The 288,358-nt window shown below is 41.1% G+C and overlaps 6 protein-coding genes and 1 long non-coding RNA gene across 13 annotated transcripts; 4 read left to right on the forward strand and 3 right to left on the reverse strand.

Annotated features, from left to right (window-relative positions):
- Nucleotides 1-26,851: 26,851 nt before the first annotated feature.
- On the reverse strand, nucleotides 26,852-27,880 carry GPR6 (G protein-coupled receptor 6). Its single transcript, XM_075046395.1, has one exon. The coding sequence runs from the start codon at nucleotides 27,878-27,880 to the stop codon at nucleotides 26,852-26,854; it is 1,029 nt and encodes a 342-aa protein (XP_074902496.1).
- A 27,160-nt stretch (nucleotides 27,881-55,040) lies between these two features.
- Nucleotides 55,041-57,827, reverse strand: LOC142039651 (uncharacterized). Its single transcript, XR_012652996.1, has 3 exons — nucleotides 56,398-57,827; nucleotides 55,254-55,339; nucleotides 55,041-55,125 (listed from the first exon to the last, which is right to left on the reverse strand). It is a non-coding gene; the product is annotated as an uncharacterized LOC142039651 (long non-coding RNA).
- Nucleotides 57,828-60,424: 2,597 nt separating this feature from the next.
- On the reverse strand, nucleotides 60,425-131,938 carry FIG4 (FIG4 phosphoinositide 5-phosphatase). Its single transcript, XM_075046816.1, has 23 exons — nucleotides 131,784-131,938; nucleotides 120,144-120,242; nucleotides 118,972-119,095; nucleotides 115,778-115,934; nucleotides 114,403-114,453; nucleotides 112,243-112,391; nucleotides 109,142-109,270; nucleotides 107,498-107,598; nucleotides 106,885-107,047; nucleotides 106,145-106,242; nucleotides 103,934-104,067; nucleotides 101,855-101,971; nucleotides 100,275-100,320; nucleotides 98,536-98,684; nucleotides 94,320-94,486; nucleotides 88,104-88,242; nucleotides 85,275-85,333; nucleotides 84,541-84,688; nucleotides 83,586-83,669; nucleotides 80,581-80,776; nucleotides 76,867-76,949; nucleotides 72,622-72,711; nucleotides 60,425-60,712 (listed from the first exon to the last, which is right to left on the reverse strand). The coding sequence occupies exons 1-23, from the start codon at nucleotides 131,862-131,864 to the stop codon at nucleotides 60,535-60,537; spliced, it is 2,742 nt and encodes a 913-aa protein (XP_074902917.1). The 5' UTR covers nucleotides 131,865-131,938; the 3' UTR covers nucleotides 60,425-60,534.
- Nucleotides 131,939-132,594: 656 nt separating this feature from the next.
- Nucleotides 132,595-204,541, forward strand: AK9 (adenylate kinase 9). Its single transcript, XM_075047026.1, has 37 exons — nucleotides 132,595-132,614; nucleotides 133,780-133,909; nucleotides 136,467-136,530; nucleotides 139,751-139,803; nucleotides 139,888-139,984; nucleotides 144,507-144,619; nucleotides 147,871-148,041; nucleotides 148,751-148,876; nucleotides 151,045-151,119; nucleotides 152,590-152,688; nucleotides 154,629-154,768; nucleotides 154,853-155,033; nucleotides 155,482-155,626; nucleotides 157,976-158,109; nucleotides 158,776-158,932; nucleotides 162,892-163,003; nucleotides 163,434-163,498; nucleotides 169,217-169,318; nucleotides 174,692-174,898; nucleotides 175,849-175,964; nucleotides 176,944-177,156; nucleotides 177,737-178,003; nucleotides 181,707-181,825; nucleotides 183,496-183,715; nucleotides 185,899-185,961; nucleotides 186,750-186,956; nucleotides 189,080-189,298; nucleotides 192,499-192,712; nucleotides 193,647-193,848; nucleotides 195,004-195,150; nucleotides 196,727-196,947; nucleotides 198,161-198,357; nucleotides 198,880-199,049; nucleotides 199,781-199,879; nucleotides 200,538-200,640; nucleotides 201,194-201,308; nucleotides 204,339-204,541. Exons 2-37 carry the CDS (start codon nucleotides 133,793-133,795, stop codon nucleotides 204,539-204,541), a joined length of 5,253 nt encoding a protein of 1,750 aa, XP_074903127.1. The 5' UTR covers nucleotides 132,595-132,614; nucleotides 133,780-133,792.
- Nucleotides 204,542-204,754: 213 nt separating this feature from the next.
- On the forward strand, nucleotides 204,755-215,538 carry ZBTB24 (zinc finger and BTB domain containing 24). Of its 4 annotated transcripts, XM_075046817.1 has the most exons (8): nucleotides 204,755-204,814; nucleotides 206,623-207,622; nucleotides 208,040-208,207; nucleotides 208,360-208,443; nucleotides 209,104-209,187; nucleotides 211,448-211,529; nucleotides 212,449-215,254; nucleotides 215,457-215,538. In XM_075046817.1, exons 2-7 carry the CDS (start codon nucleotides 206,650-206,652, stop codon nucleotides 213,257-213,259), a joined length of 2,202 nt encoding a protein of 733 aa, XP_074902918.1. In that variant the 5' UTR covers nucleotides 204,755-204,814; nucleotides 206,623-206,649; the 3' UTR covers nucleotides 213,260-215,254; nucleotides 215,457-215,538. The 4 variants fall into 4 exon arrangements, with proteins under 4 accessions (XP_074902918.1, XP_074902922.1, XP_074902920.1 ...); XM_075046819.1 differs by lacking the exons at nucleotides 204,755-204,814; nucleotides 215,457-215,538 and adding an exon at nucleotides 205,113-205,369 and having other exon boundaries at nucleotides 212,449-215,070; XM_075046820.1 differs by lacking the exons at nucleotides 204,755-204,814; nucleotides 215,457-215,538 and adding an exon at nucleotides 205,397-205,661 and having other exon boundaries at nucleotides 212,449-215,070.
- A 6,700-nt stretch (nucleotides 215,539-222,238) lies between these two features.
- PPIL6 (peptidylprolyl isomerase like 6) lies at nucleotides 222,239-235,162 on the forward strand. Of its 4 annotated transcripts, none has more exons than XM_075046825.1 (9): nucleotides 222,239-222,450; nucleotides 223,934-224,029; nucleotides 224,486-224,674; nucleotides 225,601-225,663; nucleotides 225,811-225,958; nucleotides 227,310-227,366; nucleotides 229,931-230,066; nucleotides 231,510-231,651; nucleotides 234,799-235,162. In XM_075046825.1, exons 1-8 carry the CDS (start codon nucleotides 222,364-222,366, stop codon nucleotides 231,619-231,621), a joined length of 888 nt encoding a protein of 295 aa, XP_074902926.1. In that variant the 5' UTR covers nucleotides 222,239-222,363; the 3' UTR covers nucleotides 231,622-231,651; nucleotides 234,799-235,162. The 4 variants fall into 4 exon arrangements, with proteins under 4 accessions (XP_074902926.1, XP_074902924.1, XP_074902925.1 ...); XM_075046823.1 differs by lacking the exon at nucleotides 234,799-235,162 and adding an exon at nucleotides 233,347-234,790; XM_075046824.1 differs by lacking the exon at nucleotides 234,799-235,162 and adding an exon at nucleotides 233,778-234,790.
- A 4,570-nt stretch (nucleotides 235,163-239,732) lies between these two features.
- On the forward strand, nucleotides 239,733-251,289 carry CD164 (CD164 molecule). Its single transcript, XM_075046826.1, has 6 exons — nucleotides 239,733-239,950; nucleotides 242,697-242,780; nucleotides 243,820-243,891; nucleotides 245,880-246,053; nucleotides 247,179-247,259; nucleotides 248,215-251,289. Exons 1-6 carry the CDS (start codon nucleotides 239,830-239,832, stop codon nucleotides 248,373-248,375), a joined length of 693 nt encoding a protein of 230 aa, XP_074902927.1. The 5' UTR covers nucleotides 239,733-239,829; the 3' UTR covers nucleotides 248,376-251,289.
- Nucleotides 251,290-288,358: the final 37,069 nt, after the last annotated feature.

Below are 288,358 nucleotides of genomic sequence, written 5' to 3' on the forward strand. Positions count from 1 at the left end.
GAAAGATGACAAAGAACATGGGTGATATTGCAAAGTCATTTTTTTAAGTGCTCTCTAGCAGTGTATTGCATGTTGTGCAGGGCTTTCGTGTTTCCCTTCTCTGGAATAACTCCTTCAAGTCTGAGGACGTAGTCAAAGCCTATTGAGAAGGCAAGCGTGAGAGACTGCGAGAACACTCTTACCTTGCCAACTCATTCCTGGAAGGTAGAACTGTGTAATAGAGGAAAACAAGTGTGGAAAGTCAGAATGAGATTTCTGAAGGTAGAACATGAAATGTTCTGCAGGCCACAGAAGAGTTTACAGGGGCATGTAGTTAATGAGCTATTTTGAGGACTGGGCAAAACTCCAGAGGTACAGACTGGAGCAGAAATACCATACAGCAACGCTTCCACCTTTACTGTCACCATCTCAGCCTCTGCTATCATTTTGTACATAGCCTACTATATTCAAACTTTCTCCACTGCAACAGTAGTGCCTTTGCTGTGCTTGTGGGAGAAAAATAATTGTCACAATTTGTGAATCTGCATCTTTATAACTATGGATGCAGTTCTTCCCTATATGCTATTCTCTTTGATAGTTGTCTTCACAGTAACACCATCTGGTTTATTCTGCCATTCTCAGTTATCTCTCAAAGCGCATGTCCTTCTTAATAGCTCATCATAGTGTTAAAGAAAAGGTGTCAGATGCACCGCTGCTTAAAATTTGGTGGTGTTTAATCTAGGTGTTTCCTTGGATCTCAGTAATCCTAAATTGCCAAATCTGGCCCACTGACTAAATCTGGGGGATCTCATTTGCACAGCTGTAAGGGGCTGACATCTTCAAGCCAAAGTGCGATATACGCACCTGCAGCTACCCTTTAAACCAGGAGCCAGATCTACACTTCAGGCATCTGGAAGAAGAGCTTGTGCTTGAATTCTGTGGGTAGGTAGTTCTGCCATTCACAAAATTACTTTTCAACTGATGTTTGTACCTGTTCCTTGCTGAAGTCTCTAAACTCCTGATTTTCCTGGTGGATATTATAGACAGCAGCTTACATTGTCATTTAAATGGAGCAGCAGCATGTCTGTGCCCAGGCTGTAACTGTTCAAAGTAGAGGATCTCGTCACACCATTGCACCTGCACTGTAGGTATGCTCCGAGGGCGCCCAGGTGCTGTGAACAGGATATAACTTGCCTAAAGCAAGGAGACAAGTTAGAAAAGAAAAAAGAAAAGAGAAAAAGAAAAGAGAAAAAAAGAATAAGGAATTAAAGAAGAAAATGAAAAGAAATGAAAGCAAAAAGGCCCTTACATACTGCAGCTATCACATATTGGACTTGAAGGTTTAAAAAAAATTTTTATTGACAAATGGTTGATATTGACCTGCTTTGCTGTCCTGGTGATTAATAATATCCCTTCCAAACTGGTACCCAGGGCAGACAAAGCACTTATTTAATATGACACAGTCACACGAAGTAATGAACCTTGTCTGAGAAAAGTCAAGAGTTAAATTCAGTTAACATCTCAAAGGCGGGATTCTTGGCCTTCTGCCACCACTACAGCTTTCTGCCATAGCAACTAGTCTCCAGATAGCAATAGCATGATTCACTAGTAGTGAGAGATGATTGTTGAATTTGAATATTTGCATTTATAGATCTACTCCAAGCAATGCATTTGCAATCTCAGTGATTTGTGTGGTCTCCTACTGCCCTTCTCATTTGGCGGAATGCTGTGCAGAGGGCTGCTGGGCTATTCATGCCTGTGATTACATGCGTAATAGATTATTGATTGCTTTGTCTTGTAAGGTACTAAATCAAGTCGTCTGTATTGAACTGTTTACAGAGTCTGTTGTTTACTTCTGTACGTTTACAGCAGCTGGTTAACATCAAAGGCTCAAAGTCTGCCACAAAATTAACGTGTCAGTAATATTCAATATAAGTGAAGAGAAACCTTTGTTCAACTTCACACCTTTCTTGAACTGTAATCTGGAACAGTTAAAAACGATCTACCTCTTCTACTGCAAAATGGGGAAAAAAAGAACAAAATAAAAAGCGTAGAAAGAAGAAACAAAAGGTACTTGGTGGCAGAACCAGAGCAGATGGCTAGGGAGGTGCAAAATTGGTCACTCGGGGTTTTTATCAAAAGATAAAGTAGTAACAATGACGCAGCCATCACGGACAGACCAAAAATAAAGAGGTAAATGGAAGAGAACAAGTACTGAAGAAACAAAAATTACAGAGAGACATAATTCTGGTTCTTTTTTTAGTGGTGTATTGTGAACAGCAGCCATTAGATACTAGATATCATTAAGGGATTATGTTCTCTCCTGTTAAATTGGGATTAAAAAAGCAGGAGGCATTTTAAAAAGACCTTTAGTCAATAAAATCATCCTTCCCTGCGTGTGGCACAGAGGTGCGCCCCTCGGCATTCGGCTGGACGCTGACACACCATTGCCTGATGAACGCACGGACTGACGCAGAGTCGCCTTCAGAAGGTTCTGCGGGACCTGAGCGTGCAAACAGGTACCGGCGGCCCCAGGTGCGTTGCGATGGATGTTCTCCGCGATGCTGGGACCATCTCGCCTTGGATGCAGCTGCCACCCCTGAAGCGCATCCCCGCTGGCCTTACCTGGTGGCCGTGAGCCCTGAGGATGCAGACAGCAACACAGATTCTGTAGCGGGCTCCCACACCTCGGTCTCCCCAGCCCACGGATTACCATGGGGACGGGGTGTCCACACCAGCTTCGGAGCATCGTGCAGAAACCCCGGCCTGACAGCCAGGTACGGCTCTCTGCACAGTTTCTAGCTCAAAGCAGCGTACCCATAGAAGTACAGGATCGTGTCAGCAGTCAGAGCCCCGAAACCCAGCATTTGCACAAACCAGAGCGGCTCCAAGGGGAGAGACGTGGAGGCAAAGCCTCAGCACAGCCGCTGCAGCTCAGGTCTGCATCAGCGAAAGATCTGATGGAAATTCAACTTGAGCTCCATCACGTGTCTGCTCTGGCTCCTCAGCTACAGGTTAGAGTGAGAGAGGTTTTACTCGCTCATTCTCTTTTGCAGGTGGCAACAGTAAACCCCGGGAGAGGACTCATAACTAGAGGCCAGGGGCAGCAACAGCGGTCTCCCTTTTGGGGGCTGCCCAGCTGCTTTTTTCCCCTCTCCTTTCCACCCCTAACTACTTTTCCCACTTGAATGCCTCTCGGGGGCAAGTAGCCTGCCCGCGGGAGACATTTCACACACCCTCTGCGGCTGCAGCTGGGACAGACCTTACCGATTGCCAAACTCCTTCTTGGGTACATCACCAGCCCCTGGTAGACATCAGTTCCCCCGTCTGCCCCTTGAGCTGCTTGGGCCAGCACTCCCTCACCCGAGCCGGCCCTAATGAGCTGCGGCAGGTCTCAGTGCTTAAAAAGCAGGTTTCTGGCAACTCAGGAACCTGCTTTTTTGACAGCATGTGCGCCGGGAAAGCTCCTGTGAGTGACTTGGCTGTCACCTCTGAGGGCAGCCGCGGAGGAGCAGGCAGGGGACGGGACCACCGTCCCCATCCCAGCTGCTGCTAGAAGAGGACACGTGGAAAAGCCCCGGGAAACGGGCGCTGAGGCACGGAGCAGACCCCACGAGGCTGGAGCTGCGTAGCCCTGTGCCCCGTTGGAGTGACAGCCCTGATACTGCGCAGCCCCCGTGATTTTTCTTTGATCCCTGCCACGCTGCGAGCAGATGTCTTCCCCTACTCCCCCCCCGCTAACACTTTTGCCTGGAGAATGGGTTCTGCCATGTTACTCATCGCTTGTGCTCCCCGACTGCCAGCAGCCCCTGACAGTAGCATCAGTAACAGCCTCTAAAGAAAACTGCATCCATCCCATTTCTTTGAAATTCTTATTTTTAGAGTATTTGCAGGCTCTGGGCAGTTGTCCCATTACCTTCCTTTTAGCAACGGGAAACATCTGGGTACGGATCGGAGCAGGTATCAAGCGTCTCTCGCCAAAAAGGGCTGAATATTCCCCTCCTTGCGTTTCTTTCTCTGATAGTTCAATAGCTTCACTTTCAGACACAAGATAGCTGAGGGCCCCCTACAGACAGGTTCTTTCCATTTTCCATTTCCCCCATTTTAATGCCTTTAAATAACAGTGTTTGCTCTTGCAAAACCTGTGAGTTTTTACCACAGCTTCATGGCAGCATCCAAGAAAAGCTTCAAAAATTATCTCCCTTCAGTGCGATTCTACGCTGCGTCTTAGCCACTTCCCCTCCTCAGCGAGGCATTTGCTTCACCACAATTTAAAAATCTCAGAACAGAACTCCTTGGGGCCCCCTCCAGTCGCTCCCGTGGAGCGAGCATCCACGCTCAGTGCCGTATTATCACAGCTTGATTTTGCACTTCAGTACCAGCCAGAAAAAACTCCAGCAAACTGCCCAAGACTTCTAACCTCATGAGAAAGCAGCGCGCAGCCCGGCTGTCGGCACGCCGCTGTAGCTTTAACGCTCCCCCTTCGTGCCAGGCAAACGGTGTAGGCTGAAATTTTCCGGCTGCGTTTTGGCAAAGCCAAAACCAGTTCGTAGGCGTCGCCAGCAGGACGTGTGGCCAACATGGCCCCGTGCAGGGATGGGGGTGACCCACCAAGCAGCCCGGGCTGGGGGCTGCCCTCCCTCGCTGTGCCCCAGAGAGGGTTGTGTCTTCTGGGGTTTAAAAGCACAAAGAAGTTAGCAATGCTCCCAAAGGAGAGAGGTGTTGCCCACGAGCCGGCATCGTTTGCTGGCCGGTGGGATTCCTGGCAGTAATTCGGTGGTGATTAATTAGAAGAAAACATTAGGATAACTCCTTTGCGTCTATATACTTTGTTCGCTGCATGGCTGCTGTACCCCAGCGCCTGCCAGGAGGAGTTTTGCTGCGGATGATTCATCTTCGGATGAATCAGAGGTAGAAAGCAGCGACTCGGTCCTTGTCCCCCCCACAGGAGAACCCAGCTCTGGGAGCAGCCGAACATATCTGGGCTTCCCAGGTGGCTCCTGCAGGGATCTCTCTGACGGAGATCTCTAAGGTCACAGGGAGAAGTTACCACCCTAAATCCCAGGGATTTTCAGGCCGGGCTTGGATGCCTCCTGATTTTTGAAACTTTCCACCAGCTTGCCACATCTCTGCAGCGTGCGAAATCCTGGGATGCGAGGGTCTGCAAACGTGGGGTGCAGCCAGCCCGCTCCCCACAGCTGCGGCAACGCTGACTTCACGTCCCCTGCAACCAGGGGGCATTTTGGGGAGCGTGGGGGCTGAGGCACTGCCCCAGCGGTGGCCGCGGTGCCGGCTGCCACAAGGCCTGAGTGGGTCCCACCGGGGAAAATCGAAGGGATTCTCGTGGCTGCAGCCGCACGTGGCCGTCACCCTGCGTTTGGGCTAAACAAAAATCCTGCTGGAACACCCCGCCGTCATCCGCGTCAGCTCCCAGTGTTGGCACGGTCAGTGACACCTGTAGGAAGGTGTTTAACAGAAGTTTGCTGGCAAAATATCCTCCCCTCCCCACGCGCATGGGAGTGATTACTTTTGCAGGTTTTTCTCTCCATTTTTAATAGTCCTTATATTCCCCATAAATTTCATTAGCTGGATTTATGTGGTCACTAAACTGCTTGATACAGTATTATATTCACAGCGGGAAATTATTTGCCATTCTGGTGAAAATGAGCATTTCCTAGTCTTGTCAGCGCAGAGAATTACATTATCAGGGAAATAATAACCAGCTGAACTGAAGGAGGGTTTGATTCATGGTAATGACTGATTATATGCAGATTACTTTATGGCTTTAATTCTTTGGTCTCCCACTGTTTGCTTGCTAAACCTCTAAAAAAAAAAAAAAAAGGAGGGAGCGAGCGTATGAGCATCTTGTTTGCAAGGTAAATTACAGAACCTAATTTGTTGATTACATGAAAGGAAGCAGAGCTCTGCACAGACCAGGACGGCAGCGGGAAGGAGCCAGCAGCGAGCCACACTTGCAGGATCGCTGCCCGCAGCCGCTTCGGTGCTGCTCTTGAGCACCCCGTTCACATCCCCAACATTGCAGCCCTCGCCTCGGCTTGTGGCTGGTTTACTGGGGCCATGGCAGGGGCTGGCCCCGATAAAACACCCACAAGTACAGGCGAGGGCATGTGAAGGTGGCTTCTTGCTTCTCCAGCCCACAGGCCCCCCAGTCTGTCCCTTTTCCTCTTTCATCCCTGTTCATCAGGTCGAGGCAAGAGGATGTATCAATTCATTTGTGCTCAAAACGCCCCTAAAAACACTTCTTCAAATGAAATGCAACAAAAAGGCCCTTGCAAACCTTCAGTTTTGACTAGCACCGTGCTTCAAAACATCAGAAGCTGGTTGGCAAACTACAGGCTGCCGTTGACAGAAAGCTATCCAAAAATAGAGGGGTGCATCGCTGCCGTTTCTCAGCCACTCCAGCCTTTCCAAAACAGCTCTTCTCCTCTTATTTCCTACAGCAAACCTTCAGCAGACTCACAACCCCCAGAAAAAAAACAGGCCTTTTGATCATATATATTATTCTTGCATTGCTGGAGTGAAATTCCAGCCCCTTCTCTCTCTGTGATGGAGACATGGGGAGCGGGGCCATCCCCGTTGTGCCCAGGCAGCGTGCTGACTGCCTGCTGCATCTATTCCTAAAAATACATATCTACACCCTCTTAAGTGAAAAGCGGGTTGCTGGGCTTTGTATCCCAAAATATGGCCCCGTGTCGGAGCAGCTCAGAAGCGTGGCCGGCGGCTGGGTGCTCTGTAGCGGCCCGGTGCACTTTTCTGCAGCCGCTCTTGCGCGCGCCGGCTGGGATCTTCCAGCTGCAAGCGCTTTATCTAATAGATGAAAGGGAGAGTGGGGGAAAGCGCTGTAATTACCAGCACAAACGACAGCCCTCTGCGCCAGCCCTGCCTGCCTGCACCCCCCGGGGACGGTGGCTTCACCCCATTCCTGCCATAATGTCAGTGGGGGTGTTTTAGCCTTTCTATTTGGCGCAGGGAGAGCTGCCGGCAGGCAGGCAGACCCACCAGAAGACTTTTATCTCCCTGTGCAGAACGGCTGTCCTTGGGCTTCCTGAAGTTTTCCTTCTCCCTTTGCAGGTCATAAGCCTTTAGAAGAACAAGATATGCCACTTTGCGCTGACCGTAAGAGCTATTCACCCCCACATTTACCACCTTATTTCTCTGCCTTCCTTCAGTGCAAGAATAATAATTAAAATGTAATCATGACGAAATAAACGTAATTAAAAGAGACCTGCTTTCCTTTTGACTGTTTGTTACGGAAAGGCTGCTGCTTCCCTGCCTGTTCACTCGCACCCACCATCAGATAACGTTTGATCAAGCACCGCAAATTAGCAGAACGCAAGTTCTGTATAAATTCTGTGCCCGGACACGGTGTGCGCAGTTTTGCTTTACCCCTGAGCAGCCTGCCCCGGGGGGGGCTGACCATAACCCCCTTCAGGCCATGCTGCAAACCATCCGGCTGACGGTGTTTCACATGCACCAAACAACCCCCAAAGCCTCAAGCATCCCCCCCAAAAAACCCTCTTGCGGTTGGACCAGGGCCCCTCCGCCGAGCTGGAGCTGCGCATCAGGAGGTGGCAGCATTTCCCCACCGTGCGGGGACCGGCCGGGATCAGCCCCCCCCGGCGGGCACCCCCGCCGCTAACCTGCTTTTTCCAAGAGGAAAGAAGCCATTTTTAGTGTTTTTGCTTTTTGCCCACGTTTGGCATGGCATACTTGCCATTTACCGCTTCTTCCTATTCGTTTAGCTCTCCCCTTCTCTTCTTTCCCTTTTTTCTATTCTCTCTTTTTTTTTTTTAAGAGACAGAAGGAATTAAAACAGGTAGCAAAAAGACAGCAAACTGCCTGCAGCAGCGTCCCAGGGTCTCCCCCGAGTGTTGCCGCTCACCCCAGCCCCAGCAAGGACGGCGCGCCGAAGGAGAGGGCTCCCAGGTCACCCATGGGCTGCTCGCTGCAGCCTGTTCGAGGGGATGGGGGCTGTGGTGGGGGTCCCCCCAGCCTCTGCCTTGCCCAGGGAGGGGGCAACAAGCCCCGCAGGAGTCCTGCGAGAGCCCCCAAAGCGAGTGAGAAATCCCTCTCCTCTGGCGGTCTCGGAAGGGGAAGGGGGCACCGCTATTGCTCTGTGAGCAGCTCCGCACCCCGGGGGGCACGAAGCCCGGGGGACCCCCAAAAAGGGGGGGTCTCACCCGCAGGATGCTCAGCACAGCAGCCAGACCCACACACACCCTTCCGTGCCCTCCCGGCTGCACCGGTGTCACAGCCCCACCGACCTGGTCTTCTCCCGGGGAAGGCCATAAACCACAGGAAAATAATAAAAAACATAAATCTGGGCTGCCTCCTCTAGCAACAGCTCTGCAACACCTTTTCTTTGCAGAAGGCAGCAGCCTGATGCAGAGCTCTTGCTCCTCTGGGGGATTGACTCAATTGGCCCTATCAGCTGCCCAAAATGCTCCTAAAACCGAAAGCATTTCCTTGCCCTCAGCGTGCCAGCTTCAGCCTCCTGCAGACCACAGATCAGTTCAGAACCAAGGGAGCTTGAGAACACTTTAAAAAAAGCACCCAGGTGACTTTGGATAACCTGAGATCAATTTTCCAAAAGGAGCCACAGCGCTTTGGAGCCCAAGAGGTCGTTCGGAAATGCCTGTGCCATTTCTGCTCGTGAGACATAGCTGGTTCGAGAATATTTCCCTTTGTTTGCAAAAGGCTCCTGAGTGGAAAAACACCCAGCTCTGCCGTGGAAAGGGGCAAGAGCAGCCGTGCTGCTAACCCACAGCCAGGGTCCAGCATTGATGGGCACTGCCCAAAGCCACTCTCCTCAAGCACCAGCGAAAAAACCCGGAAAACAGCCTCATCTTTCATTCCAAGAATCTCGTGGGACATTTCCAAAGGCCTTTGTGAAAAACTGCGACCGTGGCTCTCTTTGTAGACAGAGCCCATCACCGTTAATCTCTAGGATCCAGGTACAGGAAGGCAGGCGGGACAGTGCCGGCATTTCAATGCACAAGAGCAGCAGAGCCAGAGGCCAAACCTTGATGTAAAGTGGTTGTAAACTGGTCGGAGGGATGACGGTCCCAGCAGAGCAGCAGCACAGCCCTCAGGTGCAGAAAAAGGCACTGGGAATAAGCCCGAGTGCTAATTTACTAAATAAACGAGGCTGGCCAGAAGCAGCAGAAGGCACGCGGTGTAGGGGAAGCGAGCCGTGCCCTGCGGAGGAGCAGCACGCCCCTCACACGCAGCTATTCCTCTCCACTGAAATGGTGAAATGGTGTTTCTGCAGCGGCCCCTACCTGCTGGAAAGCTGTGATCTTCTTGGCACAGTCGAGGAAACACAGGGGCGTTTTAGGGAAGGTTTAATTCCTTATAGGTTGGTATCATCTTTTATAAATACTTAAAGGCGGGGTTTCCGTCTCATGAAGTTTCACTTACACCTGGCAAGTAACGTAATTGCCAGTTCGTGAATTCGTTAGGTCCTGGCGCTGTTTTGCCGGGCGTAACTTACTCATCCGTACCACGGCCTCAGGTTTGCGGTGAAGCCCCCGTGGGACTTGCCCCTGCGGAGGTGCGGTTTTGGGGTGCCGGAGCCCCGCTGCCGGGGTGCCCCGTGTCTCTGCATCCCCCCGCACCGACCTCCTTCCAAACCCGACCCTCTCCCCAGGGCCGACCTGGGAGAGAAGGGGCTGAGGGGAAGCGTCCGTTGTCCCTTCCCCTTTTCTGCTCGCTTTTGCAGTGTTGTTTTTAGCGGCGGGCCGGTGGTGCTGAGGGTCCCCGAGCAGCCTCCCCGGCACAGCTCTGGCAGCGGGCACCGTCCCTCGGTGCGTCTCCAGACGGATTCACCCTCGAGCAAAAGCATCCAGGGCTGCTCCTCTCGCTCGAAGCCCCAAGCCCACGGCCCCGGTTGCAGCCTCCGGTAACTTCACGAGTGCAACTGGCACGGCCAAACATCTCCTCCCTGGGGTGGGACCAAATTCCCCAACGGAAGAAGAGCTCGAACACCAGCGTCCGCACAGGCTTGGTGGTGTCCTGCATCCCAACCCCACGTGTTTGCTGCCGTGGCACTAGCAGTCAGGCATCGCCGAGGCAAGGTGAACCCTTCTGGCTCTCAGGCACTGCGTGGCGCAACTGGTCCCCGAGGCTCAGAAAGTCTTCTTTTTTTTCCCCAATGAGTTTCCCTGTGCTTTCCCCACCCTCCGTGACCCTCAAGCTGCCACCGCGGGCCATGGCTGCTGCACTGAAGCTCTGTGGTCCCGGTGACAGGCACTTTAACGTTGGCCTTTTCGTTTGCACAAAGATGACAGAGTGGCTCATACCACTAGCGGAGATAAGAGCTGGTGGACGTCCTGGCCCCTGCTGCATTAGGCACAGCACAGCTATGTAAAAAAATAGTCCTGCCTGGAGCTGGCCAAAGCTGAGTTCCTGAGTCCTGGTGTAAGCATGTAAATAGAGGAGCTGATGATGTGACAAGCTGAATGCCAGCATCTCCCAGAGATTTCAGAGCAGCAGCCTGGGAAATGGCCTTTATTCTTCTGTGGAAATGCTGGAAAGCAGGAAAGCATAGTTTGGCTGAAAACATTTGCAGTACTCAAGAAAGCTAAGGTCTACAAATGAAGTTTTGAATATTCGTTTCGTCTGTAGGCATGAAACGTTGCAAGAAAACGTACTGTGTCTTTGAGGAAAGGTGGGCTGCCGTGGGGGCATTTCCCGAGAGCATCACTCAGGTTAAAACAACGAGCATCTTACAGGCAAGCACACCAAGAAATCCCTGGGCTTTTACTCGTTGCTGCCGTACCCGTCTCCTAATGCGCACCCGGAGCTGGGGAGGAGCAGCCCGCACGGAGTGGCTCTTTCCACCCCTGGGAAGGAGAAGGGGAATGGCAGGGATGACACCGAGACCTCTCTGCATCCCAGATTCGCAGGACAAGCCCCGACCTCCAACCGGGCAAAGCTGCTTGTCCGTTGTGACCAGCTCACCTAGGGGCTTCTCTGCATGGAGCCGGCAGAATAGGCTATTTCACAGAAGGAAACCAGTGAGTACGTATAAATTCGGAGCCTGCTGCCCCACAAGACCGCCCGCGTGCGCGTGGGGTGGTTTTACTCCCTGGTTTGTGGCAGTCCTGCCCCGTTCAGTGAACCTGGGCAAGCGGCGGCAGGGCTGAGCTGCGGCACGACGCAGGGTGGCTTCAGGCGAGAGGCCAGCCTGCTCCGAAATAAACGCGGCTGGCAAGGCAAACGGCTCCCCGAGTCCCTTTAAATGAAATAACTGATCCCTCTCTCGTAAATGTTTTCATGCAAACAGCGGCGGCTGTACCTTTATCAGCGACCGGATATTGAGGTATTGGTGCCCGTGATTTTGGCAGCTTGTTTAAGCGCAGATCTTCCTTTTACAGGCTGCAATAAATCAGGCTGCCAATGTTGGCTAAATTACTAGCTGTCTTTTGGCTAGTTGTCTGCGGATTAGAGTTTTACTGTCACTGATAACTGCACATATTCCCATGTCACATGCCTTTCTAACATGAACATTTTTAATAGTACAGAAAGAAAATGCTGTAAAAGTCTCCCCTCCCCTTCTCCTCAAGGCAAAGGCAACACAGAGCGCCAGCTATAAAACAATATGGGCTCTTACTGCAATCACGTGCTTGTGCTAAACATCTTTATTAACCTGATGTTCACAGAAAAGTAAATGCTCTGGCAAAATATCAGCAAGGCTAACATTTTATTGGCAGTTGACCACACATGACTGTTACGTGCTTTGCTATCACCATTTTAAAGCTGGTAGCCAGTAGCACTGGGTACGCGCAGCGGAACTAGTGCAGAGAGAGATGTGCACTGCCAAAAATGAAAAACCTATGAGTCAAGTCCATAAGCCTAACCCAAACCCTGGCCATGGAGCTGGACCACATATGAGGGACTTGGCCAACCTACTCATTGCTGAGGACGCAACACGTGGAGTCCTGCGACAAACCCAGTGCTGTGAATCTTGTATCCAGCCGCATCCACGGCAGAAATGTCCTTTTTGGGTAACAGCCGTGTCTGCGCAGGCACTCGGTGCCGCACGCTGCCCTGCCTGCCCCAGAAACAAGTGTCTCCGTGACCCCCCTCACACCATTTCCACTGCCCAAGAAGCCTTCTGCCTCTTCTTCTTTCATTCATTTCTTGCAACTCTTTGCACAGTGTGTCCATGGGATGGTGCTGGGGCTCACATGCCCTTGGAAAGATCCACCCAAATGACACCAGTCATAGCAAACTTGCTCTGTAACACAGATTTTCTAAGCCATATAAAGGCTTTCAGTCAACAATTACTTAGGGTAGTGAATGAGTAGGGTTTCTGCATGGGGTGATCCGTGCACCACGCAGCTCTGTGGGTGTTGGATGGCATCTGGCCCCTGATCCTTACTCAAAATGTGTCCTCTCAGCCTCCCTCAGAGGGTCCAGAAAACTGAATTCTTGCCTTTTTTTTTTTTAACTAACAAAGTTTGACTAATTCAAACTCAGCAGCATGAACATCTGAACAGATTGCGTCCCCCCAGGTTTTCTGCAAGGTTCCTTTTCAAAAGTTACTATAATTTAGATAAATGTCTACTCTTGTCACCAAGCCTATAGCTTTGACAAAGGCAACTATTGGTTTTGTCTGATGTGATCTATCTGGTATGAACACATGCAGCTTCTCACTCATCAGCTTGTTATTTGCTACATTATTACATATCGATTCCCTTTGTACTTACCAGCTGTAGAAGTTGGTGGAGTTGTTTGGCAATTTTGGGGACCATTCTTCACAAATTGCTTTTCTCCAGTTTTCTCAGCAAAGCTTGGCCAAAGTTTTTCAGAGACCTGGCATTATTTTCTGATTGATAGTTTCCACAGGTTCCCTGATTGGCCTGAGCAGAAAGGGAACTGGGTGATCCTCTAAGATCCTTCCCACCCCGACCTTTCTGTCAAAGCCGTAAGGTCTGTCCTCTGAAGTGGCAGACACTGACTTGTGCATGTATGCACGTGCACACCTACCTTAATGCTGCTGTCAGGCACTATTACATTACAATTGCCATTAATTAAAATGAATGGCTGTGTCCTAATGACAGGGACTAGAATTTGACCCCATTTGTTTATCCACATCATTATGATTTAATTTGCAGTCTCTATAGTGCTATGCCAGTTGCTACAGAGCACGTACGACAGACCTGAGCATCTCAAGGAGATTTTCTTCCACCCCTTGCTATTTTTGGTAGCACCAGCCCTTGCTCGCTGGAGGCCCTTCCCTCTGCCTGGTGTCGCTTACACCATACCGATGGGAAGGGCTCAGATCAGCGGCGGTGAACAGGGGCTGGCAGTCTGGTACTAGGAGCTCGCAGTGATTCAATAACCCTTCCCTCCCATCGGTTGTAGATAACCTGGAATAAAGAACATCTCCATGGAAATTGCTTTACCTGGGACATTTTTCCCAGACGGTTATTCCTTTGTCACCAGTTTCCAAATCCAGCTTTAGCTAAAGAGGAAAGATGGTTTACTCCATAACCTTTTTGCACGGCGTCTCAAAGAAAAAGAGTGCTTCAGCTTGTACCTGCAGGTACAGCTGTCCTCAGATGACTTCAGTCATTTCTCGATAAAAACTTGGAGGTCAGCTGGGTGTAATCATTATAGGAAATGTACCAAAGCACTTCTTACCGTGAGGGATGATTTGTAGCACTCCCTGCTAGCAATGGGCTTGCAAGCAAGGAAGTCCAACAAAAGAAAACTTGATTTAAAAAGATGTGTGTATACATACACAAGCAAACTTCAAGCGCTCAATGCTTGATTAAGAAGATGCTGCCACTCTGCAGGAAATATTTTGGGGAAAAGCCCACCATAGTTATTCATAAACAATTCTGCTCATATGGGCTCTGTTCTGGTGTCTAGACATTGTATGGATTGGGAGAAGAATTGCTGGCCCTAGAAGGCCAGCAGTCATAACACAGTAACCACGAATTCTGGCCTAAACAGAAGGTAGAGAACTGTAGCATCTGTAGTATCTGACTACCTGCTACCCAAGTATTTGCAAACAGCAAATTAAAGAAGTACATGTGACTATGTGATGGGTTGACCCTGGTTAGACGCCAGGTGCCCACCAAAGCCGTTCTATCACTCCCCCATCCTCAGCTGGACAGGGGAGAGAAATATATAACATAAAGCTTGCGGGTCGAGATAAGGACAGGAGAGATCATTCACTAATTACCATCACGGGCAAAACAGACTCAGCTTAGGGAAAATTAGCTCAATTTATTACAAATCAGCCAGAGTAAGGTAATGAGAAATAAAACGAAATCTCAGAACACCTTCCCACCACCCCTCCCTTCTTCCCGGGCACAACTTCACTCCCGGATTTCTCCACCAAGCCCCCCCAGTGGCACAAGGGGAACAGGGATGGGGTTTACGGTCATCACACGTTATTTTCTGCCGCTTCACCTCCTCAGGGTGAGGGCTGATCACGCTCTTCCCCCGCTCCAGCGTGGGGTCCCACCCACGGGGTCAGTCCTCCACGAACTTCTCCAACGTGGGCCATTCCCACGGGCTGCAGCTCTTCATGAACTGCTCCAGCATGGGTCCTTTCCACGGTGTGCAGTCCTTCAGGAGCACACTGCTCCAGCGCGGGTCCCCCACGGGGTCACAAGTCCTGCCAGAAAACCTGCTCCAGCGTGGGCTCCTCTCTCCACGGGGCCACAGGTCCTGCCAGGAGCCTGCTCCAGCGTGGGCTTCCCACGGGGTCACAGCCTCCTTCGGGAACCCACCTGCTCTGGCGTGGGGTCCTCCCCGGGCTGCAGGTGGAGATCTGCTCCCCCGTGGACCTCCCTGGGCTGCAGGGGGACAGCCTGCCTCACCAGGGTCTTCATCACCACGGGCTGCAGGGGAATCTCTGCTCCGGCGCCTGCAGCATCTCCTGCCCTCCTTCTGCACTGACCTGGGGGGCTGCAGGGCTGGTGCTCTCACATCTTCTCACTCCTCTCTCACAGCTGTTGTGCAATGTTTTTTGCCCTTTCTTAAATATGTTATCACAGAGGTGCTACCACCATCGCTGATGGGCTCAGCCTTGGCCAGTGGTGGGTCTGTCTTGGAGCCAGCTGGCATTGGCTCTGTCGGACATGGGGGAACCTTCCAGCAGCTTCTCACAGAAGCCACCCCTGTAGCCCCCACACTACCAAAACCTTGCCACATAAAACCAATACAGACTATAACAGTGACATACTAAAATAGCACTGGAGGAGTCCTCATGAGTTTATTCAACCTGCTGCTCTGTCTGGAGACAGACTTGTTCTCCCTATGTTGTACCTGGTGGATGCTTGCGACCTGCTGTGAGAGGTTTCCAGCGATGAAAGTCCCCACGACCTCACTAGACAGATTGTTCCAGCATTCCCTTATTTCTGGCAATTTTCCAGTGTCAACCCTGACTCTTCCTTGCTGTCATTTAAGCCCATCATTCGTTGTTCTACAAACCACGGATGTTGGATGCACAAGATTTCCTTCCACTTTTACAGCCCCTTTCACATACTGGAGAAGCTCTCCTGAGCCTTCACAAACGGTGAGGCGATGCTGTAGACCAAGCTCAGCTCATGATATTCCTCCATGGGTTTGCTGCGTGGCTGGTCACTCCCCATCGTGGATTTGCAGTGCTGATTTTCCTGCTGAGTTGCTGTCCTTGCCCCAATAGACTATCATCTCCTTTTTTTCCCAGACTCTTTCAGACTTGGTAAGATCATGTTGAACATCAGGTCGGTCCTCCAAGGTAACTGCAGCCCCTCCCAGCTGCCCGATAGCTGCACACTGAGTAAGTATTGTCCCTGCTCTGTCACCCAAGTTATTTATGAAAAAATTGAATCACACTTTGGCTGAGACAGACACCTGTGAAACATGACTCAGTACATCCTCCTGCTCTGGCAGCACACCCCCCAGGGATTGCTCTCACGGTGGGCTTTACAGAGAAATTTCACCCAAACTAAGCTCTCCTCCCTTGTTTATAAGAGTAGCTCAATGCTCTTGAGAGGTTACACAGAAGAATTAGGGTTTGTGTCAGGCTTTCTTCCTCCCCTGTGCTTATGGAGGACATTTGCATAAAGCAGCTCTCATATTTGTAGAAAGAAAAAGAAACAAAATCAACTCAACAACAGGAGAAGAGGCACAAAGGAGCAATAAAAAGGCTCTCAGGCTCTGCAGATTCACCAGTCATGCTGCCTACATCAGCTCCAGGTAAGACCTTAACAATTAAAACCAGAAGAGGAGTAATATAAACCATAAAGGTTTCCACTGTACCTCTCTACGAAGGAACATTTTCGAAAGTTAGAAACCACCGCTGCTGGGTCACAGCATAAAGGAGCCTGCAGAAAGATGGACGACGTCTACGTGGTGGATGATGTGTGCAAGCAGCTCTCGAGAAACGCAGCTTGACGGGAAACTGCGCCGAGCAGTAGTTCTTCTCTCGCCTTTGCTTGGGGTGAACCGGGGGGACGGACCTGGTTAACCACAGCACAGTGAGCACATCACAGCCAATCGATAGCCCAAAGTGCTGGAACAGCTGAGAAATTGTTGCTATGGATTTATACAGGGTTATAAATTTTAAAGGGAGGTCACCTGAGAGTGATATTGAGAAGCAGGAACAGCAACTTCTCTTCTAGGTGCAAGCAAAGAGAGGTGATACCGGGACAGAAAAGCTGTAAACATCATATTAAGGCATTTGGGAATGGGGCGAAGGCAAGATGATGTAAAAGCTGGCTTAGGTTGTTTAAAAGATATTTTTATTGCCTGCTGGTGATACACTCAAGGACATAAATATGGATTTCTCCGTCTCAGTTTTGATTAAGCAAGCCACCAAATTACAGACCGTGACTGGAGCCTCTCTGAGAGGCAGCAGGACAGAGCTGGGGGAGGTCCCCGAGGGGCACGGCCCCATCGCCTGCCCCCCCCCAGGGTTTGTGTGACCCAGGAGGGACAGACGAGACACCCACCGCCCCGACGGAGCCGCGGAGGGGCTTGTTCCCGAGCTGCCTACCGCAGCCCCCTTGGGCTGGGTCGCCCTCCCCGTCTTGCCCGGTTTGCCCCCTCGCCTCTGCCTCCTGCCCGCAGCCAGGCTCGCTGTCCGAATTAAAAGGGAATCATCGCCAGAAGCGCCGCCACAGGGGAAGAGCGTTTGCCTCCACCAAAGGGTCTGACCGACCTCTCCGATACGTGCAAAAGCAGCTCGTGGAGTGTTTTTAGCCCGAGGTGAACGCGCCTGCGTGTTGGCTGTGCTCTGTAAGGGGGACTCCGCCGCGACACCCACCTTAATCTGCTCTGCTCCCACCCTGGAACAAACGATCCACGGGGCGTTGCGCTGCCTATCGCACCTCAAAGGCACGTCTTGAAGATGTCCTTCGGGTAGCCCAGCGGCACGGCATGTCCTTTAGGGTTATCCTGGCCACAAATCAGCACGTAACAGTGAGGTGGGCTAAGCCTTTGGTGCTCGCTCCAGAGTCCTCGGTAATGTACTGGGTATCCTGAAAAATACTGCTCCTGTTCTGTCTTTTCACCTCTGGTGGTAGGTGAATTTCGAACAACAGAGAATGAGCTCCTCCGGCCGCTTACAGATGCTTCTGAGGAGCACGAGGAGACAAAGCGAACTGCAGATCTGATAGACGCAGTCATTTTTGTTTACATCTCTGCAAGACTGACCTACGGATCTCTCTCACTTGTAGTTTTCCCAGGTGTAGCAAGAGCAGAAGTGGCACAGAATTAACACTGTTCCCCTCCAAGGTGACGTCCACCCCACTCCTCACATGGGAAACCTCTCGGAGAGAAGCAGCATCGCCGTCTGGAACGAGAGGAAAATGGAGATGTGTTTGAGGAAAGGCAGTTCACGCCAAGAGTGGGAAACCTGACATTGTCACTGTGCCTTCAGGGAAGAGAGAAGGAAAGGCAACCTCTGGGGCAGAAATGAAGGTGAAAGGGGTGTCAGGGCAAGAAGTGAGAGCAATAGGAATTATAGACATATATGGATGTTCCTAAAATGGGAACAGAAGAGATGCATCCTATCCATGTTTTGTATGCAAATACCTCGTTCCAGGAGCAAAATGACTTTTCTGATGTTCTTTGGTAGCTCCCAAGCAAATTTCACTGCTACCTCATTTTCTCATACCATAATTTTCTGCCCTGCAGAAGAGGAAGATTACAAAGCACAGGTTTTCATGCAGGTATCCAGTTCTCACCTGTTACTACGGAGGGATGCTCCACAGAGCGGGGTAAGACACCTTCCATGCCTTGAACTCTCCAGTGGTACGCTGGGCTCATCAGAAGCGGGGAGCACCCACAGCACCGAGTGCCACCAGCACACCCCTCGGTTTGTGGCAGGGATAAAATGGGGAGGGGGTGCCGGGGGGCTTATGCCCTGCTCAGCACTGGCTGAGGCACCAGAGGAGCACTGGAGAGGTGGAAACACAGCCACGTAGCTTGGCAGGAAAACGGGATAAGCAACTGGTTGGGCAGCAAACCAGTTCTGCTGCCTGCATGGTAGAGAAGCTGGATTGGCATTGCCAACTCAAGGATCAGAAACATTCAGTGTGTTTCTGCCTGCTCAGGTAAAGTAACAAGTGGTCATTTCAGACCAAGCGTGGCAGGGTGGAAGAGTATTATTAGGAAGCTTTTATGGATCTGACCAATACTACGGACATGCTATGGTTAGGCAAAATGTTCCAGTTTTAATGACAATGAAGGCAGAGCCAGAGCCTTTCCTAACTTCTAAAAATGTCTTACGAAAGAAGAAAATTGGAGATGTTCTGGTCTGCACAATAAGTGCCACGTGCTGCTAATGTAGCAGTGGGTTTCAGCAGGCAAGCTAGCAGCCAGGGTATTTACCTAAATATGACTGGGAGATTTGTGGTGCTTCACAGTCTTTATTTCCCGCAAACGCATCTCCTGTGGAACTGATGCTGTCTGACAGCACAGCAACTACAGCGAAGTATGCCAATCTTTCCAATTTCATTTCAAATGAAAATAATGCAATTAGCTGTTCTCGTTCACAAATAGGCAGTATCTGATTATTCTTAGGGCTCGCTATTCCAGTGTTACGAGCGAGGCCTCGCACAATGGATTGCTCTGCAAATGCCTGTCTCCCACGTGATGGTCTTTGACTGCCACGGAGCAGCTCAGATCCCCAGGAGAAAGGAGCCCATCTTCAGCTTCATCAAGCTGGGGAGCTGCTCAAAGTCTTGGGTTTATGCTTGGTGCATGGATCACACTTCGCCTCCAAACTCTCCCTGCAAAAGGCTTTCTGACGTGTTTATTTTGACAGTGTAATTCAATCAACTTTTTGTTATTTTCTTCAACCCATTTATAGAACAGCAAGTGTACAGAAAGGTGGAGCCCTTAAATTATTTGTCTCCCATTGTCCCTATTTGCCACTGCACAATGACATTTAAAACAGAATACACCACCGCTTGGAAAAATGATAAATGCTTTAGGAAAACCTAACTTCCTACTCATTAAGAAAAATCAGCACGGTATCGAAAGTCAGAGAGTGATATTGGGAAGCAGCAAGGTCCCCACATTTATTGATACATTCAATTTCCAACAGAAGAGACTTCTTTTGACAACATCTTAATATTACCTAGATGCACTTCTTTCTATAAAAAGCAGCAACAACTAGAAGTGACAAATTATAGCTGCCTGCAGGTATACAATCACATTATCTCACTGTGATGCAAAGGATAATGTGTCACTGAAGGTGATAATTAAAAAAAAAAATCAGTCATTCAAAGTGTGTCATAGATCTAATTACATTTTATAGGAGACTCAACCTTTATTTAAACAATCTACTTCTTGGAGAATGTTTCCAGAGCCTCTCCTTCTGCCTTGGTTTTAAATGTAATTATTAATCTGCATGCCATCATCTTGTCGGTGAGAAAATGAGTTCTGATCCATACAAAATGCGCCTTATCTCAAAAAAGGCAGAAGGTTCAAGCTAATTTTTAAAACCTTTTCCCAAACCCTCCCTGAAAAATCTCAGTCTTTCAATTAAGCTACAGACTGAAGCAACCACACAAAAAACAGGCCACTTGGAGAAACTCATTCCCAGGAAAAACAATATTATTTTAAACCAGCCAGGAGCTAAACAATGAGTAGCGGGAAAAAAGGCATGAAAATACTGCCCCAGCTCAGAACGTCTTTCCTTCCCCCAGAGCCGATTCGCCTCCTCCTGACCCCATCCAGCCCCTGTGCCCGAAGCATCGCAGCAGCCGGCCCCTGCCCTCCCCGTGCCGTTGAACCGAAACACCCTGTGCTAGAGAAAGTGTTTCCAACAGTGCTGACAAACCTCCGTGGCATAACCCCCCCGCAGCGCCCACTTTTAGGACTATGGGTGCTTAAATCCTTTTCCTAATTCTGATCCTAAGCATCTAATTCTCAGTTTTAAGTGCTGACACATCTTTAAAGATCTGCCATCGTACAGATTTTACACTCTAACCAAGGATAATGAGGAATCCTCTTTCCTTTCTGAGTAAAGCTGGAGAGGTGTGTAAACTCAGAATCAGGAGCTCATTCACACAGTATTGTTTCTTTTTCTTGATTACAGAACTGTAACTCCTATTTACTTAGTTATAAAGAAATACATGTGTAGAGAGATACAGCCTGACTCAGAAAAAAGTTCCCTTAATAGCTATTCAGATTTGCTAGTTCCACTCAACACCTCCTGTAACGCCTGTGGGCACCAGCAATGGGCAAAAGCTGGGACCCAAAGCGCAGTCAAACATTGGCAGATAATTTTCCCAGGTATTTTCCTCATCAGCCAGGTTCTGACGCTGTGTCCAGCTGTGAGCGAGATCGAGAGCAAGCTCACGTTGTCTCACACTGCTGTAGGAAACAGCACCTTCAGGAGATGCTCCAGTAACCGAAAGACCCATAAAAAGGCACAGATTTCTGGAGATGTGGAGGCATGAACCAGAGCTCACATCAGGTAACACAGTAGCGCAGCGGTCCATCGGTGTGGGTGACATAAAGCGCACAGAAAGACAAGGAAAAACCAGCAAACACAAATAAGATGTAGCAAAGACATTGCGGACTCGTCTTGGTTTCTGTACCATTGGGATGTTGTAATTTTTGTTTCTTTTTTTTAATAGTCTCGGTCTTTTTCATGCGTTTAATGCACCATAATTGGTTGCCAAACGTTCCTGCTCTGGACCCAAACATGCGTGATAGAAACATAGGCTCCTTTGTTTGAAAACAAAAAGGAAAACATCTGCTTTTTAAGGAAAACAGCAAGGAGCATGGACTAACCAATGCTGGCTGTGCTCAGGTGCAGGAGGCGATGGTGGCCGCAGTGTCCGGCTCCTGCTCTGGTCTTACCAGGGGAAGGTGCGAGGGATGGTCCAAAGATGCTCTGCCCCAGCACCTTGTGTCAGGGACGCAGGGGGTGGAAGAGGCATGTTGTCGTGTAGGTGGGTGCTAAACCTGGGCTTGCAGCTGGAAGTGGAATTGTGTTCAAAAGCAGGGTGAAAGGTGGATCTGGACTATGTCTTATTCCTTCACAAGGCTGTACGGTTGGTTGGGCAGCTCAAGGGATCTGCCTGCGCTTGCAGTTGTCCGCTTGAGGGGTCTAGGGGTGATGATGACTCCAACGATGCTGCAGTGGAGAAATGGTTTTGGTCTTTCGTCTTGAGCACAGCACCAACCCGTTGCTGGAGGGGCGCACCACGTTCAGCTGAGGCATCCGAGGAGGAGCTCTTTCCATGTCGTGCATCACACCTTGAAACCACTGCGCTGGGCCCCTAAAACGCAGATATTAGCACATTCGCCTTTTCCCTTGCTCTTTCTCTCCTACCACTTATATTACGATGCCAACAAAGCACAAGGATAAAAAAAAAGGATGGGAATCCGCTGGAAAACCCCCTCCACTATTGGGCTTCGCTGTAACGCGCGTGCCCTGCGCGGAGACCACGCCGTCGCTTGCCCTCCCGCTGCCTTCTGTCCCCTCTTCGCAGCAGACGGAGCTGACGTGGGCAGACCTGCCTCCGCTGAACCGGCTGCCACATCTACTGCCAGTGCTGAGTCAGCGCTTACGGCTCTCCGGGCGCCCCAGCAGCAGCTGGATTATTTCCATGCGGCGTTTCTGCCCTCGATAAATGGAACCGCCCCTGGGGGAATGTTTTGTTTTTTTTTTTCCCTGGGAGAGCTTTCTGTAGTCAGAGAGAAGAGCTTGAACATCGAGAGGGCAGTGGAAGGCATGCCGGTTTTCCACCCAGGGGAGTTTTGTGTGGCTCTCCTGAGCAAAAAAGCAGCAGCTCAGGAGCTGCTCTGCGAGCTTTCGGCTGCAGCGGGTCCCAGGGAGGAATTCACTCGCTGAGGACCAGGCTAATGGGGAGACACCTCACAACGCGGCGTCCCCCAAACGAGCAAACCCAGCAGGCGTTAGGGTGAGCTTCGGGTGCGCTCGTCCTCCGTGCAGAGCTGAACTGCACCCGCTCCGGCCCTCCCTGCCCTCCGAGTCACACGTCTCCAGCAAGAAGCAGCAAGAAGGAGAAAACATGGGTTTTTTTGTTTTCCCCCTTGTCTTTTTTTTCTTTTCAAATGACTGCCACAAAAGCTAGCTAAAGAGCTTAGGAGCAGCTGCGCCATCAGAAATTATTTTTACCTCATTAAAAAAATTTATCCTTTTAAAATGAGAGCGGCAGAATCGAGATTAGAGCTTCTAGTGCTTCGCCGGGTGTTACTTAGTACCTGTGGATCATTACATTGATAAAAATATGTACAGACTCACTTTTCAGGTTTAAAAGTGTTTTGTCCTTTTGTCTGCTTAGCTAAATAAAGAGGTTTTGTTTGACCTGTGATTTTTGAATCCAGCTGGCTTTTTAATATACGGTGACTCATACGAAGCAGCCTGCAGAGTCGATCTCGTTTCCACCGTTACACCGCTGATTTCGGCAGAAGGCCCACGGAAAATCAAGCGGCGTGGGGGCCTTTCGGCCCGGCTCCCGACCCGGCCTTCCTCACCAGAGCCGTGCTCTTCCTTCTGTAATTGCTCCCGCTGAGAGGAGCGAGATAATCACAGAGAGAGGTACCTCACGCAAGCCAAATTGCCAGGATCTGGCCTTGCGAGGCACCGCAAGTCCCGTAAGATTTTCAAGGCTGGTAATAAACCGTTAGTTTCTAACGAAAATTGGAGCTGAGGCCGAGGACTTCCTGCCTCAAAATGGTAATTTTTTATAATGAGATACTGTCATTATCTTGGCTGATGTGCAATAGAGCATCACTGGTTTTAGTGGGAGCAGGCTGGGAGCTCTTTAGAACAAGACCGACATTATTTTGTCTACTTCAGAATAAGCCAAAGCACTTTTAAGGGTGGTAAAGCAGGAAATCTCATTTCCGTTTTCAGTAAAGGCTACATACAATATATCATTACCAAACACCGGGCCTGATCCTTGCCCCTAGCTCGGTGCGTGTTTTCTCCCCCCCCAGACTGCCCCACTGACGTGGGAATGTGGAACCCACGGAGCCCATGGGCCCTCGGGGACGAGGCAAGATCCGTGCTCGCCCGTGGTAATGGCGATTCCCATTGCAGTTCCGCAGTCTCTGTGCGGGCAAAGTTGCCGGCCGACTTTTGGAAATACGCAGTACAGTACCTGGCTGTCCCCCTAAGCTGGGTCCCCATCGGGGCTGCGTGGGGGTCAGGGCGATGCAATGCCCAGCCACCGGCGAGGGGGGGTCCAGGAATTTTTGTCTTCCACAAATCATTTCGTGACCAAGGTAGAAGTGCCATCGTCTGACAACAGGAGGAGTTTGTGGGTCCAGATACTGCAAATGTAACACCATTTTCTCAAATAAATGTCTCAAATAAATGTAGGAATTGCAGCTCTTCTTCTTCTGAAGTGAGACGTTATTTGGGGAGAGGACAGATTATGTAGCCTGCTTTATGTTATTCTGCTCAGGTATTCCTGCAGATCAGGACTCGCTTTGAAAATGAAAAGCCGTATTTTACTGCAAGTGAGTTGACGTCAATTCCACTCTCAGGGCTAACCAAAACCTATCAGAATACTCTCTCCTCTTTTGCCTTAGTCTTTCCCAGAAATTATAAGTCAGCAAAAGCTTTCTGAACATGGTACATCATAGGAAAAAACCCTCACATTTGTATTGTCCCAACAAAATGAATGGCTAAGATCACTGCAACCCAAATTTGCTTCCTAGAAGAGGGGAAGAATGCTTGGGGAAATACCTTAAAAGTGTCGTATTTTTAACAGGAGGGATCCAGCTTTATTTTGTAGATACAGTAAATCACCGGGGAAAGTGCTGAACTAAAAATGCGGTCATTTAGTAAAAAAATGAAACAAAGCAAATTACCTGATGGGCTAAAAAGAGAGAAGTAACTTACCTAAGTCCTTTTCACTCCTGGATTAAGTGGTTTATTACTGAAGTAGGCTTCTATCCATCTAAGTTTTCTACATCTAATTTTCATACAGGTTGTCACAGCTTAATGAATTTACGGTGAAAGTCCCTGATGCTCAGTTCCTGACAGAGTGAATGGAGGGAGGTGGCATCAGGGGTGGTCTTTAGCAGATTCTGTCTCCCTTACTTCAGGGTCTAAAAGTACACGAAAGAAATTTCTCCTAGGGCTTTTTAGAGTCAATACTGGTCTTCAGAGCCTGCACAGGAGCCTGCTTGGGTCCTACTCAGCCTCTCACACCTGGGTGCAGGGTCAGTGCCAGGGGGTGAGGACCTGCATCCCGGCACGCAGCGCTGCCCGCAGCCAACGGGGCAGGAACCAAAAGCAACCCTGCCTTGCAGTTTTACTGCGCTCCATGCAGGAACGACGAGGATTTATGAGACTAAAGCCTAGCAGTTGGCAAGTTTTCCAGTTTTACTAGAAAGTTTTGCCAGATTTCACCAGTCCGAGGCACTCGCTGGTTTTTTCTTTCAGCAGTTGCTACTGTGGGTGATGCAGCATCTTTGGCTGAGTCTGTGCAGGTTACTAGAGGAGGGCCAGGATGCCCCAGCCAGCAGTTTGGTCCCTGACCTTGCGGGGGAAAAGAGCTTCGGCACGCTCTGTGCCACCCGGCCCCAGGGCTGGAGGGCAGGCCTTGCCCTCTTTTATTCACTAGCTTAGATGTAGTGTATGAGATAAGGGCTTGAAAGACAGGGAGAAAATAAGCTTACTCACTAGCAACTTTAGAGCTGTTGTTAATCTGAGCGGTGTTTTGACCTACCGTTAGATCTGGTTTAAATCATATTTGTAACATCACTGCAACAGTGCCCTGATGAACTGTGTGCCTGGAGGTATTCATCCATTAAAATGTCACATTTGTGATTATTAGAATCGATAAAAATAATGGGGCTAGCGGAGTCTGGAATACAGTTGTTTGGTGTTTTTTTTTAAATGAAATACCTTTGTATTATCAGTGAAATGATACTGGTTTTCATAATACTTGCACTCACATAAATACAGCATTACTGATTCACAGCCTCGCTGGGGCTTGTTGGATCTTTGTGGCCCCAGCTGCTCCAGCAGGCAAATGCTTGATGCATTGCCTGGCCATAAGCTGGGAAACACATTAGTCCAAAGTTTTTATATGGTACTATGTACATAAACGCAATCTCTTTCAGCCCTTAAATACAAATTGAAATGACAGTGATAAACTATAACATAACCGGGATGTAAATGTAGCATAACTATAACTAAATAAGCAGCAAGACTGCTTCTGAAATCTGCCGTGCTTGTTATTGCTCTAAATAAATCAGTCGCCGGTGAATTTGAACCTGAGTGAAGAAGTGTTTCCGAACTCTGAACAACATTGATCTGTGATGGGCTCTTTGAAGCCACTAAGACGTGGGATTATCAGAAAACTGTATACTGCTCCGAGACCGGCAGACAGCAAAGATGCACTTAAATGATTTTTCTACAGCATGCAATCCAAAAAAAGGAGGGGGAGAAACAATTCAGGTTCCCTTCAGAACTGTGGATGATAAGGAAAATCAATTTATTGTGGCATTTTACAGGTTAGACTAAAAGAGGAAAAAAGAGCCCAGCTTAGAGTCCGATTTTTTGCCCACAGTTTGGTAACTTTTTAATGGAGCATTATCATAAAGGGCTAACTTACAGCTTGAAGATAAAAGCTACTGGAAACCTGGCGAGTAATTGTCATCGGCAGCCTATTTGACTGGGCTTTTTGTTTCTTTGGTTGCTGGAGAATAAAAAGGAGTTTGTGCTCTTCATTACTCTCTCTTTGCCAGACTAAAGAAGAGAACAAATAAACAAGCAAGCAGGAAGGTGCCCTTCTTGGTGCAGCATTTCATCTCCATAGTGAATGATGATCACTTTAGGCAGAATTACACGGGGAGCTTTTGAAAGTAAACACAGGGACTTTGCTCAACTGGCAAATTTGCCAGCTCCCTTGTTTCTAAAAGCATCTAAACACACAAAGTTATATTGCATCTTACATGTTTTTATTTGTATACAAAATGTTATAATTTATCAATATTGTGCTGCAAAGTATAGATACACACATACATACATACACCCCACCCCTACCCCACCCCCCCAACACACACACGTACAAACACAACACGAACACAACTTTCTTTCTTTCTGCCCTTTGGAAAGGCAACACTGTTTTGGCAGGTCAGCAGCTAGAAATAAGGTGCTATAATTAAGCAGTACCGGAATGTCTTCACTTTACAAATGTGATGTGCAAATTTATATACAACCACGCTTTTTTTTCACAGAACCCCAAACTCCGTACCCCGAACCGCTCTCAGAGATACAAACATGTATAAAGTGCTAATACTTAAGCATGTTTCCAACGACTTCACGACGTAGTTTGAAGTTGAGAACAGGCACTGGGTGGATTGTCACTCGGTGCGGTACGACAGAGAGAAAAGTCACTCAGACATCGCTGGGGGACCGGGAGCGAAAGGGCACTTTAGCCTGAAAGCAGCCGCAGAAGAGCACCCACATGGACCTCTGGATTTCCTGGTTTCTGTAGGCGTAAATGATGGGGTTGATCATGGAGTTGTAGGTGGCGGGTAGGAGCGTGGCGTACGTGTACATGGAAGGGTAGTCGGGATCCCCCACTACACAGTAGATGGCAAAAGGCAGCCAGCTGGCTCCGAAAGTCCCGAGGATTATAGCGAGGGTAGAGACTCCCTTTTTGGTGGCGACGTAGTGCGAAGCAGTCAGAAAGTGCTGCTGGAGGGCTATCTGGTGGGCATGCCTGCAGACGATCTTGCAGATCTCGACGTAGAGATGGAGCATGATGAGGAAAACGAGGAAGAAAGAGGCGGACAGCAGCGTCACGTTGCTCTTGGTCAAGGGCCTGACGACGCTGCAGGCGGCGCGGTCGCGGAGGCAGTTCCAGCCCAGGACGGGCAGCAGCCCCAGGCAGAGGGAGACCCCCCAGGCGCCCGCCAGCATGGTGTGGACGCAGAGCACCGTCCTCTCCGAGTAGTAGGTGAGGGCGTTGTAGAGGGAGAGGTAGCGGTCCACCGTGATGGCCAGCAAGCTGCTCACCGAGGCGGCGAAGGAGGCGACGAGGAAGCCCACCGTCAGCAGGCTGACCGTCTCCGAGCGGATCACGTACTGGAAAACGAAGTTGAGGATGAGGCCGAGGCCGGCCAGGAGGTCGGCCGTGGCCAGGCTGCCCACCAGCACGAACATGGGGGTGCGCAGGGCGGGCGAGTAGCAGATGATGGCCACCACCAGGGCGTTCTCGCAGGCGATGGCGGTGCCGGAGACGCACAGCATCACGTCCCAAGGGTTGAGGGCGGCGGGCGCGGGGGTCCGCGACGACAGCTCCAGCGAGGCGTTGCCGCCGCCGCCGCCTCCTCCTCCTCCTCCTCCTCCGCCGCCGCCGCCGCCGGGCAGCCGGGGGGGGGCGGCCGCTCCGCTCTCGTTCAGAACCGCCGCTGCCTCCATCGCCGCCCGGGGGCAGAGGCGGCGGCGGCGAAGCGGCGGCGGGGAGCGCATAACCGGGCCGGCGGCGCCGCGCCCGCCCTGTCTGTGGTGCTGAAGAACGGAGAAGTTTTTCCCGCCGGCCCGGCGGCCGCCCTCTTCTCCTCACAGCCCCGCGCCCCGCCCCGCCGCCCGCAGGGGAGGGGGCGGCGCCGAGGCGGGCGCTGAGGCGGGCGGCTCGCTCGGCGGCGGGGCCGGCGGGTTTCTTGGGGGACGGGGAGCGGAGAAGGAGCGGGGGAAGGCTCCTTGTGGCTGCCGGTGGGGAGGAGGGCCCGCCCGGCCCCGCTGTCCGCCGCTCCCGCTTCCCCCCACTCCAGCTTCGCGGTGTGTGTGTGGAGGGGGGGGGGGTGTTTCCCGCCTCGGACGCCGTCCGCCGGGCGTTCGTGAGGAGAACGCGGCGGGTTTTGCGTTCCGGCAGCGCTGGCGGGGACGGCTCTGAGCCCCGCGGGGAGCTTCGTCCGCCGCCCGAGGGAAACGTCTCCGAACGGCCCGGCGAATCGGTGCGGAAAAACGCCCGCTTCTCGCCCGCCCGCCGCGAACTCCAGGGTCCGCGACCCGGCGACCGGCGAAAGCATCCGCGCTCTTTCCCGAGGTCCCCCCAAAATGATGAGGTCAGGCCAGAGAAGACCCAGTCGCACGGGCATCAAAAATGGCAGCTGCCTCCTCGTCTCACTGCGAACCGGCAGCCGACGCATTGCCGCTCTAACGCACGCGAATCGACGAAGCGGAGGATAACGGCCTCCTCCCCATCGCTACCGAACCCCGTATCGGTTTCCACTTGCAGCAATGTGGCTCCCCCAGCACTAAGGGGACAAGCCGAAAGGTGACCCCCCCCCCCCCGCTCCCCACCCTGGTAGAACATCTTTGTTCTGTAAGTGCTGATCAAAAGAAGGTGGAAATAAAATGACCTCTCGGTTGTGGGAACGGCGTGCAAACCACTTAGATACAGTTTTGAAAGATTCGTTGGAAGAAAAATGTGTTTACTGCCTCGCCCAGTCCAAATGAAGGCGGCACGCAGGCCACGCCGTGGTAAAAGGTGGGCGCATTCAGAGGGAATTAGAGTGTCAGCACTCATTACATCCATCCTCATCTGCGTCCTCCTGCAGGCTAAACACTATTATCGAGACAGGCTGCAGACGCTTTGTGTCTCTGTAAACAACCGAAGCCATTGCTTCCCAGATTTCTGAAACGCGAATCTCAGAATAGTTTAATTTGGAAGGGACGCGTGGAGGTCAGGTCTGGGGCGCCTCTCTGGTCCCACCACTTGCTCAGAGCAGGGACAGCGTCCACTGTGCAAAGGTTTTCCTCAGGGTCTCATTCAGTCAAGTCTGAATATCTCCAAGAAAGGAGATGGTACAGCCTCTCAGGGCAACCTGCGCCTGTACTTTGCCCTCAGCTGTGAAGTTTTTTCCCTTTTATCTAGTCGGACTTTCCTTCACTGCAACTTGTGCCCGCAGCCCCTTGTCCTGCGTGGTGTCCCGCTGCCCATATATTCTCCCATGCCTATCCAGGCGTTACAACAGCATTTGTGACTGCAGCAAAACCGGTTGCAAGAAGGTTTAAGAAGGGTTTGCGGGTCTACCCAGCTCAAGCACTTGGTCATGTACCCCCACTACAGTTCAGAAAATGCAGTGTTATCTTATTCCCTTTGCCAAGTAGAGAATGGGTTGGGTATGGTCAACATTAGCTTGGATTGAGATTGAGACCGAGACCACAAGAATCCCCGTGCAGAAGCGGATGCTACAGAGCAAGGCAAAAGAAGGTAAGGTAAAACCCAAGGTAAAGTAAAATCCAAGGTAAAGGAAAATTTTGGTCATGCCCAGAGGAAATCTTCCAATCTAGCCCCCAAACAGAGGTGGCTTATCTCAACATTAGTTAAAGTGGCTGTGACAGAATAAATTATTCCAAACATTTTTTCAAAATGCATTCAAAATGGTGCCATTCAAACTTAGCAAGTCAGGTTTGCAAACATGAACCAGCTGGGCTGCACAATGCAACTGTAAGATCTGCAGTATTTTTGTGACATCTATAAAGCACAGAGAGAAATATGTAATTTATCTGCTTTTCAGTAATAAAATGTGGTGTGGAAGGTCTCGGTTGCGGGTGATTTGTCACATCTTTCACCAACCTATTACCTCTGGAAAGCAAGTATGTGGTGGGTCTTCTCTGCAGTAGCACGTATATCGTAAGGCAGTGTATGCTTTTTATATTCTCGATACACGTAATTTTAAACCTCTATGTGCTCGAATACTTTTTCCTTAACTGAAAACACTGAGAGCCCACGCTATCAAGGCAGACACCATTTCATGTGTGGTGGAACCTCATGAGAGCATTAGGATCTCAGAGTAAGACACAGGAAGATTTTTTAACCTATGAGCCAGTCCAGTGTCACACCCCTTACCTGTTGTCACGTATTTCACTCAGTGAAAGAATTGCTCAAGCTTCGTAGTGTGTCTCTGAAAGGGAGATGCACGTGTCCAGCTTGACTTTGCTCCTTGTCAGGTGTTTTCCAAGTTCTTCCGGCTCTTTAGTCCCTGCATTTCTCCAGACTTTTACCCTTTCAAGAGGAGGATGCTCTTACAGTCCATGTCAGGTTCTTACTGAGCTCAGCGAGCCGCACTGTGCATCTCCCTCCTCTCCCTCATGTTGCCCAGTACCCATCAGCAGGGTTAGTGAGCAACTCCATGCTTACTAAAATGGTTTCACCTCCTTGGGAACTCTTTGTATTTCCAGAGCTATCCTTAAGGGCCTTTTATCTTCTTAGTACAGCTGCTCGCATCAGTCATTCCAACAAAAGGTGAGCCATCTGGATTGCTCTTAATTCAAACTGGTTGTGGGAAAAAGAGGATTCAAAGCGTAGATAAAGCTGGTGTCTAACAGCCACACTCATTTACCACAGCACCATAAGGAACAGCGGAGAGAGAAGTCTGGCCAGACCTCCTGCACTGACATCAAGATGTTTTCATCTTGGCTTCCTAGCTGAGACTGGATCTGCAGATCTCACGGGAGGATATAAAAATAAAAAGCTATGTTTCAGCAGTGCATACCTAAGTGCAGCATATGATATAACTCAGTAATTACCTCAGCAAATTTCTGAAAATTAAGCAGCAACAAAATTAAAAAGTTGCTGAAATAAACAATCTAAAAACTCTCTGCTTGACTTCTCCATCTGTTCTGAGAGCTGAGCAATATTGCGGTGTAATTTTAATAAGTGATTACTTAATTTTGGTTAACTATGGATTATTTTGATGGTTGGTATTCTTTAATGATTAATAAGTAGGCTGAGTAAATGTTAAGTATTATTAAATGCGCTTTACATAGCATGAGTTGGAACCAAAAAAAAAAAGCACTTCAGAATTTATCTTTCCAATAACATGCTGAAAATATTGAAGAATCATTTTTCTTCTGGCAACGTAAAGATGCCTTAAAATAAAGGCGGGAGGAGCGGAGGAGAGAGGGGGATAACACAGATGGTGAGCTAACCAGCGCTGACATTTCAGAGATTTCTATGCAGCTGGTGTGAAAAGATGTTTTAAATACTTAGCAATGCATTTAGGCACCTCTTCAAGTTTATCATTTTGCTGACTGGGTGAACTCAGCCTCGTCACCTGGTGTCACCGATGACTAGGTCCTCGTTAACGATACCCCCTGGCTGATGCTTCAGATTTAGACAGGTGTCCACCTGCAAACATGCTGTATTCTGAAACCTACTGATGACAAAAACCTCAGAGGGGTTGAGGCACCATTTAGAATTTCAATCGCATCCTACACAGTCCCGTTTCTCCGCCACACATCGCGTTTCCCACGCGGTCCTTGACTGTGCTTCTTGATGGAGCACTCATGGTGCCGTCAGTGTCCTTTGATGAGTCTTCAGCTGCTTGGCTGCTCTGTGCCTCATGCAGATACAGTCGAGAAAACAGCCTGCATGTCTATAAAATCTATTTTACTTGCACAGTAAGGCTATATGGGACCACATGAACACAACTATCACACTTTTTCTAGCACGTGCTTGGGATGAAAATCCTGGGTTACTCTGTCGCATTTGCAAAACTGCATTTCTCCAATGGATTTTATGGGTGCTTCAGAAAGCAGTACTATGTCTTATGTGGTCTATGAATCTCTAGCAGAAACTAGAGGGACAAACTTCACATAAGCAGGTAAAAACCTGCTTTAAATAGTGTAACAAATACTTATTGTCAGGGATGAACTCAGACTGAACCTTAGGTTGAAACCCGCAGAGGTTGAGCTATCATGCATTTATTTTCCAGTGAGAAGAAAATGTAAAATGTACAGAAAAATAGACAGAATCATAGCGAACACTATTTTGAGCTTTCACTTATGGCTCTCAAAGGACTTCTTTGCAACAATTTAACCGAGAGTCTTCCTCCTCCCCTTTTACTTTGTGGGGTAGGAGTCCCACCCAGCCCCTCCTCTCCCTGACCCATCCCATCATTTTGGCAGTTGCCGGTTCTTCCCCGGGGCTGACAGTGGCACGGTCCCAGGCTACGAGCCCTTCTCCTCCTACCACTCCCACTTCAGCCGGGATGAGTTTTTGATGCAGCTTTGACCTCTAAAGCTTAGTCAGGCAGGGACTCTGCCCTGGGAGGTGCCTCTTCTGAGTGCTCACCACCCAGGGATGTTTATTTTTTTTCAGGTGCTTGAGCTTTCATCTCATCTTTTGGTAGGGACCCAGTGACTACAAGAATGATCTACACATCTGCTTAGCAATCTCCACATCTGTCAGACCACTTCCACCAGCCAGCCAGGCTAAGCCAGAGGACCTGGCTTAGCTTCCGAAGGAATAACGTTTGCCAGCAACACTTGGATGCTAAAGAGCTGCACATGGTTTTGTACAGAGTTCGTTAGGAAAGGCATGGTCATTGCTTACCTTTATTAAAAAAGATAGCCTCTGGTCCACTCTGTTTATTTCTAGAGATTAGTGATGAATATACTGAAGCTAAATACACGTATTTTGCAACTTTTCCTTCCTTGCCCTGCTTGTTCTTTTAATGGAAAGAAATCAGCACTGGCAAAGGTCATTCATCATTAGATGTGTCATCAAGTGCAACGGGACAAGGTCTTTTATTGTTTTCTTTCTTTTAAACGTTTCCAAAACCTTTTTGCTCAAGTTTTTAAATGGCTTCAAACTAGTCTTTAAATTGTTCAAGGGCTTTTCTGCACATCTAAGTGAGGAAGTCCTGAGTCTACCTAACCAATGCCTTTTTGCAGCTTTGTAAAAAGAAGCTGCAAATTTATTGCACTAAAATGTTTGTGTTGTTTCACATGATCCTCTAAGTTGCTGATTAGTTACTACACAGGCGGGTGTAGATGGAGTTTGTCTCATCTCCATAATTACCTTCCTAATTACAAGGTGGTAGCCAAAAAACACTGGATGAGCTTGACTCACTAAACTATAAGAAAACCTAGACATCAGAGAAGGTTGTGTAATAAAAAGACACAGAAGAAAAGCTAGGATCTTGTTTGTTAACAGCGAGAAAGTGGGCAAAGAGCTACTGCAGAGAGGAAGGCCGTACGTTCAGTAGCGGGGTGCCGTACGGGGAGAGACCAAGGTCCCTGCCCGCCGGTGGGAATGTTGTCCTGGGGTGCTTGGCCTGGGAATTTGGCATCACAGGCACAAATCCATGCCTCCCAGCCAAATGTATTACATGACAGATTAGACATTACCCAGAGACATTAATGGCTTGGTTTTAAACCAATAGCATCTACATATATATGTACACCCTTATTATTATGAAGTTTAGTGCTTTACATACTTTATTTGAGTCTTCCAGATATGAATATAGTTTCATATTTCTTTACATGTCAGCTTGGCAACACTTAGCAAAGACTTTTATTCTAAGACAACAAATTAAAGCAACTTCAAAACAAGCCTGTTATTGCTCAACAGCCTGGGTCCCTGCCAGCAAGACACAAATTGATGATTATTTAGCTGCAGCAGTAAAAGAGAATTGTAAATTCTCAGAAAACTTTTTTTTTTTTTTCTGGTGTTGTCAGCTTTAGTGCAAGGTAAACCAAAGGTAAAGTTGGCAAGGTTGAAGCTATTAGCATCGCAGGGTGCTTACAGGGCAGAGCGTAGGGGCCGGGATGGTGACATCTCCTAAGGCAGCAGGAAAGGCTGGCAAAAACCCATGGGCAAAGCAATGCTCATGTGCTGGCAGCAAGCAAAGCCCATCACCCTCCCGCGGGCGCCCAGCCCACTCCCCTCCTCCTCGCCCCGCGGGTGAGCACACGCTCAGCTTGGCAGCACCGAATGCAGGGGCAGAGCCCAGTGCTGTAATACCCGTCGGTCTGGACCCCTCCAAACAAATGCTCAGACTGATGTAGATCACAAACGTGTAGTTTTCCAGGCAGAAGGATGATTGCTTAATCTCTGGAATCCCTGCAGAGGGGCCTGTTTCCTGAGGTGACCGCTAGAATGACCTTTTAAAATACACTATCAGGTTTTTGCTATTATTTCAAACAAGCCCTATGAGATAGCAGAATGGGTTTGAAACACAGTGCTAGAATATGGAGAGCTTTAAACTCAGAATTATGGGTTGAGTCACTAGCTAGAAGTTCATGAAAAAATGAGGGAGTTTGAAGAGCTGAAGGTAGCAAAGTGGTCTGGGGAGGGAGGGAAGGAGCAAAATGCAAGTTCAGTGTTGACACTTTACTAAGCTGTTGATATATGTGCTAATTGGTAGCATCCACTTTCTATCTAATCAAGGAAGTGTGTATATGTGCCATAAAAAAAAAATAATCAATTGCTCCCTGCTATGGCCACAAACACAGCGGCACGGTGTGCAGCGGCTGAGCTGAGCCTTCGGTTCCTCTTCTTGGGAATCCTGGAGTAGGGGGGCAGCGTCCCTAAGAGACTGCTCCCCTCATGAACATCAGTATTTCAACCCGGAGAAAATGGAGCAAACATCACTTGCCACCAATAAGAATAGCTTTCAGTGCCTAAAAATAGGAAGAATGCCTTTTTTAATCCAGAAAGTGCTGTATTCAGCTAGAGATAATTTGATGGTAAATTATGTTCTGACAAAGAAGAGTTAATCACTGACCTCAAAATCAGCTGTTGCCTAGGTACCCCTGGTCAGGCTCTGTTGACATTTACCTTGTGCAAACACAATGCAATACCAACCACTCAGATGTATATTTAGGGCTTTAAAACGGCCGGTTTTCCAAAGTGTGATGCAATGGCTGGGAACGTGAGTTTAATGGTGGAGGTGCTGATGCCACCTGGACATCATTCAGATCATTCTGTGGGTGCTCTTGCAGATAGAGTTCCAGAAATGTTGTAAAAAGCTCCAAAAAACCCTGCAATATATTTTTGGGGGGGAGAAGCCATCCTGGTTAAAAGAAGATGCACAGGTAGCTCTAGCAGCTAAGTATTACATGCTGCAAACCTAACTAATGTGGTTAGCACGGCTTCTTGGAAGACAGGTCGCATTACATTATTTTTCCTTTCCCTATGGGATGGGATTAGATCCCCGCTTTGATGGGATAAACACCTCTATGCAGAAAAATACACTTGGGTTTCTCCAAAGCGTGTGACTTGGGACTGCGTGACATTGTGATGTTAGAGATTTGCGTGACGTGGTGTTAACAAGGTGTACGGCATAGGGGCCAAAATCTGATCAGAGCAAATAGTGCAAAGTGGGGGTAGGGGGGAAGCAAAGGCTCTTCCCTTCACTAATGTCTCCTAGCAATTATTGTTTTTTTCTAAATTGTCCAGTATTAACACACCAGAAAATGGTTAAAAAGCCCTACAAAACAGGACTGGTAAAGTTCAGAGCCGGCACAGATTAGTGGTGTTGTAAGGAGCAAGAAGACAAGCTACTGCTCTGGGAGGAGCGGGATCCTTTGGTTGAAGGATTGCAACCTGAGCAGATGTATTTCAGTTACGATTAAAGGCCAGGCGAGCCATTTGGGAAAATCTCCCAGAAAGTCTCCTTGGAGGGTGCAGCCCTGTCTAGGAGAGCTGCAACTCAAAGGAAGAGTTGGTGGTCGACATGGATAACCACTCTTGCATTTAAGTTTTGGATCAGAAATTGCTTTGTTAAAATGGAAATTAGTAATAATTTTAAAGGTACATGATAGGCCAGGCTCTGAGGAGTGTGGAGGGATGGGTAGCATTGAATTGGATGAGTGCGGGTGTCTGCATTGGGGTGGAGAGTCCTTCCGGCTCGTGAGTTGCTTCACAGCTTTCTGCAGGGCTCTGCGTTTCTGCATTAGGTCTTCAGACCTCATGCGTCAAGGCTTCAGCTGCTTGCCTGCAAAGGATATAACAGGGTTTTTTTCCTCCAAAACAGTGTCTTAAGGAGTTGCTTTTTCCTACTGCACAGCTGGCTTCATTTTTTTATTATAATAATCATTAGCAAGGTGCTTCTTCACCTTCCTCTCAAGTATCTAACATATTGGCCAGCTGTGTCCTCTGAGGTAACATAGCAAAGGTTTTCCTTTTCTTCCTTTTCATCCCAAAAGATGGTCCTGACCAGCAGCTCCAGGCTGGCATAGCCTCATATAGCTGATTGTAAGGGAGGATATGGTTTGCATACTGGGTTCATCTTCCATCGTCAATCCCCTGCTGTTACAAGGGACGGAGGGATGTGTGGAGCTCATGGAGGCTACCCACCACTTACTCTTGGCTCCTCAGGCTGACCACAGGGCGCAGCACACAGGGGAGCTCGGGCTGCTGGTCCCTCCTCATCTGAAGGGCTATGGAAATGAGAAAAAATGAAGAAAACCGAAGCAAGACAAGAGCCAGAGCCAAAACATGTCATGCCTTGTTGGCCTGAGACTGACTCAGGGGTTAACAGCATTTTATGGGGTTTATGAACAGATAACTGGTTGTTTGCTGATTATCTGATTGCCTGGAAGTAATAATATGCCCAAATTCCTCCAGCTCTGTCTCCTACGTGCCCTCATCATTTTGAACGCTATGATACAGTCTCGGCCAGCTCACACCCTGCCTGCAACTCTAACCCTGCGTAAGTCAAACAGAAACCTGGCAGAGCTGCTCCTCTGTCCACAGTATTGGTTCATTCACATTACTTCTGCATTCAGGCTGTTGGTTATCCTTCGAAGCAAACTCTTGAGGGGCTTGCAAGGCACGGCTCTGTGTCAGAGCCTTTACAGTCTTCAGTAAGATTGTAGTAAGATTGTAAAAGATTGTAAAGAGAGTGGCAAACCCAGTGTGATGAAACATGATTTTGAAAAGAAAGTGATAAAGAATGTTTTGCAATGGGTCCAGTAAGTCAATTACACTTTTCTTTTTTTAGCTGTTGACTTGATTTGATGCTAGGAGTATATTTTTATTAATAACGAATTATTTAAACACAGTCGCACTTCTAAAGGGTCACCTGACACTTTTGACATCTTTCATTTGCTTCTGTAAAAGCACCGAGCCTCTTCCGAGCACACTGGCTGATAGCTTCTCAACATGCCATGGTGGGGACAGGCGGAACAGGGAAAACCCTTCAAAACAAAGCTGTCCCCACAAATATCCCACAGCAAGAAGACTGGTGGTCAGTGTCCCCAGCTCCAGCTCAGGCTGCCTGTCTGGGGCCGGGGGGCTGCTTGCTGGATGTGAGCTGCACTGTGCTCGGATTTGGACTAGAGATCAAAAGGAAGGGAAGAAGGTCCTTCCCCTTAGAGGAGTCAGTCCCGCTGTGAGGATGGAAAGGAAGAAAATGTCCCTGAGGTGACCTGCCCCATCTCAGCAAGAGGGCTGTAGGCTGTTGTCTCCCGTCACAGGGAGAGAGCTGTGTGGCCCTGCCGGTGAAGTTATGGGTAAATACTGCTCTCCGTGCTGCACATGGGGCAGGAGGAACCTGAGGTTGCTGCTGGGAGACCTCCCAGCCCCTCAGCACAGGGGGTTGTGGTGGTGGTCAGGGCAGGGGGTTCCTCACCACCAGACCTTTTGGACCAGGATGCCTCCGAAATGGTGCCCGTTGGTGGAGGATGGTTGTGTGCACGTTTGCCATCCAGCATGGGGACACTGATTTGAGCAAACCCTCCTGGCACGAAGAGCCGTGACTTTGGGATCCTTAGCCGCCCTGCAAGCCTCTGCTCCTCAGGTGGGTTTTGGGGACGGGGTTTTTTCTTCCCCACCCTGATGTATCACTGAGAGTTGTCGAAAGGGCAGACGCTTTGTGCTGCCTCCTCCTGCCGCCCTGCCAGCCCACTGCTCATCTCCTCGGGACCCGGTCCCAGGTGCAGGCTGGCACGCCAGTTGGGGCTTGCTAATATTAGGTGTGAAGATTGGTTCGTCTGCAAGTTGGGAAAAAATCACCAGTTCCTGATTTGCACCTCTGGGCTTCAGGCACTCTGGTCTGATTTTTCCCTGGTCTGCTTTGAAAAAGAAAACACATTAGCAGATAAGCCCAAAGATCTGCTCTGATGTCGGCCTTATCACCTGCCTCTGCTGCACACGCTTGATGCAACAGTAAGTGTGTGTTCCCATAGCAACAGGAGGAATTAATTTAATGATATTATTAGGCCTTATTTATATGCACACACACACATTTGTACACCTGCACATTGTGTGCGCGCACATGCACACAGAGAGGAGGAGAAGGAGCAAGTCCTACTCTTCAAGGAGATCCCTATGAGAATTCAGTCCTGTACCTGAGGTTCACAGTGACCACAAGATCCCGATTTTTTTCACCTTACAGGTGCAAACCAAAAAGCCAAGTGACCAGCCAAAGAAAATTCAGCAGCACAGCCCTATGGCAATGGGATCCAACGCTGTGGCAGCACCATAGCTGGGAGCAGGACCCCCGACGGCAGGAGGCTGGGGGACCTCAGTGCCCACCCCACGGTGCCACCTCTCACCACACACGTTATGCCAGGCAGGAGGCAAAGCCCCGCTCTGCACATGCTGCCTGCAGAGGAATGGATTGGCAGCAGCATTTCGGCCCCGTCCCTGTTCCCTTTGCTCTATGGGAGGATGCTGAGCGCTAAGCTTCATGGTGTTTTCTCTGCTTCATCCCAGTGCCAGTGGGTTTTGGACACCCTTTGTATCATCAAACATGAATCAGAGATTTCCATGATGTGTATTGCCCTTCTGATACCCGCAGTCTGTGTTACATGTTAGCCAAATAAACTTCAGGTAGACCCTAGCCTCTTTTTCCACGTTAAAACACTGATACTGTACATTAAAATATCTCACAAAGAGCTATTCATTGACACTAAGGACAACACCATTTACTCACCAACAGTCAGGTACCATTCTCTAAGCATATTGTTTAGTAACTTTGGTGTCTAAACTGAATTGTTCAGAAAACCTTGTTGTAAATTCCTCACGAGAGTCAAAAGACAGGAAAACCAGCTACTTTGTAAGAGCTCTCAAAAAATGATGCTTACCTATCTTTTTGACTTTTAAAATGCTAACATGGTTTTGCTTGTGTTTATTATCTAAGGGCATACAAATGTTTATTTTAAAATGTCCCAAAGGTCAGAGTTCATCTCTAGTTAAAGACCTTTTGTAGATCAACAAGACCAGACAACTTTCTGAATTAGTTTGCACTCTCAGGGTGAAAAAAATAATCTTTGTTAATTTATCTGAAAATATCCCAGTACAATTTTAGAGATGAGACACTCCTGCATTCCCACACATCCCCCTGCTGTGCCCAGCTGCTGCCCTGCTATGGGAGCAGGGGAAGATTTCAGGTCTGGCTTGAAAAAGACATGAAGCTCATTTTCAGGGGAGCATCCCTTGGTGCGTTTGTAATGACCACCTTATTACCGGTTTTGAGTTCATGTGCAGTGCCAAAATCAAGCACAAGCATTGTTTTTTGGTGTCACACTAATAGACTTCTAATGGTGTTTTCTTTATTGGTTATCTCACAGTTCTCTCCAACAATACTCAGAGTTAAAACACCATTTTTTTTTTACTCTACCCAATAAGTGATCTAATGGATCTAATCTCTAGTAGTTCGGATACCTGCCCACCTCTATTATGTATCTGAACTTTTTCAGAGTTGGTGGTCCAATGATGCTGTCTTGGGTTGCATTAGATGCCTTGATTTCTAATCACCCAAATTTGCTTTTATTCCTTTCGCGTGCAGCACCAGGGACCTTTAAAAAAATCCTGGAATTGAACAGCTGAGCAACTGGAGAGGAAAATGCAGTTGCTAAGCAAGGGGAAGAACATGATGCAAAGGTGACTGGCACAGAAAAACCTTCTTCCTCGAGGACGTGGGCTTTTCCCCTCCTTGGACCTCTCCAAACGCAGGAGCTGCTGCTCAGCAGCTGGTTGCAGATGGACAACCAGCACCAGATGTACACCCATACACGGGGATTTCATCCTTCGCCCATGCTGCATTGCTTTTGTACATGCCAGAGGAGAGGAAAGAGCGAGAGAGGCCGCTGGCTCTGGGGTTTTCTCCCCCACCGTCCTCGCCATGGCAGGGGGAGCCTGCGCTGTGCTGCCCCTGCGTTTTCAAGGAATTGCCTAAAATTCCTGCACGGGGATGACTTGATCTCCATCTGGGTGGCAGCGAGCTGAGAGACAGCAAACTCGCATGACTAGCAGCTCTTGGCAGGGCAGAGGCAGGTAGATGGTAAAAATTACGGCTATAGAAAGAAATGCATTGAGTGGGACAGCCAGAGAAGACGGGGAATGTGTCGGAGGGCACGCACACTCCTTGCAAGCCTCTGGCCCGGTGGCTGAGATTTGACATGAATAAGTCTGGGATTTTATTTACAGACTGTAGTCTCACGGACAGGAGTGAGCGGAGGTTTTTCCCAGGTGGAAGCTGATTTTGCATTGAAATATGTGTAGGTAGGGCTTTCCTCTGGATCACAGCCCCATGCCAGTGCATTAGCGACAGAGCTGGCATGCCTGTGGCTCGCAGGGACCCTCAGCGCCCAGCGACAGCAATGACTGATACCAAGAGAGATCTTAAATAAAGGGCGTTTAACTGAGGACCGGGCATTCCAGCAGACAAGACGTGGCCTGGGAGGCTACAGACCCTGGCCAGTGGCACTAACAAGCCAAAAATCCCTCGGCACTGGGCTGAGCAGAGGCAGACAGGGGTAGGGGCTGCACCGGCCATGGCAGGACTCCCACCTGCGTAGCAAGCAGGCTGCCTCTCTCTGGGCCGCAAGATGAATTATAACAACAAGAAATAGTTTGCTCCTGCCCGCGGAAAGTAAAAGGCTGAGAAGAAAATGTGTGAGAGTGACCTCTCTGCACCTGTTTCACTGGGTGGATTGTAAAGGAGGGCTCTACAGATGTCGGGTGCCCTACAATCTCTTTAAAACTGTGCTTCCTCGCAGCAGCGAGCTGCCCCCAGGACCCAGTGGAAATAGTGACCATATATTTTTAAACACAGAAGCAGACGCAGGATCATCAGTCTTGCAGATTGCACCATGGATACCAGCTATCCAAGCAACTATACAAAGGCACAAAGAACAGAGATTTTTGGGATGTAGCTGTCCCAGTGCAGCTTTTCAGTGGGCTTTAGTCTTGCTGCATGACATGGTCGCTGAGCAGGGTAGCACAGGCCACACCAGGAGGAGAGAGCTGCAAATCCTCACCCAACAGCACGTGAGAAAAAGCAGCCTGTCCCAGCCACGGCTGCTACACCCTCGTCTCGTGAGAGCAGGGAGTCAAGATGCTGAGGCAGAAAAGAAGGAATCATCTTCATCAAAGCAGCTGCTATAAATCTGCCTTTATTTTGGTCGCTTCCCCAACCTGCTGTTGTCTCTTTTGTCCTGCCTAAATTGAGATTTCATACTTGGAATTCATCCATGCTCTGAAAATATCTGGATGCAGAGAGAAAGGCACTGGGTGAGTCACCAAAAATCCAAGCTGAGGAATTTGAGAATGCATTTTAATTACAGTTAGCATTCATTTAATGCTATCTACAATGCCTTTCATTACACAGTCATTTATTTTTAGCACCAAAATATACTATATTTTGGAGTACTTGACGGTTAGCATATGCAAGATTCAAAAGGGATACCCAAATGTAACCATCATGATGTAGTTTACGATATTATCATTTCCGAAATACGTTTGGGTTTCACAAGGTCATGGGTGGGGCACCTGAAAAACCCAAACAATTACTTTGCTGGATGTCAAGAACTGAGAATGTCAGTGCTCAGAAATGAACTCGGTTCCTGATGAATATGAGGCAGTGTACAGTGAAAAAGCAAAGCTGCTGAGTTTTAAAAAGCTGCTTGCAGGTCAGTTTTAAAAACCAGCTCTGGTCATGCCTGCTTCCAAAAATCTACTTTTAAACCTGATGGCTTAGCAAATAATCACCTCGTATCAAATATCCCTTTCAAAGCCTTAATGCTGGAACATGCAGTGCTGATATGGCTGAATATAAGCACTTAAATAAAGGCTATTATTTCCAGGTCTGTGGAAAAAAAAATGCAGCAATAGGGCAGCTGTGTTCAAAGGATGCTGAATAAACTTATTAAATGCTGATTCTGGTCATCTGTTCCCCTCTATTAGATTGCTGCAAGCCCATGAATCGCTCCCTGCTCCAGCAGTGCTGACAGCACCTTCCTCAACAGCCCTTCAGGGGCAACCGTGCCTCATTTCCAGGATGCCAGTGCACCCCCTTCTCTGCTCACAGTACCAGGACAGCGCTTTAAGCACCTGGTTTCAAAATCCACTCACATAGTCAGCTCGGAGAAATCAGACTTTTGTGGTCTAGTCCCTCACTTCAATGCAGGTGAAATTTTGATCTGTTGCTTGATCCCCTGTTAGGAATAAAATTAAAAAAAAAAAAAAGTCCTGATACTGTCCTTTCATGTATCTGCTGCAGTAAGAAGCAGCTGCAGAGGTTTTTTTTTTTGACGCCTCTATTGTTTCAAGCTATTGCTATACATTGTACATTGCATTAAATGCCTTTGAGGTCTGCACATGGTAGTGCTCTTGTCTCTTTATCTGGGAAATCACCCCCAGAAGTACAGACGTAGTGTGCAGGGAACCCAACCCATGCCAAGCACAGCTGCTGTGTGGCCTGGACATTTCTTCTGATGGCCAAATAGTCAAATTCCCTTCTTCCACCTAAACACAATTCAAGGCAGGGTAGGAAGAAAAAGATACGCCTGCTGGCCTGACTGTCAGGCCAGTAGTCTGGATCTTCAGAGTTCAGATGGATATTGGTCTTCTCTGTAGTCATCTTCAAGTTACTTTCACTCGGTTCATACTGTAGCTCTTTACCTATCCTATGAATAATCTATGAGCGTATACACTGCTTTTAGTCATGGCCACAGTCTGCTAAATATACGCCAAAGAGCAGCCTAGTCCACTGAAATCAATATGATTGCTAGGCTGTAAAGAAGGTCGGAGAAAAATAAAGGGGATAGAAGTCCCCCTTCAAGGTGTTCCCACTGCCTGTCAGCTGGTTTGGTTTCATTCTCTTCCCTCCCTTGCATGTTTTTTAAATAGTTATGACTGAAGGACATAGCTGAGCTCCTTCCCTCCCAATGCCTTGCCTGGCAGAGAGGAGAGGGACAGAGCTCAGCCTAGCAAGCTGCCAAGTGTTCTGGCCCTCCATCAGCAAAGCACTTAAGCACATGCTTGTTTGTAAGTGTTTAAGCAGTGCCATTGACAGAAAGCCCATAGTACAGAGCCCTCAGGATCCTAATGAAGGCTAAACGACACGTGTGAGATCTTAAAATGCCATTTTTTTTCTTCCCAGCAATGATGCAAGGATTGCCCAAATGAACAAACAAAACTGTCCTATTGAAAGGCTGCCCATCTGGCTCCTCTCCTAGGTGTGCTGGGGCAAACAATGCAGCTCATCTAGTTTGGGTTATATTTATACAAATATATAAAAACCCTATTATATTATATTATGCTACGTTATGTTAAGTGATATTATATTACATTATATTATTTTAATATATAAAGGGTGGTCCCTGTCTTCCTTATACCAGACAGTAACATACATTGAAGGGACAGCATGAAACCAACAACAGCAGCTCCAATTTCTTGCTGCCCTGCCATGAACAATTTCAGCCCAAACAGTGAAGTTCAGCAAAAGGCGTAGCAACCAAAACCAGCATTCTGGAAATGGTCAGGAAAGCGTAGTGGATGTCACTGCCACCTGTGCTGCCGCTGAGAAGAAAAGCTGGAAACACAACCACAGTCTGGGATGCATGTGCATCTAAGTGTTTCATAAATGTGCACAATTCCTGGGATACATTTCAGAGGAAAATGCATAGGGGCTGTGACGGGTTGCATGCTCTGGTAATTATTATGTCTGTGTGTGCTATGTATGCTGTATGATGAATAATGTGTCACAGATTCTGCAGGATAAACACTCTAAATTAGGCACATTTTCAGCTCAAAATAAGTGAAAGGTAAGCCAAACCACCCAAAATTCAAACCAAATGCAGGTCAGTGCTTTCCTATTGAGTAATCTTAAAAATAAATGTCATTTCTGTCATAAACTCTTGATGATTCATCCTTAACCTGGACTGTTTAATCTTGGATTTACTGACATTTTCCACCGTGGTGGGTTGACCCTGGCTGGAGACCAGGTGCCCACCAAAGCTGCTCTATCACTCCCCTCCTCAGCTGGCCAGGGGAGAGAAAATATAACAAAGGGCTCATGGGTCGAGATAAGGACAGGAGAGATCACTCACCAGTTACCATCACAGGCAAAACAGACTCAGCTTGGGGAAAATTAACTTAATTTATTGCCAATCAAATCAGAGTAGGATAATAAATCTTAAAACACCTTCCCCCCATCCCTCCTTCCTTCCTGGGCTTAACGCCGCTCCTGCTTTTCTCCACCTTCTCCCCCCCAGTGGCGCAGGGGGACGGGGAATGGGGGTTGTGGTCAGTTCATCACACGTTATCTCTGCTGCTTCATCCTCTTCAGGGGCAGGACCTCTCACACTCTTCCCCTGCTCCAGCGTGGGGTCCCTCCCATGGGAGACAGCCCTCCATGAACTGCTCCAGCGTGGGTCCTTCCCACGGGCTGCAGTCCTTCAGGCACAGACTGCTCCAGCGTGGGTCCCCCACGGGGTCACAAGTCCTGCCAGAAAACCTGCTCCAGCGTGGGCTTCCCACAGGGTCACAGCCTCCTTGGGGCATCCCCCTGCTCCGGCGTGGGGTCCTCTCTCCCCGGGCTGCAGGTGGAGATCTGCTCCACCGTGGACCTCCCTGGGCTGCAGGGGGACAGCCTGCCTCACCATGGTCTTCATCACCACGGGCTGCAGGGGAATCTCTGCTCCGGCGCCTGGAGCATCTCCTGCCCTCCTTCTGCACTGACCTGGGGGTCTCTCACATATTCTCACTCCTCTCCTGGCTGCGATTGTGCAGCTTTTTTCCTTTCTTAAATCTGCTCCCCAGAGGCGCTACCACCATCACTGCTGGGCTCAGCCTTGGCCAGCGGCGGGTCCGTCTTGGAGCCGGCTGGCATTGGCTCTGTCGGACATGGGGGAAGCTTCCAGCAGTTCCTCACAGAAGGCACCCCTGTAACTGCCCCCACTACCAAAACCTTGCCACATAAACCCAGTACATCCACAGTGGCCTTTGTCTGGTTGTGGCTAGGTCAACAATGCCTGTTTTCCTTGAAATTATTTGTTAAACTATTGACTAGACCCTATCTTCCCTGTGACCAAATTCATTAGACGCCAATTTATCTAAGCAGACCAGCTTTCAGTGGTAATGGAACTAACTCCAGTTCAGAGAAATATACCCCCTCTTTTCCTGAAGTTAATGATTTTCTTCTCAGATCAATGTATGGTTTATTGAACTCTCTGCTCTGAGAGCAAGTCAAGTTCCTTATTGCTTAAGCAGGAAGTTATTTATTTCATGACTGATAAGACTAAGCCTCGACTCATTTGACTCAAAAAATACAGTGTTCCTGTAGTGTTATAGTTAATGGTTGGGTGGGAAGAAATCGGAAATTTCTCCCGCAAATCCATCCTGGAGTCTCCATCAATCTAAATACACAAGCCATCAGCAATGGCCACCTAAACCTAAACCACCCAACTACGAGCCAGAGACCACGCTACTGGTCTCCTTTACCTGTGCCCTCTTACAGCCCAGACACATCGGTGCGCTCCAACGTCTGCCTACCCCCCAGCACGCCCCAGGTCGGGGGTGCAAGGGGCCGGCTTCACTTCAGAGGGATGTAGAGAACAGCAGGGAGAAGTTAGGACAGAAGAGTGTAAATAGGTGAGTGAAAGCAAGTGGGTTGTTAACACCAGGCAGGTGAAAAGGGGATGGGGAGAACAATTACAGCACATTCCCACCGGAACCTGGAATAAACATGAGATTCCCCAGACTTGGTGCCCCTGTGCCAGATGATGTCAGAGAAACATCTATTTCACGCTCTCCTCGTGGTTAGTCGGCGCAGAAGGTCACGACTTGCAGCACTGTGGGTTGCTGTGTGATCCGAAGCGGTAAAGGCCAGGGCTGTGGATCCAGTGACTCCGTTCTGGCCATGAACCACCTGAAGAGCGTGTCAAAATTGCATTGTCTGAGAGTCAACAACATTGTCGATTGAGAATGTGAGGAAAAGCACAGAACAAGATCTGAGGTGTTTCCAGGAGAAGCAGCAGATGGGACTTTGGCCCATGTATGACTGCAGAAGACGTCAGCCTCCTTATACACACGTGAATTAGTCCCCTACCATAGACAGAGTCTTTCATGCAGTGGGCAGCGAGCTGGGCTTTCCAGATGGCCGGGAGCACTGTAAAATGCTGTTTATTTCACTGTAAAATGCTGCTTATCTCAACCAGCATCATTGCAGGTTTGATGCTCTGCTACATCCCAATCGTCAGCACAAAAGACGGCTTCTAGAGAGCTGCGTGGTGCCTGTGCACAGAGCAGGATCCATGTTTGATACCAGGAGACATTCCTTATTTATTTTTCTATATCACTTGCTGTCACATCCCAGTTTCTCAGGACGATGACTCAGGTTCACCGAGTCCCAGGTCAGGATTAAGGTGAGACGATAGCGGGGATCCTTTAACTCACAAAACTCAACTTTTATTCACTCACAACAAGAATTGGCATGAAACTACATTGGTAACCTGTGTAACGTGCTAACCATATGTCACCAAACATATACTACAAGCCTGGCTTATTTGGGGATCAGTTTGGGGAAGAAAATAAGGAGAGCCCTCCCGTTGAGTCATGAGGTTCAGAGTGGACCCCCTTTGCTTTCTAGACTCCTTCTCAGAGAGGAGCCCAGGGGCAGCTGGGTCCACTCCTAGTCCCAGACTTGGTCAATGGTTTATGTCTAAAGGGATGAAGTGTAGGGATTACGGGAAAAGAGAGAGAGAGAAAAGAGAAAGATTTCACCAGTCCTGGATCCAGCGCTGGTTCAGCCAGCCGAGGGGTCCAGTTCCGCTGGGCGCATGGGGCTTCAGTTTGTGTCCTTTTATCATCTCCTTGCCCATCCTTCGGATGGACAGTTGAACTCATTAGGCTAATTAGGTGTCATGCACGGTTTGTGCTTCCAGAACCTTCGGAAAATGGGTCTGTGTGCTTGGGGGGTGTTTGGGGAGTAACTTCTCCCTCCCTGCAGGCACGACCGTTGTTTGATCTTTGGCCATGCGTGGTGAGCTGCCCTGCTCCGCGTATCCAAACAGGGAACTGCGCACCCTCCGGCACGGCCTCCGCGCCCCGTTGCTGACCGGCTTCTCACCTGCGGTTTGTTGTTAAGCAGGTTCACTGTTATGCAGAACTTGCCCCACCACAATGTTTGAGACATTTGCTCTTTCAGTCTCTCACACTTGCAGCCTCTTTGTACAATGTGTTTTCACTTACATAGATTCCTTCTTTTCCATATGCCGAAATGCTATTTACAAAAGCTGTTTTATCCATCCCTGGAAATCAGCCAGTGTCAGCACTGGGAACCAGAGAGAAGATCCTCAAGTCCTACCCCAGAACCATCGCTGGACCACACCATGTCTGACAGGAACCCCAGCTCAATAAACCTGACATTAAAGTCTCCATGTCTTAATAAAATATTATATTAATAAAATATTAGCTGAACATCTAAGAGGTGCTAGAATACTTATCATATCAATACGAAAGCAACAGGGCAGGCTTCCTCTCATCCCCTGTGAAACGCAGCGCTTGCAGACACAGCACTGGGACTCTGGGCAATTGCTTTTCCTTCCTTCTGCTTCCCACGCTGGCTTCCTTCCCAGCCTACATCTTCACCTAGAAATGGCGGCTTTTTACCTACACACTCTGTTCTGCCCACAGGTGAGCATAGCAAAGAAATAGTTTTCACATGGTGAGGTAGGAAGAGAGGAAGAACAAGATGGGAAAGTGAAGTGCATGGAAAGCAATTAGCAGAGAGCTGGGAGTCTGGCCAGGGAAGAGGCCAGTTCTTTTACAAAGACTTTCTGAGGGAAATTGGTTTTGTTGGTTGTATTTTCTAGAGTACTAAGTAAATGAAAGACAGGATTTCCAGTGCATTCTTTCAGTTATTCTTGCCTAACATAGGTTGAAAAATCAATGCTTTTACAGCCAACAAAGGATGTCTGTAGTCTAGGGAATCTTCAGGGTGTCACTAGCGTGATGCCCGTGGTTACACCATTCCCTCACTGCTGTGAAACGTGGTGCTACTGGACAATGTGAGGAAAAAACTGCGCGTATACAGTATGGCAAAATTCTACCCATGTACCACAGGTTTTAGAAAGTTTTTATGCTTGCGTTTTAGGCCTGATGCTATTCCAACTGAACGCAAAGCAGTATTCCCACAAAGCTCCACATGAGAAAGGCTTGGCCCTAGATATCAGTGTTCTTAAAAATGAATTCTTATCGATGAGGGAGAGACAAGGCTATGTGTACACTTTCCTTCCGCCATCCTGTTTCCAGAGCTGAAATTCCACCGTAGTCTTCGTAGCTGAAGCAACAAGCACCTTCCTTCACGTCGGTGTCATTTGCAATGAAGGATGTTCTGCCCAGACTGAAGTGAGAGCAACAGCTTTTAGGCACGTTAAAGCGAGCAGCAAATCTCCAAGACCCCCTTGAGGTTATTGGAAGACTATCTGAGACGGAGCCCATGAAGTGTGGCGTTCCAGCATGAATAAACCACTGCAAAGGAGAGGAAGGAAAATGAAGTGAGAAAGCGAGGAAGAGAGCATGAGTGCGAGAAAGCTTAGGAGCCATGGTGGCAAAAACCAGACTGTCAGCAAAGGGGATGTTTACAGCCTTGAAGTTAGGATTCAAAGAGCAAGCGCCTGGCATGAGTCTGCACTACAGCCCCTCAAAGCAGGGTAAGGCTGAGAATACAAAACCTGGGGCCAGTTTTTGGGATATATGAGAACTGGAGACTTCCTACTTGTGCTCCCGGCCATACAGCTGTTGAGTTACAAACAGGTCAATGTGCAAAAGGACCCTAAACCGAGTGCCAACGTATGCTCTAAAATCACGGCACTTAGAAGAAAAGCATTGGCAAATCTTTTTTTTTTTTTGCCAGTAAAAAGAAAGGAACTGAGAGAGAGAGAAATATGCATTACATCCAAATATCAAAGCACATTAATTTCTCTATAGGGGTGCTTGTGATTGCTCCATAATTAGAAGCTGAAAAACATCTTATGCTTATGAGGAATGCATGTGTATCCTTCCCGAAGTCATAGCACTTACATTGAGGATAAACATTTTTTAGAGAATTTACAGACTGATCCAATAATCAGCTCTAGTTAAGCGGTTCCTTTGAGAAAATTCACATTGTACCAAACGCTTTGTAATACTGACGGTGTTTTAATGATATTTTTATTTTGTACTGGAAAAAACTTATCCTCTAACAAAAATTAAAACCGTTCAGCTTCAGGGGATTCTGTGGAAAAAGTGACACGCTTTCAAAATGCCTCCCACCTCCTGCTGCGATGGAAACACGAGCCAACCCAAGCTGGCCCTTCTCCGTTGCCTGTGCCCGCGCGTTGACTTACAGCCGCGCAGAGACCCAGCGATGCTCAGTCTGAAACACATTCACGCCGTTGAGAACAGGGGTGGGATCTGGGAACATTTTCCATCTTCTGCAGGAGCGGACGAGAGGTCCCACCTGCGTGTACATGGCGGTGAAGAGCTGTCGGAGGTTTCGGGTGGTGGTAGGAGAGAGCTGAGGCAACTGCCAGAGACAAGGCTTTGATGAAGTTCAAGTGGGAAAAGAGACATTTGACATTTCTGTCTCCTCAGGCTTTTTCTGAACAGCCTTTTCCCTTACAAGGATGTGATGAAGTGTCCCTAGAAGGGTATTTCGGGACCGCACCCTCAGCGCTCGGACCGTGCTGCAATTTCAGTCAGCGACAACCTGTCGAGAGCACGGAAGGGGTGTTAACTGCCTTTGTGAGCTGCAGCTTCTATTTCTACAGGCACAGCTAATAGCCAAATCACTGAGCCTCCACTGAGGAAAAGAAAAAATGAAACAGAAGGAAAACATCAGGGGATATAAACAGAGACATTTAGTTCCAAGTCAGCCCCAATCTGCAGTCCAGAAACAACAATGAAGAAGCAAACTAATGCCTGGAGGAAGAAAGAATTAGCAAGAAACACATCCTTGACTAAACTTCCCAGCTTCACATCTGCGACTACAGAGCTGGAAAGGTGAAGGGCAGTTTTGTGATTGCTCGGAGTAGGAATCGTGGCCCTGTGCTCAGACCCGTGATACTCGAGGTGTGCAGAAGGATTTATAAAACCAGCAATGGCAAAGATATGTAGAATGAAAGCAGGCAAAAAAAGACACCTGTAAGCTAGAAGTTGTAAGAAACAAAATGTAAAGGGCCCATCTGGGAAACAGCTAAACGAATGCGGTATTTGTGCTACCTCAGTATGCTCTGCAGCCAATATTTAATAAATGGGAGCACGGAGGAGAGGACTGGTGGTTTTTACAAGAGACCAGCAGATTCAGTATCTGTTGGACACATACAGCATTGAACATCCGAAGGCAAGGTACATGAGGTAGATAAGGGGTCAGGCAGTATTTATATGACAAATAAGTGAAGTTTCCCAGTTGTGACCAATTACTTCTGACCAAAAAAGCAGGCAGCCTCATCTTCAGGCTGTGGACACTTCCCTGTGCTTCAGGCAGAGCGAAGCTCCCCCCAGGTGAGCGTGTGGCTTTTGCTCAGCAGGCTGCACCGCAAACCGACGCTCCCCAAAACCAGCCTTTGAAGGAAAAGCATTTAATGAGTGGGAAGTGGATGGGTCTGCGGACTCTCTAATGGTATAAATGTTATTGGAAAAGCCATTCCATGACACAACGTTCATCAGAGATCCAAGCCGAGGCAGCAGACGGAGAACGTGCTGGCAGCAGGCAGAGGAGGAGCAGAGCTAAGCTTTGGGTCTCAGGGAGAGTTGGTCCCTGGACAAGGCTCCTGACGGGTAGAGAGGTGACCACAACCCACCGGCGATGGAGACACAGACAAGTTTGTTTTGGCCAAAGCCACTGATGATTGACAAGCTCTGCTCAACCTGAGCAGCCTATTCTGTGCCCCGGCTGGTGACAGATCTGAAGTGCCATCTCCTCCTGGCAACGTGAAGTGGCATAAGCCCTTATTTTAGAGAAGCATTGTACCAGAGGTGTACCTACCTGTGTCTGGAGGGGTTCAGACAGAGGCTAAAGCCATAAAATCATTTTGCAAGGGACCCGCTGTCGACTATAATGTTATAGCTCTGGTTGCTTACCTCACAGCTCTGCCAGTTTTTATAAAGGCTACCAAAGGACTCATCTAATTTTAGTTTTTTAAATGCCGGTGTCTTGGCTAAGCCAGTTGTGTAGGATCCTCCGAGGTGGCACAACAAGGAGAAATAAGCACCGGCAGCGGGGTAACTCACCCTGCCCTAGGACAGGTGAGCTGACTCCCCCTGGAAGCCCTCCTCTCTGTGGACAGCCCGGCTTCGATGCCGCTGCCGTCAGCTAAAACCGACTTCAATCAACTGGTCCCACAGACCAACCTACACCTCCAGACAGCTGCTCGACCGGTTTCATGCAACATCCAGCAAGACACGCCTGCTAGGTCAGAATCTGGTCCCCTCCGCAGAGTGCCCGGTACGCGGCCCCTCTCCCACGGTGTCCCGTAAGCGGAGGGCAGAGCAGACGGGCCCGAGGCCTCGGCGGCCGCCCTCGCCGCGCTGCACGGTTACAACGGCGTGTCCCGAGGCCGTTGCGCGGCACCAGCTGGAGACGCTTGTTAATGAGACCACCCGCGCACCGAGAGTGACAAGCGTGACCTTTGGAAATTCAGATTAGGCTTGGCACACGTGTCTTCCAAACGAGGGCTGCGGCTGCCGTTCAGGGAGTCACGCACGCGGGTACGGGGTATGTCTCCCCCGCAGGCCCGCTGCTCGTTTTACACGTGCCGTGACCCAGCCGCCTCCCCGCCACGGCAGCGCACCCTTCGCTCCGCGTGTGTCCGCGCGTGTCGGACCCGCGCTCGGCTGGGGCTCTGCCACGCGGCGTGCTCCGGCCTCCTAACGTCACCCTACCCACTCGCCTGAGAACGTGAAAGCAAACGACGTGCCGGTGCCCCGGCTCACGCACGGCAATTCTGCAGGTCCCGGCAACTAAGTTCCAGCCTCCCCACCCATCTGCTCTTCCCTGTACATCAGCTTGGTTGTTCAAATACACCTCGCTCGGGTCCAGCCCTCTATTTTCACCCAGACAACTCTAGCTCTTCCCTTATTTGCCTTTTTCCTTTTCCCCTTGCCTCACCGAGGTGCGTGCCAGCTCTTGCTCACCACTGCTATTAAGTCCACTGTAAGGGACTGTGGTTTATGGGGAGAGAAGGGAGAGCAAAAGGAAAAAGACCTAGGCCATGCTATGGAAAGGTTATGCGAGTTTGGGGGAAAACCAATTCTCTACCAGATGACAGGTCTAACTCCTCCTTAAAATGCTGCCCCTGTTAGGAGAGGTTTCACCGAATTGTCCCTCTGTTGCTGTGGAGGAGGTAAAAAACCCCCCTCTCAAAATAGAGTGCAGAGCCTTAAGCCCAGCAACAGGCTTCCGAGCCTGGACTTATGAGCATCTGAGTCTATTATCCAATAGTTTGATCAGAGAAAAACCTGGGAAGAATGTGGCACAGAACTTGTATTGTTGTTATGGGATTTCTGGGCTGTGGAGAAAGTCTGCATGCAGTGAGATGGGTTTAAGTCTGATTGAGAGTCAAAATCTTACCATTTGCCTTAGTTTCTCCTTTTCCTTTCCCTTCCTCCTTACCTGATTCACACTGTATTTCCAGGGAAGTATGTGGAAAATTAAACAAACTAAGAAAATTTAAACTGACTTATTGATGGCGACTCTGAATACTTCAGTAACAAAACAAGCAAGACAAAGTATTATGAATACAGACCAGACAAAAAATGTACATATACTGCTCTCTTAGCACCTTTGTCACGCTATTAGAATAACACTGAGTTAGGTTTTTACCACAGCTGAATTATTGTGTTGGGCCGTCTGAATCAGAAATCCCAGGAAAAGTGGAAAGGGCCTTTGTGGAACTTTAGGTACCACCCGTTCATAGGCTGGTGACAAAAAGCAGCAGGTCTGCTCTTAGAAACCTGCACCTCCGTGTCCAGCATCCTGCCAGTGCCCATCTAGGCTTTCTCCCATTCCGGGCTGCTGATGCTTGAGTTTTTCAGTTGTTGGTGTTTGGGTTTTTTTTAATTATGCAGAGAAAAATGCAAGATGGCCAAACCTTCACTAGATGCTTCAACAACTGCTCAGTCAGTAAACGGTAACTTACTGGGATAGTTGGGATTCAACAGTATTGGGTGATGATGGCAGTATCTGCCGGGGTGGGTTGGTGTTATATACCCATAGTCCAACCAACTGCTGTACTCCTGCCATGGGACTGTACCCCTCACACTCTGCAGTCACACGACTTTCTGTAGGCCCCATCGAGGGTTTTAATGCAATTTAGGAACTCTGTTTTCTCAGAGCTAACTATTATTGAGGCAGAAAATCCCCAAATTAAATATGCAGCTAGTGATGCATACATACCAATTTTGAATGTAACAGGCAAACAAAACCCCCAAAGGGAAATCAGGATTGCAGGTTTAGCAAAAAGCATAATTTGACCTTCATATCGGTAGTTTCCACTAATCATAGGAAAAACTACAGTCTTACCCACCCCACAAGTCTCCTTTAGCAGAGTAACACCACTTGCACGTGCCAGCGTGGTTGGCCCCAAGCCCGCAGAGCCCAAGTTAGGCAGCTTGCGGGCTGGACTCAGTTTGGCCTCCATCGGCTGCATGTTTGGGGAGAGGATGATGCTTGGGGCAGGCATCTCGCAATGTTTCACGAAAGGTCTTTTACTGCTGCAGAAGGTGGGGAGGTGCTGCCGGCCGTCCCCTCTCGGCAGGGCAGGGCAGGGCAGTCCCATCGTTCTGAGCCAGGCAGGTCGATGGTGAGGGATGCTGCAGCAAAAGATGGGACTGGTATCTGCTGAGTTCAACCGCATCTCGTCTTCTTGGCTAGCTCAAGAACAGGAGAGGGCCAGTCATCTCCAGCGCAATGCCTTCCTCAGTGCAGCAATACAACCCCCAAAGGCAGGAAGGCTCGTAAGAGGCTGCTGGACAGAGAGGTCAGCCCAGGCTGGAAGGGGCAGGAGTATGAAAATGCCTCAGCTGAACATCCTGGCAGGGCAAAACCGCTTCTGAAGAAGGCTACAAAAATAATAGACTTTTTACCAACCTGTCCCATAGATCAACTCCAACAGCAATACAACACCCTTGCCAAGCGCAGCAAACGATGTCAAACAAGGATGGCAGACGTGCCCACGGACACACAGGGGCCGGGACAGAGGTATCCCCTGTAGGACAGCCCTGCATGGAAGGTGTGCGTTTAGGAATGCTGTTTTCACCAGTAAAGTTTACGGTAAGTATTTACCAGGCTAATTGTCTCATAGGTTTGTCAGCAATCATAAGAAACAGGATAAATACCATGCAAGTCTGCAGTAATGGCTTCTCCCATCGTTGGCAGTAAGTTTGAGTTTTCACTTAGAGAGTACAGTAATGCTTACACAATAAAAACGACAACAGAAAGGTGAAGGACAAGGTAAACATAGCATTCATAAGAATGATAAAATTAAGAGATGGCTTTCCGTATGTTTTTATTTATTTTACATTTTTATTTCTCTTCCCAAGTCCAAAGGATCTTCCAGCAAAAGCCCAGGTCCGAATTATTTAGGATTTGGGGTATAAAGAAGCTGTTTGTTTGGAGAATATTCGGACTTCAGTGGGATTTTGAGCACCAGCACTTCTGCAAAACCAGGGCAAGACACAATGTTATTGATAACTCTATCTGGATGCTTGAATTTTGAAGGACATATTTGCAGTAGACATAAGGTAGTGCCACCTCTGTGAACCAGACACGGCATGAGCTCGTACCAGTGTCGCCTGTCACCTTAATGGCGAGCGCTAGTGCTGGAGGGTGTGCGCCGGTGATGACTGGATTCCACTTTGCACGGGAAGGTCTGTGTCACAGAAAAAATGGCTCCTGATGCAGTGTTAAAGTAATGTGTTGCTTATCTTAAGAATAATAAATAACACAGCTTGTAAGCTGCTTTTTCTTATATCTTAGAGACATTTTAACCCTATTTGGTCAAGATATCAGAGATATGATAACGCATGTTTTAAGGAATGGATGCAGATAAGTATTTTTGAAAGCACTCAGATGAAAGTTGTCAGTGGCTGATTTTAAGCATGTGAAGCTGCTTTCCAGTCTGAACTTTTCCTCACACAAGTCAACACATACCACCCATCCTCCCAAAGCCAACAAAACGCATTCTGAGTACATCCCAGGATTAAGAGAGTAGGTATAACTGGGCAATAACATCATCGGCATTTGCTATTTTCCTTCTTTGAGAAACAACGGAATCCTCCCTCGTAACCAGCACAGCCAGAAGGGCCACCGTGTTTTGCCTATGTGCACGGTCCCCCCCCATGTTCCCCGGGCAGAGGCTGTTCTTGGGGCTCAGGAAGGCTCAGCCCTGCGGGAGCAGAGCCTGCACTCGAGCTTAACCCTGCAGCACAGGTAATGCCGGTTTTAGCACAGGTAACGGCTGCGGGAGTCGGCGATGAGAGTCCCAGCCCTCTGCATGTCTGACCCCCATGTTAATGTCGAGGAAGAGGCACTGGGAGGGAATAGAGGCGTCGGAACTGAAAGGATAAAAACCCCTAAGCGACCCAAGCCAGGTTGATCGCTGCAAAATCTCTCACCGGCCATGCCCGTGAACTTTGACATGTGCCAACACGAGCTTATTCAAACGGGCTGGATCCACTTTCTTGGGAGTATGAGCAAAAAAAAGTATGCCTCCCTCCTCCTCGGATGACTTCACGCGGTAGGATGCAGAGTGCTGCTATAGCAGGACTAAAGGCAATCAGAGGGGACCACTTTAAATGCTCTCTTACTTCCTTAATCAGAGCAGTGCTTGACTTTCTCTAGAGAAAAAGATTTTAAGTGATGTCTACAATTTGTTCAAGCACTAACATCCTGTACCCGAGCAGAAAGCACTTCTCAAGAATACGTTACCAAGACACAGAGAACCCCAGAGAGACGATACACACGTCTGTCGCCACCACAGGAGGTAGGAAATCAGGCAGGGCAGATGATGGCACAGCCTGCATTTAAAAAGGAGGGATATGGGTTGCTGAAGAAAGCATTAAGGCATTTCAAGAAAAGGATAAAATTTACAGAGTTTTCCTTCAAGGAGTGAAAGCTCCAAAAGGATATGGATATAGTAGGCAAACCGCAACTTGTGGCAAAGTTCTGGGTAAGAGAAGAATTCTGAACTCCAGGTGGTGAAGAAGAAAGGGGAAGGGAAATCAAACTACAAAAAAAAAACAACAGAAAAAGGGAAATCAAACTACAAAAAAAAAACAACAGAAAAAGGGAAATAGGATAACAAAAGATAACCCTTACAAAAAAAAAAGAGCACCTGAGCTGTAAGGGAATACAAAATAACAGCGCTCTCTCAAGGCCTAGGGGTTTTGAGAGGATTTGTGGGTTGCAGTGTGCACACTATCTTGTACATGCTGCACGCAAAAAATGGGAAGACCACTACAAATGCATACTCTGCAGCTATTGTCATGCCTAAAAACCACACCGGGCTTTAGTGCCAGCAGCACAGCTACACCTAGAATGGGAAAATGCAAATGGGCCATCAAAGATGGTTCATTACATGCTGCTTGCCTGTCCTATCTTTATTACAGTATCTCTTTATTCTTCACAGATGAATATGTTCAAAAGAATGAAATTTAAATGTTACATTCAAACCTTGGGTGAGATTTGGCAAAAAGCATGTATTGCTCCTCCAGAAATATACAGTAATGCTAAACATTGGGTTTTGTGCCTTTTCTTGGTACTCTTTTAGTTGATTTTAGTAGACAGATTAGCAGCTGACAGATTACCTGGAACAGTTTTCCTTGTAGCATATAGATTTAAGAACTCCAGTAGGGAACTGCTCATTATCAATATTTGCAAGGGTTGCAATTTCAACGTATGATTTTTTCATTAATATTTTGTAACGTATTGCACTACTTCCATATTACTTTTAAATCACCACCAAAAGTGACAACTTTAATTAGATTTTCTAAATATGCAGGAGACAGAGGGAGGCATTTGGGAGCCAAGCACATAATTATATCTTTTCCACATCAGGCTCCAGGTGATCAATCTAAATCAATCCATGCCAGCAAACGGAACAAGACTTTACACGTAACTCAACACTCGTGCAACTATTGAAGTATGGCATACGCACTGTTTTATCCTCAGTGAACTGTACTTGGATGTGTAATTATTCAGGGAGTACTGATAGGGTGAAACTCCTGTGGAGAATGAAATGATCTCCCGAGTGAAGCTGGTATTTCCCCTTACTGTAAAACATGAGCATTTGACAGGTTACATGCTTCGGAGTTTATACAAGTGAAGGCTGGCCCAAGTCTGTGAAAGCCAGCAGAACCCTCCTGGGATCCTGTGCAAAAATCTCAAAAACTCAACACCAAAACAAAGAGCTACCACAAATGCCATCCCAGAACTACATACAGCTCTTTCACTTTCTCCCCTCTGGTAGCTGCAGCTGTGTGCACATTACAAGGATCCTATTTCAGGGCCACAGCTGAGTCTCTCTGGAAAGGAATGAGAGAACAAAAAGTCAGTGGGCATTGCAAGCGGAAGCAAAACTCACGAGGAGGGGAAACTACCAATGAAAGTGTTGGGGAATAACTGCTCCTAAGGGCACAAGTATCAGTCTGAAGAGGGTCACAGAACAGAGCTTAGGCTGTTGGACTGGCTTCAAAGAACCATTGGCTCAGAAATGACAGTCTTAATCTGATGTTTGTGCTTCCCAATTCCACGAGAAAAGAACCCAAAGTCATTATTCTCCAGGTGTACCTTTTGGTATTGTATTTCAATGTAATCAATGACACCCAAGCATCTTATCATATGAAGTAATGCACATGGCTGAAACCCCTATAAGCAGCTACGAGAAACAAGCAGCAGTTATACATACTGAAGGATTCAAGGGGATGCCACAACAGGACTGTCATGGCACCCATTTAGAGAGACACTGAAAAGCTTGGCATTGTAGTACGGATAATGGACTGAGATGTCATTCATCTCCCAGAACTGTAAAAACAAACCCCTTTAATCCTCTTTTCCCAAGGAGTGTTTGAATTGCTGCAGGATGAACCTATTTTCTCTTAGAGCTGTAAAATTACTACAATTCCTATATTTTGCAACAACATTAGGTGTTGAAAAAGGAAGCATCCTCTTTTGCCTTATCTGTGGTTAAGTGGTATGCTTTCAAGGGCAACTTTTATGAATTACCAGTATCTATGAACAACAAAAGGATAAGGATTGTGATAGTCTAGAAAACATTCTTTGCAATAGTTTAAGTGCAGTGAGAAAAGCATGCATTTGCCTCATTAGGATAAGGAACCCAGCTCTACATATTTCCAAAGCAAGCATTTATTCTTTCACATTATTTTTCAAACTGGACAAAAGAATTCAGTACAGGGTTTTTTCCAGAGGAAAAAAAAAGTTGACAGTTGCAGTAAAGTATTATCTAAAATGACATTTCATTCTTGTGTCTCCTAAAATACATCTATTTCTCTCAAAACAATATTAATCAATTAGCAAAAGAAAATGGACATCAAAATATTTTGATAGCTTGAAGTACCATGTTCTCTCACTGACTGCATACAAGTCACTCCCTGAAACACACAAACTTTTATCATAAGAAACTTCTATCTTTTCCCTTTACCCACTGCATCTTTTCTTAGACTGAATTACTGACGAAAGTGCAACTTACTTCATAAAATGTTCAGACATATTCAGAATGTCTGCAGCATGCAGCCAAGAATCTGCAGTAGCTGCCTGCAAGCGATTTACTACAAACAAACATGTTCTCTACATCTAGTACATGCAGTTGGCTGACATCCCTAAAACAATTATTCAGTTATTCCAGAACATTCTGAAATATGGTCTGTACAACCTTGCAGAATAACATGGTTTGCCAAGGATGCTGCTGATACTGTCAGTATTCTTCAAGGCAAAGGGCTAGAAAGCAGTGTTGGGAATTTTAGCTTGTAACTGCAAATAATAGGCTTTTTCCCCCCTTTTCTTCTTCTTCTAATCGCAAATCTAAATTAAACAACTTATTTCAGATACCTGCTGCCTCTCCACTTCTTGCCCAGCACTGGGCATAATGTTCAGTCTTGCCTAACCCAGCTGCTGCTTCCTTTTGCATGACCAGCCCAGCTGATCCAGACTCTACATGTCACTTACCGATACTGATTTCTTGGGAGGCTGTAGGCTTGAACCTGAAAGCGTCTCACAGGAGCACAAATACAGGGATGGAAAAAGTATGCTGCAAAAAGTAGGCCTATCATACAGAAAAATGACAGGATGGTTTTGTGCCCTGTAAGAGTCTAAACCCAGTAAAGTGGAGAGCGTTCCTTCATTTGCAGACACAGTCAATGATTCACCCCAGATTCCTACCAGAAGCCCATGATAATTAGTCACAAGCCATTCTCACCCTGCATGTGGCACAGATTCTGTAGCTACTAGCACCAGTGAGATTAGTTTTGACACAAATTAGGGTTACAAAATTTGTTAGTCTTGATGCAAATTTTGATTTTGACATAAGCCGCATTTTTCACTTTTGCTTAAGAAAGCAGCAAACTACAAGCAGTCATTTTAGCACTCAGTTTTCTAAAAATCTCAAGAAATATCAGAAAACATTTTGCTGTAAAAAAGATTATTTGCTGTTGTGGAACAAAGAAGAAGAAAACTATTGTCTTCTGATTCTTATGTATGAATCACTTCAGCTTTATTAGCAAACATTAAAATGTAAGAAATTAATACAAAAACCTAAAGATGCAATATTTTCTTTGCCATAAATTGCTACATACTCTTCAGTGACTGTAGGTGCTGTGATTATTCACTTAGTCTCTTAAGATACACTTTCTCTTTCAGCTGAAGAACAGATATTAAATCACTTTTTTCCTGTAAAGCACAATACTGTAAATGGATAATAGTAAAGAATAATAAATAGAAATGGTAGATAATAAATTTATTACTGCAAAATAACAAAACTAGATTTCCTTTCTAAAATTACTTTTATGACCTATCAGTACAGTAGACTTGGCAGGAGAATCCAGCTTGTATTTACATGTATCTGTTTCGAATGTACTCTCTGTACATGAGGAAGTCATCTTTTCCCAGGGGCTGCATGTTTCCTCTTCCAGCCTGAATGTGCGCATGAAAAATCTCTATTGATTTTCTATCAGCTCTTGGAGGCTGCACTTCGTAAATATTGTCTTGAGAAAAGGAGGAGATGGGTATTCTGGAAAAAAAAACCCCACAAACATGCAGAATATTTGGAACTTTAGGTAAAAATTTTCCACAGAAGAGTATTTCTTTTCCTTGAAATATATATGAGAGTCAATGAAAGGGCAACTTCCCACTAGATAATTCATTTACCTAGATTTTTATCACTACTGCAGACCTGACAAGACCCAGCTTTCCAAGTAGGGTAATTAGGTAAGTTGTCACTAATCACATTACAGAATACTTTCTCACTTCCCTCTGCTCTGTCCTCATTTCTTCACCCTTCCTCAGATCTGCTACGGTCAGTAAGTACCCAAGCTGAAACAGATCTGTGCCATGCATTATAGCAGATAATAGAAAAACTTTATAGAGCTATCCATTAGCAATCCAGTAGCAATTATAACAAGCAAGTGATTATACTCTGAACCAACATATAGAAAGGATTTATCAGATAAGAAATTTCCATCTAATTATCAGCAAACAGACAACTTACTAGTAGCAACAGCACTCTGTACATTGGGACTGATGATATTTTATGAAAATATTGTTTAAAATAGCTTCATATAATAAATACTATCTTTGAATCCTAATATTTAAACCTACTCATGAGAAATATATGATGTTTGAAAGTTTACAAGAACCTGAGTTTGTCAGACCTTTTCTAAGCACTACTGTCAATCAGACTCACTCATAAGGTAGAAGCTGGTCTTTTAACCGTAACTCTTGAAAACTGCATAGCCAGCAGGTCAAGGAAAGTCATTGTTTCCCTCTTTCAGGGCCTGAGAAACCATATCTGCAGCATTGTGCCCACTTCTGGGCTCTCCAGTACAAGGCAGACAATGAAATACTTGTACGAGTCCAGCAAAGGTCACCAAGATGATTAGAGAGCTGGAGCACATGGCATACAAATAGAGACTGCAAGCGCTGGATTTGTTCAGCCTGGAGAAGAGAAGCTAAAGGGGACCTTATTGCTATCTGCAACGACCTAATGGAAGGGTGTCTGTGTGGAGCCAGACTCTTCTGGGAGTGTGTGATAAAAAGACAAATTTCAAAAAGGGAATGCAAATTGCAACATGGGATATTCTGATTAGATACAAGGGAATTTTCCACTGTGAGGGTTGTCAATCACTGTTGTTGCTCAGAAAGGCTGTGGAACCATCCACCCTAAGGATATTCAACAGTCAAGTGTATGTAGCCCTGAGCAACCTCATCAAATCTGGTCCTCCTCTGAGCAAGGGACTGGATCACACAACTTCCAGGGTCCTTTCCAGTTTTTAATATTCTACGGTTCTAAGCCAAACTCTTCACTAGCAATGTGTTCTCCACAACCAACTGCACGATAGCAACAAAACTATTTATACTCAATACATAATAAATGAATAAACACTAAAAGTATCTTTGTAGTAAGTAATTTTCATTTTGAAGCACTTCAGCTATTGTGAAAGCTGCATTCATTTCCCAGCAATGTTTTAGTAACTTATAAAACACTCCCAGTGTTGAACAGTACAGATGTTTTACCTGTGTGATAGCAGATCAGTTTTGATTCCACAACAGAACATTCAATGACTAATACATTGCCATCTGAAGGTAACCTATGCATAACTTTTCCTTCTGTCAATACTATTTGATTTAGAGGAAATCAAAGTTTGAAATTAACTTCAAGAAAAAAACCTGACAGAACTATGATTACCTAGAACAGTGGATGCAATGCACCTATAAATGCTAAACAGGAGAAAAAAAAAATTTCTCAGTTATGAAAAAAACAACATACATGTTTTAAGAGTTCTCTAAATCATCAGTTTAATACATGTTTAGCCCATATTTCAGCTGGAGAAGCCGATTTAGTTTCTAGATAGCTATTAAAATACTGCTGCTGCTTTATAAATACTCTATATAATAAACAAAGCTGCCCAGGTATTCAGTACAACACAAAGATTTCAATTCTGAAAGACTCACTTTCCCACCACCACATACACTGAACACTTTTCTACATCAGATCATTACCTAGAGGTGGACCCAAAATGTCATGGGGCCCAGTAGCCTGTCTCATGGAGTAACTAGCAGCAATGTTTGAGGACAGATTATTAAAACAGAACAGGTACTGAACAATCCCTTCTCCAGTATATCCTCCCAGATTTCAGCAACCAGGATTTAGAATCTACCTGAAGCAAAATTTGAAACTGGACTACTCTTTCATGAAAACTGATTTCCATAGGTCTTCACTAGTTTTTCTAATATCTCTGAGACTTACAGAATCCTGCGGGAATAAGTTCCATTACTTAATTGTGTCTGATGTGACACTCCTTTCATTTGTTATCGTAGGCCTTGGTTGCTTGTAATTCTTACATTGGGAGAAATGGTGAACAGTCATTCTCTGTTTGCCTCCTCTACATCACTATCAGACAACCAAGTGTATTTCATCTCTCCTCACACACTAGTTATTTTCTGATCAACCTCATCACCTTGCCATTAATGCAGAGTTCCAAGGTCTACTCCATTCTCTTTGATAATGCAGTGAGGACCAAAATTGCATTTAATACCTGAGATTTTTTTCACTAGCTTTTCATTTGTTGTCTACTATTTTAGCTACTGAAGACAAATTTTCTAAATACTTTCCATAATAGCATATTGGAATAGTAGACAGTGCCAGGGGCTGAAAAAGTCACAATGCTATTGTTAAACATTGTATTAGTGTATGCACATATTTTGGGGCTCAAAACTTCTCAGGTAAGAAATTACAGCAGCAACTTACTGTCAAAGCTCACTATTTCCAAAAGCAAACATTGACCACCCAAATGCAATGAAGATTCAGATATTTGCAACGTTGCCATACTCCACAAAAGCCACAGTCATGACTCACTATCTGGGTGCTCTTGACAGAGACAGGAAGTTATTTTAATGTGAATAATCTCCGCTTTTAAAGGGAAAAAACAGGGGAGAACTGGAACACTTGAACAATGGCAGAGCTCTTCTATAAATGAAATGCAGTAATAATCTTCTAGTTGCATTATAAGTACAAACTAATGTTTGACACCGTTTCTAAACCATGATCTCTATTAAAACTGTGAAAAAATTTACTCCCCTTTTAGCCTTTTATTTTATTAAAACATGTTGGATTTTGGATGTTTCATCACGTGATGGTTCGTTAGTCTTATAAAATGACCGCAATGTATCATGCAGTATAGTATGCCTAATATTCCACTACAAGTGGAATATGGTATATAAAATAAAAAAGGTTTCCATATTAAAGTAATATTTTTCAATTTAATATTTAAATTTGTATTTTTCCATTTTACACAGCAATATATTCAAGTTGATTATACTTACACTGCAGTGATAGAATTACTTATACAGGTATACTATTGAATTTGAGACAATAAAATCATTGGTCACCCACTTTGGTTGCATACTTAAAACCAAGTTACATTTTACCAGGATGTAGACAGAATTTGCTAGGTTATGTCATAGAAACATTTGGCTATTCTAGAATTGGAGAAAAAAGCAAAGCTAAAGAGTTTGCAAGAAGTGAAGCCTTATTGCATAGAATATATTTTTATTTTTCCTTATTTTTAGACTGTGTTACAATTCCTGTTTAGGCTTCTTAGTCTTAGCATTCTGTGGCACTACAGTGGAATGTAAACAAATACTAAAAATGTGAGCAAGTTACCTGCCTGATGATCAGGATAAAATTTCCAAAATGCTTGCATTTTTATGCTTTTCTTAAACAACACAAAACTCATTTCAAAAGCATTGAAGCTCTTCTGAAGAGTCCAACCTCTGCTATTATGCTCTCCCTAAATCAGCATTTTATTTTACTTTTTGTTGGTAAACTGTATGAATAATACTATGGAAATCTATCATACTTAACCTTTTCTTTCTATTTTTTTCCCAACAGAGTGATAGTTTCTTCTCACTATCACTTCTTCTAGTTTATTACAAAACATTAAGGTGGGTGTTTTCAGAACTGGTACCAAACATTAGTCTATCTAACTTCATATCTAGATCCTTTAAAAGTAGATTGCTTTTCAAAACACCCATAGCTTCTGCAGATACTTATTTATCTAGTTTAAAGCATTCGAGCTGAGACTAGCAAAGGTATTTGACACTAGCACACTGTACTAAATTACCACTGTCACTAACACCAAAAGACGTCACTTATTCAAATGTACCTAGCCTGTCTAGTCCACTAGCAAGTGAACAATTAACTAAAAGAACAAAACAAAGCCATAACACTAATTTGATGCCTTCTCTATTTCTTGATTTGTTTCTAAGACATGACATTTCTGAAGCACTAATAAATCAAAAGTAATTTCCTTAGGCACAATGGAAGCTGGACAGCAAAGTGTATTTCATTTTGAGTATTTAGCAACTAAATCTCAATTTTCCACCTACTTGCTTCACTGTGATAAAAATATATTGAAAGAACCACATGTTCATGCATGCCAGTTTTGATTAATAACCCTGTATTAAGCTGTAACTATTTGTAGAGTGCTTGTATTATCCAGTCATTTAATTAAAGTAATTTCTCTAACACTATTCATGTAAAAATCTAATCTACTTAATAAGTTTAATATGTCACAATAGAGTCATGAAAGAGAGCACACTATTTATGACTTGGCTATCAGATCTCCCTAGAGACCTGTACCTCTATGGCCTCCCAAAGAAAATTACATAGATAGTAACATAAACACCATATCATTAAGGACTGCAGCCTTCACATGCAAAGTGCAATTATTTTCACCCCACTCGTGAGCAGGCTTCATGGTGTTATGGTTTCACCAAGAGTAGCATCATCTCTACAGTAAAAGAAGACACAGCTAAAATCTTCAGTTACAATGAGGATGGTCCATACTTTGAAGGAAAAGTGCACGGTGATGTGCTTAGCTCTCAGAAATATAGCAGTCACCAGAAAGCCACCGCATTTGTTTCAACATGGATTAGTTCTCCTCAAGTCTCTGAAGGATATCTAAAGGAGACAAAATGTACTCTGTTGCCTTGTTTGAATCCTAAGCAAATATATCTGACCTACAAAACTCTGGCAAACCCAGAGTTTATTTGGGTCCCCCCCCCAGATGGTATCCTTTAAATTGCTTGCTGTGCTCTTGAAAAAGCCTTCAACAGAATTTTCCTTCCTTAGGCACCAACACCTCCGTATAACAAAGTTTCAGTCACGTTCTCTGTGAGCGGAGAAGACTGAAAAACGGGAAACCTTCTCTGTCAAAATAGTACTACCAAACCAACCAGCAGCAAAACCTGGACTGCATCCAGGTCCCACAACAATCACCTGAAATTCCAACTGCATGTACAATTTCAAAGGTTAGAGAACGAAGAGACTCTTTACACAGATACACATCTAAATGAACATTTTACAATCTGAACTAGAAGCAGCTTCTCTACAGACAGAAGGAATATGAGAGAAGGTCAGAACATCTGATACAGAAAGGTGATCTCTGAGGAAAGATAAATCTTTTAAGTAGGGATGATTTATGCTGACCACAAACTAATTCAAAATTTAAAGACTGAACACACAAAGGAACCTAGGGGTAGTACAGAACAAAACAAAACACGTATCAAAAGAACTCACAAAAAAAAAAAAAAGAGGAGGAATATTGTGTTTCTTTTTGGAAAGAAAAAGCTTAGACCTACTTTTTCAGATAGGATTACTTGAGGAAGACAGGTCTCTTAAACTGATGAATAGAAATTTATCAATTCACAGACAAGACAGGGACAGACAGAAGAAGGGTCCTGAGAATTTTCATTTAAAAGTCTAAAAGTAGATGGGCTAAGGTGGCATATAGTTTAGTACTTTCTGGGTTTTGCTAGATACTGTTAATACTACAAAATTCCAAATTCAACAAAACCATAATAGACAATGTAGAAATAACTAGATTTACTGTCATATTTCACAGGATTTTGTTACAGTTATATTTTTAGCAGATATGATTTCAATGCTGCTGACATGAGGATCACAATGAGACTTCATAGCCAAAAGTGAGAAACACCAGCCCACTAACCCCAAAATAAAATTAAAAACCCCAAGCTTCAAGACACAGAACTTCTGAAGCATTTTAACAGTGAACACTGTACTAAAAGATACAATAGCTCTTCATTTAAAATTTGCAAAGAGGCAAATTTAATAACAGAACCTATTTTGACACATTAAAAAAAAAAGAATCTAAGACCAGTTACAAGACTCAAAATGTTTTTTTTCTAGTCTTGTAAGGCTACTGCATTATCTTTTTAACACATGACATACAGAAATGCTAAACCAGGCCAACAGCAGACACAGAAAAACTAAATTTTTATGTGTGGTGCAGTAACAAGGTCCCCGCCAAGTCAGAATTGTACTGAACTATTGTTTTATAGCTCAAAGTATTTTTTCAGGTTAGAAAAAAGCCCTTGGGTTTCGAAAAATAATGGCTAAATTTCATCATAATTGATGTATCATTGTGAAGGTATGCATGCCACTATCACAGCCTTTTTTTTTTTTACATCAATGGATAGTATGAAATTTGACATGTAGATTTTTTATTTAGGATTCAGTGTAGAGAGGGAGGAAATATAGATGACCCAGAGATCAAGTGTACTTCAGGTACTAAAAACATATTTATTATTTTTTTTAGTTTGAAACAGACATCTATAAATGAAAATTATGATCTAAATCAGTATGAGGCAGATAAATGCTAATAGTTTTATTGTTAAAATAATATTCAGCATCTCATTTGACAACTCTACCAAAAATGCTAGGCACGTGAGCTTTTTCTTCTGAAAAGCTCAGAGCTCAATATTGACAGAACAGATGAATGGGAAAAAGCTAGGTCTTCCTGTATACATGGGGATCTGAATCACAAGGAGTTAAAACCATTTTCCCCAGATCCCTGGAAAAAGCTCACGCTCTGCTCCCTGATCTGGCATAAGGGTGTTATACAAGATGACTGAGCCAATCTAACAAATTGCCACCAGCCACATAAGAAAGCTCTGCTGCGTTTGACCCAGTGGCTCTGTCTCATCTGTGCTGGCCCTAGTGATAACCGGGACCTTCACTGGTCTAAATAATCACATTAATCTACCAGGATACTATTTGCTTTTTTTGCTGAATTAGTTTGCTGCAGACTGATGAGCCGAACTGATTTATGGAGCACTGTAATAAGTAGCAGAGCTTGCACAAGTAACTGAAAAAGTACATGGTAAGGAAGGAGGGAAAGAGCAGGACCGCCCCCCCCTTTTGGTGGCAATGAGCTGTTAGAATTGGCTCAGCTATTTCGTTACCTTCTCCCATCAAATCTAGTCATGCTGTGACTTAAATCATAATACCAAACCATTTCACCTGCCAAACTTCAGCAGAGCATTTCATAAACCATCACAACATGGACTTACTTATTTCCTTCAGTCCCCAGCCAGCTCTCTTCAGGAGAGTCCTACAACTCTGATCATATGTACTATTGCTTTTCCCCAGACCCTTCCCAGTAGTATTCTTTTTGAGATGTGTGACTAAAAATGAACAGAGCATTCAAGCCCAAAATGACAAAATGATTCCTTTTATGTGGTGTTCATTCGTGATACTCTTTTGTCTTTTCTAGCTAACATGAAGTACCAAGTACTTTCAGGGAAAGTGCCCACAGTGACTTTAAAACCACTTGCCCAGAATATAAAATGAACATCCTCTCAGTAACAGGCAGCTTAGTCAAGCCATTTTGTAAGAGACAAGCACACAGACAGCACTAAAGCCATTCAGAATCCCAGTGAAGGGGCCATCTTTCACCTTCAGAGAGAAGAAAAAATCCAGGTAGTTTATAAACAGCCTGACCAGTAAATCTCAAGAGAACGCACACGGGCACTAAATGCTGGAGAATCACAGAAGTGCTTTGTTTAAAATACTGAGAGTCAGAAAGAGCAAAGATTCAAATTAAGTGAGGAAGACTAATCCTTAAAGCTATTTTTAGAATACCAGAACAGTGGATATATGTGAGTCAAAAAGAGAAATTAAAGTTATTGGAACACATCTGTGTTGGATCAGTTAACCCAAAGTGGCTAGTTATCCTCATCTCTGTTCTGAATCAAGAGCTAATAGTGAGCTACATACTTTTTCTTTTATTTAGAAGTATACAGAGGTTTAGATCATATATGCTTCTTAGTATACAGCTGTAAAGAATACGAGATCAGGACATCTCAAAGTAAAATGAATCCAAATAATCACCAAACAGGAAAGAATTTCACCCATCATAGAAGCAAAGATTTTTTAGTTAAGGAGAGAAGTAAGGTAGATGACTCCCTATTTAACACAGATATTTACATCTCCAAGGAGTTGAAGCTATGCTTATTTTAATTAAGAGGCATAGGTATCCTGTTTCCAAGAAAAGGAAGAAATAAAATGAGTTGTAGGTAAAAATACAGTGTCTATTCAGACCCTCTGGGAGATTTCAAAGGGGAGACTAAGGATAAAAAATTTGCTGACGACTAGATGCTGCTCTGACAAAGGGTTGTCTAGCAAGAAGGTGCTTTACGGAACTGCAGAATTTATTATTTTTTTTTTTTTAAAAGAAGGAAACCTGGACTGCCACCTTATCAGAAGACAGCAACTAGATAAGAGACCTTTGTGATTTAAGCTTAGTGTAAACAGATGACAATACAAACAATTTCTTGACCTATAATTTCCATGAATATTCATAACAATTCTCTGTTTTGTGAATAAACACTTTTATTGAAGTTTGTCTCAATTTCTGATGTGAAGCAACATACTGGGGTGCATATTTGAAGCAGAGAGCATGCAAAAAAAAGCACTGTACTGTGAAACTATCAACACACTTGAGAATGCAAGATAACTTGTAATTTCCAAAGTCGCTTGTTGACTAATAATGAACGCCTTTTGATTCAATGTTTCTACAGCAGTGTCAAGAAACTATTTAGATATTTTGCATGGGTTTAATGTAAAAAATAAATATACTTCACAATCTAAACATCCTTTATTAATTTACTTCTGCCTTTCAATATAAGGAACCCCCCAAGAACTCCTAGATGTGAATACACAGAAAGAGAAAAGTTCAATACCAACCTTTTCTTTAGTACAGTTACAAAGCAATGATAATGCCAGGTTTACAAATATAGAGCTATTTTTAATCTAATCCTCCAAGAAATAGACCTTATACTAACAAAGTCATATGGAAGTACTGAATGAACAAGAGAATTGCTCTAAACTGAGGCAACAGCTTTCAGAAGTAACTAGGGTTGTAAAGCACTTCATTAAAATTAGAAAATGTACTGCTCTTTTTACTTTTATATTTTAAAGTGGTATTATGTATTAAAAATACTCCAGTAGAGCATTTAATTAACAAAAATTGAAAATATAGAGTGCTCCATTGTTCACTGAAATTTGCTTGATTACTTTTACCTTGGTGAGAAAATAATGTATATAATGTGCATATACACAGAAACAACAGTAAAAAAGCTCATATACTACTTGTACATAGTTAGCTGGTAACTTGAAGATAGTTGCTACTCAGTTTGAGTTTTGATCAATACTTGGATGACAAGCAGAACCTAGGTAGTCTTGATTTGAAAAAAAATTACACATTTAACATCAAGGGAACTTTTGAAAACAAGGACTATATGATATATCTTTAAAGACAGCGTATGTTTTTAAAATCTTTAAGGAGAACATAGCCTTGGACCATGCTGCAGATATCACTCACTGAAGTGTTCTCCTGCTTGAGCATCATCAGTGCCCCACAAAACCAAACAGGAGAGTAGATACCTATGGATGAATTCAAGTTGGTGCACAAGCATTGTTGCTATATTGCACAGGCCACAACAGGCACAGGCACAGCACTCTTCTCCAGAAGTGCTGCAGTGAATCAAAACACTCAATTCCCTGTTCGGGAGGGAATCAAATTTCTCATACTCCTAGATGCAAGAAGTGCATTTGGGAAGCAACTGAGAGGATATTTTTCTACAGGATTATTTATACCACACCACAATGAGTACTATGGAACCAGGAACAGGTGCACTGTGTCAGCCAACAGTAATTACACTACAGTACTCAAAGTCTCCCTTTGCATACATGATAACAGATTGTGCTAAAAGTAGTCCAGCTCTATTTAGCTCTAAAATTCTACCCTTTTTTCCTTCATGGAATTTCTATGAACAAACCCAGGAACTTCAATATCCTTCCACATTCTCCACCCCTCTTCAGTATTATCTCACTGCATCACTGTAGTCCCTGTTCAAGTACACATTTTTTGTTCCTAATCTATACTTACAGTTTCTAAATTTAAGCCAGAAGCTTCTCTTCAGTATTTCTCCAATGCATATTCAAGTACATAAATATCACTAAATGACATTGTAAAAATGAGAAATATTTCTTTTTGTATTGGCTTTATGTATTTGATAAAAATGGCCACAAAGTTTAAGGTTGTGAGGTGTGGGGTTTTGTTTTTTTTGGTTTTTTTTGTTTGTTTTTTTTTTTTTAAGATCAAAAAAGGATCTAAGAAAAAGATTTTCTTGGAAAGTGTGGAAATGACAGCAACTAACCTAAGCCTAAATTACATCTCACTGCTGATGAGAAACCAAAGCTTTAGATTGAATACTTCATTTTACTATGAAAAGGACTGGGGTTTAGTTGCATTTGTATCTAGAAGGAACAACTGGAGAATCAAATTTGCTGGATTTTTTTTTCAATTTAAAATGCACCTAACATCAAATTAATACAAGTTAGCATAATTTTTCAATTTCTTCAAGTACTCCTTGAGAAACAAGGAAATATACAGTCCAACAAGTGCAAGATGTGCCTCAGCTGCTATTACTGAAAAGACTCTCTCTCGACCTACTCTTGAGTATAGTATGTTCATGTTATTTTATCTCTAAAAAGTTAGTATTCTCCAAGGAAATTCCTGATTCAGAGCAGCAATTCAAACTCAGCAAGAGAAAGCTTCCTTGTTTCAGAATTGAGCAACATGCCTTTGAAGAATGGCTACATTTATGACTTTTTTTGAAAGAACAATCTGTCACTGTCCAAACAGTATTTAAGTGTTTTTAAAAAGCTGCAGAACAAAAGCTGAAAAAAATTTTTAAGCTGTATAAAGATATACTTTCAGAAAAAAAAATTACCAACTATAAGATACCCTGTTTCCTCTCAGATCGGAACAGACAAGAACATTTGGTAGAACTGGCAGAGAAAGATGATCTACATGACTTCCAGAGGAGGAGTGACAGGAGGCACAGATTTGTGTGCTCTATGACTTTTACACTTCCACTAATTGGAAACACATGGAAATTACACTTGGGAAAGGAGAAAAATTAACATCTGACTACTGGAGTACTCTCTCCAGCACCTGGCTGCTCACCAGAAAAATAAAAATATAAAAATATCCCATTTGACCCCTCAAGACTCCTCAAATGTCCACTAAAACAAACACAGGGCACTCACAGCCTTCTCAGAAGAAATAATTTCAGATAACTGCACACTAAAGACTGAGTTGCAACTTTGAATGTTTTTTTAACGATGAATAAGCAGGTCTGCCAATCCCTTCAAACTATCTCTTTCAAAAGCTATCACAGCAAGAAGAAATTGCCTTTTAAACTCAGTAGCTTCAGCACTTTGTGTTGTGATAACTCATGACTGCTAAGAATTTTGAATACAAAAATCTTGGCACTACAAAAAAATTACAAAAAACCCCAAAACCACCACCACCAATAAAAAACCAACCAAAAACCAAACAACAAAACACAATGCACTTTTTTTTTTTTTAAATTACAAGGGAGAAGTAGGAACCTAATTCTTCATGCTATGCATTGAAACCCCCTATGCAGTGAAAGCAACAGAAGTATGACTCTCAAACAATTTAACATCAAATTTACCTGATGATTTTCAGGTCTAATGACAAAAGCAAAAAGAAATAGGCTAAAGGGAAAAAGAAAAAGAGTACTTACAAATTTATAACCCTATCCAAGTGGTGTTTTGAGCAAAATTGCTGGCTGCTCTTGTCTTGTTTATGCTGACTCTGTCCCAGCTGAACAAACCTGGGAAAAGCAGTAGATAGAATAAATCAAAGAAAGTAAAAGAACAATCCCCCCAAATTCAGCAAATGAAAGAAAATGACACAAAAAAATGAGTCTAAGCCATGTTACATCAGTTACTGATCATGAACTACCTCTCTGGTAAACAAGAGAGACTTTTAAAACTTTGCAGGGGGTGCATATGAGAACTCAGCAGCTTATTTTAGCTTGAAAATGATCTGCCTACTAATTGGTGTCACCTAGGTCATGGAATAGAAACTTTCTCTACCCTATGAAATAGGCAGTCTGCTACAATCAACTTCTTGTCTTTTTCAAAGCAATCAGTCAGATGAACAGCCTATGGGAAAAGTCAAAAGAAGAAACAGAAAGTATCTCAAGTTTTTGATTTAAGTCAGTCCTCAGCCAAATTCAACCTAGTTTATTCAGCTGAAACACTGTCAGTCCAGCACACTTATTTCCAAGCACCTGTTGGGCTGCTGAAAGACATTAAGATGCAAAATACTGTTACAGCTTTTTTCTTTGCAATGAATTGGAGCAAAATTGAAAAAAAAAAATTAGTTAATCCTAATCTTATTCACTCAGTCTAAGAGGAAAAGTCAGAGGGTTTCAAGGATGTGTAGTTATCTCACACTTGAACTCAATTTGTTCACTCTCCAACACATCTGTGCTACTGAAAACAGAAGTAAATGTTAGTTGTGATGTTTTTAATTTTCTGACACAGTGGCTTTTTTTTAATAGTTAAAAACACTTAGCTTAAAAATAGACTTATTGGTCTATTTCAGAAATCTTTACTGCATTTTAACAGAGGACAATTAACAGTGCAAAAGCAATTGCATGGAAGCATGTACAGAAGATAAAGGAACAATACATTCCCTAAAACAACTTATTGTGATTTTTCTTTCTGCTCCATTCAGATTCTATACTGTAGAAACAAAAGCCTCAGAAACATGAGACATGACTTTGGCTGTTGAAAGTATAAGTACTTACATTTCTAAATAAGAGAATTTTAAGTGGAATAAAGACAATTAACATCCTCTAGTGCAGGAGCTTGCTGTTGAAACAAGCTTAAAAAAACAAATATAAGCAAAATAAAGGTGCAAATATTTTTATTAATTGCTTCGAATGATCCAATATTCTGAAACAAACAAGGCCTAAATTAACACAAGCAAGTTATCAGACATCAGTAAGACGCACAGTTGCTCTGCAATATACATCCTCAAATTGAGGGACCCCCTGTCCCTTCCAACCTCAACCAATCTGTGGTTCTGTGATCTCTACTTTGATGAGAATTAACACAAATGATGTCAGCCATCAGTGAAAATGGGCTGGACAGACTCAAATTACTTTTAATTTGCATATATACTTAATATCGAACAGTTGATGTAAAGTAACTTAACCTGAGGTACTTTAAATCTGTGAATCCCTGATGCTAATGAAGAAAAAAATATGTAACATGTCCAATGATGTCAAGTAGAGTCAGGATCTTGCATCTCCATTTCCCTTATTACAAAAAATAGAAAAAGACTTGAAGTGAGAACTATAATCATACTGTGAAAGAAATTGCTGCTATTCTCAAACGATGTACATTGTAATAAAGGATGTCAGTAAAATCTATACTTTCCACATAAATCAGCACATCAGACTATAAATAGCACTGTGCCTTGTTAGCTAAGAGGTAAGGAATTTGTAATTGTTCTGTTTTTAAAACCTGCATTGCTTGAAGGAAATGAAATAAATGCAAGCTTTTTTTGTCTTGAAAAGATATGAATAGGGAGCTTCAAAGCCCCCCTGGAGTTTACAGTACTACTGTAACAATAGGCTGAATGTTAGTCCAGCCTGAAAAATGATAAAATGGGAAGTAGCTGCAATTCGGATGTCATCACAGAGCTGTTCATCTGCACAAAGTGAATTGTAGTAGACAACAGCTTGCACTGGGCCATTTGCAGAGCAACAGTAACTACCCAGTATACCAAAGGGTAACTGTCAAATTGGCATCCATTTTCTAGTGATTAAAATAAAGAACCAAGGTTAGAGGCACAGGTGAAGTTAAAAATTTCAGAGATACTGAGAAACATCCTCCGCAACCCTATTCAAGTGTACCATCTTCAAATTACTCCATGTGTAGGAAATAGGTAGAAATGGGAATTTTCAAAGAACTGAAGAGTGCAAGAGAAGTAGCTACCCCTAAAGAAAAATTAACAGAAAAAGACTTTTAAGTAAAAATAATGTTTTGAGAGCATTAATGAACTAAGTCAGGATTAATCATCACATATCACCAAATGAGAAGATATAGTGAATTAAAACTTCTCTCACAAATTGAAAAGGTTTCAAATATAACAACTTAATCACTGCTATTACACATTAGAAAATAAAAACAAACGCATACAAGTCCATTTCAATGTATGCCTCACAAGTACTCACTTCAATATACACACAGTGTTTTTCTGAGACGACAGGTAGTTTTCTTACACCCCTTTTCTCAAACTCCATTAATTCTACATTCTAAGCAGGTCTTTGAAACAGTGGTTTATTAAGCAAATGTAATTGACTTGCACTCCTGGTGTCTTGCATAAGCAATCGCTCTCTTGGCAACTGCATAAGCCTTTAGGAACTAAGAGGGTCTTCAATTTGGATCTAAATTTCTCCAACTGATCTCCAGTACTGAATTCCCATGATTCTGACTAGTTTTCAAGGAAAAATATTGCAGTTGAGGAAAGAATCTCCTCCACCAGGGAACTGAGTAAGTAACTTTTCGGTTCAGTTCTAGTTCATTTATAACTGAAATTATTCTAGTTCAGTTTTGGTCTGAGTTAAAAAAATTTCAAAAGGTTCAAATTAATTTCCAATTTAAGAAAAAAAGGAAGATTTGAACCAGTTTCTTTTTGGCTTCAGTGTTATTCTGTGATATTGAGGAGAGAATTTGAGAACAATAGTGTAAGTACATATTTTTTAACAATGGCAACACATAGCCAGCGCTCTATATGGGGTTATGGCAATTCAGAAACAGCACTCCTGATACAATGGGAGTCGCTGCCTTTTGTTGGAGAAGCACTCCATTAATTTGCTGATTGCTCTTGGGGAGCTGACAGTTCATGGCTCCTGCAGGAGTGGTGACAACTGTTTTGTAGGGGATAAAAGTCCAAGTTACCCTTGAATAAAAGCCGAAGTTTTCAAGTAGTTGGAGCTGGAAGGTGATACCTTGGTGCTTTCTCACCAACTCTCACCTCCAACTGCTCACAGTAAGCCAGCAGCTCCCAGTTCCTGAGGAGAGCCTGCAGGTGCTGTGCAGCGTGCTGCCTCACGTTGTAGCAGTTTACCTCAAAGTGCAGGAACTGAGTGGGAACTTGCTGGACCACCCAAGGAGCTGTATTTTGTCTTGCACTATGCTGTTTCTTACTCATTTCCTGTACGTACGTTTTGAATTCACAAAACCATTTATTAAGAACAAGTGGCAGTATGATGCTGTACACACTATGCTTGGTGCTGTGCATATACATACACACATGTAAACCCTCACACTACGTTTATTTGCATGTTGTTATTTCATAAAACTCCAATAATGGCAAGGGCCAAACTGACTTCTCCCTCTCCTGAAACTTACAATACTCAAAGTCACTTAGTTATCCATGCTTCTACAGTGTGAGTTATTCTGGCCACTTTTCTCAACTCTTCTCCTCATAGTCTATACCAGATTTAGTAATGGTCTTAAGGTCTCCCTGTAAAACCTACATTTTTTTATTTCAAGCTCAAAAGGCCAAAATGTTTCAAGAAAAAGGCTGAATATTATTCAGAAAAGCAATTTTCCTTGAACAACAAAAGTCATACAACTATTTAAATTTGAGTAAAAGGTAACAGGTAACACTTATCTCTACAAATAACACGTAACATTTAAAAAAGACAACTTCTGTTGTTTTGTATGCATTTTTATAGAAGAGGCTATTTCACTTATGACTAATTTGAATTAATGTAATTTAACATTTGAAAAATGCAAAAATCACAGACTACATAGCTTAGAACCATGGAACCACTCCTAGTATGGAATTTGCTTATTAATTTTTAGGACTATATTAAGTGACAAGTATTTCTACTGAAGCATCTTTCATTCGATTTTAAGTTACAAATTATCTTTTACTGATTACCACTGGAAGTCTATCTCACCTAGCATATATTGTGAGATCATCTTCTGAAGGAACATCTGAAAGATTGAGTCCATACACATCTTTTGTTGATTGCACTACATTCTAGAACATAAGAAGAAAGATTCAGACTGACGATACCATAACAACATTCAAAGAAAAGTATGCTTTCAAGCAAGGAATTCTTTCTAAACCTGAAAATAAATTCAGAAGTGCAGGCAAAACCAAACAAGTTTCTCATAAACATAGTAATCTTAGCTTGTGCATGTTTGTTTTGGTTTTTTTTAAATAAAAATTTATTAAAAATATTATTCAAGACATTTGTTCAACAAGTAAAGGAAGGGATTCTTGAAAGATAACATCAGATAAAACAACACATTAAGAGAATAAATTATATTTATAGGACATATTACAATGTAGGTATTCAATTCTGTTCTGTGTTGAAACTTAATATAGAATAAATCATATTCGTTCAGAACATGCTCCCACATTTGCTTTCACATTTTCTGCTGTCAATTCTGAAATAATTACAAACTTCAGGTTGAACAAAACTATTTTTGTTTTATACATTACACAATCATGTCAGTCAACTATAACAAGGATCCAACGCACATGCAATACTTCACTATGTCTAATGATTCAGTGTTAAACTGAGGGGGTTTACTGACAAGACACGTGTGACTGCAAGTAAGTCAACTATAAAAATAGTTTTCTTTCAGTTCAAAAAGATCCAAAGTCAAAGAACTTTTGAAAGATATGTCCTGACTAGAAGTATAAAAGCATTTTAACATTAACTTCTGCGAAATGTGAGTAGAAAGGAACTAGCTGTTTGGTTCCACCCCCCACCCTCCGCCCCCGCCCTAACAATACAATTTTTCTCTACTCTACAGTTGCTGATGTAAAAAATACCAAAATTCAAATCCCTGACCAAACATCTAATCATTCTGGATTAACCATATTTACTCAAGAATGCACCTAAAACTATAAGCTTACAAATATCAACTCTTTTACACACAAAAAATACCCCATACTATATTTTTTCACCCAAACTTATAGTATTGTTCAAAAATACTAGATGCAACCCATTTTCACAAATGAGAAAACAGTAAAGTGCAGGCTGACACTGGTTAGAGTGCTAGTAAGTTGTCAGTTTAACTAACAGAGACAGAAAATGGAATATTTGTAAGCTTAGGCTTTTAACTTCATTAAAGTTTCTTTTTAAAGTTAAGCTTAACTTGAGGGCAAAAAAACCAAATGTATCTGAAACATTTCTATGGTTTACCAGTTCTAGAAAATAGATGCTTATTTAATTAACTAGATAGATTATCACCTTTTCCAGTTAAAGTTGTTTTGTTTCTTGTTACATTATTCAATTTAGCCATCAAGTTTTGAAACCCTCCATTACAGGTCTTCTTTTTAAACTTTTTAACCACATATGTAGACAAAACAAATAATTGTAATTGCTGAAAAATAATTCCGAAACATTTTTTGAAAAGCCTATATGTGATGCTTTGCTTAGCCTGGTAATGGAAAAAGAACATTTCACAAGCTAAATAAAGATCAGCTGGTGAACATGTTAAAATCTAAGGTCTAATACAGTCTTTAAGGTTACTAATTTTTATGTTTGGTTTCTGCACAGAAAGTTTCCATAAACATCGTGCCCTCAGAAATAATGTATCTAAGAAAAGCTTTGTACTTTTGAAGAGAATAAAAAAATTTACAATGGAAGGCAGACATTAACAATAACCCAAGTTATTTGCTAACATAGCAATTCAGCATAACTGAATAGGTAATCCTTTCCAGCACTGCAATTTTAATAAGCAGTGACACAAATTAACAACACAAATTATGACTAAAATTCAGTGCATGAAAAGGTGCTAATAAAATGGAAAATATTTCTTCATGTGCGTTACTATAAGAATCAGAATAGCTCACGCAATTGTAAGCCATTAAACTTCAATACTATCTTAAATCATATTTTGTGTTTACATGCATCTCAGTTAAGCATCTTAAAAATCTAAAAAAAGTTATCTAAGGTCTGAGTGTTGAAGTGTGTTCAATACACAGATAGAAAAATTGACATGATAACTTGTGCAATGGTAAGAATCAAGAATAAAATTTCAGGTTGGATTTCTGCTGTTAAAAAAACCAACTGGAAACAATCTGACTTGCTGGAAAACAGGTACTCTAATATTCAGAGATAATGGAAAAATCTCAGCTAAAATACCTTGCATAAACAGAAATAAATGCACTTGTATTGGCATAACAATTAATCCAAATTGTCCAAAATTAATACCACATGAATTCATAGTTATTTTATTGAAAATACTTCATTAAGGTTAGGAAGCAGGCCATGTTGTACAGAAGGCTGAAAATCCATTATCTGAGAACACACTACCCTAGGCTAAGGACTGAATGAAATGAAAATTTAAATTGTAGCAGAAAAAAAGGCAGATTTATTCTCTGTTGCCTATCAGGCACTATATTTTATACTGACTAAGGTCATAAGTACTGAAGTTTCTTCAAATGTGATAACATGTAAAAGCATAACACTATAGCCATTTAAATTAGCTATCCCTTAAAAAAACCACCACCCCTGCTCCCAACCAAAAAACCCTACCTCCCCACACGCCCCACCCCCAAGACAACACAAGTATTTTCCAGGTTTGTATAGTCTCCATTAACATATCCTTTTGCTAAGACATTTTCAGTGGTACCCAAAATGGATATCTACAAGAAAGAATTTGAAGAAATGTTACATAAATTAATAAAATAGGTATTTCCATAATACTTCATACAAATTAATATTTTCATTAAATTAGCACCCAAGGAATTCCAACAGAATTGGAGTTATGCTAGCAAAAAAAGATTAATAGCCCACAACTGAGAATACACATTCTTTTCACATGACTGGGCATACACGATTTCCCTATTACCCTGCCACTATCTTCAGCCTTAGTAGTAGTAATAGCACAGGACCAATGTGACAATATTATCATGCACATTTTTTGAGTTAATTTTTTTTTTAAATGTCAGACCATATAATTATGAAACAGCAATTTAAAAATCTTCACATAAATTAGGTTGAAATCTAGCCAGATTGATCATTAATTTACAGTTATATACACACAAGCAAGTAGCATTATTCAAAAGGAATAGAGTTGTAATTGAAAGGGGTGGTGCTCAGGACCTCAGATCCATACTACAAGTCTTTCAGGGGGTTTGCTCCAGATTAGCTCCCACAGACTAAATGTTGATTAGGTAGGTAGATCAGGTACATTCCTGGAGAAGCATCTCCCAGTTTAGTTTCATGCAAAAAGGAATCCCGTTTGCATGCTCCAAGACCACCTCACGATGTGAGCCAGAGCATGGTAAGGGACAATGATCAGAAGTGCACTACTGCTCTGAATTAACACAGATACATTTTATACTTTATGTAATGGACTACATCTGACCCGAGTACTTTTCAAATGACAGATTTCTAAGAGTAATTTTCATTTTTTGAAAAATGTTATTTTCTGCTGTGTTTCACTATTACACAAGAATAACAGTGAAGTTTTATAAGCAGTTCTGCTAATATCTACACAAAGAAATTACACTGGAGACCTTTTTCACTTAATTTCTCAGTGCCTTACACTTCTGTCTGTTCTATAACATTTCTTCTTTTTTTTTTTTTAAGGAAATGTGAATTTTAAGTCCATGATTAGCCTTCTTGCCTGCCACAATAATTTCTTACCTCTGTGATTTTTGTATTGTCTCCTGTATCAGTCACTTTTACTGGAGTTGAACGTTGAGAAACAGCACCTTCATCTTCTTTGTCTGTCCCAGAATCATCTTCAGAACTACTTGACACTGCTTCCTCGCTTGGGGGTGGAGGAGCACTAGCAGCTGTTTTGCGCTGCAGCACCGTTTCTTCTCTATTACTTTTGTTCCTATTATGAAAGGCAGCATGTATATTTATGAAATCAGCTAAATATTAACAAGAAGTATTTAAAATTCCTAGTTTGGTTAAAATCTTACTGGGGGAAATGAGTTCTACCCTCTGGAGCAACTTGTTGCTTATCTTTTGAATCACCCAATTGATCTACTTTTCTTCAATCTCTTCTTATTGCAGAGCATTTAAAGAGAGGTCAAAGGATTATGTCAGCTTTTCTCCAATTCTCTGATTCTTTACTTAAATCCCTCCCCCAGACTGAATGAATAAAAAGGAATAAAAATTGAGACATAACATCTTTGGTTTTGATCTGGGAAAAAGTTTCACTTTCTGATTAACATTATCCACTCCACTAGCTTTCTTAATCTTGGGCCCAAAAATCTTAATCATACCGTCACTTTTTCCCCTTCCTTTTGCATACCTATCCCATCAATTTAGTTCTTTAATCAGCAACATTTCTTTATGCGTCATGTATTTCTCACTTCAGAAATTCTAGTCAGTATAAAGAGGTGCCTTATTTGTAAGAATTCTTCAAAATACAGTATCTATATTTTAGTAGACTAACACTGGGTTTAACTGTACAAGGTCTGAAAGGTATGCGTTAGTTTACCCGTCAGAAATTGCACCACCCTTATATCCTCTATATCCTTTCCTACTGGCCCTAGAAGGGTATGTGGTTACACTTTCCTCTCAGACACTGTCACAATCTTTCAGGAATCTTCCTTTCTGGAGGAAGAGGGACTAGAAGGCAGGTAATGAATATGTTTATAGACAAATGAGTTCTGGAAACGGGGAAGAAACATCTCCTCCTTGCTGAGGTGACTGTCCATATATACACTAACATTGTGTGTGACTTACTGTAAAGGAAGGCCCTAAAGGAAGACTGCAGCATGCTAAGAGGCTTTGAAAACAGCATACTGTTTGGTCCAAATTCTATTTTGAGTTGCAGCTCTAGTGTTCTCATCAGCAAAGGCATGGAGGTCACCAGTATCACTTGAGCTCTAGTGGAGCACACCATGACTGTCACAAAGAGTTCTGCCTTTTGCAGTCAAACTCATACAGTAGTTTATTCCTCTAATGAATTACCTAAACTTTACATGCTTTAGGAACACATATAAACAAGTAAGAAAGTCCTCCCAAAGGTTCTTGATCTGAGAGCACACCCCACCCCCAAGGACATTAATATATCAGAAGAATTCTTACAACTAGAATAAATGCCTTAGGGGAAAAACACAACACAGGTAAGTTTAATTTCTGACTCAGCAGAAACTGTCATCTCCTTAGATTGAAATTTACAGAAAGTTATGACGACACACTGCATTCTTTTTAGAGAAAATTAAGGTTATCTTCCCTAGATTTCTAAACGAGGTGAAGGTCACAAGAAAAGCAGTCCTTTCTGAAAGCTGAAGAATGGGGCGAGTAGCCAAACACTGATAAGGGTGATAACCGCACCCCCAACACATACTCAGAAGGCAGCCAAGATCCAATTGTCCTAGGGGACACTTACAAATGAAAACAGATCAGCAAATCCTCCAGAAATGTCCTAGTAGATTAAAAGATGATGACAAACGTGCAAGGCAAAGATACCACCTCTACCAAGGGCTAAATACGGGTAAGGTGGAAGACTGAAGCCACCTTTTACCCCACTACACAGCCAATGCATGGGAAGCCTTACGAGCAATACCCAGGGAGTCCTGGAACATGGCTTTGATCCAGCTGATTCTCTATCTCCTAACAAGCCCTAAAAATCACAGTGGAGAGCTTGCAGCAAAGTGCCCGAGAAGAATGTATAATGGTCAAGTATTTAATGGAATATCTGGAGAGAAATTAATTAGTCCAAAATCTGACATAAAACCATTCCAAAGTGAAAGAATAAAGCTTATCCTCAAAAGTACCCATAAACTCACAATTCTTAGCAGAGATGTAACTGTTGAACAGTCTTTCTGCTTATTCCCAGGGAACATCAGTAGCATGAAATCAGCTTCTACTAGTGTATAGCATAGTCTTGTCTCAATAGTTACTGATAGTGAGTCCCTCATGGTCAAGGCTCAATGGATGTTATTTACGAGACAGTCAGACTTTGTCACTTTTAACAGCATGGCAAGCTTTCAGAACAACTATAATGTTGTGACAGCACAGGTTTAGTCATTACTGACAAAAGGTTTCCTTAATATGAGGTATCAAAGAGAGAATGAATTGGTTCAGGAAGAGTCCCCATAGCCCTTGTGTGATACAGCAGATCAAACAACGGTGGAATAAATAAAATAATGCAAAAGCATTTTTTTGTTATTTCATTTGCCCCAGTAACTGTTGCTGAATTGTTTTATGTAATTTTATCTATAAATGTTTTTAATAACATTTTTTATCAAAAACTATGCTGAAATTGGTATTTATTGCTGTTTCAGGATATGTTCTATTTATTCACAAAATTTTTCTTAAAGACAACAATAAAGTAAGCCTGTCATCTCCAATAGAGAATACAGTTGCCATTAGTATGAAGAGATGATCAAATTTTAACAACCTCTGTACCTTTATTCTTGATAAAATTTTCTCATGGGTTTCACTTAGAGGAGTACAAGAGAAGAAAAAAGATTAAGCAAGTCTGAATAAAGAATTCCCAGTGTCAAATAAAAATCTCAAATTAGATATGATTTTCAAAGTGTACAATTCTACATTATAACAGCAATGATTTTTATTTCCCATGTAATAGAGAATATGCTACATAGACACACACCTTGAGTATATGTATTTGCATTACGATTTCACTACTATTAAAGCAGAACAAAAATTTCATATTTCAGACTTACCCTAACACTGATTTTCCAGTTTCATCAGGTTTACGAACAGTAAATGGACTTGGATCAATCCCCACATTCTTAGGCATAAAATCTCTGGCAAAATAGAAAGGAAAAACTGTTCGTGAGAAAAGTTCAACACATAAAATTTTTAAATTTTCTGGAAGAACCACCTCTAACACCTACCTTTGAATTTAAAAAAATAATAATTTTAAAAAGAAATACCAAGTTCTAACTTCATCATTACAAGTTAAAGTTATGCAAATATAACCCCCCTAGGTATTTAAAAAGCTTTCAATTGCATTCTTTAGTCCCATAAAACAGCTGCAAACATTGCCACTTGCCAAGGAGGCTAGAGCAATGTGCTCCATTCCTGTCCTGAAGAAGCCCTGTAACTCAGCTACATTGTTTTGAAAATGCTGCCAACACTCAAATTGGGTCAAAAAGCTACATGAAACAATCTGCCTGAAAGTCTTTAGCTAAAGCATGATTAAGATTATGCTTAGAATATCCAGTTGATTGCTGCCAACAAAAAAAAATAAAAGCCACCAACAAAAACCGCACACTATCTGGCCAGCTTGATGAACTGAAGAAAACAATTGTAAAATGAGAGCAGAACAATTAGAAAACAACTTCTTTGAAGGTAGTCTCGGTGATCTGAGTCCACAGAGAAAAGCTCATTTCTCAGCCTTCAAATGCCCAAACATTTGTCATTCCATAATAGAAAATAATTGGAAATTTAAGTACTGTCTTAACAGAATTTTTTTTAGAGTAGCATTTCCATTTCAGTACTGTGATTTAGTTTCTAGCAATATGCTAAATTTGAAGCTTAAAAAAAAACCAAAACAAACACCACACAAAACCTATCATGTAACACAGATTTAACCAAATAAATCAAATGTACATTTAATTCACACCAAATCAACTTCCAGTTAAGGTTTTATAGTCACAAATCATCCCAGTATACCGTGTAGAATTGGTCATCGCCAAGCAGAAGGTCTCATCAAAACTGCTCAACTCATATGGCCGAAAAAACTCATTGTGGATATCAATTTCCTCTTCATACTTGTGGAATTTCTTCACTGTCAACTTGCATCTGTTTTCAGCACATGTCACTGGGGAAAAGAAAAAAAATAATCTTTTTACTAACAATTACTACATCTGCACAAACAGTAGACTGCTTACCTAGCCACCCTGCCAGGCGTTTTTCTACAGCAATATCCCCTCTACAACAAGAAAACATGATATGAAGAAGATGATGCACAGCACATCTTTAATAAGTATGCATTATCAATCACCATAATTTGATCTCCCTTCATGACAACAATTCCTAGTAAAACATGCTCCAAAGTATCCCAGAGAAGTAAGACATACTAGCTATACCCTGTCATCTGCAACAGGAATGTAACCACCAGCATAGACTACAAATGTATGTTAATAGGCAAGGAAAAAAAAGAAGAATGAAGTGTGCCCTGGTACATTACCATATGCAGGTCAAGTTTTAGCCAGTTAGGTATCTCTTGCATCCTGCAGTTGAAAAATCATAGCTCACTGAGGGGGGGAAGTATTTAGCAATCATTATGGAAACATTATTTTTTTTTTTTTTTTCAGAATTGGGATCTAAACCAGTTAAAAAGCATTTGTGACTAAAACTTCTTTTTCAAGATACTCTGTAAGGCAAGGGGTGAATATAGTTCCTACCTTCATCAAAAGGAAGAGGTAAATGCTTTAGCACACCTGTAGTCCACCAGTAAGTATAGCTGTATAGGAAAAAGAGACACACAATTGATACAGAAGATTTGATCTTGCATCCAGTCTAAAGGTTTGCACATAAGAGTTACCCAACCAGACACTGTCACTTTACTAAACGTTTCTCTATAATTCAAGTGTGGAAGAAAGTAAAGAATTATCCTTGGATGAAGGATTTCAACAGGCCCCAATCCTACTACTTTGCTCTCAGGCTATGAAATTTAAACACATGAAGCTCAATACAGGTATGGAGGGAGGAGTGGGTTTGTTCCATTTAACAAAATACATTTCGGATGCCTACCTCTACAGTATGGAAAATCAAGGTCTCAGTACATATAGAAGGTATTTATGTATTCCTCTTGTTCTGGCCTTTTGGGGAAAAAAAAAAAAAAAAAAAAAAGCGCACCAACCCCCACTCCATCCAGCACTTGTTTCCTAAAATTTAGGTAAAGGTTATGAAGAAATGAAGGTCAATGATAATAAAATTGGAAGATTGTCACAGCAGCTGACTTCTACACATAGAAATACATTTTAATGTGACAGCTGTCCTGAGTCTGAGAACTGTATGTTGGCATAGCTAACGGCAAGAACCAGGCCCTGCTGGAAGCTTATTCAGGATTTCTGAAAAACAACAAAGGAAGTCAAGCAACATTCACAAAATAAAGCACATTTTATCTTTCATTCGTGTTTACATATTTTTCTCTTCTCAAATATACTTTAATTTCTTCTCTAAATTATTCTGATAGTTTCTTCTATTTCGTTACTTGGGATGAAAAGACATTTATCTTCATTGATTTTTATTTCAAATATGTGTGTATTCACAATAATGTAAGGGCTGTAATCAGAGTATTAATGCAGTTATCTGCTACTCATGTCAATGTAGCCACAAATCAACGGGTGTATTCCCATGCCCAGAGAGAGAATTGTTAGTGGGACTTAGCAAACGGTATAGAACAGGCAGGGCAACACACTTCAACACCAAGAACTGTGTATGTCCTAACAGAAAGGAATGAGTTATGCCTGACAGTCCTGTGTCTTCTTGAGTACTGTCTCAGGCCATGCTAGCAAGCCATCTTCTCCAGCGCCTTCAGAAACTATGCAGACATATCCAGTTTTGCTGCTTCAATAACTGATAAGTAATACGGCAACAGAAAGTCTTCTTTTCCTGTGTTCACTCTCCTTTTATGTGAATCACAAATTACATAAGAGTAATATATAAAACTCATTATGAAATCTCTTCTTTCTGATGGAGAGGCAAATACAACATAGGAGAAGCACATAGTCAAAGCAAGTTTCAATGACAGGAAACAACATCTTCCTTCTCTTCCTATATCCTTGATTTCATTATGACTTTTCATTATTTCCTTTGCTGCTGTGCCCAAGGAATCCAAAAGGGGTACTGCACAGAGAGGCAGGAAGTTTTATGAAGAACTTGTCTAATAGTTTGGCAGAAACAAAAAATTAGTTGGAAGAGCTTTTTTCACCTAACTATATATTATATGGAGGTGTCATTCTGTTCACAGGAGAAAACATCTTGGTTGTATAAGTGCTCAGAAGAAATTTTGGCAGAATGAAAGGTAATACTAATTAACAAGTGAATCAAGAATACCAACAATTTTTTTTTTTTTAATGTTCCACCTCGTTTAGTAACAGTATCTGTGACAAGTAAGAGACAGTTGTTTAACAGAGTAACACATGAAAGGGCGACTAGGACATTCGTATATTTGCAATATATCAGCTGAATTCATTTTTGACATACAATAATGCTCGGAACCAGTAGGCAATAAAAGTAATGTTGCATGTTTCCTGTGTGCCTGAAATAGCACTTGGTTGCACGACTGATACGAGCTAGCATCAGGAGACAAAAGGATTGAAATTTAGAAACAGTCATATCACGCGCCAGCTGGCATGATGGGTTAATGGAATAAGCAGCCAACAGGGATTGAATGCACTGTTTAAACACTTGCAATTTTCCCCAGACAAAAATCTAATTCAGATCTACCATTTTTGATACAGAGCTTGAAGACTCTCAGAATGAGCAAAGATACAAACAGTGAAATTCCTAAAAGATTATTTAGTTAACAAGTCTACTACTGTCCTTATTAAAATCGATTTTTTTAAAAAATGCAGTATTTATAATCCTTAACAAAACCATTCTACATTGTGAAGCACTCTACAATTACTTTAAAAATTTTACACTTTAAGCTCTATTACTTCTGCATATTACTGTGCAACTACAATGGAACGCAAATGAAGAAAAATAGTCTTCAAAACAGACTAGACATGGCTGAAAGGAAGGTAGAAAATCATGGGCTTCTTGGTATGCACAGCTGCAGACTAAGTGCATTACACAAAAAAATTAAACAAATATTATCCTCATCACCTAACCTCAAATACAATGACTTAATAAATCTGACCATCAAAAATGCACATGTGTATTGCTTAATGAGACACTGGTAGCTGTACTTCAGTAAAATAGTAAAGCATTTCACATTGCAGGATAGAATTTCATATGAAATGAAATTTCTTTTTTCAGTACAAGAGGAAAATAATGTACTAAAGCAAATTGTCCAAAACACCAACATCCAACATTTTTGGTAATCTCTTGAAGGTTGGGGGTGGGTGGGGGTGGGGGGCGTGGGCGGGTGTTAAGTTTTTGTAAAAGCTTAAAAAACAGTAAGCAAGCTTTTGACAGGCTGACCAAATAATTTGGTTAACAACATGGGGGTTTTAATATTTATTAGAGCAATACCAAACAAACAAAACATAACAGCAAAATACCTTCGCCTGGTCTGTGACAGACTGAGGGTGTTCTTGTGATGCAAATAAAAATCAGTGGGAAGTTCCCAGAGATGAGGTTTTCCTTCTGTAGGCTTGAATACTCCCAGAAAGAGATTGATAGAATCTTGCCTGTCTGCATCTGTTAGACAAGAGGTACACTTAACACCAGGAACATTGCAGAGCTCAAGCCCATTCAGACATTTGCTTGTTTATTATGTTTGCTCCTCACAGACAGAGTGTGTATGTCCTATGACTTCTACAGGGACCTCTGGGTTTCAACCACCGTAATGAAACTTCATTTAGACCTGACTTTCTGCCACACTGCAGTGCACATGGGGCTGGTACCAGCACTGCCTCTTTCCTTGGCTTCTCTCACAGGAGCTGAGGCAGAAGCTCTGCTTAAAGGCTTTGCAGAAGTAAGACCTCATGCTGCAGCTCCATCTCACACCTCTGCATGTATGTGTATGCATGAAGCATGTGCATGTATTTACGCATGTTTCAGGGAATCTGACATATCACGATGAATGATTTAATGAAATTAAACAGTACCCATACAATACACAAGTTTCCCATGTAACACACAAATTATGAATTCTTTGGGTTTTTCTAGCCAAAACATAGTCAGTAAAATGATTAAACTTCACAGACACCTTTTAATAATTTGGATGTTTTCTCCTGTCAGTTTAAATCATCAATTTCTCTTACCATATTCTAAGCTTCACCAAACTAAATAAGGCAAGTGCTAAAATCCAGTAGTTACATACCACTGTACATGAAACGTGACAAGAAATGTTGTTCACTTACATCTTTAAAATCTCTCTTGCTACCTAGCTGCAGATAGAATGAGTTACAACAGATACGAAGAAAAAGCTGGAGTCAGATGAGGGCTTGGGGACGGTGAACTGTGATAAAGACGGCTTTGCAAGCAGACTTGTAGGGGCAGAAGGCAGCTTACATGCAGAGGATCTTCAGATATGGGGAAATATGTGGAGAACTGAACTCTATTTGTGCCCTGAGGAATTGGTATTTAGAAAGCTCTCGTATCCACTCTTGTCTGCACTTCAGTAATCATCAGACAAGGAATAGTTCAGATGAGTTCAATAGATAGTGTTACACCTTCAGTTCTCTCCACATTTCAGAAAGAGCATTATGAGAGTTGAGTATCCCTTTAGCAACACACTGCATCAAAAAGACAAACTGAAGTGTCAGTATACCAGAAAGCAGTTAAAAAAATAGGCAGAATTCACAAAGTGGTGATATGACGGCAAGGACAAAGTTGATTCTTGGCCACCACCAAAGTTTCAGTCAATATCTCCTTCTCCCCAGAATTCAAACATGTCTTCCCTCTGTGCAACATGCAATATTTTTTACAGGGAATTAAGGCACACAAGCAGCTGACAAATGAAGTGCTATGTAGAAATCTGGTGACAATAGGATTACAGAAAGGTACGGTAGGTTACAGAAGTGTGTATATGCAGAGGTCAGTATTTGGAAGTGGGATCTTCTGTATAAACAGTCACATGGTATAACAGGGCAAGGAAAGGGGGGGGTGAGAGACAGGGGGACGAGAGAGGAAACCTCTTGATGTTGCTTGGCTATCCTTCCCTACTTAGAGGGCCTTTCATCTGGAATCCGGCTTTTTTCTTCCTTTTCTGTCCACTCATACTCCCTCCAGATACTTTTACTGTCCCTTGAGAGCACTCTTCCAAAATTATACTTATTTTACCTTCTTTCTTGCTCCTTACTTTCCCATTTTTCTTAAGAGTATCAACTTACAAACATTAACTCTTCAACACAGTAATACTCAGTGTAGGTCCTTATGATTTGCAGGCCATATTGTTTCTGCAAAATAGTGTCACAGTTTAACCAAGACATAAGGAGAGAATGAGGAAGGCCAGGAACAGTGCAAGAAAGCTATGCAAAACTCAGCAAAAAGGTCTGAAAAAAAAATAAACAGAAGAAACCTCGTTGAGGATGCTGAGAATTAAAAAGAAGGAAAAAGTCACAAGCAATAACATGTATTCTTTCTTCCTGATCAAGTTAGTTAGTGGTTTAAAGAAAGTGCTGAACAAAACCCAAGAAAGCTCTCTACTTTAAGCATAGAAACTGGAGGAGCACTAAAGACAAAATTACTTAACGTGAGCAAAAATTGGTGGTAATTTCTGAAAGCTAAAATCAGAGATGAGCCTCCTTTGTCCATTTACCATTGTTTCACCTGCCAGGAACAGAAGGTATACTGAAATTGTTAATTAAATAATTGTAAAACAATTAGAGTAAAACAAGATAATTCAGTTAAACTATGTCACTACTTATATGACAGATGCTAAAATGAAATAAAACTAAATGAAATTTGTTCTGTGAAAAACAGCTTGAATTTAAACTCATACCAACTGAATGAACCAATTCATTGTCTGAAATGGTCTAGAGCAGCAGTTCATTAAAGCATTCTTACCTTTCTTCCACAGCTAAAAAATGACTGCTGTTAAATGTTACACTGCAAAAGGACTCAAGCTCTCTTGCATTTATTGTTTCAATTGTGCACTTGTGTTTTAAACTTAACAGAAATACAGGACATTTACCAGGAAATGTCTTTCTACTGTCTGTCTTCTCAACTTGTAATTTAAAAGTAGGTAAAAAACCATAACATTAAAGATCCTTTGTGCAGCCGTCTTCAAGCAGGCACAAACATATACATGACTGGGGAAGTAGATAGTTAATTTGAAAGGTGACAAAAACTCCCCACGCCTTACCTTAAGGGTTGAACAATATTTTGTTTAAAACTAAGTCATAATAACAAAAGATTTTGTCTTTGAAACACTGGCCACAGAAAACAGGATATTGAGCTTTTCAGATCAATTTTCTTATCTAGATAGAAAAAAAAAATCTCTCTTCAAAAATAAATAAATATGAATGCGTCAACACACTGTGGAGCACAGACAAAAGAGCAAACAGGTCTTCTCCCTTCATTGTTAGCACCGAATGTTGTAATTATGTACAAGCAAGTAGAAAGACTGCACCGAGTTTTCAAAAGATACTGCAATGTACATGTATACCAGCACATTTTTAAGACCATTTGAGAAAACAGGAACTGAAGGGGCAATTTAATTGAATTAGCCTAAAATAATCTACTGCTCTCAATCTGAGTTTGCAACTGCACTACATGACAAATTACTAAATCATAAGAGATTCAACACAATTGGGACTATAACATCCCATGACTAAAAGGTTATAGTAATTAAGTTTACTTTCATACAACACTACAAGGTAGTTTACTATGTCCAGTCCTGTTTGTGGATAAATAGATTATTCCAGATTCCAGAAGCTTATTATGCATGTTGCAACTCTAGCACTGAAGTCTGCAATGCCACATTACTTTCTAAAATGCATAAAAGCTAGAAGAATATTATTTGGAATACCATTTCCTAATTTCTCTGACAATCACAAATAAAAGAAAAATGTTAGAATTCAACTAATCAGAATGCCTGCCAGAGGGAGTGTTGAAGGAACACCTAATTCTTAGCTGGATAATGTTCTTTTTTCTGGTACAACTCACTTGCTTATAACCAGGGTACTTCAAACAGTTGACTTCCCAAACTACACTGCACCCTCTACTTCTTTCAAATGCTAGAATTAAAAACATGCATGAAAAAAGTCAAAATTTTTGCCTAAATCTGTAAGATGTTTTCAAGTTACCATAAAATTAATTGTCCCATGTTTTTAGGAGGAAACCGTGGTTTTCTTCTAAGCTTCAGTCACTAACTTGATCCTGAGAATATTTTTTTAATTCTTCACTCTTCTATTATATAAGCAACATACTACAAATTTATAGGTACAGAAAATCCATAGAAAAGCTAAGCCACATGTCACGAACTAGGGTGAAACTGCATTCAATGTTATCTTTCTTACAAGTCCAAATCTCATCTACTGGATTAGTATCTCCAGGCAAGTCACTTAACCAATACATGTCTTTTTCTCATCTGTACAGCTTAATTAATAGTGATTATCCCAAGAGCTTTGAGGTCAACAGATGAAACCATTTTCTTAAAAGCATAATTTACTTTTAGAATCATGTATTTTTATAAGACAGACAAACAGAACAAGTATGGCTAAGTGATTTATTTAGGAGGCACTGTTAGCAGGCCACTTGTAATCTTGTTCTGAATTTGATACGCTGTATGACTTCAAGCAAATCACTAAAATTTTCTGAGTCTGTTTACTACTGGTATATAAAATTCACAAGCATTAAAAAAAAGTTTCTCGGATCAGAAACACAAGGAAATGATGGCTTATGAACTGGCTAGCCCTCAGATTTTTACTTGTATTTTAAAGGATATGTGATGGATATAACAGTAATAAGTGCAGTATAGCAAATCAGAATCTTGTTCTAAAAATGCTTCATCTCTGCTTTCTGAGAAAACTTCAAGAATAAAAAGATCTCTCTTATTGTGTCACATTAACAGGCTTGCAGATAATAGGCAGTGTTGGACAATGAACCTTTAAATTTCACTGAAATTACTCTTTTAAAATTTCATATTAAAAATGCAGTAAATACAACATTGAATGCTATGTTTGAACAATGCCATCTTCAAACACACTGAATGTATAAAGCACCAAAAATACTTGGCTCAAATGGGATCAAATACCAAAACCATAACTAAATTGGGGAAAGTGTGCGACACCTGTATGAAGGTTTCATTTTTCATATTAACTTCAGTAAAGACTAACATCTGTTTATGTACTCAGCTACAAGTTCGCCCAGGTGACAAGAGGGATGTTTTTCATTCTGTATTCTTTCTGCAACATCTTTTTCAGAACAAATTCTTTTATTACTGAAACACACGTGTATCGTGACTATCCTTGCAAGCAGGCCACAATGCCAAATGTGGATCTAGAAATTTGCTCAAGCTTCCACCTAACCATTTAAGCGGCTGGCACAAAGGCGAACAGCTTCAGAGGTTTGTTCCATCTTGTACGTATCAGTACAGGTGATACTGCAAGTGTGCTTCCTTTTGCTCATAAGAATTGATGAAGCCATACCTTATTGCTACTGCAAACAATAAGAGACTATATCACTGAAATAAACAAGCTCTCCATTTCTCCTTTAATTTGGGCAAACATGATACACAAATTACATGAATTACATTCAGAAACAGTACTTTAAGTGCTGTGCTCTCACATTTTGTTACACGCACAGAACTGCCACTAACAAAAGCAATAACTTCAGTTAAAGAAACCAGAGATTACTTAAGTATTTCTAGCCACTTTCCAACTCACTGTTTTAAAGTTCATAGTTTCTTAATAATTGCAGTCTACCAGGAAAAAAAAGCGGCTACTTCCTTCCCTGGCTACGCAGCTTTTGTGAAAAAGAGTAATAGAGGACAGATACAATAAACACAGCAACACTCAGTGTTTGTCATCCTGACATGTCTTAGACTGTCCTTTGATCATTCTTTTAGATCTTTCTCATGACTTCTAAAAACACGAAGCATTTTTTGTTTCTGTTATTTTGTGTAAGTAATGGCTCAGCATTTTTCAAAGAGGTTTTCTCTTGGCAATATTGTCCAGAACAAAGTAGAACAGTATCAGTGACTGATACAAGCTAGTGAGGGAGTAAGCTAATATTTTACAACTTATTTAACTCAAAAAATAGCTTATTTACTTGGTGGACCTTGCTTTTTTAATTTAATTTTGTCTTTTTGACCACAAATTCAACAGTTAGTAGCTTCTATTCAAACAAAACAATTATGTGCATCTGAGCTTACTTTTTGTTCGAAGACCCCAAAAACATCACAAGAAATACTCCACTTGAAGCCTTCTACTCATGTTTAGATTTAGATTTACCAGTTTCCTTACATGTGTTGAAGACTTTCTGTCCATCATTTTAAAAGTTCTATAACAGCTATCTGCTTCTCTATTGATCTACAAATGTCACTGGCAGTTTCAGTGCTACATGTGTACATTTTCTAAATACTTTTTACATCAGTTCACTAACTTTTATCAAATAAGGCTGCATGCTACAACATGCATTTGAATAGGATACAAATACTTCATCAAATCAGAATACCCATTTGATATCCATCAAATTTTACTGAATTATTTGAAAATTACAGTAGAGAGGATCTCTGTCATAAGATCATAGTATAGATTATTGAAACATCACAAGTAAAATGCTTTTTAAATAATGGCTTAAAAGAAAGCACTTAAAATAAAATTTACCTGAGAAAGCATTACTATAGTATCTTGAGAGTGTTTGCATAATATCTTTGGAATGCTGAGTCCATGGAGCTATCTTTCTATACGTTTTTACTCTGTGGACAAGCTGAGAACCTCCGTATTGCAGAGAAAGCGTGTCTCCATGATCTTCATATAATTCTTCAAATAATCTGAAGGAAAAGCAAAATGTGTCATCAAACCACAGAAAAGAGTTTTTTAAGAGAAAAATAATAAAGTATTGTAGTAATAAAGTCTTTCTGTTTAATAAGCAATAAATCTTCTTCCCCTAAGTTCCTATGCCAGTTTAAAAAAACAAGTATTTCATTAAAACATGCTATTAACTTACAAACAACTTATAAATTACAAGCTATGTCTCTATTCTCTGTTCAGATAAATATGTGGAAATTTTATTCAGATATAATAATTACTAAGAAGGGTTAGACTATAAGATTTTCACTAGTTTATAATATATCAGAATGCATTCACACTACAGAATATGCACTTCTATAGATTCAGGTAGAAGATTAACATGTCCTACTAGTCTGTGGGGAGAAAACAAATCGTATACCTTCACAAACTAAGGTATTTTAAATATGCTAAATGGGACAGAACACATCAATATCTCAAGGCTATGTTTTCGATCAAGTCCACTGGGAACGAAATTAGCATTACTTTCCAAAAATCTCCCTAGTTACAATAATGATGGCTCAAAGGTACAAACAAAATAAACATGGCTCCTAAGAAATGTGAATGGCAGTCAGATACCATTTGCTGGAGCTGGAAAAATATGATGCAAAAAGAAGGTAGAAAGAGTTGGCTGCTAAGATGAACAAGGAGAGCTGGCTAAAAGCAACACAGTCCTATAGCATCAAGAAGTTAACAGCCTCCAAACTGAGAGCAGTCCAAATAGCAAAAATTATCAAGAAGCTCCCCATCAATGACAAAAACAAGACAACAGTCTCAGAAAACGAGGCTATCCTAAGGAGATGACACCCAATCTAAAAGATAACAGATTGAAAAGTAATTTTCAGAAATGGAGATTATGGCCTTGCTTGAACAAGACAACGACAAGGATGACATCGTGCTGAAAGAAGCTGAAGGTTTAAGAGGCAAAAACCAAAACAGAACAACACAAACAAACAAAAAGCCAGCCACCAAACCTGTAGAAACATATTTCACATCAGTATAGCAAGACACAGTAACTCAGGCATCTGCATGTGACACACTGTAATACCTGAGAAGAAAGAAGTCCTTGAGAAGTGGAAAGGAGGGTAGAAACAAACAAAACAAAATGACAACAAAATAAAAAAAAAAACAACAAAACAAAACAACAATAGCATTCCCTTAAGAAAGTTTCCAAAAAAAGGACAGTACTGCATAAGTAACCCAGCAACCATCTGACTGAAGTCCTCCTCAAAAGGTTCTGGATGAAGAACACTTATCTGAGCAGCAAATTGATTTCTGTAAAAACAAAAGACCTGTCCAGCAAATCTTCTGCCCAAGGCCTAGTACAAAAAGATCAATTAGGAGGAAACATCTGCTTATTAACTTAACACACCCCCCCTCCCCCAAAACCCACAACAAAAGAAACAAACCAAAACCCACTTGCCTCCACACAAATTGTTCAGAGCTCATGATATCATGTATGTCAGGTATGAGAATCTTCTGTTTGTTTCTTTGGGTTTGGTGGTTGGTTTGTTTGGTTTGGTTTGGGGGGTTTGGATTTACTTATTTTTTTTTAAATATACGGGGAAAGACAGCAATGCTGGTCAACTAAAGCTAAAAATATGGCTGAAGGCAAAAACTGGCAGGTAAAAGGATGATACCTCTCAAAAATTTCCCAGTCAGCCATGGAGGACTGATGAACAGAGTTCCAGTGACCTTGCAGTAAAGGTTCACAGAAACCAGACAACTGTAAATTCATTAAGGATGTTGATCTACTTGATTTGGAAAGGACTTGTAGAATTAAATTACCCTTCCACAGCCTCAAAATATTAAGCCTGCAGTCAAACAAAGACTAGTCTTCTGTAGAGACAAAACTTAACTACATATGATAAAATAAGCTGCTAAGGTACACTTTGTCTAAGAAATTTCCTAGATAGGACAACAATTACACTAAAGGAATCACTAAGAAATATAGCTTGCAGAAATGGTCTTGTGCAACAAAATCATTAAGATGATTAATCTTGCTAGACACAAAATTGGACTGTTGAAGTTGTATGGTTTCTTTATCCCTCAGTATGGCCAACTGAAATAAAATGCTGACTTCAGAAATCTAGTTCAGCAGAAATTCTGGATTGTAGCCAGCCAGTGAGACCATATGAGAAAAATCAGAATTATAAGGACAGTCAAAGAACGTGATGAAAAGAAGATAGTTTTTCAGACATGTTAGCTAAATTAAGGAAGACAGATTGCTATGCATTACCCTCTTTGACCGGTTAGAAGAGTGTAAATGAAGAAGCAGAATACAGAGAAAGCAGATACTCGATGTGAGACAATGCAGGGAACAAGAATGCAGGAGGTCAAAGTGAAAGTGAAATATGCACAATGGAAAGACAATATAGCACATGCCTGTCTTCAGAATTTGTTGCATTACGGAGCAGGATTTTTCAATTATTCTGAATACAGTAATTCAGAAACAAGTCTTAACAGATGACAAAATCTGTTTCAGACAGGCATCTAGTGCAATGGAGAAGAAAAAAGTAAGTCAAATGTGGCCAGATAAAAGTAACGTTTTATGCCAGGCTAATAGCTACATTTCAGAGAGATAATGAGAAATAAGATATCAGGAAAATCAGAGACAAAGCAACGACTATAATCTTAAGAGATGATGGTAAGAGATGGAAATTTGGGTGGTTGGGGCATAGAGAGGAAAGAGGAGGGAGAGAAGATAGACAGGAAGCATGGGACTATTGCAGCAGGAAGCAACAGATGAAATTTGGGCTCCCAAAACAGGGATGGGAAGGGGGGAGGTAGTAAAGCTTAAGGAACAATAGCAAAATGCAGCCTGAGGTGCTGAAGTAAGTGGTAGCTGTAGAGGATACCACAGAGAGTAGATACAAGAGACCTGTCCACCTCCTGGTCCCCTCTAGTTACAACCCAAGAGTCCTGATTGCTGAGTCCCAAGGAGCCTGCACAGCAACTGATATTTGCAGCAGCAATTGTTTGTTCCCAGAGGCAAACGTGCAGCACCTAACAGCTGGGACGTGGTGGATGAGAGGCATTGCTAGCACACCGAGGAAGCCAGCCAGCGGGTGCTCTCCCGGGCCATCAGGCAGGGGCCAGGAGCCACCGCTTGCACAGTGAGCCAACATGCTGCAAGTGAGGTTGTTTCTGTGGCTCAGACCAGCTGCTGGCACCAGGCAAGTGCTGGAAGCTAATGGGAGAAAGAAAAGGAGCTGAAGATATGTCTCGAGTAAAGGGGAGGGGAGACTGAGTACTTCTGTCTTTTCTGAAATACAAGTTATATCTCCACGTTCTAAAACTATCAAACAATGAGCCAAAACCAGCAATGAAGCTGTAAGTTTTACAGTCATGACAACAGCTTTAAGGAATAAAACCACATCACCTCAGGGACTCTTACTTTAATTTCTGAAGCATATTCACAAGTTAAGCAGCTTAGTTCCCCCAGAACATTTCGATTTAAATGCTGGGTTTTCTCAAATGGTTTGAGGATGCCTGAATACATATCATTGATACTTGATCTGAGAGAACAACTTTGCTGAAAACTTTTCTTCAATAAATCAAAAAGCACAATTTTTTTCCAAAGGAAAAGTAGGAAATAGCAAGGTAAGATGTACTTCTATACAAATGTCAGTTTGGCTTTCTCCATAAAAGCATGTACTTATTTCATTTTTTTGTCAGCATTTTGCCTCAAGCAACTGAAGTAAGTGTAAAAGACTGGGGTGGGGATTTTTTTACATTTATTTAAAAGGAGAACTCTTAGCTTAAAGTTTAGGCATATAAAGGGAACAAAGTCAAGCAGTTATAAGAAGCCTGATTAACATACTTGTCCAGAAAAGCAAATTTTCAGTGTGACTGGATTTTCTCAGGAATATTTCAAGTATGGAAGATTTTTTTAAACTTGGATGAATAAATATTATTAAATCATTCAAACAGAAAGAATTGCACTTTTCTTCTACATAGACATAATTTTCCCAAATCTCTTGACACAAAATTAAAAAATAAAACCATGACACACTTTATTAACATATCTTACCTAACAGCATCCGTATCAAATTGTAAATTTGGTTTATCAATCAAACCCAATGAATAGAGCTGGTATGCCAAAGCACATTTTCCCACCATAAATTGGGCTGTGTTAGTGCGATCTAAACAGTCCACACAATTGGTTCGGAGAACTCCAGTCTGGTAAAGCAATCCAAGTAAGAGATTTTTCTTAATTAACAAATTACTACACTCACGTTTATTACTTTTTTTCCCCCACTATCCAAGACTTGTCAAATCTCAAATTATGTCAGTTCACAAAAGTTTGAGGAAAGACATTTCTAAAAATGTGTTAAAAAGCAATTCATCTCTAGCAAGCTACATCAGACTGTTGTAATGCCCACTTTCAAAATATTCTTGCTTCTATCATCACACAAACTGCATCTCTCCTTCAACTCGAACAACCCTAAAGATTTACCTTAAAGATAAAAGCTATGTTTTATTTCAGTGAAGAAAGTCTTATTTTCAAGTATGCTGTAACTACTGCAAAAAATAAAGCACGCTTCTAACTTGCTCTGGTTCTACTGTGATGGTGCTTATATTTTAAGCTTTCCTTATCTGGAGCAACACACATGAACATTTTGCTGAAGGTCAGTCATGCACATATTCTTTTATGCTGCTTGCACCGCCGTTCCTCAAATCCATAATGCACGCAAAGTTATTTTACAATATGAACAGCTGCAAGAAACTTATTTTAATGTAACAGCACAGGGGATTCTTCTGCTCAAATATATATGGCTACATCCAAGCTAGTCAATTAACCTTTCATCGCCTTAATAAAGAAGCACTTTTTGAGTGTGACTCACAAGATGTCTATTCCGAGATGAACCGTGATCCAAATGCTTATATATATGCCAATGGTGACTACCTCAAATAATTAAAATTTAAAGATAGATAAAATAATCATTCCCCTAATACAGGTAAACCTGTAAGACTAACATTTTAAAAAAAAATTGAAATTTTAACTAGCATTGATAAGTTTTATTTTAAAACAGATCAAATTCTATCTACTCTGCTGTTTATCTGCCCTCAGCAAACATATCCCAGTGATCAGCTAGTAAAGGAATGGTCACATGCTTTCTAACTTACATGAATGGCAAGTCAAAAGCAACTAATGCTTCTTAAGAATATGCCCTGTGTTCAGAGTATATAATCATAACATTCAGGTATAAATCTGGTACTGTATGGTTTACAGTTTAGTCAGCACTCTTCTGTCCTTAAAGAAAGCAGCGTTTCTAGTTTATCTTTTAGTGATGGAAATTGTAACAGTGTACAGAATATTCAGCACTGGTGAAAATGCTTTTAATAACCCATTTTCACATGTATAAATATGTCACCAGGCTTCAGTATGCTTATTCCTCACCTCTTCTGTATAACATTATATTATGCAGTTTGCTAAAATGCTGCTAGTTTAACTTTCACTGCATTGGTAACACTACAGACTAAATAGTAATAGAAACTAGTTTAAAATATGAGCATTTCTCAGACTACCTCCAGCAAAAATACAACTCCAACAGCATAAAGTTTTGTGGTACCATGCAAGAATTTTAAGCCCTATTTCCCCATTGGGTTTCTGGGTTGGACAGCAATAATGCTGTTTATTATAAATATTAATTTAAGAGCATTCTTGTGAATCACCAATCAGGTATTTAAGTGAAATTGTTCACTGGTGCTTTGGCAGTGCTGATCTACATCACTATAACTATGAATTAATAAAGTATATTTTAGTACCTGCAAGCGACCAGTGGAAACAACATAACCTCCCAGTTCATTCCACCTGAGAAAGAAACAAAACAGAATGACCTACAAATCATTTAAAAAAAAAAAAAACAAACCAGGTCATACCATGTATTGACCTGCCCAGTGAAAAAGGATGACAATTAAAAATGTGCCACAAAGCAAAACTGATATCCCTGAATAGCAGAAAGCAGTGAAAGCTCTATGCAGCAGTAAGATGTTGTATTTAAACTACATTAAAAAAAATAAATCTAGTCTTGAAGTAGAAATATTCCAAAGCCATATTTCCTTTGCTCCCCATAAAACAGAGTATGAGCAACACAAGTGTTGCTAGATTGGGTCTTGAGTGCACAAAAATTGAAGCAGGTACAATGCCAACAACTGGAAGGTAAAGGCATAACATACGCTGTAGCACAAGCTGTTTATTTGATTTAAATCTCCCCCTCATACCGATTCTAGGCATACATGCTGGATACATACATACATACATTTTGTCGAGGTGTTGCAATTGTGTATAGGCCTTAACTGTACCCCAGAGCCAAAGAACATGAATCAGAAATTAATGACACTTTGAGGTAGAGGAGAAGTTATGCTCAGTGCAAGTAACCCCTGAACTCCTGATTTTTTTCAAATTAGTAGGGCTAGGTCAACCTAGCCTGACCAGAGCACTCCTATGGCAAGCCAATATACTACACTTGAGATTCACCAGACTATCTCTACAGAAGACAGCATTACATGGATGTACTGATCTTGCTCCTGCTAGTTTACAGTTGCCATGTTCGCTGCACTGCATGGCAGAGAAAAGCTCTAAGAGAGCCTATGAAATTTTTAGCTTAGACTGTTTCTAAATGAAGACAGCCTAAAAACGGAAGGATGCTCTTTGTGCAAAATATGAACGCCCATTTGAGTAGTGATGAATTAGATCCCTAACATGAAGACTTGAATCAAAAAGTTATTGAACTTCTAATGTGGAATTTATTTTACTTGTGGATTTTCAGGGACTTGAGAGAATTCAGCTGATTAAATCACTGTACTTCTGCAGCAGCCTAAGCAGATACAGTTTCTATTTTAAAAAAATGTTTTAAATCTTGTACATATGAATACCATAAAATCCACTGGAAAACACCAGACTCAGTAACATTTACATGATAGTTATCTTATTAGTATGCCTCAAAAGAAGCCACTTATTAAATTCCAAATGCTGTCTGCTTTGTTAAATTTACCCCCAAATTTAGGATTCCTTTGGTTAAGGTGGAAAAAAAACCCAAAACAACAAACCCAAACAACTTTATGTAAACACACATGGCACAGATTAACAGTTACAAATAATGGTTTGAAGTAAGAATTCATTATAAGTAGAACAGCAGCAGCATAATTGTACTCTTTCAGTGTATTACTATTCCTTAGCATGTGCCTCTGACTGCAATCCTTACAGCTATAACTTACTAACAAGTGATATTGTTTCATATTAATTTAAGCCTTAAAATAAGAAATAATGTAATAGACATAGAAATTCCAGACAACTTTCCAAGGACGAGATGTTATTCATTACGCACCAATTAAATTATACGTACTTTTCATCTGGCCGCAAGATACTGCAGTAGGAATCAGGTCGATTAACAAAAAATCCAGTCTTCTTTACGACACTTTCTGCAATCACATTCAGTCTATCAAGGACATTGCAAAGTTTGCTGAGGAGAAAAAAAAAAAAAATTACACAGTCAAGATACATTAATACTAAAAAAATTTTCACTGCTTGGAAAGTCTTTAAATGATTTAAAGGAAGACTCACATCACAGCTTTATTTATCCACCAGTAATTATGTCTATAGTTTTCTTACATTTTACAGGATTAGGAAACAGACACTGACCTTATGTGAGCAATTTTGTTTAGTTTTTAATAAAACATATTACATAAACTAGAAATGGAAGACTTCAAAAATCTAAAACTCCTTGACTTTTATATCATACAAATTTTCCTCTACTAGACTTTGTGATTCACAAAATAAGAATGAGGCAGAGAAGGATATATGATTATGCTAAATCATATTCCCTCATTTTGTTTGCAAAGTGCTGTTTTGTTCAGTACCATTTGTTTCCATGTGTGGCCTTCATGATGTCCCACACCTCCTGCTCAGATCAGGGCATTCATCCATTCATTGTGGGGGACTTTAACTTCTGTTTAGTAATAATTTTCTTTTCAAAGTTTTTACTACAGTGTTTACATTTCAAGTAACAAAAACAAATATTTATTTTTTAAAGACTACTTATACTGAGATGGAAGCAATATTTTGGAACATTTCCACCAGTACTACTTTCCAGCAAACTTACTTCAAAACTACATGTTAAAGCAAACACATTCTCAGTATTCCCAAAACTGCCAATTCTTTAGGCAGGCATATACATTATCTTCCATTTTTAAGTATCTCTTGCTCATATAAATAATTAATCTTGTTCAAAGCCCTCGGGTATTTTTTATATCTGTACTAGGGTGGATATGTATATAAATATACCTCAAGCTTAAAGCTAGAAGCTTGGATCACCTGGTATCTGTCCCATATAGGACAGACCACTAAACTTCATCAGCATCACTCCATATGAAACCCAAGAACTTGCATCTACCATATCTTCTGAAAGGAAATCTAACCTTATTTTGAGATTTGCTATTTAATTGTACCACAATTGCATATACACCTAACTGTACACAATGCCATTTTAGAATAAAAAAGTAGTGTGAAACCATGTTAAACTTTAAAGTAACAGTTTCACACCTACACGACTATATCAACCAACTTGTAATCTCAAATAGCAAATAAGGATTGTTTTCCAAAGCTTTTTTCACAAAAAATTAATTGACAAACATTAATTATATTCCTGCCCTTTAACCACACCAGTTTTTCCATTGTTTTGCTCAGATTGCTAAATTAACGGATATCTGAAATTTGATCCAACAATTCTTATCATTTGTCTAGAATTTCTGGCATTATAAAATACAGTAGACATATGCAGATCAGAGAACTTTACAACCGAGTTGTGTGTTACTTAAGAATAGCAGTCTATACCTGTAATTTAAAATGTTTATGCCTTGTAAATATTTCTAAATTTAGGAAAACATTCATCTTCTTCACATGATCGTAGTACAGCATTCCATTGTCCAAAATTTTAGAATAAAAAAGTTGCAGAATATATTTACAGAATATATTTACAGAATATATTTGTTTTGTAACATTGAAATTAATGCCCTCATTTTCTTTTGGAAGAGGAAATGGAAAAGACTGATTGATATGAAACCCCTTGTTTTCCAAAATTTTGTAACTCAATAAATTCAATGACTGAAATGGAACATCTGACAGAATACAATGTTTTGACTAATTCAAAATAAAAAGTGAATGTTGATGGCTCTTTTGTGGCTTTTCTCTAAAATTTTCCTTTGCAGAGAATTACAAAGTTTTCAGGCCTTGCTCCACTTTGGTAAGAAACCACAGAAAACATTAAAAATCCTTAAAAAAGCTAAGGTTTTATTCCGTCCATAGATCTTAATAAAATTCTCCCATCATTCCTAAGCTACACGCAACTGGAAAGCGACATACTCAGTAGCACACAGTTATTTGTATTGTGGCTAAGAGCACCAGTACAAAGAAGGATCTTTTCTACCTTTTTGTGTATTTGGCCATATCCCAGGGTATATATATAATTGCATGCTCCGGGGGTAAAAACTGGTTGAGATATGTCACAGCAGCAACAAGTTCTTCACTAAGAATCCTTTCGTGCTTTCTTTTTTCACGTTCCTTTAGCAAAAAGGAAGTTAACATTACAATTTTCATTAACAAATGTACATAACCCATACACATACACATATACATCTATGTATATATAACAAAAATAAAAAGTTGAAGCTGTAACAACAGCAGGCAGTTCTTAACTAGTACAATTAAGAACAGAAGAGACAGAAAAATCTAAACATTCTGGGTTTTTAACAACTCATCTGTGTGAGTAGTAAAAGTCACCTTTTTCAACTGTGCATAATCGTTGGTTGAAAAACGGAACCCTATAAAAGTAAAGAAGAGCACATGGAAACAAAAGTGGAAATACAGAGGAAATGGACAAAGACAAAAGAGAAGGAAAAAACCAGGCAGAAAGGAAAGTATCCCATTCAGTTCTGGGGTACAAGAGGATTCAGGCAAATTGTTCTCCATTACGGACAGGAGATGGGGAACAACAGCTCCCATCTCCGAAATAATGAAAAAAAAATTAGAATTATCTTACCGTTCTCTGAATATACCGTATGTTTTGGTACTCTATATATTATTATGGCTTTCCTCTCAAATTCATCCAAATTAACACCTATACTGAACTTATGCTGTAGAAACTGCTTTAAATATATAATAGCAGTCCTAAATAAACAAACCCAAAAGAATCCTAATACATTCATTACTAGTTAACAAGTTTTTGATAGACAGATATAGGAGGACATAGATTTATATTTCATCGACATTTAAGAAATCAAATAACAAAAGTATCGGAGATAGAAGTGCTTAGCATTTGTGTAAAAGCAACAGCAACATTCAAAAAAAGGTGTTCAGACTGGGGGGCTTCCCCCCACTCCCTTTTTTTTTTTTTTTTAAGCAGTACATAAAGTAATAAAGAAACATGAATTTTAGAATCTTATTATTGAGCATCTACAGAGAGGGAAAGAAAGAGATGCATTTTCAGCCACCATATCAAAAGCCCTGTGAATAAAAGCATATAATGATTGATGTGTCAAGGTCATGTGAGCCTAGACTCACACTGTAACAATGGCTTTTGAAAGCTATGGCTGCAAGAGATAAAATCATCTTCTTGTCAACAAATGCTATCCCAAGTTGATTCCACAGACTCTTGTACAGTCTTAAAAGCACTCCTACACAGGAAAGCTTCTAGAAATAGAAAATAGGTTATCTAGTTGCCATTTATTACAACTTAAGAGTTTTAAAAGCCTTCCTTTTGTATTTTCCCTGTTTTTTAATACTAGGAACGGATCCTACATGCACATAAAAGATCCTTTTTTCTACTGAATATAAAATGTTTTACAATACGATAAATTAAATCATTTTTTTTAAAGACTAAAAAGAAATAAGATATGATTCAAGGAAAACAAATCAATATATTAAACTCAAATGTGGAAACGTACACCATCACAGAAAATTGTTGGATCAGAACAGACAAAAAACAAAACAAAAAAACCCCAACACAAATACAAGATGTAATATCCAAAATTAGTGCCACCTGTTTGTACCACAGCCTCTCACACAGCAGTGAACTGAATTGAATTACTGCAGCAATCATGAAGCTCCCCCTACTAGTCCAGCCCTGCTGCCAATGGCACTGCCCGTTAGCTAGCATTCGATGCTTCAGTTTTCCCTCCCGCTCATACTTCCATAAGTCTACCAGGTGGAGCAAACAACAGAAGATACGTATTTATCATAATATTTCAAATAACTCAGTCATCTGTGTCAAGAAGCCTACAAACCTCACTTTGCATGGAACCATGCTATTTTAGTATTTTTTAGTGCTAAATTAAATTTAGTGGTAAATTTATTTGGACTTACTCTCATCTAAGGGATAATAGCAAAAACCTGAAACCAACAGAGAAAGGTTACTGGAAGAAGTCTATAAACACGGGAAACTTCTTTTTTTTGAAGGGCAGTAGTAGAAGCAGTTAGAGGGTTTTGTACTATACTGTGTAGGATGAGATTTATGAAGAAAATATTCCATTTATAAGCTAATACTAGTTTGGAACACAACCAAAATTACACAGAGACTCTACAGAAATAAGCATAATATTAAAAATCAGAAAACATATAGAATACATTCAAAATATAGTACCTTCACAAGATTCAAAATAATAATGGGAGAGCCAAATCTCTGAAGCATTTGGTCAAAGTGAAGAGCAGCAACATGTGCAAAAGGATCCGCTTGGTCCACTGCAATAAATACATATATTCAGGATGATATTAAGTGAGCCGTAGAGTCACTTAAATCATTTTCCCTTAAAAGTACTCTTCACAAAATATATACTAATTCTCTGATAGTAATCATACAATTACATACTTGCCCCTCTTTTCATGCAAAAGCCGTTAAAAAAAGATCTTCCCTTTTCCAAATTGGAAGTGACTTCTTAACCAAAACTTTCATGACATGCTTACAAAGAGCAATTATTCCGGCCCCATTAAACTTAGGTCAGATGTTTTCCACTATTTTCAATAGGTTCAAAATTTTATCCACAATACTAAGATGAATGTAGCTAACTCTGTATACAAAGTGAGCACAAAGAAAGCTGACATGTCCAAACAGAAGTTTTTTGTATTCCATTGCTGAACGTGAATCTAAGATGGAGATTTTTTTTCTATTTAATTTCACCAAATGCACCTTTTTATGTGGTTGAATGCTTGTATGCCTTGATGTTTATTATAAAAACATTGATTCACCTTAAATTATGGCTTCCCAAAGAACAAATACATAGACAATTTGTTCATCTTTGCAAATTTAGTTTTCACTTACTCTCAGGTGTTCCTTTAGAACACAGCGCTAACCTTTATCTATCACAAAGAATAATTTGTACGTACGTGTTATGGGTGGCTTAGGCATCATAGTTGAAATATCTTGAGACCAGTACAGAGGGACAGATCCTCGAACCTGAACGTAGGAAGAGTAACTCCCCGCAGAAAATGACATAACTGAAGCATCATAAAGTATTTGTTCAGTTTCCACTTCATTAGCAACATCTCCCTAAAAAAAAAAACAAACAGAAATACACATATGATGTAGACATGACACTTCAGAGCTGCATGCATTATAGAGAACTGATCTTTACAGAGTACAGTTAAACTGTAAGACACCAAATCATTGTAGTGAGAACATCACTGAAGGTTAAATTCCCATTTGTCCCTACAGGTATATTACCAGATTTCTATTTTTTTTCCTCTATTTGGGAAATAACATTATCTCTAAGTGTAGGGGAAAAAAAAAAAAAAGCCTGTTAAGACTTACTATTTTAAGGACAGCTTTATTATCTCAATTAAAAATGTAGTGATAGTTGTGATAACATTATTTAATAGCATCATTTACAGCCAAAATCCTAACCCCCCTCTAAAATATTTCAGTTCTCCAGTCAGTCAAGCTCAAGCTTTCATATTGTTGGGGGACAGGGGGAAACCCCTAAAATCACATTTAATTTACCTCACAGTTTGCTCCTCGTTTCAGAAAACGTGTTCCAGCAAATTTGCTTGATCTTCTGGCTATCAGAGTGACATATATAGGGCGACCGTATATTAACAGTTCTTGAAAGAGAAGTTAAGGTTTACATGTCACATGCAATTTTTTGTTCACTTACTTCATGCAAGCAAAAATAAATTGTAAAAGAGGTGTATGACACTGAAACATCTGATTTACTAAAATCTCCTTAACAGTGATGAGTATCATTTCCAAATTTCTTTTGCAGCTGGGAGAGAGATTCTTCAACAATCACTTTGAAGAACTCTGAAAATGGAATCTACATTACAATACATCAACCACTTTTCACAAGATAGAGAAGTATTTCTATTTTATGAAGTGACAATGGAGGTGAAATAGGCATAAGAATCACCTTGGCCTGCAAATACTGCTTTTGTGAATACTGAGATTAAAGCCTGGGAGCTTCTATTTTCAGATCAGGTATATTAGTCACCCTCTAATTATTTGTCTGGAAAAGGAGATAAATTGCAACTACTTAAGTAACAACAACTGAAAGCCAGAAGCAAACAGCTACAGATACAGTAATGGCTTTCTTTTAGGCTTTTTATTTTTTATTAAAAACAAAAAAAAGATAGAATCAGATGTCTAGCATGACTATCACTGCTTCCTTAGCATAAGGGAGGCACAAGAGGGAAGAAGACATTTGCTCATCAAATACCTACAGCAAAGACTACTGTCACTCACTAAGCAGCTGCACGCATAATACTGGTGGTCAGATCCACAGCTACTACTTTGATTAAGTAAGACCACAGGTGAAATAGTGCTATATAAAAACAGATCTAGCTTTCCATCTGGGGACTAAACCAATGACCAGCAGCCTTACAATCATGAAAAAGCAAAATTAAATTTTGCAAAGACACCACTAACCTTAACCTCGTAATTGTATTTGCTTCCCCAGATATTTGTTGATAGGCTTTTAAACTAACATAATATTGTTGATGATCAGAGTGTCTCTAATATACTAAATTCTTATCATCTAAGATGTTGAGATGGCATTTCTTTGGAGTGTGATATGCATTTGGACTTTTTCTCCTCCTACTACAATGTACATAGACACATTTACACACTTTAAATAACATAGAAAAAAAAGATTTTCAGATGTTCTAGAGTTTACTTAACCCTCTTCACACAGCAGGCCTGAAGTTCTATCATCATCTTCAACAGAAACAGAGTAAATACAAGAATTTCTGCAAATCTCAGTTATTAAAAAATGTTTTAAAGAAGATTAGTAAGAGAACATTTCTATGTCAGCAATTCAGTTTGGTTTAGCTTTTCTCCCTTTCCTCAAATACCTGTGAAAAAATACAGCTGAGCCTTAAAATCCTCTCAAGTTCTTTATTACTAAAGCCCATGCTTTCAGAAAGTGCCTCACTAAGAATGCACTCTACCTGTGTCAGGTCCCTGTTATAAGAACATAACCGTATTTTTTATTTATCATAAAACCTAGAAAAGTAATGAAACGAAAAGCCAACCAATCATTCTAAAATTGAAAAGTATTTACATGACAAATAAATTCAATGTATTTCACATGTTCAAACTTCTTTTAAAAAAATGGATACACTAACATTTGTTACAAGGGTAAAAGGATACTTGATTGCCCACAGAATCCGTGAATAATATACAGCAGCCAGTCACGATGAACAGTATTTTTTACTGCATCCAGAAGCTTGCCATTCCACACATACTTTTCGTAAGGCTTACTGCAAATCCCAAATACACCTAGGACGTTGTTACAATGAAAATGCATTAGCAATTAAAAAACAAGCTTACCTGCATTGGACTGTTTTAAAATCCAGGTCATCGGACCTTTATTTTGATTTTCCCTTGACTGGAACTCAGCATATCATTTACTCACATCCTTGAAGCTTGCCATACACAGGTAACTTCAAGCACATGCTGAAGTTCAGCATTTACGAGGATTTACAATTTTTCTACGGTTGCTAGTTACTGTAGCATTTCAGTGCCTTCATGCAGAAGTTTCTGATACTTCCAGTACTGAAAAGGGATCTCTGCATGGTAGCAGCAGAGGATTTGATATTAAGGGAAATAAATCAAGTTGTGAATTTCAGTTAAGACAAAAATACTTTCATAGGAGGACTTTATAAGCTTTTCAAATCTGGGTCAGCTCTGGAGTTACCTATTAGGCTCTGGAAGATCATGCATAGCCCTGGCCACCTTTACAAAAAGCACGCCAATCCTCTTCCTACATAATTTAGCATGGTGTTCCTAATTTGCACTGACACCAAGAAATGCAGCTATTGTAGACCTACAAATTAAAACTCAATTTCTGATACATCTGGAACCTAAGCCTTTTTCTGTTTCAAAAATCAGGACCAAGATGACAACTGGCACTAAAAGGTGGTGAAAGGAATTGAAACAGTCTGAATCTTAAAGAGGAGGAATAGGACAAGAACTCTATTACCCACATTTTTTGTGTAGTTTTTTCAAATAAAGTTTCTGGCAGGACGTTATATCGTAGCAGTATGTATGTCAATTATAGCAGCCAAATGTTCTGCTGCAGGAAAAAGATGAGTTCTCATAACAGACTGAAGGTGAAAATACAGCTGTTGAACAAACTGTTGCTACCTAGTCACCCAATTTACCATAAGCCCAGGGAAAAGAGATGTAACCATTTTGGTGAAGGAGTGTATACGTTCAGCAGGACCCGGCCACAAGCGCTTGGTCAGCGATTTGTCCTCTTTCATTTCTAGCAGTATTACTTTGGTGATAATTTGTTCTTGAATGACAGGCAGCTATTTCTTACAGATATTCTATCATCTCAACAGGTATGTTACTAATATCTACTGAAAATGGAGTTGTGTGTGCTATCAGCATACTGCTGATGAGGTCAAGGTTATGGCATCGTTATCTCCCAACGTTTTCACAAAGACATAGAAGAGATGATGCCACTGTATGGATTCCTGAGGGATCTTGCTGATAAAGCCTTTGCAGAGGAGGACTTATTGCTCCCTCTGCTCTTTATGGTAATTTCTGCCATTGTAGTTTTTGACAACCAATTCCTGATATCCTGATTATATATCTCCATGTTAGTAGTATCTTTTTCGGGGGGGCGGGGCGGGGCAGATCACTCTTCTTTAAAAGGAAATACAGTATTTGATTATCTTTCCATTTTGCCATTAGATTTAGGGCATACTGTATACAACATTACTTTTAGGCTTTTAAATGAGAGTATGATAGATGTTTACAAGTATTTAACATAATAAGTTCCAGTTTCAAAGATGATTAGTTACTTACCTAACATTCACTATCATTCTTTGAATTGTAGTCAGTGTAGGTCTATTCTAGGTGTTATGATGAAAGGGTGTCAAAAACAAAAGAGTGGACAAACAGTGTCCAAGTTTATCTTGCATAAATTTGGGTCAGGGATTGTTTCAGGCATTTCTATATCTTAACTATGTCCTTGTCAGACCTTCGCAGTCCCCTTTGGAGGCACAGAAAACAGGACCAATAAATTCCTTCAGAGCCTCTGAAGATTCATTTTGGGTTAGAAGAGATGGAAGACAAGTCATGCAATTCACACTATCTCAAAGAACCAGAGTTACTTTAGGAGAAAAGGGATCTTTGTATCATATTTCTCTGTGTATTATATATTCTGTGGAACAGAGGTTATACAGCAGGTGACTACAAATAAGGGTGGTAATGCAGAGAAGCTGTTGAGCCTCTCTATAACCAATACAAGCACAGATCCAGATGTTGCATCTAAGCTGGCTTCCATATCAAGTCCATAGTGTTAAGCAAAATAGTAGCAGACTTTCTCTGTCCTACTATTTTGCTTATCAGTGATGTATTTAAACAGCATGATGTTCTATTACTGTCTAAAAAGGCTAGTTGAATCTCCACAGCTGTTTGGGACCACTTTTACAGCAACATACTCCGTATAAATCAAAGATAGCACTGTTGTTTCTGATATTTCATGATTAAACAAGGAAAAAAGTGGTGTCACATATACAATACCAAAAAGTAAAAAAAAAAAAAAAGTAATTTTTTGACAAGCATCCAGGTAATTAGTACAAGTCATAGGACAATAAAACATGAAAAACATCAACTTCAACAGAATGAAATCCAACATTAAGAATTTCAGGGGAAACTTTGTGTGTGTGTGCGTGAGTGAAGAAAAGGGAGAGAAAATAGTTTTCCTAGCTGTCTAGTCATCTTTACACTCTTATGAATACGTTAAATCAAAAGTGAAGGCTGTAGTTTTCAACTGAAAACAGTAATTTTTCTTAGACTTCCTGATGGTAGTTACTACATGAAGTTGACACTAACTTCATACAATTCTTCTGTCATCAATATTTGCCAACATGAAACAAAAAGATTTATTAGTACTTAATTAGCTATTGCTTCCCACTGTCTTTGTAATTCATTCCTATTGGGAGTCTTACAAGTCAGTTGAATAATCGATTGTTAAAAAACGTCAGCATGCTCAATTATCTCCCTGAGTTGCAATGTAAATTAACAAAACAATTATTAATCACCTCTAGAAATGGCATTGTTCAAATTCAAATGTCTGTAATTGGCACTTTACATAATCTTTTATTAACTTATGACCGTTATGAGACTACTGATCAATACAGAAGACCCAAATGTTTCTTAAAAGTAAACTTAAGTGGAACATATTCTAAATGTACTCATGACCAACAACATTAGTTTAATTAGGCATATTTGCTTACCACTTCCACCCTGTGTTGAAAGTCCTTCATCTTCAAATATATCAAAACTCTCTTGTCGGGTCTGGGTTGTTTCAGTTTTTAATGTCTCAAGTGGCATTCTCAGGACAGTAAGATTATACTGAAGGGAGTGAGATAGGTCATAGCTGTAACTGATAGACAGTTAACATTTATTAATAATTGTAGACACACAGGGCTTTTCTGAAACCCTTACTCTCCATCTGTACTTACATTTAACACAGTACTATTTTATCCATTAAAAAAAGACTTTTAAACAAGATACACAGATTCTGATTCTACAATGGCAAACTATACAAATTATTTCCAAAAGGAGCTTTACAAACATAGAAACTGTTTACAGTACAATAGCTGAAATTGTATTTATATTCTTCTAATAACTGCAAACTGAACATGCCTTTTGGACAAAGCATATCAACAAACTTAATTCACTATGTCCCAAGAAGCAGTCCTGAAGGTCAAAAATAGCTATTCCACCACAAATATCCACATACAGAGAAAACCTAGTCTTCTGAGATTTAAGTACTACTCTCTGACTACTACCTGAACTCAAAACAGCCAGAAATTTGGTCCACAAAAACTGTTATCTGTCGTCAAATTTGTGATTACAGCACAGATGCATCTTAAGAGAGTGGCTGTTGAATAAACAAAAGGTGGGTTTTTTTATTAGTTCCACGATGGTAACAAATTCTGCATCTCGTGTCTTTTATACTGACAACACTCTACACTAATTGCTAAATTTTATAAGCCACTAGGATTCATTTCCCCGAGGAGAAACCAAATTTACACAACACTTGAATCAGAAATACACACAGATTTCCATTTTAGCCTAAGACAGCATCAGTGATTACTGGCTCTCCTTTAAGTTCTAGATATTCATTAATGATCTAAAAAAATGTATTTAAACATTGGACATTTAGATTTATCACTAAGGATAACAAAGTCTAACCCATAATAACAACCTGAAAGGCTTATCTGTTGGGGGTGGGAGGGGGGGAGATCTGTTACATGCTCAATTTGTATGTAACAGAAGCTTTAAATAGTATGCCAGTAAAAGACTTGTTCAGGCTATTCCTCCATTTTCCCCTTAGACCAAAGGTTTTGTTATAACTAACTTCTAGTTCTGTTCAGGATTTATATGAAAACCATGCAGAAAAATATGCTATGATTTCAGGCAAGAACAATTTAAATTAAGCTGATAAATGTGTTCATCAGAGAGATAAAAGAACCTTCTCCTTTCCCCTCTACGTACTGCCACAGAAACAGTATATACGCATCATCTCCAAGCTGGGGGTGGGGGGAAGAAGAAAAAAAAAAAAAAAAAAAAAAAAGAAAGTTGTACAATGTTAGGGCGGGGACACAAAGCATGGAAGAAAATCTCAGGTTTTATAGTGTGAAAAAGCCTTCCCATGCAAAACCACAAAATGGACATGAACCTTTGGTAGGTTTTGTCTTCAGAGATACAGTTGTGACAAAAAGCCTTTATTTTTCAATAGAAGTTTCTTCTAGACTGATACACCTTTCAGTACTTGCAAGAGGAGGTTTTTTTGTTTAGTTTAAGTCAAAGTCTTCTAACTACTACTGCCAGGTTTATCACCACATTTCCCCCATTTTTCTGCTGTCCCAAAGATCTCATATGTAATAGTAGCTGGGACACAGAAACTTGTCTTATGTGTGGCATTTGTGAAACAATAAGCAAGAGAATTAGCAATGCCTAGAAGGCCCTATGAAAGATGTACCCTACACAGGGTCTATCTTAGATGAGGACCTATCTCTCTATCTTTGCTTCTGAATCAAGACAAAGCTTTATTTCTGGAAAATGAAATCAACAAAGAAAAACTAACAGGACAAGCAAACCCCCCTGAAAACTTTTCCAGAGAGAGAACTGCATAATCTGGCAAGGCTCAACAGACAGTGGAAAAGTTCTATAGTTTTTAACTCCATGGAGACTACATTCCTAATCAATTTGTTGAAGGAGAAAGCAAGTTCAAAAGACACAGACAAAAATGGACAAGCAGGGTGATCATGTGTCTTATTTCCCCAGAATACCAACCTAAAGATCTTGGGTATCAAAATCCAAAAGAATAATCTTATAGCAAGTGTAAGTATACAGTTTTTTAAAAGAAATTAGTAACTAATACCTACCTAAAATAGAAGTTGCTAGAAAGGTCCACATTTTGAAAGATTCTCAGATACCTAGCAAAATAATTCAAGTTACAGGGAAAATTATTAGTTTAACCAGACAGACCCCAAGAAGTCATTCAGAGTACCTCTGAAATTAAACTACATACAAATATTGACTCTTGTCATATGTTCTCTTCCTATCTTACTGTTATTGTTTTGACAGGTAATTCCACTAGAATATCAGCATCTGGATTAAATACATCAAATAGACTTTTTTTTTAATCCAGTGTCTACTCACATACATACTCAGTTTCTTTAGGCAGTTGTAGATAAAGTTGTAGCTCTATTTTCCACATATGTGGGTCAAATTCTCTAGGACTTACACAAGCAAATTCCCAACAATACTATATAAGAATTAAAGACTTTCACAGTTATTCTCAAATAAATGAACAAGAGAAGAAATTTCTACTTCAATCTGTCATACCCTTGCAAATTCTCAGAAGAAACCATAACACTGTCTATGAATGATAAAATGGCTAACACCATAAATATACAGGTTAGATAATATGGTCTGCTGCATTCTAAGAGGGGAGACTGAGGTTTACGAACAGTCATACCTTAAAAGTGGAAACTTTTTTAATAGTTACCATTGGCTTGATTTATTACCTGACATCAGTTTATCATAATCCATTGCTTTTTGACTATTCACACTTGGTACTGACTGAAAAGCAGTTTAATTCCATTTGCCTGGTATATCATAGAAGTTACCCCATCCTGATAAAAACACTGCCAGGGCCTAGTTGTACATTTCATACAAGGTTCCCTGCTGATCAGAGGCTCAAATTTCTTTCTTCAGAAAAAAGTCACAAAGGAAAAAAGAAGCTAAACTTACCAGTGGGTCAGTTTATCACCCTTTACAACAGCAACATTCACAAGATTCTGACAGCACAGAATCATTAAATAATCTACTCAGCACTTTCTGAAGGGCACAAAAGATCTCTTCAGGTGAGACTAACGTTATGCTAGAGCTACTAACAAAAGAACAGTACCCCAAACAATATAAACCAGTATTAGCACTACTTTGCCCTTGTAAGAACGATGTTTATATTGGATGCTTCCTGGTGCACATTTGCTAGGATGTAGCTTTGACATGTAGGTAACATGGAGATGTGGACAAAAAGCTCTGAAAGACTGTAACAGTTATATTTACCCTTCAGGTTAGAGGCCACAGAACTTGTGGCCCATTCTCCATTTTCCACACTAATTTATAAACTAAGATAAAATGGCTTGATTGACATACTAACAGAAGGAAATCCACGACCGAAATTTCTAGTTGTAGTTCACCATTGCTTAGAAAATATTCAAAACGTACACACTGTTTACCACCATTATTTACCTGGCTTCATCAGGATGAGTGACTCTTACAGAGTCATTTGGAATGTAGATCATATTTGTATCTTCTATTTTATATATTGCATGACCTCCAATATCTGCCATTTTTCTTCTTTTTGTTATTAACACAATGTAGTAGCCTTCTAAAAACCTGACAAAACCTGTTAAAACAGCATTAAAATGCTATTAGATGGATGTTTGTGTTGATCTGATCAAACGTATTTAGAAAAACAGTATCAGAATTGTTTCAAGACTTCACATAATTTTTGTTTGTTCTTAATGTTATATATATAATGTGCATATATATACACATACAAAAATATACATAGACACAGAGCCTTACAATCTACCTCCAGTAAGTGTTAATCAATGAAGTACATAGTTTTTACTTTTCTTCCCTTCCACCATGCATATTTTTAATATTAGGTAGCAGAGTTAAGACACTGAAAAGTCAGAGTAAGTTGCTGTCTACTTAAGATACTTGTATTTGCTTTTTATAGGACTCTCATTGTTCAGAGCAAGGCATACCCCAATTAATTCAGATACCAAAAGGTTAATTTTCCAGAGCAAGGAGGAATCTCAACCTCCAATTTTCTTTTCAGGTTTATGTATTCTTTACTGGGTAGGGGCACAGAACAGCAAAAGGAGTTGAGGGTACAACAACAGATTTGTGCTCTCCCTCCTTAACAGGGGGGGATTAAATTCCCTGTCTGCAGCAGCATCTCCCCCAAATTAGCCATTCAGAGCATCAGGGGTAATCCTTTCTTTCTATTTCCTCTCTCATATACCAACACTTGACCCTACTGAAGTCCAGAGGGCTGAGGAGGTAGAACAGGCAGTGTCTGGCTTTATTGCCTATAAAAAGAAGGCTTCTGAAACCTCCACCCTCATTCCCTAATTATAGAATCATAGAATCATTTAGGTTGGAAAAGACCTTCCAGATCATCGAGTCCAACCATCAACCATGCCGACTGCTACAGGGCATAGCCACGCTTCTTCACCGAGTTGCTTCTTTGGATGTCTCTATTACATATCATTAGGAAAAAGCATATCAAACCTTTAAATACAATACAAATGTATAAATTCAAATACATACAGCAGTACTAAGTTTTAATAACTAATAAATTACATGAATTAGCTCCTGGAGGTAGCTGCTTTGGTGGGTTGCTACTAGTAAAGAGCCTAAAACTCAGTCACTGCTGCACTGTCAACAAATATATTAATTGGGGGGAAAATAACCAACCCTCACAATTCACATTTTTACTTGTGTTTACATCCAGTTCTTTTAGCTTTGCATTATAAATTAAAGAAGGATGAGCAAAGCACACGTTTTCCTCCCTGTCACTGCTGGAGGCTGCAATGTGATCGAATGAACTGCAAACTTTTCTTCTGTCTTATTAGCCCCCCTGGGAAAAATGCTCTCACCTGCACAAGGACAGGAGACCCTGCTGACAATAAGAAACAAAATCTTCCATTTGAAGCAGCTGACTATTGACTTTGAGTTGTTAAATAGCAGTCAAAGTTCTTCCTGTATCCTCCAGGTACCGAAATCACTTACATGAACAGCCTCTATCCTCTGGATTTCACCAAATGTTATACCAAAGTCTGATAAGTAACCCAGCATTTCCCCTTGACCTGGTTCTCTCCATTTAAAAATGATTTCTACTTTTAAACACTATACAGTGAAGCAGAACTTAGCCTATCAGCACCCCCATTCTGAGTGCACTGAAAGCACTGTCTCTGGTTAATGAAATAACCAGAGAACAGAACAAAGCTGCCCTTTCCAGTTCTACAAAAAATAGTCCTGTCCTCCTGACCTGAGCCAGGAGGCAGAAATAAATGACCAGTTGCATTCCCTCAAATTACATGTTTATACAGATATGATTAGATAGGATCAAGACAGAAGACATCTAAAGCATATACTTTAAAAGTGCAAGATAATCTAAAGATCACTAAGAGAGCATGTTACTTCTAAAAAAAAAAAAAATCTAGAAATAGTACACCATATCTGATAACCAATACATTTGTTCAGCTACAGAATAGAAACTTTCCTGTTATGAAGAGTACATATAAACAAACATACAATTGGGATGCAAAATTTTCATTAAACACAACCACTTACCAAATGAATATATTATCACATATTTAGATAGTGAGCACTGATGGCTTGTGCAAAAAAAGCCAATGTTGCAAGACTGTTAGAAGCTTCTTTACATTTACCCATATTATTAATACTCTTAAATTAATAAGCACATAAACCTCACCTGAGGAATTTCAGAAAAGTGCATCCATTGATAAGTTCCAAAATGCTTCATGGGCAAAAAGAATATAGAAGAAATTTTGCTTAATCTGCCACTTTAGAATACTAGTAATATTTTCTTATGTTTTGGTGGTTATGCAAAATTCAGGAGCATCTTTTAAAGTAATTGCATTCTCCACCTCCTCTGCAGCTCTGGATTTAGATGTCCAAGTGCATATTGATGTAAATAAAGCACAGAGTATCCTTGGGGGCTGTCAGAGCACACATTAACTTTTACTTTGGAGACATCACCCATCAATGTAGCGACCTCAGTATCTGACAATAGGCAGGAAAGTAGTGACTTTCAGAAGAAGTTAGAAGGTATTAAATCCTTGAAGCAATTCTCTAGGATTATGGGCAGCTGATCAGCATTTAAAAATTCAGTTGATATACTAGGCAGTTATACTTGTTCAAACATGAAAAAGAAATCTTTTAATATGTCACTGCAAAAAGTTAACCAAAATGAAAATTAAAGTCACCTTTCTGAATAGCACGTCATGAAGAAATACAACCTAATAAAGGATGTCAACTTTTTTCTTTTAAAAAAGCATTCTGTGAGCTCTGGAATTCAGGAGGCCAGGTTCCATGTGATTTGTGTCCTACAATCAGATGAGTCTGATGAGATCTTCAACCAAACTTCTAGAGTTTGGCTATTTCCTAGATCTCTCCCTTAGTGACAAAGAGGAAACTACTTACAGGACAACTCTCACCCCTGTACTGGCCACCTGTTTTCACAAAATACATAGAAACTTATTTATCTTTGAGAATGAACTTTCTCAATCATCTTCAGCTTAAAAAAAATTAAAATCAAAGGGAGACAGAAAGATATACAGAATGACACAGTAAGCCTCACCTCCTTAAGAAATAAGAGATTTTATAAAACCAGACAAAACACTTACCTACTACCCCAAAAGCAGAGACAGCTCGAGATAACCCAGAAGAGCCCTTCTGCCCAATCTTTGTTCTGTTTCCCAGGTCTAAACGGCCAAGAAGTTCCCTCACCTCTTGTTGCGTATACACATGCTTTAAAATAAAAGTCACTAAAGTTACTTCTTTGGTAGTTAAATGTTATTTCATGTCAGAGAATAGTAGAATTTACTTAATATACAATAAACTAAACATCTGCTTTACATCTTCTGGGTCCTGCTTCCGTCCTACCAACAAGTACAAGATTTTATGCACAAAATTCACTGTTCACTGCAATAGAAATAGTCATGGTCACATATGAATTCAAACATTTCTAAATCTTAAGTGTTAAGATTTTAAACCATAAACTTCCTGGAAAGGAATCAAGTGTGTCCATTAAAACTCTTGTCACTGCTGTTTATTTTGCTTCAGACATGATGTATCAGAAACACTAAAAATTTGGCTAGATAGTAATTACACGCATTTTGCACTTAGAACAGCATAGCCAAACATAAGAAAACCATTGGGAGCATATATGTAATAAACTGAAAAACTTGGGAAAATTTCATTAAAGTGAATGTGCTGTTTGGAGATCTTGTGGCCTCTCCGATACCGTAACTAGTAATTTTCATGCTAATACTGTATGCATCTGACATATGAGGAGAAGCTGAGAGAGTTGGGATTGATTAGCCTGCAGAAGAGAAAGCTCAGAGGGAATCTTATCAATGTGTATAAATACCTGGTAGAAGGAAGTAAAGAAGTCTCAGGCAGACTCTTCTCAGTGGTATCCAGTCAAAGGACAAGAGGCAATGGGCACAAATTGAAATACGGGAAATTCCATTTGATCATAAGAAAAAGCATTTTTACTGTGGGGATGGTTGAACACTGGAACAGGTTACCCAGAGATGTTGTGGAGTCTCCAGCCATATTCAAAACAAAACTGGGCATAGCCCTGAGCAATCTGATCTAGTTGACATTGCTCTGAGCATGAGGGTAGGACTAGACAATCTCCAGAAATCCCCTCCAACCTCAATTGTTATATGACTCTACAATTCTGTAACATACCTTCCTTGAAACAGACTAAATGTGTAATATTTAAATTCACCCCCATATAGATGGTATTATTTGGAATAACTGAAAAAAACCTAAATAGAGAGGCACTCACCTTATCATCAATTATAACCAAATCCTTTGGTTCAGTGCGATCTATTTTCAAAACACGGTATTTGGTTTCTGCAGGATTACTTCCAACGAGAAAATATCGCTACATTAAAAAAAAGTCAGAGTATTATACAAGATAAAGCAACCAAAGCCCATTGTAACGCAAGACATCAACAACGCCATTTATATAGTTTCTAGACTAGAACCATTTCAACTAACATCAAACATGTAATATTCCATATGGACTGTTAATAAACTCTTTTAGACATCAGTGCCCTAGGTAGGTACATTTGTATACAATCAACCTTTACAACTTAAAAGACCTCATTCTCTCCACTGCACAAGGAGGAAAAGAAATTAAAAATTGAAGAAAGGTGAAAACCTGTTTAGAGAGGAAAAAAAAGTAACTTACAGCAGGTACTGTCCAACTATGCCTTGCCCCAGTCATTACCATCTTCCCATTTGCTTTGTAAAATTTAGCAGAAGCTTATACACAAGAGTTTGTAACTTTCCATGATCTAAAACTACTGTTGCTATATTGTAGTCCACTGCTATTTCTGCCAACTAGTCTTTCCTAGTCCATACTAAACACAGAAAAATTGTAAGTACTTCAGTACTGCAAGTTAACTTCATTTTTTATTTAGATTTGCTATGATAGACTTCTCACCAATGTTCTTCCACAACACTCAAGTTTAATTTGACCAGCCATGCTGGTTAAAAATACTACTTTTTAGAAAAAGATTAGCTACATATCTCATTTAAAATAGGAAAGAAAGACCACAGATAAACATATAATGTGTCCATTTCTGATTTAAGGGAATCAAACTATAAATGAATTTTTACATTTAGAGGAATTGATAGTAAGCACAGGTTGCAGGACTGACTTGCTATAAGCAGCTTTTTTTTTACTAATTCTTTTAATCAGTGTGGTGCTACCACACAGCAAGGTGTAACTCATTAATAATGCTCAGCCTAGTAGGAAAGCATGGCAAATTCATGTGGATCTATGCAGCCAGCTCTTAACTTTAAAAGTCACATGGATTTAAGATGTGGGAGAGGAAATCAATAATAGCATTCACACAAACCTCAGAACTTCATAATTTATACCAATTAGATGTTAAGAAGCATCTTTATGTCAAAATATTTAAGGTGAAAGAAGAACTTAAAGCCCTCTTCAGCCTCCTTGAAATCACAAAAGCATCTAGACAGTCAGCTCTAAAAAAGAAAATAAAATACTCAACTTTAAAAGCTATGAAAGGAAACGCCACCAACTCCTGGCTCCACCTTTTACACTGGCATCACAGCGCTTACTGAGTGGCAAGCGTTGCTGTTTACTCCTAAATGACAATAAAGAAGGCCCTTCAAAGTCATATGCCCTCACAGCACTCCCTCACTGAAGCCTTTGAGGCAGCACTTTGCCACAGGGAACTGTTTCCTCCTGGTTTTTTTTTTTGCAGCAGTGTGCTGCTGTGCAGAGCCCAGGCTCCGGAGCCTGCCCCCTCAGAGTACTCTCCGCAGGAGATCCCTTAGTGCCAAGATCGGTGCTTCCCAGGAGGGAAATCATAACAGGGAATGGGTCAGAGTTCCCACTGCATGGCACTGAATGGCACAAAGGTGGACGATGGAGCTCTTCTGCTGGTACCACCTGCCAGCAAGAAACACCAAACCAACAAGACAGACACTTGCTTGGACCATTCCATCACACCACCTTTTTCTTCATGCCGTAGAAGGTGAACAGGCAGAGGGAAATATCATACTCATTTGTAATACACAGATGATAAGTTAGTTTGCATTTTAAGACTGTTGCTTCTCTATTTGTTGAAAATTGTTAATTAATTAAAGCTAAACAATTTTCAGTAGTCCATAATACTATGACACAGCTTAGTGATCTTCCCCCATGTCCAGCTCATTAAATGAGCACAATTTCTTCCCAAAGTGACACCTATGGTTACCGACAAATCATCCTGAATAAAAACAGAACAGTACAACTTTAAGATGCTTGTCTAAACAGCAGTTTGGACCAAAGATCACATTTAAAATTGGAACATGGCACATGACACTCTTAGAAAGAGACAGAGATAGATATAGATATACAGTTGCAAATGCTATTACTAAGGAAGTTCAGCTGGATACTTCTCCATTTTCATTTTAATAGACTGATAAAACATAAGGAAACACCACGAGGAATGCATCACTCGCATCACCTTGGCAGCTGCTACAGTGAGCTATGCACAGCTTTAAGTGCTGCTGCATAGAACAGCAGCAGAGTTAGATTTGATGAGAAGTAATTGTATCTGCAGACTATGGTAGCAGCAACCACCATAATGAATGGCACTTAATCTCTCTTTGAAGTCCTTTAAGGACTAATTTAGGGGTTTTGTTTTAAGTTAGAAAGGTAGGCTGTATAATGTATTAAGGAAGGTCAGTTGAGAACAGCATCAAAATCCAGCATCAATGGAGTTAAAGAAGCCATCTTCTTCAAAAGCCCGGCAATGGGAAATCTCTATTTAGCAAATGGGAATCTCACCCACTACGTCGTGTTAGAGAATATTCTTGGGGAAGTAATAAAGAAGGAAACATCTGCAAAAACTTTTGAATTTGGGCTAGTCCTCAAAACTAGGAACCCAAAATTAGACTTCTGCCTGGGAAGTTTTCAGGACTGGCTAACAATCAACAACCCCAGAATCACTTGAAAAATGGCATGATATGCCAGCTCATATTCAACCTTCAAGATCTGAAATTAAAACAAAGATGATAGGAAAACTAACAATGCAAAAATTCGACAAAAAAAAGACATTTCAGCATTAGCTGCTTCTACTGCCAAATTTATGCATCTAATGAATAAATAAGTCTGTCTTACTGGATGATATGGAGCCCAAATAAAACCATATCAGTGACATGTACTGCAATTAAATTTGCCATCACATTAATAATAGGAAAGAATAAAGAAAAATACCAAATCAACACAACACTGAGCATGTAACATCAAATAAATTAATTTCTGAGGTTGTAATATAATTGTAAAATTAATCACAGGTAAAATGTGCTGTACTGTTTGCAACTATTTTAACAAAAATCATTACAGTAGAAGAAATGAGAATCCACAGGTAAGCTACAGAAACCTTTCTGGGAGTTTCTATCCTTATTCTCTTACTCCATTTATTACTAAGTTCAACTTCCACACCTCAGCAAAGCCACTGCATTTAGATAAATGGACAACCTTGACCAAAAAAGTACTTTCTCAACAGAACAGTACACAAGGAGAAACTGTGCAGAATTCCTCATACTAACTACTCTGGCAGAGTCCTTCAACCATCACCTGAGATGAAACATGCTGTTTCCAGTCTTAGTTGGCCCTTGGCCTTTGCTGAAACTTGTTAACAAGTGCACTGTACCAACCACAGCAGTGCACCATGCAGCTATGAGATCTGGACTGAAGCTTAATTTATTGCACAATTATCACTAAGCAACCACAAGATAGGAACAATGATTAGTCACTTCCACCTGGGACTAAGTTTTAACCAAAGCAATCTAACTGAAAGGCTTTGCACCCTCTTTCATCAATATTTTGATTCAGCTAAACCAATAAAAATAGCTTCTTCTAAAAGGAGTCTAAACAAAATAAAAAACTTCTTACTGCAAATTGTTGTTTATAATGGCAGGATAATAGTTCTGAAACCAGACATGCTGCCCACAATTATTTATGTATTTTTCTTTAAGAAGAATACTTCTTAGAACTCCTGATCTAAAACTATGATTTGCTTCTTTGCATGGACTAATTATCATTAAGGAATGTTAGAACTGTAAGCAACTTATTTCACTCATCAGCTAAAAGGCAACACGTAGCTTAATCAGCGGGGGAAAAAAAAGTGAAAATACACTAAAAGTTACTTGAAAAATACAGCAGTGCACCAATGCAGCCAATTTTGAAACCTGCAAATAGCATAAAGAGAACACTTAAGAACTTATACAAAATGCTTGCCAAAGATACCTGTTGAGCCCACGGATATGTCTAAAACCAAAAAGCCCTAAGGAAGTGTGGTGGGTTGACCTTGGCCAGCTGTCAGACCCCCACCCAGCCACTCTCTCACTCCCTCCCAACAGGACAGGTGGAGAAAATAAGATGGAAAAGGTGACGAGTCAAGGTAAGGACAGGGAGATGGCCTAACATTTAGGCACAGGCAAACCAGACTTTACTTGAGGAAAATGGATGTAATTTATTGACAATTAAAATAGGTTCTGATAGCGAGAAACAAACCCAAAACACCTCCTCCCCCCAACTCTCCCTTCTTCTCAGGCACAGCTTCACTCCCAACTCCTCTACCTTCCCCCTGCCTTGAGCAGCGCAGGGGGGTGGGAAATGGGGGGTTGTGGTCAGTTCGCAGCAGTTCCTCTCTGCTGCTCCTTCCACCTCACACTTTTCCCTGCTCCAGCGTGGGTCCTCTCCACAGGCTGCAGCTCCTTCAGGAAATATCCCCCAGCTCCAGCATGGTCCTCCCCAGGGGCTGCAGGAGGTCTCTGCTCTGGCGCCTGGAGCACCTCCTTCTTCGCTGACCTCGGTGTCTGCAAGGGCTGTTTCTCTCACAAATTTCCTCACTCCTCTCTCTCGCAGCTGCTGCACAGCGTTTTTTACTCGCTCAAATACATTATTCACAGAAGTGCCTCCATCTTGGCTGCTGGGCTCAGCCGTGCCCGGCGGTTGGAGCTGGCTGGAACCGGCCGTGTCCGGCATGGGGCAGCCCCGGCCTCTTCTCCTCACAGAGGCCGCCCTCCAGCGTCTGGGCACCTGCACCCAATACAGGAAGGTATTTCCATGCTAGTCACACTTTCTGTCAGACTAAAGAAACACAGCGGGTTGCCAGATGAGAAACCTTCACGTGAACACTGACTTTGGATCAGCACACTACGATGTCTCTAATTTATGCTTAACTGGGCAGTGCAATGGTAACTGTCACCTGCCATCAAATCTCCACCCTCCTTCATAACAGGCATAAAGTTATGCAAGAAAAAGCCTCTTCCTCAAATTTTTGTGGTAGTTTTAATACATACTGAACTTGACTGTAGATCAGAAATCTTCAAGGCATAAACAAGATATTAAATAGGGTTAAAAAAGGCATAGGTTCAGCCTTCTTCCTCTGCTACACCAAAGAATGGGAGAAAAATAATTACACCTAGATGTAAGGTACAGCAAAAACTCTACTATGTTCTTTCTTTCTATAGAAGCTACAGCAATTCAGGGAGTATCTTTCATCTCTCATAGAAAGTGGCAGAATGAAGAAAGGAAGAGATGATAAGGGGCAAAGAGAGGTACCTGAAAATAGCAAAAATTCAGTTGGCATGCTGTCTGCTTCCCGTAATCTGCTGAAACTCTTCAAAAGCAGCTCTTTCAAGATGAGCAATTTTAATAACGCACCCTGCCAAGCACCACCGCTCTCAGGGCACGTAGGAATGGCTACCCACTCTGCATCCTACAGTCACAGCTTTCAGTAATTCCCTTTTGTCCCAGGGCAACCAAAGATTTTTTGTCCCAAACAGGACTTTGCTCTTGCTGCTCCACTGAGGGGTTCCTCAAGATTCTCCCTTCTAATTTTCAGCTACATCTGTTAATCATCAATCTATATATTTTCCTTTAGCCAAATACTTCTCCCCTCTTTAGCACCTATTCTGCTGGATGCTTTCAGAAACATAAGTAACTGGATGCCTTTTCAGCTTTCACTTCAATAGACTAAAGAAATCTTGCTGTCCCTTTGCTCCTCCCAAGGCATCTCTAGCATCTGTTACCTCACTGGACCTGTTCCTGGTTGAATTCTTATTTCTTAAATAAATATGGACAGAAAGTGTACACAATATACCATACAAGGTCTCATTATAGAGATACATTAGTATTTCTCATTAATGACCATATGACAAAAGATCACATCTGCCTTTTTCAGAGTTGTACTTCATTGGCAGCTCAACCTCCCATCACTTCTTCAGATAAACCACCCAGACCCTCTTCCTCCCCTTCTACTGCTTCTGAATGGATAAACTCTCAACGAACTTTCACTGGTGTGTAATCTATCCTAAGGTGCATGAAGGTTCACAGTATACCATTCTATTCCAAATTATTTCTTTTAGCAAGAAATGATGACCCTCAGGAGCAAATATCTTGTGCTCTGATTATCCTAATTATTTGCAATATTTCAAAACTCTAATCAGACCTGACCCACATTTTGGACTAATAACATTACTGCAAATGCTGAAGTATATCGGTCCTAAAACCGTTACTTGAAAAACATCAACCCTACGAGATGATTCCTTATTCACTCCACACTGACTTCTCTACTAACCTCCCTCCTTCCATTAGCAAAGCCAGAGATTTTCCTTGTGGCACTGCACCTCCATAGAGGATTTGGTTTAAATACATAAGGCCATCTACTTTTTAGATGAAGATTTGCAAAACAACCAGGTTAATCTGATAACATCTTTGTAAGTCTAGACTGCATTTTATGTCATTTACCTCAATTTTCTATTACTTCCCTACAGAAAATTATGTACAGGACTTCAGGATGGATTAAATAATCCACTTGTCACATTCCAGTCACAGCACCACCCTTGACTTGAACAACTTCAAAATATTTACAGTCATTCCACTGTTTAGTATGCCTACATCTTCAAATTTGCATGTTGAATATATTTAATTTTATTTCTACCCCAACACTGATTGTTCCCTTTTTCATAACCTCATTCTTGTTACTCATTTTATCTTCACCCCTTGTTCAGTACATTTGTACTTATAAAGTAAATTCTTACTTTAAACAAGGAAAAATACTCATCTAATTTTAGGGCCATAACAAACTTCATTTTGAAAATAAAAAAATAGTGAAAGAAAATACCTATTTTTCTTCATCCTTCCGTTACATTTAAATACATCCATTTGTGATCATTTATCACCAAACCCCTCATCACCATTCCATCCAGAAAAGTGGATTCACAATAAAACCAAAACTATAAGAGAGTCTCTCACCCATTGATCTAGTGACTACATGAAGACACCCAGGACAACACAGGACAAAAGAAATAAAACATATGTCACCAAAACAGCACAGGCAGACATTTGAAGGCACATCTTTCACATGCAGTGTGGTGCTACCTCTTTTGAACTTTATTTTTGTTCTGCCTGAATAGCATATACCCTTCAAAACTTGTGGTATTCTCATCACTGCTATTCCACCAAGTATCTGCCATACACATAAATGATCTCAGATCCCACATACACTGGTTGATTAAGTTTCTCTATTTCATTGGCCATATATTTGGCAGTATATCAAGACATTTAAGGCAGAAACAGTGCTTTCCTGAGCTTCACAAAAATCATTCTCTTGTCCCAACTCCATCCTCTGCTCCATCACGCCATTGCCATTCCTAGAATCCCATTACAGAGGGAATAGGGCAGTCAGACGAAAGGGGCTGTCTTCTGCTCATGAAACCATTCCAGAGAGACCAAATTTCACAGCCACTTCTAGCTAGAAAATTATGATAGCTAATGGTTGCCCAGTAGATTGTTCACTAATTTCAACATTTTTTAAATGCGTCAGATAACCATCTATATAAATCAGTGCACTTCCTAATTCAGTAAAAATTCTGTAGCTTTTTCTGTGAAATCATCTTCTACATTAAAGTTTTTCCAATTTGACCACACACTAACTTCAGCATTAAATAAGCAAACCTTGTTTTTCTTAATATAAAAATGTTCCAATTATTTTTAGAAGAAATGAAATTAAAAAAACCACCCCACAAAAAAACCAAACCCACAGTTTTCCCTGGGGAAAAGGGCAGAAAAATCTACAGGTAATTATGCTAGTCACATTGCTTAATAAGCTTGTGCAAATCATTTGGATACTGTGGAGATGGAGACTGTAGAAGAACCTGATTAGAATAAAATAATATTAATTAAGCCTCATAATATCCTGAAAGATAGGCAAGTGATATGCCTTTATAGAGATGGCACAAATTGACTTGTTCAATGTCACACCACCTCAGGGAAATGATAATTTCCAATGAACTAACCTACAGCTTTCAGGTGGGCTTCATTTGGGGGATACACAAAAGTTCCATCTTCTGAAGAAGAGAGGAAAATATCTTTTGTTTCTTACTAGTCATATTGCTGAAATATCTTTACTGCCCTCTGCTGTGCATTTCAGCAGCAAATATATGCATAAAATGTATTCAGATCAATGCCAACTATCTTTCAACTGTTTCAGTTCATTTTTCTGACTTCTGAACAAGCCTTCAATTTCCCAGGACAAAGAGGAGATAGTATTCACATCTCCGTAGTATTTATTGTCCCAAAGCATCAGTTTAAAAGGTAGGTCTCAGCAACTACCCTAAATATAAATGTTAATAGAAAATACAGAGTTTTCTCTCTGTTGCTTCAATCGACCCCGTGAATTCAGTTTCTCCTCGCCTCTAGGAGTCTTTCTTGTTTGACGCCAGTAACGCCACCAGAGCCTTTCCTGTTTGACTTAAATAATGCTACTGTACTCAAAATCAACCAAAAAACCCCCTCCCTAAACCATTTCCACTTCTTCCACTTTCTCATCCATGTCATCTCTTCTTCCTTTAACACGGAGGGGGTTTACAGGAATAAGCAGTATGATCAGTGTAAACACCACTGTTTCTCCCACTGCTGACAACTGAAGTCATCCCTTCCTTGCCCACTCAAGATCTCCACAAGGAATCTTACAGTTTCATGTTACCCTATATCTGATACAACTCCAGGTCCACATCAGGTCCACATGCTCACATGGTATCTAGCAAGCCTATGGCCTTAGGGAAATCAGAAGAGTAACCTGAACCAGGAGAAAGTTATTCAATTTTATGTCTGGGTGATGCTTCTGTCACATCAGTGACTAACTGTCACAGCTGGTAACTGCATGATTGTGAGATTTTATGCAAAGGAGGCTGCATGAGGGGCACCTTGGGGAGAAGTGGAAACTTTTGTCAGCAGCCCAATGTGACACTGAATCAGCTGTAATGGCCAATTTCCCTCTAAAAATCTCTGTGACCTGATCAAGCCTGAAGTCCAGTTTTGGGCTCTGCAGTACAAGGTAGACATTGACATACCACAGTGAGTCCAGCAGAGAGCTACCAAGGTGATCAGGAGGACAGAGCACATGTTGTACTGGGAGAAACTGAGAGAACTGGGTTTTTTTCAGCTTTCAGAAACCTTTGGCAGGATCTCACTCCTGTCTAAAACTATCTAATGAGAAGGTGTAGGTAAGACAGAGCCAAATTCTTCCAAGGAGTGAACAGTGGATGGACAAGATGCAACAGATACTAGTTGAAACATGCAAAATTCCTACTTAATATAAGGAATTTCTCCTCCGCCCCCCCCCCCCCTTTTTTTTTAAACCATGAGGGTGGTCAAGCACTAGAACATGTTTTCTGCAGAGGCTGTAAAATCTACGTATCTGGAGGTATTCAAAACTCAGCTGTACACAGCCCTGAGCATCATGCTTTTGTTGAAGCTGCTTTGAGCAGGAGGCTGGATCAGATGATCTCCAGAAGTCCCTTCTAACGCACATTAGTCTGTGAGTTTATTAAGTGCATCAAACCTTTTCAAATAATTACACCAAAATGATTCCTATAGCATTTTTCCTTTTGAAAAAAGGACTAGAATTTGAATATCAGAACTCAAAGCGCTGCAATTCGCACTTCTTCATTTTTTAAGTAAGAACATAACCACATTCAGGAAAAATACTCCATTTTATCACCCACAAGAAGCGACTGAAGAAACAGCTTTGAGACACCATTACTCAGCTAAGACATTTCAAGTGGCACACGCTGATCCACAAACCGGTGCCTTTCTTAGCTGATCAAAACCACCTTGCCTCCTGAAGCAATCAGGACTGCTGGATCTGCCCTTGACTGAATGCTGAACACAGCAAAGCATGGGCAAACCTGCCCACTCGGGCAGATACTGCCAGCTACCACTAGCCAGATGTGAAAAGCTGTGGTTCCTGAACTAACAGGATCAACTTGAAAGGCCTAGAGAATTGTAGCTAGCTGACAGAACCCTAAAGCGTAATGTTGTCTCTGTAAATAGCAGGTTGTCTCTCAGCAACTGAGCCTTAAAGCTCAGAGAGAAGCCAGATATCCATGCATGCCAGTCACAAAAAAACAAATCTTAGCTATCTGAAAAGTAGTATGAATTGTGAGCCAAGAACAACTAAATGCAGTAATTCAGGACCTGACTTGGGAAACTCATTTCCCCATTGCCCTCCCCCTATATAGCAACAATTTAGCTGAAAATAAAACAAGTGTTTTCCAGCAATGCTGAGTAAGATGATTAAGACAGCCATCAAAATGTCTTTAGGCATAGGAAAGAAAATAACGTTCTGGAAAGCAAGGGTAACCTCAATGTTTTTCATTTACTGGTACCAATAATTCTGCATGCTTTAATCTTCCTCCTCTGTTTCACAGGCTGTTTAATGGGGAATTAGCGCAAAAAGCACAGACCTACTTCTGACAGAACCAAAGCTGCAAGTCAAATTCTTCTTTGTGTTGGGACCACTTGTGCAGGCCAAATTGCATTCCTTTCAGCCTACATGAGCCATTTTGGTAAGCTTTCAAGAGGCTACACTGACTTCAGTGTATAAACTATCTTTATCACAGCAGGTAACAGCTGAACTTAGCACTAGAGCTAACTGTTCCATTTAAAGCCACGGTACCTAACTCTATCCAAAACTACCTCAAGTGAAAAAAAACCCCATACTATGAAACAAGAGAAACTACACAAAGAAATGTGATTGGGAGCTAAAGGATGACAAACACAGTGGTATTATCTCAGGTTATTTACAGTAAGACTCAGATTCTGACTCACACATGGTGCTCATCACATGGCTAAAGAAGCAATTATCACTCAAACCTCCAATCCACTTTGCCCACAGCAAAAAGTTCTGTGAATAACACATCTCTCCAGTTTCTGCAACAGAATATTAAGGAATGCTAAAAATCTTCAACAGCTGACTTCCAGAGGTGAGGCTGAAAACTCTGGAAGTTGTTCCACAAGCCACTCAGACAACAAGCACTGGAATCTCTTAGAAGTAGCAGAGAGACAGGTGTGGGTTATAACCACTGCAGCCACCCTGTTTAAATTCTTAATTCAAATCTTAAATCTTTAATTGCAGACAACTTCAGCTGTCCAGTTTTAATTCGCAGTATACGAGTCAGCACTGTTAGCTGGGCTGAGTGACAACAACCACACAACGAAACAAGCAGGTAGCTGCGCAAACACCAAAAGCAACGTGGGGCCTAAACTTCGCCCCCCCTCGCCCCAGCCGCCACCCCCGCTGCCTGAGCTTACAGACCCCAGGCTTAGGTTAGAAACCAGCTCTTTGTTTAAGTCACAAGGCAGAGACACGGGGAAGACTAGAATTTTAAAGACTTTTTTTAGTTATCGGTATGTTTTGGACGCGTGACCAAAAAAACCCTCCAAAAAACCTAAACCAACAACAAGAGAAAGGTCACGAAGGGTTTTTTGACAAGCTGCAGGCCAGCCGAGGCAGCAGCCCCACGACGGGGGAGCAGGGACATCCTCCCCCCCGCTCTGCCCCAGCGCGGGGGCCGTCAGGCGGGTCGGGGGGGGGCAGACGCTACTTACAGCCCTGGTCTCGTACAGCACCAGCTTCTGCACTGAACTGATCAGGGGGGCGGCGGCGGCGGCACCGGCCGCCGCCGGCATGGCGGCCGCGCAGGGCTCGGGCCTTGCCCCAGCCCCAAGGCACGGCGGGGGCAAGAGGGGGAAGGGGGGGCTGCCCGCCAGCAGCCGAGGGAAAGCAGAGCTCCTGCCGGTAAGGCGGGAAGGGGACGGGGCGGGGGGAACGCGACGGGGCTGGGGACCGGAGACCGGACCCCGCTACCGGGACGGGTGGAAGCCGGAAGTGCCGGCGCGCCAGCGCGCAGGCGCGCCCACCGGCGGGCGAGAGAGGGAGGGAGAGAGGGAGAGGGAGAGCGCCTGCGCCGCCGCTGGAGCCGCGTCACGCGTGGCCCCTCGGCAGCGCCGCTCCCGCCGCGGCGGGGGCGGCTCAGCGGGGCAGGCGAGGCGGCGGCGGCGGCAGCGGCGGCGGCGTCAGCCGCTGCTGCTCCCGCCGGGCCCTCCTCGTTGTGGGTCCGCCCGCAGGGGTCAGCACCAGGAACAGCTCCGAAGCCCCGCCCCCTCCCGCCCGCGGCACCTCCCCGCGCGGGCTTTGGGGGCGTGTCTCCGCCTTCACCCGCCTTCCGAGGGGGCGGGGCGATGGGAAAGGGGGCGGTGCTCTTCGGTTGCCCGGGTTACGGGCGTACACGAGCCGGCGGCGGCGGGGCGCGGGCGGCGGCTGTTTCGCCCCCGCTGTGCCCCCTGCGCCGCCATTTTGCTCAACGTAAGTGACACCCCCCCCCCCAACAGCCCCGTTCCTGAGGGGCGCCGACCGGGGCGATCGTCTTCGAGCTGCCGGTCAGGGGCGTGCTGGAGGGACGGGGAGGGCAGGGGGGGGAACAAGGCCCCGCCTGGCTTTTAGTCGGGGCGGGGGGGGGGGGGGTCTGGTTTATTTCTTTAGTTTGGTTGGGGTGTTTTTTGTAATTAGGAGATTGCGCCGTAATTGTGAAGGTTCGGGAAGGAGTGAAACTGCTGGAAATGTCAGGTGAAGTTCAGCTAGTGCGTTTCCATGAGAGAAATGGAGCGTTGGTCTGTGCGTGGTGGGTTTTTTAATATTGAAATACTGTACCTATGCCTCAGAAGGTCTTACTCTGAAAGTGTCAGAACGTTTCAGTTTGATGTTTCAAAACAAATTTTTTCAGATTTTCATCCTGAAGTAGAATTTTTTTAATTTAAAAATGGGGTGCGCTGGGGGCTGAGACTTAAGTGGCCCTCTAAAGAAAGCAATGTTTTCTCGAAAAAATGCTTCTCGAAAGGTATGCTTTCTTGAAACCATGCTTCATCAGTCTCATGGCTTTGGACCCCATTTGCTCGAAAGGCCCACCCAAATTTTGCTCCAGCTTACCTTAATTCGAAACTTGCTTCTGTTTTACTTTGTAGCATAGCACTGGATGAGCAATCTCGTGCAGTCCTGGAAGAGCTGGGAGTTATGAGAGGAGTACAGAACAGATCATGAACCATGATTTAATTCTGCAAAGCCTTACTTGTGTACCTAGCTGTGGACACAGCAAGTAGTTCCATTGGCCATGATTGGGCTCTTCTGTGTCTGAAGCTCACAAGCGAAGGTCTTAGCAGGGCCATGGTCCATTTCAGGGACCACAGAGAAGTTACAACTGTGTGGTAATTGGAACATGAAAGAAAAGGCAATGAAACAACTACATGCTGTTTAAAAAAGAGCAACAGGCAATTTGAGAGTCAGGAAGAAGTCATTATCAACAACCATATAGCTGCAGCTGGGGATCAGGGGTGGTTCCAACAACCCCTTATTTTTCAGAAGCAGCTCTTCTCTTAGTAATGAGTGCATTGTAGTATGTTCTCTAAATGCTTTTTCTTCTTATAGCAAATTTTGTTACAAAGCAATTCGCCTTGTATCACATTATTTTTCAGTTCCATTTTTAAGTATGTGTCATTTTACAGATATGTAGGTTACTGTATTTTATAACAAGCTTTCTTTTTCTCCCAGTCTTAGATCATATATGGCTTCACAAGAGGAAAAACAAGCTCAGCCCTTTGCAGATATCTTCGATGAAGATGAAGCTGAAAAATCCTTTCTGTTGTCCAAGCCCACTTGCTTAATTATCCTTGGAAAGCCAGTAAGATGTCTGATAGAAGTTTTTTCTCCAGATATTCTGCTAACAATTTTACTTTTCCTTTCAAAACATTAGTTTAGTGATGCTGCCAAAAAGATCAAAGACCTACTTTCTTATCTTTTCCACTTTGCAAATCCTGCAGAGTGTGTTAAAGATTCTGATCTCATTTAATGAGGCCAATTTTTTGCCTGAGTGACCAGTCAATTACAATTAAAAGTGTTATTACTGTACTTAAGTCACATGTAGCTTGAAAAGTTTCTTCTCTTTTCACGTTGGCAACTGGATTGTTTTTATGTTATTTCAGTAGTCTAGCTTTTAAAAAACTTGACAGATTAAAGACATAAATAGGCACAAAAGAGCCTTCAGGTTAATGTACTGACTTACAGACATGCAATGAGGTATTAGATATTTTAACTTTAATATTCAAACTTTGATGTAATTGTATGTCATATATTTGGGAATAATGGAAATCCACCAAGATGTCCTGGTAAGGAGATTTGTACTATATTTTAACTATAATTCAAGGTCTGTCTTTTTCTGAAATAATTTGTGGCCTCCTTTACTTAGGAAAATTTGATGTTTTGTAATCCTAGACTTCCCAGATTTCTTTTTCCCAAATGCAGGAGTCTCTATGGGTGGTTTTACATTAGTGCCTTAGTTTGCTGAAGGGGGTTCTTTCTTGGTGCATGTTTGCCTTATGACTATACTGAACCTGCTATGCACTTAAACACAGCACTGGTGGCCTGAAAGCTGCTTTCCTCTTGAACATTGCAGTTGCCCGTGAAAGTTGCCTTCAGAGCACCCCACAGCCAGTGTGAACATAAGGTCCTCTAGCAGCTTGCATCTGCGTTTGTGCGTGATTCTGTTAGGTACCACAACAGAGCCTGAAATGACTATATGGAAATCTGCTTTGCACTGCCTAGCAGGTGGAGAGGCCAATGGTGTGCACCTAGGGCTGGCAATCAGCCCAAACTTCAGTGCCAGTTGACCCACCCAATCAAGCCCCAGTCCCTCTCTGCGCCACACCCCATACTAATGTAGAATCATCTTATGCGGTGCAGTATGCCAGCACATAGTCACATGATGGTGGCAGATTATATCATGGGAAATGGCCATAGTGCTAAGATGTGGCTATGTTTCCTTTCTTCAGAGACTTTCAGCAGGCTGGAAGGCTCCCAGTCCCTAGTGTTTGCACAGGTCTGCATCCTTTTGTACTCCTTGGCTCCAGTTGCTGGGTAATGCTTGACTGCACATCCTTCCGTCTGACCAAACTGAGAAAGGAGGCAGGGTGGTGTTCTGCAAGTGGATGATTTGCAAACATCACAGTGAGACTGTATAAAGTGACTGTAACGAGAATGCCTTATGGTCACCATGAGACTTGAAAGAGTGCATTCAGCTCAGTAGAAAATCACAGTGGACTGGCTCGCTTAGTTTTAAACAAACACCAAATTTCTAACCTTACTTGAGAAAGGAAACTTTAGATTTTTATAGACCAAGCCAGCATAAAATACTCAGTGAAAGACAATGCAAAAAACATATAATAAATATATATTCTCATCTGAAATCATTGCCTTCAGTAGATGCTTTGATATTAATATAAATTTTAACAAAGGGTTGAAATTGCACAGGCCTCGTCAGGAGAGCAGGGAATTAAATATTCTATTTTTATGATAATATCTTTTATTTATATGGCTTATGTGTAGAGCATCTATCTTATTTAAGATGTATCTTTTAAGTTAAAAACATTGTGCCATTAAAGCAAAGCAAAATACATATATTCTCATCACTCCTGTAAAATGTAAGGTATGAGTAGTCTGGAGTGTTTGCTGGTACACTGTTAACTGGGAATGTGATTTCTTTGTTGTTTTTTACTATTTTTTAATCACAAAATTTATCTAGGGCGAACAGACTGTCAAAAAAGGTCGTCTTGTATGCCCTTGAAAAAAGGGCATAATCCTAGAGGGTGGAAGATGGTGAGCTTTGCAAAATCCCATTCAGGTAGCTGTGCTCTTAGAGGCCTCATTACTCTTGGTTATGTTGGTTCCTCAGGATTCATGTAAGTGATAAAATAAACATTTTGTCCATATCTAAACCAGATTTGTGGAGTCACAAGGGCAATTTTTATGTATTTGTTGTTTTAGTCAAAGAATACTATCCCTATGTATCTTACTCAGAAACAGCTGAACAGGTTTCCATCATAATTTCCTTTGAGTCTGAAGATAATAAAATTCAGTCTAAAGAGTTTCTCATAGGAATTTATGGGCAAATCATAGTGGAGTTTTAGATAGAGTTACTCAGAAACAAAGTCAGTATAATTACTCTGGAGATAATTAACTGCAAAGGACAGTAACAGTGATTAGCAATGCTAGGCAGTATAAAATAGAGGATGGTATTAAAAAGAGTGTTTGTGTTTGCAGAGTGCATAACTCAGAGGACCTAATCCTTATGGTAGCTTTTAATTGTTTTTATCATATGAAAATATATTCTTTATTATGTAATACGTTTGGGGTTTTTTCCTTTTGTTTGTTTTTTCTTTTAAATGTGTATTTTTCATTTTAAGGGTTCTGGAAAGAAAACATTAGCTAGAAAACTATCAGAAATATGGAAATGCATTTTCATAGAAGGTAAACATACACTATATTTGGAACATTGCATTGGCTTCATAATATCGTTTGGTTTCAAATATACTTGCTGTTCCCTGTAATTCAAAATGGCATGTTTCTGATTGCAGTAAAGACTACTGATAAGGACCATTTTGCCAGAAATGCAATTGCTGAAAAATAGCCTTTTAGTTATAGAGAGGCTTAGAAAATAACTTTCTTTTGTTTTTTTAAACCCAGAAGTGGATATACGTAACACATAATAATCAAATTCTATTCCCAATCCTGTAACGTAATTCATGTGACCCTTCTTGTTCACATGGAGGCAACTCATTCAACTCCAGAGAGCACAGAGATTTTCCAATACAGACCATGAAAAAATAAGATCTTTTCTTTCTGTTTGTGCAGTGCCTAATACAAGGGGGGATGTACTCCAGGAAACAGAAGTGTAACTTTTGTATCAGTATAAGTAATAATGGAAGAAATGGGAGCTGGCACTTTCAAATTTCTAAAACAAAAATATTGGCTTATTACAGAAGGTGTAGTTAATTTCTCCCACCATGCATTTACCAGAACACAAGACATCATTTCATTTTCTAAGCTATCCAGCTCCATTTCTGACAGTCCATCTCATCAAAGATTTTTGAATATCTGTAGAGTAAAACCTGTTGCTTATAACATTATCTTATTCTCTATCAACATATCGCTAGAGATTTTTATTTTTTTTCATTTTTGAGGCATCTCAGCATGAAATTAGGTTCCTACAAAAAATAATTAAGTCTCTGGCAGTTTTCCGTTGTACCAATTTTGCCAGCAGTAACTAAAAAAATATTTTAAAATCTGGTTGTTTTTTTTTTTAAAGCCCTGGTAATATTTTTGTGTCCATGACAGTATAATTCATAAATTCATTCACTTAAGCTTTTTGAAAAAAGAAAGCTTTTCCACCAAATTTGTCTTACCAGTTTAAAGGCTAATATAATCTTTTTAAGTAGAAGAAAAGAAAGCACATAATAACCTTAACTATGAAGCAATTTCTTGAGTGCCTCTTTCAGGACACCAAATTATAAATCTGTTTTTATGGATTATATGTATACAGTTGTTCTGATTATGAACTAACTCTTTATATACTGATTTTCATTACATTTTTTCTTTTTAATGTGCCCCCTAGTATTTTTTATTGGTCTAGTAGAAGCCCTCTACTGGATAGTGTAACACTTCATATTCCTGTGAATATGTAGGGTTATTTATCAAATGAAGTATCTTTATCTTATTTTGAAGATTTGGAACTATAATATGGTAAAATTCAGTGCTTTTTTGCCTTATGTAAATATGGAATTTTTAATTCATAGGGTTGTCTAACAAAAAATTAATACCTGGCCCAAAACATTGATCAAACCAAAATCAGAAGGGACGTTAGGAATGTACTTAAGCCAGTCCATACTGTTTGAATGTATTTAAACCATTACTGACAAATGTCAGTCAATTTTGTTTTTAAAAATCTCTGGGCTGTCTATCTCTGTAATACAGTCTTTGCCATTAGAAGGTTTTTCTTAATGACTGATGTAAATCTCACTTATTGCATTTTTGTGCCTTATTTCTAGTAGATTCAAAGAATTATTCTGTTCTTCTTTTGCTCATGGTATTTCTTTTAATCTCCTTTTGTCTAGTGTACCCACACGTGTACATACACACATTCCTTCAACTTTCGCTAATGGTTTTCTTTCATTTTCCACATCAAAAAAGAAAGAAACAAATTCAGCATACAGAAACATGACTAATTTAGCTCAGAAAGAACCTCCAGAGGTCACTGAGACCAACCTCACACTCAAAGCAGGGCCAACTAAAGAAGGTTGCTCAGGGCTGTTTCGAATCTGGACTATCTCCAAGGACGAAGACTCCACCACCTCCCTCGGCACACTTTCCAATGTTTGACTACCTTCATGATGAAAAATTCTTCCTAATTACCCCATTGGAATTTCTCCTGTTCTTACTTGTGTCTGTTGCTTGCTGTCCTATCTGCACTTCTGTGAAGACAGTGGTTCTGTCTTTGTGCCTTCCCAGTAAGTAGTTTTAGACAGCAATTACAGCTGTCCTGTTTTCTCCAGGCTGAACAAGGCCAGTTCTTTTGGCCTCTCCTAATCATCTCCTAGTTCAACACTTCTAATCATCTTGGTGCCCTCCACCGGTCTTGCTGCAGTGTATCAATATCTGTCCTGCACTGTGTTATTTATTTAAAAAACAATCCAAGATAGAGAATTACTAAATAGGAAAGGTGTTCACAGTCTTTTTAATTTGACAAAATACTTTCTATCCATTTATCCAATTAATACGTCAATACTCATAAATAAAACAGGGCCAGGGTACATGTACAGTGCTGATTTTCAGTTGTCTGTGTTGTTTGTTAGTACATTCCCTGTCTCAGTTTTGGCCCATGGCAAATACTGCTCTCCCGAACATCCGTTCATAGTATGAAGGATAGTATGTGCAACAGTCATTACTCATAGGAACCGTTTGAAAACAGCCACTATGTTCCGAGAAGAAAGATTTTAGCTGTATAGGCATAAGCCACCTGGCTTCAGGATCTTTCCCTGGCCTGGTTTATTAGTAATATAGACGTAGCCTTAAGGGTCATTCTTGAAAACTTTCGTTAATTGTCTGCTTATTTTAATGGTATGGAAGTGTGAAAGAATTCCAGGATCATCCTGGTATGATGTCACTGTCTACAGAGACAGAGGACAGGTCTTTGAATTTGATGGGTGTCAAATTTAGTATTTAATTTTAGATAATTGGACTGTATAAGGAGTAGGTTTTTAAGGGCTTTTTTAAAGCACATGGGTTTGTGTGTCTGAACAGTTCTTTTTCTAAAACTTGCTTTTAAAATTTGGGAAGTGTTTGAGCTCAAATACTCATCTCTGGATTACACAGCAGTAATGCTAATTTGATATAAATTAGTAGTTGAAATAACCTTGCAAGGCTGCTGTTGTGCATTTGTCTGTAGTATCTATAGGGTTAAATTGTAGGGAAAAACATCTACCCAGACATTGTCAGAAGGCACCAAGTTCTGGATGGACAAAATATAATAAAGGCCCTAAATATAATGGCTACTCATTCAAAAATAGTCTAGTTGCATGGAACACACATACATATTCCTATGTGTGTGTGTATGTATGTATCTGCATGTACATGTCTGTATATAAAATATTTTTTATTAATTATTTTTATTCTGTCTGATGTGCTTCCTCAGCTTTAGAAGTAATTCAAATGAATATTCATGAAGAAACAGAATATGGGCTTAAGGTAAAGGTCTAACCTTCTAGTATGTTTTGTCACATTCTTGACAAATACATATTATATAAGACTATGTTTTGCATTTTACCTTAGTGTCAAGAATTGCTTTTTAAAGGTCAAAGTATTTCAGAAGAACTGGTTACAGAAATGATTTTGAAAAAGATTGAGTCACCAGAAGTTGCTCATTTTGGTAAGTATTTATAGCCTAAACTTCTTAGGATGAGCTAGCTATAATTTTGACACACTTTGCCTCCATTACTGCTCAAATATAATTTATTTTGCATTAGACTGTAGCACTTTTTCTTGTGCTCCTCAGGTTGTGGAATATCCATAAACTGAGAGTGTATTTAGGGATTAATTTACCAATATGGAAGATCAGAATGTGTCATACCAGTCCTATGTTGTGTTAATTTTTGAGAAAATTAATTTGCCCCAGATTTTAAGTGTTGCTATGACTCTCATGTGACAATATAATCTGGTTAGAAAAGCTTTAGGATTTAAAATGCAGATTTTTTTTTTTGTTTGAATACTTCTATAACAACAACAACAACAAAAAAAGAAAAACACCAGCAAAAATATTTTAAACGTTTAAAATAATGAAAAAGAAGGAAAACAGATTATTGAAAATGCAAAGTATTACAGTCTTTTTTTTTTTTCTTACAACATTGTTTATTCCCTTTGCATTTTGTCACTGAGAGTAAGTTAGATGAGAATAGTATTGGTAGTGGGAATAATTCTTCTTTTTGAGGAAAGATTATGTTAATTGAGGCAATTAAGAATAGTGCTACAGGTCTTACTGGATTCTGAACCTGCTTTCCTGAAGAGAAAACAAATATACTGCTAAGTGGAAAGGAAGTAAAAGAAAATGCGGTTTCTTTTTCTGGTGCTGATTTTTATTTGAAATTCCCACTATAGGAGAGAGACAGGTATAGTGCCAAGAAAATGTTAAGTTTCTACTGCTCTGAAAAGTAGCACGCTTCTATAAGCTTTCAGTTGATTTCAGTTCCGTGTTTTTTGCCCCTTCTCTAGTCAACCGTTTTGCAAAAGATGCAGCCTTAACTGGTGAAACCAGGCTTTTAAAACAGTAGGCAAAAGACAGAGAAATAGTGAAGAAATTAAAAAAAGGAGATGATGAGGAAACAAAAACTTTGAGGGAAGAAGTAGCAGCAGAAATGCCAGTCTCTTAATCCATATGTCAGGACTTTAATAAAAGCCTGAAGAGACATCTGTGTCATCTGAGTTCCCCTCTTTGAGTCAGTCTGATGATGAATGCCCAAGATGTGTATATGACAGAGGACCACAGAGATCCTAGAGACTGGAAACATGACTATAAAGTTGGTAAAAGTTTGGTTCTTGTAGCCAAGCCAATATCTGTATTACACATCCCCCAAGGCAGCAAGGTGTAGAATAACCTACATCCTCACTATTTTTCCTGCCAACTAGAACTCATTTCCAAAACTGATTTTCGTTAAGTATTTTCTAGTTCTAATAACTTTTTGTTTAGCACCTATTATCTTAATATAATCCCTGGAAAGGTTAAGTAGGCTTTCAGCAGGAACTAATCAGTCAATTTGCTATTAATTATTCATTAAAGATTTTAGAAACAGTGTTGTATGAGAGGCTGAGTCTTTTACTTTTAACGTTTGTTTTTAACAGTGCAAAATACAAGTTTCTAAACAGTACACGCAATAAGGAATTCTTTTCGATTATATTTTCTGACTTAAATAATAAGCACATATTATGTTGGAGACTGATTTGTCAAAGAAATTCAGAAGTGCTAAAGCAAATTATAATATTTAAAAATTGTAAGTCACTAAAACCAGAGTTTTGGTTGGGTTATTTTTTTACTTCTGAGGCAGGTCAGATACAAAGCTTCTAAAACTGTTTTTTGATATAAGCAGTATCTCTTTTTAAAATAACATAGGCACTGGAAAATAACAAGCATACTTGTATTTTAGGGTATTATAGGTAAGAAAATACAGAATTATAACCTCTATGTAGCTGATATACTTGCTAATTTATTTTTTTTTTAATAGAACAAGAAGACAACCAGAGGTTCATATCATGTTAACCTAAATAATATTTGCAAAGGAAAAATCTATGTCATTATCACGGGGGGGAAACTGCTCAATTAGCATGATTTAAATCAAATCAGTACCAAAGTTGTTTATTGATTTATTAACGGCAAGTAACTGACAATCAGTGAACTGGTATCAGTGAAAAGGTTCAGTATCAGCTACACAACAGACAAGCCGCAGCACTAGGCACTTGCCAAATATTAATACATACCTGCAAATTTCTGAACACCTTCCTAAAACTAATTCCAAAGAGTATACTCAAACTTGCCTGGTTATGCATGCAAACTCTCTCTCAAAGATGGGTGGAAGTTACAAGCGTACATTCCCTTTTCTGAGAATGCATGTTCAGCTATTTAAGCACCCTTTCTGTTGGAAATGTGCGTGCTCTAGCTTTGTCTGTCTGTGCCATTTCCTACAGTCTACTAATGCACACACCAGTGAGAAAGCTCCCCATGAGCTCCCCTACAGACACTCCAGGTGTGGGTCACTGTGTTTAAGCTTAACCCTGTTCTGTCAGTCCAGTAGTAGAAACGCAGGTTGCTTGCAGTGTCCAACAGGGAGGCTGCTCTGGCAGGCCTAGACAGAAGGTTGCAGTGCTGGCACATCCAACCTGGTTAGGCTGCTGTTCTTTTACCTTGCTCTCACTCTAAGGTCTCTTCCCCCAGTCATGAATTTTGATGGTTCTTTTCAAGGTGGTTCCTTCTCTCCTCAAAAGTTTCATGGTAATCCCCTGCCTTAGGTAAACTTTGTCATTGTTAGTCTCCCCACAACATTATTGGTTTGGGGGCAAACACCCTCTCAGAGAACAAGCAGTTCAGGGTAATATTTTCCCATGTGACACTCCCTCTCACATCAGCTGTTGCTGTCCGGGATGTGTTGATAAGCAGAGGCTGTGCAGACTCCCCACATCTCACTACCAGTTAGAATTCTCTGAAGGCATCTACAAATTAGAATCCAGGATTTTCATTTCCCAGAGGAATGACTATACATTAAGCTCTCTCTTGCTTATCCTCTTCTATAAATTTTGCATCTATGGATAGAAGCTCCCCAAAGGAGGAGACTTCAGTCCTAATACGTCCTGCAAAGACTGCTGTGATGTTTTTGTGCTGCATAGACTTGCATTTAAATGTTATCACATAAAATTCTAAGGATTTGGAGCATGCACCATTTCTCTAAGGCAATATTCTCATTATTAGGCTAAAAAAATCCACCTGATTCTTGTTTAGTTGCTCATTCTGGCCTCACGAATATTGAGTTCCTTGCTAGACAGTAGTTCTTACTGCACTGCGTGCAGCCATCAGAAGTTACAGTATTCTCCTAGGAACATGAAGCCCCACTCATCTGTGGGGCTGAGCACTCTAATACCAGAAAAAGGTATTATTACCACCATGCCTGTCATGTATAGTCGGTGTCTGTTTGCCAAAGTGGAGTCAGCATTCTGAGTCCTGAGTGAATAGATGCTTACCAAGTTGGGTGCCTCAGTATGCATACTGCGTGCATAGTGCATCCTTTTGAGAGGATTTGACATCCAGGAGCACTATGTATCCCAGAGAGTTGTTCAGGCTCCCTTCATTGCCTATAGAAGCGAATACCTTTAAAAGTTGTATAAAAAGCCTAGACTCCTCCTTTAAATGCTTTGTATCATAGAGTGGCTACTTTTTGTAATGCTTTTTACAAAGTCTTTTAGTGGCAAAAATGGTCACTGAAAACTTGTTACTTTTTAGGCACTACAAGGTCTGAGCTAGGCAGGTGCAGCAGGTGGTCCAAATATGAGCTTTAATGTCTACATATTTCTTATATTTCTGTTATGCTTTAACCCCAGCCAGTAACTAAACACCATGCAGCCGCTCACTCACTCCCCCCACCCAGTGGGATGGGGCAGAGAATCAGGGGGAAAAAAAGTAAAACTTGTGGGTTGAGATAAGAACAGTTTAATAGGACAGAAAGGAAGAAACTCATAATTATAATAATAACAATAATAAAATGACAATAATAATAAAAGTATTGGACTATACAAAACAAATGATGCACAATGCAATTGCTTACCACTTGCTGACCGATGCCCAGTTAGTTCCCAAGCAGTGATCCACCTGCCCCAGCCAACTCCCCCCAGTTTATATACTGGGCAGGACGTCCCATGGTCTGGAATACCCCTTTGGCCAGTTTGGGTCAGCTGCCCTGGCTGTGTCCCCTCCCAACTTCTTGTGCCCCTCCAGCCTTCTTGCTGGCTGGGCATGAGAAGCTGAAAAATCCTTGACTTAGTCTAAACACTACTTAACAACAACTGAAAACATCAGTGTGTTACCAGCATTCTTCTCATACTGAACCCCAAACATAGCACTATACCAGCTACTAGAAGGAAAATTAACTCTATGCCAGCTGAAACCAGGACAATTTCTTAACTGAGTTAATAAACTTTGAGAGCCCTATATCAAGTTGAAAACAACACACTTTTTTGTCTATATTTCATCTGAAGTAGACATGAGTGCACAATTTTTTTAACAGTGTTATATCATGTACGTGGTTTAAAATTGTACCACTAAGTAAATGTATTGTTTAAAGGAGATGAGTCTGACTAGTCCTATATTTGACATAACCTTCTAAAAGATATATTTAATAAAATGTATTCGGCAGGTTATGTTCTCAGTGGATTTCCTTCTCTCTCAGAGGAATACATGTCTGTTTCACAGCAAATAGAGAAAATAAAGAATCTAAAATTAAAACCGGATTTCCTGATTAACATTAAGGTAATGTCATCTTCAGTAACTTGCTAGTGATTTTTCTAATCAGTAGATTCATATGCTGCATAAGTCAAAAGATAGTATTTTCCCCTGTGCATTTGAGTATAGTATTTATTGAGGAATAATAAATTTTTCTCTTTTATATTGGAATGTGATTACACTAGTTTGTTCCATTATAAGCATTGCTGATGTAAAATAATGAACATTTCCTAAAACTTCAGTAACAGTTCTGTAGCAGGTGTAGTAGCACCTCTATGAATTAGAAGATACAGGTTTCCAAGAAAAAAACCTTTGAATAACTTGATTATTACAGGATTTTGCATACATGTACACCTGCCATTCATGTATTTCAGGAAGAAACTTTTCACATATGGAAGTTACAAAGCAAATTGTTTTGGTTTATTTATTTTATTTTATTTTGTTTTGTTTTTTCCCTCACTAATTGTGAAACTGCTTCTTGGTCATTATTAATTCATCTTATTTACAAATCTCAATTTCTTCATGAGTAGTGATGTGACATACCAGATACTTTACATAAGTGACTTGGATATAACTAGAGAAACATAAACCTTTGTTAGTGTAGGATTATGAGGACTTTCTCAAAGGAACTTGAAAGAATGGACTTGCTGGCTATGTCCAGATTAGTAAATAAAACAAGGCAACAGTGACTCTTTAGATATCAGGCCAACTGCTTTGGCAGAACATAGCTCACCTGTCTTGTTAGTCAGAATGGGGTGACTGTGTCCAAACTGCCTGCTAGGAAAGGCCCTAGGCCTGTGCCATTCTCCAGATTGTGCCCAGCTATTCACCAGGGAGAATAATAGCTGGCCCACACCAAACTTTGCCAGACTCCATGCGGACAAAGTAACAGTATATATAATCATGACCAAGGGTTCAGGCCCTTCCTCTTGCAATGTTTTATTTATTATCAACTAGTTTATTTCCATCTTTTACTCTGAATGTGCAGAATGACTGCCAAGGCAACTCTGAATAATCAGCCTCTGGTCTTGTGCACCATTCTCATTGGGACTTTGATTCCAGTTGTCATATCTGTGTGGTTTGTCAGATGCTAAGCTTCAGTGCATGGACCTAGTCTATCACTTTGCCAGACTTAAGTATGTGTTGGTTTTAATTCCATACTTTTGATACCTAATTTGTTTGACCATGCATAATGAAAATTTGTGAATGCCTACTTCAAACCTTTTTTTCTATGCTCATGGAAAGACCTTAAAACATCAGAGAAACATATTTTTGTGCTGCTTTTCAGGCAGTTTTGATTTTTTCCAGCTACAGAAAATCTTTGTTTTAATGCCAGAGAGTGAGAAATCCCAGTTCTTGAGAATATATGTTGTATAGTTTCATGTGCAACAGTAGAAATAGAAGAGTGATACTAGCTACACTAGAAAGAAAACATAATTCTTGACTTCATGTAGTTACATTATCTTCTCCTCCGGAAAGAAGACTGAGACTGAATGCTCATTAAAAATCCTTGCCCCAAAGTCAAATGAATAATTTTGCCTTTGATTTCAGTGGGTTCAAGCTGTTTTCACAGATATGTCAGAATTGTAACCATTTTCATTATATCAAAAAGAAAGGAAGAAGGGAGACTCTAGATAGCTCTGGGAATAATGAAATACTGTTATTAGCAGACCAATTTAGAGAAATTTTGTCTCTCCAAGAAAAAGGACAGACAATGCATCTTTGAAAAAAGAACCATATCTGATCAAATTTCTCCTTCCCTATTTCAAAATGTGCTATGTCATATAGCAGTCATGTCAGCTGTATGACTCACCATAGAAATATAGAAATATCCTGAAGTACTGTAATACTTCAAGGGATGCCTCAGGAAATGAGTGTAGTGGGCCTATTGCTAGCAATGGGATCTGAAAGTGAGTGTAGTATGCCTGTCGCTAGCAATGCAATCTCAAAAGCTCTGTATTTTCTGTAGAAATCAGTTCTTCATTTCTGTAACAATTTGACCTTAACAGCTACAATATTTTCTTGTTATGTCAGGTTTTTCATATATGTTTGAAGGGTAGGTGTTAGTGATTTGGAAAGGAAGAATCATTATCTATTTTTTGTTGTGCCCCACCCCCAATTCCATAGTAGAATTTTAAGATACCCATCTTAAGGCCTCTTGGAGATCAGGGGACTCCAAGTATGTATTAATGCAAGTACAGTTTAGGACAGGTCAGACAGAAGCTTTATTAACTATGATCATACTAAGCAAACATTCAGACAGCATCTCCCCCTCTGCTCCCTTGTTCTCTGTTAAGTGATTACAGAGACTCAACCAGCTTTTTGTTTCAGAAAAAAAAAAAAGAGGTGAGGAAAAACAATCCTTTCAATGTTAACAAAGTCAGGTATGCATCCCCGGAATGGATTGACTCCTTCAGTAGCTTGCTAACAGCCACAATTCTAAGAAGGAATCAAACAGTACATAATGTGGCAATGTAGAAAGAAGGCTCTATAGGAGGAGCCTATGGGGTGGCACACCCAGTATTATTTAGCTCAGAAGTGGGGAGGTGGAAAGAGTCACAGACTGTTAGCTTTTAGTTGAAAGGAATGTTTTAGTTGGGGTAAATGTTTTAGTTAGGATGTTTAGTTAGGAATGTTTTAGTTAGGGTAAACTTCTTCAGCAGACCTCTCAAATCTTAAATATTAATAATTTCACCACCACAAACCACATCCAGATTTATCTGTGTTTAATGTTAAACTAAATTTGTGTCTGCAGGGCTTTTTATGGAAAGACCATTGCTTCCTCTTCCAGAGCTCCAAACTGCTGAACTCCTTTAGCCTCTGATGCAGTGGCACTATGCTTTTTGGGTAACAGTAGAGCTCTGAGAGGTCAGAGGGACCTAATAAAATTGACTTGATCTTGCTCAAGTTTAAACCACTTTGGCATTAATTGCAAGGGCAATCACAAGCCTGTCTGGAAAACACTTTTATCCATAAACTACACCTGTACTCTTTATACTACAAGGTATAACTTGCATGGTAAAATGTGCTCAAGTAGTGGCTACGCTGCTGACACGGAATGTAAAATGCTGATGGGGAAAAACTATGCAAGTGTTTAAGTCTTTCTTTAATATTTGCTGCTTTTGAAAATTTTGTTTACTCAGAATGTTATTGGAGAAGTTTATGAATCCAAAGATTTCCCAAACAGACTCCTACCCTCCATTCTGCAGTTTCAGGGAAAATAATATTATTATAGCAGTACATAAACACATGATTTCCTTTTAATTATTCCTTGCTAGTGTTCAGATTATGACTTATGCCAAAGAATATCAGGACAAAAGCAACACCCTGATTCTGGGCGGGTATATCAGAGGAACCAGTGGGATGCTAACATTACTGAAAAGCATAAGAAAGAGAAAGATCAGCATGAAGAAGAGAGTGAAGAAGAAGATGAAGAGCAGGAAGAAGAGGTAAATATTGCCAGTTTCTAAACACTGCAAAGTATTATAGTGTACTCTAGACAAAGAAGAACAAATGCCAATATTCTAAAATACCACCATACTACATCATGAATTAATTTTGCTCAACTTTAATCTTAATTCAGTTTCTGTTCTGCTTTAAGAGATGTGGGATAATACTTAAATGGTAGGTTTAAATGACAGCAAATGGTGATTATTGTATAGCTTAACCTGAATTCAGTCTCTAACTCAGAAGTCACTGAACTTTTTCTTGCCATAAGTTAAAAGGGTGTATCAGGAGAATGGTGACACTATATTGTCTGTTTCTGGGTCTAAGCAAATAAAAGCATTATTAATTTCTGTTTATTGTAGCAAGTTTTTCTAGTATTTGCAGGATACTAGCTTGTTTTCTGGTTTTGGTGTTAGACTACTACAAATACATTTTCTTTTTTTTCATGAAGCTATTCATTTTTAATTCAGGTTGAATTGTTCTGGTTTCTAATGCTGACCTTAGATATATCAATGCAAGTTCTAGGCACATTTCTCTCAATTTGCAGAAATTACACTTCATCAGAATAGGATCACAGTCAGCAATCACTGGACTAATAGTCATTGCAATACTCTGGAAAGCTACTTTATTTACCTTTGAGTAAAGACAAAAATTAGTTTAGTACATTATTTTATTTCTGTATCGTGAAATATTTAACTTTTCATTCCGCAGACTGCAGAAGATCCACTTACGATGGCAGAATTTTTGCATCAGTTAGTGCAGAGGCCTGAAGACATTCTTGAAAATGCAGAGGAAAGAGTTGGAATGTATAAGGATATAATGCTTCGTCCTTTAGAAGTAAGACAAAGCAAAATAATATGATTATGTATAACAAAAGATTTAAAAAAATATCTTGTACTGTTTTAATTTTTTTTTTAGTTTGAGATTTATTGTATGGAGGTAGGCACAAGGTATGCTATAACATATCCCCAAGTTCTGAAATTCATACTGAAATCAATGATACAAAGTTGTCATCTGTAGGTGTTGTTTCTACTCTAGAGTCAAGATAAAGTAATCAACTTCGAGTTTTAAAAGTGAAATGATACCTGCCACCACAGACACTTCCTAAATCTAGGAAGTGAAGTATTTGAAGAGCCCAGTCTATCAGCACCATTACCGAAGTCCATTCTAGCATGCAATCCCATAAAAAATCTGCTCTTTGCATCCATTGCCTTCCACTCCAATAGAATCCCTTCCTCACCTGCTTCATTGCCTGCAGATTTATATACACAATAATTAGCCCATCAGTTTGCTTTATCACCTATTTAATTTCTGCAGCTTTGACATTGTTTTTTTCTTTCCTTTTTGTGTTCAGGAAAGTCGGATTTACTATGTATCTCCCCCCCCCCCCCCCCCAAAAAAAAAAACCACCAAAACCAGAACAGGTCCAAAGCAATAATTCGTTCTTTTCTTCTTTTTTTTTTTTTTTTTTTAATCTCCTGGTAAAAGCAACTGCAAACACCTCATGTTTGCTGCACACTTGACAATTACTGTTTATTTATGCCCTTGAATTTCCCTATGGATTAGACAAACCTATAGATAAAATTGTGTAAAACTGGTATAATGTTCTTTGCTAGAGTAACAAACTTGTTACTACTGTGAAGGAGAGAGCAAAAAATGTGATATCTTTAATCATTATACAATCTCACATGGAATTCTCGTAAGCAAACTAATAGAAAGTTGTTTAGATTAAATTACTTCAGGATGTACACCAAACTTCAACATTTTCAACACATGCCGCTAGTTGGTAGGTCTTACTTAGGCTTCACTAATGATGAATGTATTAGTGAACATACTTAGTGATCCACTAATACATTAAAAGAACATACAGATCTATCGTTGGCCCAGGTAGAGGTTGAGATGATGAAATTGTAAAAAACTTGTAAGATGTGCAGTTTGCAGTGAACTGGGATAGGTCAAAAGAACTTTGGAGAACAGACTTTGATTTCGTGGTAAGTTGTTAGGATGAAATTGAGTAGAAATAGGTGTGAAATACTACAGTTAGGGAGGAAACCTAATGAACAACTACAACGTGAAATAATTGGCTAGACCTCAGTACTTCAGACAATCTGCAATCTGTGGTGTTTTAGTTAGTCATAAACTGAGTCAATAAATGTGATGCTATTGTACAAAAGCAAATATTATGGATGTACTAGTGAGACCATTGTGTAGAAGAGAAACACAAACTATTATCTCCTCTGTAGAAGAATATTAGAAAGCAGTAATTAATTATTATCTATTTCTACCAAAGGTAGGACAAATAATTTATAGTATAGAAGACTTAGACTAGATGCAAGAAAATGAACTCTGACCATAAGTGTAGTGAAGAACTGGAACAAATTATCTACAAAGTTGTAAAGTCACCTTCACTAGGCTTTATCAGAGCTGGTGTTAGACCAACATCTGTCAAGAACGGAGTGAGTATTCTCAATCCTCAGACAGAGACGTTAACAACAGACATAGGATGTCTTATTTTAGTCTAATATCTTATTTACTAATGGGAAAACTGAACATAAGAAAAATCAAATATATTGTTCAAATTTTACAGAAAGTGAGAGTCAGGACCAAAATGAAAACATTGGTCTCATGGCTGCTATTTCCAAGAAATCTGTTATTGACATTGTCACCATTTTCCGGCAGAGAATTAACGTAGTTAGATAATTAGAAGTTGAATTTGTACACAAAACATTACTGTATCTTGATTCTTTGTAGCTCTCTTGCATTTGAGCTAGAATACCTAATCTGTTTTCTGAACCTATTGTAACTCCAGTTTTGGAATTCTCTCTGTATTTATCCATCACCAAATAAAAGTTTCTCTCCAGAATAAGTCATCAATACAGTGAATCCTGGTTTAGCTGAAGTCCAAAGGAGTCCAGCCTTTGATATGTATAGGAACAGAATGAGCTTCAGTCTCATTATCTGGTTAACTATACTCAATTGATGAGTGTATCTTGGTTCTTAAACAGGACCTGATGGCTGAACAGGATTGCCAATATCTTATTGAAGTTGATGGAAATCAGCAACCAGATGATCTCTTTGTAGTAAGTAAGCTATGCACCAACTTAGTTAACCTCCGCTAGAAAATAATTTCTCAATTCTGTGTAGTGTTTTCTATATTAAGGTGTTGGCAAAATTTTAAGTTGCGTATAAAACTCATTTAATTACTATTAGAAAACATGACTTTTGAAATGCTTGCTTTTGGTGCTCTGTTAAAACAATTATAAGATTCACTGCACTGCCCCCAGGCTTACATATATGTTACATGAGAATATTTTCAGGCAGCAACAACAACTCTTTTCTATTGTATCCATCTGTTTTTAGCACTTTATTTTGTGTGTTAGTGTAAAATATCATCATTATTGCCATGAGAAATTAAAACATTTTCAGTATGATATATTTAGAGAATTGGCTTATTTTGTGCTGATGTCTAAAATAATGACAGATTTTTAATGAACTTGGATATTATCTTACAGTGTAATAGAAGACACTTCATTCTTTTAACAATTCCGCTGAGTGCTTGTGTCTAGATTTTTAGTTCATAACATAGCAACTCGTTCTCCCTCTTAAAAAACTACAATCATAAAATTTGAAGATAAATAATCATATCCTCTGCCTCAGAAATAAGAGTTGCTTCAAATCAGAACCTAAAGTTGCAAAAAAGTTGGGGTTGCAAATGAAGTGAGAGATTGTCTTTGACAATGTAGGAAGTGAGCTGCTCCTGCAGTTTCCCCTCTCTTGTTTGAAACAAGTTGAATCAATTATAATTCTGTAAGTATTATTTTAATTTATGCTTAACTTTACTACCAATAGCAGTCCTATGGGAAAAAACCCACTAATTTTGCAAAGTTGGAACATAAAATTCCCTCCTTTATGATCTGTTTGTGAACATTACAACAGAAAATTTATAGTAAAGGCAATCAAGTTGTGTAATGATTCCAACCGTTATAATTATAAGTAAGGCAAAGACCTATTATGAAACTAGTCCAAACATTACAAAATTTGCTTTTTCATTTCAAGAACATTTGCATTCAAGCAAGATTACATTCAGGAAATACTTCAATTAAATTTAATATTATCTGATTCTCATTGGTAGACATTGGTTTAAGTATCTTTTAGAATAAATTACCCAAAGTTGTATTACTTCCAAGTGTGTATAATCTGATGTCCTAAAGAGACTTTCCTCCTTTTCAGATTGGAGCTCATCTGAATACTTCCACTGCTTTGTGGGAAAGAATCCTTCACAGCCTATTCCTTTAGAAGGCTTGGGATTCATAGCATGATGAGGAGATACAAAGGCTGTGATTCAGCATTTTGCACTGCCTGTATCTACCAAATAGCTTGTTAAAACTCAGCTCAATAATTAGCATGACTCCAAGCTAGGAACTGGGCCTTAGTTTATATGTAGCCATTACATAAATAATAAGTTACAATTTTAAAAATACTTTGGGCGTCCTTTTGGATCACAAAAGAAGTTTTGATTGGTACTAAGTCAAGACCTGTTTTCTTTTCAGTCAGTAGTAGTTCGACTTCAGTCTCTGGGTGTTCGAAATGCAGCTCCTATTACTAGACTTCAAAGTCAGCAAGAAGAAATACTGGAGGGACTGGAAAATGTAAGTGTGCTTTTCTAAAATATGATTGACTGTAATAAGTATAAAAATATTTTTTCTTTTCTGCTGTAAGCTTATAACATCTTTGTTTCACAGCAACCAGCTTGTTTTACCATCCAATAAGGGCATTTTCTGAGCCTTGATTGTCCAGAAATGTGAATTTAAGATAATTCTGGGACTGAAATTCACTTAAAAGAGTATGAAAAGAAGAAAGTCTGTCATTAAAAAAAAAATTTAGATTATTATAATAAAATTTTGAACAAAATGTTTGTTTTAGCAATAGAGGAAGAATTAATTCCTTCCAAGAAAATAAAGAAACTTTAGCCAAAAGGTAACAATCTCAGCAGCTGACTCTTAGCTCAGTCTTTACTATTTTTCTGAATGAGAAACAGTGTGCTAATACAAATTTAGCAGCATCCTGCATAGCTGAAATCACATATGTTGTATTTTCTGTAATTAATTAGAAACATGAAAAGTTAGTGCTGAATTTTACTGAATCATGACAATTATAATTTGTGTCCCTTCCAAATAAAACTGAAAACCAGAAGTCTTTGCATAAATGTCTTCACCTATATTCCCTTGCAGTCATCTTTCCTATTTCTTAAACAAAACTTTGAATATATAAATGGTACTGTAACTGGGAGGCCCTGCTATGCATTTTCAGAGAAACACCCTTCCTTTACTTTTCTGTTTTCTCAGTCCTTGACAAATTCACAAGTGAGGGACTTTCTGTGTCAGAGGTCATCTGTATTTGTTATTTAGTTAGTCTGTGTGTTTGTGTTAGTCTGTGTGTAAGCTTTTAGTGTCCACAGTATTTGGGTCAAGGAGTTCTGCAGCTTAACTGGACATTATATATAGAATTGCTTCCGTTGTGTTGAACCTGCTACCTTTAGCTCAGTGTCCTCTAGATGATATGCAAAAGTCAGTAAATAGTTTTGTTCTCTGTATCTGCCCTCTATTAACTCATTATTTCAGACTTCTGTCCTGTTCTTATGTAGCTGTCTTGTTCCTGGACTGAAGAGTTCCAGTTTATGTCATCTTATTTCTTCTTACATGAAAATCTTTTTGTATGATTGATCAGTCATATTACCTTTTTCTGAAACTTTTCCAATTTTACTGTGTACTTTTTGAGATTAAGGTAACAGAATGCACATAGCAGTAAACATGAGGGCAGGATTTATGCAACAGAAAAATAAACCTTTATCTCCTATTCTCTCTTTGCTAAATATTCCTAACATTCAGGATGGTTTTCTGACTGCTCCTGGGCACTGACCAGTTTTCATGGAAGTATATATTACAATTCCAAGATCTATTCCTGAGTAGTAACAGTCAATGACAACTCATTGTTTTCTGTGTAGAACTGCTATTTTAATGCCTGGCTTCCTAGATACTGGAGGTCCTTCTGCAGTTCTTTACAGCCAGCACTTGTCTGTACTATTCTGAATAATTTAGAGTCACCATAAAATTTAGAATTCACTCATTATTCACCTTCTGTAAAAGGTCTATTAAACTTACTCCTATCACATGACATTTCTGCATGCCTAAAAGAGATATTTTGGCCTTGCTACTCCCCCACACAGACCGTGGTCCTTTCTTCATCCCCTTTAGAAGAAAACATGGCCATTTTCTGTCATCTTCAATAAATGGCTGATTTGTACCTCTTTATCATTTTAAATTTCTGATAAATAATAACTGAAGCCTACAGGAACTATTTTAAGTACTATTTTTATTAAATAAAATTTAAAAACTAAATGGTTTCTCCTTAAAATTGTCCTACAATTCTGAAATATGCATTTTTTAAAAAATATTTTTAAAAGCGTGATGTGGTTTTCTTTTTAGGTTTGCTTATTTTCCAACAAAATACTTCAAAACAGGCTAAGAACAAGATGTATGTAGCTTCAGGCAAAAATTACATATGCTGTTATTGCTGTTTTAATAAACAGGATGAACTTTTCCGGGTTCTGTCATCTTACAAACTAATAGCACACAGATATCGATGGCGTAGAAGCAGGTGGGGGCAAGCATGTCCTGTGGCTCTAAAGGAAGGTGATATTGTAATGGGAAACCCAGACTTGGCTGTCAGGTTAGCGGAATTCAACACTTTTAATTTTTATTTCTATTTTGTAAGATAACTGTCTATAACTGTTAGCTTCTCTTCTGCTTTAAGTTTTCTAGGTAAAATGTACGTACTGTCATCCCCAGAGGCATTGAAAACATTTATGTTGAATCCACGGCCTTACCTGTTACCACCAATGCCACTTCCTCCTTGTAAAGTACTAGTATTTGGTCCTCCATTCTCTGGAAGAACAACTATTTGTAACCTAATTGCACACAAATATAAAGGAAAGGTAGGTTTATAAGTGTCTTATGTAACAAGGGTATCAGCTGAGGCTTGGGAATCAGTTAAGCACATTCTTATTGTGTTGTGTGTTTAACATACACATTGCAAACATATGGATTACACAGGAAACAGTAATTTAGTGAAATTCATTTATATAAAAGTAGCTAAATTTCAAAAATACTTTTTATTTACCCTCTATGTAAGATAAATATTTATATGTCAGTTATTTGTCTTAGCATAACAATATTGTGAATAACTTTTGTATTAAGATAATTAAATGTAAATGAAAATTAGAAATTATTTTTTCCACAGGAAAAAAACCCTGGAGTTGAATGATAAGTAAATTTTTCTGAAATTTGCGGAGCTTTTCTGAATTAATTTCATTGTATAGAAGTTGGATCAGATGCTATATTTCTCTTCTGTGATATTTTTATTTTTTCAAATCATTTCACTAGGTTCTTGATATGGCCAAACTAATTCAACCCCATATGGAAGAATCAAGAGAAGTAAGAATTGAGCAAGTGCGAAGGGATACAGTAGAAAAGGCTATAACAGCAGTGAAAAATAGGTTGGAATTAGAAAAACAGTCAAGAGAATCAGGTGAATAAGGTGTTCCATGGTCTTTGAAGCTATCTAATTTGCTTTAGGTTATTTAACTGAAGCAATTGCTGTCACTTTGACTTACAAAATATTACAGAAGTTGTTACGGTTTTTGTGCATTAAATATGAACTAAAACAACATGCAGTGAAAGGAATAGCTGAGTATTCAGTATTTTTGAGAATTCAGTATTTTTGATATTATATATAAATCCCCTGAAGTTGAGACCATGAATATGTAAGAAAGAGTTTTCTGAGCTCTTTTTGAAAAAAGAAATTCATTCTGACTGATACTGGTTGGAAACTTTGAATAACTTTCTGACAAGTTAAATCTCTGCAAAATTGAAATTTTGTTCAAGAAAGCAGCTTGTCAGCTAGGCTGATGTGAACCCACAATGTACAGATTTTCCACTTTGGAGCAGCCTTCCAAGTTATGCTGTCTCAGATGGCACATTCACAAGACTCTCCAGCTCTGGACACATTTAGGCTTCTTAAGCTGCCCAGGTTTTTGCAGCTTGATGAATTCAGAAAATATTTTGAAAAGGTGAAAATAACATGTTCTTTTAATATCTTTTAAACAAAATTTGGATTTTCTTTTTGCAGGAAATTTAGTGGGTTTTTTTCAAAATTATTTCTTTTGAAATGAAAATTTTCCATTGAATTGGAATGGCCTTTTCCAGTTAGCTCTAGTTATGTTTCAAATGGACAATCAAGCCATTTTGCCTCATTCAACTAAGCAAGGAATCACCATATTTGACTTACTCATGGGTAAATACATATCTGACAGGAAGGCAGTCTATTCCTCTGGTGCTGCAAAACATAGAAGCTGACAGTGATACAAAAACCATTGGCGTTGCAGTAAGAATAATGGTGAACTATGACACCAAAATTAAAACCATTAAACAGTGTCATGTTCCAAATTCCTGGCTATGTAAATACTTTTGAGGACAGGTTTGTGAAATCACATTAGGATTAATGAGAACTTAATCTTAATTAATAAACTTGGAGAGCTCAAACACTTTTATTGCAAAACAGAACTACAAACAGCTGAAGGATGTAAATTGTCATAGAAAGTAAGAAGGCTTCAGAAGGGGAAATTAAATATTTTTGGAAGCTTGAATCTAGATCTAGAGGTAACTATCCCAGAAAGTATATCCTATTCCTGATGAAATTATTTTATTTATTTACCTAGTAAATTCTGCCTTTTCAGAGAATCACTAAAAATTATGCAAAAGACATATATCAATCTAATTAGTTAAATGGTCCCCTGAATGTCCTGAGTGCTCCCAAATCCAGTTCAGGGATAGACAGTGAGGCTATGAGGTAGTTTTACAATTTTCATTGTCTTGTTAATGAAAAACATTTGTTCCTTCAATTATATTCTTCCTTTAATTTATGACATTCTATACCAGCAAAAGACATTGAAGAGAGCACTAAAGAAAGATCTATTTCTTGAACTGGAGAAGTAGAATATAATATCTTTAGCTATGATAACTGTAAAGTCTGTTTGGGTTTGGGATTGGGTTGGGTTGAGTTTTTCTGCAGAATGGAAACAGTAAGATATTGTCGTTTTCCCAGGGAGTTTGTAACTTGGCAAAAATAACCTGATAAAGGGTAAATTTATGCATGTAAAAAGTATCAACACAATCAGTGAAAACTCTTGGCATAGTTACAGAAAGTAAATACGACATTTTTTCCAAATTATACTCTTCACATAGTAGATACTGCAGTTGCTTAAAACAGTTCTTCACCAATTTCTATCAACTTAGTATGTAAACTGTGACCTAACTCTGAGTGTTCCTTAAAAAATTTTTTAAACAATTACAGTCCATTGTGTCAGCAGTTAGTAACAAAATATGGATCCAATATGAACGGTTTTTGCATCATAGGGAATGCAGGCTTCTTGATTCTTGACAATATACTCTCTTGATCTATGATTTGAATTTATTTTTAAATTAATCTGGTCAACCTTTTGATTTAGGAATCATAGAGAAATCAAATCTCAGCTGCTGCAGGTGCCTGATTGTTCTAGTACACAAACATCATTCCATTCATATTGAAACAATATTTCACTTAGTGGTAGAAAATACTGTACAGTTAAAAGGGTTTTTTTTGTAATGAGAGAGCAAGCCAAGATCTTGAAACTTATCTTTATGAAATACCCTCTAGAACTGCATTCAGAAGAACTGGTATTTGATTCTTTCTCAGTATGATTGTGTAATATTGCTTAAAATGACTGCTGCACTGTAATTATGAAGTGGCTGGATTTAATTGCCTAGCAGTCATTCCTAGCCAAAGAAAATAAGTATTTCAGAATTTTGTGAAGTGCTTTAAAACAACCTATATTTTTAGGAATATCAGAGATAACTGCTGACCACCCAGAAGTTCAAGCGATGGTAGAAGAAGCCATAAAAAGTGCATCAGTCTCCGAAGTTACACTGTCACCTGAAATATATGCTGAAGTACTGGAGAGAGCTATTGCAGAGGTAAAACTACAAGTACCATATAGCAAAGCACTTTTTTTTCTAAGAGCAACCTGTAACAGTTTATACATTATCAATATATGTTCTTAATTTTTCCATTTGAAAGATCAGTTTAGTTTATATCACGTAGTCTGAAAGCTTACATAGGATTGAGGAGAGACTGAGCAAGATCATGAAAGACAAATCTATTGAGGACGACTATATGTATATATACAAATTATTTCTGTCTTGCAAAGTACCTGGGCTACAAATGGTTAAAGGCTGGGAGAATTTTCTGAGGGAAGCATCACTGTATGTTTGCCCTATTCTTATACTCTTAGTGACTATTAAAGATCTCAACACCAGATAAAAGTGTTTGAAAAAATTGTATATAAGGTTTATCCAAGAATCTCGAATTGTTTTAAATTTGTGTTAAATTGTTTGAAATTGGAATCTAAATTCTTTATAAGCAACCTTAAAAATCACTGGCACATTAATCTCCTTTTATTTAAAATGTTTTTATTTTATTCAGACATATAAAGTTACAAATGTCTTACTTTTTATTGACCTGAAATGACAATAGGGAAAAATCATAAGATTTAGAAAATAATTTTTATTGTGCAATCTTTTTTAATGGTTCACAGGCTATCTTAGTCTTTTTATGTTACTGAACCTGACATTTTATAACAGCTTATGAAGAAGAACAAAGACAGGTTTCCTGGTGCTCCAGAAAAAGGAGGATGGGTAGTGGATAACTACCCTCTGTCAGTAGATCACTGGTCAGCTTTGTCAGAAAAAGGACTCCTACCTGACACTGTTGTCTGTCTGAAGGATACAGAAAAAGATGGTTAGTAAATGCACACTAATGACACCTAATATTTTCTTTTTTCTGTGTTGATATCTGTATATAAAGCACACTTATAAGAAAAACTAGTAGTTATGTCCCATTTATAAATTTTCAGGGGTCTAGAGAAGGAAGAATCCAGTGAATCAACAAGGGTACCCCAAATTTCTTGCAATTTGGAATAAGGGAATTACACAGAATTGAAAACAGGAATGCTTTACAAAAACAGTAAAGGAAATTCCTCCTATTTATAATCCTATTTACAATTTCCTCCTATTTACAATCAGCAGTAAATACCACTGGACTCTTGCAGTTTCAGACTTTTGTATTCCATGTCTGGCTGGCTACCAGATTGCAATGTGACTCTCGGTCAAATTTCCCTGCCTATGCACTGGTCTCCCCACTTGCAAAATCAGGTTATAGATGTGAACTTTCTCTGCTTGAGAGAAAAGGAGGGGAGAAATACCTTTATGCAGGTGTATCCTCTTCTCCATCCTGGGGTCAAAAAAAGTTGAGCAACTTCTTATACAGACTGATACAATAGCTTAGTACCCATGAATTCAGAGGAAGGGATTTTTACCATATTGTTTCAAGGAGGAAGGAAGGTTGGTACCTGGCATGAAATACTGAACAGATTCATACACTGTTAAAAGTTTTGCCTGCCAAATCATGTCTTAATGGATTATGCCTGCTTGATTCATACCACACCATAAGTTTCATTGCCCTGTGGCAATGTTTGGTCATTACCTGTTCAACTCAGTCCTTTAATAAAAGGCCTTCAAGAAAAGAATGATAGGTCTATTCACACTTAGTTCAAGAAAGCTCAATAACTGCCCGATATTAGATTCAATCCAGAGAGCTTTTCAAACCGTTATCCGTGAATATAAAAATCAACCTGAGCAAATCAAGGTTACACAGTTTACTCGGAACAGATATTAAAAAAAAAAAAAGCTTTTCAGAAGCATGTCCTCTGATCAGCTAATGATCCTCACAACTCAGCTATGGTACCTGAACTATTTAGTCACATAGCTTCGTAAAATTTTGTAACACCTTAAACATCTTAACTAAAAGTCTTCCAGTGTGGCTGGAGGCTGTATACAGACTAAATACAGACTGAACATTTCTGTGAGAAAGTTCTAGATCCAGTGTTTGTTGGAAAATTGTATTTACTGTTCCTATGACTCAAGAAGACCTCATCTCAGATACTTACAGAAAGAACTTAAGGACAAATTGCATTTCCATGCCTCATCTTTGCTTCCCAGACATTTCAAGCATATTGAAATGTTCATGAACCTGATTTCTGGGACACACTGCATTGTCCTTTCTTACAACCACAAAAAGCACCTTATTCATGTAGTTGGCACGCAGTAATGTACTGTTAATACAGTGTACTAAATAACAGCAAGAGTCAAGCTCTAGCCTTTTCTGCAGGGATAGGACTGAGGTGGGAGAGATGCTTTCAGAATTACATTAACTTTTTCTTCACTTCTCAGAATTTAACAAATTAGTGAATTAACTGGATAAAAGAAAAGGTTGTCTCATCGTCCCTGAAAGGCTTTATTCTAGATCAGACACTTTGAGAATAGATAATTCTTCATGGGAACCATGTTGAAAACTGGTCAATAGTAACTGCCCAATTTTTTTCTTTTGGGAAAGGAAGAACTTGGGAGTCCATAGCAGAGGCTTTCAAATTAAGACCTCTCTAGGGCTTTCAAATTATGTGCTTCCTTCCTGCAATGTACACCTTTCTGCCATTCCCACTAGCTCTCAAAACCTAGCTCTCAATTACTTGTTCTAATCTGAACAATCTATTTTATACGCTTGGTAGCCATCTCTTCCACACAGTCACCTTCTGTTTCTCTAGTCTGATAGATGGCAGATTCTTTAAAGCATAAGCATAAGTCTTTCCTAGAACTTAGAGAGGTCCTTCATGAAACTTAAATTTTGTGCTTGCAACCCTGATGGTGCCTCTGTTTGAACTAACACTGTTATAGTCCTTATTTCACAGAGCAAAAAAGACTGCTTTCTTAATTACAACCCATTTGGCCCTATGTGTAGGTAGATTTCAGGCTTGGAAGATAAATACACGATTCCCATTTTTAATGTATTTGAGATGATAATGAGTCTATACCCTAATTTTATCCCTGGAGCAGTATCAGGCTTTCATATGAATCAATGACAACTTATTTTTCTTCAGTTTCATTCAGTGGTGGGAGGAAATGAATTAACATACTTTAAATGATAAAGCATATATTTTTACTGTCTTGGCTTGAAACAAGTCATGTGCAAATTGAATACAAGTCATACTATTTGTAGCCTATCATAACAAATCGAAGTGAAATACAATAGTAGCATAGAGATTTTCTTAACAGACTTCCAGTTGCATTAAAACAGGACATTGGAAGAACATTGTTCTTTCAACCAGAATCAGCTGAGCTACTTACAAACCTGCTCCATTAGCAAGCTAGCTTATTTCTGGTTGATACCAGCAGCAGCTATTCTCAGCTCAGCCACTTAGAACTTTGCTAATTTAATATCCATTATTCTAAAGGCTTATAGGTCACTTGCTCAATTTGATCAAGTAATACTGAAATCCTTCATCAGATGAAACAATATTGAATCCTTTGAGTGAGAAACACACGTGCTGGTACCCAAGGAAGAAAGAATGGTTAGTTATAGTATAGTAATTGTGATTCTTCTGGATGTTCTGTATATGATAATCCTGTAATTAAAGCTGCTTCACTTTAATTCAATGTCATTTGGACTCTGAATAATGAAGTAAATTAATGCTCTTTGGCATTGCTGCTTCTCATAATACTGTGAGAAAACACAAACATGGGAAAGTGCACGCCTGGGCCACCAGGCAAAGCCACTGAAAACTCTCACAACTTTTTTACAGAATACTGAGACAGAATTATGTAAAGATGAGTTTACAAACTACATTTTTAAAAAATTCCCTTCACTCAACCTCCCTTTTTAAAAAATAAATTTAATAGAAAGTAGTGGTTTAAAATACAAACCATTCACACAAAATTATCATCTGCTTCAGATCAACACCAATGTTCCTAACAGTTAAGTAACATGTTTCTCACAGTTCAAATTTAGATAAAAATACATTTTATGTTAGTTGATGATAGTGATCATGTGAGATATGGGAGGAACAAGTATGAGTAAAGTGAGGTGAAAGAGACTAGATGGTAACGTCTGCTATAGGTTTTGGCTAAAAGTGTAGCTTTTTGCTTATGGATATGTTTCCTTGAATTTAGCTATTTTGTTTCATTTTATTCTTTTGTTTTTTTCTTTTTCATTTGGGCAATTGTGTTAACTCTTTATTTGATTTCCACTAATTTCTGTTGCTTAAATAATAATGTAGTTGTGGAGTTTACATTTTCACAGCATTTTGACTCATTACTTTGTAAGCTATTCCTTGAACTAGTCTAAACTGGCATAACTCCACTAATGGAAATGGATTTCAGCTACACAGCCATATAACATAAATCTCTTTGCCAAAGTAAATAAGTCAGTAGCGTTCCTAGTAGGAAGAGCATATTCTTTATTTCTGTCAACCAGCTGTAGTAGTATAGGTATGTACATTCTTTATATTTTCATTTGAATCTTTTTCATTTGTTTCTTCATAGTTTTCCTTGTACACATACAAACAATATAAATGCCGGAGTAATGCAGGATATACGGAAATGTAAGATAAATACTTTCAGTGCTGTCTCCCCTTATAGTCTTCATCATAACCTTCCCATATCCCAGACTGAGTTTATTAGGTGCTTGAAATTGAAAGCAAAGCTCTAAAACTTTAAAAAGCAACAGTATAATAACATTTCAGTGGTATATATGGCTTTAAAAAGAAGTAAGAAAGTTGTCTATCATTTATTAAATAATTTTCCTAACTCAACTTTGATTTTATACAGATGCATAAAACTCATTACTGTTGTGTACTTGTACTGCAGGAGCCTGTGTACTACACAGGACATACTTAGCAAATAAGGATGAAATTAATTCAAAGATTTTGAAAAGACTAACAGATGAAGCCTTAGAAAAGAAAGAAGATGAAGAAGCAAGGTAAAATATTCCAAATATCTGAACATATAAAATGAGCACAAGAAAATTCTAGCCTTTGTTTTAAAGGTATCGGTGCATTTATCAACACAAATGTACTAAAACAGTACACTAAGACTAGTTGTGATGTGTAGGAAGTAAGCCAATATGTGTTAACTTTGAGGAATATCTCATTTAGATCAGTAAATATGGTGGCAGAAGATTCTCTTGCTAAATTCCTTTTCATTAGCTTTTCATTAGTCCAGCTTTTTGATTCAATGAGACAATAACATTTTAGATGATAAAATATATATGATTTTTATTTCATACAACTCAAATTATATTTCAATTCCCAATAGTACATTTCCGCATTTTTCCTTTACATTTAATATATCTGCAACTTTCTCCAATAGCATTTATATAAGTCTTAAGATGAATAATCTTTTACTTACAGAAAAGAAATCCAAGAAATACTGGCATCAGAGGAAGACCAATCTCTAGAGGCTGCTGAGGAGAAAGGTGAAAGTGTGTATCATTTGACTTCTGTTTTATCTAATTATGTGTTTCAAATCATTTAGCAATTTGGTTTTTATGCAGATTTTACAGTTTTTATTTTATTTATTTATTTTTACATTCAGCATCTAGAAAAATGACTTTATATTACTATCTTTGGTTCCTTCACTGATTCAGGCACTCATTTCTATGTGTCATTCTTTATGGATGTTACAGAATAGAGACATGTATTAAATCAGCCAGCACAGTTATGGTTTTCAATAAATCTGAAGGACAGGACTCTCTATCTCCTCTAGTAACTTTTCTAAGTGGGTTATTAACTGTATTGAAACTTCCTACTTATCAAAAAATCTGTATCCCCTCACAAGTTAGAAAACATTGTTAGAACTTTAGCCAACAGCTAGTAAGAAAATCGCAAAACTGTCTGATTTTCTGTTCTTCCTTCAAGAAGCTCAACCTGAAGCAATTAAAGGGGAATGGAAATTATTTCAGGAGTGGCTCTCTTAACATGCATTAAGAATTGCTGAATCTGGTAGCAACATACATTATGAATTACTGAATCGAAGTCGCCCAGCAGATGTGAGGCTGCGGCAGCTCCATGTCCCCAGGACCATGCAGTAATGAGTCTGAGCATGTATTCCCATTTCCCCTTTCATCCTCTTCTTACTCTTTTATCCATGCTAGTTCCTCCTCAATCCACTTTGATCCCTCCTTCTCCTTGCCTTTGGTCCTTCTCAGAAATGCCTTATAATATTATAAATTTGTCACAATCCCAAACTGCTTTTCCTGGCATCCCCTAATGAATCTCATACCCTGTAGGCAGAAATCCCCCTTCAGCCAGGGAGAGCCTCTCTGGTTGACTCATCTCAATAGATCTCACACCCAGACAATGCCTTCATCATCCTTTTTTAATGACCCTGAGGGGAGCCAAGTCAAGGTTATGCTTGTTCTGATTAGGTTATTGGGGTTCGCCCACCTGTCATTGTTCCTCCTCTTCTTTCTGCTTATGGAGATTAGCCTTTAATGACATAACCTAGCAACATATAAAATAATGGAATTATGTGTATTACATGAGGTTTCCCCTCTAATAACAATAAAACATTTTGAGTAAAGATTTTCTTATGTTGCTTCTTTCTGTATTGACAAAACCACATATTATTTTTTGTTTAGCCACTCTTTATTCCCTGTAAAGATCCTACTTTTATACCAGAATTGTGCTATACTTTGTTTCCAGCAATGAAAATATAATTGTCCTGGGCAGGAGTGAATAATCTGTGAGGAGTGAGATTTTGGGGGCAGGCCAGCTGTCAAAAATAGGCTGGATTTTTGCAACTCACACAATTCTGTTAGTTGGGTCGAGGTTTAGAATTAATTCCAGTTAGTTTCAATGTTTTTGAACCTCAACAGTCAAAAAAGTTGCAGGGTTGTACTTTCCTTTTTACCTTCTTTAATCACTGCCTACTTTCTTAGAAGAATGTTGCTGTCTGATTTGGATCTGCTGTCAAGATGAAGTAACATGCACGAGTATCTGTCTCTACATTAAGAACTAGGTTGGGGACTTTAGAGTATTTTCTTCCCCTGCTATGGGATCTCAAGGTTTCTCCATCATAGCCTAAATTATCACCTAATGCCTGGAGCTGAAATTAAAAATTGCAGCGCATGAATTCCCACTTTTTTTTTTTTTTTCTCTCAGCTGTGGACTGCCATTACTGTCTTCCTTTCAAACATAACATACTGGTTTCTGTAGAAAAATATTATGGCCAAGCTTAAGTTCTCTATTGTCAATGTGTCTCACATACACTTTCTATAATTATCCAGTCTGGCGTTTATTTTACATATATGTAACAAGGCCTAAGTCGTACAGGTTGTATAAGATAGACTGAATATGATAACATGCTTTTAATTTTTAATTAGGTAGCATTTCACCTACTCTCTGAAAAAAATACTCTAGCTTTTTAGGGTTCTTTAAATGAAATATAAACTTTAAAAAAATTCTACATTATAACTCTTTATAGTTTCTAATAAAACACATAGCTCTTCTCCAAAGTGAATGACTTCTGAAGTATTAAATAGAAAGGGTTCTAAACAGATACTCTATTACCTCTGTCTCAAACAACACAGTTCATCTTAGTTTTGAATATCTAACTCATTTTGATCTGAGTACATCAAAACAACAATTATTAATGATAGAAGTAATAATGTCATACACACACTTGTGCTCATAACACGTGATAAGTCCTTGTTCAGAGAAAATCATGTTTTCCTACGCCTACGTTTGATTTCAATAATCAAATACTGACTCACCAAAACACTTCAGTCATGCTGCTCTTAGCCTGACATCTGTTTTATTTCACATGTAGTGCCATCAGCACATTGACTGCAGCTTTTCTCCCATGTGACATGTCTTTACAAAAATATAAATGAATGATGTGTTCACAGTTTGGGTTTTTTTAATATAGAAGTTATGGTATAAAAATGAAAGCTTAGAAAAATACTCTAGAGCCCTAATCGTGCTCTTTTGATGTCTCATATATCATATCACATGGGAATGGTTCAAAGCTGCACCAGGGGAGGTTTAGACTGGACATTAGGAAGCATTTCTTTTCCAAGAGGGTGGTCAAACACTGGAACAGACTTCCTGGAACAGGTCGATGCCCAACGTCTGTCAGTGTTTAAGAGGCATTTGGATAATGCCCTTAATAACATGCTTTAACTTTTGGTCAGCCCTGAAGTGGTCAGGCAGTTGGACTAGATGATCGTTGTAGGTCCCTTCCAACTGAAATCGTCTATTCTATTCTATTCTATTCTATATAAATAAATGTGCATTTCAATAATTGCAATTTTTGTAACCTCAGTGGGACACTGAAGTAACTGGGATTGCTTCAGGACTGAACATATTCAAATTTATTGTATTTTTTTGTGTTTCAAAGGAAAAAATGGTTCCAGTAATGAGCAAGGTACTTACATATGTCTTAATGAGAGTGAAAGTAAATGGAGAAGGAGAATTTGGGTCAATTTAACAAATGTATTTAAGTGGGTTAGGAAGCTAGGTTCAATGCCGAAAATGTCTGTTGAAGGTACACAAAACAATTTATGTGGTAACTCTTGCTTGTAGTATCTAGCTGAAAATTATAGCCCCGCATCTTTTTTCATGTCCCTTGACACAATTATTCTAAGCTTAAATTATTTTGAGGAATTTCTTACTGTATTTAAGCATTTTTGCAGCAGTTTTGCATGAGTATGGATTTATTTATACTAGGAGACAGCTATATGAATTCATGAGAATATATTTCAGGCATTGTAGAAGAGTTATACAGCTTCAGGTAGATCTGTGAGTTCATTCCAATCTTCCTGAAGTAAAACTTGGCATGTCACGTTTCAGCAATAAAACATCCCATGCAATTAGTCTTATCCACCAAAGCAAACAGTTGTCATGGTTTAAGACTTTTATTTTCTGTACTTTATTTGTCAGCCCTGCTTTTCTGCCACAGATTACCCCCTTCTTACAGCAAACTCAACTGGAGCATATGTATGCCTATGCCTCAGTAGCTCAGGGTGGTGTGTTAGTACAACCCTGTCTTCACTGATGTCTCTTCTGCTACTCTTGCTATTTGGGCAGAAGCTCTTACAAGAAATAAATGGGTAGCTGGAGCTGATAATTCCAGCCATTGCCTCCCGTGACTATCCTTCACAGCTGTCAGTATCAATATTTGTTATGAACTCTTTAATATTGATACCAACAACCCCTTCCTCATATTACAGATGGTGGAGGGTTGAATCCATCTCTTCAGCTTTTATTTTATGTTCTTGCTTTTTTATTTTTATCATCGTGTTAAACTCAGTAAGATATTTTAAACAGCAACAAAAAACAAATATAATAATAATGAAACCTGTGCATGTTAGGACATTTCCTCTTTAGTCTTTGAAGAGAAATGCTTTTTGGAATCAACTGTAATTATAACATTTAGCAGGCAGTTGGTGTGTGCTTAGTCCTAGAGCCTCTAAATATATTTGGAGATAAATATAACCAATAAAAACTTCGCTTTTCTTGGCTGGCTTGCATCCTGATTTGTTTTTTTTCTACCTCTAACTGGAGGCTTTTCAGTGAGAGAGTTTGAACAAGGACAGTTTATTATTCTGCCTTCAAGGGATAGCAAATTACTTGTACCACAAACTTCAAAGCAAGCATATTAACTTCACAGTTTTTTCAGTCTTTGAGCAAAGTTGCGTGATCTTCAAAGCCATTTTCTGCCCTCCTTCATAAGCCAGATATGATAATTACATTTTAACACCTGTAATCACAGCATTTTAGGCAGAGAAATTTCAAAATTTGAAACAGAAAGGTTATGAACAACTTTCTCAGTTAGATCCCAAGTACCTTCAGTTCTTAAATTCTTTTGTCTCTCATTCAGAGAAATAAAGGCTAAGGGGTATTAGTTTAGTACAGCTATGCATTCCTTCTCAGAAAAAAAGAACAAAAGCTATGATTAGAGCTATCAGCATCTCTGAAAGCTCTTGTCACTTTCTGAATATCTACAAGAAAAAGGACATCTTCTTAATTTACTTTGTTTAATGTCTATCCATCTGTCTTCCTTGACCCTATCCGGCACCATTCTTGTAAATGAAATCTCATAAGTGTTTAGACACACTGTAAAAATTTAGACATGATTAGCTTCTATGCCACAGCTATTTCCATTGAAGTCTCTAGGACTGTCTGTGATTAAGTTATGTATGCATGTGAGAATTTGCATGTTGACAGCCTTAACAAAGTGTCTTCCATTTTGCACATATGTTCTGCATGTCTTTTTCTTCTCTGTGTATATTATGGACTCTTGATTTATTTATTTCAGAGCATCAAAACTCATTTTGCTTGACTGCATTCCTGTATATATCAAAAGGAAATGAAGAATTAGAATAAGTGAAGAATTTTCTCAATTTGACACATGCTAAAGTTTGTGGGGTTTTGTCTGCTAACCATATAAGAAAATGCTTGTTTACGAGATAAAGTTTCCTGATTCTGCATAAATCAGAAATTCAATGCTTCCAACCTGTTTTTCATGATGTTTGTGGTTTCTTTGCCAAAAAAGAGATGTACCTGAAAACAAATGCTGTAATTTCAGATTTTAAAATACATTCTTGTTTAATATGATTTGAGGTTTGGGTAATCATAACTCGAGACATAGTAGTGGTGTTTTATTACTCTAACAGTGGTCTAAGGGCATAAGCAAAAAAAGGCTTGTAGGAAAAAGTAATATTCTTCATTGACCAATGGATACAGTTGGAAAAATTACACCAGCCCTCAGGTGCACAAGCCCTTCTTCAGGTCAGAAGCGCTTCTGCCCAATAGGAGCTGTTCTGTAGAACACAAAGTGCGCTCTTTTGCAAGGTCTTGTTTTTGAGCATAGTTTGAGCACAGAACACATAGATTATAATGAAAAATATTCTTACGTAAAAGCACTGAATTAAATAAAGTACTTCTCCACTTTATTGACAGTCATGTGGCATCTGACAGATGGTCTGTCTTTCCCCATAGATCAGGTAGTTGATCTTAAAATGTTTTGGTCAGTGTGTAATACCTGATCATTAGAGTAATTAACTCCTTTTTTGCAGGTGATCAAATAAAAGTTTTGCAGTATGATCCAAAAATATCTTTATTTCTATAGTGCCTTCATCACCCCTCAATGGCTTGGTTAAAGTTACTAATGATTTCATTTGTGCCAACAGAATTTGAAGACAACGATGAGCAGCTCCCACTAGAAACTGAACAAATGCCCCAGAAACAGTCCACTGACTCTGCAGGCTATAAGGAAGAATCTAAACCTACAGGTTGGCCTTGTAGCACATATAATCTCTCTTACTTGGCTAGTATCAAGAATTGTATGCCTGCCTTTTCTGCAAGCTTTTACTATATTTGAAAATTGGCTGTAAATATCATTCCTTACCTTAACTTTCTTCTTTTAAAGAAGTTTATAATGGAATAGTCTCCCACTAATGCCTCTACTGCCTAAATACCAAATTAATAAATGTGTACAGAGATCTATGGAAATATCAAATAAGGTGAGCATTGCTGAAATTCCAGGTTGAGATAACCTCTTGTATTCAGAAATCCATGAGCACTCTCTACAGGATGAAGTAATAAGGGAGGGAAATCAGAGGGGAAAAAACTTTAGAAAGTCACTCTCATGGATTGTGACACCCAAAAAAAAGTTGAAAGAAGAAAATACCAGGAAAAAATGGGGGAAAAAAAACCAGGAAATAATCAAATCACAGTATTCACCAACACCTACATGTGATTTTAACAAACCCTGGTTCTACAGACCATTTTTAAAATTAATGTTATACCCACATTAATCAGAAATTACTAGACCATTCCCTGTGGCAAGGGATCTTGGGAAAAATGGGAATGGATTAATTTTAACTTTGTATGTGAATGATCAAAGTATGTCCTGTATTTTCCTTAGTCATCGATTGTCCTACTAATAGCTTGCTACATTTCACACAGAGTCATGTTTTCTTCTTTTTGGTATAAGGTAAAATTCGGCAGCACAGGGAACTCCATAGAACCATAAGCTAATGAAAAGATATACAAAATCTTATAGTAGCCTTCTCTCAAAAAGCATTTTGCAGGCAACTCTAATGGAGACAGTCTGCTTTAGTTTTTAAAATATACATTTTAGCTTTTATCTACTAGAATTTTTAGAATATGTTGAAGTGCAAAAGAGAAATAAATCCAACGTAAAACATCTTATTTTAAACAGCAAGTTGCTAAATACCCACATTTTATGCGTTGGAAAGAATCAACTCAATCTGTAAACCAAACTGGTTTTTTTTTCCAAAAACCATGAATCAGTACACACAATATAAGTTTGCCTACTAAGTACATTTCACTGTAACTTGCTGAAAATTATTTGGCAGCATATATTTATAAGTAAGTAATGAAAAGTCTGTATAAGCAAACGACATGTTTCAAAAAGACAAATGAAAATAAGTTCATAATGAAATACATATCAGTTCCAAGGAATGGAAGTGTCACTGTTATCCTACATTTTGCCTTTCTGTTTATTTTGATAGTTAAACTCTAATGAAGAAGACATGCTGGCTTCTGGTGTCTCTGTCTCAGCTTTGGCAGGGTTTGAGAGGGGAGGAAAGAAGGATTTGTTCATCTTTTTTGTTGCTGAATATGGACTGAGGCCAGGACAAGTCATATCTAATACTAGCAGAACACTGGAAAAAAGCTACTAAAGCCTTTCCTTCCCCAGCAACTCACTTGGAGAGCGTGGGGGCAGAAGGCCTTTGAGGATTGTGTGTCTCTATGGTAACTATGCTCAGTAAAGGCAAAGGAGGCACAGAGCAAAAGAATATGAGAGATTGCCATATAGGCATTCCCTGTGAAAGCTCCAGATTTAGGGCTGGGGAGGATTGTTTCCTATCACCTCTGTGATAAGGAAAAGAAATTAAGAACAGCACTGTTGGATAGACCGCCACCTCCTCTGAAGGAAACTTTTTTGCTCTTTTAGATCTATTTCTTTTTAAACCATTACTGTCATTTCAAGTATTTTTCTTGACTGTGTTTCTTATTTCTTTAAAAATATCTTCTTACTGTACATCACCTCTGCAAGCAGAATTATTATAACTTATATTTAATGGCAATGGTACAACTGCCTTACTTTAAAGTATTTTCAGTATTTTTGGTCCCTGAGGCCCAGTTTGAAACAAACGAAATGCCAGGGAGGCAACATTTTTGTCATAATAAGGTTCAAATACCTAAACCAAAACCAAATAATGTTTGGGTTTTCCAGGTTTTGGGTTGTCCCTTTTCCCTACAAATGTAATCCTTTCTTCTTTTGTTACTTCTCCCCACTTTCCAGGGGAAAGTTTCTGCAGTTCAGGCCTGTATAATCTATTTAAAAGCTCCATAAGTATGCAATAATTGCTGCTGGATAAGTTTCCTTAAGCAAGAAAAATCTCAGATAGAGGTAATCTGTTGGAATTATGTGCCTAGAATAGAGGATCAAAGCTGGAACACATGCTGGTCCAGCATTTGCTAAATACAGCCTATCAAGAGAGGTATAACATGAATTGTAAGTGTTTCTGAGGTTAAGGTTCATATGGGAAGCACTCTGTTGAGTGGATTTGTTACCATGTTCAATATTCTGTCTCAGATGATGTCAAATATTTATTTAAATCCATTATTCTGGATAGCTTGTATATTTCCAAAGTTTCATGACCTACTCAGAATGGAATGTTTTTTAAAGAGCAGGACTATAAAAGTCGATCTGTTGAAGGCTAGATCCAGACAGCACGCATTACCATCTTCTATACTTTATTGCTTTGAATAGGACTGTGGTTCACAAGGCAGCACATGTGATTTCTACAGTGTCAATGTGCCAGGGATAACACGTGCTAAAAGCAGTTTGAGTAACCTAGTTATTAATGTATCCTTTGCTTATTTTCTTAAAATATGTGTTCCTAATGGAATCATCATTACATAATGCATTAGAGCTGCCCAGATTGAAGCAGGTTTTACCTGACTACATCTCCATCTCATTTGGAATACATCACTGCATAATGCAACATAGTTAATTGTACTGTTTACACAACATCTTCTAATGTACATAAAAGGGACGGTATTTTCATGTTCCTATTTAGAATCATGGCAAGAGACAGAAATGTCATTGCAGGGGATAACTAATGGAATGACCCATATGGAATGAATGTGTCATTTAGTAAAATGCAAATGTTTATAAACATTTTCAAGAAAAAAATTGGTTTCCAATTCAGGATCAGACTATTTGAAATCTGCAAGGTGTTTCTGCTTAATGATATGCCCTTTTGCAGTTTTGGTTTATGTTTGGACTAATAATCATTCAGACAAAGGGAAGGTTAGCCACTGAGGTGTCAATCTAACAGTTGTGTTGTTCAAAGCTGTAAATAAAAGAGGGGAAATGCATTAAGTATTCTTTGTTATAAAAGATCACAGAAATACTTGCCAAAATGCTTATTCCTTAAGCTATTCTTTAGAAGTGGCTCAATTAAAATGAAGTTTAGCAGTTCATCTTGGGGACAGCACGTCAGGACACCGCGAGGGCCAACTGCTCCCAAAGGAACAGGGAGCTGGCAGCACCGTGCGGTAACATGGCTGTCAGGAGCCGGGCAGCTCTGGCCCTGGGCACTGGGCCCCTCCCTGGGGACAGGGCCGAGCTGAGGCCGAGCTGGGATGTCGGCCCGTGGGTGGGCCCAGCTTGGCAGACCCCATGGCCGAGCGTGGGGAGCTGGAGACTGGCCCTGCTGCAGCGTGGCTGGGGCAGGGGCTGACAGCCCCCGGGGCTGACGTGGGGTCCCGGGACTGGGCAGGGACAGCCCAGCCAGGCCCGGGGGTGCCCTCAGGGCCCTGAGCCAGCATATGAATTGCCACAGAGGGCCTGATTTATTTCAAATTTCAGTTTATCGTATAGAGAGTAGAGGTAAATGGGGGTATTGAGAGAATAAAAGTTTCAGCCTCATAAGTGGAAGAATAGAACTCTCAAAAGCACCTAAGTATCTAGAAATTTACTGTATTTCTAGAGGACTACACATTAAGACCCAGACCCATAAGGAGATGTAGACACTGCAGTGCCCCAAACTACCATACAAACTTTTAAGTGCCTGGCTTCATATACGGAATTAAGGGTTGTAGAAATAGGCACAACAAGTAGCAAACTAGCAAGGGGCCAGCCTTAGTGAGCCATGAAGGAAGGGCAAGAGGAGGCATGTGTTTGAAACCCTGCATCTTTTTAAATTTGGCCAATGACAAAAGAACGGGAGTCCCTAACTACCTCTTTGGCAATTAACTCACTGGAGGCAGGGCACTGCCTTGCTTTCTTCTAGAAGACAGTAGTGGCACTGACCTTTGATATAATAGCTTCATAGGTAGCTTAGCCATCCAAGTCAGAAAAATTTGTTGGACGTGTTCCTTGTCCTTCAGGCACTCACATATCCCACCTGCTATTGACACTTCCAGGTGATGCGGTAGTTGGTAGCATGTTAGACAAAAGTTAGGCAGCATCTCTACTCTGACCATTATGTTTAGACTTGAGTCCTGCCAAATGTTACCAGTACCTAATCACTGAAATCCAGCTACATTGTACTTGGTAATAGTGTTTTTTGATCTGGCTCTGTTTTGGAAAATTAAATGTGGCATTTGTGGATTTCTTCAACAATCCACAAGAGAAGACTCAGAGATATTCAGTTCTGGGAGGAAATACTAGTTTTCTTAAAGAAGAAAATTGTAACAGGGCAATCTAACTCTTCATGAGCCAGAAAAATTGTTTGGATTTTTCAGGCTGGGGCAAACTCGAATGTTACAATGCTGCAATTTCAGTGAGCATTGGCCTTCTTAATGCCAGGGAGTAACCATAAAACACTGTTTTTTTAATGTTTTAGGGTTTTGTATTTTCAAGAAAATCGTCAAAGCTTTTAACATACAAGGCGTTATGTAAGGCTTTCATTTTTAGTAATACCTGTCCTTTTTATGTTTAGGAAGTTATATAAGGAAAAATAGTAGTAATGGTCCTTTTTTGTAAAAATTGGTAAAAGCTCATTGGAATAGACTGAACCTGTTGTTGCTTGTGTCAAAATCTGTTCCTGCTCTTTCAAACTCAAAACAAGACAGAAACAACAAGAGGAGGGGAAAATTATAGCAAAGTAGAAAATCACTCCATCCGCTGTTCCAAGCTCTTTCTTGCAGCTTCATTTCTGGCAAGAGACAAACACAGCATACACTGTAAGTCCCATCAAACTTACAGTAGTATCACACCATTTAAGTGATTGCTCTCAACTGCTTTTCTGTCTGTTAGCTGAAGGCACTGATATCAGACTTATTAAACAGAACACAAAAGAAAAATGATAAGAAAAAGAAGAAAATCCGGGTTGAAAATTACATGAGTGCAGGGAATGGGAATAGCAGTGACAATACCACATTGCTGCTGCCAGAGACTGTTTGTGATTTAGTAAGGACAAGGTGATGGTTTCATCTAGGCACCTCTGTATCTTCTTCTAGCTGAGACAGAACTTTGTCTCAGGACTTTCAGGGCCTAAAAATATCTATTTGAGGAATACAATATTTGAGGAAAATAAAAATAATCCTAAAGCATAATGATGATTTTTAAATGCAAAATATTTTAGAGGAGCATTGCCTTTTGTATACTCTTTGTTTTTCAGAAATCATACTACCTGAGTTTTCAGAGGATGATTTTCCAGATATACCAGAAATGGAAATAATTAAAAGGAAGATTGACCTTTTCATGCATGACTGGCAAACAGTGGAGTCAGAAATCAAGCAGTCACCTCTAGTTCAGGTTGTTGTTTTAGAGATTGCTGAGCAAACTCCAGAAAGTCTGCTTAATCAGACTGTGCTGGTTATGGAAAGTAAGTAATACTGTTTATGTGATTTACACTTAACTTACCAAAAGGGATTTTGGAGAGCTCGTATGATGAATATATTGGGGGGGTAGGTTATACTTAGCTCTGTATTACTCACATGAAGTGGAAAAAGGACGTGCTGTGTTCTGTGGGTGAGCTAAAAAGCACTCTAGCAGCCTGTAAGACATAGGAAGAGCGGGGAATGTATATATTTGAAAAAAAATATATAAGGCTATACAAATATGTACATAATAGCTCCCTAACAGCACACTTCCAAAGTTACTTGCTCTGTCTGTTCATGTCAGGATAGTGGCTTGAGACATGTACAGATAACAAAGGTTCACTAATGTACAATATTCATTGAAGTCAAGGAGACTTTCAGGGTGTGTAATAATCTAATCTAACCACCTGCAGAGATTGGGTTTCAAGACTGGATTTTTACAGTATTGATATTTTTTTGGCAAATTACCTTACTTCACTTGTATGCTCAAATCTCTAACAATTTTGAGTACTGGATAAAAATATTAATACTACATTCTTCCTATCATTACTACAATGCAAGTGTTTTATTAACCAAAATATCTATTGTGCTAGTTTTATAATCAAATAAAATTTGACTGATGATCTCCCCCAATGAACAATAGGAAAAAACCTGTTGCAAACAGTAATGGCACTATCTGTGTGTGTTTGTATAATAGTTTTGTTACAAGTTCCCACTGAAAATACTAATTTACTTCAACCAAAAAGCAACCAGTAGAATTTCCATTTTTGGAGGAAGCAATATATTAATTCCTACATCCGGGGAGAACATTTTGTTCTGTAAGTAGGAGAAATGCAACATACAGTTGGCATGATTTGCTTTCACATATGTTCTTACTTTTACGGACAAAGAGAATATATTCTGGCATGGCAAAATGAAAAATACTGAAACAGAAAAAAAATAATAACCTTTCCAGAGCCTTTTAAATATCATGGTTGGGAATTATCTGCTGAAGACTTAGATGAGGAAGCAGAAGATCTGGCTGCTGAAGAGGAAGAGGAAGAAGTTGAAGAGGAAAATGAAAATGAAGAGGTAAGCATGCTTGCTTTGTCTATTTATGCTTTTAACTCATTTATTTTGAGTTTGAACATAACCCCAGAGAAGTCAGATTTTGCACCCAATTTTGTATGATCCAGTTTTAGCCTTCTTACGGAATAAATATCAGGATATGCTTCAAGAACACTTTTGCTGTATTCCTATGTTCTAGCTGACAGTAGTTTTACTCCAGTGAGAAGCATAAATACCCCATGCTAATAGAGAGAACGAATGTACCTTGTTTTACCAGATCGCAAAGAGGGGTTTTATTAAAGAAACAAATGTGAACTTTGATTTGTCAGCTAATGATTCTGTGAGCAATCATGTAAACATCAGAAGATGCAGAGTCCTGATGTGCAATCCTCTGTTTCATCTCAGCTATTGATAATTTTCAAACATCCACTTTCATGAAATTAAAAGTGTAGCTTTGCCTTTCTGTTATTTTCATCCTATATTGGAAGATTCCCATCCCCCAATTTGACAGTACAGGATATCCATATACTGTACTGGAGCAGTATTGGATAGATTTTTTAGAAATTAATTTTGTTGGATGAGTAATCTGACTGCATAATACCAGCTCTCATTGCCTTTTCTGAAGAGGTCTACTTCTGCACATTTAGAAGCAACAGCAAGTGAGTTTCAAGATCACAGCAGGAAAAGATTCTATCATAGATACTTCTAGCCTAATTTTGGTCTTCAATAGGTAACTATGATATTATCATTTCAAATTTAAAATGGTCATTCTTTTCTCAATAATTCTCTCACTAGATTGGACAGTTTGTTTCCTGACTCTGAATCTAAAAAGTGTGTATTTTCATAGACTTACATTCAGCTTACAAACTGTCTTGAGAATACTATGCTCATTCAATTCTCAGTTGATGTGTTTGACATTTCTTAATCTGATCTACTTGATCTACTTAATCTAAGTGAACTACTGAACTCAAATAGTTTTTTAAAATTTTCATAATATTTTCAGGATGAAGAAAAAACTAACGAAAATAAAAGGCACATGGGAGACACAAAACACTTTTGTCCAGTCAGTCTGAAAGAGAACTTTGTCCTTTACCCAGGACGCTATGAACATGCAGCTAAATATCAAGAAAAGCTGTATTACTTTTCAACTTCTGAGTACAGAGATAAATTTCTGAAGAACCCTGAGGAGTATGTGGCTCACAATGAACCAATACAAGTGAGAATCTTTAAAATTGTTTAAAGCAGATAATAGCAGATTAAAATCACTGTTTTCCATTCCCATTTATAATTGTTTGTTATTGCTAATTTTTTCTAGGTAACAATATATCAGGCAAGTCCTTGAAATAAATACAACACATTGCTTCCCTAGTGACTTTTTAGTGTACACATTGAATTAATGATGCAAATAAAGCAGAAAAGAGAGGAAGATTATAAAGGCTTACAAAAGTCCTAAAATGTGGTTAATGAATCACACATATTGGGTTTTTTCTTACTACCTTTAAGTCTTTTTTTTTTGTAAGTGGAGGAAGGGTAAAAGAAGGGAAGATTTACCAGAACTGTCTAATGAATTTTCATTTTTACCTGCTGGAATCGACTGCTATAGTGTATTTGTTCAGTATTTCCAGAGAGCAGGTAGTCTGTCTGGAACAGCAATAGAAAGCCTGGAAAAATTAAAATGCAAAATTATGTGGCTGTTTTTGATGCAATTTTTATAATGATATTTTGGAAGTGAAAAACAGTAGAGGGAGCACTGTAAACTCCAAATTGTTACAAAATATTCCAATATTTTCCTATAGGCTCCTCCTTTACGGGTGTGTCTACTTGGGACTCACGGAGCAGGTAAAACTACTTGTGCACGACGGATAGCAGACAAATTAGGCATTTTCCATATTCAGTTTGAAGAATATCTACAGGAACTGATCTTACCCAAAACTAAAGAGAAAGTTGGCCCCCATGTTGATGAAGAACCTGAAGAAGATGACAATAAAATGCTAATTCTATCACAGGAACTGGAAGACTTCTCTCAGACCATGACTAAAACTGAGACTGAAAAAAGCAAACAGGTAATAATCTGATCTTTTTCATGTCCATACACAAAATAACCATTTTCAGACCATAATAGGAATTTCCTATAAAATTCTAGCTTGATAAAAATCACTTATGTTAAATTATTTACTTGATGAAATTTGGAAGTAATAGTTCTTGACAATGTTTTCTTATGAATGCCACCAACATTCTTCAAAACATTTCCAAGAATTATGTATAGGTTTTTTTCTAAATAGTAGAGATAGATGCTAAATGGGGCAAAGGAAGACAAACTGAGAAAAAAAAAAAAGAAGGTCAGAATACTAATGGGAAGGTATGGTTTCCTTTAAGTATTTATAATACCCAGGTTCAGTCAGGTACATGTGCTCCAATTGCACAGGAGTTTAGAGATTTCACCAGCAGTGCTCTCTGCACTTTTCTGGGGCAAAAGACTAGAATGCCTCTACCAGCCCTTCAGTCTGATCATCCTTTGTCAAAAAATCAGAAATATTTCAGTGTTCATAACAGGGCAAGTTAATATTTTTTTAATATAGTAGGTCTTTTAATCTGGATTATACTGTTGTCTTTGCCTATTGGCAGCGAAGTTTCAAAGTAGAAAAAAACTCTTTAAGTAGCATAAAATATGCCTTGTAGTTAAAAAACTGTTTCAAATAGCTGGATATTCATGATACTGGTAAAATAATTCATGAATGATAGTCTTCAGAAAATTAGTTCTTTTTCTTAATCAGATTGAATACTGGTTCAAAATTGTTATAAATATACATTCTAAAACCCATCTCTTACAGGGTGTAATTTCCCTGAACAATAAACATTTACATAAATGTTTATCAGGAGACAGTGATTTCTTTTACTAGGCAGTGATATGTTGGGAAAAACAGACAAGGTTTTAATGCAAATGAATTCTTCTTTAGACAGCAATGGATATAATAAAAGCCTTTATTGTGTGGAGAAGCCTCAACACAGGTACACAGCATATAAATCTTTGAAAAAATGCACAGTACAAAGAAACTGAAACTCTACCTCCTAGACAATACAAATGAGGGTTTATCCAACTCTCAAAGCTTCAGGAAGAAATAAGTTTCTGCATCACATTCTAAGAACCTTTTTTTTTTTGTACTCCTGATACCTGCCATGTTCTTTCAAGTTACTAGTCATCAAAGACCTTCAAAGACTTCCTACTACAGGATATAAGGAAGCACGCAGGAGAGGAAGCAGGCTACAGAGGAAGCATACAGAAACAACATCCAGGCACAATATTAGGAAGACGAGCACTCAACTGAAGTGGAAACTAGTGAGGGATCTGAAGGGTAGCAAGAAGAATTTCTACAGAACAGTAGTAAAAGGAAGACCTAGAAAATATGAGTCTGACACTGAGTGGGACAGGTGACCTTTTGATGAAAGACACTGAAAAGGCTGAGACTCTCAATGCCTTCTTTATTGGTCTTTACAAGTACAGGCTAGTCTGTGGCCTTCTAGGTCTCTGTGCCTAATAGGAAAGCATGGGTAAAGAGTGGTACTACTCAGAGCAGAATAGCATCAAATTTGGGATCATTTATGTAATCTGGACATATACATGTCAATGAGTTGCATTCACAGGTGCCGAGGAAGCTGCCAAAGGTGCATTCAAGGCCACTATTGTCTTGAAAAGCAGGGGAGGTCCCTGGTCACTGGAAGGTAGTGTTCCTGATGAAATAATACAAGAGCAGGTAATATTGGAAGCAAATGCTTCAACACAGATGGAGTACAGATCAAAATCATGGATGTCAGAATAAAGATTCAGGTTTTCATTAGTTAAATCTAAGAGGAGGTTCTTTTGGCAAGTCAGTTTACAGCTTGGTCATCACAGCCAAAAATAAGGCAAGTGTTCCTGTCACCAATGGTTATGGCTGTCTCTCACTCAGCTTTATTTTTTTGGCATCAAGACATGTCTTACAGAAAGGCACTTCTGTTAGTATTTTTTCCTCATCTTTGTATCTGCTGACAAACAATCTTCTTCTACATTAGTATTTTTTCTCGCATTTCTTGTGAAGCGCTTTATCTGATGGCATGACCGGAGCACAGCTGATGCAATTGCGTTTCAGTTTAGAAACCCGTTCATTGGTCCATGCACAAAACTCTAGAGGATGAGGTTATGGACTCCCTAAGCATTTCTCTGAGTATGACTACTTACCAGACTGTCTGACTATTCCTTTTTTCACTGACCCACTACCTCTCCAAAATAATTTCATTTAACTTCATTTATATCATTCACTTTGGCGCAAGACACTAGAAGCATATCTTATCAAAGCTTAAGGTAAATGTCAGCTATAATATTCAAAGCAAAAACACTAAAGGCAAACAAAACATACCATACAGTCTGGGAAGTTTAGCAAAAAGATATCATCCTGGTTGTTTTAGTATGCGTCAGCCAAACCCATCACAGCATTGACAGGTCTGGGGAGCAGCCTTGCCCTTCAAACCACCACTATGCAGGGTGTTCTGTACCCAGAATATACATCTCGCGTTTCTTTTCTTTTGTCAAATACAATTGCCGCTTCAACAGTTCATCTGCAGTGGTGAGGTCAGTGACACATTTTTATATGGGTTTTACTGTTTTCTCCCACTTCACACATTTTTTTCAAGATGCCTTTGTGTTACAGATATGGCTACCACTTTGCTTTCTTAGGTATCTGCTATGCCATATTAATATATTTTAATGTGTACACTGTGTCAGGCACTAGAGAAAATATTACTCACAGACACACTACATTAGACCTGTGGCTTCCAGCATATTCTCAAGTTCTTTTGGCTACATTATCAGGCATAGGAATTCTTACTCAGACAAGTCTTTGCAGCAAGCAGCTCCCTACTGTCATTTTGAGGGTTCCTGAATCACCTTGGATCCTTTTGTTAAAAAGGGTTATTCCTTTATTTTCTGGCAGGTTATGCTAACAAATTCTTGAGCTACTTGGATTAATATGACTGCTACATGAGGAAAGGACAGCAGAACCTTGTAATGAATTCACAAAAGAATCTCAGGGAACAACTTAAATCCATATGCTGAGAGGGACAGGAGAATACCTAGCTGCATATTAAGTTTTCTCTCCAAGTGAATTTGGATGCAACAACTAAAACATCAGTGTGTTATCAACATTATTCTCATCCTAAATCCAAAACACAGACTATATCAGCTACTAAGAAGAAAATTAACTTTATTCCAGCCAAAACCAGGACATGTGCCTATACCTAGTAACCTTACATATCTTTCTTTGACATCTTTCTTTGGATTGCATCAAAGGATAAATGTTGCTTTTAAAAGGTAAAAAAAAATTCTGATGTACAGCAGATAGTCTTCCAGAATGAAACAATGTATAAATAAGTGGAAAACTTCTTGTAGGCAATTAAGAGAAACTGTGATTGTTTCAGTTTCTATTCCTCTGAACTAAGCATATGTATAATTAAATACTTACCAATTGTGCTTGGTTTTAGGTTTCATTAAAACTCATAGAGCAGCAATTGCCCCAACTCTAGGGAAGTACCCAACCCCAAGCTCATGGAAAATATCCCAAATTGTATCACGTAGTATAGTGAAAGTGGCAAATGAGTTTACTTTGTTTCTGCTGGTTTAAATCAAATGAAGACACTACCTTAGTCAAAAAATAATAAATGTGTCAGGTAGATCTTTCTTTCTTTCTATGTTTTTTTTTTCTTTCTTTTTTTGTGGATTTTCTTTATATAAAGGAAGTGGAGTTAACTGATGAGGAAGAAGCAATCAAAGCAAATCTAATGGATAATGAGGCACTACCTCCAGAAGTCCTTGATAACATTGTTCTTGACTGGTGGAGGAAAGAGCCATTTCGGTAACTGTAATTAGATTCTCTCTTTCTTTAATTAATCTTAGGAAGTATATCATCCATTGTGTCCACAATTACAAATAACTGTTGCAGAGATTATTTCAATGCTCTTGTACTTCTTAGGAATCATGACCTACCTCTCAGTCTTGGTTTTGTTGCTCTGTTTTGATTGGTACTTTGACAGTAACGTAATGTCTTATGCTATCTACGTAGGACTGGACAAAAGTGCTTAGTGCACTTGAATTGCATTAAATCTCCTGAATAGCTGGGTAGTTTTCGTGGGCTTACAGGATAGATATGTAAATAAACCTTTTATGTTTTCATGTAATTAATAAACATGGAGAGCTGGAATCCATCTGTAACCATTGGCTTCCATATATTGTAAATATTGTGTGGAAAGTAAAGACAAAGTATTAGTGGTCTCCAGAATAACACAGAATCAGGTTATCTTGTGTATTCATCACAATCTGCACTCCAGTGATGTATCCACAACAGATTTCCTTTCATATCAGAAAGTACATGCATAACACTGTGATAGATGTGGATTATTGTTGCATAAATAAATAAGATCATCGACTCCTAGAAAGCAGACTCATGATGTAATTTCAGCAGGGAAAGTCCCTTTTTCCATGTCCTGTCTATTCCATTCATTTCCATCCAGATCATAGTTGCTGGCAGTTTGACCATTAGGTTTCAATTCCTAACAGTACGACAAATGCCTTAAAAAGAATAAACAAGATCCTCAAATAAACTTTCGTCCTGTCAGCTCACAGATAGGGGATAACATTCTCTTTAATGGTGTAAAAATAGGGAGATCAGTTTTAGGAAAAAAGACAAAAAAATATGCAGAATTACATATAATGTTGTGATATTATATTATATAAATTCAGTTTCATCAGGGACTGTATAGCAGAAGGGAACCTTCATCATGATGTATATCATGATTGATATCCTCCCCCCAACTTTTTCCCACAGCATCCAGGACCACCTGTTCTTCCATCCACTCCTACTCCTTGTAGCTTCTTTGGTTTTCTGCAGTTTTACAATGTATCCTATTAATGTCTAAAGTAATGAAGAGAAATATTAGCTTCTTATTAACACAACATTCAGCTTTACAGAACTCCTTATCTAATTTGAGACTGTAAGAGCTCCAACAGGTCATAGAGCTTTCCAGACATATCTTATCTGGTTTTAGTATCTGCAGGATGGGAGATGTAAGTCATGCTGAGTGGCAAAATTCTTATCCTACACTAGAGGAGAAATTTTCAGCATTTCTGAAAAATAAATTTTCAGGTGACAAGCTTTCTGTGGCAGGTGTTACCAAAATAATGTTTGAGGCACCTTCCATTTTTCTGAGAGCAGTGGCTAAGAAGTTTTTAGCATCACAGAAGCAATACTGAGGACACATTTTATTTTGTTTTTTTAAAATTATTTTAAAATAATTAATCTCTGCACATTAAAACCTCAGAAGAAATACGTTAGTACACCAATTAAAATACATAGTGAAGTATCAGTTTTACATTGTCAAAAGATAATACCTGAAAGTATTTTTTAAGTTTACTCTTAACATACATGTTTAATAAGGGAGGTTGGGGGGGGAGGTGTCCAAATTAATTGCATTTTCACTGTGTTGCACTTTAAACTACATTGTGTAATGATAAATATTTTCCAATTAGGTCTACAGGATTTATACTGGATGGTTTCCCTCGTACTTTAGATGAAGCCCAGTATTTGTCAGAACGAGGAGTCTGTCCTGAAGTTGCAGTTTATATTCAAGTAGAAGAAAGTGATGTTCTTGACCGTCTTTTTCCTCCACGTCTGAAAAAATGGAAAGAAAGACAGTATAAAAAATTAGAAAATAAAAAGAAACTGAAAGACCTGAAAGCAAAAATAAGGGTAAGTTTTCAGTCCTGTCTACTTCTTTGTAATTTCAGCAGCACAGGTCTGAACACAGACTGTGAAGAGCACACAGAGAAACAGATATGGGAGCCAGAAGACACAGCCCCACACATTCACAGCATTCCTAGATTTACCACAGAAATGAAAAATAATGTAGGGCTCCTTTCCTCCTCTGTGCAATTAATTCATGCAGGAGTTTAGATATCTCACAGCCCAAGAAAAGTGTCTGACAGAATGCCAGCATCTGGAAACTGCTGGACAAAAGGCAACTAGATGGAGAGTGAATATGGCCATAAAAAATCAAATACACAGCTTAAGTATGGTATTGCTGTCGCATCCCAGATTCCCTTCTCATGGGCTGTTCAGTTGATCTGCATCTCCCATAGGCTGACTTCATAGGTACTGTACAGTGTATGTGTCTGTGTTTCCAACTATGATACTCTGCACAGAAATGTAATAGCACTAAGTCACATTCTCAGTGCTGTTGCAGCTGCACAGTCTCCCATTCGAATAAAGCTATGCCTACTACTGAACAGGTTACAAGTTACTTGAAGTAACCTGAAACCTCTATGCAGACATTTACAATCAGCACATGCAATATATTCAAGGTTCCTGGCTTTCTATAAAAGTGAGATAAAGTACTTCACATGTACTATCAGAAAAGGTCTGAGCATAAGTTACTACAGAGCAACTGACACACAGGAAGTTAGTACAACAGAATTTGGGACAAGGCTTATACGATACCAGTAAGTTTTCTGAACTGCTTGTGCTAGGTGTTGGCTCTGAGAATGCATATAATCATGAGAGTTAAAGTATTTTTTCAATTTAGTCCTTCCTGATGCAAGTTGAAAGGCTTGCTGGAAAAGATGCATTCTAGTGACCAGCCTACACTGCTGTACTAAGCTCACCCTCTAAGCAGTTACTCTGATAATTCAAGTGGTAAATACCCATGCTACAGATCCTAGGGTCCAAACTTGAATGAACGGTGTAAGCATCAGTATGGCTCCTGATGACAAAGGAAAGTAAGAGGTTCCTATTTAAAACACATACACGGAACAATGATACAAATTGATAAAGGCATTAAGAAGTAAGGAAAGATCAGAATTAGGATTTCCTGAGTAACGGTAATTTGATATTTTTGCTTATGTGTATTGAAATATAGTTTTTAGTTACACATTGAGTATTTTTCCATAGCATCCAGTTGGTGAGCAAGTCGGATGGTGCTGTGAGAATGCAGCATTTCTGGGTGTACTGTTATCCCTCCTTCTGTTACTAAAGCTGGAGGACATGCAGAGAGTCTGGGAAAAGCAGACAGACCATTTGAATGCTACCCTAGAGACTCTTTCTCCACTGAAAGAAGCTGGCACCAGGATACTGAGACCAAGGAGTACACCTGCAGTGACGTGTCATTCAGGAAAACCAGAGTTTAGTCACAAAAGTAGAGAAGATTAGTCTGTGCAGAGTTTCTTGCTGCTCTGGTTAGAATGCTCTGGTATCCAGGCCACTTCATTTGGTGTTAACATGGATTTCTAAAATTGCACTATTGCCTGAGTGTTGATATACTCAGTTTTTCTGATCTCAGTTCAGGTGACAGCATTAGAGTGTGCAAGAACAGCAATTACAGGTTGAATCCCCATCAACCCCACAGGCCTTAAGTAGAACACTTCTGCATATCACTTCCGAGTTAGGATTTAGCCATCAGATATTTGACATTTATCTACTGAGTATGTATGGGGGACTATATTTCAAATGCTTATAACTTGGTCAAAATTGGGCAGTTTTAAACAGGTATAGGGAACAGCACACATTTAATACTACACTCAGTCGCCCTTGCCAAATGGCAGAGACCACCTATAAATTTAGAAACTCTGTAGCTTACCAATAAAAATATTATATTTGCAGTGTGATCAGAATCACAGTCTTCCCCCCCCAATATCAATCTCAGAAGTTGCCAAGTTAGTTTTACTAAAATTTACTTACATGTTCACCTAGTAGAGAGGTATATCTAGTCTGCAAAATTTCAAGCTGCAGAGATAATATTTTTTAACATTAGAAGCAAATAGAAATAGAGTTTTTAGGTGGAAAGTACAACATTAATTCTAGGTCACATTACCAATACTCAGAGGACAGTTTTTATTAGCAAATATCATTGTCTTCTTACATCTTTTTTTCACTAACAGGATGAGAGGATTGCTAGAAGAAGAGAAGAACTTTTAGCAGAAAAAAAACAAAAGAAACAGGAGGTAAGAAAACAAGCTAATAAAAAGATTTTAAATAGAAGTGTTTGCATTCATATCTTAGAAATTTCTAGAGCTTTTAGTCAGTTTTCAGGGCAATGTAGAATAGTAAAAATGTGATGGACTGTCAGAAACTTCCACTTTCAAAAATAATTTGACATGTTTAAATTGTTTTGGAAATTATTGACTCATGAGCACTAAAAACAATTTTAAAAGAATTCTCAATATGTGCTCCGATTCAGCAAAATACTTAAAAATGTGTTTTATGCATCTAATTTGTAAGCATAAGAGTAGCCCCACTAATTGCAATTAGGCATGTGATTTAAGTACCATGTCAAATCCATGGTTGATCCAGAATAGGACTGTACCAGGATTTCTGCCCAAACTCAATTACATAGTATATTTATAAATGCATTAATGTACTACTTGACTGCTCATGAACTTCTGTCACCTACACTTGAAGCTAATAAGCTTGTTTATAACAAAGTCCTGCCAAACTACAATACTATGTATGAAAAAATACTCCTCTTATCAAAACTGCAGTGTAGCACTTCAGTTTTTTAAGCACTCTTGGAACTGGTACAATGCTTCACTGTATGTAGTATGCAGTACCTCTATTTTCTTCTGAAATATGATTCTAGAATTTACTAGATTTTTGCTTACAATAAAGGATACTCCAAAATGAGGTTTTGTTGAATTAATGATTTTCTAATTAAAAGAGGCAAGTATACCATATGTTCCTTGAAAACATCTGTATCATAGACATGAAACAACAAAATATTTTACTTTTATAGGCTTTAGCAAATAAAGATCATTATGAAGCCACTGAGGAGGAAGATGAGAATGAAAATGAAGATGTTGAAGCTATACTTGAAGAAGAGTTTTTAGAAGAAGAAGAAGAAGAGGCTGAAGAAGAACAAGAGATTGATGCTGCTGACCGCATACAAAATGAAATTGCAGAAAAATTTGATTCAGAACTAGACAGTTTACAAGGTGTACAGGTACCTAATCCACTGCTTATTTTGTTAAATTGTATAATCATATGATGCAAGAAGAGTTTTATTTTAGTTGTCAAATTCAAAAGTTATAGGGCTTAAACAATCATGCTGCTGTACTCATGATCTAAATATGTGAGCAAGATGAAGGCTGTAGTGAGAAGGCATGTACTTTAAAAAGTATATAATTTATAAGACTAATATTGGGGGGGGAAAAAACCCAAGGAAACTTTTGGGTAGACCTACCCAGTCTTGGGGTCCTTATTTCCTTTTTGTTAGGTCAGTTGATGCAGGCAACCAATCTAGAGAGTCATAAGTATATGAACAGTATTTCAAAATAATTTTTAAGGCAAAATTCTTATTAGACAACTCTAATTTTTTAATACAGTTCTTAGTAACATGATTTTCTTTAAATCAGTGCAGTTACCTATGGCGAGGTAACCCCATCTAACTTTAGATATCTGCAACATTAATGCCCACAGCTATGGCAATAAATAGATTGGTGCTATTTGTTTACTGTAAACTAAGTATCTTACTTCAGGAGGAAACCAATTATGATTTAGAAGAAACTCTACCCACTGACCAGAGAGAAAGTTTACAGAAGTAGATAGCCAAGACATAGATGTAAGATTTCAAAATAAATCCAACCTTTACCAACACCATAAGTGTGACTGATTCAAGGTTCACTTTATTATAATAGTTAATGGATTAAATGTCAGATGAATCAAGAGTAAACTCTTAACATTCTTCACACTACAAGGAAGTGTAAGCTGTGTGGGAAAGATTGTTTTGTGCTCAAAGATTCACCTTTCCATTAGATTTGGAAGAAGGTGAATTGAAACTACATTCAACTTTCAAAAGTGACTGTAAAATGTCATAATTTTATTGAACTATTCAATGCATATAATCATGTATCCCAATGATAATCATAAAAATAATTTTAGGGGTTCTGAATGAAGCTTGTTGCCAATTTCACTTTCCTGAGTATAAACTGAATTTGCAAAATAGAATTGGAAAGAATTTAGGATAAGGGTCACAAGAGACAATAAACAAGAAATCCCGGTAACAAACTTAGCTCTTTATGTGAATAATACGTTTCAAGTTAAAGCTAGTGGAATACTGTAGCTCATGGAGCATTTTCCTCTCTCTCATTTGGGAGCATATAATTTGTTGCATTAGTAAACTGATGAAAATTTGATCAGAAAAGGAACAAGCAGTTAAGAGTCAGCAACATTTGTTTCTCTCAAGAAGTACATAAATCTCAGTGACAAGAGAGGTGACTAGTGTTTTAGAATTTGTTATTATATTGAGTTCTGCTTATGACAGTAAGTGGAAAGATCCAAGACTGTGAATCTATATAGATATTAAATGTAAGTTGAGGAATTACACAGAAGTAGTATCATACAATAGAATTACATATTGGGACTAGATACTACTAATGTCCCCTACTTACAGCTTACTCAGTATTTTTCCCATTATTTTTTTAATTCCAAGAACATTTATGCCTTTATAAATAACTTTAAATAATTTACTATTTTTGATTCATTATTCAAGACTCTTCTTTATTGTTCTCTGATTCTTTAATTGTTTGTCTTCTTTGACATTATGGAATCTTGGTCTTTTATGGAAAACTAAATGACGACATTAAAACACAGCAGCATTCTAAAAGTCTTAGGTCGCTACAAAAAACTCTGCAGAAGATGGATTGGTTTTATATTTTATCTGAATAAGCTGGGGAATAAGAAGTCACCACAGAGCAGTAAGATTTTTAGAAAGCAATTAAATATGCCATCCTAAATTGTTTGGAGTAGGGAAAGAATGATATTAGATTATTTTTTAAATAAAAAATACTTCTCAAGCTTTAGCTTTATCACAGTTGATTCCTCAAAGCTAACTGTCAAATTGTCCTTTTTTTTTAATGTAGTGTTATATTAATATAGGCTGGGTAATTTAAACTTCAATGGGCAGGAAGACCAATCCTCATCTCAAATCAAATTTTGCTGATTTACAGTGACTGAGAACACGCTCAAGAAATCCTTGATAGTTCACAGAAAATCTTGCTGTCAGTCATTATTAAAAATCTGATCATGTTTATGATTCTAATATTTCGTTATGTTTTCATTAACCAGGAAGAACTTGAAAAATTGTTAATACCACAAATTGAGATCAATGGAGGACGGAAGCCTCACATCGTATGCTACCAAATATATAGCAAGCTGAATTCTCTAATGGAAAATCGTGGAAGCATTTTTGAGAAATGTTACCCAATAAGTTTGCCACTTGCACATAAGATGCTAGTTTTCTCGTATAAATTTCCAAGTTCTTTTGGTCAGTGGGACCCAATCAAGGTAATGTTCTTAAATAGCTGAAGAATATTTTCAATAAGTAATACTTTTTAAAAATGTATTTCACATTAAAAAAATATTATCAGACAGTAGCAACTCATACCAGAAATATTTAATGAAAACTACATTACTGAATCAAAACTACACCACTGAATATACATAAAATACAGCAAGCATTGATAATAAGAAGTGTTAGTCACAAAAGTCTTGCAGCTAAATTAAGGCTGAGAGGCATTTAGTAAAATCTGTTACATTAGCATTAGCAACACAATTAAAGGTATCACCAAATCAGAAGGAAATGCCTAATTCTTAATGATCTACAAAACACAGGACAACAGAGGTCTTAAAGCCTTCCAGAAGCAGTGAAAACAAACTGAAAGGATTTGGGTTTTGAATCTGTAAGAAGCCACACAGGTGGCCACCAACCATAGCAGTGACAAAAAAGTAAACCAAAAATGTTAAATGTAGGCAATTAATCAGCAAAAATTCTGTGTTGTCAAAATTTACAAATGCTGAAGAGCAACAAATCTAATTCCATAGTATTTTACTAGAGATCTGGAAAGTTGAGGGCAGAAAGTACTCATTGTCTTGCAGGAGGTAGAAATAAACGGATGCCTGTAAAGTTGAAAGCAGACGACGTTTATTGCTAAAACACACACATATTTATAATCATATATTCTGCAAAGTCACTGTACTTGCGCACAAGCATAAAATATGATTGGTTATATCAACTCTGTACACGCACAAAAACATAGGACATAATTGGTTATACCAACTAAAACATGCGAAACTTGTCTCAGTCTAACTGATCAAGATAAACCCCCCAGTTGAGGTTCTTTGTGCCAAGTTCCCTTTATCGTGGAATGCGCACCTGTGTTCTTCTAATTGGCATCTTTCTTTTTTTGTCTTCTTGTTTATTCTGTTCAAGGTCTTCTAAAGGCATCTGAAATGCTCTTGCGATCGTTAGCTAAATATGTGTCCACAATGTCTATCCCCAAAAGTGAGCTAATACAGTTTTATAGGTAGCAAGTGAAATGTTAGTGGGTAAATTTTTGGTTTTAATGCTAGAAATAAAAGCAGGTTGGATTGTAAGTAAATTAGAAATAAAAAAGAGGGAAAAAAAACCAACCAAACAGTGAACAAGATACAGGAAACAGGAATTTCCTGAAGGAAACATATTTTGGCCTTTATTTTACTACGCTAATTAATCAAGTAATTTTTATTCCCTTTTGTATAGTCATCATGTTGAATCTTCACCTGTTCCAGATTATGTTTATCTTTCTTTAATCTTGGCAATCAGAATTGTACACAGATCAGCTCTTATTATAGCTTTGTATAATCAAAATACTTACTTAAAATGTTTTAGGATCAGAATTGCCTTTTCTATGGCTGCATCAGATTGGCATCTAGTAATCTAGGGACATATTAATAGAAGTGGATATTTCTTCTCTTCTGTCATTTCCAATTACTGAACCCTAGCTTATATGTGAAATTCTTATTAGTCCCTACATGCTAGACCTTGCACTTTGTTCTATTAGATTTCACTACATTTTTGTCATTCCATCTCTCCAATTCATTCATTCATGCTGTATAGGGGTTTTTTACCAACCAAAAAGTACAATTCAGTTAGAAGAAAGAAGTCATAGAAAGCTATTAGATAAAATCAGAGTGGTGTGCTGACAGTAGAAATGTATGTGCTGACAATAAGGAAAGGGAAATAGGATCATTTTGAGGGTATTTTAGGATATAATAGAAATGATGAAATTGATTAAGGACTGGAGGGGTTTTTTGTAGAAAGGCAGATAGAGTATATGGCAATTACTTTTAGATTAAATTTGGGGGAAAGGGAAGTAGTTATGCAACTGATTAGATAAGCAGAGAATAAAAGTGATGAGCTGAGGGAGGAATGGGAGCAGATATACAGTAGAACTGACTCCTGACATCTTACAAATTGAGGGCAAGCACCCCAAAATGACTTGATGCAGGAATAGGAACCTAAGAATCAGAGAAGGCTCCGGCAAGGTAACGCCACGCAGTAGAACAGCCTCATCTCTTACTGTAACAACCAGATCAACTTATCTATGTATATTTACTGACTCCTTCAAAGAATACTAATAGATTTGTGAAGTATGATTTCTCTCTACAAGAAGCTGAGTTGACTCTTCCCCATTAGTTCATATGTATGCCTGTAACTACTGGTTTTTTCCTTAATATATTTCAATTTACTCAATACAGGGTCAGATTTACTGGACTATGTTTGCCAGGATCCATCCTGGAGGCCTTTTCAAAAAACAGTCACTTTCTCCACCTTCCTTTTTTGTGGAAGGAAGGCCAACATAAGCAATAGGTTACACATTAGTCAGTAAAAATTTCACTTCCGAGTCCCTTTAGAACTGTGAGGTGAATGCCATCTTGTCTGGGCAATTTTTTCTACAGATGTCAACACATTGTTTTAAAACATCTTTTATTGACACTTTAAGGCAGTTCCTCCAAGAAGGGCTGCAACAGAGACATAGACCAAGTTCTTCCATAGTGAACAGTGGTGCAAGGAATTTATTTAGTATTTCTGCAATGACCATTTCTGCCATTAGTGCTCCTCTTACATCTCAATGATGCACCAACACTACAGACTTTCTACTGGGCTGTCTGATGTGTTTGAAAAGATTTCATCAGCGGTGTCTATGTATTTTACTAAAAGCTTTTTTGACTTGCCTTGTTGTGGTTTTACACTTCACCACAATGTAAGTATTGATACTCTTTTCTGTTTTCTTCATTTGTGCATGACTTCTGCTGAATACAATATTCTCAGTGTATCTTCTACTGTCAGGCAGATAAGTGGTTTTAATTCACAGAGGAATAAAATTATTTTCTTTATTCTTTGAAAATTAAAAGAAGTAGTATGTTATACCTCTGACTACACTCTCTTGACAGACAGAAAGTGTTATGGTACCACCTACTGGAAACAGTGAATATTCTTTCTTCAATGTTTGCTTCATCTCTTTGTACAAGAATTGTGTATGTATCGAAGTTCCTCAGACTCGGACAATATATTATGTCCATATGTATGAATTACAGAATGCTTTGATGGTTTGTTTCATACAGTTGGTACTCCTCTACCTGCCTATAAAGCCCCTTCTTTAGGATGGAGGGAGAGGAGGCTTTGTCAAACCTAATCAACTGCTTCCATTTTATATATGCTACAGCTAAGTGAAGGAGATGTAATCAAGCCACAACAAAGCCATGGAAACACAGTCTTTCCTGTAATCCATCGACAATACATTTATTTCTTTTCAAGTAAAGAAAATAAAGAAACATTTATGAAAAATCCCATCAAATATATTCGTCAGCCAAAGCCTAAACCAGCTGTGCCAGTTAAGATTGCAATTGTGGGACCTCCAAAATCTGGAAAGACTACAGGTAGGAGCCCGTATTATCTGTAAAGCAAAACATTATCTAATGACTGAAGCTGTATCTGTCATTACTGCTATTAAAAAATCATAAACCATTAATATTGTTCAGCTTCCTGCTCTTCTTGCTGAGCATAGAATCCTTTACTTACATTCTCTAGTGTCTCATTTTACAGTCAGACATTTATGCATTGTCCATCTGAATTTTACCCCAGCTTCTTAAGAAGTTAGTGACCTGGACTGGCACTTAGAAAATCCAGACTTACACTATTATTTCTGATTCTTTTCTAATTGTTTCTTATTTCTTTCAGTCAATATGAAATATTGACATAGAAATATTTCTAGGATCAAGGACCAGAACCCAAAACTCCACATTCCCCAGTCTGTTTCCAAACTTCTAGACTAAAAAAACAAGATTTCTGTCTTTCTCCCCTCTCCTTCTTTCTCTACAACTCTTTCAATTCACAGGTCTCTGCCTTTAACTGGAGGAGGAAAAAAATCAGCTTACACCATAGCCTAATGATTAGAATAGGGTGTTAGAAAAAGAAGAGACAGGTTCAAATTCTCCTGTATTAAGGAGGGATTTTTAACCATTTTTCCCATTTCCTGGATATATGATCTAACTGCTAGGCTGTTCTGTAAAAGAGGCAGCAGTGGAAGCATATTTTCTAAGATATTTTGTAATAATATTGACTATTGTTGCTGAGGTTTGTGCTGAATGGAACGCTGTTAGTGCATTGGGCATGCTCTGCATGTATGCAAAGGTTTGGGCCCTTTAGGGGCCTAAGCAAGGTTAGGTACCCACTTACCAAGATTATGCATTGGAAATGACCCAGGGAACGAGCTGAGCAGTTAGCTTCTAAGATTAAGAACATACTTTAACAGACTGCTAGTTTGTGATGCTGCTTACATAAGTTGTGTGTTGAAATCAAAATGTTTTGCAGTTGCCAAGAAATTTGCAAGTGTATATGGGTTACTGCGCCTGAGTATGGGAGATGCCATACGGCTAGTGTTAAACAATCAGCCGGAGAGTGAGTTGGCACTTCTGTTAAAGTGGCATCTTCACAAAGGACTGACCGTACCCGACGAACTGGCCATCCAGGCTCTTGATGTGGCTCTGATGAATCACGTGTGTAATACCACTGGGTAAGAGTCTTGTTTGGGTTTGGGGGTTTTTTTCAAGACATGCCAGTCCCTTCATAGGCAGTGATTCCCATGTTATCACTGTAAAATGATTTCACTAAAACACATCAGTGGTTTATGCATTAAGAAAATAATCCATACAAAATGAGGTTCTTCACCAGACTGAAGCATAATTTTCTGCAATTTTCAAGTAAGTATATTCCAGTAAATCCAAGTAATATGCTTTATGAAAGTTACCCTTTTTTTTCAGTCAATAAACCAGTATTTTCTATTATCCTTTGAGAACTACTATTTTATCTCTCTTATACCAACTCCAGCACCAACTTGGGCACATTTGATTCTCTTTGGTCATGCAGACTGGTTCAGTACTCAGGGTTTTTTCTGGTTTTGTTAACAACCGAAGTTATTAAGGAGGAACTGAAACCAGTGAGTCTTTCCACCTCATTCGTATGTGATCCTGATTTCCTAGGCTCTTTCTCCACCACTGAAACACCTTCCAAACTGGGCAGACTTTAAAAGCTTCATGTTCATGATTTCATGACACTCAACTCCTCTCCCCAAAAAAGGAGAATTGTTACAGGGAAAGGCAATTCTGGAATAATCTCTGAAAGTTATTTGAGCTTGAGATCAGAATTCTTTCAACTTTTCTTTCATGTTAAATACTGGAATATTGTTTCAGTATATTTAGCCCCAGTATTGCCTAATATGTGAAAAGCATTTCTTTTTCAGTATGATTTAAAAAACTCTTCAAGTACTGTAAATCATTTTACTTTTCACTTTGCAGACTACTTCTCCCAATACATATGGAGATTTCCCATAGTTAAAATTATGTTTCTGAATGATTGATGTGTTAGAATTTTAAAGTCCACCATTTTTATAATTCAGAGCCATCCACTTACATTTCTATACCTTCAGCCCTTTGTGTATTTCCTTTAGTCTTTACTATTTCTTATTCTATCTACTTGATTTTTTTTTTATTTTATTATAAATTCTTAGCAGTGAAGACTGTGTCTATCAAGTCAGAGCAGCAAAAACTTCATGGCATGGGTGTAGACCTTTGTCTCCATTGAGAATGTGCTAGGAATACACATAGTGTTAATGGTTAATTAGAAACTGACTTCTTAGGAAAACCATCTTTCTGTTTGTGTTTGTATGCAGAGTTATAATTGATGGATATCCTGTAACAAGAAAACAAGTAAACCTCCTGGAATCAGCTAGAATTATTCCAGTGAAAATCTTTGAATTGGAAATGGATGCAAAGGAAGTGTTCAGAAGAGCACTGTTGGATAAGGAAAGCACGAACAGGTAGTGATACTCCCTGACAGCAATATTTTTATCCACATTATATTGTCATTTCTCTATTTATGTGCCTCAGGGTTATACCCAGAGAGGCTGCATCTAAGCTGGTCCATAACCCAGCTGTTTCTGAACTCCACATATGAAAAGACATGGGCACCAGTCTCTCTACATTCTAATGCTTTGATTTCCATAGACCAGAAATGGAGACATAAGGAATTTGCGGCATTCTCTGGCCAGATCCCCCAATTGCATGACTGAGGTCACAGATGTGCAATGCTGTGCACCCACTGCTTAGTTAAACTGGTTTTAATGAAATCGTGCATCAGAAATGTTAGTAGTTCACTCTGCTGCTGAAGTTTATTATTCATCAATTCAATTATTATCATCATAAGGGAAATTGATACTTCATCTAATAAGCTCTCTTGTAAGTTTTAATTGGAGTTCTTTTCAAAAGATGGAACTAATGTATATTTTAATAATGTATACAATTCATGAGTTACTCATCTAAACATTTCAATTCAGCTCGCTCCCTTCGCCTTTGTTTTTCTAAGGAGATAAATATTCTGTTTAAAGAGCTGTTGGTTGTTTTTGAGGAAAGGCAGTAAGTAGTTTATAAACAGACAGAGAATTAAAAAGAACAGAACATTCACCTTAAAATTTAATTGTATAAGAACCTGGTTCTCATTAGAGGAAGTGTTTCTAAGAAGTTCCAGAAAGCATTATTGCATGTCTCTTTCATTTTGTCTCTTTCTTTTTATCAAGGAATCAGTACAATGCTTAATTGTTTACTGAAAGCTTAAAGGCAATTTGCATTGCAAAAAATTAAATTAATGCTGTCTTTTTGAAAGTATTTCCTTTAAATTTTTCATTTTAAATACCAAACTAATTATATTTCATAGGCTTAAATACAAATCAAATGTGCAATATCAGATATTTCTGAAAGGTACAACTTACAGAGAAATTAATCCTATTAAAACAGAAGTTTATCTTTTTTTTTTGGCATCACTTAAATTAAGAACCAGAACAGGAAATGCTTCTATGCTCTAGTCAAAATATCTCTTCTGGTCTTGTGTAGTATTTTTAGAGGTCAGATGGATTATTTTCATTTATGTATATCAAAATATGACAGACAGTTTTCAAAATGTATTCAAGGATTATGGCTACTTCTTGACTTCAAACAGCATAATTCAAAATTAAGCCTGTTTTTCAATAAATGGTTGACTTCCATTTTAAAGTCTCATAGCATTTTGTCTAGGGTACCATTTAATGGTGTATTGGTCGTGTGTGTTAGTTAATATGTGATGATACATTCCAAATCCTTTGCAAAATTATTGAGTTGTATTTAGGACATTAATAGCAAAAGTTTTGTTTGTTTCTCAACATAACTGTCTGATCAGAAGTATGCTGCTTTTCATATGTAACTGGTAATATTCTTAATAAGAAAGTTGCATTTCTCAAATATGTTCTACAGTGTCAAATAAGCAGAATTTTGTAAAAAGGACTTAAAGTGAATTCTAGAATTTACATCTGAAATTCAATGAAACGATCTAATCTTCAGACTTTTATTTTTCATTTTCTTCAGACCTCCCTACCCTGACCATGACAGCTCACAGATTCTAGCTATTAAAAATTCCTGCTATAAACAGCACATTGATGCAATTAGGACTTACTATAAGAAGGAGCATCAGAACTGGTGTGTGATTGATGCCTGTCAGAGCAAGTGGTGGATCTGGAACAAAGTACTGCAGGAAGTTCAAGTGGTTGTTAAAGAAATCCAGATATACCTGGAGAGAGTAAAAGAAGGTAAAAGAAAAACAAAGTTTCTCAGAAAAATAGTCATTTCTTTAAGAAGCTGCAATGTAATGACTGCATTTCAACTTCAACTTGCTTTGGTTGAAGCTAATTCTTGGGCACATACATACCCTCAAATTCTTCGATCTCATCTGCAGAGATCTTGAAAAGATCTCTTGAAGAGAGCGAAGAAAAAACCAACTACAGGACATCCTCCAAAGAACAGGGTAACAGAATACAGCTGAAAGACATCAGAGATCTCAAGGGCCACAGCAGATTCCTCAACATTGGGTGATAAATCACAAAGGGTAGCCAAAGTATGCAATGGGAACGATGACTTGCGGTTTCACTTAAGTGTCAGTGGAGGAAGAGGGAAGGAGGGGGAAAACGTTAATTATAAAATCAGAATTAAGGTTAAATATGCCATCTAAGTTAATTTTTGTGCTGTGGGAGGAAAAACGCTTTAGTCTAAAATGACACGGTTCCCGCTTGCATTTTGGTGTGTCAGCTCTGGTCAGGATTAAATATGCCTTTTAAACATGCCTGTACAGTTTAACTAGAATCCCTCTGAAGGGCAAACAGACTTCCTTATCTTATACCCACCTTCTGGTTTTAACTTTTACACGTCTGTGGCTGCACCCTTCTTAAAAATTGAAGTCATAAGCCAAAAAAAATTTAAATACATTTAACTTTTTCACATCAATCTTGAAAAGCACAGTTTTTGAACGGTTTGGATTTTATATGACATTTTATTCAAGATTTTGAATATGTTTCATCCAGATAGACTGTAGCATTTGCAAGACATGGATGAATAAAGGGGAGGCTTTCATCACACCTTGTACTCTTCTTCAGCAGTGTAAAGAAATAAAATAATAGCTGAAATGTTCCTTAGCAACGCAAAGGAATAAAATAATAAATTGTAAATAAAACTGTCCCAGGGAAAACAGACTAGTAAGTTAAGCATGCAAAGGATCCCACATCATTAATAATTATTATATTTTTTAAGTGCTAGAAAAATGTTATCAAAATTAATTGGTAAAGCGGGTTGCAACTTCACTGTAGTATCAATCTACAAAAAACTGCTATTTTAAGTCTCATTATTTCATGTAACTTTCACATGATGAATTATAATAACTTCTAAACTGTAACATTTCTGAATAGAAATGTTTGATGTTTCTATGTCTTTCATTAATAAAACATTATCATTAATTGCTTTTATTAACAGGAAAAGCAGCTGGCATTGCTGATTTATGTATCACTCCTGAAGAGCTGCAGTATCGGCTGGGGGAGTTTGGACAGTACTGTCCTGTCAGCCTTGCAGAAAAGGGTGAACTGGTTGACTGCTCTGTAATGTCGTCATTGCAGTTTGCTGCAGAATTCCGAGGACACTATTACAAAATGGCTTCACAGGAAGAACTGGACGTAAGTGTCAAAAAGCAGGTTGGGAGGGGATTACGGGAAGAGGGAACATTGTTGCTTAGATTCTTCGATTCCATACAGAAACAAGCAATATGTAATCTGAATTAGACTAGCGTTGTTAGTATTCAAGCTTTTGTTCTGTGTACTTCTGCTATCAAACATCTAGGCAGACAAAATGCAGCAGAGTCCATTCAAACCAAATCTCCTCTAACAAATTGTCATAGATAAAACATTCATTTTAAAACAACCATTTCCTCCTTTCTCCATCTGTTTTGGGGAGACTGGAGGTAGACAGTGGCTAATGATAGCAATGGATAGTGATGGACGGTGGGCGGACAGTGATGACTTCAACTGAGAGTGGGCTGGAAAAGAAATTACTTAGCCAAAAGCAGCAGCAGTGCCAGCACACTAAGGTGTTGTAGAAGAAACAAGTATCTAAATTGTGTGAGCCAGTCCTCTGGAGTTTGACTAACAGTCTTACAGTGCTTCTTTCATTATAAAAACATTTAATTTATTTTTGTACAGAAATTCTTGAGCAGACCAGAGGTTTATGTGCCACCACTGGCACCTCACCCTCTCCCACCCCCAGATAAGCTACCAGAGAAACTGACGGCGGCAGAAGTGAAGGCCTTATTCCCTATAAGTGCTGAAATGCAGGGATACTGTCCAGTCACTTACCTAGATGGAAAACAGAGGTACATCACTGCAGTTTTCATAATCTGAATTACAGACTATGTGTCCTATATTAACATATTAATGAGGAAATACTTCCAAAGTACTTTTTAATAGTGTTCAGGGCTTGGACAGGAAAAGCAATTACAAATCTCTATATTGTGCCTGTGGCTTTGGAAATCAATGTAAAATCACCTTTTGAAACTCATATGGCTACAGGTTCCACAAGGATCTCTGCTGGTTTACTGTCTTTTATGATGAAGACTCCTCAGATATAGTTTGAGTTTTCTTTATCATAAGTCTTCAAAAGTTCAAACAAATCTCACAAAACCTTAGTAAATGCAAGACTAGCTACTACGATTTTTATAAGAGATCCATAAAGCTCTACCATAAAGTCCCACTGATTTCCTCAGTGTGCAGGAATTTCTCAGCAAGGTAGAACTGTAACATTCAATTCTATGCTGTCCCTTCTTAATCTGCTGAACAACTACGATTGGCATTTTAACTAGAGGAGCTCTAAAGAAGCACTATAAAAGCTGCTTAATAAGCAGATTTTGAGGCAGAGACTCTCTCAGATTTTGAGCCTTGTAACTGTCAGTCACATGGTAGAAAATTGGATGATCCAATTGCTACTTTTTTGTAGCTCCTGTACTTGCTAAAATACCAGAAGGCTCTCAGTAGCTCATGAATTTACACCGCCCAAATGTTTTACATTTCTTGTGAATCAGTAGTTGTTCTTGCCCCGTCTCTTCAGATATGAAGCTTTGGTGCCTGGCAACGTCGAGTATGCAGCAAAATATCAAGATAAGGTATATATTTTTGAAAGTGAAGAAAAACTTCTGAAGTTTATGAGGTGAATATACTAACTGTATTTTAATCTTTAATCATGTCACAGTTTATACATCTGTCCTGGTTTCAGCTGGGATAGAGTTAAGTTTCTTTTTAGTAGCTGGTACAGTGTGTTTTAGATTTAGTGTGAAAATAATGTTGATAACACACTGATGTTTTAGTTGTTGCTAAATAATAGCACCTATCCTAAGTTAAGGATTTTTCAGTTTCCCATGCTCTGCCAGCGAGCAGGTGCACAAGAAGCTGGGAGGGAGCATGGCCAGGACCGCTGACCTGAACTAGCCAAAGGGATATTCCATACCATAGAACATCATGCTCCGTATATAAACTGGGGGGGAGTTGGCCAGGAGGGGCGGATCACTGCTCAGGCATCAGTCAGTGGTTGGTGAGCAATTGCATTATGCATCACTTGTCTTTTCTTGGGTTTTATTTTTCTTTTTTTTCTTAATATTCATTACTATTATTATTATTATTATATTTTATTTTACTTTAGTTATTAAACCGTTCTTATCTCAACCCCTGAGTTTTACTTCTTTTTTTCAATTCTCCTCCCCATCCCACTGGGTGGGGGAGGAGTGAGCAAGCAGCTGCATGGTGCCTAGCTGCTGGCTGGGGTTAAACCACAACAACATCTTAAAAGTGCTTACTTTTTACCTGCTTAGGTTACCAGAGAAGTACTGGAATCTGAAGCTTCCACATAAACTCCCTCCAATAAAGGAGCCAATACTCCTCACTGCACTTCCTTTGGCTGGATACCTTGAACAGGCCAGTTTTTGCTTTTCTATTTTAAAACACGATTTTGCAATGTATAGTATATCCCACCCAGTTTATTTCATTTTTAATGCAATATGAATCTTATGTTTATTAATGGGACTATATTAAATTGAAAACTGTGTACTTGCAATTGAGAGGAATTTTTTTAAAGCTTTAAAAGAATAGATATTTGTAGCTTTAATGGAAAAAATACAAGTAAGACCATCAGCAGAGAATAATAAACTGCAATATCATATGATGGATTTTCTGACTCTTTTGATTATCATATCTTCTAAGATTACATTTTACTTTGATTTTTAACACCAGGACAGACACAAGCCTATCTGGAATCATTTAAGGATAGTTGGTTACATTTTGAGACATGAATATGAAATAAAAAGTGATTCATGGTCACTTTCCTCCCTATTTTATACTATTTGTTATCTTCTACAATTCACCAACTTAGGTATCATCATTAGATTTGCATGACAACAGGATCAGGCTTTAAATATATTTTTGTTCAAGATTTCTGTAATGGTCTGTTAAAACTGTTTTATTTCTTTAGGGAGTAGCAACTTCTCTAATAAAAGCTCTGAATGAAGTAGGCTGCTTAAAGCCGAAGTTTCCATTCCTAAGTGTAAAAAAAACTGCTCTGCTGTTTGTCGCCTGCCACTTAAAAGGTAGTGTATAAAATAATATGCTATAAAAATAACTAATTACATAAATGCAGTCAATCATCTGATATAACATTGACAAGTAATTTGTGTAGTTTTCTTATGTCCACCTTGGGAAAATACTGTTATATACCAATTTAAGTACACACAGCCAAGTTTCTTGGCAATGTGTAAGGACCAGGGAGGAAAATAAGGTTAATAGGATAGGTAGATAGGTAAGTGATCTCTCACAAATCACGAGACTTTAATGACATTTTATCACCAACAACCCGAAGGCCTTGAAAACATTTCTAACATGCTTTGTTGGAGTTTTTAAACAGAAAGTAAAATGTTATAATCTAGGTGGTACTACATTTTAAACTAGTCATAGACAACCTGAGTTGCCTTTAAAATTGACTAAAATTACTGTAATAAAAGGCTGCTGAAATACTATCTGAGGAATGGTTTAGGTGCCTGAATGCTTGCCTTTTTTCAACTGTATCAGGTGGTCAAGTAAAACTTATTAACAAACCTTGCTTTGCAGATAACATGAAGACAAATTTCTGATCATACACATCTCCAACAACACATCAGCTACATAAGTAAATGAGAGGTCTGTTTGTATTTTTGTATTGAAAAACAGCTTAAGTGCACATAGAACACCTGTCATTTTCAAAAAAGCTCTTCTTTAGCATGGGCTCAGTACTGACACACTAAGTTACACAGTACGGAAGAAGAGATGTCCATGCAGATTTAATTAGATTTTTAAGTTTTTAGCATAGAGAAATGAAATGTTATTTATCAGCCTGCTTATTTGTGAAATTTTCTGGGAAGATCTGAATATTAATGTGGTTCAGAGTATCAGTATGTTGATTATATTTAACTTCTTTTTATTATTTAATCCACAGTCCAATCGACTACCTTACTTTTCCGTAACAAAGATAAACAGTCCATAATTAAAATTAGGTGGTTTGTACTCAGCCCACAAAATAATGATAAAGTAAAACATCTCATGGAGCTACCAGAGATTAGGACTACTCCACTGAGGAAAGTTGTTCAAGCTTTGTCTTCTGTGTTCATATTTGCTATTTTTTAGAAATTTTGCTTGTTTGGTTTTTTTTGGAGTCCAAGATAGCAGTTGCAGCCAATAATCTTTAATAGTTTGCCATCAGCCTAAATAGTGCCAGCTTTCAGGATTTCAACAGCCTAGTTTGCAGCTCTGCTGCAGCTTTGGTCTGGTTTCCAGTACTGCTGGAGATTTCTGGAGCAAAACTGCCACTTCTTCAACCCACGAGTTTTGCCTTTTATAAGCCAATCTGTTCAGTGGCTGAACTTTACCTTGCCTTTTGTTATTTTAAATTTTTTACTTATTCTTTTAGATAATGGCAATCTTTATTATTTGTCTAAAGTTCTTCACATCCTGTGTTTCCTCATGCAGTTTCCAGAGCCCTCCAGCATTTTCTTGGACTATCGCAGATTTTTGCTAGCATAGCTTTATTAAGGAAGACCACTGAACAGTGTCGGCACATGATAAGCCCCGGTATAAATGTACAGTTCTTAAGCCAGCAAAACTGCTTTTATACTGTAGTTTGTTTCACCCACAAAGGCTGTTTTCATTCTATTGTTAGCACAGCTTTGCTAACGTAATGATGTCCATGCTAGGGATGCTTTGCTCCTATATTGCATCATTAAATCATTATTAGCACCGGATGATGAACTGGAGAGGTTATGCAAGTGCAAAAATCTCTTCTCCTCATGCAGTGACAAACAGTTTGACCACAGGAATCCTGGAAAACAAGTTATCTTTTTCTAACGGTGGGTAGAACTGCTTCCAACTTTAAGATACAGCATTCCAGTAGACTGAAAAATCTCCCTTGGAAAAACAGCATTATTTATTATTGTGTGTCTCTTCAGAGTAGTCATGCCATCCTTGATCAAAAACTTGATCCAAGTGCCTCACATTGTGGTCCCTTGGAAATTTTTTACATCCCGTTTCTATCTGAAGTAAGACTTTCTCATCTCCAACTTATGTTACCCTCTAATCTGACATTTAAATAGGGGACAAGAAACAGTGGTTTAGTTGCTCCTGCAGCTTTTCTAACAATACTGGATTGCTTTCAGTATCCGAGAAGAGAAGGTACAGGCGATCAATCATAAATGCAGGAGACTTAGTCCCGGAAAGAAAGAGAGTATGAAACCATACATCACTAGAGTGATTTAGTGCCCTTCAAACTTGACTCCTGTAAGAGCTCTACATATAGCTATGCTTGAAAAATCACTCAGAAGCTGTTAAATGCAGTTGTCTATAATTTAAAGCTAGTGGGCTGAAGTGTCCGATAGCGTAGTTCTTCATGCTGTCCAGTTTTGTAATGAGATATGAAGTACCATCCACGGGAAAAAAAGTGTTGTGATTTGGCTGTCTTAAATCACTCCTTCTCCTTTGCCTCACTGTAACAATTAGAATTATAAAGAATGCTCTGAGGATTGGCACTCAGTACTAACCTACGCCAAAACGGGGCTTAGGGCGGAGAAGTGAGAAAGAAAAGAAACAACGCCATCTTCCTTACAAAGTTCTTGGCCTCCACGTTTCCTTCCTCCTCTGAACTATCGGTCAGCTCCCAATATTTTATGGGACAAAGCATTCAGGTCACAGAACACTCGTGCCAAGGACGCCGCGGCCCATCGCCAGCCACGCCGTGCCCAGGCTATCCCCGCACAGCACCGGTGTGGGCTGTGCGCCCCGTTACCCCCGTCTGTCACTGCCCACCGCACCACCGGCCCCTCACGGCCCCAGGGAGCGGGAAGCTGAGGCAGCCGAGCGTAGCTTTGTGGTTTCTTTGCTTACAAAAGCCTCGACCTTTCTGAGTACGGCTACCCTTGTGCCGTTAGGGACTTCTGAGTTACCAGGCTCCACTTGTTGCTTTGGCACCGACGGGCACGGCCCACAGCACCAAGGACCAAAACACGGGGTGTGGGCTTGACCCCTTTTTTGCTTTCTCTGACGTAATCCCCCCCAAGGTAAGAGGGGACACTAAACTACTCCTTCCCTTCTCGCAGCGCACAACCCCCGGAGCTCGCAGCCGGCGCGGCAGCGGTACCAGAGGAAGCTGGCGCGGTTCGTGGAGCACTGCCGCCTCCTCCCCTACCTGGGGGCGGCCATGGCGGGGCCCTACCGCCAGCCGCGGGCCAGGCCCCCGGGTTTTGACGGCAGCCTGCAGGCTTTTCTCGCCCTGAAAGACGCCGGCCCCGGTTTCCCGTAGCGCGGGCTGCGTCCTTCGTCCTTCCCGCCCCACGGGTCTCCCTTCGGTTAACGCCGGCGGCCGGGTCGCTTAACCACGACATCTCAAAATTAAAACCTCTCCTCTGAATTGGCGCCTTCGCTGCACGTTTGTTACGGCGACCCGCCGGCGCGCCCTCCGTGGGCGGGGCCGGCACGCCCTCCGTGGGCGGGGCCCTACGTCGGGACGCTGAGGCGCGCCGCTGCCCGCTCGGGCCGGAAGTGCGGCGGCGGGGGCGGGGCTGGCGGCGGAGCGGTGAGTGCCGGGCGCCGCCGGGAGACGCGGGTGTCCCGTTCCCCCCCCCCCCCGCCGGGCCCCCAACTGCCGCCGGGGCCACGGGCCGGGCGGGCAGCGGGGCTGGGGGAAGCCGGGCCGGCGGCTCAGCGCCCCGCTCCTTCCCCCGGCACCGCCTTCGCCCCGCTGAGGAAACTGAGCGGCCTTCCGCGGGTGGGCGGCCGTGAACCTGCGGGAGGGAGTTACGGAGCTCGGGGCTGGGAGGGGGGTTGCGGTGCCGCCGGTCTTGGCTCCCCGCCGCCGGTTTTTTTTTCCTCAACCCGCCCCGCAGCGCGGCCTGCTCCGCGGGGAGCCGGCCGAGCGGGGCCTGCCCGCGCTGCTGCTGTGGAGGGGCAGGCCTGGCGGGGTCGGCACCCCCCAAAAAAAAAAAACCAAACCCCCAAATCGGACGCGTTGCCCGTGAGCTCTTCCACAGCCCGTCAGCAGATGGGCTGGAGCGCGTCCGAGCACGGTGCCGGCAGCGCGGGTGCCTTCCCCGTGTGTGCAGCCTTCCCCTAGAGTTATTAGGGTTTTCGGGTAAGCATACTGGTTTGGATCTCGCAGTCAAAGGACTGATGAGGTCACCTCGCGATCGGGTGCCAAAGTCCTTTCCAAAGTGCGACCAAAACGCCCGCTACCCGGTCGAGCCGAGACACGGGTGGATGTTGGGGAAAGCCTGCGGGCAGAGTTGGCAGCAGCTCTTCAGGGGTCAGACCTGCAACCTCCAGAAATTAAAGCTCCCCGATAAAACGATCTGGCTCCAGCACGAACCATTTGGTCGCTGAACAGGGCTCAAAAATCACCTGTTGGCCACCTCAATCGCATTTAGGTATCATCTGTATGGAGCGTATGTTGTTTCTTAGAGCATTCGCTCAAGTGATTGGCACTGTTGCACTCGCTAAATACAAATACGAGCATGTACTTGTGTGTAATGTGACAGTTCTATAAGTTAGGATGACAGGTAGCTGATCTGTTTCACCTTTGGCTCAGCTGATCCTCTTGAAGTGGACATTTTTGGCACATCTCTTCCATAGTAGTATTTGGTGGACTTTTCTGACATTGCTGGATTTTTTTTTTTTGCTTGTTTTCAATTTTTGCCTATTTACAATCGAAGAAGCTTAGCAAGCCAAATTGGTGGCTAATAGTTACCACAGGCAACACTATTTTAGATGGAGCTCTTTAAAAAGCTGCTGGTTTTCTGCTTTTATTGCCCACCTCCGTAGGCTGAAGCTTAACAGCTTCTGAAAGAGAATTTTTCAGAAGTGGGTAAAAGAAGGCATGGAGTCCTGCCACGCTGATGCCAGTGAAGTTTTGTCATTGATTACAGGGTTTCATAGCTTTGCCCCTGAATAATCTGAAATGTGGCATCTGCAGAGATGAAGCTGCAGTTGACCTTTCTCCCCCCCCCCCCCCCCCCCTTATTTTTTTCCACCTAGGAGCTGTGAACAGAGAGTTCTTTTTGTCCGAATGTTTTAGTTGTGCAAGGAGTTTTGAGAAGGGGTTGCCATTTTTTTAGATCCTATACAGTTCACAGTACATCAGAGAGAAGTGAAATAATAGTAATTCTGATCTAAGCAGCAGCTATCTGTAGCCATTTCTTAGGATTTAGAAACGCTTTTGAAGAAAATCTGTGTCAGCATTAGTGTTGATTTTTTTAAAGAAAGTTCAGAGGCTTCGGGGTTGGTTCAGAAACCATTGAACTCTGTTGACTGGTAAAGCAAATGATACTTGGTGTCTTATAATGCAGACTTCTAAAATATTTCTTTATTAAAGCTATTCTGTTCTTGCAGGCATCTCCTTCCATATTTGCAATAGAAATGGCAGAAACGACTTCTGATGCTTCTGAGAAACTGGTCGTCATCCACTCCAAAGCTCACAAAGATACCATTCTAGCTAATTTTGAAGAACAAAGGAAAAAGGATTTTCTTTGTGACATTACACTAATAGTGGAGAATGTGCAATTCAGAGCCCATAAAGCTTTGCTTGCTGCCAGCAGTGAATACTTCTCAATGATGTTTGTAGATGAGGGCGAAATAGGGCAGTCAATTTACATGTTGGAGGGAATGGTTGCAGACACCTTTGGAGCACTGCTAGAATTTATCTACACTGGTTGCCTCCGTGCCAGCGAAAAAAGCACAGAACAAATTCTGGCTACTGCACAGCTGCTGAAAGTGACTGACTTGGTATGGGCCTGTACAGACTATCAGGCCAGCCGTAGCCCAAGTAACACGTTACCAGCTCCGGCTAACAGTGGAGCCTCTGCAGCCGTTACTGCAAGCGACAAGAAGAATGAAGATCCACCGAAGCGAAAACGAGGGCGACCGAGGAAGGTCAAGAATGTTCAAGAAGAAAAATTGGGAGCAAATTCTGCTGAAGATGTGCAGCTGAGAGAGAACAACTCCATGCAAAATAAGCAAAATTTTATTAAAAAAGACACTGCAGCAGAAGAAACAGTTGCCAGCGAACATGCTCCAGCGAGGAAAGATGCAGAAGAAAATGAACCTGCTTGTGGCTCAGAAGCTGCTGTCGATCTGTCAGCTGAGAAAGATGAGAATTATGATCCCAAATCTGAAGGAGTACAGAGCACTCAGAGCCGTTATAGCAAACGTAGAATAAGGAGATCAATCAAACTAAAAGATTATAAACTTCTCGGTGATGAGGATGAAAAAGGACTGGCAAAGAGAACTGATGGAAAAAGAAAACGTGCAGGTCCTGAAGCTCGCTGTAAAGACTGTGGCAAAGTATTTAAATATAATCACTTCTTAGCTATTCATCAGCGAAGCCATACAGGTAGGCATTAAGAGACTGCTGCTTCTAGGTTAGGGTTTAGCGACTTGTTGCTAAATGCGAGGTAGTTGAAACGTGGGCTGTTGTCTACAGCAAGAATTGTCCAAAATAGCACGCTGATCCAAATTACAGTGTGTCTTCTGTGTTTGCTGTTTTATTCTTGTCAACAGATCTTGTTACCTTTATGTCTTACGTTGATTGCAGTTTAGTTAATAATTTCTTTGTTTAAATGTTGAATTATATGGCAATACTTAAAGAATTATTTTATTGCTGTGTGAAGCTTGTCTCTTAATTCTCTTTATCGCTACTCAAAAGTCATTTTTTAGTAGCTACTACATTGCAGTGCATCTCACTATCAGCTTAGAATATCTAGTGAGAAATAATGCATCTATACTTAAAAATGTCATCTTTTGCTTTTAGGGGAGCGCCCTTTTAAGTGTAGTGAGTGTGGCAAAGGCTTTTCCCAGAAGCATTCTCTTCAAGTCCATGAGCGGATGCACACTGGAGAACGGCCATACACCTGCACTGTCTGCAGTAAGGCTCTGACAACAAAACATTCTCTTCTGGAGCATATGAGCCTACATACAGGTAAATATTTCAAGGCAAACCTAGCCTCTCTTCCTCCAGGAATTTGCCGTTCTGGAAAAAGGCTCTCTCTTGTGTGTGCTGGTTTTATTTATTTATTTCCTAACGCTTGCTTTGTATGTGGCTTACATTTTAATAAGTGATTTTCTTTACAGGGCAGAAGGCTTTTACATGCGACCAGTGTGGGAAATACTTCAGCCAAAAGAGGCAGCTCAAGAGCCACTATCGAGTACACACAGGTATAACAAGTTTGGGTTGAAGAGCTGGCTTACAGTCTGTGCTGATTTGTCCTCCTGAAGATTGGCTAAAGCCAAAAATTCTTCTTCAGTGATGTATTTAGTCTCTACTACCCTGATGTGTGGTATCTTGATATAACGATGAACAGGGTGAAAAAGACAAAATGTTGTATAATAAATGGAATGTTTAGAAAAATAGTTAATTGAGAAGGACTCTTACAATGATTAAAAATTAGTTACGCCCAGAAGCTAGGAATTGTATAAACAACTGCGTCCGCTGCCTGTTGTGCAAAATGCCTTGTTTCCCACTACTTTGAACAAGTAAAGGCAAACAAGCTATAAGAAGTGTCCTCACTTCTGGAGCAGGATGGAGATTAAGCTACACACACAGGAAGTGGTAGCAAAAATCAGAAGTTACAAAGCTTCAGGAGAAGGCGTGTTTGAGGGGGAAGCAGGTGTCAGTCCCCTCTTTTGCCATGATAATATCAAATAGAGAAATAGGAGCGTGACAGTTAAGATAGGGAGGAGGCAGTGAATCACGTTTTGTTTTAACTCTATATTATATCAAAGTGGTTATTTTACAGGAAAGTGCTTTAACAAAGATCACTGAAGAAATACAGGGGATCACTTATGCACTGACACTTTTTTTGTTATTGCGACAAGGCCATTCACTGCCGGAATGTAACCAGTGTCGTCGCAAATTCATGGATGCAGCTCAGTTAAAGAAACATCTAAGAACACATACAGGTAATATTGTCCATCATGTTTTGTTGGTTGTTTTCTTTTTTTCTTGAAGTAAGACAGACAAAATGATGTTAGGCAAATGACACTTGTCTCTGTGGGATGAACTTCTGCTCTACTTGCACATAATGATGCCTGTATTGCTAATGAAGAGATTTGACATGAAGAATGCAGGAGCACAAAAAAGCTTGTACTACAACAGCGCAGAAGCAGTGCCTGTTACAGTAAGGGTTTTTTTTTTCCCATTCTTATAAAGCCTGCTGCAGAAAATGCCAGTTAGCTCTCCTGTGATAGAATGCTGGACTGGGAATTCAGTCGCATGCGAGCCACATCCAGCATGTGCGGGGCTTGAAGTGAGCTGACTAGTAACAGAAAGTGTATGTCCTAAATGAGTTGGGCACCCCTGTCTATGAGGGATGGGTGCTTATGAAAAATGCTGCTGACCAGAAAAATAATTATTTCCGTTTACCTTTTTATTGCGCTATAATAAAGCAGATGTTGGCAGGAGGTGGGCTGGGAGGGATGATTTAATGCAAGTGCATCAGAGGGTGTCTTAAGAGATTCAGAGGGCAAGGTGATACTTGGAATAGCTGGATAACAGAGATAAAAATGTTGCTTTACCCTCTCGTGGTAGCAAAGCATAAGCTTCTTAAAATAGTTTTCTGTGAAGGATAAGTTCATAAGATGATGTGTGAATATTTTTTTCTTTTAAAATAGCTATAAACATTAGCGATTGTTTCTTCCCAAAATCAAATTATTCTTAAGCATGTTGCCTGCGGTTGTAATAAAGTATGCACGAGATTGAGTTATGTATCTCATTCATTTCCTTCTTTTTCTCAGTGAAAACAACACAGCTTTAAATTCCCCGGGGATATGATGAGGTCAGAACTCATGCTTTTGGGAGATTTTGGTGTATCCAGAGCAGTGTTAACTTGCTATACTTAAAAATGCTGCATTTTCTGTTGAGGAGAACATAGTATTTGTTGACACACACAACAGTTTTGTATCTGAAGCTGATACAGCTCTATAAATGTAGTGGGAAATGAGTTTGGTGGTGGGAAATGAGAAGAGGAAGCATATTAGCAAGTTAAGTTGCAAAAATAGATGAACAAAGATGCGTTCTAGCAGAAACTAGCTTGCAGTGTATTTTGCTTCCAGAAAAGACAGGCCAGATACCAATATTAACAATGCAGAAACAACAATCGATCTGTCCCATCTCAAAAGCAAGAATTAAAATTCTAAGGAGTCTGGGGGACAGGTGTTAACACTGATACGACTGTTCTGCTTTGGCAGCAGTTTTGTAACACCATGTCATAAGAATACAGTCTGCTTAGGAGGTTACTCCCGTTTTCAGTAGGAGGCTGGGACTGGATGACTAGAGGTCCTTTCTGACAAACGTTTATTGTTCTCTCGTCCTTTACCCCTGCCCTCCAAAGCCATATGAAAGCTGATAAGCATTGCAGTTCTGTGCTAAATGTGAAGCTTCCTTGGAAACTGGCTCCTGCCCCATCCCTGGTTTTGGTGTGCTTTGATGGTGTGAATTACCACAGTGGTGATCCGGATTCTCATGTCTGGTGTCTTAAAGAAGCTCAATGTAACAATGTTATGGTGTGAATTAGGATTCGCTTTGATTGGGTAGTATCTGTTTCTTGTGAACCTTTTTGTTATTTAATTTGTCTCTTCTGCTTCTACTCAACGAGACACAAAAATTCCAAATGCAATTAAAAAAAACAGACAACCAAACCCACAATTTATTCAACCCACCATAATTTAATTTTTCCTCTGACTGGTGTTCCCAGGATATCGTAGGCCTAGGATGATGGATCCTTATAGGAAGCCAGCCAACTTGTTAAGATAATGGCTTCACTTTTCAGGTTTGGAAATACAGGCTTACTCATCTGCATGGTGCTGCACGTGAGCCTAGCGTTAATGCTGACTAGTTCAGGGTCAGCCTTTTTCAAATTTGCCTGTGTTATGTGGAACACCTGCCTCTGTATCATAGGCATTTTTTTTCTGCTCTGAGGGCTTGGATCACCTAATTCTTTAACTTCAAAGGGGAGAAACGTCAGGGATGTACATGTAAAATACTATACCCTCACTTAGCTAGAGAGTTCATTCAGTTTCATATATCTGTCCTGACCCATGGCAGAAGTGTGAGGATTTGACAGTATGCACTTGATACTGTGTATGGTAAAATATAAAATGTTTTTTAATGTATTGATGGGAAGTGCTGTATAAAAAGTGATGTCAAATTTCTTTTTGATAGGTGAGAAGCCCTTCACTTGTGAAATTTGTGGCAAATCATTTACAGCTAAAAGTTCTCTTCAGACTCACATTAGAATTCACAGGTAGAGCATGTCTAATTTTCATTACCTTGTTTAAAAATGTAACTTCTAGTCTGATAACTGTATGTAGTGCTTGTTCAGTTATAGAATGGTCAGGGCTTGTTTGCATTTTGGATGGATGGTTAAAGACTAACATTTTTGCTTTAATCTATTTAAAGAAATAATTGGTAGTGATAAGTACTGCACTGTTAAATACTAGTGTGTCAAGACATTGTAAGATTCTTCTTTGGTAAATTTTTTCTGTGTAATGACAATGTACTTCCTGCTATATTATTTATGTGAAAATTTTACTGTCAATTTTTGTTTGACAGCAGAACAGTAGCCACAGTGTAACAAGGTTATTGGAGCGTTGTCCTGTTTCCCTGTAGTCTCTCATGTCTCTTTAACAGCGTTAGTTATCTTTTACCCTTGTCAGTGTGATGTATTGCATAAAGGCGTGTCAGATTTTTAAATCATTGGAGAACTGTTGTGGGCCTTATGTAAAAGAAAACCTTTCCAGTAAAATTTCTCATCCCTTTGAGTTGGGCAGCAAGTTAGGATTTGGACTCTTCTTTTTGTTTTGAAGCCCACACTGTTAATAAATGTTCTTAAAATGGTCAGTGCTTACAGTTCTGCAAAGCAAGTTGTTGCATTCTTGTCAAGATCTAGCAGCATGGAGTTTGTACCTCTGGAATTATGACGGGAGGGCAGTTATGTTATCTCTGGAGGTCTTGAGTATATGCTAATGAAAGTGTTGTGTGGTTTGTGAAGTAAAATAGAGATAATTAGGAAGTCAAATAGAGAACGTTTTTAATGTCACTATTCTTAAGTGCTTATGATTTAGCAAAACAAAATAATTTAAGTTTTTTATTCTATAATAAGTTGCAGAAAGCAGCACTGTCAAAGTGACTATTTTAGTGAGATCAAATACATTCTTTTGCAGAGGAGAAAAGCCGTATTCTTGTGGTATATGTGGAAAATCCTTCTCCGATTCCAGTGCTAAGAGAAGACACTGTATCTTACACACAGGCAAAAAGCCTTTCTCCTGCCCAGAATGTAGTTTGCAGTTTGCTCGTCTGGACAACCTGAAGTCTCATTTGAAAATTCATAGCAAGGAAAAGCAGTTTCAGGAAGCCAGTGCCGCCCCAAGCACCAACACTAATTCAGAAGTGAGAAACATTCTTCAGCTGCAGCAGTATCAACTTTCCACCTCTGGAGGGCAGGAAATTCAACTCCTGGTTACAGATGCAGTACATAATATAAACTTCATGCCTAGTCATAGTCAAGGCATTAGTATTGTTACTGCAGAAAATGCCCCAAATATGACAACAGAGCAGGCTGCTAACCTCACGCTGCTGGCTCAGCCACCACAGCAGTTGCAAAACTTGCTGCTTTCAGCTCAGCAGGAGCAAGCGGAACAAATCCAAAGTATCAATATGATTGCAAACCAAATAGAGACTGCCCAACCTGAACAAATGCATGTCATCGCTCTTTCCAAGGAAGCACTAGAACATCTCCATGCTCATCAAGGACAAAATGAAGAAGTCCACTTAGCAGGATCTTCACATCCAGCTCAGCACGTGCAGCTGACTCAGGAATCAAGTCAACAGTCTCACTCTAGCCAAGATACGGTTCCTTCCCATCAAATCAGTGAAGAACAGAATCAAACTGTACATGTTTCTGAATCCCATCAGCAGTCTCTGTCTGTAAATGAGTCATCTCATGAGCATCCTATGCAAGGACAGGCTTTCTGAAATGCTTATTTGTCATCAGAGTGCTAGGCTATAGCATGCTTCTCATCCAAGCAGTGATTACATGTATCACACTTTCTTTTCTGCAGCATAATCTATCTGAAGATGCATTTCTTGGTGATTTTGATGGGTGACTTTCAGTTTTCTTAAGCTTAGTTATTTTAGACTTTTTTTATTTTTCCAGATTGGTATTTCTCTACTACTTAGTCCATACCTCACAAGCGATTAATATGGGTTTTTTGTGCCTCATACACATCCATGCCTACTGAAGAGATACTTGGCCCCTTATTTGCATTTCTGTGTGACTCTCCAGAGTAGTGTCCCTTGCTGGTAGAAGAATGGTGTTTAAGATGTCTGCTGATCACAAAGTATGACTTCTCTGATGAAGTCAACATTACCTGAACTACTGTCAAGCTTAAGATAACCAGTACTTTTTGCAAAGCTAACACCTTATGTCTTATGTTTAATGAGCTTTCTCTCTGCAGGTTAATATATGATTTTCTATGTGATCATTCCCTGAAGTGCATTTTGATTTATTTGACTACCAAATTTGTTTGGTTTGGGTTGAAATTGTTGCAGCCTTTGACTGGCCCTGGATTGCTCTTTCTGTTTACTGTATGCTGTGCAAGTTTTGCTCCTCAGAAGTGCTTAAGCCATTGCACTTGAATAGTGGCAGAGAGATGTGGTGGTTACACTGGACAACTGAAAAGCCCAAATTCTGCTCTGTTGGTTCTACCACTCGCTCCCTGTATGACTGTGGGCAAGGTAGTTGACCTCTGTGCCTTATTTCATCATCTAGTAAGTGGGGATGGCGTTCACACGCTCTGGCATGCACTTTGAAGAGCTCTTGATGTTGAAGGCACTGTCTATTGAAGTGCAAATTTCTCTTCCTGACAGGATTCAGTCTAAGCTTAGGAGCCAGTGTATATTTGAAGTGTTATTTTTTTGTACTTTTGAGAGCAGAATGTAATGTTACTTTTAATATATGTTAAAGCTGGTAATTGTTTTTGTGGGGACTTCAACAATGAATAGAATCACTTCAGAGCATAATGAGCTATATAAATGGGGCATATCATGTTAAAGTTGTACAGCTATTTTTGCTGACTAGATTAGATGTGTACAGATTGTTTTCAATGACTGACTGACTGCTAACAAAAAAGATTTGACATCTTAATAAAATGCCATGCCAGAATACATGCTTTGCATTTTCAAGTTTGCCTACTGGTAACATCTCACATAGTGTACTAGTGTGTTAAAATCCAGAAAAAATGCCACTGGTACTTAAAGCAATGTGCTCAATCGTTACTTTACTTTTAAAATGTCATACTTGTGATCTACATTGATATTTTATGTTTTAACAAATGAAAAATATAAAACTTAAGGTGAATTTAAAAGCAAAACAAAAGATCTTTGTGTGTGCTTGGCTTATATGACTGCCCAGAGAGAGTCACTGGCATAAAAGCCCAGTGCGCAGAACGATAGAATAATTTAAGGTGACTTCCAGAGGCCATCTGGTCCATCACCTTCCCCTAAGCAGGTGTGCCTAGATCATGTCACTATTGTCTGGTTGAGTTTTGAATGCTTCTAGAGATGGAGATCCACGGCCACTCTAGGCCACCAGTTCCAGTGAATTTGCAGTGAAAAAAAATTGTTTCCTATATTTAATTGAAATTTCCCATGTTCCAGTTTGTGTCCACTGCATTTTGTCCTACCACTGCACCTCCAAGAAGTGTCCTCTCTACACCCTCCCATTAGGTAGTTGAAGACAGCAGTAAGGTCCTCCCAGAGCCTTCTACTCTTAAGGCCTGAACAAACCCAGCTTGCCCAGCATTTTCCATCACGTGCTCCAGCTCTTCAGTCACCTTGGTGGACTTCTGCTGCCCTCAGTCCAGTATGTCAGTGTCTGTCTTGTTCTGGGGAGCCCAAATTCTGGATGATGTTCCTCATTCAAGTCTAGGCTACTCAGCTGGCTCCTGACTGTGTGCTGCAGGAGTTTGGGTAAGTGTCTCCATTTTTTCAAAGTACTAAATCAGGTTTTATATAAATGGATCATGAAAAGGGCAGACAGTGGGAATAAATCAATGCAAAAAAAAAAACAACAAAAAACCAAAAAAACCATCCCACAGCAACACTCTAGGCTTTTCACTTTTTCTTTTGTCTCAGAATGGAGAAATAACATTTGTATACTTTCTGCCACCAGGGAGAACCAGCATATTCTGCAGTTCTACTTGAGAAGTTTGAAGTCTTGATGCTGTAAGAACAGATGAAATAATACAGTAAAGCTTGTTACACCACCTATGAAAATCTTACTGATTAATTGTATAAGTTTAAGCTTACAATAAATATTCTGGCAGTTTCATCCTAACAACTTGGGATTTTATCTAAAATACTGTAATGTGCAGCCATAATACTGTCTAGTCATAAATTTACAGGAGCTTGCACTGAGATTCTTCTTGCCGTGTATTTATGAATCCTGAAATGCTTAAAAGCTGGTTACAAGCTAAATTCTAAGACTACCAGTGAAGTAACTGTTAAATACTTTCCTCTTCTTTTGAACTTTGATTTGTTCATTATGAAGTTATCCTTGCAGGATTAAGTACAACGGTAGTTATGCATGAGCCACTATCACACAGTGATTGCTCAATGCTTTCCCTATAAACTAAAAAAAAAGTGAAGTTTTGTGTTTGAAATTTTCTTACGTTTTTCTACAAATTACCAGTGAAGAAATGAGCTGCTGTGAATAGCACAGCAGTGACTAATCTTGCGCCCCGCATTGCTTAAGCTGTCAGCCCACATTGTAGCTTGCGCTTGAGAAGCTCGTGTGGGTTCTCATACCACAAATGTTGCTTTTTTGACACCATTTGCTTCCTTTCTAGAGAATGCATTTCTATGAAAGATGAAAATAAATCCTTCTTCTGTGTGTGCATTTTTTAAGGCTGCAACTGCAGCCTAGGATTGCTTTGAGTTTGAAAGGAAACCCCTTCAGCTTTGCTTTTTAGTTCAGCTGCCACCAAGAACTATTTAGCAAAAAACCGCATCCCTTAAAAACTATGTTTCAAAGCAGCTCTCTAAATAGCTTTACTTCTTAGCCAGTAAACACCTTAACTTCTCATTTTCTCACATAGACTAATCTTAATAAATCCATCTCACTGCTTACTATGTTAAAATGAGATTAAGATTTTAGACATAAATGCAGGACAATAAGATGACTACAGAAGGGTCCATTTTTGTGAGCACTTAACACCATTGTGTGTTTCTTCTTCATTTGTAAGTTACCCCATGTAGTTGAACTCTAAAAGGATTTTGCTATTCTTTTTTCAATTGCAAGCTTATGAAATTTTGGCTTTTCCTGAAGATTTTGGCTGATTCTCCAGGTGAAAGTTGAAACAAATCCTTGAGGGGTAGAGCAAACAGGCTGTGTTAAGCGTGTGTTTGCCTATTGTGTGTACACTTACTCTGCTTCCCAATTATATTCATGGTTTAGCCGTAAGTAGCATTTCTTGACCTCGGCACTGAAGTTCTGTGCCGAGACGCTGGCAGTGTGGATTAGTCCAGTGGGCCTTCCAGTCTAACATCTCGTTTTTGATAGGTGTCTACCAGAATATTTATTTCCTATGAGCTGTTAAAGCAAATTCTGCCAGGAGGAGAAGCTTCATCCTAGCATGTGTTACTTGGCAAGGTTGGGGGTTTTTGTAATACTTGTTTTATGCTCTCTTTTCTGCTCAGAGGGGCTAAAAAAAGCACCGCTAGGGGTTTTACAGCAATAATCTCCTAGTGTCTAAGTGGAAGAGGAGATGACTGCTTCACTGTGAACTCTTTTCAAACTGAATGCTTATTCACAGGTTAAGTTAGGGGTGTTGAGCCTGGCGTCGATCTTGCCAGCTGTTCAGGAAGGAGTTCTGCTTGCATCTCTTTCTTTGTAAACCGCTTGTTTTACTGTCTTAGCTGGTTAGTCATCACGATCAAATTCATGGTTGGTGTTTGCTAAGACCTACCCTAGTGTGCTGGGATTTTTTTATTTTTTTTTTTCCCCCACTTCACCTTAAATGAAAGCTAGCATGGGATTCGTTCCTAGTCATTGGCCCAGTGCCCACCTGAACGTAGCAACCTGGTTCGTGTTCCGTCTCCCCACGTCTTCCGTCTCCGCAGCAGACTGTCTCGCTGACTGTGTGAGGAGAAGCCGAGTCCCAGCTGGGAGCAGCTGGGAGGAGACTGGTTTGCCAAGCAGGTGTGCCCCGGAGCTTCCTGGAGACGCTTATCTTCCCGTGGTCAGAAGTCCGTCTCTGCAGGCTTCTTGCCAATCCTGCTGCTATCGCACGTTCTCTTTGGGAGCGGAGAAGGAACAGGTAGTGCCATACTCTCCGTAGCTGTGATTTCAGGGCCTCTTTTATCTCTTCGTTAGAGGCATTAAAGAGTCTGCTTCTTGCAGACCTGCAGTCCTGTGAGCTGTGACGCTCCTATATACTCCATCCCTTTTCAGATCCTCCATAAAACATGGTGAACAATAAATGGTGCTCTACAACAGAGGGACTACTGTTCATCTTCTGGCCCAAGCAAGTCTTCGGAATGGAAGAACCACCCAGGCATATTCTAGGTGAACCAGCTGTCCTGGTTTAAGCCCAGCCAGCAGCCAGGCACCACACAGCCGCTCGCTCCATCCCACTCCCCTCCCGGTGGGACGGGGAGGAGAATCGGGGAAAAAAGTAAAACTCGTGGGTTGAGGTAAGAACAGTTCAGTAAAATAAAATGTAATACTAACAATAAAGTAGAATAATGATAATTGTAATGAAAAGGAATATAATAAAATAAAAAATAAAACCCAAGAAAAGACATGCAATGCACAATGCAATTTCTCACCACCCACTGGCCGATGCCTGAGCAGCAATCCACCCCTCCCGGCCAACTCCCCCCAGTTTATATAGGGAGCATGACGTTCTATGGTATGGAATATCCCTTTGGCTAGTTCAGGTCAGCGGTCCTGGCCATGCTCCTTCCCAGCTCCTTGTGTACCTGCTCGCTGGCAGAGCATGGGAAACTGAAAAATCCTTAACTTAGGATAGGTGCTATTATTTAGCAACAACTAAAACATCAGTGTGTTATCAACATGATTCTCACACTAAATCCAAAACACACTGTAGCAGCTACTAAGAAGAAAATTAACTCTTTCCCAGCCAAAAGCAGGACACCAGCATCTCGCTGTACTATGCTTACTTCTCATTTCTGGCTAGTGTTTTCATCCTACCTAATTGAAAGTATGTTTGGAATAGCAGGTTGCAGAGTTTTGCTTTAGTTAGCAGCTCCCTACCCTGTCCTGCAAGTTTTTCTAACGACTGCAGCTGTATCCCACTGTCTGTGCCTTCCTGAAGGGGACCGATTCTTACGTGTTCATGGGTCTTCTCTTCAAGCCACGGGGTCCTCCTTGCCCTCGAAGGCAGCGTGCCTCGTGGCTGTTACAGCAGTCACCTGGAGAACTTCAGGTTGTTGCGGACAGCCCTGTTAGTATATTGTCATCTTCAAAATCGGCTTATCCCTTTGGCTTTGCTTTGAATTTCTTGATAAGGTGGTGTCAGTTGCTGCCTTCTCCCTGGAAGACTAAGCTTAAAGAGGTCTTCCTTCTTTCTGGAGCTGCATCTGTCCTTCGTTCTCTGGCAGCAGGAAGACCTTTTCTGAAGTCTCTCATGTTCTCTTTGAGTGGTGGGTGATCTAACAGCTGCATTTTCCCTGCATAGCATCTCTCGGAAAGGACTCGTGGCAGCCCGAGGGCCTGGTGTGAACCAGCGGCGGTGGCCCCCCCACTAGTCATCGCAGCACGTTGTTGTGGTTCAGCAGTTTCGGCAGAGAAGCCGTGCAGTGTTTCCTCTCCAGGTATCTGCTGCGAAGTTATTTGGCGTTTGCGTCTCCAACAAGCACAGCGTTATTCTGTATGCAGCTTTCAGCGGGACGACGCTGTAGTCGTTCGACTGACCCTTCAGCACACTGATGCTGCGTGACCCCTAGCAGTTCTCCTGCCAGAGTACCTTCAGGTGCGGGATCGCTCTCGAATATTTTCTTTTTTTTTTTTTTTTCTTAATCCATTCTGCTTTTCTGTTCTCTTTCTCAGTCTCTTTCAGATGCTATCTTGGACTGAAAGGAACTGAAATGGCCGCAGCCGCAGCAGGTGGGGAGGTTTGGAGCGAGGAGGCCTTCTGAGAATCACGCAGAAGCAAAATTCTCGGGTCTCGTGTCAGGGCACGTGTGCACATTTCAAAGGACTTCACGTTTCCAAGAACACTTGCTGCACGGCCTTTGAGAGGGTTTCAGTGTCATGGTTTAAATGTGCTGTACAACTTCTTGCGCTTTCCATACTTTTCTTCACGGTAGTCGTCGCTGTCTCCAAACCGAATGCAGCACGGCGCGTCCGCCACAGCTGGCAGAGCCCAGCGGGACCGGCAAACTCCCGTCTAACTCCTAACACCAGCAAAACATCTGTGTTCATCTAAGAAATACGAATAAGCTTGCAGAACAGCATCATCATCTGGTCATAAACAGGTAGCAGAAAGAGGCTGAAATGAATAATAATCATCCAGCTTAAGATTTTGACATATATATAATCATGATGATTGGCAACCTGTTGAATAGATTTTAACGTACCAGAATTGCAACATGATGTGAAAAGAAGGGGAGAAATAAAAGCCGGAATGGATAGAGGCAGCAAGTAATCCATGGCTCTGGGCTTGCTCTTGTTTTTTAAAAAAGCCCATCATAACTTTGCAGAAAACAGTCCTGTACAGCTAGTGATATTACTAGCTTGTTGGCTGATAATGTTACGCTTGTTTGGCTAATTGTTGCTTTTCTTATTGACTTAGACTTATAGTTAATTCCCTTTCTTGCCCACAATGGCAGTAAGAATTTCCATGCTAGAAATTATCAGTAAAAAAAACCCAGCTAAAGTTTTTGTTTGTTTTTTTTAAAGAAAAAGGAGTAACAGGAGCCAGTCATATGTATGTGCAGAACTAAATTTCAGGAGCAGGGTTTATGTGTAAATTTAAGCACATTTACAAAACGCAGACATCAATCTTTTTTTGAAAATAATATGCAGTGGATTGCTCTGGTTTTAATACTTTTGTAGTACAAAAAGGAGGAAAGAGACATTTTTTAAAAGGCCAGATAAACTTCAGTTGTATTAATCTGTATCAGGCTAAAAATACGGATGTAGAGAAAAATAGATAGCGAAGAGAGTATTTTCTGAAGCATTACTGATTTTGTGTTTGACTCCGGGTATGCTGCTTCTCTTCCTGAATTTATATAAGGCTGCTCTAGACTCTTTTTTGGCAATAGCAGAAGCCATATGGTCCGGCTACTAAAATTAGGTTCTGCAGGGGCTCTGGCAGCTCGGGGGGAGGAAGGAAAGGGCTTTCCTTTGCATCGCTCAGTCACAGCCTGTACACAACGTAGCTGCGGTCGCACGCGCTGTTTGCTGCGGTTTGCTACCGTCACGCCTCGGCTCGTCTGCTGCCATCCAGTATCTGCGTGTAAATTAAAACTGCCTTGTCTACCATAGGACTTTAATATGTCCCGTTGTCCAAATTGTCCAATATCCCTCAGTTTTCTGCATTTTTTCAGCGGGACAACTTCATAATATGAAATGATAACTTCTTGCACACGGGTCTTTCAGGCAAGGGAGCAGCTGTGGTGGCTAAACTTTCTGAATCTGATCATCTTCACCGTCTCTGGTACTGTGAGGATGGAGCTCTTAAAATCCAACGTTGCTGCAAATCCCAACAAAATAGTTAGAAAAGTGTTGCCCTAATGAATCACTTTTAAGAAAATCTCACTGAGCCACACACGGACCAGAGGAACTTCAGGGCTACATGGGGGAGCCCTCTGCAACCTGTGATTTTTCTCAGTTTGAATTTTTTATGGGCCCGGGTAGTTGAGAAACTTCTAGCTAAGAGGCTATAGGCTTTCTGGTTCTGACTCTGTGGTTACGTACAAATTTAGCACTTTGTAAAGCCATTTGGATATACAATTGAAAAAGAAGAAGAGTGCACATTGTTATTAAGATGAGAAATTAATACAGTTTTTATTGTATTTAACGTATGTTTGTTGTGCAGAACATATTTTCTGCGTGAAAATCACAACTGTCTCATCTGCAATAGGATTTTGACACGTCAAAGACGTGTTTTTCCCAGGGATGTGGCGATTGTTCCATTGCTCCACCACGTCACGAAAAGTTACGCCAATTTTTGGCACGACACACAGTTCAGTTCTGTCGCTTCTAACACCGGTGTCTCCTAAAATTCACCCTCCTCAGAGACGAAAAGTGACCTGACCCAGGCGTGCCGACAGAAGCCCGTGCCGAACCTACAGCTGTCCCACAAAACTGCTTGTGCGCGTGCTGCGTTCGCCGAAAGGGCACGAAACCGCCGCGATGGCACAAATCTTCGCTGCGGGAGCCGTGACCTCTCCGGAACCGCTCCGTCCCTGCCCCGCACCGCTCTGCCCAGGCTGCCGGCGGGAACGATGTCTCGGCAGCGCCCGGTGAATCCAGCCCTGGGTAGGAGTTTCCGCATCAAAAAGACGCACGCTTTACACGGGGTGTAATTAAGCTGTAAATCTCGTTGCCACGGGATTTTGCTGGTCCGGATTTTTACATTTGTCTGAAAAGCAAAGAAATTCACGTGAAAAAGAGCCACCAAGGGGAATTAAACACAAAGGTACCGGGAAATCCATGAGCAGAGGCTGGGAGCGTAATGGGGAAGCGCTGCTCTCGTGTTTGCTTATCCTTACCGCTTTTTTGCTGCGCATCTGCTATTAGCCACCGTTAGCAACAGGATATTCATCATTTCTTTTAAATGAACCCGTACTGACGGCATCCCTCGTGAGCTCGGGAAAGAGCTGGCTTGAGTCCTCTGCTCCGCCGCATGCTTTCTGTGTAACCTCATTTTCCTTCCTTCAGGGAAAACCAGGAATCGGAGCGTTTCCCACACTCTGACAGGGTTGAAACTGCTTGGGAAGCGCTTAGAAATGCGGGGGTTTTGTTTTGTGTGTGTGTGTGTGTTGGTGTCCGGCGTTGCCGTGGAGCCGGGCTCTGTTGACGGACTCGGACTGGCGGTGGCCGGGGAGCCATGGGCCCGCGGTGGGTGCCGGTGGCTCTGACGGTGGTGGGAATGCTCCGGGATCCGGCTTTCCACGTGGCCAAGTGCACGGCGGAGGTAAACCCCGGGCTTCGACCCCAGCGCCGGGTTGGGAGCCGCGGGGAGCGGCGTGGGCTGGAAGTAAATAAGCAGAAGAATGCTTGCGCGCGGCGGAGGCTCTTGGAAAGAAAATATTCCGAATTTTGGGTTTCCGCTCTTCTTCGGTGCTGCCGGGTGCAGGCACCGAGGCTTTATGGGGTGCTGCTGGGGGCAGGGGGTCTCTGTTGCAGCATCCTCGTTCCTGCATCCCCAGGAAATTTTGCAGCTGTGCAATGCTGTATAAGGTGTTATGCACATCGCAGCTCTGCCCGACTCGCTCGGCAGCTTCTGGCAAGTCCTTAATGCAGCTCTGCCGGTGCAAATGAGAAAGCAAAAAGCTGCAAACCTCACGGGGTTTCGCAGCCTTTTCGTGAGAAGCTCGGCTGTGCGGCAGATGCGCAGCACACAGCCTGCTGCGGGGTGCACAGTGCTGACCTTTATGCCCTCCCTGCCTGTAAAAGTTTATCTGCCAGGCTTGTTCCCCAGCGTTATTTACAGCTGACGAAGCTCTGCAATCTATCAGCAGCCCTAAGGACAAGCCAAGCTGATAGCTGCAGGGGATGTGTGCTTCTTGGCTTTTTTCCCTTTTTTTTTTTTCCTTTTTTTTTTCCTTTTTTTTCTTTTTTTTTCTTTTTTTTCCTTTTTTCCTTTTTTCCTTTTTTTTCTTTTTTCTTTTTTCCTTTTTTCCCTTTTTTCCTTTTCTTCCTTTTTTTCTTTTTTTTCCTTTTTTTCCCCTTTTTTTTCCTTTTTTTTTTCCTTTTTTTTTTTTTTTTTTTCCAGCCACTATCCCAACGACAGCAACAGGGACCATGAGCTGAATAGAAAGTCACTTTGCTTTATTCTTTTTAAAGCCAGCTCGGCTGGCTTTGAGCCACAGCTTGTGGCACTTGCCACAGCCCACATGGAGATAAGGCTAAATTGATGGACAGGAATGTCCCATATCTAAATAGCGGTGTGCTCCTGAGGCAACAGTACAAGCAACAGGGTCTGGAAACATCCACCTTGCAGCCGTCACCGAGCCACTCGCTCGCCCCAAAGCCCTGGGTCCAATCTCCTGGGACAGTAGAGGACTGTGCCCCCCCCCCGTGCATGCAAGAATGCGTGCAAAAAATGCAGTTGATGATGCTCAGCAACGTCTTTGAATATCTCACCGCTTACGTCCACCTCACGTGGGGGGCGGGGGGCTACCAGTATAATTCAGTAATATTTGTGAAGCAGCCTTTCCTAGAAAAACAAGACGCCCGCTACATCCGCAAACAGGGATTTAGAGCAATTTGCGTGTACTTCTGCAAGTGTCGGGAATTAGGCCAGAGGCGTGAGGGGTGCAGAGCAATAACTGGATTAGAACGTGGCTTAGGTTGTAGTTCATGAGTGAAATACAAGCCGTGGTAGGGTAAAGTGTGGGAGGGTATTAAACTGCTTGTAAACAAATTTTTTTTTTTTCCTCACCTTGAAAATACAGGCTCTGAAGCTGAAATTTCCAAGGAAGTTTGCAGATCCTGTAATACAGCCGTTAGCGGAATTTGCATGGCGTGAATATTTACAGGAGAAAAAGAAGGTAACTCTTGCGTCCTGAGGTTGTTTCAGACACGAGTCCTCTCCCTGGGGCTGCAGCCCTCCTCCCAGCTCCGAGCCACCCCCAGATTTCGCGAGGGAGCTTTTCCACCCCAATTTATTGAACGTTCTGAGACCCTCAAGGCAGGATGGGGCTCTCCAGGCGCTTTTCCTGCTTCAGTCTGAGCTGCCCCAAAGTGACACCCAGATGACTCTTGTCACGATAACGTCCCGTAGCAGCAGGATCCAGACCTTCAGGGTACGTCCCTGCGTGCGACGTCAGCACCCCTCACCGAAAGCTGCTGCCCGGTCCCTTCCAGTTGGCGGGATTTGTGGTTTTTAAAGTAGGAAAGGCATCAAAATACCACAGGCCACCGTGCCTGCGGTGGATATTACTGCCTGCTGCTTCACTAAGTGTGTAATTAATCCCTGGAGGCTTTGTCGTCCCTCTGTAACGCAGGAACTGAGAGGTGAGGTGTGGGCTTATGCCTCCTCGGTGATGTGCTTCGTCGACGGCCAGCTGCTGGGGGACGAGAAGGAGCTGCTCGAGCGGTCTTACCACGAGTGGGGCTATCGCGACTTCAAGCCCGAGGCACTTTACCGAGCGATCGCTGAGGATTTCTACGTCAAACATCTGAAAAACAGCCAGGCAAGTGGCAGTGTTTTACCCGAAGGTACGAGGTAAGTGGCTGGCGAGGTTGTCGGATGAGAGGGCAGGTACCACCAGGAGGGAGGAGAGCGAGCCCGGCCGTGGCAGTTTCTCGGTTTCTGCCCCGTGACGGTGGGGTCGGGGCTGGAGGGGCTGATGGGGAGCAGCCCCCGCTGAGGACGGCAGAGCCTCCGTGCCTCTGGGCAGCCAGGAAGGGGCAAACGCTAGCCCTGATGCCCAACTCGTATTAACCGCTACAGGGCTGGACAGTCTGACCAAAGCGCCTTGCTGACCATCCTGCGAATGCGCGGCTCTGAAATCCCAAACCGCCCAGCCCTTAGCTACCAAAATTCCTGGACGCCCTTGTTCTTGGGTACCAAAAGCCCAACTGCCAAACCTCTCCTTTCCCAGCCAAAACCCCCTGAAATGCCGTGGTGTCGTGAGGTGCGACGCTGCCAGCGCTGACACGGGATTGAGAGCAGAGGAAAGTAAAATGTCATACCAAAATGAATACTGCAGAAGATGCAGCATCGATTGCACGCGGATTTGAGGCTGCCTGGGAAGAGTGAGAAATGTCCGTGTTGGTGGGATGGCCGCTATTCCTGCGGATTCATTTATTCCTGCCTGTATTTTATGGGCTGCGATAGGCATGTAAATAAATGCGAGATGAAGAAGCGGGCCCTGCCCAGTAGTTTGCTTTTAACACACTGTTGGGATTATTTCTGCCCAGAATGAAGTGAAACATCCTCTGCTTTTTTGTTTATTTAAAAAAAAATAGTAGGAACGCTGTTGTGCATTGACAATCCCACGGACATTTTCTGAGACCATTCACGCCAGGCAGCTGGACCCTGGCCTGGGTGAGGAAGCGAGTGCAGCCCAGAGAGCTGGCCTTTCCCTCACTGCGGTTGTTTTTCTGCTCTAAACAGCACGTGTTCGTGTACCTGGAGATAGCCGTTGAGGAACAGCCCGTCGGGAGGCTGCTGTTTGAGGTACGTTGCAGAGGAGAAAAGCAAAAGCGAGGAACAAGCACAGCCAGCGCGCTGGTTTCACCTGCTGAAGGAGGGGGGACGGAAATCCGGCCAGTGGACATCAGCTAGGAATTTCACACATTTTTTTTCCTCTTCTCACTTTTGCAGCTCTTTTCAGACGCGTGTCCCAGGACCTGTGAGAATTTCCGTGCCCTGTGCGCCGGAGGAGCAAAGTCTCCCCGCGACGGCCGAGAGCTCACCTACAAAAACTCCCTTTTTCATCGCCTTGTGAAAAACGGGTGGATCCAAGGAGGAGGTGAGTTTCCAGGTGTCCTGAGTAAATCCAAGTTCCAGCAGAAGTGAGGGTGGGATGATCTGCATGAATAATAGCCTTCATCCACGGAGACAGAGCTGAACTGCATGACAAAGCTAATCTCTGCAGGACAAGCTCTTAATTAATATATATATATAAAAAACAGAAAACATTTTCTCTTTTAGCCATCTCACTTTCTAAACATAGGAAAAGTTTAGATAATTTGTTGTTTTGATTATCCAAGAGTTTTTCAAAAGAATTTAGGAAACTAATTGAAAACATTAAAACTCTTTTCCATGACATTCTTTGGTAAGTGATTAGGAAACTAATTGGAAACATGAAAAAACTAAGGATATCCATAGGAAAACATATTACTTGTTTTATAGAGTGATTACCTTAGGGAGGCATTTAGCCAAGTGTCAGAACCCTTGCAAACGTGGGGGTGAGTTGTCTGAACGCCAGTTCAGTGCCTGGAGTGTGGCACCAAGGAGAACGGCACCAGGAACGATGGGTCACGCAGTTTGCCCGACTGACATCCGCAGGGAAGTCAAGGTAGTTGAGTGTATCAGAAGGTATTTCCTTCATTACTCCCTTTTGGCCTATCATACATCTTACCTACCTGTACTTCCTAGCTGTGTTTGCCTTGCTCCAACTGTGAGTGAGTAAATACATTTCAAGTTTATACTTTGAAGATACACCACCTACTTTTCATGAATAACTATGCAGATGCCTATGTAGTTCATAAAAGCAACCTAAAATTACAAGCTTGCTACTGTAGAGGACTGACCATAACCTGATAGTGTAAGACAATGTGTAACTAAAGTAACAAAACCAGACTTCTTTTTAAAAAAAAATAAATTTAAAAATAGATGCATAAGGTTGCTTTAGTGCCTCACTCATCAGAAATCTGGTTCAACAGGAATTTCGGTCTTATCAAATCTCTATTCTTAGACAAGTTAGTGGTCTTAACTCACCATAATAGCACCATAATAGCTGCATTTTCACCCTTCCTTCTTCTAACCCTGCTCCCCCTGCCAGCCGTCCTTCTCCAGGACGTCCCCTCCTCGGCTGGGCGCTGCCACTGCAGGAGCTCTCCCAGCAGGAGATGCTGGACCTTCTCAGAGGGGCAGCCATCAATGCACCCCACGAAGTAGTTCTCCATAGAGAGACCATCTCTTGGGATGGAAGCAAAGGTCTGTTAACATTTTCGTAGTATAACAGGAAGATGGACGCAGTCGTTCCCTCAGGCTGATGCGCAACCCACGTCTGACCTCGGCAGAGCCGCTCGCCGACAACTCCCGATAACGCCTGTGATAAACCTGGTCTCTGATGGTTACTTTTATCTACCCTGCAGACATCACAACTGGAAAGGGAGATGGAGGAGAGTCAATTTACGGCCCCACCTTTGAAGGTATGTTTCCTCAGCTATCTCACTGCGAAAACGGCAAGTTTCCACAAAAATCGAGTTGTTTACCTGATCTTATTCACAAAATAACCTGGGAATCTTTTCGTTTCCCTAAAGCAAAAGGGTTTGCTTTTCAGTCAGAATCGTTATCCGCTTGTATTAGCATGAGCAGACTGCTTTAGCGAGGTCACGTTTTGATCCGTAACCTTGTCCCCCTCCTCTGGTGTCCCCTGCCCGGGGCTCAGCTCCCCCAGCCCCTTCTCCCTGCCTCAGCGAGGGCTGGTGGTCGCCCGCTGCCTACAAACGGCAAATACTCGCCTCGTGGGTGGGACCTTAGAAATGCAGAAGTGGATTAGCTACAGATCTCCAGGCACCTGATACCACTTGTTTAAATGCGTTTAAAGCAATGGAAGTAAGTCGGCTTGAACTCTAGATTTCCTGGACCTCGGGCAGCTTTTCAGGCTTGGGCACACCGCAGGCATCGCTGCCAGCAGCTACGTGACTCTGCGGATGAAAGGGGAGTTACTTCTCAGTCTCACATAAAACCATGAAAGTCAAGAAATGACAAACATAAGCTAAGTTTAACAAAAAATGTTCCCCCATACGGGTATAAAGTAATAAAATGTAAAAAAAAAGAACATTGTAACGTGCGATATTTAAGAAAAACAACCCATATAATTGACACAGACGTTTGGGATCTTCTGTTTAGATTTAACGCTACCCACAAAGAAGTTTTATGACAGCTAAAGCACTTTTGAAAGTGATTTATGCTCCCTTAACATAAAAGCTTTCCCACTGCCAATGGCGCAAACGATGTGACATTTGAGCAGGCTGGGCAGCAGCCAACAGTGAGATCAGAAATGCCAAGCGTAGCTGAAAACTTTCTTTCCCAAGAGGCTGAAGAGCCCACTCGTGAGGAGAAGCCGCTCTCACCTCCAAGGCCCCGGGACGGACGGACCAAATCCCGGCCGGAGGCGGGTCGCTAGCCCGCTCTGCCCGGCCAAGTCGCAGCGCTGGCGGGCAGGGAAGCTGCGGGAGGTGGAAGCCCGGCGTGCGGGATTTAAGGGGGTGAACGCTACGGGCTGCCTAGAGTGGGCAGGACAGGGCAAAAATCACTTCCTTGACGCTGGAGCTCCTGAAATAGCAGCAAGCCTAGACTCTCGGGACGCACGCATCTCAGAAAGAACAGGAGCTGGTATCGGGAAAAAATAGGACTGGCTGTTAAATTGTTTGCAAGGCGGATGTCACCGAGGATTTAAAAGCTTGTGAATCCTCTTTTTCCAGCAATGCTACTCACTGGATTTGTGCTAGTGCACCTCTCGCACCCTTCGTGCTTTCTCTTCGGGTAGGAATCGCCTGTGGAAGAAAACGAGTTTGAGCGTGCGTGGGCACCTCTGCATACAGGAGCACGACGGCCCCACGCGCGCTGCCCGGCTGCCGCACGGAGCCCCAGCCCAGCTCCATCCTCCTCCTCCAGGCAGAGCTTGTGCTTTCCCTGTGCCACCCGGGAAAGAAGCTGCCATGTCACGTGGGAAGGGGACAATGCATCAAAAATAGCTTAAGTGATTTTACGGTGGATTTAATTTGGAATCTGTCAACCTTGAAAGTGTCCCTGGAAGAGTTTTATTACCCATACTGCACATATTCCACGTGTTGATGTACTGAAGGAGAGGATTGCTAATTCTTCCCCTCCCCCTTTTTAATTAAAAGTTGCTTTTCATCCTTGAGAAAGGTGTTCCCTTGGGTATGCCTTTCTATTTTAAGGCTTAGATTGCTTTCCCAGTACTTCCCGCAAAACTGTTTTACACTGAGGGCAGAGGACAAATATCTTCGATATCTGAAAAGGGTGAGAGATGCCTCTGTCAGCCAGCAATGTTCTGGGAGACTCCGTGCTTGGCACGCATCTGGGCGCCGCAGCGCTTGCTGAAATTAATGGGACGCAACCGCATTTTACTGTAATGAGCTGAAAGGACTGAGGTAATTACAGAGAATCACTCAGGCTGGAGCGTCATGTCATTGGACAAAGCATCCTGCTCCAAAATTAGTCTGCTGAAGTCATTTTGCAAACCGCAAGGCAGTGGTCAGGGAGTAGCTGTTCAGTTAAAATTTAATTACCATTTTTATGAATCAGTTTCTGAGAAAGGCACTCAAACAGGGTAAAAAGAATTTAAAAAAAAATCAGAGAACAATAAAATCTAAATATTTCTAGTTTCCTTCAAGCTTGTTGAGAGCTCGATGGGGCTCTTGACAGCTCAGTGTGATCAGACCAGAGGCGGGTGACGGAGGAGGTCAGGATCAGTGGACCCCCTGCTCCCCACCTCGTAGCCGGGCTCCCTCCACGGAGAAGAAGGAATCAAGTCCTTGCCATCATCCCCCAACCCCAACCACACCTAACGCCTATCCTTCCCCAGTCATCCCTCTTGAGGGTCAACGAGACCTTTGGGGGAAAAGGAGAAGGGAAAGGGAGAGCGGGGAAGAAGGAAAGGGGAGCTTGCGGGAGCTGGCAAAAGGGAATAGGAGCAAAGGGAGCAACACAACTGCGGCCTTTCATCCCCAAACTCTTTCCCTAGATGAAAGCTTCTCCATCCGTCACAAGGGAAGAGGGGTCCTTGGGATGGCCAACAAGGGCCGCCACAGCAACGCCTCGCAGTTCTACATCACCCTCCAGCCAGCTCCCTACCTGGACAAAAAATACGTGGCTTTCGGGTAAGTACGCACAAGCTCGCTGCCGCTGCGCGGGAGCTCGCCCTGGCCCCGCGGGACGTTGCTGCCCGGGAGGAAGCATCCATGAAATCCCTTGGGCAGCTGCAACGCGGATGGATGCCTCTGGCCAGGGCGAGGATGGACAAATCAAATTTGCAGCACCTGATGATACCCATCCCTCCCTTTCTCTGCCCTGGCCTGGCTTGCTCAAGCTGGAAAACCCTATGGCAAAGCTGCCGGGGCCTCTCCAGGACGAAGGCTACAAATTGATGGCCGCATAGCTTGGTGTCAGCTGAAGGTGGGCCCCGAGGGACAGGGGGGTGTTAAGCGAAGCCTCCGGGCCTCCCGAGCTGGAAGAAATTATTTTAGCGAATGCACGCTGGGAGTTTGTTCTCACTAAGTTAACGTATGGGGCCGACCCTGTTAAGATGGTTAGATTTTCAGGAATATAATAAGGGAGATTATTGCTCTGAGCTGTTTGCTTGCTGTAAGAGAATGAAATACGTACGTATTACCACACAGCAAGTGCAGTTTCCACGTAACCGCATCATGGAGAAAGACAGCACGTTTAAAGGAAGCGAAAAGCACAACCATTTAACCTACAGAGAACAAACCAAAAGCAATTGCTGGCTGGATATACTTATAGCCAGCAGCGTTCACCTCGAGTTTCAGCCTTGACACCGGCTCTGTATAATCTGAGAGGTGCAGGGTCCTTGATCTTACAGCCAGAGACTCTTAAATCTGGGTGGGGGTTTAATCCCGAGGGAGCAAAAAGCAGCCACAGCATATGACGAGGACAGCCGGGCACTTTCCAGCTCTGGTCTCTCCGTCCTTCTGACGTCCCTGCTTGGGCAAGGGCCACCTGCAGTGTCCTCCCCGCTTGGTACCGCCGGGATGGGGTGGGATATGGTGTGAAGCTTTCCCGAGCACTGCTGGCATCCATCGCCGTGCCGGCGCCTGCAGGAGGCACAGCTCATGCTCCCATAGCGTGGGAGCAGGACAGGCTGAAAATCGTAACGATTGCAAAGTGTTGGGCTGTTTTCAGGATTCAGGTTGGCGTTGTGAGCGAAGGGAACGAAAGATATTTCTCAGGGTGTCACTTCTAAGGCTGTCACTTCTGACAGCGTGTCTCTCGACTTCTTTCTCCTCAAAAGTAACGGCCATTTGTAGCTGGGGCACGCGGTACAAAGTTTTTTCTTTTAATAAATGTAGCTGTATAAAGCCGTAGTATTTTCACCTCTCCTAAAACGCCAGCTAGAGGCTACTTAATCAAGAACTGATGGCATTTGCAACCTCATTGAGAATAACAACTTTTTAAAGAGCAGAGCGGGTGCAGCCTGTCAGTAGGAAAGCGGCGCCTGGGTTTATTACAGCCCCGCACAAGCCAGAGGCCGCAGAGGTGGCTCTGGACGGAGACGGATCCTATGTGTCCTTCTCCTCCCGTAGGCAACTGATCGAGGGCACGGATGTCCTCCAGAGTCTGGAAGTCGTACCTACCTATAACGAAAGGCCTACGGTAGCCTGCAAGATAATCAACTGTGGGACTTTTGAGCCATGATCGCCGGCTGGTTTTCCTGCCTGCTGTAAGGTAGAGCGCTATTTTCCACTCGGCTTTTTACAGACCTTGATGGCTTTTACTTAAGGCAAAAATAAAAGCGCTACTGGCACGTGTGAATAGCTTGGAAACGTTCTTCTGGCTTAAAAAAATTGTTCATAAGCTGTTAAAAAGCACTTTTACAGGAGTATAGAAAAAGACTTGTGAACGTATCTCAGTGCCAGTCTATAGTTTATGGGAAATGGTGTCAATACGATCATCTAGAGACAAGCAGATATGGCAGAATGCACATATGGCTAAAGCACAGGTGGACGGATGGATACACACCTGTAGGGATAAAGCTAACTGTTCCTGGCTAAATTCTGCCTCGACCACAACCTCCACAGCACCATTGCCCTGCCAGGTTTGCCCCACGAAGCTCAGATACCAGATGTAGTCTGCATATGGTAACTCAGACATCTCAGAGGGAAGGAGGAAAAAATATGTTTGGAGGACTGCAGCCTCTCTGAATGCCCCACATTTGATCCTGCACTGACTACTGTAAACTAAAAGTTATGCCCTAGAAATCAGGCTGGGCTGCATCAGGCTAAAACCAGGAAATGCTAGAGCAGGCGTAAGCTTTAAGTAATTCTTTTTGGCAGGTGGTCTCAAATAACAAAAATGTGACTTTTGCCACTAAAACAGAGAAAAATATTGTTTTTAAATTTAGTGCAAACCAGGAAATTTTAAGGTTACGTGTGGATGCAAATATATAACACACAATGACAGCTAGCATCAGTGATTTTTTTACATGCAAGGTCTCTCTGACGTACGGTGCAGAGCTTGGGTATGGATGGCTTCAGCAGAGGCTAGCAGGTAAGCCCGAAAAGAAAAGAAGATGTGTGGAAGATCAAAATGCAGCCTGGAAAGAGAGGCCATAACCAAGTGCACTGGAAGTTCAAAGGAAAGAGCATTGGTTCGTTGGGCTTGGATGCAGATCCAGGGCTAAAGCAGCCCTGCTGTGCCAGGGCTGGACGGACACCCCCGTGTACAGCCTCTATTTCCAGCGCTGCCAAGAGCTCTGTGCTGAGCGACCTTTGCTCCTCGGCTCACCGCATGAGCCGCTAAACCCCACAAAACAGCATCGCTGTAAGGTGGGAAAGGCTGAATTAGACAAGTATTAGGAAAGACCTAATTTTGTCCGAGCTTAAGCCCACAGATTTAATGAGAAGTAATGATCTTAAGTTTATTTGCTAAATGGGAATGAATTTAACAAATCAGCAAATGTTTAACTGAATGCCTGAAGCGGGCATAGACCTGGAGTGATCTCCACATGCTGTGAGCGAGTATAGAGATCGTCTTAATTTTAGCAAGGGAATTTAGGTTTTTCTTTACTTATGGTAAAAACCAAAAAGATTCTTTAACCTAAAATACCTTTACGTATCTGTAGCTAGCTAAGGAGCCTTTAACACATTTTATCCTTCTATTTTCTAAAGCATTCTGCAATCTATACATAGACAACTATATAGGAAGTCTTCTGTAAGAACATTTCAAATCAATTGAACTGCCTAGAGAGCAATTATTTTCACTTCACAGTTCTGGGTCAAAGATGAAAATACAGTGCTGTATTTTCTTCATAAAATAACACATTTCCTGACAAACACTTTTCATAAGCTATAGACCAGGTAAATGCTAAAAGACCAGTTAATTGATTTTATTATTTGCTGTTGGCTTGTTCACTCATGGCAGTTCTGCTCTGTAGCATGGCTGCACCCCAGTGTCCCCACGAGGGACCGAGCCAGAGCACAGCATGTGCTTCGAGTCCAAACGACCTGGTCTGAGCAGCAGTGAGAACACAGAAACTCACGCTCTGGCAATGGGCAGCGTTCAGGATCCCTCAGGGCAGACAAATGCCTGATCAAGTATCAGAAAGCTGATCCTGTGCCAAAAGTCACAGACCTGGGAACACGTATGATGGCTGGATGTACGACATACAGGGTGTTGTACGCTCGGGATCTAGGAGAGCCACGCAGGGTCACTGGGCAGGGGACAACTGGCTGAAGTTACACCAGATGGAAAACGTTATAATGAGGAGAGTACAATCAGGAAATATTTTGAATTTCGGGCATAATGATCTTTCAGGCAAGCCACAATTACTGTATTTGCATTGGTCACGACAGGACACTCTGCCAGAAAAAATGTGGTAAATTCTTTCATCCGGTATTAAGGAGGTCACCTAAAAGAAAGAGTGTGCCTTTCAACCCTGAGTCCCCAGTGCCTGCAAGCTGGATATGCTTAAGGAGCCCACGGCGATGAACAATGAAACAGGCAAGGAAGAATCGTCTTAACCTCAATCTAAAATGATGTTTTGTGCCATATTTTCTACTGTAACTTACATCTCCGATCAAGTCACTAGGAATGCATTGCCTCCTCTGAGAGAGCCAGACCAGAGAAGTGATGTGTGCAAGCATCCAGAGGACACGCAAATCCAGAAATGAGCCACGGCGTCTCCAAAAAGCTGGGAAATTCAGGGGCGGTCTGCAGAAGACTTCCATTGCCAGCTGCTGGTTTTGGAGAAGTTCCCTTCCCAGCAACCATATAAAAAAACCTCCCTTCTATAAAGGGCAGATGGCAGCAACCTGCGTCCTGAGAAAACTATTATCTTACTGGATTACACAGTGGTTTATTTATGTAATGTGTCACTGCTGTAAGAAAAATTGGTATCTTCCAAGTTTTGCTTTATTAGTTTTGTGCTGATCTTCTTACTCCAGCAAAACACTCTCTCAGAAACTGCTCTAAATGAAAAGTGATGAAAGAAGCCCTCAGGCTACATAAAAAGTTATTTTCTTCATACAGGCGTATGTGTTAACACTGCAAGGACAGTGTGCTAATAAACCATGGACAGTAGGCTCCAATCACTACCCCTTACTAATTCAAGTACTGATCAGACGAAAGTTGGAGGATGAAGTCATTAACTACAATGTAGTTCACCTAACCTGAGGCCAGAGGGTTTCTGAATCTGACCCAGGAGGGCTGCTAAGGACAATAAATTGGAAGTGTGGCTCCTCAGCTATGTAGGTGCTCCACACTGATCTGGGGAAGCCCTGGGATTGCTGAAGTATACGTTCATTTTAATGCATCAGGTGGGTCTTAGACAACATATTTCGTCTTCCTACAGACCAGCCTCACTTTCCTTTTTAGACTGTGATGGCTACAGCTCTCTGCTGTTGTCCTTCACATACTGATTGCTTGGGATACACTTAACGACACCACTGTTGACCCCCAGCCATAAGTCAGAGACAAAGGAGTTCCTGCCACCAATTCCAGGGAGAAAAAAGGTACTCCAAAGGGCTGGTTTTGAAAGAACTTTACTGAAAATATCAACTATGCAGCATATCAAATGGATCGGAATGATGTGATACAGCTATTGCACGAAGCAAGCGGGTAAGTGGAATGATTTTACAAACATAATAGAAAGAATCTTGATACTGTAATTCTGATAAGGTTTAGGGTGTTAAGAAGCAGTAATGGGTGGCCAGCTCAACAGAGCTCAATCGTGCCCGTACCTCCGACACTGTGAGAGAAGAAGCACCGGTCCGGGTCATCAGGGTGCAGTGAGAGCCGGAGGATGGGTCAGTGGGGCCCAAGGCCAGGCGTGGGCAGGGCTGCAACACCCGGGGGGTTGCAGCTCAGGCGGGGGCCAGATGCAAGCGCCTCAGCCTAAAAGCATCTACCGAGAAAATGTTGGGGAGCTCCTGCTGAGGTTCCTTCTCTCGAAAAGCTCCCAGGCCGGCCAAGGCATCTTCTATCAGCCAGCCAGCCTTGAGCACACAGCTAAACTCCCAGGAGCAAGGGGCGTGCTCCAGCCCTGGCGCTGGCCAGAGCCCGCTGCTGTATTACACCATTGCCAACAGAAAAATGCACGTTACAAATACGGTAAATGGATGTGCTGTTGAAGGAAGACTCCGTCTAACCATTAGTCTTATTTTTCTTTGGTTAGCTAAACCAGCCTGACCTCGTTCTGTCGTTGGTCCCAGCTGTGCAGGCGAAATGTTTGTTCCTTCTGCCTCATCCCACCTCTACCTGTTGCCGTCCATTCTTCGTCTCAAGACATCTCTCTTTGGCTCGCCTTAGGCTAAAAGCATTGGCCTGTACCACTATCTCTAGCAGAGCTAAGAAAGATCTTGTAGCATTATTACATCCTCACTGCCACTCTGCATATATATTTTTACCTGTTCCTTATGCTAAAAGCAGCCTTTCCCCCCAATCCCGGTGGCGCTGAGCGAGTGCCTGTACCACAGCACGTGTGAGGGGACACCAGACACAGCTCCGCCGTGCCTGCCTCAGGCAAGCGCGTTGTACGGGGCAGGTGCCCATGTCCTCACCCAGAACTTCTGCTGGGGACAGACACGCGGGCACCTTAAATGCACACCTAGGTGTCATACAGCACGGCACGCACAACCCCGTATGTGCCTTGGGGCCGCATCCAGCCCCACCTCTACAGCGGGATTTACTACCATACCTGTCTCACAAACGCAAGGATTAACTAAGGTTACGAAGCTCTGAGCACAGGAGTCGATGCATTATTTCTGAATGATTACAAAGGCGGCGAATGGCACTAGAATCCAATAATGCATCATTATGTAATGGTATGAAATACCCCCAAACCTCTTTGGATGGTGTAGTTTCCTTGTTAAAACACCCACTATGTATTTACACTTCACGCACACTTCTCTTTCCACACAGGTGAAATGACAATTTGGAAATGAGAACAAATGTTTACAAATTGAACTAAATATATGTTCCCTTCAGCTTATCTACTAAATTATTTTTTTTCATTTATTGTTACCACCCCAAACTGCGGTACGCTCCTCCGGAACTTCTTCAAAAGCCCTGTTATCACATCTTGCCAAACACCAATTGATACAACGCAGTCTGCTGTGAATCTTGGGCATTTACTACATTTAAGATGTGCTTCCTTAAAATGGACATCTGCAGACCCTGAGGTTTTACCCATTTTTGCCAAGGACTTTACATAGATTTCCAGTAATGTGGTGCTTGGAATTCCTTATAGATTCAAAAGAGAGGTAAATGCCTTACTAACCACTAAGTATATAACAGCGCAATGAAAAATTAATACAGTGATGAATGTGATATTTTAAATCCAACAACAACAACCCAGACTGCCATGATCCTGCTGACTGTATGCTACAACAAAGTCCCAAGATGCTGACTTTAAGAAAAAACACACAAACCACATTTATCATTCAGCTGGATTCCCACCAGCCCCCAGGGTTACATGATAGACGTGTTTTCACTTGCTTGTGGAGATGTGCTGTAGCTGTAGTTCTTGCCCCGCTGGTAATCTTAGTTGTTTTATTACATACTTCATTTTCTCCCCATTTTTCCATATATATATACACACACACACACACTGATTAGAGTCCTGTCTTTTATCAGTCACATTTAACATATGTCCTATTTGTTTTCCTTCTCAAAAGGAGAGATTTTTAGTATATAGCCCCCACAAAATGCAGATTGCAGCAACAATGACGCTTCATGTGTCCAGCACATCAACTGAACTGCCACTGCATCCCTCATAAAACACTACAGTAACTGCTGAAGATATATTTAATATCATAACCCACAAGAACTGCAAAAAGGAAAACCTGAGTTCAAATAATGGCACATGTCTGGTGAAATCACAAGAGATCCTGGGAATCAAGCCCTGATCCCAGTAGGAGACCCTTCTCCCAGAAGGACATAAAAATCTCTGCAGGCATGGCCAGGAGGGATGAGTGGAAGCCATAGGAAACTCCCATATTCAATGCTCACTGCAGTTTCCGTTACGTTGCAATATCTATTTATGCTGCCCTTCAATTTATTTTACATGCTGCTTATTCAAAGTTAGAACAGAAACACAGTATTTTAAAAATGAATATGAAAATTATTTCTTCTCATTAAAAAGCCAGCAACTTTAATCATACTGCAGGAACAACTGACCTATGGTAAAAAGTAGAATGCAGAATGAAAGATAACTAAAGTAAGTGTGTGACTTCAGTCACCTTAACACTTTTCAGAACTAAATTCGGATGTCACTGACATTTACATCCAATAAAACGTGTTTGGTCATTTCACTGCAGCTGCTACGCGGTTCCTGTTCATATCGCGAAATTGATTCTCTGCTGTTTTCTTTGCAGCCCTTTTTTAAAATTTTCACTCTAAGACTTCTTTGCAGGAAGGCAAAGCATTAGCAATCCTGCCCACTAGCAGAAGCACCACAACATGTGATGGTACAGAAGCTTGTCAGAAAGCTCTATACCCAAATTATGTATTACCAACAGTCCTACAGACCTTTCCAGAGCTCACACAGTAGTCATGATAGGTAGCTTGCCTTAAAGTTTCTGAGTTTTTATTGGTCTCTTGGCTCTTGGCACTAAAACACCTTCAGGAAAGAAAGTAAAATGGAGGATTAAGCTGGGGATTTATTTGGTGGTTTCCTCTTTACTGCCCAAGTCCAGCTCACACTTAGGAGAAACAGGGGAGAATTGTCCTGATTATAACTCTTCTCTTTCATCTGTCCTTTCATTCTGATGGTGCCTTTCTCAAATCACAACCATACTAAAATTTGCTTTATAGCTCTAGCTTGGCTCTCCTTTATTACAAGCAGGCATGAATGTTTGTCTTGGTTTCCCAACGTTTGCCTGTGTTGGCATTGCACAAAACGTTGAGGCAGATATACACAAACAAATTTTTATTTGCAGAGTCTGCTGTTGGTGATACACATTAACTCAAGCTGCCTTAGGGAAAAACAAAGGACAGAGAGAGACAGGGAATATGAGAGGCAGAGGGGGAACTCTCCCCAGTGGTCAGGAGGGAATACAACAATCATTTAGGTTGGAAAAGACCTTTAAGATCATTGAGTCCAACCGCAAACATAACACTGCCAAGTCCACCAAAACAAGTGATGGGATGACCAAACATCCTTCTCCAGGTGCTCTCTACAGTGCAGCTGGAGGTGACAATAGTGAAGATAAGGTTTAGAATTTTTACCACGTTTCCCTTCTAATAACACAGACGTTTTATCGTGGACCTACCCAAACTCCTAGCGTGTTGTTCCCCTGGTGATGCCATTAGCACTGACTGGAGGACAGTTGGACAACAATTTGCAAGTGTCGCATGCAGACTGGTAAGCTTCGTGTGTGATTATTACTGAGTAATATTTATCTAAACTAGTATTATGGCTAAGTTTTTTCAGGATAGAAAAAGGAGAGGGGGGAAGAGGCGAACCTCACACCAGTGGCAACCGCTCTGCGAGAGAAATCCACGGCAAAAAAAAAATGGAGCTTGGCGGGGGCCCAAGAGCTGGTGCCCGAGGTGCCGTGAGAGCAGAGCAAGGCGGGAGCAGTTCTGCCTCAGCAACTTCAGGGAGAGTCGCAGCACCTCAGACCACGATCTGCGAGCCAAGGGCGGGCTACCGAGTGGCGAGCAGCTGGTCCCCGGCATCCCCCAGCCCAGCGGAGCCCAGGCCCGGGCAACACGGACAACCGCAAACCCCTCTGCCATGAGCAACCTCGGCCTCATCCCGCCCTCACCCCCGCCGTCGGAGCGGCCGCAGGGCGCGGGCCGCCATTGCCGGCGGTCGTCCCGCAGGGGAGGGAGAGGCGCCACGCCGCGGCCGGCCCTCCCGGGGCGGCTACGGTCTGCCGGGTGGGACGGTGTCGCTCTCAGCCGCTCGGTTCGATCCCCCACAAGCGACCGTTCGCCCTGCCGGGGGAGCGGGAGAAAGCAATGGCCGCCAGCCGCCCCTCCCCCGCTCCTCCCCTCACAGACCGGCAGCCTGGGGGGGGCGGGGGGGGAGGCCCGCCGCGCCCCATCCCCGCCCTCTGCCTCGCCCGCAGCCAATGAGCGGCCGCCGCTCTGCGGACGCAGCGGGGGGGCGGGGCCTCCGCGGGGGTGGGGAGGCGGTCGGGCAGCGGGTGACGCGCGGGAAACGCTTCCCTCGGGGCGGCGGGGTCACGTGGGGAAGCAAGGCCGCGCCGCGGTGGGGACCGTTCCATGAGCCGGCCGGGGGGGGGGGGGGCGGGGCCAGCGAGGCGGCGCCGCCGCTCACGTTGACGCCGGGGGCGGGGCGACGGCGCCCAAGAGGGTTGGCGGAGTCAGGCGGAGCGGAGCGAAGGGAAGCGCCGCGCCGACGAGCGGGATCCGCTCACTCCTCGCCTCACCGCCGCCATGGGCCGGACAGCCGCGCTCCCCCTCACCGCTCTCTGCTTGGCCTGCCTCTGCGGGCTGGCCGCGGGGGCCGCGCAGGGCCGCTGGGCGCGCGCGGCCGGTGACGGCGCCGCGACCGTTGGTGAGTGCCTCGCGACAAACACCCCCCCACCCCCCCCACCCCCAACTCCCCTCAGTTGCTGACGGGGCAGCCCCTCCCCCTCCCGCGCTCGCGCCCCGCCCGTTGTCCGGCGTTATGAGGGGAGGGGGGAAGCGGGGTGGGCTCCGCGCAACGAGCTCGGTCCGGGCGGCCGACCGACCCTCCGACCGACCGACCCTCCGTTCTGCCGGGGCCGGGGAGGGGAGCAGAGCCGAGCCCGGCGGTACCGGGGGATCCGCCCTGCGTTCCCTCACAGCTCGGCCGCTTCCGCGAGGCGGCAGCGCCGCCGCCGATCGCCCTCAGCGCCTCGGCCGCAGCCCGCCGAGCTCCTCGCCCGCTTCTCTCTGGCTCCTTTCTTACTCGCTTTCGGTTTTCCCCTCGCTGCGGAGCGTTCGGTGTGAAATACGTTAGCGCGGTTTCACACCGCCTCCGGTATCCGACCCCCCCGTATGCAGCAAATGACTAGCAGCGGGGGGCTTTGTGTCCGGTAAAACGTCCGCGGCGCGTTCGTTTCTTGCGAACTTCGTCCAGGTTAGGTGCGCCAGCAGTGTTCTGTCACTGCTGCCGGTTGTTTGCTATCCTGATGATAGCCTCGTTATTTGTCCTGTGGGCTCGTCTAATCTTTCTGGCTCTGAGCTGTTTGCTAAAGTGTTTACGTGGCCAAGAACCACAAAATGTGCCACATGCTCCAAAAAAGCTAAGGAGAGAAGTTGGTTTGGAAGTAGCTTAATGTTCTCTGGCCGCATTGCGTAATGGCGCTGGGTGCACTTAAGTGTGAAGCTGTCCAGTAACCTCTGCTTCAGCCCTTCTAGATTTCCTCTTCAGCCCTACCACCGAGGACGTGATGTAGGCCAATATCGGGCACCCTATCGGAACCGCGAACTACTTGAGGACTGCCAAGAGCCAGAGATTAACAACCTCTCCGGTGCAGCGGGAGAGGGCAGTGTTGGTCCAGCAGGACATGCCTCTCTTAGTGTTTCTAGGTCTCCCCCTCAAGTGTAAGGGGAGTATCCGGATTTACCCTATGTAAGAGCCAGTACAACAGACGGGTTTTTATCTTGGGAGCAAACATGAGCTTGCCTGTGCTTAAGAGCTGAGTTCATGGTACCAGAGGCATTTTTTCAGTGAAGAGCAGGCATCTGCTGACAGGGAGAGCTGGGGAGCTTGCTGTTATCCCATATAAAGATCCTAAGTGAGCCCTTCACAGCAGGGGTAGCATTGGGAGAACATCTGACACCCCGCTGCTGATTCTGAAGTTAACAGCTCATTCTTGAAACCTTTTGCTGTGATAAAAACTTTCCTGATCCTTTACTCTTGTAAATCTGTTCTTCCCCCATGCTAGTTTGGGAAAGCTGTTTTGAAGGTTTGAAAGTCCTAGTGCACCTGGTATTAGCTGGGTGCACTAACTGTCCTCCTGTCTCCACAGATGTACTGTTCTGAATTTTCTATGTACCAGTGAGGAATTTATAAAAGTGAACGTTGTTCATTTGTCAGAAGTGAATGTTCTGCGTGCTGTGATTGTTCTTCAGATGTATACCGAGAATAATAAATTACTTTTTTTTTTTTCTGAAATCTTATCCAGAAACTGTCATATATCTCTTGCAGTGGTTTAAGTGCCTTATTTCTGAAGCGAACAGGGCAAGTCTGTTGCATACCTCATTGATGCAAACCGACAAAGGTGTTTTCATATCTTTTTACGTTTCTTGAAAATGAAGAAATAGTGCCAGTATTTCTAGCCTGATCCTACCATAACCGAGAGAAAGGCCAGGTGGGTTCGGCCTTAATTCAAATTATGAGAATACTGAAGTTAGTTCATGTATTTGTAGTTGTTATCCTGAGGTATAAATTACCATGCTGGTTGCCAAAGATCTGTGAATAGCAGTGATACCCTCACTAGGGAGCAGAGCAAAGTAAAAGGTCACCCAAAGGTGCCTGGAGTAGGTGGATATGATGTGAAATGTGCTGGAGAGTATGCACCGTAAGGAGTTGTGGGTGGTATGTGGGTTTTCTGAGCATGATGGCTGTATGAGTAAGTCTTAATTAAAACTAATGCAGTAAAATTGTAGATTAGGAGATCTTACTTGATCCAGATAGTGGATGTATTGTCATTGTGGTTTTAAGGCAACAATGTCTGTCTGAGATTGACATAAAAAAGCAGCTGGACTGGTTAGGTTACTGGCTTCTGCTGTGATCAAAATATGAATAGATTGACTTACTTTCTGCTCTCCTTTATATGCATTTGTATATGAAGTCCTCTAGGTTCTTGTCTTTTATTTACCATACTCTGGTTGCTTTCTACTGTAGGGTTATTTATAGCTGCCTGTACTACCTAAAGGAAAAATGTAATCAAAAGGATCAAGGCTCTTACCATCTGAGGCTTCGGTGAACTTCTGCAAAATTATTTTGGTGAACTTTCATAACTTCACTACAGTAGCGTATCCTCTTATCTGTTTAGTGAGAGGTTGCATGAGGCAAAATCTTGATGTACGTGTGGGGTCTGGTTTCGGAGTATGGGTAGTGTCTGGAGGGAAATGTATTTGTGTCTTGTCAAATGCATTACTAAGTTGCAGTGTTCAGTTGTAGTTAGTTCAGTGGGAAGGATTGTGCCTTAACCTAGGAGATGTACATATGGGAAGTCATGGATCTAAGAGTTGTTTCTGTGGGTGAAGTTGCTCTTTTGACAGTGGTAATTTTGTCCTAATCAATGCATTTCTGTGTTTTTTTTTAGGCATCTGTGAAAACCTTTCTAACTGCAGTTCGTGTATTGGTAATGACACAAATGTAGCAGGCTGCAAGTGGATCAAATGTGAAAGTAAGGAAGACTACACAGTGCAGATCCTTACTATGCCATGCAGAACCTTAAACTCAGCTAGACCTACTTCATCTATGTTAATGTTCATTACACAAATATATTGTTCTGTTTGATAACCTAATGAAGTATTAACTCATATCTGTTGTTAAGCTTTTCAAGTTCTTATGTGGAGACAGCTGAACATGTTCAAGATAATCCCAGATTTTTAAGGCTTCTGATTTAAATCTCTGCTGTTGATAAGCTAATGTTTTCCAAATGGTTCAGAATGTTTTTAGAACAAACTAGTCGCTTGTGTTTGCTGTAAAGGAGTCATGAGTGGATTCTGACATACAGGCACATCCCGGTGCTTCAGTCAGGGAACCTAATGAAAAGCTAATGAAAAGAATTTTGGATGTAACTTGTCTAGTACAAGAGTGTCCTTCAAGAAGCTCTCTTTTCTGAATTCTGCATGCGTTGTCTGTTGTCTGACCGACAGGCTCGTGCTGCAAACCCAAGAGATCTATGTAACTTCTTTGAGGGAGAGGTTGAAATCTGAGTCAAGGGAGAAGGGTGTGCAGGCAGAGAATAAGAAAATGATGTCTTCAACAATTTCAAGGTCGAGGACCTGTTTGAAAAGCTGGAACTAAGTTTTGCTTGCATGTAGAATTTTTTAAGACAGTTTTTTTATGATGCTACCATAGAGATGCAAAATATTTAACTTGAAAAATGCCACAAATAGTAGAAACGCTGTCTAATTTTATAGGCTGTGAAGAAAAAATAGCAAGCTATACTGTTACTGCAAAATGGTGCATAGCCATGTATAAGTACTGCCTAAGTATTGATGAGTGGTAGAGTAACTGTAGTGAAAGAAAATACTAAAACTTTTCTAATTTTCAATATAATACTGAAGTCCTGCATATTGAAGTGGCTTTAATGTTACCCTGGCCAGAAGATGGTGTTTAGCTTGTCCTTTGAACAGTTTATTAGTATTTAGGGACAACGTCTCAAACACTTTAAAGTTCTGCTGCTGTAAATATTCTTGCCTCTTCTTTTCCGACAGAATACATGTGTGTAAATGAAACAGAAGCAGATTCGAAGTATAGCAACTGTACAGTTGAAGAACAGTGTTCTTGTAAGTATTTAGATACTCAGCTTTCACATCGTTTAATGTGAAGCAGTTGTGTTTATAACTCCTTCATCTGCTGACCTGCTTCTACAATTTACATAAGTATGTGCAAGTATGTAAATAAGCCCTTTGCTTCCAGCTTAAACATATGATATGCGATACTAAAATACACAATTTTGTTGTGCATTCAGTTAACTGCTTACTGTTCCTGTTTCAAGAAGCCTGACGTTTTACTAGACACATGTCTCTGGCTACTGCCTTGGTTTCTTAGATTAAAATGGGTGACATTTCCTATTAGATATAGCATATCCAAGATTCACCTAAGTCCATTGCTTCATGTGAGATGCAGTAAACAGGAAAACCTTATGAACCTTCCAGTTTTAATTGTTAACTAGCCCGGCTCTTCATGCAGTCCTGAAGTGCAGGATCTGGGTTATAGAACTGCTTAAGGTAAATCCTTCATGCTGGGAGCATGCTCAGCTGTGTATCTGCTTCAGTCTTAGTAATTTGTGCCTACTGTGCAAAGCAGATTTGCAGGATATGAATAATTTAGATTAAATCTTGAATTTCACTTCTGTGAAAGCCCCCCAATTTTAGCTTTTCTGAAAGCTGAGAAGAAGTGGACTTTAAAAGAGGATTTTCTGGTTTTAAGATCTAGAACAGCAAATAAAAATTCTTAATACTCTTGTCTAGATGAGTTCAACAGTGCTGCTGTAGAGGCTGGCTCACACCAACAGAGATGAAGTTTCCATGCTGTTATGGGCTATCTCGAGGTGGTGGCAGCCAGTCCAAAATAATTCTGCTTGACTTGGACTTATGTGTTGGTTCTAAAATTGTAACAATCACCTCTTAATCAGGAGTATTAATGGTACCATTTTTCAGTGCTTTCTGAAGAAAGCATGCTGTGACAATGCCTTGTTCTATATTTAAGAGTAGAATTTTTACAATCTGTTCTTGTTGCACTTGTAGTGACATTATCAGGTTGTTGTGTTTTAGCTTCTGCATAGTCAAGGAAACTTAATTGTCACCTGTAGTAGAGGATCTTTGTTGGTGTGGAAGAACCCATATACCTTATCCGCTCTTACAGTGTCATGGCTCAGCACTACATTCAGGGATTGACGTGGAAAAATTGTTAAAGGTGGACCTAAACTGACTTGATGCAAGTAGGACCTGAGAGTATGTAGATTCTGATATATCCAACCCCTCTCTGTAGCAACAGTCGTCTCTGGTTTCCCACCATGCTGAATTGTTTCAAGATGTAAACAACCACATTTAAATGACCCTTAGTATTAAAGGCTTCTGGATATAATGGTATTTCAGCAGGAAGCCTGCTGATGTATCAGTGTATGATTAAGCAACAGTTTAGATAAGCTGTCTGTGCGATTAACTTGGTTAATACAGTAAGTTGCAGAAGGCTTCACAGTGGTTGGTTTTTTTTTTTACAGCACATGCTGAAGCTGAGAGCACCTACAACCAGCAACAGCTCTCAGAACAGAAAGCTTTAGCTAAACTTTCAGATTCTTGAGGATGTTTTGGTTTTCCCCTCATACTGCTTCAACTGTCTAACCACTGATTTCTAGTTGAACTTGATAGGTCAAGTTCAATTTAAGTTGCAGTGCGGTTGGGAAGCAGAATGGAATACCTAGTTTCCTGTTGTGTAAAGCATGCACGGTTTATGCTTGTACAATAGGACTCTTCTCCGTTCTGTTTGCTTTGAGGAATCTTGAGTTACTAGTTGAACACTGACTTGATTGGGCTGCCTGTGACAAGGTTTTTCATGTATTCGCTCATGCAACTTCTGCTTTTAGTGTGGTGGATTGAACATTCAACTGCTTTGTAATTTCAAACCAAAACTACGATAGAACTTGGTGTTATATGAATTCCCTAAAATTCAGCCTGCTGCTGTTCTGTTTTGTTTTGTGAGTTTTTTGGGTTTTTTTTTAAGTTAAATACTGTCATTAATCTCTTTAACGTAACTCTTTATTCTTTCATAGCTCCTACAGTTGTTCCTCTTTCCGGTGCTACGACACAGTCTTCCAATACTACCACACCACCTTCTAATACTACTATACCGTCTTCCAAGACTACCACAGCATCTTCCAATACTACCACACAGTCTTCCAATACTACCACAGCCAGTTCTGCTACCACAGCTCATACTACTATAGGTAATATAGTACCCCTGAACATAGAATGGCAGTAAACTAGGAACTGGTGAATAAAATAAAGGACAAGGGCTTTTTCTGTAGATCAATGTAGCAGCATGACTACTAAACATCTGATGTATGAAATACAGAAATGGTCTGGAGGTTTGGAAGAAGTGGATTTTATAAAAGTCTAACAGAAAATGCTTCTTTCCAATATAATTAAGAATTGGCTCAGTGGTACTTGTTTGAATTAGAGTAGTCATTTCCACTAATCATGAGTTCTTAGGAGTTTGGGGTGGTTTTTTTGTTGCCCAATTCCAAAATTTCTGTTCTTATGTGTGCTGCCTTCTTAACAGTGAAGTTCTCAAAAAAAAAAAAAAAAATCTTTAAAAGCATCTGCTGCTTAAGGGAGCTGGGAGGTAACAAGTTGGTACTTGATTAGGCTTAGGGCAGCCTAATGTACAGTAGGGTGATGTTTAGCTTTGAGTAAACCTACAAATGTTGGCACTTGTCCCAGGCACATAGTGGAATACTGATTAATTTTTAGTAATGCTAATGTGGGGGTGGTCAGAGACTTAGTGTTCTGACTTGATGGAAGGGCTTTCAGGAGACAGTCTAGCTACAGGTGAGTGTTTGCTTATTCCAATGATGTCATTCACAGTTAGTGTTTTGGGCACAAGGGGAGAAAGAGTATAGCAAAACTTCCTGTGTTTATCTCCTGTCCAGAGGTACTACATTAAGTACTTTTTTTAGTACAGTAAATACTGATTCTAATGGCTGTTGAATGAAAAAGTCCTTTGCCTTGGTGCAAATTCTCAGTTGTCTTGATTCTTGTTCAAATACTAGCATTTATATTGGTGCTTGAAAGAAAAGTGGTTTTGTGTGAAGGAAGAATGACTGTCTGATCTGTGGAGAACCTTGAAATATTTGGTTAACAATGGTACGCAAGTTTGAAAAAAATCCCTATTGCAGAAACTTGGCTTAATGCCACGCAGCTGAACATATAAATTGTGTGGGGTGCAGCCTGAGGTCAAAGCTTGTCCTTGTTTAAGCAAAACAAGACAAATCATTTACATAAGAACTTCAGTGCTTGTGAACTTTGCTCTTGAAGTTTATGGTATGCACATACTGTCTTCTCTCAAACAGCTAACATCACCAATGTAACTACACATGCTCCTCTACCTACAACTGCCATTACTTCAGCTACCACAACAACCAGTATTCCAGGTAACTGCTACTACTAGCGTAAATAAAGGATAAAATACTTAGAAATTAGTGTTGTTTTGTAAGTGTTATCTTGAAAGATAAGTGACAACATTAAAGTAGTGTCGGTATATCTGCTGTTGTCACTTCTAACTTCATGGCATGTCTAATTTTGTTAAGGTGATGTATGTATGTAGCAAGATAATACCCTGAGAAACAGCTAGTTGGTGAGATATTACAAGTCAGAAATGTGTTGGTCAAATGAAATCAGCTGGCAGCTTTTAATAGTGTGGCTGGAAGTCACTTGTTAACTCGCTTATCTTTGGGAGAAGGTATTTTGTTTTTCACTTGTAGCGTAATAATGGGATACCTATTAAAAAATAAATAAATCGAGCTACAGTGATGGGAATAAGCTGAAGTATTTTATTCCAGCACTAGTCCTGAATATGCTATTTCATTAAAAGCTTTCATGAAGTAAAGCTCTTTAAAACTAGCCTTCAGCAGATGGCTGTTACTTCCAGATATGTGTGTTGTGGCTTCAGCTGATTTCTTTAAGCATAACTCTTGGGGTAGAGTACAGTAGATGGAAGATAAGAATTTAATTTTAATTTAAGCAAAAACTGGAGCAAGCAGCAGAGATTGGAAAATGTATTTTGAATGTGAGCATATCAATAATACACTTCTATGTAAAGGAGGAAAGCTTTGGCTTTTTGAAGTACAAATAAAGTCCAGCTGCAACTTGCTCAGTATTGAGGTTCAGAGCAGTTTGCCTATAAATAGCTCTAGCCTTGTACAAACACTATTTAATCAGGATTTCAGTATCACTAATCTAAATGCAGCTGCTGATATGTCTTTTTTATTATTTTTTGTTTCCTTATTGGATGTTTTGAGTAATCTTAATACAAGGAAGCCAATACTAAAATCTGTAAAACTTTCGTGAGCTTTGTGCACTCACAAACTCTAATGTGGTGTTTAACAGGTACAAATGCTACTGTGACTCCTGCACCTTATCCACGCAAATCTACATTTGATGCTGCGAGTTTCATAGGTGGAATTGTCCTTGTTCTTGGTCTGCAGGCGGTTATTTTCTTTCTGTACAAGTTCTGCAAGTCGAAAGACCGAAACTATCACACACTTTAGGACCTGCCACTTCATAATGGACTAGCAGCCCAACACCTGTAGTTCACTGAACCAAAATATTTTCTGTTGCTCATGGAAGACAGCAGTTCATAATATCCTTTAAATCTCTAGAAGAAGACTTTAAAAGAATATTTTTGCAACATTATACTTGGCAAGAGATGATATGAATCTTTTCAACAGGATTACTTGCAATATGCTGCATGGGTTCTAATGGCTGTCTTATTTTCCTTTAGTGGCTGCTGCTGTGGGACTTTTTTTTGATATGCCAAATGTAGAGGTTCAGAGATTCTTACTCAGTGGCAACACTGTCTTGAATAGACAATCTCATGATGACTTATTGTGAAGGCTAATTTAATCAACATTTGATACAGTATCCCTTCAGTTTTATCAAGATGTGAATTATTGGTGACTGACTTCAGGGAGTGAAATACCATTTATACTAGCTTATGGCTCTTACAGTGTGCTGCTAGAAAGATGAACAAAATTGTAGAAGTAGATAATGTCTTAACAGAATAACATAACCCATAAATTTTTTTACACAAGGATAAAGGTTGCCTGATAAAATACTGCATTCCAAACAGAAATCCTATGCCCTTTCCAATTAATGTTGAGGGTGGAGAGGGAATGTAGGGGTAGTCCTTCTAAAGGAGAAATGAAGATTAGTGCCTTAAAAGACTAGAAAGCAGTAGGCTGCAAAAGCATCCCACCTATCTCAAAGATAATAAAACTCTTTAAGTACTAGCTTTATATAGGAGAATGGAATACATGTAACTTGAGCATTCCAGTTTAAAAACTTTTCGCACTAAATAACTGTCCCTTATTGACCTTGTTTGAGGGTGGAGGAGCATGGTACAGTAATGTTCAGCTACAGACAGAAGCTTTCAAGTTGCCTTTTGTTCTGGCCTACAAAGACCAACCATAAAACTAGTGATTAAAATTCAGTTCACTCCCTGTATAAAAAGGCAAAAATGTACATTTATACTTGAAATACTGGTGTTTGGGAAATCCTGAGGTTTTTCTTATTCAAATGGTTCTTAAACTTGTTGCAATTAATTTAGTGGTTGGGTGGTGGTTTTCTTTTTTACCCTCCTGTATGTCTGCTTGCTGAAGGAGCAGTTAAGGGTAGTTCAGAGGATCTGCCAATTTGATCCTAGTCAGGATTGCTGTAGTTTTTCTCCTCCCCTCTTCCTGGCATCAGGTTTATGTCACCCTGCAGTGAACTGGTTAAGGAAATCTATTTGGCTAAATAGTATCTTTTTTTTTTTCTTTGGCTGGGTCAGCCATGTGATATGAGTATCAAAGGTATGTCATCTCCAGTGTAGATTGACTTGAGCACCTGTGAAAGTAAACCCACAGGAAAAGTGGAAGTAAAGATAAATCAAGTGGTTGTAGCACATAATATGTAGCTTTTGGTGATATCCCTTGATCATCAATTTCAGGATAATCTGTAGTACTGTCCTACTAGCTCTGACTTGACTGGAATTTGGCACCCAATACAAAATGACAGCATTAATGCAGATAATAGTCATGGCAGTGGAACTTAAATATGAAGCAAATTAAGTGCACTTCAGTTAGTTAGAAACTTTGTGCACAGGTTTCTTCTAGTTTGAATGGCATTGTTTCTGTTGTGCTGCATAGAAAACTCAAATTGCTACAAAATATAGAAGTTAGTTACCAGTACTGTATCTTTGAGTTCGTTAGGATTTGGTTTTCTAAACAAAACTAAGACAATCAGCTCAGGTTTATTGAAACAGCAGAGTGAGCAGCCAGTTTCCAGCAACGGTATGTGTGTGGGTTAGATGGTATATCCTTGGCCTTATTGTGAAATCACTTAATCTGTCCTTTCCCTATCTATCTCAGAGCTATTTTATTACCTTTATTTGTTTAAAAAGATATCCATGAGCTTGTATTCTGTGCTTTGAAATGAGCAAAACACCCTTCTAAAGTGTGACAAAGTTCTCCTTCAGCTCAGCAAAGCAAACTGTATGCCTAGTATATAATTTTTTTGGCCTCAAAGGGCTGTCTTTTGGGAAACTTGCAGAAAAGTGCCACAGAACATGTCATAGCATGGCAGACATAGCCACAAAAAAAACTTGTTGCTCTGTAAAATGTTGCTAAAACGCTTATTCATGAGCTATGCTGGTCCCGATTTAGGTTGCTGATAAACTATGCTGGTAAAGCAAACTAAAAATAATTTTTGAAGTGCCTTAAAGTTGCTTAATCTTTTGCCTCAAATTTTGTTTAAAAAGGTGGAAGGGATACCTTGCCTTAGTTACTAAATTTTTCTTGGTGCCAGCATTTGCTACTTTCTGAGACCTTAGGAAACCCAGGATCTCTGACACATACAGCTGCCAATCTGAAAAACTCAAGCTTGTACTGTATCAATTTAGTCATGTTCTGGAAGGCCTGCACTACGAACTGCTTGCTCATTAGGCTTGCCAACAAGGTGTAATCCACAATTTACAGAGTTGTGGCTTGGATTGTTTCCCTTTCAGTTGTTTGGGGGGAGGGGAGGCTGGGTTATACATCTTCACCATGTGCTTGGCTGCCTCACTATCGAAAGTAATTACTTCCTTGTGAAATGGCGGTATTGGCTGATGTGTGCTGTGTACTAGCAGAAAACCTGAAGTAACAACTTGCAGTTTTTCTCAGCCTTGTGTTTTGAAGTGGAAGGTAGCTCATAGATCTGTAGTTGTATTTGCTCCTAAATCAGTTTTAGGCACTGAACTGTAGTGACTTTTCAAGTTATCTGGCTTTTTCTTGAAGCCAACTTGTGCAAATATCAAGCTGTTATCTTATGAATGTTCTCTGCAAGTGTTGCTGTAAAAGTTTGTATTTTGTCTTCAGTGGAAGAAAACTGAAACAGTTGTAATCGCAAAACCAAATTGATAAATAAAAAATCTGTTGAATGAAATTTTACTTGTAAACTTTCTTTAATGTGAGCAATCCCAGAGGGAACTGTCTGCTGACTGTCTGGAGGTAAGAGCTGTTTTCCATAGGAATTAAGAAACTGTAGGGAAAGCAGGAGTATGAAAGGTTTGAAGAGTTAAGTTAGCTTTCCTAAATACCAAATGCTAAGTCAATACCGTATGGTGCAACATGAAAAAGATACTGCTCTGAGCCTTATTTGTTTCCTGATTGCATGAGAAAGAGGAGGATATTTGCTAGGAAATAACTGTCAGTATCCTTGAACAAGAGAACAGAGGGTGTGCAATGCTATAGTTGCAGACTGACTAAAATGATAACCAGCTCCAAGTGAAGTAACCTCAGAAGTTTCACATCATGACCTTGATGCTTTTGTGAGTAGTGAATGATGTTCAAATGTGTCACTAGCTAGTATTGACATAACTCTGTCTCATATTATGGGAAATTGCAAAAACTTTAGTAGTGTTTCTGAAAAGGCTTTGTGGAAACAGAAGACACCCAGAACTTCCTGATGTGCTTAAAATTACTGTGCCTTGAAGAAAATCATCCATCCAGTTTTTTGTTACAATGCAGCACTGAAAGCCTATGGAAGATTGTTTATCCCTATAGTACCAGCCTTGTGTTACTGCTGTTCTTTGAAGGTGGTCTTCTATAGGTACAGCATTCATTCATTCAAAAAATCATTGAATTTTGCTGTATTGAGTAAGGTGAGTAATTCTTGAAGTATTTTATCAAGAAGCTGTAATTAGCCAGAGACAGCCTTTTCCTTTTTACTGCTGCAGTGGCACATAAGTGCTTCATGCTGATATTGTTATACTTCCAAATTGGCATCTGGTTCCCAGAATGTGCTAGAATTACATTTGATGTCTTCTCTAGTGACAGCTGACCTTGGATAGTTATCAGTCACCTTGTCATTCATTCAAGGCATACCTTAAAAAGAACTCATGTTATTTGATAACTGATTCCACAACATTATTGTAACTTGTTTTGGCATAGCAGCAAGCTTGAATGAAATAAAGCTTGTTTCAGTAATGGTGAAGGAATCCTCCATCCTGAAATACTGCAGTATTTCTAACAGAAGTTTGAGTTCCTTTACTCAGTGTTTAACCATTGCAATGCTGTTAAGGGTTGCCTGAATTTATTTCTAGATCTTAGTTATTTATAACAAGACTACTAAGCTGTTTGATTGTTCATATTCACAAACAGCCAGGGAATTGGATGATGCTAAAATGCACATAGGTTAGTATTCCAACTCATCAAAAGCTGCAATACAATTTAACACATCACTGAAAGACAGCTTTGAGTCTTTTTTTGGCTAGGCTATAAAAGCAAGCTTTTTTCCATTCAAGAGAAATGCAGATAAACTTACACATTTTTACACAGGAGCTGCAATAGGAAAGCAGTTAAAAAAACCAAAACTAAACAAAGAAAACCCCAAATGCCAGACCCAATGCTTTTGCTCTAAGTACTTAGCTGTGCTTTGCACCACCACAGTCTGAGGTTACCACAATAAAAGGAAGCCTTTTAGTTTTGACTGATATCCTTGCCTTCCTGTACTGTGCTGCATTGTCTGTGAAGGGAGGACGTGCAGCGCTGCTCTTGCTCAGAACGAGGATCTCCATCACCCAGTACCTAAAATGGATTAGCAGATTAACTGACTGGAGCTGGTATTGAATGCTGCATCCAAGTATGCTGAAGTGCATATGCACAGCACTGGAGTATTACTGCCTCTCTTTGCTTTGTAGATAAATTGTTCTTCTCTTGCTTCAAGGTTGCCAGTTCAGTGGCATTTTCTAAAATGCCCTCAACTGATTAAAAATACATTTAGGTTTACTTCTGGACCAGTCTTTGTTTCTGCAGTTGTGTGAAGACAGTAGCAAGAGACTTTTCATTTAGGTGTGGTAATAGCCTATCTGCCCTTCCATCTGCTAGGCACCTGAAAGCATAAGTAACAAAAAGTCAGAAACCATGGCATGGTACTCAAAAAAACCAAACCAACAAACCAACCCCCAAAATTTCTTTCCTGGACCATTGCTATCTGAATATCTCCCTCCTGCACCCTTTCCTTAGTCAATTTTTGGAACATTTGGAACATGTTTTTTTCCTGTTTGCTAGCCACACATACTGGTCACCTTGCTCTTAGAGATAAATTTTCAAGGGGGCTTGAGTTATTGTCCAGAGGAAAGCTGCCTGGGTACATATACAAATCACAGCTTGGAAGCTAGCAAAGAAGTTGCTCATTTTGCAACCATATTAGCTTATTACCAATGCCACCACTGCTTACTGTCTTTGAGAGTTTCCTCCTGTTCCATTGCTGCTTCCTGGGTCAAAATTCAAAGGATGCTGCTGGTAATCCCCATGCTGAGTGGATGCTGAAAGCTTCTTACTCTGGACCTGAGCTGCAGAACCTGGAGTGTCACCAACAACACAGAGTTAAAGAAGTGGAACTCAAGTAAATGCAAAAGCTGTTGTTTCTGACCTCTAAGCAGAATGTTAGGGTGAAAAGAAAAAAAAAATAATAAACACCACAAAAAAACCAAAACAAGTTGTGAACACTCAGCCTAGTACTAATAGAATAATAGATTGCTTAGTCTGGAAGAAGCGGTTCATGGATGATCTTGACAAAAAGTAGAACAAAAACTATTTGCAGATAGATAGTTGCAACTATTTGCAAAAGTTATTTGCAACTATCTGCAATTTTTGCAGCTCACCCCACACCCTTTTCATTCATAGTAATGAGTGCATCAGCATTCACTCATCCAGCAGGAGACATTTCAGTGAAGCAGAAAATTCTTGCTGCCCCAAGTCTGCTTCATTATATGTCACTATTTTCCCTACAACTCAGTCTTTCCCAGGCATGTTGAAAGCCAAGATTAAAAGGTGTGAGTGGGTGGGTGTTAAGGATCTGTTCCCAGTGACACTAAATTCCCTAGTGAATTCATCTTTGCAGATTTCTGAAAAGCAGATATGCAGCCACTTAATGCCAACCCTTCAGCCACTAAAAAAAATGCTATGCTTGCTATCAGCCATAATGAGATAAAAATCAGGGTTAAATCAATGTACAATGTGGTATTGCTATACCACTTCTTAATCCTATGTTAACCTTTCCCACTAAGTTTAGGCAAAAAGGTGAGGGTGTTTTTGCTGTGTAGCTGTAATACTGCACTTGTTAATTGAGATAGCGTTCCTCCTCCTTTGAGACGTGATCTAAGATGTTTCAGACCACATTGGTTACCTGTTTCTGGCATTATTTCAGGGTGCATGTCCAGGGGACTCTGGCCGCCTGCTGGAGCAGCAGGAGAGCAGCTAGCAGCTGCCCAAACCGCACGACCAGCTACCCAGTCTGGTCAAACCGTGTTCGGGATCCACGTGTGCTGAAGCGGGGCCTTGAGAAGACTGACTACACAAGCATCACACGAGCCCAGAAAGCAGCACAGCAGCTGGTTTACATTACTGAGACAGGCCACAGCATAGGGCAGTGGAGAGGGAAGAAAAGGAATGGAGAAAAAGGTAGAGGGCATGTCTCGGACTGCTAATCTACAGATTATTCTTGCAAACTGGCTGAAGTCTTAGTCTTTGTGGGCCATTCCTGCAGTTGACATGACCCGTTTCAAAAACACCTTTGCCTTTGCAGTCAAAACAGGGCTATTGCAAGTAACAGTTCCCAGCCCTGTACCACTAGGTCTGGCCAATTCTATAGGTCTGAAGTCAGGTTAGTGGCACAGTGCAACTCAGGTTAATAGAACAGAGAAATCTTTACACAATGCAAGTCTGGATTGCCTTTTGAGAAGTACTAGTATTAATGCATCAAAAAAGAGGGCTATTTAATATTGACATATTACCTGGAAAACAACTTCTTATACTGCTTGTACTATGGGACAACAGCTCTGGAGTCTTCCTTCTACCTTTTTGAAAAGAAAAAAGAAAAAAAATACCACCAAACCTTAAAACATCCATTTACTATTACAGACACAGGAATAAAACAATCGCAAGTAAAAAGGTAGCTACAATATATTACAGAGTTTTAACACATTTCAGGCTAGGTATCTATAGTTTGATGGAGCTCTTATGTTGAGTGTAGAGAAATCCAAGCTCCTCAGCCAATTTTTCCAGCTCTGCATCATGTTTAACAACAGTAACTTGCAGCAGGAAAAAAAAAATTCATTTCCTTTCTGTGGCAACTGCTTTCCTTGTGCTCAGTAGCATCAATGTGACTTAGAAATTTTGCATCAACTTTTTCACTGAATGTGACTGGCTTAAAGTCAGAGAAACCAAGTGCATCTGTGCATTAGTTAAAGATACCTCCCTGTTCTTTATGTCCCCACATTTGGTTCATGTCTTGTCTTCAGCAGTGTGCTAATGAGCATTTCTCAGTTTCCTGTGGTAGGAATAACTAACACTTTCCTGCAGAATATTAATTAAATTTGTAGTACTTTATATTCTTTGTGGCATAGAAATGCACCTTGAAATATCATTGGAGTTTTTTCTTGTTTACTTAATTTACTAGGAATTTAGGTATCACCCATCAATTTTTCTGCATGCGTTTGTCAGACTGACAGTAGGATTTTGATACCACAGAGAAAAGCAGCAACTTCAGCCAGGTAGGAGTAGAAATCCCTAACCAAGCTTTTTAAGCTACATGAATTACGTCATAAAATATTAATGTAATATTAAAAAGTTACCTAACAAACAGCTGAGAAGAAAGATTTCTGTTAAAGGTTTAAGTTCCAGGTTAATTCAGTTAAAGGCTAGAAAGCTCTCACTGCTGTTTTGAGATCCTCTAAAAATACCTGCAATCATAGGCATGTATTTAATCAAATTAGAAGGGTCCAGTCTTGTTTGGCTGCCCCACATGATTCGTAAGCAAGCTGTTCCAGGACCAGAGCCACTAACGAAGCCTGATTTCCTACCACTGGGGATCCTTTGTTTCCTAGTTGCCTCCTCCCCTCAATGCAGCTCCCCTCATATTTCCCATGATATCCCTACAAAGCAAAAGACAACACAAGTTATGGTTTAAAGTTATTAACTTGGGAGTCAGTGTTTCTTGTGCTGCTTGAGCAGCTGTGGTGTAAGAAGGCACATGGCCTTTGAGTTGTCTGACTTTTCCTCAAGATTGTTTTAGGTCTTTCTCCTCTACCTAAGTGCTTTCTTTACAGACGAGGTCTTCTCCTCTTTCATATTTGGCTTAAGTTGCCTATTGCTTCAAAGATTAAGGAGGGATTCCGGAACATGGACACATAGCTCATAAGACTTATTTCCCCAAGAAGGCAGGTTACAACACACAACCTCTCTTTTTACCTGCAGTCACATTCCTCTGGGAAACTACAGCTTCCCGGTCACAAACTTCATACTGCAGTTCATCAACCGGCTGGAAGGCCTCCCGTTTTAAACCGCACTCTTGGGTTAACTGGTTTCTGATCTAAAGGGTGGTAAAAGGATTAACGGCAGCAACAAAAATTCGTTATCTGACAGCATTGCCTCAAAGCAGGCGCCTAGATTTAAAGGAAAAGATGTTGTTGCCTTGTGCGCCCTTGTGAATGAGAGGCCATCGCTTCTTGCTGGTTGAAATAATCCATAATTATAGCTTTGCTAAACATACCCATAATCCCTCTGAATGCAAAATAGGGCACAAATAGTGCAAATTGACATTCTCATTATTGTTTAATAGGAATCTGCGTTTCAGGCATTGCTGGAGGAAGATAAAAACAATAGAGAGGCCTTTTCTCACCGTTCTCTGCATGTAACCCTAACTAGACAAGGCCCTACCTCCATTTTTCAGGGCAGAGGCGTGTGGAAAAGCAGCAGCTCTTCCCTCATCTCTCTCACAGACTCTGTAATTTGCTAACTAAGTTTAAATATAAAGTTTGTTAGTGTGAATGGCCACATAGGTGCTACCTGCAGCTGGGACTCCTGTGTCGCACTAAAAGCCCGTGCGCTGCAGTTGCCGTTTTCCTTTCTGCTCTCCTCAAAGGCTGATCCAGCTGCTGACATCTCTGATCTCGAAGGGTTATTTTGTAAACACAGCAACACAGTTGAAAGCCCCAAAGACAGACACCAATGAAATCGGGGGCCTCGTGTCTGCACCAACTGCTTTGGCCGTGTAAAAGTGTCTCATGCTGTTTTGGTTAGAAAACATGCCGGCAGCCTGAGAAATTATTCCCAGCAGAACGGCATTTGTCATCCTGACTCTGGAAAACGAACAGCCCGCGCTTTCACCTTGATGCTTGAGAAGGCTGAAGGGAGAATATACTTTGCTTGTTTTACAGGAGAGGCATTCGGATACACTTACAAAGCTTTTTTTTCTCTCTAGACCAAGAAAGCAAGGGCAAGGAGACTTCAGTGGCAGAAAAGTTGTCAGTTAGTAGATGGATTCATCTAGTTAAAGTCTCATCAAGTGGTTGCCAAACAGTATTTTGTTCTGCAGGCTACGCTACAAAAGCAGCACTGCACATCTCACAGACAAGAGCCCACTCTACCAGCTGTGCTAAACACAGAGACTGCCTTTACTTGGCCAAATCGGTTTTTAAATTGAAGTAGTTAAAGCTCTACAGCCCCTTTTACAGGGAGATAATCTTAAAAGTGGGTCTGGTTACTCAGTTACACTAAATCAATGATTAGCAATGCAGTAACAGATTTAAACTCAATATATCGGTTCAGTACAATGGCATCAGTTTAGTGAAAACTAATGCCATTTTTGTGGCCAGACTGGATTAAAGCAGTTCCCTTCCCGATATGTTCATTTGGTAGTCCAGAATTTGGGAAACAGGGGTGCAACGTATGTGAAACGGAGGCAAAGGCAGAGGGTTTATGTCAAATGCAGACTAGATAAAGCAAAAGGACGGCCGTTTGTCAGCTCTGCAGCACGGGGGTCAGAGCCCTGCCTGGGAAACGTCCCCGGGAAAGCGACAGGCGCTGCAGACCCGGGAACACGGCCCGAACAGGGAGGCAGAGCCCGACGGAGGCTCCAAAGGCCCCCCCGAGTCCCCCAGGGGTGCGAACGGGTTCTGTCTGGCACCGCACCCCCATCCCCACTGCACCGGCACCTTACGCAGACTCTGAGGCGGTTTACCTCTAAAACGAGGAGAATACTCGCTTTCTAGAGCAAAGATACCGAACCGGGCTCAAGAGGAAGGCGCTGAGAAGCGTCAGAAACGCAAGATGCCACCGATAAGCGGACCGTGACCCCCCAGCACATGAGACCCTCGCCCAGAGCGCTCGGGGGGCTACCGTGAAGCTCTGAAGCTCAGATGCTTGAAGGGGTACGCTCAGATGTGGTCAGGCAGTGCTAAAACCTGAGACATCTCTCCAGAAATGCTAATGGTTTTATTTTTCAAATCTGCATTATGAGCTTACCTACTGTATTCCTTTTTTGGCCCCTCTTTGTGGAAGAGGGCATGTTTTAGAAGATTTTTCAGCTTCCTTGGTTAGGCATTTCACTCTCTGCTCTTTTTCTTCCATGTCTTCAAGCATCTTCTCTATATTTTCAGCTCTCATCACACTGAATACTTGTCACTTCTGTCTTCCTCTGTACTACTTCCAACAGCATTTGTTTCTACAACATAGAATCACAAAAGTTTTAGACTTAGATTGCTTTCCCCCAGCTCCCATACACACCTTTTTTAGATTTCCTTTTAAAGCCTGATGATCAGTCCTCTGATGTCATGCCCAGCTGAGTTAAATGAGGAGACACCCAGTCCCACATGGCTTGGTACTGAAAATAATGAAACATTGGTAAACGAATCTTGAGTTATCCCATGATCTTATAAAAGGATCACAGTCAGACCTAAACCCAAAATAAAATCTGGGTTGTGGGAACGGGGAGCGCAAGCGAAGAGTAAGGGGGAGTGGGAACAGAATGCTGTATGTACATCATCGCTTGTTAGAGAGGGAAGCCTCAAAACAACATTCATGTGTAGAACACATTCGATTGCCAGTAAGAAGGCAGGGGCTTCCAATTCCCTCAATCGGCTGTAATTTGCTTTCTGCAACCAGCCTCTGGTCTGCATGTGGAACTTGTTTTCAAAACAAGGTATAAACAAGGAAAGAGAGGAGGAAAACGAGCACAGCTTTTTCAAATATTGCTGTTTATACACACTTTGTAGAGACAACCAGGAAGTAGAGCTACATTTTAGAATCTGTACCGCAATTGAATGCAATGGTATTACAAGCCACCCATATCAGATCAAACCCTCCTGTACGGCCAAGCATTGTGGAATGGAGTCTGCTATTTGTAAACACCATCATCACAATCTGTACCAAGGAAAGACATTAGAAGAGAAAGAACCAGAAGCTGATGTCAGAAACCAAAGAAAAACAAAAACAATAACAAAAGCAGCTGCTTTTGAAAGATGGTAGATGCAGTGGGTCTTTTGGAAGTAAATTGACAGCTTGCCAGTGAAGAAAACTGATTTATCAGCCAAAGGCAACTCCACTCTGGTGAAAAATCCAAACACAAAGAGCTAAAAGCAGTCGCAGCTCAAACGTGTTTCACTGGGGAGCTCTCTAAGCCTTACTAAAGTTGGAGTTTCATAGACAGATAAGCTCAGAATGGAGCAATCGAGCCATCGGATGTGACTTTTTAATATCACATTTACCTTAATTGCCCTTGTACTGGAACAAGCAAGTTGGTTTGGCTAAACCATGTTTCCCAGAAAGGTCTTGACTTGAAGATAACTCGGTGAGACATATTGTCATTTCCACAGTTAATCACATTTCGAAAACATTGTTTCTAAGTTTGTGTTTTCAGTTTGTCTGGCCTCAACTTCTAGGCACCACCTCTTGTTATACCTTTCCCTAAGAACCCTTTAATAGCTGCTATTTTCTCCCAACAAAAATATATGTAGACTGTAACCAAGTCACTCTTCTTTCAGACAGGCTAAACAGATTGAGCCTTTTAAGATCCCTCTGCTGGAAAGCATTTCCTGCAGCCCTGAAATAATTTTTGAAACTCTCTGCACTCTCTCAAGTTTTTCTTCGTCTTTTTTAAGTAGTACACTCTGGAACAAGTGGCAGTATTTCGGTGTGTTGTACATAGAGCTACAAACTCATTTTTAATATGTCTGCACTATTCGCCTTTTTATGAACAACAAGATTGCAGCATCCATCCTTTCTAGTACCACACTACATGGCCAGTCATCTGTCTGTTACGACCCCTGTCCTGTCCAGGGACGCAGTCACCCTGTTCCGTACAGGTCCTGCTTTCTTCTCCTTCTTCATCTACTCAGGCACTGAAATACTTCTCGGAGCAATAACCAAGTTACCGAGCTATCTGTATGATTCTGTGCTCCTGCTCTGCCCACATCATTATTCACTAAATGTGCCTTATCAAATTCACTAACATTCTTCCCCAAATATGTCATTGGTAAATTTTATAATCTATAATTGTATCTTTATTTCCAAGCCACTGACAAAAATGTTGAATACTGATAGTTCTGCTACCAACCCCTGTAGAAATCCATCAGAAACCATCTTCATTTAATGAAAATAACACATTTTTATATGTAAAAAAAATCTAGCTCTCAATCCATTTAGCATTTTTATTGATATTGTGTAATACTAAAATTTAAAATACAAAAGTTATGGGCTGCTAACCCGAGCGTTACAAGGCCCTTGCAAATATGTATTACATCTCTAGCATTATGTTTATCTAACTTGTAATCTTATCAGCAGAATGAAATGAGGTTGGTTTGACAAGACTTACTTTCCATACAATAATGTTACTTGCATTAAGTATATTGCAAGTGAAGGGTGTGCTTTTCAGTTTGACTTTAAGGAATGGGCCATTTCAGCGTGTGTAGCCATATGTAGAAGTGAAAGTGAGCTTGCTGTGGCAGTGATATATCCATGAAGGTGTTCAAATGGAAAAAAAACCCAACCATGTAATGAATTTGCTCTGGATTTAATGACAACATCCCTGAATATTTCCTTGAAATTTAATTAATTGGGTGGAAGACTAATAACTTCAAGATCTGTAATTTAGTATTTTTTTTAATCTGTGGAATAAAATATAAATAGTATCTTTTCCTCTACTAAAACATACATCCAGCACTGTTGATGGCATACACAAATGCAGTGCCTGTAGCTGTCATTTTTGTACATGACTCAGACTTTATCCAAGATGCTGCAGTTTTTTCCCTAATTCTCTCTACCTGCAACGGTGAAAACACTCAGATGAACACATTGTTTCAATGCCATAAAATACACATCCAGCGTCAATAACTGTACGATGCAGTTAGTTTTGAATCCATTTCTCTCCTAGAATAACAGCAGGCAAAGTCCTCATTAAGGCAAGTGAGATGGAGAGTTCAGCTTGTTGCGCTGATGAATCAGAACCTGTTGAATTCAGATACCTGTTTATGGAGCTCTTTCTTAAGCTCGTCGTTGTCTGCTTGAGATTTTGCAAGAGCTTTCCTTACAGACGTGAGCTGCCCCTGAAATGAAGTCACCTCTTGTTCTGCCATCATCTTAGCATTCAGGCGCTCTTGTTTGTTTTGAAGAGCTTCCTGTAAATAGAAAGTACATAACAGAAACAATAATGAGAGCAGTAATTTTCTCTCTTTCATATAGCAGTGGGTTTCTTGAAAGGTAAATCTCTCAGAGATTTTTAGTAAAAGCGGGATTGAATTGTTCCTATTTTCTAATAAAGGCTGGACCTTTTTTTAAGGCAAAGTGGGGAACAGGATGGACAAGGGGGGTCTTCTAAAGGAGAAAACTTAAGATAATCTTTCATATGGCTGCACATCTTTCATTATAGTCACATGTCAAGAATTCAAGTTCTTGTGTGCAAACAAGCACAGAGCAATGCAAAACTTGATCTTTCTTGTGCATTAGAAAGACCTTTTCATCCATAATCTGTTTATTCCTTCATTATCTCTAAAGTAAAAACGTGTGTGATGAAGCTTGTTTTCCTTCTGGGCAGGGTCTTTTTGTTTGTTTTAAACACAAACATAAATGTGTATGTATATACATGTTACTATGTCAGGCACAGATTTAGCAGCCCTCTCGCCTTTCCCAGCCATTTAAACTGGAAAAAGCAAGGTCCAGGATTCTCTGCACTTGGCATGGAGGACAGTGAAATACAAGTTCTTAGATCTTCAGGATCATTCCAAAGTCAGACACGAGCAAACTCTGTCTGAGCAAGATGAACTAGTTTCTAATTTTAAAAAGCCAAATTTTCCCATTTATTTTTCCCAGTTTCAGGCTCTTCTTTTAAATCCTGTGAAGGTAGCTCTTGTTTCTTTTTTAAACCCACAAATTTGCAATAATTCAATCCATCTTTGACTGATCTGTTTAATAAAATATTCTAATCACTTAGCATCTCCCTGATATAACTGAAGTAAGTGTATGCACATCCAGTTTTATTTGGGTTTAAAATTAACAAGCACACAAAAACCATTTTGTTTTCATGCTTTTTAAGTTAAAAAAATAGTTTCCATTCTGCCTTTCTTTTGCTTGACATGTGCAGCTAATTAACCTATATAACAATCAATAACATGTCTATTCCGTTCTAATCAGCCTCATTTAAAGCAGTGAGGCACTTTTCTTTCCATCCATCTTCACTTTAGTTTAATTTAGTAATTTTTGTGCTTCATCTTGTATTTCTGTAATTAAATTTATAAACCTCATGCTGTGTTCTGCTTTGTTTAAGCAGATACCAATTAAAAAAAAAAAAAAAAAAACACTCAGCCACCTCCTAAGCCAACAATCTAGTTCATTTTCACTTCATGTCTGCCTGTCTTTTTCATACATTTTGGTCAGCTGTGAGATAGTTGATTTTGATACATAATTAGTCTTCTGAGTCAACAACAGAATTAGGAAAACTATAGGCTACTCATATTTCCTAAACTCTTGCTTCAAGCAAGCATCAGGGATTTGTTTCACACTCTTGACATTTGAAGACCACCATTATACCCATAATATAGAGGGGAAAAAGGTTTGAATTTTTACCTAAAATCTGCAGTTACCATGAGCTCCTATAGGCTCACTGAATAATAGTGAGCCTGCCCAATCTGACCATTAGTTTTGCAGAAAATGAGACACTAATAACAATGAAATGGTAGGGAAATACCACCTTCTCAGCATCTCTAAGCTTTGCAGAGAGCTGTGCCTTCCGAGTGGTTTGCTTCCAACGGTTCAGTCTTTAGCTTACACACCAGCTTGCTTAGCCTGATATTTTCATCCCGCAAGAGCTGCAGCTGTTCCTGCTAAAGAAGACATTGGTAAGATTAGAGCCGCAAAGATTACTTTCCCCAGGAAGAACTGTGTGGTTTGGAAGGAAATACAATTGTAAAAGCATGTAACTATTTGTATTTCATTTTAATTTTCAAATGTTCAAGCTTTGCAGTTTGAAACAGTGCAGCCTTTGGCAATAAATTTCTATTACTGTGTCTCCAGGGAAACAGGACATGTGAACATTGCCCAGAAACTGGGGAAAATAATGGAAGAAATTTAATCCAAAACAGCAAGCAGGTAAACCCTTCCAAAATGAAGCACTGTTAACAGTGATAAACACTATTATGCCAAATGGGGATTCTGGTTCATACCTTATTCAGTAACCTGATTCACCCTAATTACAACGTCCTTACTAAGAACAAAACTAGTGAATTCATGAAAAGTACAGTCATCAGGTTTTCTTCTTCTTTGTTCAAAATAGACTTCCTCCTGACGAGTGTACGGAGGTTACGGAGGACGGCCGGAGCTCCTGGTCCTCCTGGCAGAGGCAGCTCTGCGCAGAAGTTCTGCTCTACCATTCAGTGTCAACTCACCTTCTTACCCTTCGTGTTCCGTGTTAGTTTTATCTGCAGCCAGCCTTTGCCTTTCCTAATTTCATCGCTATGGGGCTGGACTCTGATACTCTACCTTTGTGGCCTGTCCATGTTTCCACTACTTGCAATCTTTCTTTTTGTATTTTAGTCCTTTAAGAAGCTCCTTGCTAAGGCAAGCAAGGCCAAGTTTCTGCTAAACTCCCTGGGCTTCTTGCATAACAGGGTAGTTGGTTTTGAAATCTCTTTAAGTTTTCTTTAAAAATCAACTAGCTTTCCTCAGCACTTTTCCCCTCTTGGCAGTTTTGCAGGGATTCTGCCTAGCAATTGCCTAAATAAGTCAGAGTCTGCCCTCCTGAAGTGCCAAGTCCTAGCTCCACGGCATAATTTTGCAACCTTTCTCCTGAAAACACTTCATAGCCACTGCAGCCTCAGATGACACTCACTACCAGTTTTTCCCTGTTTTTGAGCAGCAGAAGTAGCAATTTACCGTGGTTGGCTCCTCTAGCATTTGCTTTTAGGTCATTATCACCAATGCTGTCTAGGAACTGCCCAGGCTTTCGCAATGCTGTGCTCCCCTTCCAGTAGATTTCCAGATGGATGAAACCTCCATGAGCACCAAGGCCTCAAACCAAAACCCCTTTTCCTAGCCCTCTATGGACAGGCCCATCCGATTTATTCCCTTGACCAGGCAGTCTGTAACAGATTCCCCACTGCAGTCATCCATCATCACCAACGTTCCTCCCTCCTCTGACCTCGACTCGCAGGCTTTCAGTAGTACCTCTCCACATCCATACCCGAGCTCTGTGCCGGGAATTGTCCCTGCAGCCTTCTCACACGTGGACCTCTGCCATCTCCACCGGTTCCTCATTTACTCCTGGGTGTCTATCCCCCAGGTTCACCAGGGGTGTTGAAAGCCCTTCTCACTCTGTTGGCGTTACAGTTATATCCTGCTTCGCAAGCTTCTCTGCTTGAGAGATCTGCAGGCATATTTGCTTTAGACAGAAATATTTCACCTTAGACAGAAATATTTCGCCATTATCTGTTTGATCTTATTTGTATTCACTGACTGACTACCATAATTTCAGTACAAATTGAACTTTGCTGAGGAGGAATATGTTTGACTATAAAAGGGATTGATTTGGAAGTTGTAGCCTGGAAACGACTTTCCAGGCTTTAGTTTGTAACTCCCAGAACATCAGTTTTGGGGGCACTTTTTCAAAACATAAAACTGAATCTATTTTTGATTCTAAGTAACCCCAAGCGGAAAAGAGAATTCTGTCCCCATTCTTTTATGTGACCACCTTGCACGACAAGAAGATAAAACTCCCATCAACACATTTATCAGGGTCACTGAAACAATCTCTTTCCCCCACCCAAAAAAGGGACGATGACAACACAGGACAATGCTGACATATGATTGAATGTGAGTTCACATTTATACTTCTTCAGATCCAAGTTCAACCTCTCTGACGTTCACGGTGTTAGTTTCACTCAGAACAGACTGAAAGCAGAGTTCCTAAGTTTAGAACCAAATTCAATTCAAATACATGTAGTTGTTTAGGGTTTAAGGGCTGGGTTTGGCCCAAAATTTCTGTACTTGGAGCATAAACATGTAGTCAAAGATGATTGATTCATGACAGCCTGACAAATGAGTAGCCATTAACAGAGTCTAGTAATGGACCACCTCCATGCTCTTCACCCAACCAACGTCCCGGGCAGAACGCAGTAACTTAAGCCTCAGCAAGCTTAACCAGGGTATTATCCTTGTGTTCATTTACTGACACACATATGTATTTCCTTACTTGAGACAAATGTCCTTTCAAGTCACCATTATTTTTAGTGGAGCCAAACTTTTTCTGCAGATCAATCGTATTGTCGACTCCTTCTCTTCTCACTTAACTGATGATTTCAAACACTCGTTGCTCAATGCTAAGGTGATAGACATCCAACTTTCCCTGCAATTACAAACAGAACCCATAAGAGATGAAGTCTGCACATATGGGAAAGCAACACTCAGAAGATTTCAGAAGTCTCTCAACTACAACCAGATGGTCTTTCTTCATAATTATTTTCCTAGAATCAATGTATCAGGAAGACAGAGCAATATTCTTCTTGCATCCAGGCACTACAAGATGTGGAATTTCAACTGTATCATTTGCAGGCAACCTAATGGCAATCCTGGGATGTATGTATTTAATGGAAGTAGCAACACCGTGGTGAAAAAATAAGCTCTCTGGTGAAAACTGGACTCACCCTCAAAATTGCAAAAGAAATCACAGTATTCCTCAAGTCAGCGTTGCCCTGGCCACAGGCATTAATGGGCTTGTGGACCATCAATCAAAACCCTGGGGATCTGATGCAGGTAGTTGCTCTATAATACACATGGTCACAAGCAGGTCAGTTTTTACAGGCTAGAAATTTTTGTAAGTAATTACATATGTCACCCTAAAGAAATCAGTGGACTGCTTGAAAAAAAAGGCATGGTTAAAGTGAGCTATACAATTATGCAATGGACATAAAGGTTCCAAGAAAAATAATGCAGAATATTACAAACAGAAGTATTACATCCAAGAAGTTCCCTCCACTGTAACTAAAAAGAGTTTCCATCACTCTCTCTAATGTGGTACCTGTTCCATCGAGAATATGCCTCCTCTCTTGGAAAAGGTACGCTATTTTTCTACCAGACATTTTTACAAGGTGCTTCTAGCAGCAGGAGATAAATGATTCACCCATTCATCCACCTGGCACACTGCAGTAATTTATTCCTTTGAGTGCTACACTTGTTGTCAAATTATACAGCAGCACAAAAAAGACCGATCGAGTGCCGCCTCTTATTGTGTACCTACTTTTAGATGGACACAAGTCACAAATAGGTTCCGCACTAATGATTCATATTCATCCCGTACTTCTTTTCTAATCTTCTCTTTGAGACTAAGATTCTCTTCCTGTGAGTCAGCGAGCTGGGCTCTGAGAGCACTTATTTCCATAATCATCCTGTAGCACAGCCCCACAATCTATCACAGCAGAGAAAGTGAATGAGCAAAGCCAGGGATGAGCAAACACCATAGCCTAGGAGTAAACGATCCAGAGCTCTGAGTATTTTGCGTGACACCTGATTAAGTAGAGCAAGAATATCTTCCTAACTGAGTGGCCCAATGAAAATAATCCATTGATGGTATGGAACAATCTGTTTTGTACATCTCTGTTGGTTTTAGAAACATTTCTTCCCTGGAAACAGTAGGAAGAATGGTAGCAGTTCACAACCGGTATTTGAAGGGGGCAAATGCATAAGTTTCACATATAACCTTAAAAAGTCTGTTTCTGGTCATCAGGAAAGAAAGATCTCCTCGCTGATAGGTATGAGAACTGACGGAAGGAAAGGTGTGCAGAGGAGCAGAAGGGTTAGGGAGCAGGATTAGGGACTCTGATTTTGGGAGAAGATCCTGTGCATGGCTCCGCTATGTCGGTGCGCCTGGCCTCCCACAGCCTAACCAGCCCTGCCTCCTGAGAGAAAATCAGAAGAATTGTGACCAAGTTTCATCCAGTAACCTGTGAGGTAATGCATTTATCAGAGCAAATATGTTGTCTGCCGATAAATTTGTACATACAGACCATTTAATATGATAAAACCAATTATGTGTTCCATTTGTTGATATTTGACAATTAACATACCCTCAGAAAGGGCACGCAGGTTAGCACCAATAGGAAGGTACCTGATAGAACTTAAAAAGATTTAAATGACAGTATTTAAATTTCACATAGGTAGGTCGTTGCTAGGTATAAATGTTTGGTCATTTTCATACCACTGAACAGCATTTGCAACCAGATGAACACAATGGAGGAAAGCTAAAAATAATTCTTAGCATATTATGTTACTCAGATAAGAAATAGGCACAACTGCAGACTGTAGGCACAGCCAAAAGCACAGTCTGCTTTCAAGGTTGCCTGGCACCTCCGCATGCCAGATCTAAGTAGTAATGCTACTAACTTCACTGGATTCTCGCTGAAATTTTCTGTGTTGATTTTTTGTCTTACAGCAAATATTACTGAGAGACTTCTGAAAATGAACGTTGGGGAAAAATACATGTATTTTAGCCCTGCTGAATAGTTCTGGTGATCTTTATTCAGAGCAGAACTAGTTTTCCTCAGTTTGGGTGTCTTTTTTGTAAGATCAGCAAGAAGTTGGTCAAATCCTAAGACTTTGTTGGAGAAAAAAACCCAACCCACGTGGTTCATGTATGTTCCCTAGAGACTTTTTAGTTTTTAAACTATCTGCCATCCCATTTCGGCTGATCGTGCCTGAACCTTTCTCATGGTTTCTAATACCTCCACTGAGCAACTGAGCTTGCTCTTCAGACTTGCAATAGCCTCTGTGAATGGCTTTAGGCTGGTGAGAAGTGGAACTGGGAGCAAGAAATCTCTTCTGAGGTTGAAGCAGAGTCCGGGGACAGTAGACGGCTGGCCACCCTGGGTCGCTGCCTTCAAGTACACCACGGATGAGACAGGGATTTGGTGGTGATGGGCTGGCAAAGGGGGGAACCAGGGAGAGACTCCACTGCCCACAGGCTCCAGGAAAGCCCTACTGACTCCTCCTGGATCTTTCCTCCCAGCTGAAACCTCACACGTGTTTCCCATTTTCTCTCTCATTCCAGCCTTCCCAAACACATGGACAGGACAGTGAAATCAGGGGAGAAGGGAGTTTGCTGACAAGACACTGTACAGAAAAGGATACAGGGGCAAAAAACTGGAAAAAGCATGAGAAAGTCATGCAAGAAACTGATGAGAAGCCCAGAGAAGGACTGAAGTCTTGTAGTCAGTGATGAGGACAGATGGGAAAAGGAGCCCAGGAATGAAATCCAAAATGCAGGCGTTCTAACACTGCTGTACAGACACCCCCAAAACCCAAGCAGTCTTCTCCCTAGTGTAGGTTTCTGTAGAAGCTGACATGCCTCTAGCAGTGGAGTTTGTGTTGATGAAGCCAAGCCTCCGAGTCACCTAATAGATTACGTGGATATCACATGATTCCACAAGACAGCATTTCTGACTTATTGGCTGGGTTTACTTCTTTAAAAAATTCCACCCACACATGCAAGCTATACTAAAAAACACAGCTGAAGTTGCAAAGTCAAGTACTCAGAACTTAAGAGGTGTTGGTTATGCAACCATGATGTAGCATACCTGGTACCTCCACTGCAGCATGCCCTACGTGCCTGACCCACTTCTATTTTCTATCTCAGCCAATGCACAGGATTGAATTGCTCTGCAAAAATGCCTCGTGAAGGAAGAGACCCATGAGCAGAATTTTAAGTTAGAAGGTTACCAGTATACCATCCGTTGTGAACATGAACCACAGAACAGCAGGCCACTACCTTTGCCTTCAGGTTATCTTTGTTTTACAAGTCCTTCTGGCGCGACTTCTGGCATTGAGCGCAGAAACAGCAGCCCCAGAGCCCCCCTACCTTTCTTCTCCAAGACTGTCACCATGTCCCCGTGTCCTGGTTTCAGCTGGGATAGAGTTAACTGTCTTCCTAGTTGCTGGCTGGGGTTAAACCACGACAGTCTGCACAGTGGGACCCTGTCCCAAATGAGACCGCTAAGTACCGCCACTGGATGGACCACCATCACCAACCTGTGTCAGAGCCGTCTCACTTTGGTTGCCACCTTCTTCCACGGCGTGCAGCTCCTGAAGCAAAGCACAAAGATGCATGGTGACTATGTTTGTGTAGCCCAGCTCCACTTCAGCTACTTCCCAGCCTGACAGCTTGACTTTATTTTTTACTTAGCAACTGCCTCCCACCCAGAGAAACCACCTTCCCCCGTTCTCGAAGAGTAGAATCAACTCTTGAGCATACTTGTTCTTTTTGGTAAAGTAAACCGTGCTGCTGCTGGAGAGTATTTTCATAAAACATGGAGTAGGGCTCAAAGTTGCTGCGCTCTCTGGCCATGATGTCACAGCCCAGTATGGTGAGACGCTGTTGTAAACGGCTTTTTTAAAAAGTAACCTAGGAAAACAAAATAAGAAACCTTGCAGGTGGCCTGAGTCACAAGAGTTGCTGTTTACAGCATACATCAAAACGAAACATGGTCACCTTATTGTAAATAAAACGCTTCTGCGATATCAAAATGAAGAAACATAAAATTATTCAATGTAAATGTTTTTCTCCAATCTACAATTTCACTGAACTAATGGAAAACAGATTTGTCAGTTTTTTGACTGGTTCTAGCTGCAACTATATAATGTATTTTTTCCCATCTGAAGCTGAAAGAGAATTTTCAGCAGATAAATTAACTCACCAGCTCAGAAACTGCCTGGATTGCAGTTGGGCCCCAACATCCCTTCTCTCAAAAAAACATGTTTTGTGTTTTTTAACCAGAAGTGGTCATATTTTCACAAATATTTCCTTTAAATTTCACTGAAAAAGAACCTAAAACTGCTTCATAACATCGTGCTGGACCTCTCATTTAGCAATGACTCAGGAAGAAGAATTCCCACTACTGAATCTGTGAATAAAGTCCTGCAATCCTGCACTGCGGTTGCATATAAACCTCCAGCCCTAACTCATCTTCACATTATTACAGTCCTGAGAGCCGAAATAAACCTGTCAGAAGGCAGTAGGGCAATACACAAGTTTGCTGCCATCGCTGCTATTACAAACCAACATAATCTGAATCTAAGCTCATAAACTTAAGAAATGTGTCTCTCTTTTAGGTCACTGATTGACAAGAGTTTAAAAAAGCAAGCTGTAAACATGATTTAGCTGTTACTTAGATAGAAATGCAGACCATGTACCTCTGTATCTGATCCTTGGTAGTTTTCCGTTAGCCTTTAAACAAATGTTTTGACTATCTGTGGTCATACAACTGAGAAATTTTCTTGCATTACCCTGTGTTTCCAGAGCTCTGCAGGAACAGAGGCAAAAAAAACCCCAAACCAAACAAACAGACTAAAACCACACATCAGTGGGTATCACTGTCACAAAATATTGATCCTTCAGTAATCCCTGAGATTTGACACTGGGTATGCTTTATAGCTTAGGGTTTCTCAGCTTTCCTAAAATGTTTACAACAAAAAGTAAATGCCATTGCAAACAGATTGCAAAGCCAGTGTTGAGTAGCAATATCAAATTTGTTCTGGTACCAAAGCCAAAATGCAATTTCATTCCAGACCAGTTCTGTCAATAATGACCTAGCCCACAATTGTGTATTGGAGTTTTCTGTAAGTATTGAGTAAAGGACATGGCTTTTGAGTGAAACTGAACATTTCTGTGCACTAATTATTGCTGTCTGCAACCACAACCAGTGGTAGTTGGGCATTTCCCATCCCACCCCCCCTTTTATTTTCACTTTTTCTTTGTTTTACTGTTCGTGCCTGTGAATACCCAAATTGCCCACACCCATGCAGCAATTGCACCAAGTAAGCACCTAACGTACTAAAAAGTCTGGCATTTAAATTGCACTGCTAGGCCTAAAATATTAACACTCCAACATAAAGGAGGAGAGATTTCCTATCAATCATCTGGTTTGGGCTGCCTGCAAACTCCAGAATAACCAGTGTTCAGCCTTGTTTGCAAAATTATCTTTGAGTGATTATGGCCAAACATTATAAAGAGCATGTGAACTCTTAGATTTAGGGAATCTGTTGAACAGACAAAATAAACAGGTCCATGGAGAAAGGTGTATGGTATCTCAGTACGCAATTCTTCTGCTAAACGTATTTCTGGAATTTCTCGCAACGGGCTCTCCAAAACAGAAGAGAGTTTCCCGAGGGTAAGCCACTTTTCATCAGTGATACCTTCCCTGCGGTCCAGCTGGTCCCTGGCCTCCGCACGGGCCCAAGGGCGAGCAGGGAGCTGAGAGAGAGCAAACGTGCCGTCCTGCTGACACGCGGGACATCGCGGCCTTTACGTGCCAAGGCTGCGTTTCCCACTGAGGACCGGGGCTCCCGTGTTTCCCAGGAAGGGTGTTTTGATTCTCCTTGCCAGTGTGGAGACTGCTCTCTTGTTTGGCTCTTTCAGATGTCACTAGGGTCGTCTCCTGGTTAATTTTCTTTGGCACATCACGGATCATGTGGATTTCTAGGCTTTCCAGAAGCTTTTGAAGCTAGAATCAGGTTTAATACTGAGTTCGTACTAAATCTCTATGCTGCTTATAAAGCAACTTGCCAACTATCAGAAACTAGCAGAATAAAGCAAAGCAATTCTCCTCTTCCAATTCTTTTCTAAAATACAGTTGTTTCAGATACAGTATCAAGGTTAATATCCGGGGGAGACTGCATGCCGAGTGCCGTGCCACAAACACTCTGGATGGAGCCAGGTTTCCCTGTTGCTTTGGGCTGTCCCAGCACCCACACCTGGCTCCACACAGCAGAGGTGCCGTGGCAGAACCTCCCAGGTCACCCCCATCTGCCAAACTTGCCCCCCCGGCAGCCTCCATGGGCCCCCGCCGGACTGTGGTGCACTTATCAGAAATTGTGGACAAACGTAATGCCCTACGAATAATCCTCCCCTTACCTTTCTTTTTGATTTCTGGTGCTCCTCTGGGGCGAAGTATATGCTGAGTGCTTGTAACAACAGGCTCTCCAAACTCCTCCTCTGTGCCCATTTGTCCAACTATGGCTTTCATGGCTGGGTAAAGGGTATCTGTGCTAGAATCACCAAGACATGGGTATTTCACACATTGTCTCTCAAAATTACTGTGTTTGCATTTACTGACCTTGGACCTTAACTTTCCTTTTTCTTCCCCTGCATCCGTTCCTAACCCATGCAGAACATGAGTAAATCTCAGCTCACTACATTAGCCCCACTCAACCTACAAGCAGGACAGGACAGTCTGTTCTTTACTGGTCCTGCCTTATTACAAAGTTCAGTAATTTCTCCAAGTTTATAATAACACAAAACTAAAACTGAGGGGAAGGAACAAGGGGTCAACCAGATAAAGCAGGGAAATCTGGTCACCAGTAAGAACTTGGCTATTACTGCCATTCAAATAGACCACAAAACTCCCTCCACCTCCTTCCCCTGCTCTTTTTTGTACCTGACCACGGGTTTGCTAAGTGCTTCTGAGTGCTGAGTGCCAAGGCAGACAGACACTTTGCTCTTAGAAGCAGAGGAGCCATTAGCAAGGCATATAGACCTCGTTACATTTTATTGCTTTCATCATGCTGCCTTTTAAACCCTGGATGGCATCACACAAAGGTTAGCACAGAGCTCAGAGAAGGAAGTAGGGAGCTTTTCTTTGTGGACGTGGAGGAGGGAAACGCAGTGGGATTTTTGGGTACAGTACATTTGGCAGATTCCCTGCTACGAAAGAGCTGTTGAAGGTGCCGCTACGGAATCTCCTCCTGCTCAAAGGCCAGTGACAGCAAAGCCAGGGGCAGGGAGTTCTCTCCTCCCAGGAGGCAATAACTGCTAAGCCTGATCTCAGGCATCACCAAAAGAAAGTTCGGGGTGCGGAGGGACTGGGAGACGCTGAGGGGGGCTCTCCTGCAGCTGCCCAGCCCCACGGTGGAAGCACAAGTCGTTGCTCGCTCTGCACGGAGAACTCGCGCCCCTGACTCCCAGCCCTCCTGAACCCAGTCCTGCTCTGCCCCGGAGCTGCTCCCTCGGCAGAGTTTAAAAATCAGTTAGAGGTGAAGACCGCAAGCCCCCGGCATTGGACTGTGCCCCCTCCAGTCTGGTGGTAATGCATGGGAGGTAGCACTGGGATACAGATAAACGGAGACCAGAATGGAGCAAATCTGATACCAGCTCTTTACGCACACACGAATTTTCTGTGACGAATTCAGACTTGTCAATCCAAAATGCCTTGGCCTTGGAGGGACAGGCCCACTGAGCATTGCCCCCTCCGTGCTCTGTTGCATGACAACGGTGTTTTTCAGTGCCTTCGTGCACAGATTTCACCCTTACTGTGTCATCTTGCTCTTTCACTTCCTTTCCTGTGGCTTCCGGGGACAAGGCTTTTTAAAAAGCTTTCAGAAGGGCCTCTCTGATGGAAATCTTCCAGTTTTCTATTCTTGACTTCTCACACTTGAGCCAAGTAGGATAGGAAGAATTCTTCTACAATTCATCTAACAGGCTTTCAAAATTTCCATTTATTCAAGTACTGTATTTAACATTGTTTATGGAGCCTGAAATACAGAGGCGGGTCACACGACTGAGAAGAATGCACTTGGAAAACATCATCAGCAAACAGTCTGAATAGACATTGAAAGAGGGGAAAAAACAACTGTACTGAAACAAAAGGTAGCTCTCAAGCCTTTAGAGAAAAGCGAAATTACTAGGTTAATTATAAGCAAAAATAAAGAAACATAGAAATAAAAAAAAAAAGAGGCAAATGAAAGAGGGGGACAGGAGGAAAATGGATGGAGAAGGCAGAGACTTTTCTCATTTTTCAGCTTTTCAGTCACTCTGGAATATTCTTGCATCCAAGGTAATTTACCCATATGGCTCATAAAATTCTTTGTAGAGAGGAACTGTATTGATATCCTCAGTCCTCAGCTTGAGCCAGCCCCATTCTGCCTTTAGTATTTCTATTTGCTTCCACAGTACCAGAAAAGATCTCAGCAAGTTACGTGATCTGACCAGATCACAATGTCTCAGCCAAAGTTTGCACATCTTTTTGCTGTTCTGCAACCAGTTAGCACTTGAGTCAACCGTCCCTGCCAAATTCTGCTGGAAGTCACAGGGAAATGTTTTGCTTCAGAAAGCTATTACAAGCTTTTCACATGATTTTCTTTGCTTAATAGCATCTCCTGAAATATACAGTGGGATGAGACATGAGACAGGCTATTGTGCAATTAGAACTTGCCATGGGGGCTTACACCAGTGTCCTTCAGAGCATGGTACAGGAAAAAATCAGGCTACTTTTTGATTGCAGCGAGTACTCACAGACAGCAGAGATGGGGATAAAATTGCACAGAAGTTAAATCCTTTGTTTTATTGCTGCTTTCCTCAAGTGAATTGCTTCAACAGCATCACTCTCTGCTTGGTCTCTACTAAAAGTACTGTTACAGAAATCAAACCCTTAGGTCAGGTCTTGAAGGAAGCAGACCTTAAAATAACTAAACTTGTCCTTTCCACTCATTGTGCCTTACAAGTTGATCAGCATATCTGTTTCCCATCACAAACAGTTTGAATCTCTCCCCATTCCTTGAACCAAATCTTTGTGCAGTGTCTGGCAGGTTTTAGGTGCCCCCAGCAACCATTCCTCACAACACGTCCGCAATGCAAGTACTCGGGAAAGTACAGCCTGGAAGTACCTTGCCTCTCCTGGACGAGGTTTGGGTTTGGTGGCCAGGCTGTTCCTTTCCCCTTTGCCCCTGCAGCTCTTGATAAAGAAAGAGCTGGACCTTCGGTGGGATGTGGGGAGAAGTCAGCACAGTCTCTGTTTTCTCCAGAAGTCTGGCGATACCAACAGGCCCTCAAGGACCTTTTATCACAAGGGCTTCTTTTGCGAGCTCTCAGGATTTATAGGAGACAACATTGTTCCCTTTGCTTCTTACCAGATAGCCAGGAGTAGGTGAGGTTATTTTGGCATACCTCGGGTCTAGGTCGCTTCTGTTCACAGAGATTTGGTTGCAAAAACTAACGGGAGTCCTACATAGAAGCTGTACCGTCTCAAACTGAGTTGTCAGAGGTACCTGCTTGTTCTCAGCTAACGAGGCTTGACAGTCAGCGTGATCTTCCACAGCACAGCCGCAGCCGTTCTGCAGCACTCCCTCCCTTAGAGACGGCATTGCCACCGGGTCCCCATGAGCGGCTCTTCGGGCTGCATCACTCGGGCTGCACAGGCACAGCTGGAGAGGAGGGGAGAGTCTGCGCTGAGCTTAACCAGCAACAGCAAACCTCAGGTAACTGTCAGCACAGGGGTTTCTGTGTTCTAAACACAAATGGATTTCCAGCTTTTAGCACCATGGTCCTAAAACACACATGCCTTTGCATTTTCCTAGTTCTAGCACGCTATGAAAATAGTAACTATGGGTTCATTATCAATTAAAATGCTCTGCTCTGCTTGAAGAAAGACCAAATGTGAAGCAAATGGTAAAATGGGCTTTTGGACAGAAAAGGGGGAGATGTTTTTTGTTCACTTCTGTTCTTTAAAAAACAAAGACAGGAGACAAGAGAGTATTGGTTTGTTTTCCTCCTGCATCATAGATTCATCTTGTCTTTATGTCTTTGGATGTAAGCATGAGGCTGCTGTCTCACTGTACCCGCACGTTGTAATTTGTATTAATTGTGTTGCTGATAATGACTGGAAACAATCCTCCATCCATTAGAAATGTCCTTCTCAGAAAATGCATGACTGTCTAAAAGAATAGAGATGACTGTTCATAAATAAGAACATTCAATTAGTTAGGAGAGTCCCATCTAATCTGATCAGGAAAAGGCAACTCAGAGGTCAAGCTGCTATTTGATATGTGATACACTCTGCTCTGACTTTGAAAGTAGGCCATGTATTAGAAAAGAGAGAAGCATCTATTATGACTCTTTGGGAAAACAGCAATAAGATTCATTCCAGAATACACTTCCTACCAAGATGCTGTGCTACTTCTGCCTCCACAGAATAGCTCCCATGTCCTTACATACCTCCTGTCAATCATCTATTGCTGGTCCTGTCTCAGAGGCATCAGGACATCTTGTTCATCAAAGACATCCAGATTTTGCATGCCAGTACAAATCCTGTTTCTCAGTTATGCTAAGGAGGTCCTATGTGTCATTGTCACCTAAATCAAGGCAGGGTGGCAGAAAATTTTATTCCTGTAACTCATTGTTTGGGAAAGGCGTTATTAAACGTGAAACCATAGTACCTGATACTGGATAATTAGCAGGATGGCATTAAAATGAGGAAACGTAAGTTTGAATTATTATTTAAAACTGCCTATTATATTGGAACATGCTAATATCACCAGCAAGACTTATCGTTGCTTTCCCTAACATGACCCCAGCTTTTTTTGCCGGTGTCATTCAAGGTGCCTCTTGAGCACATAGGTATGTAATTTGGCATTATGTAACTCTGCGTGATGCTATAGCTAAGAAAACCACTAGACCTAAATATCTCGCACACAACCATGACAGGCAGGTTGGGCAATCAAAACTGCTGCCAGGTGATGAGACAGCTCAGAAGGGTAATTACCCAAAACGGAAAGTTAGTACATTCACCAACATCTATCATGCAGAGTAATTCCATTTTGGTGACATCAGTGTGGTTACATTCCATCTCAGATTTTTATTACTCACCTCTGTAGAGAGTGTTTTCTAGAACTCCTAGGGGTGAGTCAAGTTAATAAGCTGTGATCATGGGCATTTTTTTAATTAGCTATTAGTGGTTAGGTTCTTTGCACCGTGGTAGGGAAGGAGGAAGCACACCAGCAAGAAGCCCGGAGGACTTTGTTCTCCAAAGAGCTCAGTACAAATGGAGGAAGAGCAAGGGTACGCTTTACTCACCCTGCAGCTTTGATGACCCAGAAGCTGTAGGAGCCTTAGCTGTGAAGCAAATGCACTCTGAATCACAGAGTTACTCAACGGAGGCAGCACGTGGTATATCCTGTCTGTAACACTCTGGTAGGCTGAAACATTCCCCGAGGACAAAAATGTCTCTCTGTAAAGGAACCAAAATGTTTGCATTAAAAAAGAAGTAAGATGACTTCAAAATGCTCCAAATGGTCTATAACAACATTACCCGCGCCTCATTATAACCCAACATGGTAGCGACTGATAGGGACAGAGGCAGATATGATGATTAAAACAAATAGACACAAATGTTAATGATGTAGATGCATGTGTGAAAGTCGTTCTGACTGGGGACATTTACAGCAAAACACATGTCTGTGTTAAAGGAGAGGGATGCTCAGGTAGCTAATACACTGGATAATAATTCAGGAGCTCTACTGCCTCCTATTCCTGTTATTAGGATAATTTCCTATACAAAGTGGAAGAGCCACTAAAGCTTTTCAAAGTTTTCAAAAGTGCTTGTGAAGCTTTAGAACCTGAATTATAGGACACCTGGAGTTGGAATCCAGAGCTAGGTTTAGCAACAACGCTCCACGCTGATTTTCACGAGACCCAGTCTCACCTAGGAAATGCACCTGGTCTCACACAGCAACGCAAGTGACACCAGAGCCCAGCTAAACCAGCGGAGTGCTATCCCAGCACAGTCCTACAGGGCTTCTGGGACCCAGCTGGCTCCTCCTGCTTGGATTGCATTGTGCTGTGCAATCACATACATAAAGCTACCTTTTACTACGCTCTATGCATCGTGTAAATATATTACCCAACCAAGCTTAGACGTGACTTTGTAATTTCATTGCAGCCTCTTTGTCACCCTCAATTCTCCTGTACTTCATTCACATGCTTTTAAAACAAAGAGCCCCTGTTCAACCAGTTCTTGCAATATAAGAAACAATCTAGAGTGCAACTCTTTCTGTAGCTGCACGTCCTCCTTTGAATGGCAACTCTAAGACAAGGATCTTGTTCTTTTGTTTTTGTCAAACGCAAACAAGCACTTTTGAAAATGACATGGAGTTTGTATCAGTTGCAGGACTAACAAAGGAATTACAGGGACAAATAACAGCTTCCAGAATCAAACTTGGCAGAGAAGTTCAAAAGAGATTAAATGTGATTTAGTGTCCCACTGTAAGCCCTGGTGTGGAGAAAATGGAAACTAATTGCACTAGCAATAAGGAACAAGAAAGATGAAGCACCTGATATGCTGCGTTTCTTCTTATTTCCTGTTCACACACTCCTTATCTAAGGAAAACATTTCCCTCACCAATTCTTTTTACAGTATTTTAATCAGGAAAAAATAGAAATAAAAGCACAAGGTAGTTTTATCTTCTTGTGAGTCTCCAGAAAAATCTTTAGTCTACAAATACGTACAAACACATCTCCACTGGATAGCACAAGAGTGGTCATACTGGGTCAGAGCAGAGGTCCATCCAGCTCAGAGTCCTGTCTCCCACAGCGATCAGAAGTGGATTCATGAGAAGATTACAAAAATCTGCAGAACAAGCATATGCTGTTTCCTACTGATATTCTCACAGCCTCCAAGAATTTGTAGCTCAGGCATTTCCTCCGCCAGAGGTGATTACCAAATGTTTAATAACCCTTCGTAGATTTGTCTTCCACGAGCCTGTGCAGTCTCCTTCTGAGTCCTATGAACTTTTACCACCTGCTGCATCCCACAGCAAGAAATCATAGAATGGGTTTGGGTTGGAAAGGACCTTAAAGACCGTTTAGTTCCAACCCCTGGCCATGGGCAGGGACACCTTCCACTAGACCAGGTTGCTCCAAGCCCCATCCAACCTGGCCTTGAACACTGCCAGGGATGGGGCAGCCACAACCTCTCTGCGCAACCTGTCCCAGTGCCTCACCACCCTCACAGTGAAGAGGTTCTTCCTTACATCTGACCTAAATCTGCCCTCTTTCAGTTTAAAACTGTTACCTCTTCTCCTATCACTACACTCACTGATAAAGAGCCCCTCCCCATCTTTCCTGTAGGCCCCCTTTAGGTACTGGAAGGCTGCTATAAGGTCTCCCTGAAGCCTTCTCATTTCCAGGCTGAACAACCCCAACTCTCTCAGCCTATCCTCAAAGGAGAGGTGCTCCAGCCCTCTGATCATCTTCGTGGCCCTCCTCTGGACTCGCTCCAACAGGTCCATGTCCTTCTTATGTTGGGGGCCCCAGAGCTGAATGCAGCACTGCAGGTGGGGTCTCACCCGATGGGAGCAGAGGGGCAGAATCCCCTCCCTCGACCTGCTGGTCACGCTGCTTTGGATGCAGCCCAGGATGTGATTGGCTTTCTGGGCCGCAAGCGCACATTGCTGGCTCACACTCAGTTTTTCATCCACTACTACCCCCAAGTCCTTTCCCACAGGGCTGCTCTCAATCCACTCATTGCCCAGCCTGTATTTGTGCTTGGGATTGCCCTGCTTGCACTTGGCCTTGTTGAACTTCATGAGGTTCACACGGGCCCACCTCTCAAGGCTGTCGAGGTCCCTCTGGATGGCATCCCTTCCCTCCAGCGTGTCGACCACACCACACAGCTTGGTGTCGTCAGCAAACTTGCTGAGGGTGCACTCAATCCCACTGTCCATGTCGCCAACAAAGATGTTAAACAGTGCCGGTCCCAATACTGACCCCTGAGGAATGCCAGTTGTCACTGGTCTCCACTGGGACATTGAGCCGTTGACCACAACTCTTTGAGTGCGACCATCCAGCCAATTCCTTACCCACCAAGTGGTCCATCTGTCAAATCCATGTCTCGCCAATTTAGAGACAAGGATGTCACGCAGGACAGTGTCAAACGCTTTGCACAAGTCCAGGTAGATGACATCAGTTGCTCTTTCCTTATCCACCAATGCTGTAACCCCATCATAGAAAGCCACCAAACTTGTCAGGCACGATCTGCCCTTAGTGAAGCCATGTTGGCTGTCACCAGTTACCTCCTTATTTTCCATGCACCCTAGCAGAGTTTTCAGGAGGATCCACTCCATGATCTTGCCAGGCACAGAGGTAAGACTGACTGGCCTGTAGTTCCCCGAGTCTTCCTTTTTTCCCTTTTTAAAAATGGGGGTGATGTTTCCCCTTTTCTAGTCAGTGGGACTTTCCCCAGACTGCCACAACTTCTCAAATATGATGGGTAGTGGCTTAGCCACTTCATCCACCAGTTCCTTGAGGACCTGCAGATGCATCTCATCAGGTCGCATAGACTTGTGCACCTTCAGGTTCCTTAGATGGCCTCGAACCTGATCTTCTCCTACAGTGGGCGGCTTTTCATTCTCCCAGTCCCTGCCTTTGCCTTCTGTGACATGGGCAGTGTGGCTGGACCACTTGCCGGTGAAGACTGAGGCAAAAAAGTCATTGAGTACCTCACCCTTCTCCACGTCCTGGGTAACCAAGTCTCCCATTTCCTTCCAGAGAAGGCCTACAACATGTTCCCTAGTCTTCCTTTTATCACCAACATACCTACAGAAGCTTTTCTTGTTGCCTTTGACATCTCTGGCCAGATTTAATTCTAGCAGGGCTTTAGTTTTCCTAACTTGATCCCTGGCTGCCCAGACAATTTCTCTGTATTCCTCCAAGGCTACCTGTCCTTGCTTCCATTCGGCTGCATTATCGGCCCCCGTCCCTACTGTCTGTGCCGGTGGGGGAGTTTTGGGCTGTTTGGCCGTGGGTCCACTGCAGACCGTGCTTGGAACCAGCTCTCCAACTCCTTCGCAGCCTCCCTGATGTTTGCAGCCTTCTCACTGCCTCCTGCAGCTCAACCTGCGGCAGGAGGTCCTCCGCTTGGGCACACGGTTTGCAGGCAGCTCCGCCGCCTGTCCCTGCCCCAGCAGAAAGGTCTGGGTGCTTTCTGCAGCCTCTCCCTTCAGCAGCTCCATCTGGGTGGAGGCATCTGAGACAAATCCCACAGCCTAACTACAACCCACGTACAAGAACCACTTTTTTTTTTTTTTTTTTTTTTTGTTCAGAGCTGCCTACCTGCTGTTCACCTGGGATGCACCTTACACTGGAAAAGACCATGAGCAGACAATCCTGGTTTATGGCCTGCCTTTGACTGACGGTTTTACAGAGCTCTCCCCCAGCTGTACTACTTGTTCCACCCAGCAACCTTTCATCAGTCGTGTGGCTGCTTGGGGAACATTTCCTAGTTCTCTGTCCTTCCTTAGGCGGGGACCAGAACTGTGCAGGCTTGTTAACACAGATTTGTTCAGCAGTGTAATGGGGTTCTTATTTTTGCTCTCCTAAAGGGAATCAATTTGCTTTCTATTTGTTTTTTGTTTTTGTTTGGTTGGGTTTTTTTGATCGCTACTGTGCTGAAATTTTGACAGAATTATCTGTCATAACTCTTCAGTTTCATTACTGCGTGGTAATGGTCGAGCCAGAGGCTGTCGTTTTATATATAGGGATTGGTTTTTTTTTTTCCCAGGTACATCATTTTTCCAATACACTGAACTCCATCTGCTATTTTATTTTGCAGTCACTCTGTTTTGTAAGGTCCTTCTCCAGCCAGCCCTTGCCCTTGGTATCCTGGCTATCACAGTGTCATGTACACGTGTATCACCTCAGCTTCAGTCCCTTTTCAATGTCACCTATGAGCACCTGAACAGCACAGGAGAAAGCTCAGACTCCTGTGGGAGGCCACTGGTAACCTTCCTTATCCACTGCAAAAGTTGCCCGTTTACAGCCTTCTCCTTCCTAAATCTCAACAAATTATTGACAAACGTGACCATCTCCTCACAAATCCAATGGCTGCTCAGACTCCTTAAGAGCCTCTGTCGAGGCTGTTAAAGCTTTCAGGGAATCCAGACAAACTGTATCAACCCTTTATCCATGTTTGTTAACACCTTCAGAGAACCCCATTATGTTTGTAAGGTGCGACTGCACTTTCCAAAAGCAGCATCGACTCTTCCCAAATACATCATATTTGTCCATGCATCCACTTCATTAGTTTCTGCTAGTTTGAACACTGCAGATATCGGGTTTATCAGCCTGTGATTAGCCAGATCACCCTTGCAATCCTTTTTAACTACTGGCAACACACCGGCCACTTCCAGTCGCTGGGTATCAAGGCAGTGTTAAGCAAGAAGCTACACACCTTACCTAGTACTTTGGCTTCTTTTTAAAAAAAATTAAAAAAAAATCCTTGAGTTCTTTCAGAATTCTTCAACATTGGTCTTGGCAACTTGTTCATCTTCATTTCAGTCCACTTGACCCATAACTTCCCCTGGCAACACTTCCACTAGCTCCTCTGATGCATGTCCCATAAAGAAAGGTTTTGGTGTGGGAACCTCCTCAAGTTCTTCCACAGTGAATGCAGAAACAAACAAATCACTTTTTAAAATGTGTGCTATTGACTTATCTTCACTGAACACTCCTGATCACCTACCGGCCCTAGGGACTCTCTGGCAGGTTTCCTCCTCCCGATATATTTGAAACAATATTTATTATTAGTCTTGAAGCCTTCAGGAAAATTGTTCCCCAAAATCTTTGCTGGGCTGTCTTGAATCCTTTTACCCTTATCCTATCACAGTTTATGGTCCTTTCTGTTTTCTTCATTTGAATGAAAGTTCAGCTTTTTGAAGGATACCTTCTTGCTTTAATAATGTCTTTAATCCTGCTGTTTAGCCATGCCAGTGTCCTCTTACCCTTTCTTAAGTCTTTCTTCACATGTGGTATGCATTTCTTGAGTGCCTCCAGCATGTCCCCAAAGAGTCTCCAAGCCATCTGCAAGGATTTAACTCCCCTAGCTAATCCTTACAGGGTTTTTTTCAGCAAGTCTTCTCCTTTTTATGGAGTTTCCCATTTTGAAGCTGAGCTGATATTTATTTGGCTTTCACTGTTCCTTCAAGGATGTTTCATGGAAGCCCATCATGGCTGCTCTTAGAGAAATGCTCTCTAACGGCAGTGTTTTGAACTCGGTCCTGCGTGTTACTCAAAAGCAAGTCCAGGAGTTGTTTCTCTTCTGGCGGACTCCGTGGCTGCCTGCCCCACGCAGGCTACACCTGCAAATCCAGGCTTGCGTCATGCCACCACGTGGCATCTACAGAGGGGAGGAGAGTTAAAATTTCCTTTACTTCCACACGCGCTGCCCTTGTTTTGGTTCTGCCAAGGTTATTCTGTTGAATACATTCAAACCGCTCTGTGACCATTATTGGAGGAGAACGGGGGGAAAAAAAGAAGATAGTTACTTTTTAGAAAGATCTGAAAAATGTATCTTAGTTGAGTTTCTGTGATGGGGTAAATAACAACATTGTACAGGAGGGTAAACCTAGATCTCGGTATAAGCAGCTAAGACCTATACCTGTTTATTAAGCATTTTTTGATAGAGAAAAATATAAAATTTAATGTAGATCCCAAAGCAAAATATAAAGATTAACTCATAAGTCTATCTCTGTAGCAGCTACCAACCTCCCTGATTTAGTAAGCTATGAATCACAACGTAAAGGTGATATAACGCGCAGATAATAGAACAGCTGTACTCAGACGTGGTGTGTTGAGATCCCTCAATGAAGCACGTAAGGACTATCACCACTTTTAGTGAAAGGAAAATTTCTACACTTAACAGGGCACATTTCATGATCTTGGAGCAGATACCACGGACAAAATTTAAATTAATCTTTCCTACGTTTTTTTTCTTTCTTTGTGAACAAAAAAAAAGCCTCTTTATAAAAAAGGTGCCAGTCCCATCCCTAACAGGCTGTAATTCCTACCGTAGTCAGTGCTCAATTGCTGCATCAAACTGTAGAAAGATCACTTGTCTGTGACTGGCTAGCAGCTGGGCTACTTTGCCGGGATCCAGTGGATTCTGGAGGCTGTCAATCATTTTCTGTATGTCTTGACATTCAGTCCCTGGAGTCCCAAGAACAGTAAGTTTATCAGGTAAGGTGTTGGGAAATGCACTTAGAAATATCTCAGTTCTGTAAACTTGTTTTCCCTGCAGGAATTTTGTACTTCAGGACTTTCTTCATTTTTCATCCCTCCCCTGGGAAGCAGGAGAAGAACGTGTTTACATCCCCCTCAACACTACGAAACCAGGCTTTAAGAAAAGAGATTGTGGCAGGTGGAGAATTATGAGGATGTAGTAAGGTCAGGGAGGAAAAGACATAGGAATGAAAAGTTACAAGCATCTCAAAAGAATGGTTCTTTTATTAGCCTTTCCCATTAAAAAGTCAAATATTACAAAATGGCAACAAGGACGACGGTATATCTTACTGATTATCATATGAAGATTAGATTTGTCAGACAGGAGCAGAATCAGGTCCTGAGATGTCATTTTACTTACTCCAAAGACCTAAACTAGTTACTACCTGATAAGGAATGATAGGGACAACTTTTCCAACTGTTTTTAATAAAATACAGTTGGGGCTCAATTCTGCAGCCTAACGAATACTTTTCTGCTGAGGCTCTAAAGTTGTTTTATTCTCTTTAAGCTTAGCAAAAAAACTTCTCAAAGCAATGGCTCTCTACCAGTCATTACCCTTACAAGAGCACCTGCTCTTACTTGGTGTTTGTAGGAAATGTGTGCACAGGGCTTGACTGCCTCCCAAGACACAGCCACCGCAGAAGTGATTTCACTTGAAAGCACCTGTTCTAGGAGCCCAATGTTCTCTCTGTCAGGCTGCAGGGGCTGCCATCATTTAAGGAAGTTAAATGGTCTGATTTGGGGGAGAAGGAAATTATTCCTCGGCAGCAGCAGCAACAAAAAAGATCTCTTGGACATGAGCAATGGAGTTAAACTGTCTGTAAAAAATGCATTATAGAGACAGCAGAGTACTGAGGACTCCATCATTGTCCGCATCTTCTGTTTTAAAAGTGTGGTAGCTAGGCACACGTTAGATATGGCTGAAATTGAAATACATTGCACATAATATTCCTCCTACATCTGGTTATGTGGTTTCTCACTGATCACTAAGCTCAGTCTTCTTGATCGTTTCAAAGCTCATTAAGCATGCTAATTTATGTGAGCTTTCTTAGCCATATACAAATGAAGTTACTAATACATACTTGATGGTATAATGAGTGCACAGAACAAGCAGTGCTTTTTGTTAGAGAGAATAAACCCAATTCAAAATTAAACATTCACAAGCACGGTATGAAAATAAAAGCTGTAACAAGTATTTATGATTCACTGAGTCCTTTCTCCCCTTCCAAAATGAAATTTCAAGAAGATAAATTCAGAACTGATAATAAAAATCTTACTCACATAAAAAGAAAAATACATAAGGGATAAAATCTGGAGACGTTAAAAGACAAAGCTAGTCTTTTATATATTTTTCCCAATTCTTGAAGAATTTAATATTTTTATCCAATTGTCATAATCAGTTTTTCATTTTTTAAAAGACACCTGGACAGAAGGGAAGCTGTGCAGGTAAAATTTTAACTCCTGAGTTGTGTCTGAGCAGCACCAAACATACAGATATACAAATGTGGGCGTTTCTAGGCAGCATAAAACCAGTCCAGCCACGCAGCACACACCCCCACAGAGGAGGAGGTATGCCTAACGTGCCATGTTTTGAAACTCCAGCTCGCTATTCTGTGGGAATAATCCAGTGGCTGAAAAGCCAAATGCCAAGAGCACTTCAGCACTTGGGACAGGATTATCTCACGTGACCTTTGTTGCCTAATTTTCAGGCATCAGGTTTAATTGGGCTCCCGTGATCTTAGGCACCTCCAAAGAGGGTTTCATCCCACCCACTTTGAACACGTTAGCTTGGGATGAGCAACTCCTCTGAAGGTGTCTTTGTAACAGTGTCCAGCAAAGGTGTGCAGTGACAGCAGGGGTACCAAACTGGTCATTAAATACCAGGAGTTACCTACCTTACTGCTAACCACTAAAGGAAAGGTAGGTAAATCCCACGCCTGCAGTACAGTTTACCTTGGACAACAGGTCAAAGCTATTAGGGAAACCAGTACTATTTCTGCAAATACATGTTCATGCAGAATGACACGCACCTCAGCTGTTTCACCCTTTGGAAAGAGAATCAAGCGACTGATTTCTAGATGAACCCAAGCCTGCCTTTTTTAAGCTTCCGGTAAAGATAAAATCATCATGGGCTGACCAGATGGCTTAACAGACACTTGCTAGAGGCAGAAGAGCAATTTTTGGACCGTGTTTTCTGTTCCCTGCTGGAGCAGACCTCCCAAGCCCAGTAGATACGTTGCTTTTCTGTGGGACTGCAATGGATCTGTGATGCTATGGGCATGCTCCTGAAACATGACAGTCTTCCATCAGTGAAATGGAGCAGGAAAAAGAAAAAAAAAAGGATGGAATTTTGTCTTGACTTTATTCTTTGGTTGACATCACCCTCCTCTTCATGCTCCTTTTGTCCCTTTCTCACCATCAGCATTTCACAGTCTTTTGCAGCTAGAACCATCTACCTTAAGCACACAGTAATTGTTACTTACCAGTCCTGTCAGTCCCTCCCCAGTCTGGTGTCAGAGGCTCTGAGTTTAAGGCACAAAAGCAGTTTGGGGATTTCCTAATTGAGCAAAAGCCAGGAGATACAAAAACAGGTCGTGAAATGCGCCAACAATTTCTAGGCTTAGGTGGAGAGCTCTGAGAGCAGCCTGCAGACAAGACAAATGCACAAATACAACCATTCAGATGATAGCCCCTAAGCAAACACACCAAAATAGCAAATGCTTTTGCTTCCCAGGCCACAACCACTCCTGAGCACCAGACGAGACCTCCCTGGGATGGCGCTGGGACTCCCAGAGCAAGGTCAAGCACTGGATTTCATTCAGGCTCAGGATATCACTCCCAGCTGTCACCATCCCATCTGGTGTCACACCTTCTGGTTTAGAAACTGCTTCCCCAGCGTCTCTTGCAACCACTTTTTTTGGTGTTTATATCTATCCAAATAGATAGACGCAGCCGGGCAGCCCTCCCCTCCCAATCCTTCCCCCCTGCGCTGCACCGTGTCCAGCTCCCACACTGCCAGGGCCAGCCCAGGCACCTCCTCCCTCCTGTCCCCTCTCCTCCTTATTTCGGCAGAAATAAGTCAGAGGACATACAGGTCCCTGCCTGCCCCTTCTGTGTACGTGGGGACAGGGACAATACTTGATAAACTGGTGGGACAGGGAATACTTTCACAAATAGGAAAAGGCAACACAGCGTGGCTGGGTTTTGGTTTAATGACTACCAATCCTTAAACTAAAGGATCCTTCCTTTCATTTCATTTTTGTTTATACCTCTAAAGCAAGAAGACCGAAGCTCGTTCCTTCCTGGCAGGCAGGCACTCTTCATCAACAGCCTTCATCAGCGGCACATGCTAGCTGCAGCCAGATTAAAACCACTGATGGTTATTTCCCCATCTCCAGTGACAAGCTAAATTGTAATGTGAATGAAAAGATGTGCATGGCTTAGTGCCTAGAACAAAATCTCTTTTAGCATTAGCAAATACTGACCTTCTCTGGAAGCATTTTGAACATGATCAGCACTTCGGTAGGGTGAGGGATGAACCACAAGTTAAGGAAGGTGCGCCCATCTGGAGACAGCAAAGAGCGTGGTCGAGGGTGGAAGGATCTGAGTTATTTCAAGAAGTGAGAGGTGTTTAGCATTTTGAGGCTTCTTTCTGCCTGTCAATTCCCAGAAAGACTTTTTTTTTAAAGTTTGATAAAACTGTTACTTGAACATAGGATTTGCCTTTAAGATTTGGAGCAAGCATATTTCAGATGTAGCACGATTTAGCTTTGACGTGTAGAATACAAGGTAAAGGTCTGACCTCCAAAACCTGCTGAACTTGAGAGAAATTTGAAGGAAACTTTCTTAAAGCATTTGACTTATAAAGCAAGG

The sequence above is a fragment of the Buteo buteo genome, chromosome 15 (genome assembly GCF_964188355.1).
Source record: "Buteo buteo chromosome 15, bButBut1.hap1.1, whole genome shotgun sequence".
Lineage (NCBI taxonomy): Eukaryota > Metazoa > Chordata > Aves > Accipitriformes > Accipitridae > Buteo > Buteo buteo.

Bases quoted from the DNA above. Each gene is read 5' to 3' on its own strand.
- FIG4 (XM_075046816.1), bottom strand. From the start codon at position 131,864: ATGCCGGCGGCGGCCGGTGCCGCCGCCGCCGCCCCCCTGATCAGTTCA. The intron at 85,334-88,103 runs GTATTTTGCTGT...TTTCCTATACAG, and splicing joins CTGTCACAGACCAGGCGAAG to CTATACTTACTGGTGGACTA. The intron at 84,689-85,274 runs GTAGGAACTATA...TCTTTTCCCCAG, and splicing joins ACCTCTTCCTTTTGATGAAG to TGACATGTGCTGAAAACAGA.
- AK9 (XM_075047026.1), top strand. From the start codon at position 133,793: ATGGCTTCACAAGAGGAAAAACAAGCTCAGCCCTTTGCAGATATCTTC. The intron at 139,985-144,506 runs GTAAGTATTTAT...TGTATTCGGCAG, and splicing joins ACCAGAAGTTGCTCATTTTG to GTTATGTTCTCAGTGGATTT. The intron at 198,358-198,879 runs GTAAGTGTCAAA...ATTTTTGTACAG, and splicing joins CTTCACAGGAAGAACTGGAC to AAATTCTTGAGCAGACCAGA.
- GPR6 (XM_075046395.1), bottom strand. From the start codon at position 27,880: ATGGAGGCAGCGGCGGTTCTGAACGAGAGCGGAGCGGCCGCCCCCCCC.
- CD164 (XM_075046826.1), top strand. From the start codon at position 239,830: ATGGGCCGGACAGCCGCGCTCCCCCTCACCGCTCTCTGCTTGGCCTGC. The intron at 242,781-243,819 runs GTAAGGAAGACT...CTTTTCCGACAG, and splicing joins CAAGTGGATCAAATGTGAAA to AATACATGTGTGTAAATGAA. The intron at 243,892-245,879 runs GTAAGTATTTAG...ATTCTTTCATAG, and splicing joins AGTTGAAGAACAGTGTTCTT to CTCCTACAGTTGTTCCTCTT.
- ZBTB24 (XM_075046817.1), top strand. From the start codon at position 206,650: ATGGCAGAAACGACTTCTGATGCTTCTGAGAAACTGGTCGTCATCCAC. The intron at 207,623-208,039 runs GTAGGCATTAAG...TTTTGCTTTTAG, and splicing joins TCATCAGCGAAGCCATACAG to GGGAGCGCCCTTTTAAGTGT. The intron at 209,188-211,447 runs GTAATATTGTCC...TCTTTTTGATAG, and splicing joins ACATCTAAGAACACATACAG to GTGAGAAGCCCTTCACTTGT.
- PPIL6 (XM_075046825.1), top strand. From the start codon at position 222,364: ATGGGCCCGCGGTGGGTGCCGGTGGCTCTGACGGTGGTGGGAATGCTC. The intron at 224,675-225,600 runs GCAAGTGGCAGT...TGCTCTAAACAG, and splicing joins AACATCTGAAAAACAGCCAG to CACGTGTTCGTGTACCTGGA. The intron at 227,367-229,930 runs GTATGTTTCCTC...CTCTTTCCCTAG, and splicing joins TTACGGCCCCACCTTTGAAG to ATGAAAGCTTCTCCATCCGT.